This window comes from Salminus brasiliensis, chromosome 18 (assembly GCF_030463535.1).
Source record: "Salminus brasiliensis chromosome 18, fSalBra1.hap2, whole genome shotgun sequence".
Classification (NCBI taxonomy): domain Eukaryota; kingdom Metazoa; phylum Chordata; class Actinopteri; order Characiformes; family Bryconidae; genus Salminus; species Salminus brasiliensis.
The window spans coordinates 19,348,120-19,636,477 of record NC_132895.1 but is presented as its reverse complement, the minus strand read 5'-3'; the positions used below and the strand labels follow the sequence as shown (position 1 = coordinate 19,636,477).

The 288,358-nt window shown below is 41.7% G+C and overlaps 13 protein-coding genes, 1 long non-coding RNA gene and 1 other non-coding gene across 17 annotated transcripts; 8 read left to right on the top strand and 7 right to left on the bottom strand.

Moving 5' to 3' along the window:
- Positions 1-17,042: 17,042 nt before the first annotated feature.
- LOC140539841 (uncharacterized) lies at positions 17,043-25,999 on the bottom strand. The gene is made up of 6 exons (XR_011977848.1): positions 25,779-25,999; positions 25,635-25,664; positions 20,306-20,400; positions 19,645-19,722; positions 18,562-18,618; positions 17,043-17,902 (listed from the first exon to the last, which is right to left on the bottom strand). It is a non-coding gene; the product is annotated as an uncharacterized lncRNA (long non-coding RNA).
- A 2,360-nt stretch (positions 26,000-28,359) lies between these two features.
- rgs14b (regulator of G protein signaling 14b) lies at positions 28,360-46,597 on the bottom strand. Of its 2 annotated transcripts, none has more exons than XM_072661901.1 (15): positions 46,506-46,597; positions 44,874-44,895; positions 42,062-42,231; positions 37,561-37,653; positions 37,201-37,344; positions 34,519-34,710; positions 34,029-34,155; positions 33,330-33,379; positions 33,017-33,217; positions 32,691-32,767; positions 31,513-31,639; positions 31,130-31,211; positions 30,598-30,647; positions 29,210-29,312; positions 28,360-28,850 (listed from the first exon to the last, which is right to left on the bottom strand). In XM_072661901.1, the coding sequence occupies exons 1-15, from the start codon at positions 46,548-46,550 to the stop codon at positions 28,552-28,554; spliced, it is 1,782 nt and encodes a 593-aa protein (XP_072518002.1). In that variant the 5' UTR covers positions 46,551-46,597; the 3' UTR covers positions 28,360-28,551. The 2 variants fall into 2 exon arrangements, with proteins under 2 accessions (XP_072518002.1, XP_072518003.1); XM_072661902.1 differs by having other exon boundaries at positions 28,727-28,850; positions 29,210-29,262.
- Positions 46,598-54,526: 7,929 nt separating this feature from the next.
- Positions 54,527-61,441, top strand: arl3l1 (ADP ribosylation factor like GTPase 3, like 1). The gene is made up of 6 exons (XM_072662142.1): positions 54,527-54,544; positions 54,946-55,089; positions 57,381-57,497; positions 57,847-57,897; positions 58,496-58,681; positions 61,391-61,441. Exons 1-6 carry the CDS (start codon positions 54,527-54,529, stop codon positions 61,439-61,441), a joined length of 567 nt encoding a protein of 188 aa, XP_072518243.1.
- A 4,638-nt stretch (positions 61,442-66,079) lies between these two features.
- LOC140539177 (myozenin-2) lies at positions 66,080-74,344 on the top strand. Its single transcript, XM_072661821.1, has 5 exons — positions 66,080-66,155; positions 70,229-70,383; positions 71,583-71,673; positions 71,963-72,143; positions 74,164-74,344. Exons 1-5 carry the CDS (start codon positions 66,080-66,082, stop codon positions 74,342-74,344), a joined length of 684 nt encoding a protein of 227 aa, XP_072517922.1.
- A 219-nt stretch (positions 74,345-74,563) lies between these two features.
- Positions 74,564-82,080, bottom strand: rbm22 (RNA binding motif protein 22). Of its 2 annotated transcripts, XM_072661819.1 has the most exons (11): positions 81,977-82,080; positions 80,931-80,984; positions 80,557-80,586; positions 80,292-80,424; positions 80,000-80,100; positions 78,546-78,718; positions 78,207-78,407; positions 77,702-77,866; positions 77,170-77,258; positions 76,674-76,805; positions 74,564-75,357 (listed from the first exon to the last, which is right to left on the bottom strand). In XM_072661819.1, exons 1-11 carry the CDS (start codon positions 82,028-82,030, stop codon positions 75,209-75,211), a joined length of 1,281 nt encoding a protein of 426 aa, XP_072517920.1. In that variant the 5' UTR covers positions 82,031-82,080; the 3' UTR covers positions 74,564-75,208. The 2 variants fall into 2 exon arrangements, with proteins under 2 accessions (XP_072517920.1, XP_072517921.1); XM_072661820.1 differs by lacking the exon at positions 81,977-82,080 and having other exon boundaries at positions 80,557-80,637; positions 80,931-80,952.
- Positions 82,081-88,030: 5,950 nt separating this feature from the next.
- ndst1b (N-deacetylase/N-sulfotransferase (heparan glucosaminyl) 1b) lies at positions 88,031-185,259 on the top strand. Its single transcript, XM_072661876.1, has 16 exons — positions 88,031-88,255; positions 118,553-118,660; positions 156,557-157,538; positions 163,472-163,945; positions 168,261-168,348; positions 168,675-168,829; positions 169,153-169,338; positions 171,458-171,586; positions 173,065-173,247; positions 175,962-176,058; positions 176,860-176,983; positions 177,758-177,932; positions 178,732-178,902; positions 179,013-179,122; positions 180,486-180,588; positions 181,383-185,259. The coding sequence occupies exons 3-16, from the start codon at positions 156,993-156,995 to the stop codon at positions 181,500-181,502; spliced, it is 2,661 nt and encodes an 886-aa protein (XP_072517977.1). The 5' UTR covers positions 88,031-88,255; positions 118,553-118,660; positions 156,557-156,992; the 3' UTR covers positions 181,503-185,259.
- Positions 185,260-191,701: 6,442 nt separating this feature from the next.
- On the top strand, positions 191,702-195,322 carry rps14 (ribosomal protein S14). Its single transcript, XM_072661532.1, has 5 exons — positions 191,702-191,778; positions 192,402-192,552; positions 192,965-193,126; positions 194,147-194,223; positions 195,218-195,322. The coding sequence occupies exons 2-5, from the start codon at positions 192,404-192,406 to the stop codon at positions 195,283-195,285; spliced, it is 456 nt and encodes a 151-aa protein (XP_072517633.1). The 5' UTR covers positions 191,702-191,778; positions 192,402-192,403; the 3' UTR covers positions 195,286-195,322.
- A 1,974-nt stretch (positions 195,323-197,296) lies between these two features.
- Positions 197,297-202,457, top strand: cd74b (CD74 molecule, major histocompatibility complex, class II invariant chain b). Its single transcript, XM_072662109.1, has 6 exons — positions 197,297-197,487; positions 199,098-199,264; positions 199,504-199,586; positions 200,116-200,143; positions 200,825-201,019; positions 202,015-202,457. Exons 1-6 carry the CDS (start codon positions 197,417-197,419, stop codon positions 202,017-202,019), a joined length of 549 nt encoding a protein of 182 aa, XP_072518210.1. The 5' UTR covers positions 197,297-197,416; the 3' UTR covers positions 202,020-202,457.
- A 782-nt stretch (positions 202,458-203,239) lies between these two features.
- On the bottom strand, positions 203,240-206,778 carry LOC140539402 (SLC35A4 upstream open reading frame protein). Its single transcript, XM_072662110.1, has 3 exons — positions 206,722-206,778; positions 205,949-206,047; positions 203,240-205,194 (listed from the first exon to the last, which is right to left on the bottom strand). Exons 1-3 carry the CDS (start codon positions 206,734-206,736, stop codon positions 205,000-205,002), a joined length of 309 nt encoding a protein of 102 aa, XP_072518211.1. The 5' UTR covers positions 206,737-206,778; the 3' UTR covers positions 203,240-204,999.
- A 2,331-nt stretch (positions 206,779-209,109) lies between these two features.
- apbb3 (amyloid beta (A4) precursor protein-binding, family B, member 3) lies at positions 209,110-242,359 on the top strand. Its single transcript, XM_072662190.1, has 12 exons — positions 209,110-209,580; positions 220,435-220,622; positions 221,031-221,104; positions 225,119-225,170; positions 226,489-226,635; positions 227,937-228,064; positions 233,360-233,474; positions 234,235-234,322; positions 234,708-234,791; positions 238,095-238,210; positions 239,734-239,913; positions 240,190-242,359. Exons 1-12 carry the CDS (start codon positions 209,532-209,534, stop codon positions 240,412-240,414), a joined length of 1,446 nt encoding a protein of 481 aa, XP_072518291.1. The 5' UTR covers positions 209,110-209,531; the 3' UTR covers positions 240,415-242,359.
- Positions 242,360-247,433: 5,074 nt separating this feature from the next.
- On the bottom strand, positions 247,434-247,505 carry trnac-gca (transfer RNA cysteine (anticodon GCA)). Its single transcript has one exon. It is a non-coding gene; the product is annotated as a tRNA-Cys (tRNA).
- Positions 247,506-247,719: 214 nt separating this feature from the next.
- pomp (proteasome maturation protein) lies at positions 247,720-249,895 on the top strand. The gene is made up of 6 exons (XM_072662034.1): positions 247,720-247,794; positions 248,790-248,890; positions 248,972-249,032; positions 249,167-249,268; positions 249,447-249,540; positions 249,737-249,895. The coding sequence occupies exons 1-6, from the start codon at positions 247,792-247,794 to the stop codon at positions 249,802-249,804; spliced, it is 429 nt and encodes a 142-aa protein (XP_072518135.1). The 5' UTR covers positions 247,720-247,791; the 3' UTR covers positions 249,805-249,895.
- Positions 249,896-250,318: 423 nt separating this feature from the next.
- Positions 250,319-256,055, bottom strand: ccdc82 (coiled-coil domain containing 82). Its single transcript, XM_072662414.1, has 7 exons — positions 255,050-256,055; positions 253,441-253,702; positions 253,194-253,286; positions 252,915-253,039; positions 252,659-252,829; positions 252,235-252,453; positions 250,319-250,779 (listed from the first exon to the last, which is right to left on the bottom strand). The coding sequence occupies exons 1-7, from the start codon at positions 255,716-255,718 to the stop codon at positions 250,714-250,716; spliced, it is 1,605 nt and encodes a 534-aa protein (XP_072518515.1). The 5' UTR covers positions 255,719-256,055; the 3' UTR covers positions 250,319-250,713.
- Positions 256,056-257,263: 1,208 nt separating this feature from the next.
- spag16 (sperm associated antigen 16) lies at positions 257,264-259,252 on the bottom strand. Its single transcript, XM_072662236.1, has one exon. It carries the CDS (start codon positions 259,247-259,249, stop codon positions 257,423-257,425), a length of 1,827 nt encoding a protein of 608 aa, XP_072518337.1. The 5' UTR covers positions 259,250-259,252; the 3' UTR covers positions 257,264-257,422.
- Positions 259,253-260,796: 1,544 nt separating this feature from the next.
- On the top strand, positions 260,797-265,217 carry arxb (aristaless related homeobox b). Its single transcript, XM_072662184.1, has 5 exons — positions 260,797-261,001; positions 261,607-262,096; positions 262,977-263,022; positions 263,833-264,128; positions 264,594-265,217. Exons 1-5 carry the CDS (start codon positions 260,812-260,814, stop codon positions 264,841-264,843), a joined length of 1,272 nt encoding a protein of 423 aa, XP_072518285.1. The 5' UTR covers positions 260,797-260,811; the 3' UTR covers positions 264,844-265,217.
- The last annotated feature ends 23,141 nt before the right edge of the window (positions 265,218-288,358 follow it).

The window sequence follows — 288,358 nt, the reverse complement described above, 5'->3', positions numbered from 1 at the left end:
AAATAGTAAAGTGGTGACAGAAACGTGACTCACCTATTAAGTCAGGAAGCCCTGAGATGAGGATGGAGCTGCTGCAGATGACAAAGGCCATCCATGTTCCCATCAGGGATAACCAAGTTAGAGGCCGGCCAGCCACACGGCGTGACCTTCACTGACCTTTGGGCTTGGGGAGGTGGTGTATGTTCGTTTCTATGAATAGCCTGACATGTGGTCTTTGATGTTTTGTGCTCAAGCTTCCATTCTTCTTCTTTGAGCTCACTGGAGATTCCAGAAAGTGGGACGCTACACACACTCCAGCTGTTCTGAGGGTTAATGGCTTCTCCATTCTGGATGCAATCAAGAGCAAGTCAAGAGCAGGATCAACCTGCTCAGATTACCACCTACTTTGCATGCACACACAAACACTCAGGACATGGGGTAAAACATACATTCTATTTGTAATATAATGTTTAATTCACTCACACACCCTCCTGCTCAGCCTCATCTTCACTGTATTGGTCATTATCTCTGCAGATCTCACAGTCCTAGAAGTGGAGGCCTCACTCACATTATGATTGATTGGCACCAACAGTCCCTCGGTGTGACATGGTCATCAATTTTGGAGGAATGGCCGATTACAGGCTACAGCATCAGGTGGCAACGTTTACAGGTTTAGTCATGGATTTCGTACATTACTACAATTTACACACCAAACGTTCAAACCAGAGGGAGCAGCAAAGATGTATTTGCTCGGAAATTGGTATCAATGATTCCAAATTGAAAATGTGTTTTGGAAATTGAAAATTGTATGGATATTGTTTCTGCAATATGATTTGACTTAGTGCTCCTTAGTCAAATTGCTCTGGGTTTATATTTACTAGACGAGAGCAATGGAGCGTCTGCTTGCTTGCTGCATCCAAGTCTTTAAATGAAGCAGAACTAATTCCTCTATTAAATACATAATAAAGGCTTAAGTCTCAGGAGAAGTTCCTCAGACTCACACAACACAAGCTCTTCTTGGAAAAAAAGAATGAAAAAAAAAAAACACTGAAAAACAGCTGGTGCTGCTGCTGATATTGAACATCAAGCTTAATCAAGTTTCAGTGCAGTCAGAGTGTCTGTAAACAGTCTGTGCAAAGACCTTGGTGAGTCAAAGGCTGTGGATAGTTTAAATGGAGCCTGAGGAATGATATTCAGCTGAGGAACAGGGTTGTTTTGAAAATAAGACAATATCCTCTTGTTCAGGCCTTTTGGCACATGAAACAGGGTTCCACTTCATGGCTTAGCTGAAGGAGAGAGCATTGTAATGGTGCGATTCAAATACTGTGCCCAGCATTAATGAAAAACAGACTCAGTGGTTGGATCTTAATTGCTCATTCTGTAACATTTAATTGAACTTTGACTTACATTTTACAATAGTCTTACTAAGGACTCAAGCTAATGTCCTGATCAAGGCCAATTCACTGTGAGTGACATCGCATACAACTACTGCTCCTCACTGTGTCTTATCCTCATGTTATTGTCATTATCTACAGGATGAGAAGAAAATAATTAGAAAATAATTATTAATTAGAGTTATCTAGCCAAAGATAACTGACACAAATTGTCACTCTAATTAGCTAAAAGAAACCTCAAAGCCACGGATCAGCTAAAAATCTAATTTTAATCATTTTTGTCCTTCGCCCCAAATCTTATTTAATCAGCCAAGAAATGTCTGTGGTCTGAAGTTTGCTTCTTTAGCTCTGCGTAGGAGGTACGAAGCCAACTATTAGTTGATTTATTCCTTTATTTATCTATTATTATCTCACAGGAAGACATTTCGTTTGTAGCCGTATCACATGCACTTACAGAAAAACACCATATAAGCCAATGAATTAAAATGTCTGTTCCTACAACCGGATAGAGAGCGTTCATACAATGGAGGATGGAGGACAAGTACATGTTACCTTTACACCTCTTATTTAACCACAGGGTCGATAAAGAGAGTCTATGGCACCATATCTCAGGAAGTCTATAGAAAGAACCTATAGTTAAAGTCACTGTCCAAATTGTTATGGTTAAGGACCAGACTGTTATTAACCCTTTCCACCAATTTCCTACCAAACACAGCCAGGATGACTGTCATTGTCATCTAGAGTCAGCCACCATTTCTGCAGTTAGCACTAAGCTTCACGTGGCTGCACAAAATCATCCACAGCTGGGCTGTGGCTTTCATCATTGTCCTAATTTATGGGAGAACATTTAGATAATGATGAGCCACAGCCCATTTGTGGATGATTTTGTGCAGCTATGTGAAGTGTTAACTTACTTTGGCCAAACATCTCCATTTGTTCTATTTGGGTCGCCTACGAGGCATAGCTAGTAGAGCACTCAGCTAGTTTGCTGAGTGGTTTGCTGTATTGAGCAATGGAGTAGTGAAATCTTGCTGCCGTTGCACATTTGTTATGATGGTGTGACTTTAACTGGGTTAAACTTAACTAGGTGGCCCACTGGGGGTGTGACAGAATGCCAGATGCACTGCTGTTGGCACTGTGTCCACGACTTATCTTTAATTAGTCCTTAGTATTGCATGCAGTGTTCCAATTCAGAATATTTCTGCAGCCTAAGTCTAAAAGTCACATTAAAAAGTTATAATATTCATGGGAGTTTGGCTCTTTGGGGCCCTTGGGATCGCAACAATCCACTCCTTTCCATCCTTTTCCATCTTCTTATGGGACATCTAAACCGTCACACACCGGTCTAAGCTATAAGGAAATCTCAAACAGACTTGCCAATGTGATTTCTGACACTGTATGACACTATTTGCAATTACTGTGCCTAATTAGCCGTGTAGCTTTCGTGCAAAGATACTGAAGCAAAGTTCAGAACCAAGCCTGTCTGATCTGAAAAGCAGGAAGATCTGCATTCAGGGGAAGAAGAGTTCTGTAATATAGATTTTTGGACAAACCATTGCTTTAAGTGTTTTTTTTTGTTTGTTTTTTTCAGGAAGAGGGATCTACAGGAGGTGTGACAGAATGCCAGATGCATAGTGGGGGTCGGACAAAGTAGAACCACCCACCCACCAGATGTTCTCTAAATCCTCCCCCCTCTCCTGGTCTCCTCCCAATTGTCATGTGCTGATTGCAAGGACTGAACTCGCAAATGATCTCTTATATCAGTGAGGTCGAGTCGCTTTATCTAATAGTCTAGACCAGCAAGTCTGCTTCATCAAACACAAATGCTACACCCTTAAAAAGGTTGATCTTCCTTTACAGGCCGTACATCAGTCTATTCAAACTCCTAAACACATCTTAATTTTCCTTTCTTTCTGTTCTCTCCCCATGTGCTGAGTTGCCCCCTGCTGTCGCTTGCTACTGATGTGAGCCCATTTGTGGTTGGCTGCTCCTGCCTACCCATTGGATCCTGTTCCACTGTATTAAGCCAACCCCCCCCCCCCCCCCCTCTCTCTCTCTCTCTCTTTCACAACTGTTCCATCCCAGCACCACCGGACCTGGCTCTGCTGCCCGATGTCCTGCTCTGGGGCCTCACATTAGTTCATCCACACCTCACTCATGTTTTCATCTTGTATGGCTTGACTGCACATTTGCCATTTTTCTCTTAATTCAGTGGATTTGTGGATTTGTGGTAACACATTTTCTTCAAGCAAAACATTCACAAGCAAAAACTGGGCAAAATATTGGGCTGCCATGCTATTCTCTCATTTGCATCCACATGATTTGTATGCAGCTTACATGCGTATGCGCTTATGACAATGAGGAATTGAAGTATTGGCCAGCATTCAGGTGCTTAGAGTTTAAATTGAACCATAAACTGTCACTCTGAATGGGCACATGTGATGGAGAGTGAGTTATCCTCTTGTCTCTCTGTTGGATTCAGAAGCAATAGTACCCATGTAAGAATACTTGTGTCGGCATGGCTTGGAAGGCTATATGAACGTTATTACTGTGGGTAATAGCTTGTGCATCCTGAAGTGAATGAAGTTTCTACCACTCCTCACCTCTCCTCTTTGACTATTTGGTATTTTACTGCACATCATTTCTAATGCAGCTTGAGTCTAATGCAGTCTTTTGGGTGTCGAGTATGAAAAGAATGCTGTGTCTATGGCAAAGTTTCTAGAGAATGTTTGTAGTTTTCTAGTAATTAAAATTGGCTACAGAATGAAAGCAAAACACTAAAAAACAATATTATTGCCATAATATTATGAAGCTTCTTATGTGAGCATTATAGCTCCTTTAATTGGTTTCAGCCATGCAGCCTTTTACTTGCAGGCATCCTCTAGTAAAAATGCACTTAATTGTATTTAATACATACTGAGATTTGTCTACTTGTGTACTAGCAAATGTATGTATTTATTTAATATATGTTATAAATATAGCATTAATACTATGATTTTATCAAATGCTTGATCACACTTAAAATATAATATGGCATATATTTTTTGAATACATTACTATGAAGTATAGTAGAGGTTTCATTTAATTTAATATGTCTTAAAGGATTGTGTTTTGAGACGTTTTAGCAAAGTGTTATAAAAAAAAACTACTACAGTAATGAATTTAAACTGACTGTCATGTAACTTATTAATTATATTAAATGTATACTTTAGAACATTTCGAATGTACTCAGTGTATGATCATAAAGCAGTTGCAATCCCTATTAAATATGCTTTAATTATGCTTAAAGTTTAGGGGTTTTTTTACATTTTTTTTTGTTTTCCAAAAAAAGAGAGAATAAACAAACACATTGATGCACCACAATGAGGTTCAGAAAAAAATAAAAATAAATAAATAATGAATTAAGGGGGGGGGGGGTTAACTACAAATGTATTGGGATATTAAAAGCTATATAGTTAGCACATAAACAGTATAATATAGTATGGTATATAAAGTAGCTTTATATGTATACAGTGTGGAAAAAAAGTATTTAGTCAGCCACCAAGTTCTTCCACTTAAAAAGATGAGAGAGGCCTGTAATTGACATCATAGGTAGACCTCAACTATGAGAGACAAAATGAGAAAAAAAAATTATAAATCACATTGTCTGATTTTTAAAGAATTTATTTGCAAATAATGGTGGAAAATAAGTATTTGGTCACCTACAAACAAGCAAGATTTCTGGCTGTCACAGACCTGTAACTTCTTCTTTAAGAGGCTTCTCTGTCCTCCACTCATTACCTGTATTAATAGCACCTGTTTAAAATCGTTAACAGTATAAAAGACACCTGCCCACAACCTCAAACAGTCACACTCCAAACTCCACTATGGTGAAGACCAAAGAGCTGTCGAAGGACACCAGAAACAAAATTGTAGACCTGCACCAGGCTGGGAAGACTGAATCTGCAATAGGCAAGCAGCTTGGTGTGAAGAACTCAATAATCAGAAAATGGAAGACCTACAAGACCACTGCTAATCTCCCTTGATCAGGGGCTTGATCAGGAGAACGTCTTATGGTCAGATGAAACCAAAGTAGAACTGTTTGGTACAAACACAACTCGTTGTTTGGAGGAGAGTGAATGCTGAGTTGCATCCAAAGAACACCATACCAACTGTGAAGCATGGGGGTGGCAACATCATGCATTGGGGCTCTTTTTCTGTAAAGGGACTAGGACTAGGTCCGTGTACATGAAAGAATGAATGGGGCAATGTATTGTGAGATTTTGAGTGCAAACCTCATTTCATCAGCAAGGGCATTGAAGATGAAACGTGGCTGGGTCTTTCAGCATGACAATGATCGCAAGCACACTGCCAGGGCAACAAAGGAGCATTTCAAGGTCCTGGAGTGGCCTAGTCAGTCTCCAGATCTCAACCCCATAGAAAACCTTTGGAGGGAATTGAAAGTCTGTGTTGCCCGCCGACAGCCCCAAAACATCACTGCTCTAGAGAAGATCTGCATAGAGGAATGGGCCAACATACCAGCAACGGTGTGTGCCAACCTTGTGAAGACTTACAGAAAATGTTTGACCTCTGTCATTGCCAACAAGGATGTATAAAAAAGTATTGAGATGAACTTTTGTTATTGACCAAATACTTATTTTCCACCATTATTTTCAAATAAATTCTTTAAAAATCAGACAATGTGATTTTCTCATTTTGTCTCTCATAGTTGAGGTCTTCCTATGATGTCAGTTACAGGCCTCTCTCATCCTTTTAAGTGGGAGAACTTGCACAATTGGTGACTGACTAAATACTTTTTTTCCCCACTGTATATATATATATATATATATATATATATATATATATATATAAGAAAAAGGGGATGCACTGATCATTAGTGTGGCAACAAGTACTCTTTAGTGCGATGTAGCATAATAAAGTATAGCACACTCGAGTCTACTTTTTTTTTTTACTAGAGCCTACCAAGTTAATTACTTTTGCATACCAGAGCAAATGTTAACTATGGGAAAACACATTTCAGGAGGAAAAAGCTGAATGTGAATGGACGATGGGATGTGGCATTTGAAATAAAGATGGAAGTAACTAGAGAGAGAAACTTATGTTGTGAGTTCAAATCAAAATCAAATCAAATCAAATTTTATTTGTCACATACATAGTCATACACAGTATAACTTGCAGTGAAATGCTTTTATGACAGTCGGCCCACATCAAGCTATTCAAAAAAAATCTACATTTAAACTTAACTAAACCTTAACTTAATGAAGTAAAGTGCAAAAGTGCAAAAGAAAAATAAAATAAAAATGAAGAAAATAAAAATAGAATAAGTTACATTTAAGTTACAGAATAAAATATAAAAATATGAAAATATAGAAATATAAGCAAAAAAATACAGAATACAAATACACAAATATATATACAGAGATGAAATAGTGCGTGTCTGTGTGTGTGTGTGTGTGTGTATATATATATATATATATATATATATATATATATATATATATATATATACATATGTACATATTTATCTGTATGTGAGTGTATGTGTGAGTTAAAAAGAAATATTTTCATTGTTGTCCGTAGTGTGTTTTCCGTGAGCCATGGTTGTGTATTGTAGTGAGTGAGGGTCCAGTTTGTGTATGTAGATACTTGGATTTAGTGTCCTAGTCCCTGTCCCCATTCAAGGCACGGATGGCGTGTGGAAAGAAGCTCCTCCTCATTCTCTCTGTGTTAGCCTTCAGGGTTCTTAAGCGTTTCCCCGAGGGCAACAGAGAAAACAGTCCATTGTTGGGATGACTGGGGTCCTTCACAATCTTCTTGGCCTTGGTCCAACACCGCTTCTTGTAGATGGACTGCAGGTCAGGAAACTCCATCCTAGTGATTCGCTCTGCTGAACGTCTCACTCGTCGTAGCGCTTGCCTGTCCTGCTTGTAACAGGTGTAACAGTTGTCTTCGTCTTGCCCTTGTGTTTTCCCTGTCTGGTGTCTGTGTCTCCGTTCTGCCCTGCCCTGTGCACATTAGCCCATGGCTCTGTTTGTATTTTGTCCTTACCTCCCCCCTAATCTCCACCTTTGTCCCACCTTGTCATTTTGTCTCCCAGGTTCTCCATTGTAGCCCTGCCCCTTCGTAAACTCTTCTCAGGTGTTCCTCGTTTGTTTCGGTGTATATGTAGTACCTTTGTTGGCTGTGGTTCTTGCTGGTTATTGTGTCTGTAAGTGCATGTCTTTTGTGGTTTTCACTGCCGGCTATTTTTCTGCACTTACATCCTCCTCATCCCCGCCTGCCTCCCAAACCTGACAAAGTCATACATGAATTCTTTAAGAATGAATCACTAATGCCCGGATAATCTGTAAAGTTTTATTTCCAGAGCAGTTGGATGTTATCTTGTCCTATTTTCACTAGCCTGAAGTCTTACCGTATTTTCTGTGCACCGCACAGCTTGATTTAGGGCGTGTCAGTGTGTCTTCGCTATCTTAGTGACAGGAAAAGTATGCCTTGCGTGTCACGAAACGATGCGTGTTGTGTTGACAATTCACTGCCAAGATAGCAATGAACATCTGACTGTTGACGTCTGCCTAGGTTGTTTTCAGTCAGTGATGCACCTGTGTTTTCTGTTGACAAGATACCAGAAATCTACCTGAACGCACACATTTCAAGACCACTTCGCCTATTCACCAGCAACGTTGCTATTTAAACGACGCAGGCGGAAGGCATTAAGATAGACAAATTATCTTAATTTGAATGGAAGTCTATGTAAAAAAAAGCATGTCTGTTGCTCCATTCACCGTGAACCTCTGACATAAGAACGACTACCAGATTTACACTGGCAAAAAGTGAAAAAAGTTTTGTATATATTTCACAGTGATGATACACTCGGCATACTCAACATATTTATTTTAACCTAATTATAGTCTTATAGAATATGATGTGCCAAACCTAGCTGAGAAAATTTGGTAAAATCACAGGTAACATTACCAAAGTGGCTGCTAATGAAAATGTCATCTACATAAAATATTTTACATCTACGAACAATGAGCCAACATGTTAGTTTCTCAGAGCATTCTATTTCACTTTCTGGATTCTCTGGATCAAGCATGGTGGTACTTTTTTGGGTGTTAGTGAGCTGCTATCTACTGCTATCACAGATCACATGTACTGTAGAAAAACGGTATTTGAATGTGACACAAGCCAAAAGAAAATAATGCATGATATTGTCACAAATTTTAAGTATCTCAATATTTGATACCATCAGTTATAAGATGTGCCAATGCTACATCCTGAAATGGGATGTTCACATCGTTTGTGGAAACATTGGCTTTTTATTGTAGCTACTGTGGAGTGGACATAAGATAAAGAAAAGGAAGTTGGGAAATGGTTAAGGGTTATTATAGTCCTAATTGTACAAAACCAAGACAAAATATTCTCTGAAAGGGTTTGCTAATGAAAGCAGTAAATTAATGCATGCTGAAACTCCAGAAAGTCCTACCACTGGGATGAGCCATATGCTGTCCATTCCCTGCGGCCTCTGAAAAGACAACTGGCTTCCACTGAGCAGAATCCTCATCCCCTCTTCACTGCTAATCGATGTACCAGCCAAGTATGTTGACTTTTTCAACAATGACTGAGGATGTCCTCAGTTTAAAAAAAACAAGTGGCTTCACATGCTTGAGGAAACTGTGCTGAAGCTATTTCTCTTCCAGACTGATGGTGCTGACCAGATCATTGGCAGTTTTAATTAGCCACGAGTAAACTAAAATTGATTAGAAATGACCACAAAAGCTGAAATAAATGGTAAACTCTAATCCTAACTAAGCACACTAAGCATATAATAAAACGGATGCTCTCTATCTATGTCAAAAATATTACTCAACACGTTTTATTTGACACTTTTACAAAAAATTACATGTCGAGGCACACACTGTTTTCTCCCTTGAAATTCTTGAAGTTGATGTGTTGAATGCAGGAAAAAGGGGCAAGTGACTCAGGGTCAAACTGTGATGGCTAGACGACTGAATCTCTAAAACATAAAGCAGGTCTTGTGTGGTGTTCCCAGTATGCAGTGGATAGTACCTACCAAAAGTGGTATAGGAAAGGAACCTTCTGTGAACTGGTGACAGGGTCATGGACACCTAAGTGTCAGTCATGGGATCCATGGAGGGGACCCCATCTCACAACTTACAGGATGTAAAGGGTCTGCTGCTTGGTGTTTGTGTGTGAGTATGTGTGTGTGTGTGTGTGTGTGTGTATACTGTATATACTGTATATATATCTTGTTGCTGTCACACAAATCTTGTGTTTCCATTTTTCATATTATGTAAATCTGGCAGTTGTTCTTTATGTCGCAATTTCATGATGAATGGACCAATAGAAATGCTCGATACAAAGAGGATGCCACAAATTAACATGGAGAAACAATGGGGAAGGAGATATGAAAATATGTACTTTTCAGAGGCTATTTGTCAGGGTTGGTCACAACCAGGTTCATTATATACTGTGGTGTATTTGATAATATAGACCCAAAAACAACACTATTTTATCACCAGCTTACCATTGTGCTTTAGCCTGTTCAGTTTTTTGGCAGTTTCTTTGCTACTTGATCTGTTTCCAGATGCACCATCTAGAAGAACTGCCAGCCTGTATCTTTACAAACGCTCAGATTTGGCCTTTAGGTTATATTAAAAGTAATATTAAGAATAAAAGCCGGATGTTGCCCGTTGTAAAAATATCATGTGGTTCAGTCCTCTCTGCTCTGGAGTGTCTTCATATCTTTGAGTATGAGGGTTACCTCTCCTCACCTTGCAGAGGAGAATCAACCCCCACGCAGCCCCTCTACACAAAAGCACACGGTTTAACCTGACTAGGAACGCTGCCATTAGGTTAAAAAATACTGGTTAAATAAAGGCAAATGTACATCAGTGATTCCTGGTAGCTTTCTTTGTCTCACTTCAGGGCAGAGAGCCTCCCGAGAAAAAGTCATGCAAACCAGAGGGGCCCCAGCACTAGGAAAGCATGGACACGTGCTATCAGCACAATTTTTTAAAAACTGCGTCCGATGCGGTCTCACCGGGCAGCCAACACGCTTGGAGGAAATCACTTGGTCCCCAGCTCTGCCACATCAGCTAACTGATTCCTGCGCCTGCCAACATTACTTTAAGAGTGATGAGCCACTGTTGGCAGGGACGAGAGCTCCATCTACCCACCCATAATTGTGCTCTCTCGGACTCCAGGTGCTGATGGCAAAGTGGCGTGGCTCGGCATTCAAGCTTGCAACCACTGGTAAACAGTGGCAACATGTTAGACTGTAAGGGTTCAGTCCACAGCGCCAGTCACCAGCAGGGGGCCAAGGCAGTGTAGTAAGAGAGCAGCTGGGAACAGCTCTCCCAGAAGCCCCAGCACTGATTACCACTGATCAGACACACCTGCTAGGTGCTGCATAAATGCTCTCCCAAAGAGTGGCTCAGTGCTGCACCTTTGTAGAGGGGCAGACGGTAAACTGGTGAAGAGAAAACTAGAACAAAAGAAAAGGGAGAGAAAAGAAAACTAAGAACAAGAGAGAAAAAGGAGAAAAGGAAAGACAAAGTAAAGTGACTTTAGGAGGGAAACTCCAGTGAGTTAAGGGCTTGGCTCACCTCCTTTAAATTGATTCATTTGTTTGTAAACAAGCATTTCAGTTGCAGCCTTATTCTCAGCTTTAAGACTGAGGGTTTTTTGTTAAACTCTTTTTGTTGTTTATTGTCTCCCTTTGTTTGAGTTCAACAATTTGTGTCTCTTCTTTTTAAACCACCTCTCTAGTGCAGTGGATCAGTGGGTTGCCGGTTCAAACCTGGCTTCCAGCACACTAAGCAAAACGCATCCAATCATCCTCGTCCCCAGTTGACCATTCTAGATATCTGTTTCTCAGTTTATTTATTTGTCTTCCTATTTAAAATAAATAAATAACCCAGGAGCTCTGCTCTTGGGTCCATCACACCCCCACCCAACCCCATCCCATAACATAGACACCGGAGTTAATTTTTAAGTGTTGTACTGTGATTTAAACAAAACATTTTTACTATACATCACTAATGTAATTAATTTCTATATTTTCCTGCAGTATGATCTTCTCCTAGTATAACAAAATGCATCAGAATTTCCCCACCCCTAAAGAACTTGCTTTACAAATGCATTTCTGGACCTGCTGAGAAATACTGATCCAGTAGAGGGAAACTACAGGGTTTTACACCAATATAACTTGGTTTACACAGCGTTACGCAGTTCTCACAAGCTTTGTCCTGCCTGCTTCACCAAAACCTAGTGCAGTTAGCAGTGTGCTAAACCCAGAGTAGCAGCTGTGGTGTTGCTATGCTCCCTATTACAGGTCAATGCTACATAATGCTGCTCTAAAAGTTACTTTGTAGCCAAGAAGATGGGGAATAATAAAACCTGTGCAGACTGGTGAGGACTGCCTGCCGAAGCTAGACATAATTACTATATAATAAGTAAATGAATATCAATCTAATTCAAATTAGTATTAATAATTGTATTGAACCTTGGATTGTCCTGCTTATGTCTTTGTTTAAGCCTTAGGTTTTTAACATACCCCCACCACCTAGGTTTAACATCAGTTAGGAGTCTTGCTCACAGACTCTTATCGGTGCATAGTTGTGTGCTTTCCCAACCGGAGAATTAATGTTTAGGCTGCCGTGAGTCTAACAGTATTGTGACCTGTTATGTCACACCAATCATTTTATCATGTTATAATGCATGAAAAGAGGGTAAATGGGTTTCAGTTTTGCTTTTTTTTTAAGTTAATTTTTATTTATTTATAGGGTTTCATAAAGCATAAGCCACTATAGTAATATTTTAACATAAAAAATAATATAATATAATATAATATAATAACATTCAGCTCACTCTGAAGATTAAACAGAAACTTGTCAGTGAGATAATATTCAGTAATGCGCCTTGTGCATGTGTGTGTGTGTGTGTGTGTGTGTGTGTGTGTGTGTGTGTGTGTGTGTGTGTGTGTGCGCAGTTAATGAAAGTACTAAAGCACAATATTCCCCTAATGGTTTTGATTAAAAACAAATGTAGATATAAATGAATTCCTGAAGATGAAGGCAACAAAGAAACATCACCTGTGAAGTCTAATAATAAATAAGTTAATGAAAGTGTTCAGAGGATAAATTAGTAAGAGTAATGCAGTGTTAGAACCTGTGAAAGACTCTTCTCTTCACTCTAGCACTGCTAATCTGAAAGGTCTTTATGAATATAATGTGAATAACACCTTTATCACTTTCTTACACCACTCGTATTTAACGCTAAGCAGTCCTTTCACATTTTTCCTCGCATTTTTGGACATGGGTTAGAGATCATGGTAACATTTTATGTTTTTACTCTAAATAAAGAAGTCCATTTAAATTCCTCAAGAATGCTGGCCCAGGCCAACATTCCCAGTCTATTAAGAGTCATTTAATGAGGGTTTTTATTTTCATAGTCTAAGAACAACAACAGTGTATCCAAAGCAAGTTGGAGCTGAAAACATGCGACTAGGTTGCCAACTGGAGCACTGCATCAAATGTGCTGATTTTCAGTATGTAACAACTTCCAGTGTTTCTTGGCAATTTGGGAAAGTTATAAAGCTTTTATAAATGGTAAGCATTTTTCTTCAGAAAAGATATACAGAATAATAATCTGTTTCCTTTTATTATCAGCAATGATCTCTAGAAATAAAGAGAGAGATAAAGATGTGAACTCAAGGTGAAGTAAGCATTAGCTAGCTATTGTAGCTATTGAAAGCAGGGGCCGATAAGAATAAACCTAGAATTTGTGTTAGAGCCGAGGAGAGGAGTAATTTTAAAGGGTGAGGTGTGGAGTTGCACCTCATTCCACCAGACATTAGAGATAAGAACATGAAAGAATGGCTATGGAATATGGAATAACGTGTTTCATATGGTAACATCATGTAACATCTGCACTGTTTGAGCAGCACACGCTTCTACAAGTCCTTCTCCACAATGTGCACACCATTGATCAGATTTACTTCACAGTAATTCAGGTGTCTCACAGTATGCTGGAAATCCATCCAAGTTCAGAGATCACTGGAGGGCCAGGTCAGAAGCTATGAGGAACTGATTGTGTCCCTCTGAGTGGGCGTGGAGTACCATGAAGCTGTGCACTTGCTGTTGTGCTTGGCTGCACATGCTCTTCATTTATTATGTATGGCATAGTTAAATGATCACAGCAAGAATATGAGGAAGCAAATGCTGGTTGCTTATTGACTCATTCTGAAGCCCAAGGTGATGCATTAGCAGACTCGCAGTGGGCTAGCTTTGGAGAATCTCGTGTTTGCCTTGTACATTACTCATGTGCGCGCTCCATTTGATCATGAAGAGTTCAGAAAATGGAAAGTGTGACCCCAAGTGGTGATGGTTTGATTTGTCTTTGCCCATGTTTACATAAAGTTGCTGCAATGAAGAGAGAAATCAGCTCATTTCATGTTTGCCAGTCTATAATGTACTCATAATAACGTCTAGACGGACATTCAAGCAAGTCTGAGTAATCTTTAGAGGGATTGTAGTGTTTTATCAGAAGTCATGCTGATGTCCAGTAAGCTGGCCCATTAAACCCGCTGTTATAATGGTTTCCCGCAGCCCATAATGAATAATACGCCACCATTCGGATTAGTGTGTAGTGTTGGTGTGACACTTGTTTGCCTCCTGCCGATGGAAACCCCTCCCTGGGTCTCATCTGATCTTAGCTGGAGATGATGTCAGGGAGTGCAGGGTTCACACACTGCTCCAGGGGAAAAAACGCACACTCGCATTGATGGAGTGACCTCATGCCAACCACTGTGAGGATGATGTCATTTCAATCAACTGACCTGTGAACAACCAGATGTTCTCAATTTAATGAGCACACACGCATGCTTACACACACACACACACACACACACACACACACACACTTTAGCCAATCAATTGAACCTGAATTAAATGACAAGTAAAGACAGATCAGGTAAACACGTTTAGGTATTGATGAGGGGTTCCTCCCTCCTTTGCTCCAGGATCAGCCGGCTCTGCTCTGACAGTGGGGATGTAGCTCAGTGGTAGAGTGCATTCCTTGCACGTATGAGGTTCAGGGTTCAATCTCCTGCTTCTCCATGCTGTTTGGCTCCATGCTGAAGCTACACATAGTTCTTTTGGAGCGATTAAAGAAGCGGGCCTGGCACCAGAAAGTCACAATTTTACTCTCCATTACTGGCATCCATGGCTGAGGTCCCCCTGGATGCCAACCCCTAATTGCTCCCTGGTTACTGAGATGGCTGCCCACTGCCCGTGCTTTGCATGTATGAGATGTAGGGTTTAATCCTGTGGATCTCTATGCTGGTTGATCCCATTTTTTGGGGGGCAGCCTAGAGATGAGAGAAGCGGGTTTGGGACTGCTGGTTCAAATCCCACGAACGGCAGCAGGTACCAGAAAACTGCTGGTGAGGTTAAGTAAGGTCAGATAGTGATGTTAAATGAAAAGTTCACCATTTGCAAATGAACCATCCTTACTGTCTGACAGATACCCCCCCCCCCCCACACACACACACACACACACACACACACACCCTTCCCATACCTCCTGTTGACACCTAATGAAAACGATTGACAGCAGTGGCTCGGATCCTCACCGCTGTTCTGGCTGGCCTGCTATCAGTCTTTTTGGCTCCTGATGACAGGAGCCTGCAGGCAATGTGTCCGTGTGTGCATGTATATGTGTGTGTGTATGTGTGTGTGTGACAGACCAGCCCCTCAGGCATTGGAGCTTCCACTCACCTCTTGGGGGAGCCTGTTGCAAGCGGCTTTACTCTTCAAAGCGTGCCGGGGAGATTCACAGGCTCAAAACAATGATGCTTCATAATCGCTTGTCCACAAGGAACCAGTAGGTGTGTGTGTGTGTGTGTTTGTTTGTGTGGAGAGCTCTGAAGTTCCTGATACATGCAGAGCTTTCTGGATGGAGTTCTGGTGAGTGGAGCTTCCAGCACCCATCAGCATTCATGCAGTCTCATGATTGCACTGATTTGGCTTTAATGGCTTTGAATGCCAAATGAGGCCTGAAATGACTCCAATCAATAAGCGATTTCAAACCATACTCTCCACATCTGTCTGTTAGAGCACAATAGCCTGGTTCTGAAAGGAGGAATAGGATCATCAGCAGTGTGAGGATGGCATGTCTGTGAGATTGGAAAGAGAGGTGTAGCACTTAGAGGTAGGGAAATGGAGGAAATGCAAGATCACAGTATGTGGTTAGTGAGGCCCAACAGATAACACCAGTGCGCTACCACACCATGTGGGAGACTGGGGTTTGATTTCCAGACTGGGTGGCTATGCTGCGCTACACCAATAAGAGCCCTTGGGCAAGACTCCTAACACTACCCCTCTGTAATATGAGTAACCTTGTCCGTCGCTCTTGATGAAAGCATCAGGTAAATGCAGTAAATGTAAATGTATATCTAGGTACAATTCCTGCTTTCCTTCAGTACTGCATATTTGTCGCTTCCTGTGGGTTGGTGATTTTCCAGAAGCTCAAAACAAAAAAAGATATACCTTAACCAGTTCTTACCGGTTCTCACATAGTGCTGCTTAAGGCTTGTAGAAGCTTTGTGGTCACTGCATTACTGTGATGGCAAACAATAGTGGAAAGAGCGACATCATTCAAGCAGGCCTGGTGTAAATCAGCTGATTCTAATGTTGGATTCTTTCTTCTTACACAAATTATATTATCATTTAAAACCATGTTTAAAAAACAGCTGTAGTGCACTAGTAGGGCATCAGTTGTGCCAAATGTATTTGTATAAACAGTATTTTGGGTCCTGTTTATCACAACACTTAATGTAATGAGCCTAATTATGCTCTCAGGGATTTCCAGCATCATCAGGATTTAAACTTAGCCACTAAAAAGCCTTTTATAAATCTTTTTAGTGATACAGTTCTGCTGCTACATCTTTAAACTGAACCTAAACTTTAAACAAAAAATGATTGAAGCATTTCATTTTAAAATTATTATTTTTTCTTAAATTTAGTAAGCCAATATTAAGTCAGTAATTGCATTTTAAAAGGGGTAAGTTGTTAACATGTCTGATATTGGTGATTCGCATGTTGAATGTTTAAATAGCAATTTGAAATAATGTTGCACGTTTGAGAAAGGTTCCTTTATATATATGTGTATATATATATATATATATATATATATTATATATATATATATAATGTTTTTAGTCATTTTACAATTTACTTAAAGATCTAGAAGCATTCACTGTGACATGTGTAAAAAAAAATGTGGCCAATTTCTTTTTCACGGCTGCAATTGTACATGCGAGTGGTTAGTGTTGCAGAAGTGCTGCTGGTATCAACAGCATTTATCATGATGCAATTTGTCATGATAGAGATATGACATTGTCAGATCAGCTTCCTCTTGTAGCTCAGGGTTTATGATCTAAGAGTCAGCTCTGCTGCTTCTCCGTTGCCTCTGACAGAACTTCCACTACCAAGAGGACCGTTACTGTCTGATCTTTATAATTAATAAATAATCATTTTTAAATCATCTTCAGTCTTTTTAAACACTTACATTGTTCCATTATTTAATAATCAAACCGTGTGTGTGTGTGTGTTCAGAAATGCACAAGAAAAGACAAACATCCAATAGTTCTTGGAGTATTGTTTTACAACTCATTACAAACACAGATCCAGTACGCTGTTCATTAGCATTACAGACACATACTTGATGGACACATCCAGCAATATCTTTTTATATTGGTCACTTCCATATTGTTACAGTCACGCAAAAACCTGAAAAAAATGAATATTTTAATTCATTTAAAAACATCTGACAGTTGTGTTAAAATTCTGTGATGATTGGCCCAATAGAAATGCCCCCAAATTACTTGAAATTAAATATTTGTACACTTGGACTTCCAATGAAAGTAAAGAAGGTTTTTTTTCCTTCTCCTGTTGACAGTTGACATTTTGTACATACAAGGTTTTTGTGTGACAGTGATTATATATATATATATATATATATATATATATATATATATATTCAAAGTTTTATACATATATATTTCTGCACATTTTGCCGATTTGAGACTAAATGGAAAATGACTCTTCCAGTCTAGTCTAGTGTATTACTTTTTTTTGTTTTCTTTAAATAAAATAAATAAATAAATACTGCATCCATCTATACAGCCATTAATATAATTGGGGGAGGGGCTAAACTTATACATGAATAAATAGTTGTTTATTAACAGATCTTTTTAGGCCAGTACTAGGCTTTTTATCTGGGAGAGGAAAAGGCCCTTAAAGCCTGTATCCACTGTCACGCAGCTGAATTTTGATTTGCTCTGTTCTTTAGCCTGACTAATGAATAATACATTGGAATGTCATTGCTGTTAGTTACAATGATATAAACAAGACATATTTTCCCCATCTATCTATATCCCTGTCACCCCAGTGTGAGCACTGCCATCATTTCAGCTCCTCTGATGAAGCGCTAAGCTCCACGGTCTCCTGCAACACAGACACATCATTAGCGGCAAAACCAACGCAAGAAAGGCTAGCAACACACATACACATACAGGGCACAGAACCTAAATTATTATTATTATTTTTACCTAAAAATAACCCATTTAATAACCCAATTTGTGATGCTCCATTGACTTGTAAGTAGTCATTGCTACTAGGGCTTGGCACACTGCTAACTGCACTTTGTAGCTTTGGTGAAACATGCATCCTGTAATCTCACTCTACCATGTCACTCCACCAGCTTCTTTATCTTTTAGTACTGGTTGTAGCTCGTCAAGAAATGCATGTGTACAGCGTAATGTTCTTCAGTCCCTTGTCCAGCTCTCCAAAAATGAAAAGGGAGCATGTGAAAATGTAGCTGTGCGAGAGGTGCAGTTGTTGATGTTGCAGCGCTCAGTCTAGGAAGGGGTTCAGGAGTGTGTGTCTATGCATATTTGTGGTTTTGGTTTGCTCGTAATGACCATGTCCGCAGACTGAGAGAAAGGGTTCGGACCAGACTTTGGGATGGGAATGTGTTGGTTTCTTTCAAGCTAATTGCATGGATAATTGCTTGTCTTGTTTTAAAGGTGCACAAAATAAACCCTTCCCTCTCTGAGGTGCTGCAAATCTATACACTAATGTGTGTTGATTGACGTGTATCTTACCTCCAGCCTCTCTGTTTCTGGCTTAGCTGGAAGAGACTTTTGTGGTGTGTGAAAGGCCTGAGGCAAGAGATAAATGATTCATTAGAAAAATGGAGATAGTATTAAAGACACTTCAAAAGCATGATCTCTCTCTCACACACACACACACACACACACACACACACACACACACACACACACACACACAAGTTAACAAGCAGTAATCACCACACTTGTTTAGGCAGGTGTCCTACAAAAATGTTGTTGTTGTTGTTGTTTTCAGTATTATATGATTCATATAGTATTGCAGTGGAATCAGTGTAGATCTTCCCCGAACTGTGGAAAGTAGCTTGCTAGTTTTCTAACAATGACTAATCAGTGTTGCTGCCTACGTTGCCTTACGTGAGGTTCTGGTGCTTGGGATTGCCCCAGAGATGCCTTATTCAGAGAGTTGAATCTAACCACAATCTCTCACCACATTATGGTGGTCTTTCTTGTATATGTTTGTTTTGGGGGTGCGATGAACTTCTATTTATGCTAACTGTAATTGCCAACCTTACATGTCAAATTGCTGGTCATTCCTCGCTCTCAAACTGAGACCGATGGGGAGGTTTGACATTGTGTCACTAGGTGGTGCTGGAGAGTCACATAAATTGGTCTTTCAGAGGGAGTGACAATGGCTAAACATATATCTTGAGAGAAATCTTGTGACACCACACTACTACTTGATGTCTTATTAGATTAATTCAGCCCAGGTCCTGGAGTACCTAATGTCCTGCATATTTCAGTGTTGTCCACTCCAACACATCTAATTAATCTAATCACCTCATTTACAAGCCCTTCCTGAGTTAGAGTGTGACAACGAAAATGTGCAGGGGAGGGAGTGTTACAGAACCACTGTTGGAAATCCCTGCAGTAAGAGCAGGTGTAACAGTGACAGAACTGTGAAGAGTAGGCATTGTATTAATGATGATAACTAGTGCAGCTGTACTGTTTAAACACTAGTGCTTTCAAACAACGAGCACCAATCCAGTTATGTGTTCGGAATTAGGGTATAATCAATGCGTCTACAGTATAGCATCCATATGAGGTGTCCATCATTACCTTCTTGGCTTGCTGCACCTCATCTGTGGACTTGGACCTGCTTTTGACCGTCTGCTTTTGTGGGGAGGTGGCTGACACCTGCAGAAAAAACAAAACAAAAAAACAACTTTGCCTACACCTCAATTTTAACATACTCTGGTTCAGCTGGAGCCAAGTATCTGCTTTGACCCATCCCCAGAAACCCAAGGAACTCATCATCTTCAACTCATCTCTCGCTCATCTGCTTTAACTCCTCTCTCCAGAAACCCAAGGAACTGATCTTCAACTCATCCCCAGAAACCCAAGGAACTCATCATCCTCTTTAACTCATGCTTCACTCATCAGCTTTAACCCATCCCCAGAAACCCAAGGACCTCAATCTTCAACTCATCCCTCACTCACCTGCTTTAACTCATCCCCAGAAACTCTTCCCAACTCATATACAACCCACCCGCCAGAACCCTAAAGCACTTACCTTCATCTTCAACTTATCCCTTACAGATCTGCTTTAACCCATCCCCGGAAACCCAAGGAACTCATCTTCAACTCATGCCCAGAAACCCAAGAAACTCCTCTTCATCTTCAACTTATCCCTTTCTCATCTGCTTTAACTCATCCCAACTCCTCTTCATCTCGAACCTGTCCCTCACTTGTTTTAATGTATCCCCAGAAATCCACTCACTTTATTCTCTGCTTGTTCCATGGCTGTGGTCTTCTCCCAAGAGCAGATCAATCAGCTGAGGCTCCGCAACCTGTGATATGCCAGCAAGCAGTTCACTGTGCGGGAGAAAGAACAAAGGGAGAAACACATGCACTGGGGATTTAACCAGTCATCTTTGAAGCAGAGAGATGAGCGGTGGACGGTGTGCCTCCAGCGCTGAGAGGATGCTGCTTGTGTGGAGCTGGAAGAGTAATTGGCTCACAGAGATTCCTGTCAGCCTGGTTTAGTGGAGGTCTTCAAAGAGTGATTGTTCAGTCTCGTTCACATGCCACAGTGCCTGGCCCTGCTACAATGTTTGTCACCAAGCAAACAAACTGCTCCTGGCATGTATCCCGATAAAAGGTGAGTTAAGTGCATGTCTACAATTGCCACGTGACCTGCGAGGCTTGGCCGAGAGGAAAAAGTGTGCCCTGATTGAACCCATACTGCAGTTTGCAAGACCAAGCGTAGCAACTCTGGGAACCATAATGAGGCAAAATTACTAACCATCAATAAATGAAAATTGCTTCCTGGTCCTGCAGCGCCCCTACCTTGCATATTTTAGTGTTTTTCCTCTTATTCTACACTCATTCTACATGAAGGTCGGTGTGTTACAGCTGGAGGGGTTGCTCCAGGACCAAGCTTGAGAGCTACCTAAGGCCTCAGTCATGGTGAGAAGGCCATGACACAGATTTGTGAAGTTGTGAAGTTTGGACAGACTGTTTAAACTAGGAATAATCATTTTAGCTTTTTGTTATTTGACAAATGCTTGATCTTGTGATTTGAACTGCCCTCTTGTCTGGTCTGATGCTGATCTAGAACGGAAATTGGACCAGCTTGACCACCATGCACCTGCATCTACCATTTACCCTCCTGCTGAGCCACAAAACCTCAACAGCATACCTAGTGATGCCCCTAATAAGATCCTTGTTTAGATAAAAATGTATCCATGTTTAGTCTTTTATGGCCTAATTAAATACTTAAATAAGGCTGGTCAGTTTAACAAAGCCATGCAATGGCTGGGGCTGAAATCTGGAACCAATGTCTAGGAGAAATCCTGAACCAAACTTTGTTCTTCAAACAAGCTCCCAACTTATCGATTCCTTTTTTTTTTTAGTTGAAATTCTCGTTACTTTTTTACAGTTTGCAGTGTATAGATTGTATATACAGCATATAGATTTGAAATAGATTTGCATCTATTCTAATGACTTAATGGGTTTTTATAACCAAAAACACACATATTGCCAAGATAAGTGGTTTTACAAACGTGCTTAGGTGCCTTTTACCTTATATCTACAGTACTGTGCAATAAGAATGTTTTTGCTTACAAAAACTGCAGGTTACATTAGAGAAAATGCAGGTAAACATCAATACAGTCAAACGTAACATGAATTTCTTCTTTTCGTGAGCTAGTTGTTTGGTTTCAGATTTCCGTTATATGGATTTGGTCAGTTTCATCACTAATTCACCTGAATTTAGCATAATAAAGGACTAATTCGATACCAAACCAGATGCTGGATGATCACAATAAATGATAGTAGATTTTTAATGATAGAGATGTTTTAAAGACCACAGTGATGTAAATTAACTACTTTTTGTATGAATGTTATTTGTATTAATTCTAATATTGGTGTTTTGCTGAGCAAATAAAGACTTGCTGGCAAGGATGGATACAGGTATCTCTACCTTTTGCACAGTACCGTGCATATATTCCAATAACCATGCTCATCTGTAGCTTGGAATAAATTGAGAGCAGAGGAAATTAGATCCTGTGGGAAGTTGCCAAAAAATCCTATTATTGTAATCAGATATAAACAGCTGAGAACAACTGTGACATTGCGTCTGATTCTAATGAGCTGTGAATGGATTTTAGTCTTTTGGGTGATAATCCAGACTGCCTGTTTTTTGGGAATAAACCACTTCTGACTTTGCTTTGCTTCCTATGACTCAGGCCGTTCACGCTGCCTATTGAAAAGGTTCACAAACCCCTATTCACTGTGACAACACCTTGCGTGAGCACTGCAGGTTGGGGCTGCACGTAGTCTTTCGGTACACTTTCTGGCACTCAGTGTTCAACCGTTCCATTCAGAAGTGAGTCATCGGCACCACTCTCAAGGCTATTTTCTTGATAGCTCAGCAGCAGTTGCACTGCTTAAGCACTTTAAAGTGAATTGTAATTCAAGAGCTTTGACTGTGTGTGGTGGGTACAGAAAGCTCATTAATGTTACATAAAGCAGTATTTCAGCAGAATACAGCGCTTTGTGACCCAAGGCGGTTTTAATATAGCTGGGCTTTTTTGGCATTTTGTTGACTTTGGGTTTATTGTGAGAGAAACGACTTCCAGCCATTATTAGAAATCGCATTTGAGCAGGTATTAAACATGCAGTCTGGCCCATCCCAACTATTTATAAGCAGAAGAAGGTGTTCCAACGTGCTAGTGGTAATGCTTATGCACAGTATTACATTTCACTGGCACTTCACAATGGGCAGTTAAATGCTGCGTGTGGAGGTGAATAATGCAAAAAGCAAAAGGTTCAAATGCACGTCACTATCTAAAAGCGGATGGACAGTGACTCATCTACCCATTACCTCTTCATACAGCACAAAACAAGCTGCATGTGTGAGCGAGAGAGAGAGAGAGAGAGAGAGAGAGAGAGAGAGAGAGAGTGAGAGCGGGTGAGTCTACATCTATTAGCTTGCTCTATGTGTTGCATTGCAAGTGCCAACAAAGCCATTCAGCAGTTATTCCAAACACAAATATGTCAGGTCGCCAGCCGATTCAAAAGCCGAGCCAGGAATGGCGCCAATGACGAGTCTCTGAAACAGCTTGCATCACCAGACGGTATCACCATGGCAACAAGCAGGCACCAGGAGTCTGACAGATGAAGGAACACAAGTGTCAGGCACTGTCCCTCCAGGGTGCATTTAGAAGACACCGACCCTGTCTTCATACACCTTTTTTTTTAGTGCCTGACTGACTACTACATTGGACATAGAGAGAGAATTAGAGGAGACCTGTGGAAGCTCTGGGAAAGAGGTTCACTGGCCTCTTGGAGAGCATTAGAAGGTTTGCGGGCTGCAGGTACTGTAGCTCCATGGATTGCGTTGGCTTTGTTAGAAGGTTGCCCATTGAATTGACCTCTGTGGTCTAGAGCAATGCTCCCTCTGGAAGATGCAGAAGGAGCACATGCAGAAGATGTACCACTGAGCAGGATTTCTGTTTGCCAGATAGTTTCTATTAAACAACCATCAACTTTGGTATGAAGTTATGCATTTTTTTTTCAGTTGATCATGCTTCATAAAATACACTGAAAAGTCATTTTGCCCAACTGACCTCTTAAAGAGGCTAAGGCCAAGTCAAGCATGTACTGAACCAGTCGTCCAACTCAGTTCACCAAAGGATCACATTTTTGAGAGCCTTTTAGCTTATCTCCCAATACTTCAATACTGAATACTTGTTATTGTGGAATGTGGAAAAGCCCAATACTTTCCTCTTTGTTTGCATTGAGAGGTACTGCACGCAATGGTGGGTCATTTCTTAAAAATTGTTTTAGCTGGAACTGACGGTTCTAGGAAAAACTTTCAATTAATATAGAACCTCCACATAGTTATTATATGTTAACCCTTTAAAACAATGTACAAAATTGGTTCTTTAGACAAGCATCTTTTTACTTGTACTTTAGAAAATCAGAAGTGGTTATTTTATGGCAGGATTTTTCAATCCTGGTCCTGGAAGACCCCCTGTCCTGCATATTTTTGTGATGCTCTGCTCTTGCACACATACTTACTCAGGAAGGGATTATTCAGGAATTAATTTTTAATTACCAACTAACTGCATCAGGTGTGTTGGGGGATGGGGACACACTAAAATATACAAGGCAGTTGTACTCCAGACTCCTAATAATAAATGTGCAACAGAGGATACTTTGAGTGAAGCCATAGGAGAACCACTATTTTTTAATAAGCAACCATGTTTGTAAAAAACCTTGAAATTGACCTATAAACCTTTAGGAGGTTTATCTTTATATTCACACATCTCTACAAATATGGCTATTTAGGAACCATATTTTTGATATATCTTTAAAAAATAAATACATATTTTATATATTTTATATATCACTCCTCAGAACCACCTTTGTTACCTTTTTTTAATAGTGAACATCTCTAAAAGTTACAATTTAATCTGACAGTGTTGGATAATGAAGTGAGTGAGATTGCATGGGTTTAAGGTTGCGGTAAGAACCAGCACTTTCAACTGTATGCCAAAAAGGACGAGCTCTTTTCATGATGCCATAAAAGAACCATGTTTGGTTCCCAGTTCTTTAGAGAACTATTTTTGTATATGAGATGAATCAGCGTGAAGTTTGAGGAAACCTCCACATAAATTCCCTTTGATTGGTGTGTGTATATAACCATTATGTAAAGATTCATTGAACTTTTAAAAGGTTCTTTACATTCACACAGTTCTTTAAGGACCATTCAAAACATGGGCTAGCCAAGAACCAACTAGTTGACAGTTTCCATTCTGTGTCTGTTCAGATCTAGCGAAATAGTTCAGTTTCTAGTTCGGATACCTGAACTGACTTCGGTGTCAGTAGGCATCCAAAGTCCAAGGTCCAAGCACAGGGGACAATTTTTGTCTTTATTATGTTAAGTTATATGATCCAATTGATCCTTGGATTCAGTGATGTTCTGGATACTAATCAAAAAAATCAGTTGACTGAGCTGATCCCATGATAAATAATGGCCATTCTAAAGCCTCTTCGACTGTGCTTTTACAATGTAGCCTGCACTCCAGCCCAAGTCACTGTGAACCCAGAACTGCTACTCCCAGCATCCTGTTAAATGTCAAATCCATCTACAACACAACCACTCAGTCCAACACTTCCACAACACAGGAGAGCAAGATCATTTCCAAACACTATTTAGTTCTGACCCTCTGAGTAAAGTGCAATGACTACCAAGACAGACAGGCTCAAAGAGGTGTGACCAGAAGAGTAGTAGCATGGTAGTGATGGGAGCATTTCAGCACATGAAGAAGGCTCTCATTAGTTGACTGCCTCTTCAGGAAGAGAAAGCCCACAATAACAGCGAGCAACAATGTGGAAATCTGTTCATCTTTCACTGTCTCATTAGAGCCACATTCAGCACAGCAAGTACAGAGAAGCAATTATCACCAAATTCAAAGCGAAGCAAGCAGAGCTGACAAAAAACACTCATAGGCACTAAATTGTTTCCTGCTGGCGGTAGCGACAATGCCAATGTAGCATGAACCTGCCAACATACATGAAGCTTTAAAATGAACTCTTACCTTGCTGAGACTGTGCTGTTTCAGTGTCACCTGCAGCTTGTGACAAGCAGAGATGGAGAAAGCACAGTGCTCTGAGTCTAGAACAGCATTTAAAAGTGAGTTGAAACTGTGAGTTCAACTAAATCATGCAAAAAGAAGCCTCACCTCAAGGATACTCCTTCCTTCCTCTCTCTCTTTCTCTCTCTCTCTCTAACTCTTCTGTGCTAATCGGTTTGTTCTTTCCCTCGCTCCCTTTCTCCCTTCTTGCCCCCACCTTTCTCTCACTCTCCCTCGCTCCCACCCTCCGTCAGCTGGAGGACTGCAGGCACGTCTGAAGCTGTGAGGGTTGATTCTTACTCTGCATTTGATTACGCATTACCTCCTCTTCACTGTCTGTTCAGGGTTCCATAAATATGTAGAGCAGAGAGATTCTCCTGGAAATGACTTTTTTTTCCCCACTCCTCTTGGGGACAAAAAAGTGCCCTGCTTTGTGACTAATTGTACTGAGAGAGCGAGAGAGCGCACGAGAGAGGATGTAGATGAATGTGTGTGTGTGTGTGTGTGTATCTTCATTCCTTTTGTGTGTGTATGTGTGTATATCTGTCTGTGCTTGTATGCATTATCAGACAGGAAAAGTGCCACAGGCAGCCATCAGCATCAGCCTGCCAACCAGATCGTGCACCATCCATTATCTCTCCACCTCCTCCACTCTCCTCATTCTCTGTCTTTTGTCCTCAAGCAGTTGCTTCTGAAAGAAGAAGAGTCATCTTGGGCAGGACACAGGAGGACAAATGCAGCAAACTGTACTGTAACCTTCCACAAACCAACCTTACTTGGGTACCACTTCATGCCCTATAAGTACTTCACAAAACAACCTTATAAAGTAAACCTCTAAGTAAGCACCATGGGTGTATGTGATACGTAACCCTACAAGTAACCCTTCTATAATGGTACCCTTTAAGTAATCCCCCTACAAGTTGCCCTACAAGTAAGCTCTCATGAAGCAACCCCAAAAAATAACCTTCCATAAAGGTACTCTAATTGCAACCCCCCCTACAAGTAACCCTATAAATAACCTTCTATAAAGGTACCCTAACAGTAACAGTAACAGCTACCCTACATGCAGTAGACCTACAAGTAACCCTCTACGCTGTAACTGTAACTGTATATTCTGTAACTCTACAAGTAATCCTTCTTTCAGTACCCTATAAATAACTCTTGATAAAGTAATCCTTCACAAAGCAATTCTACAGGTAGCTCCCCAAACTGTAACCATATAAGTAACCTTTCATAAAGAAATACCCTGTAAAGTAACCCTTTATTAAGGGGTCATCTTTAAGAAACTCCACCAGTTTAACCCCATAAGTAACCCTGCCACAAATCCACCCTAAAAGTGTCCTTCATAAAATAATATTCCCTAAAGCAACTCTACAAGTAGCACCTGAAACAGTAACCCTATTAGTGTCCTTCCATAAAGTAACCCTACAAGTAAACTTCTATAATGTAACCCTACAAGTAAACTTCTGTTAAGTAGCCCTACAAGTGACTTTCCGTAAAGTAACCCTACAAGCGACCTACCATAAAGTAACCCTACAAGTGACCTTCCGTAAGGAAACCCTACATGTGACCTTATGTAAACAAGCCCTACAATTGACCTTCCGTAAAGTAACCCTACAAGTAACCTACCGTAAAGTACCCTACAAGTGACCTTCCATACAGTAGCCCTACAAGTGATCTTCCGTAAAGTAAACCTACAAGTAACCTATCGTAAAGTAACCCTACAAGTGACCTTCCGTAAGGAAACCCTACATGTGACCTTATGTAAACAAGCCCTACAATTGACCTTCCATAAAGTAACCCTACAAGTAACCTACCGTAAAGTAGCCCTACAAGTGACCTTCTGTAAAGTAGCCCTACAAGTGATCTTCCGTAAAGTAAACCTACAAGTAACCTACCATAAAGTAGCCCTACAAGTGACCTTCCATAAAGTAGCCCTACAAGTGATCTTCCGTAAAGTAAACCTACAAGTAACCTACCGTAAAGTAGCCCTACAAGTGACCTTCCATACAATAGCCCTACAAGTGACCTTCCGTAAAGAAACCCTACATGTGACCTTATGTAAACAAGCCCTACAATTGACCTTCCGTAAAGAAACCCTACATGTGACCTTATGTAAACAAGTGACCCTCAATAAAGTAGCCCTACAGGTGACCTTCTGTAAAATAACCTATAACCAACCCCTCCTTAGAGTAACCTTATACATAACTCCCCACACAATACCCCTGTAAGCAATCTTTCATAAAGTAGTCCTCTATAAAGTAACATTACCAGCAGCACCCCAAACAGTAACCCTAAGTAACCTTCTATAAAGAAACCCTACAACTAACTTTCCATAAAGTAACCCTATAGGTAACCCTACATAAAGTAACACCATTAGAATAAGTAACTCTATCAGTAACAGCCCAAACACTAACCCTATCCCTATGAGTAACCTTCTATAAATTAATGTCTTAAGTAACCATCCAGTAAACTCCAGTAACAGTACAAAGTAACCCTTTATAAATCCTTCCTAAAGTAACTGTGGCACTGAGCAGTAATGCTTCAAGTAACCCTTCCTAAAGAAACCTTTAGAAAAAACGAACTTTCCTTATAGAGACACACGTAATGTAAACTAAAGGATATGGAGAGCCATCAATCAGGGATAATTGTTAACGTAATTCCAAGTAAATAGGAAATACAAATAAACTATTAATTAAAGTAAGGATATATTTGACATAATAAATACAATCAACTGAACATTAACACTGTTCCACTCCACATCAACTGTAAACATCTCATAGCATTACACTTTACACCTCCAAGTGTCCATGTCTCCATCTTCAGTGCCTGTGGTCTGAAAATGGATGGAAAACCATGTGGGATTATTAAGGGCTAAAGTTCATACCACAGTTTCCCGGGCAGGGTTAGAACACTGGTTTTCAGACAGTTTCCTGTCGACTGGCTCTATGGAGCAAAGTGAAGACATGGGGGAATCGGCGGGGTCAGATTCCAGGGACGGCATGTTGGAGTTGGATTCTTCCAGTGAGCTCATCCGACCTTCCTCTTGTTCCTCCTCTTCCTCTGTCACTTCCAGGGGGAGCTGGAGGAACTGAGGTAGCATCAGGTGCTCTTTCTTTAAGAGGCCTCGCTGGTCATCAGCACTGCAGCCCTGAGCTCGATTCAGTAGCTCCACCAGCCCTGCAACAGTTTTACACAAGGAAATTTATGGACAAATATGGGAAGTGACTAGTGGAGGCAGGCGATATAACAATACGTCATCATGATAAATAATGTCAGGAGTCATTGCTCTGTTTTGAAGCTTTAGAACCCTGAATACTACACTATACAGTACAAACTGTTTAGTAGGCTCCTTGCTTTATCCATTTATTTTTTTACCAGCAGTTTGATTTGTCCTCTTGTCCCTTAATAAATAGATTAAATTAGCTAACATTTTTGGATTTCATCCATTTCAGTCTGTTCGCAAACCCAATGTGTTAAATATATACTGTTGTACATAATGTTTTAAGATGGGAGGCAGCTAGAACTGTAATTTTTACCTTCCATATCGTAGGTCCTCCTCACAACAGGGTTTTTTTGCCTGGGGTTTGATCTGTAAAAACCAGAGGCGCTTGTGTCAATGTCAACAGCGCCCCTGCGTGTCTGGAGACAAATTAAAGGAAAATGTCACAAACCTTTATATTTAAAGACATATAAAGAAAATGGTCTTGTAGAAATGAGTTGCAGCTCTTTTTGGCACATGAAAGCACACAAATGTTTTACATGGACATTTAAGATAAAAGTCAAATCTAACAAAAATACACTAAGGGCAGAATTTACAGATGTTTTTTTTTTTATGTTTGTATAATTAATTGGAATTATTTTTCCAAAATATAAACTGCAGGCTTTTATTACTGGATTATTACACAGGTCAGCCATAACATTAGTACCACCCTCCTAATATAGAGTAGGTCCCCTTTGTGTTGCCACAACAGATCTGCCCATTCAAGGCATGGTCATCCAAGATGTCTATACATCACACACACACAGATCCACGTCACACAGCACACATTTTTACACATACATTATTTCACACTTTTTATCTCAAAGAACCCTTTTTTCAATGAGATAAAAGCGTGGCGAATGCTGATTGGGCCATTTCAGATACGTTAGGGAGTTAAGAATTCCTAGGTTGGAAAACATAAGTTAGTTCAGGATGGAGGAAGGTCAGGTGTGTAGACGTTGAGGGATAAGCTTATTCTGATAGTTGTGCAAGCTGGGAAGACACTTAGCTTTTACTGGGGTGAAAGGCTCTTTAAATCATCTTTAATTTTCTTTCTTTTCTTTTACCTTGTTTAAACTTTCATATTTAGCTTGATTTTTGTCTTGATTTTTGATTTTTTCATCACGTTTCGTCCAGCCGTTTCATCCAATAAACTGGCAAAACTACCTTGGGACTCAGCCCACTTTTCATTATCTTACAGCATCCTGTGGTATCTGGCACCATGACAAATCCTTTAAGTCCTGTAAGTTGTGAGGTGGGACCTTCATGGGTCGCATCAATGGCCATTTCTTTTAACACTTTTGGTAGGTACTGACCACTGCATGCCGGGAACACCCCCACAAGACCTGGTTGCTGTTTTGGAGATGCTCTGACCCAGTCGCCTCGCAATTCGATCCTTGTCAAAGTGGCTCAAATCTTTACACCTTACTATTTGTACGGCTTTTAATACATCAACTTCAAGAATTGACTGTTTACTTGCAGCCTAGTATATCCCACTCTCAACAGATGTCACTGTAGATGAAGATAATCAAATGTTTTTCACTTCACTGGTACTAATGTTATGGCTGATCATGTATTCATTGAAGTTATTAATAGTTTGAGGAGTTCATTTACCCTTTCAGGTTATTACTATTTTTTTGCTTTAGGAAGAACCATCAAATTTACCTGAAGGACAGGCGGATAAGGAGCTTTCGTGTTGAGGCTCTGGTCCACACCTATTAGAGAAATGAATTGAAAAAGCAGAATCCATTGGGAAAATCCTTAACCTAAGACCTGTGCGCATATAAATTCACAGGGATTTATTAAAGGACTAAAATAGAGGCTAGCTATTCCAGTGCAGTGGTTCGGTCCTAGCTGTGGCGTGTTTAAGGTTTAAGGCCCTGCACAGGAATACAGTGGAAGAGTTCAAAACAACACAAATTCAAGGTGACATGTGCTCTACACAAGCACTGGCTCTTAACCCTCCTGCATGGTCAGGACGACCCACTTGCCGCTGCTGGCTTGCTCAAGCAAAAGATCAACAGAAAATGCCAAGAGACAATGCTGTCCATTAACAATTGCGTTTACGGAAGGAAGCAAATTTGTCAATGGAAATCTCTGTGGCTTCAGGCTATATGGTTAGACCAGAGAGAGAATTCACACAGAGAACTAGATCAAATAGAGGGACTGTTGTATCAGGCAGGGCTCACACAAATACCTTTTACTTTGTCCAGGATTAGTGTCCTGTTGGCCAGGTTGGTGACTATTGTGTTCATGCTTATTGGCTCTTTGCTTCCTTTCTGAAGGAGGAGAATGGATTAAATAAGGTGAGAAAGACAATTGTCCATAAACAAATCACATATTTAAGAAATTCCTCACATACTGGCCATATTTACAGAAGAAAACTGCCCCATATAGATGATGATTTTTTTTTTTTTTTGCTTTCAAAAGCCAAAAATCCATTAAACGGAAAATACATGGACATCAAAAACCCAATCTCTGTATGAAAGCTTTGTTGTGTGAAGGAAAGGTCAAACTGATTTCTCCTAACAAAGAGCTGAACAAAACGGTTCACTCCAATCATTTGCAGGCAGTTCTCACCATGGTGATGATGGCATCCTGTGGGCGAAGGCGGTGCTTTTGGAGCATTGAGGCCAGAGCCTCCTGTAGGGTCTTATTGGATTTCACCATGATAGCTTTCTGCTTGCCCGTGAACGCTAATTCCACACTGCAGATCACACAGAATATGTGACATTTACACCTAAAACAATTACTGGACACGGGTAAAGAGAGTCATCTCAACTTCATCTTACAGTTCTAAAGGGGGTACATTGAGAAGCAGCACATTACAGAGCACACTGACCTCTGTAGCTAACCAGACATGAAGCACAATGTTTTCAACAAATCCTAATGCACAGTTACTCTGTCTCACACAACAACTAAATTAAAATCATAATCATCAATCATCAATGCAGCATGTGCGATTTTTGGACACCCTTAGTGCTGTAAATGCTCTTTTTTGACAAGGTTTCAGACCTTGATTAAAAAATCAGCCCTGAGGCATGTCATAATCCATAATTAGGAAATTAATTACATTTCATAGCTTTCCAAGCAACTGTGGACCAATTCCCACAAGTAGAGTGTGGAAGTGTGTTCAGGTTGCAGTTACTAGAGTGCGGAAGGTTATTTGGATAGTGCTATGGGAATCCACACATGCGGAAGCACTAGATCTTTACATCTTAATTAAGTAATTACACATGCTTTGTACATTTTGTAGGTTTGATTTTATCAATATTCAACTATTTCAACTAAATGCAGTTTTAAAAGTACTGAACTTTCTCTGTCAAATATGGTCAGAGGTTATTTCATACTGTTGCCGGCATTTGCAACATGGTTTGGCATTCTAAAAGGCATTCAATGTAGAGGAAGATATTCTATTAGACAAAGCTGTGCCTAATCTTCATAGTGAGATACATATACACTCATCTTTTCTCTGGGATGAAACTCGTATGCTAACTCATTTATCTTAAAAATACAATGTTGTTTGCCTCAGGGTGTTTTGTTAGAGGACAACCGGAAGATAAGGTCTCACATTCCATTAATTCCTCTCAGCCAGTAGCACTATATCCAACTGTGCACTGCAGGAGTTAAGTGTCTGCCTTAACGTGGCTGAGCTACTTCTTAGCTCCATTAGCTGAAGAGGTTAATAAGTAACTGTAAGTTGAGGTAGAATCAGAATCAGAATCAGAATCAGAATCAGGTAGGGGGTAAACACTCACACAAACGTCACCCGTAGCTCCAGAAACACTTGCTGGTCCTTCAATACTGAACTATCTTGGTCTAGAGACAGCGGTTGCTGTGGGGTTTGAGGCCAAAGTGAGAAGTTAGCAGGACAGAGAAAATGAAACCTAATACAGATATAAATGGGCATGCATTTTCCCCCATAAGATGCATATTAAACATTTCAAATAATCACATAAAAATTTCAAAACACAAAAAACATTAGTGTTCAGTTTAGTTTAGCAAACATACATAAATCCACCTATTTGCATGTATGTATGCATGTACAGTATTTTCCCAAAGATGAGGCCTGTAATGGACTCACCTTGTCTTTGCCATGCAGGTAGATGATGATGTCGGAGAGAGGAAGGCGTCTTTTCTCACACACGCCTGTCAACATGCCGCGAATGGTGAGGCCAGGCCTGGCAGGAGTCAGCGAGGCTGTGCCGTCAGGCAGAAATACACAGCAGTACTTATCAGCCCTGGTCTTGACCGTGCTGCCTGAGTCAGCAGAGCGCGCCACTAACTGCACCAGCACACATACACACAAATAGCTGTTAGACACATGGCTGGATCTCTAGCTATAACTGTAAAAGTGCCTGATTATGTTTCATAGAGCAAAGTTTAGGGCAGGTCACCTCTGCACTGTAAGAAGATCCAGATCCAGGTTTCCCAATAATCGGAGAGTCTGCAACAAGACAATGATCAGCAGAACAAATTGAGTCACTGTGTAGGAACAGTTAAGCCTCACTTAACAATTACACTTACAGTATTTGACAATGTTAGCTCCACATGTTAAATAGACCAATATAAAGGCCCAGAAATCTCATAATTTTAACATGTATGTGACTTGAACAATTTTCCCTGTACCCAAATGTGATATTTTATCCACCTGTATTTGAGGTCCCTCAGAAGAACTATGCATGTTTTCCTTAAATAACATAATTTAACATATGATGGTAACATATGATGGTTTCATAAGTGCATTTTACATTTTCTGCTTCATATGTGAGAAAGTGAGTTATCAGGCTTAAGTGTTACTTTTAGTTGTAGAAGGTAAAGAACCATTACTCCCTCGTCCACATTGCTCACTAGCAGCTCAACAAAGAGTCACTATTTCACACAGAGAGGCAAAGGCGTCCTAGTTATTGTGATTTGCAGAGTTACAGGAGAAAATATATTAATATTTTTGTTTTTTAAAAATGAGTCAAGGGGATCTGAAAAAAAAGGCCACATGCCATTTTTGTACTGTACATTTGCCATTTCTGAGATAGTAGGTCTAACAAAGACAGCCTATGGCCTTCGTAAGGCTCATTCCCTTCGACATCTAAACTCACCTCCCCAAGATCCTCTCTTCTCTTTGCGCTTTTCCCAGCCTATTTTCCCCTGCAGAGTCCCTTTCCTCCTCTCTACAACCTCATCGGCTTCTGCTGCTGTGGTTTTGCCAGGCTTGACTTTTGATCTCTGTGGAAAATGGTCATTTTAACCCATCAGTACAACAGATCTGATTTGTACTCCCAATGTTTATTTATTACAAAATCCACATGATAATTATAAAGTTAATTCCACACCCATCTCACATTCTCAGTAACTGATGTCAGAGGTATTCAGGCTGGATCTAGAGACCATTCATTAGTATATTTTGATGAATCTTACGTTTAATCCTTCCGTTTACACCTGATTTAACTTAGGTTCAGTAGGTGTATTTGTAAAGGGAATTGTCACTCCAACTCCAGCCATCCAGGACCAGAACTGATGACCCCTGACTTGCGTACTGGACAACTGACCTGAAGCTCATGTCTTGCTTGACATTCTGTTATTGCATACCTCTTTAGTTTTCTGCTCGGGTTTATGCTGTTCTCTGGCTAAGGGGCTACTATGTTTAGCGGTGAGGGGTAGCTTGGAGCGCTGACCGAGCTCTGGCAGAGGCCTGCCCTCTACATTAGCCAGCATGCAATTCTGATAGAGCTGTGAGCGCACAAAGCGAGTGTAGCTGTCAAACTTCATCAGCTTGAAGATCTGGGACAAAGAGAGAGAGAGAAAGAGAGAGAGAGAGTTAAATAATGGGTAGGCAAGAGTACCTCAGATTAAGTAGGTTATGACACGGATTTATTTTGATTATGTCATAGCTCTGAGAGGCTGAATTATGAGTGCCATAGAATGTGCTTGTGCCGAGGTGGATTTCTTCACAGTGTAAAGAAACAGGGAGATTTACGTTAATGGAAGTCATCAGCATTAGAACACTGTAATCTACACTGATGTACACTGTTATTCAGCAGGTCCTTTATATAAAGCGCAGTCCTTCTCTTCTCTGAATCAGTTGTGCAGAGGAAACAGCTAATCAGCTAATCAGCTAATTATCAAGCCCTTAATTGAGTTTGAAGAGTGTAACCTTTAGGAGTAGATTAAGGTACACTATACTAATAAACTATGCAGTGCAGAAGGAACCTAAAAACTAGGGATGGGTGAGGTGATATACATATAATGTCATGATACTTCAAGTAATATTACATTTTCTTATTTTTTTTAGATATCTGATAATCAGCAGTTAATAACAGCAGTAAAGGTCAGCAGTAAACTACATCTTTACCAATTTCCATCAACGCAACATCATTGGTGAGCTACACATATGACTTGGAGGACGATGCTAACTGCCAGTTCTGTGACATCAGCTAACAGACCTCGGTGCAGCCTAGCATCGCCTTGAATTTGGGGGGGTATCTTAAGATTTTATAATATTCCAACAGATAAATGCGACTGAAAGTGTACCCCATAAACATTTGTATTCATTTTAGAATTCACAAAAGGGGCTTCTTTCCAGTGATGGCCCTGTTTTGCCAAGTAGACACAACCTGTCTGGGATGTTCTTAAAGATTTATTCAAGTTTATGAAGATTTATAAGGTAGGAATTTTACATTCGACTATGGGTGAGCTTAGAGTTAACAGGGGGCTAATGCTTTTGCACAGTATTGTAAATTTAGACATTTTAGAAAAAAAGAGATGTTGTTGAACCCAGCACTAACAGTAATAGCTACAACAGTAACAACACTGAGAGTTTCACTATGAACATGACACAAGAGAAAAGCCACAGAGAAAAACACATTTACTGTTCAGCTAGCAAGCTCTGGAAAATTAGTCAAAAACAGCTGCAGAGCCAGTCACCTAAAGTGTAGTTTGCACTCCAACACAGAAATTCAAAACATTTCCTTGAAATCCCGGCGCTGCGTGAGACAGAAAAACACCTTTGAAGTTTTCAAACAGGAAGTAAAAAAATATATTATATATATATTGCAGTTTTTCTATTTCTTAAAACCGAACACAGTTTACACAACTCTAAGCCTCGTCACCATGACTGTTTCTGTTTATGTGGGGTTTGATACCAGCTTTCATAAACACAAGGCTGTCAAGGCTTTTAGTCAGCTTCAGGGTGAAAAATCATCTGATCATTTTGGAAACAGTCCAGCCTGAAGCTCTCCTTGCCTTTATGTTTCAATGCTGTTTGTGCAAGCGCTGGCAGTTCTCCATATTTGAAGTTAGATAAATGTAACACATACAGATTAGCAGATAGTCCAGCATGAGCTACTGTTCTTGCATATCATTGCCGCTGTGTTCTCATGTGAGCGCAAAATGTGCCCTTCACATTTCATGATGAACAGACCAAAAACAACGCTGCAATGACTTTGAACAAGATCTCTTTACATTCACTCTTCGTACACTTCAGTTCTTTACTCTCATAATTGCATTACTCTCATAATTAACAGCAGTTTTATGGGCCCTAACACAGAGGCCTGTGGGACTTCCCAAAAAACATTCATAGTACTTCCTGCATTAATAACAAGATTATTAACAGAATACTAAACCTAGGGTTCAAAAGGTTAACTGACAAAGTTAAGAACATGTATGCCTTTTCTTGTAAAGTTGTGTTTCTATGACATGGTGACTATAATGTGTGCTGTTTGCTAGAATTTAAAGCAGAAAGGCAGATTACATTGGGTTCCAAAGAAATACAGTTGCCAGTGAACTGTTTTCGTTGATCCCCATATATGGTAAAAAGCTGCATGATATACGTCAAGCTGTCTGTCATTGGTGTCTCAACAAAACATTTCCTTCAACTTAATTTTGGAGCAATTCTATTGGCCTAATCTTCATAAAGGTTTCACACAACATGAAACGCCGCTGGCATGTGGAAAAAATCAAGAAAGTCAATTATAGAAGACAAAGATTCCATTTGTGTTGGACACAGACAGAATTCAACCCATCCATGCAGTCAACACACACTATTGAGCAAACACACACAGTGACAGTGAGCACACATGCCTGCAGTGGTGGGAAGCCATTGCTGCAGTGCCCGGGAAACAGAGAGGGAACTCCTCAATAGCCCAGTGCTCTTATCGGTAAGCCACCCCTGCCCCAGTATAACTGCATCACGTTAAAAACATGTGAAGTCAAAAGCAGACTTTAGATATGGGCTGACTGGTTTGGAGTGTAAGCCATGATAATGTTCATTACCTGTTGTTGAGCCTTCTGAAAGATGTCAGGGCGAGGGTTCTGAATGTCCTTTTCTTCTACCCGAACTTTGTCATCAATATTGATGGGAGTAGTTGCACTGTTTGACAGGTACCTGTTGTAGATTGACAGAGCGTCCCTGCTCAGCTAAGACGAAGCAAGACAGAACAAGAAATTAGAAATTAATAAATGACCTAAATTATTTTCTATATGAAATATTTGATCATATTAGTAAGCATGTAGGTTAATAGACATAGACAATAGACAAAAAGTTATATATATATATATATATATATATATATATATATATATATATATATATGATATCATGATTTATTTAAATGTGAAGAAAAACCCCTGTACCTGTTCCGTTTTGCCGGCAGGTATCTTACGGAAATTCTCACATGCGAGCCAGAATAGGATGTTCTCCGCACTGACCTCGGATTTTAAAAATGCCTGTGAGATTATAAACAATATCTAGATTACAGACCCATCATGTACAACTATATCTCTAAAAGAGAGCTAAAAAGAATGGCTAGATAAAAAATTATAAATAATTACAGTATTTTCACTTTAACCTAAATGTAGTCAATCAGCTAAGTGTGGTTAGTTCTGGATTGGAGGTATGAAGGTAATGTATCTAACATTAAACATTCTGAATTGCTGTTAAGTCATCCCAAACAGACATGCTTTTGTGGGTTCTGACACTGCATGACACCCAGGTCAGATTATGGGTTTGATCAGTTTGTTTGGATTAACTGTGTTAGCTTAACACAGTAGCAGCAGTCATCTTAAAGTCTAGATGTTTTGGCTTTACCTCAGTTCATGTGTGTAGATATAAATACAGTGTCAGAACCCACATAATATATAACAACTTATTATATAACATATAAAAACATATTATATAACAACTAAAGACGTTTGAGGCAAGTCCATGATGATTTAGGCATGAGGTTTGCACAAAGCTATTGGAGGGATTTGAGCTTCTATTACTTGTTAGCTTTATTAGTCTTTAGGAGTGTAAGAAAGTATAGATACACTGGAGTACCACAATGTTATGGTTCATATTGTGCTGTGTTTAAACCTGACTCTGTCCTCAGGTCCCACTGTTCTCAATGCATAAAAAGTCCACTACTTTTTTTACTCTGAGTTTATACAGATGAGGGTGTTTTTTAGACTATGACAGTTTTCCCAAAATTTGAATAAAAAAAATTGCAAACTATCGCCGTGCTTACAATTTCGCAATATGTTGAATCACAACCCCTGCCCAATACACAGCCCAATTAGGCTTGTAGCTGCAATGCAAAGCATTAGCAGCAAACATGTCTTGGCTTATGAATTGCTTTGGCTGTAAGGGGACTAATTGTAAGTGTCAAAATTGATAGTTTTTAGAATAATCTCATAATAAACCAATCCTAAACAAATGGAGTGTATAATCATCATCACCAGCATCCGTGATAATAAACAGAACTCTTTACCTAATCGTGCTGTGTCTTAATCATCCACAATGCCTCAGAGTTCCCCAGTCACAACATATGAATATGAAAACAGGCATTTTTTTACTACGCCCCCACCCCCACAGGAGCCCCAGTCCCCCATTAGCAGTACGCACACCTCCACACTCCCCTACAATTACCATGACTCATTATGTGGGCGGAATTTTGTTCTCGCCCTTCCTGCAACACGTTTCCCAGTCAGTCCCCATGGCTGAACATGTGTTGTAAGGCCAGTGTTAATCTGAGAGTTAAAAGAGATGAGAGTTGACTGGCTCAGCAGGGAAACCTTAAAAGCACGGTTCAAATTAATTTGCCATCCAGTAGACAAGCGGACGTGCGTCATTTAGAAATGCAGTGTTTGACTCACTCTACAAAAAGGAAGCCTTTCTTCCGAGTGCTCTGTAAAACGCTCACTTAGAAGTAAATTAAAGTGATTGATCTCCACTCCCCCCTGGTAAGAAACCCTTTTCATACAGTCATAACATCACTTCAGAGAAATGTGCTGTATATCAGATGCACCTCCCACTCTCACCAAAGAGCCTCTGTTGAACTAAACCCACTAAGCTGAACCTTAATGTCCATTCAGTCTCGCATGATTCATCTTCTAGTGCACACATCTTCTGTTGGACCAGCAAGACTCTAAAAGGGTTCAGTTCATGATACTTCCATACACAAATATGATGAAGGAGTATGAGGGTGATTTCTGAATGTTATGAATGTGAAGATTAAGAGTAGCTTTCTACCAACACCTTTTAAAATGATGGTTGGTCCCAAATTCTAATTTGACACAATTGCAGTCATTTATTCGTTAAAAAATAAAGGTGCTTCAAATGGTTCTTTGGCTTTTGGCTTCATAAACATCACATTTGTAAAAGAGTATGGGCCCTATCTTACACCCTGCACAGGGTGCATCGCGACGCTCATTGCTATCTTACACCCTGCCAACAGTCTTTTTCAGGTGGTGCTTGCGAATATCTATGTCCATGGGCGTGGTGGTCTCGAAATTAGGAGTGTTCAGGTAAATTTCTGGCGTACTTTTGCATGAACAAATATATGTATGTTAATGGAGTAAAACAGAAGTATTACTCTCAATCTCAATGCCTTAAATTACTAGACATTATACAGAAGCTACAAGGAACCTCATATATTAGTAATACCAGTGTGAAGAATTGTGGACCCAGACCTTGAAGTGTATGAGGTCACGTGTGTAAGTTTAAGTCTGTGTAAGTCTGTTAATGCATTGATTCCTGTATCGGTGCTGAATCGGTGGTGAAGAGATAGATTTCCCCTCATTCATAACTGAAGGTGCAGTGGCTGGAGATTCTGGTTCTATTTATGCTACACTAAAGAAATATATGTATATTTGAAGATGGCCTCCAGCTCCTCTGTCCTCATATTGTGATGGAGAGATGATGTGACAAGGCTTTTTTCACAGTGGTTTAGAGAGTTTCTGCTGAAAGTAGAACCATTCAAAGTAGAGAATATCCAAGACAAGATCCGAATCAAAAGCAGTGCCACCACAATAAATAATCTCGAATATTCCAAAATCCAAAGAGCCATTCATCCAACATCCAACAATTTTCTTGTATTTTATATTTTTCCACTTTTTTTCCACTTGTAAAGTTCATGTGGTTTGATGTACTGAACAAAACATTTTCCAACCTCCCTTCATCAATCAGAATTAAACAGACTGTTTATTTTGTGTCTGTGCCTTTAAAAGTAATATGCCTTTGATTGTGAGTGCCTCATTAAAAAAAAAAAAAGCATACTGGCTAAAACTCTCCTGCTATCTTCAGCAGGGGCAGGACTAAACTGTTGTCGACTGGTAGGTCTGTGTAAATGCAATGGGTTGTGTGACGTCACAGAACCAGTGCCCCTCAAAACAGCCTAGGTTTCCATTTGTTGAGCATACAGACTGGAGAGAGAGAGAAAGAGTGTTTATAAAATTTTAGTACTGCTTATCCACTCTGTCCAGGAGCATTCAGTTCTCCATGATATGAGCACTCTGATTCTACTTTGCGCTGTTCCTTAGAAGTACAGATGTCCTGATTCAACCTTCAATGTGTATTTATGTATGCAAATGGATCAGCTAATGGATTGGTAATGGCTGCAGCATATTAATATGTTAGTACTGACTACATTGCAATATTTTAATTGATCAGTATGACTATTTTAAGATAGATATTCTGAATTTATATGTAAGATGCCAAAGGTGCATTTATTGAGCAATTTAATTTAGAGTTGTTCTTAGACGTATATAGTATGAGACTTTGGTTGGGGAGAAAAATGATCAGGTGTGGTTTTACACGGGTATTAAATTACTGTTGGACGATGTAGACAAGGTAAAAGCTGGAATAACCAGCTGGATATAACCAAGAATGGGTACACGCATGCTTCCCTTGGCTTTTGCATCATTATGCATCATTTTTGAGCTCCCCTTCTGCAGACCCTGGCACATACCAAGCCATAAATGTTGGAGAGAAGAGATGGCAAAGCCGGTCGGTTAGCAGTCGAGCCTGGCATTGAAACTTGTTCACTTCCTGTTCCTGAAACCTGTTCGCTCTTGGCTGCCACTTTGAGCTTCCACTCTGTGGATACCATTACAAGCAAGGTTGCTGCAACGAGATCTGGTTCTTCTAGCGTTGTGTGTTTCTGATCTCTAGATGAGTCTGGAGTGTCAATCACACCATATTCTCTCTAAGTGGATGTTGAATTGTACTGCTTCATGAGCTTAGGCTAGGGCTAGCAGGGATTTTACTAGTAAGCTGTAAGTGTATGTAAATATGTATGCATGTAAAAGTAAACTGAGTTGAGACTGTTACATAACAGTCTGGGGATTTTGCAATTGGCCTGTTTCACAGCTCCGTTTGTGGTTTGCAGGATTTTCTTTACAATGTGTGAGTGTTTGAGGTTCAGGGTATGTCACCTGTGTACTGAACTCTCATTATTCAACTGTTCCAAGATAAATACAGTTTTCCATGCTAGAGCCCCTTAAATATTATTCTACTTTGATAAAACTCTGTATACTGTATCAAAACAATTATTATTTTTAAAAAATAGTCCAAATAAGTACAGCGGTGAGTGTACTATGTCTATGCCTGTCTGATTAAACTTTGCCAGACTCTAACGGACTCCAGGCCAAAAATACTTCTCAGACCCCCCCCCTTCCCAATTCACCTGTGCATTGTGCAGCTGTATTATATACACTGTACAGATATTTTAAATTCATATTTTACCAGACTTTTCATTTTAAAAAATGAAAATGGAAAGATTGGTCAGAGAAATAGACTCAGATTCCCCAACTCACAAAGGAATGTCACGTGTTTTCCATTATCATCTGACTGTAAGGGGCAAACCGTTGTACTCACGGTGAAGTAGTGCACTCCCAGAGGGTCTTCTAGCAGCCTCTCAAAATTGACAGCCCAGCTTGCCACCTGACCCACTCCACTGGGCCCTCCACTGGGAACGCTGGGTAGGCTGGAGTTACTGTTGGAGCACTGCGCGCCTGCACGCTTTCCTGGCTCCAATACATTTAACTCTGGTAGCATCACAGAGATAGACACACAGTATTGTTAATATGACACTAAACACTGCAGTCAGGCCTAATTTGGTTTGGTCATTAGTTAATGAAGTGAAGAGGAGAATAATTTTGAAATTAATCTGGCTTAACACTTACATTTAGAGAAGATACATTTCAGAACCCAGGTCAGACTGCTAATTTATTTCATTAGAGTAACATAAAAGGTATCTGAAGTGTAAAGCATGCAAATATATATATATATATATATATATATATATATATATATATATATATATATATATATATATATATATATATATATATATATTCAGGACATATAATTATAAACTTATAAACAGATTTCTATATTTTGCAGGCATAAAATGACATATATTAATATAGCTTACTGAATGTCCCCTTTTTATTCAGTCTTTATGTTTAGGATAGGGGCCATCAAGTCTGGTTTTGAATGACCTGTTTCAACACATTTCTTCATTTTCTGTTTATACTCTTGGGCCTGATGTGAAAACGTAGCTCTTACTGTTAATAACCTTATTTTACAGTGACTGTTTTGATATGTAATGAATATGATTTAACACATACTCAGCAGTATGCTTTCATTGCTCAGATTAAGGGTGAATAATGCTTACAGATTCAAACAGCACTCTAAATGCAAACACACACTCTTCAAAAGACTTTTTTACACTTAGCCAACATATTAATAATCCTGCTGTGAGTGTGTGTGTATGTGTGTTTGCATTTAGAGAACTGTTTGGGTCTTAATAGAAAGTAGTTATGGAATGCTTAGAATCTGCAAATTCGACAGGTTGGTCCAGCGTGAAAAAGCACTTTCACCATGGCTAATGTGGATGTACATATGGTGCCATCCTGTGGCAGATTTAGGCATGTTTCTCCTGCTCTTATGCCCAGTATCAGGGAAATCACCAAACTGTGCTGAAAACTACAGTTTAACCTCTGCACCCTTATCTTTAGGACAGGGGCCATCTCATGGTTCTGGAGGGCCAGTTTCCAGCATTGTCTGATGATTTCCCTGCTCGAACATTCATTGCTGCCAGATTAACTAGGTGTGTTTAAGCAGGGAAAGCATCAAACTGCATCAATACTATTCCTCCAGGACCTCAATTGGTGACCCCTGGTTTAAGGGTTCAAGGGCAGAAGATCATCGATTGCTGTGTCTCGGTCTCAGTACGCCCCACAGATGAATCTCTGACATGGTTGGAGTCATATAAAGAGTATTGCTTGAGTCAGTCAGCTAATCGTAAGTGCCTTACTGTTTCGCCAGTTCAACATTATGCTAATGACACCCTTTCTTCCCTAGATGGTGACAGATACGCTTGCATTTGTGCTGGTATGACTCAGCCACTTAGGCATGATTTTGTGCACCATTAAGTTAGCTCCTTTGATTAGCATTTCCGCTAAGCCAAAATGTGCTCCTTGAAATTGGTCTTTGAAGTCGATCCGAGATTTTGATCTGATTCTATTGACTAGGCTGAAGTATAAGTTTGTTGGGGGAAGCTATTTAATTTAAATATTTAAATAATCAGCATGTTCATCGTATTTCGACTTTAGGGATGTTTTTGATCAAGAGCGGTAAAGGAAATGCGCTGGTATTCTGGTAGTGGTATAGCGTTAGGGCAATTCATGTTATGAATCCAATTCTGGATAGTCACATGGTTTCCCCTATCTTTGTCAGATTGCCTGTCAGTCTGTCTGCCTTTGTCTCCACCACATTGAGAATGAATTCATGAGGGGAAGTCATTGTGGTAACACCTGCAACCCAAACAGGATGTAAACAGGTCAATGGTAGAGTGAAAGACTTAAACTGTGACTTCCAGCGTACACTACTTAAGCCACATGTGAAAGTGGTAAAAATAGTATGTTCACCAGTACATTCACAATCTCGTGGAGTATTAATATACGTTATGGAGTGAGACACTTCAAACTGGGCCTATGGGGTTGCCTTACCAACTGAAATATGGCCATAGTAAAAAAACTAGTATTTTTATCTCAATGTAAGAAAGAGTGTATGACGTCGCCGCCAAAACCTTAGGTTTTTGCCTTTTTTGACATAATTAGAATCTGGAAATTGGTCTTTACATTGTGTCAAAATTCCATGATGAATAGACCAATAAAAATGCTTAAAACTGACTTTGAATAAAATTGTTTACATTGACTTCCATTGAAAGTTTCCTTTTTTTCTGCAAAGCTGTTGTTTTGCAGATATAGAGCTTTGTTTCAACAGTGACTGTGCTGATTACTCTACTCTTCAGTGTATATATATATATATATATATATATATATATATATATATATATATATATATATATATATACTGACGCCATTTTTTTTTAAGTTCAGGCCTGAATAGCGTCTTGTTCCAATGACCTTCTCCAACTACAATTTCCTCACTGAATTAAATCATTTAATCATCAATTAAAGTCAGAATTAATTCAAGATTGTGTTTCAGATCAATTAAAAGAACTGTTTAAATCTACCTCAGACAAGCTGAACAGGTGCAAGAGCGGTAATAGTGGTCATTTTGTCGAATAATTGACATGACATACAGTGCATAGAGAGGAACTGCAGGGTAACACATTGCTTGTTCTCTCTGCCAAATACATTATTAATTCATAACTCACCTCCATCTGAAACAGCCAGTGTCTGTAGGAGGGGGGAAAAAATTACAGTGGATGAGACGGAATGACTCATAGCTGCATGTCAATGCATTACCAGTAGACATTAATCACATACGAACACTGCATGGTGTTCATGGTGTTGCTGAGAGCAGCCCAGTTTAAGTAAACACACCCTTTTACTCAAATAACCCATATTTGTGTTCAGAGCCGGCAGGCAAGTAAAGCTGGCACGGAGCTTCTCTTAATATAGCACCCAGTCTGTGTGTGTGTAAGTGAGAGAAGAGAAAGAGAGAGAGGGAGATAGGGGGGGGGGTAGCAGAAACATGGGTGGGAATGGGCTATGATCAATAGACATATCCCATGGCATCAAAATCTGGTTCCGGAATAGAAATGGCCTTATCTGCCCAGCTGGGTGTTACATCTTACGAAATTTTTTTTTTTAATCCAGACAGAATAAGCAAATGAACCATGTATCTCCATTTTTGTCCATTTTTAGTTTTCTCTATGAACCCTGTCGCTGCTCTGTACACTATGTAAACAATCCTGGATGAACAGACCAATAGAAATGCTCTAAATGACTTGGAATAAACTCTTATTTTACACTGACTTCCAGTCAGTGACGCTTTTGTCCTCTCCTATAAAGTCATTATTCTGGAGATACACGTTTTTCATTGGACATCGAAAATATTCTGTCCATTGAGGCCGCTTACTAATAATGTTGGGTTTTAGCTCACTGAAGCTGAAGCAGATAACCAAAGTTCACTACAATGTACAGTGGGTCATTTCCTGAGTGGTTTATTAAAAACCTAATAGACATAAATGGACAAGACAAGACAAGACAGCTTTATTCACCAGTTGTGTCGGACACAGATGGAAACTGGCCTCCGCCTTTAACCCATCCGTGCAGTGAACACACACAAACACACACAGTGATCGTGAGCACATGTATCCAGAGCAGTGGGCGACCATTGCTGTGGCGCCCAGGGTTATGGTCCTTGCTCAAGGGCCATCAGTGGTAGCCAAGTCTGGGTATCAGACCCACAACCCTGTTCTAAGTAGCCCGGTGATCTAACCACTGAACGACCACTGCTATCACTCATTTTTACAGAACTGTAACATAACAGGTTACAGTAACTGAGTGATAATAGAGCACTTACGAGATTTTTTATAGAAACCTACATATCATGTGATACTATAGTGTGATACTGTTATATAGGTCAAATACCTCAATGTTGAACTGTTTGAATACCAGCCAGCACTACTGTAGCCCTACTAAAGCTGAGCTAGCGCACACATGGAATAAAGTGAACGCAGGCCTTTGGGTGTTCGCAGAAGCAGCTGTTTTTCACCCAGCCGTTCACCACAGAAAATGTGCAATCTAATAATGTCTGTGTCTTCCAGTGATTACAGCATCCTTCTTCAGCGTATCACTGTGTTTAAATTCAAGTTTCTTTTTCTATTTATTAAATATGTTTGAATTGTGATGGTCGTGTGCCTTGAACTGCAGACTGCTCGCAGTCCTAGTCTCATCTGCCATTACACCACACACACACACACACACACACACAAACACACACAAACACACATAAAAACACCTAAATGCGATCAAATATACAGAAGCCCATCAAATCATACCTTAAATCCACCGGTTATCCCAGTGTTGTTCAGTTTGAGAGACATAGCCGTATAACCGAAAGAACTTTAGGTACTTTGCTTCCAACTACGTGTGAACTCTCTCTTCTATGACAGAAATGTAACTTCCTGCTAGACCAGGAAGTCTTGCCATAGCAACTTGCCGCAAGAGGAAATGTAGGCACCCTTCATAGAAAAAAAACAGTACTGAGAGACCGACTACAGAAACCCTGTGAGATAATCATCAAACCAAAATCATCAAATACATCCGCGACATGATCACAGACTCAATAGTTCCAGATAAACCGAACATCTAATAGCTAAGGTCTTTGGAATGCTCTAGGCAATTTCCCCTTTCTACAAAGGGTTTTCTGCTTCAATACCATTGAAGAACCACTACGGGTTCCCTAAAACGCATGGATGAAAAAGAGATTACAGGTTTAAAGGCCCTCCACACAGCGTAACACTTTGGTACCACTTTAAGATCAAGATTAAGTTCACTGTCTCTAGCCGTTGCACAGCTAAACAGCATAACTTAAACACACACACACTAGAGACTAGGGGCGAGTATGCATCTGATAGGTGAGCTGCCACCTCAGGGCCCAGGAAGCAAAAGTGGGGGGTTTGGTGCCTTGCTCTGCAACATTTCTCAGCCGTGAATCTTGAGGGAGGAGAGAGCCCTGTTTCTTCACTCTCCACCCCCACCTTCCTGCCAGTCTAGGGGATCAAACCGATAACCTTCTGGTCTTAGGCCCGATTCTCTAATTGCCAGGGAACAGCTAAAGGTCCTTCCTAGAATTTGTACCTTTACCGTATGAGGAGGTTCTTTAAACTTTAAAAAAGGTTCTCCATACTTGCACATCACAAACTGGTTTCTGTTACTATCCACTGAATTGTCCTTTAGAAAACTAAGCATGGTTCAATGAACCTGTGTAGGCACCTATATTTTTAAGATGGTAGACATAGATTAGCAGCCCTGTCAGCACTTCTAAAATGAAGGTTCCTAAGTAAGTGTTGGGCTTTTAATTAGCATAGAACCTTTACATTATGTACAAGTATGTAACTACCATGACCTAGCAGACCTCCTCGCTGGCCAGCATTACACTGAGTAAAGAGGTAGAGTCAAGGCCATCCTATCTACCCAAAGATAGTGCAGCCATTTGTAGTCTCTCCCAACACTTAGACAGTTGCACCACCCGGCAGCGAGCACCACCCCTGACAAACAGTTAAACTGAATGCTTCAAAGCTGTGAAGCTGTAGACCTAATCAAATTAAACTGCAAGGGGCAGCATTCGGATACACACTTCAAATGTATATGACTAAATCATTTTTATGTTTCATATCTTATTAATAAGTTTTCAGATCCTTTTTTACCTTAGTGAGGGCGAGTGGCCTGCTCTCTGTAAGTGTGCTGTGTCTCCCCAGTCGTCTACGCAAAGAAGCACGAAGGCCAAGGTGAGAAAATCCTCTGGTGATTTCTTGGAAGCGCATGGCTCTCTGTGAGAAAGGAGAACAAAGTCTGTGGGTACACAATTAAAACGATTACAGCACTGGCATGTATGAGAAGCCAATGAACAAGGGAAGTTCTGATGGTATTTAGCTTCTATCTGGATCAGTTTACCTCAACTGGTGCTTACAGAGTTCACCCAGTGACACCCTTTTTCACTATTTCCACCTTGTCACTAATACTTAGTAATAGAGGCTTCTCTCTCATTCTCTTTATAATGAAACACAAAGCCCCAAAATGTTACTTACCTGTTAAAGGTACTTAATTAATGAATTTAGTTATAATAACGTAACCACGTCTGTACCAGTGGATATTTTGCGCTATCAATGCCAAATGTCTTGTACACCAGTGATGACACGAGGGAACATGTGTTCAGAAGTAAGTGAGCATCCTGCATGTACACATATTCTCTTATAATGAGACAATGAGAAGCCACCTACCTTTTCTCTGGACAGAAGAGTAAAATGTTGGTTTTGGTGGAGAGACACAGAAGTGTCCATTGTGGTGCAGCAGGCTGGTGTAGTGCTGGAGACCAGGAGAGAAGGTTCCTCAGCTCACATGAACCGCCTATCACTGTGCAAACACATCTCCGTCATAAAACACAGCTCTGCTAGGTATAAAAGTCACTCAGTGGGAAAACATACTGATCATGCAACCGGTGACCTGAGAAACCTTCAGGCAACTTAAAGATAGCTATTCCTGGCTAATGTTAGCTAAGAGACAGACTAAATACCATACAGTGAGGTAAAGCACTGATCTGTCGTAGTTTGGGGAACTTATGCACATTCCATTACATCTTCAGAGCGATAATGTGGTTTAGTTTCAACCTGAAGGTAGGAAGTCTTAGCTGGCAACCAGTTTAATTGTAGAATGAATCAGCAAACTAGCATGGCTGACCTACAAAAGTAGGTGTTGAAAGATTATTAAATGGGAAATTCCATTTTTTCATTTATTTCGAACATATTTCTGCATAATTCAATTTTAAGATGCAAGCAAGGTCATCCAGAGTGGTTTGATATGATATGAAAAGCCCAATTCTAGAATATTTACCAACAGATTTGTTCCTCAATGGGGTGGTAGATACCTGATGTCTGGTGTCTTTAAGCTACAAAAAAGCTTAAAAATGCTTCTAAAAGTCACATAATGTTCCTGGCATACTGTTTTCTGATAGTTTTGAGATGAGAGTTTGGCCTCAAATATATTTCGAAATACTCACACGATGGAGAGAAACCCAAAAGGGCAAAAAAGTAGCTTACTTTTCCAGATTTCCCTGCAATATGACTATAATTAACATTACATACAGAAATTCTGATCATTTTGGACCAGAATGGCTATATTTGTGTTCAGGATATCACAAACCCTTGTCCCTGTAAAGACACCAGAGTTGGTAAGTTGCTTTACAATTTCACATCAAACCATTGTAAATACTGACATGCTTAAACAGTGTACATAAACTTAAACAAGGCTGATCTTGTGGCCACAGGTGACAGTAGAGCGCTACCTTCCACTAGCATTTATTAAACCTAGTGTTAAATCACTTGGATCACATGTGTGGGCCCTTAATAGACAGGATACGTAATACCTTTATAACAGGTAAATGCATTAGTCTTGGCGCGCCATGAAGCCAAACCAGCCTCCGCAGGCCCAGACCAGCTGGCCAACCAGAGGCAGCCGGATTCTCTGCACCTTCTGACACCTGTTCCCCTCCAATCGTAGCTATGTGCAGCGATCCATATGTGGCCAGAAGCCAGCTCACCATGCTATTCCCTGTTTCAGTTAGCGTACCGAGAGTGGATGGCAACACAAGCATTTCCTTTACTGTGCATCTGGGGAGAGCAAATAAGGTAATCAGTGATGCTGACACCATCGCTGGGGCTGGCGGAAAAAAAAGGGAAGCTCTGAGATTGCTCACGTCTTCCCAGATATTCCATGAGCACTCATAAATCTCCAAGCAGCTGGCGGGAGACAGTTGGGAAAGATCAGCAGCAGAATGAAAATATGTATCAGTGTGCAGTGAGAGGTTTTCATTTTTTACCTAAAACACCCACACTCTGAAAAATAAAGGTGCCAGTGTGATCATTTGGTTCTCTAAAGAATTCATCATGAAAGAACCATGGTTGTAAAAGAAATGCGGCATGAAAAGAATACTTCTCCAACTGTTAAGCTGAGGTTTGTGTTGCAGCCAGTGTTGGCACAGGGAACATTTTCCTAGCGGAGGGACTGATTCAATGGGTTGCAATGCATTAAACTAAATGGATTTGATTAAATACCAGCAAACATTGGAAGCAAACACGCCAGTAACACATCTGCAAAAAAGCTGGAGTAAAAAGAGGACGGCTTCTAAAGTACAACAATGATCCTAAACACACTTCAAAATCAACCATTTTTACCAGTCATACCAGTCAATTTATCTTTACGTGGCCATTTTCCAACCTCTCATCTTCACTTACAATAAAAACAAGCTGTTTTTGGTACCGTGACCTATGTAAATAACTTCTGTTCTGATTGGCTCTCCACTATTGTGTCCCATTCAAAAAACTGTCCCGGCTGAGCCACTCCTTATATCTTCAGCAATGGTCAGGGCTAAACTTCCATAAATCAACTAGGCAGATATATGTCATTTTTGTTTTTTTGTGACATGACAAATGCTAAATGGGCTGTTTTGCAGCTTAGTACAAGTTACAATGTTTTGAAACTTGAACAGTTTTACATACTGTATTGATACGTTTTGCGTTAAATGGGCCCCTTTAACAAAGATATTTAGCTAGCTGCTCTTCTTACAATGAATAGTAGAGTTATATGCAATGTCAAGGTCCTACACTATCACAAGCTTTGTTATAGATCTACTCATTCAAGACAGAAAGCCTTTCAGACTGCAATTGTGTGTGAACCTTGAGGCTGTCCACATGTCTTTCAAAGTCTTAACTTAACATGGTTCCTTCCAGATCTCCACAGCTGACAATGAAGAAAATTAATAGCTAAATGCAAAGAGGCTTCATACATGTCAGTTTCCTTTGAGGAATAATTTGGTTCAGTATCTTAAATTCCAGTGTTTGCCTTACCATGTGTACATGAGGCTATTTGGGCAGTAATTGTCAGACTCCAAAACATGTCAGGAGGGAGCCACCATAGGCCAGAAACAGCTAACAAAGGGCCAGCAGTCAATCTGGAAGCCAGCATCAGAGCATCAGAGATTTAGGCGAGAACAGATCTATTGCCAGACTGGCTGTCTGAAAGAAGATGCCCCCTATTGTCACTTATTAAATCTGTGTCACGGCGGATGCTGTAATCCCCCAGAGAGATGCCTTTCTGAAGGAAGGAAGAAGTGGTGACACTGTGTGTGTGGATATCCCTTTGAAAGAATCCTGACTCACTTCCAAACATCCATGATCCTCATTAACTATCACCAAAAATAAAGCGCTTTAGATTAGATTCAGTACAGGGTAAGCCATCACTTTCAGACGTGACAATTGGTACCACTGAAGAAAAGCTTCAGTAACAGTAACAGCTGGATATCCTGTGCGGTCTGAGCATGGTCCAACCTACCCAGAGCTCATGAACCCACTTTCATTACTATATATTTAACACGAGAGGCAACAAATCAAAGATGAATAGATGGTGCTTAAACTCTTAGACTCTTAGACTCCACACCACTGAAGTATCAGAAACATACATGCTCTCGCCTATGAGATTGCAGACCCGAATTTCAGATTGGATCCTATCGCCCTCTGCTGTACAGGAGCTGCACTACATGGCACAGGGTATGTAAAAGGACAGCTGACTTAACGGAAGACTTAATATAAGACTAGACATAATCCTGGGGTGTCTAGTCAGGCTTTTATGATGTTTAACAAGAAGTAAAACTGACTGGTATAAGATTTAAGTAGTTGCATGTCAAATCTCACTTTTCCATTGATAGATAGTTTGTCTGTAAAGTCTATAAAGTCAGGATTATATGCAGTTGCAATGGAAATTTACATACACTCATCATGCCATGGCAGTATTGCATAACAGTGATTTCTTTAAATTGTTGTACTGAGACAGAATGAGTGTAAAACATAAATTATTATTAGAAAAAAAAATATTTGCTGCACAAGGAAAACCTTTTTGTGGTTTTCTAAAATCAACACAGGTTTAAAATGATGGGGAATAATTTTTTAAAAGTCAATTCTCAGATGCTACCTCCCTTAGCCCAGTATCCTATAATTATGCACTTTTTTAACATCAGTAAAATCGTATGCTATGATGAGAATGGTACAACTCTGGTACAGTCTGCTACAACTGACTGGTGTGCTCGCTTATTTATGCATGCAGCAAACCCTGTCACACGGCATCAGGGGTGGTCTTAATATTCTGGTAATATTCGGACTGTGACAGTGGGTGAAGCATGGTAGTATCTTGGAAACTGCTCATGTTGTGGAATGTTCTAGAGCAGATGTAGACCAGTTAACCAGTTAACCTAAGATAAACACCTTCTATCACTTAATACAGTCCATGTCACAACATCTTGCTAGTCTCATCTGAGCTAAGGGTAGTTATGTATGTGGTCATGATATTTATATATATTCCACCATTTTTAATTTTTTAATTATTCTTATTACTTATTACTAGTGGTGCTGGAAATTATAAAAAGTCCAAGTTATTGGGAGGTGTAGCCATTTTGCCAAGGTCTGGAAGAAGACTCAAACCGTTACTCTCAGAAAAGGGGAAATTCCTGAGTTCCTGAATTTTACTATGAACTGGAGGATGCTGGAATAGTGTCACTACAGTCTAGCGAGTTTTAAATTCCCATGGACCGAGATACTGCAGTCCAAAATTTGCACATTCAAGGTGACCACACAGACAAAGGAAAAGCAATCCGGAGGGAAGTTTTATGCTCAGAGGAGACAAGATTGAGTTGTTTGAACACATCGATCAGAGGTTTGATCAGAGGAGTGAAGGTATGGCATTCAACCATTAGAACACAGCACTGTTAAGCATGAGGTCGTCAGTGGAAGTGGTTCATTTCACTAAGTTCATGGAATAAGAGAACTTTTCAGCATTACCTCACACCATCAGCTAGACAGCTGAAACTTGGACACAACTGGGTGTTCCAAAAGGACAATGACCCCAAACACACATCCAAGGTAGTTGTGGAATAAACCAAGCAGGCTGACATCTTGCAGAATGGCCAGAAGTGCTGAACTCGAAAATATGTGGACTGTGCTTAAAAGTTGGGTCTGTGCCAAGAAACAAACTCATTTAATTGAACTCTATTAATTTTGCTGAGAAGTGTGGTAAAAATATCCAACCAAAATGCTGCTGAAAGCATATGGATGGCTCCCAAAAGCATCTGTTTAAGAGACATTGTACCAGAAGGTGTGCTGTATGTATATTTTTGACCCTGTATGCCATACGTTCAGGATTATTGCTGTGAATAGTTTATGGCTTTGTGTCTAAAGGAACAAATAAACCAGGCAAATGTAAAATTTCCTTGTATCCCACATATTGAATACTCAAGTCAAGTCAAGTCAAGTCAAGTGGGTTTTATTGTCATTTCAACTACATACAGAGTACACAGTGAAACGAAACAATGTTCCTCCAGGACCATGGTGCAACATAGACAGTGCATACAAGACACAAGTGCAACACAAACAAACAAGTGCGGACAGACAACACAACACAGTACAGACCAGAGAATAATAAACTGCATGTAATAACAGCACAAAAGAAGGCCTGATGCAGTTGCAGGACTTAGCCACCTTTAAACCACCTTTGCAAAAGCTGATCCACCACTACTTTAATCAGATCTACATAAAAAAAACACACTCTGTCAATAAAATTCAGATCTGGGACATTTATGGTAGAGTAATGACTCAGTTGTTGTATTTGTGGTTGAGTGAAGGGTGGGTTCTGGCAGTGGCAGTTCAAAAGTGGCTAAGATGCAACCCATTCATGGCTGCAAATAGAAATATGCTGGGTTCTTATGTGCCATTATTCATAATTTGCCAATTTGCTATCCGGGATCTTCATTTGAAGACATGGGGAAAGGAATGTGGAATGTACTAGTGTGGAGTAAAAAAAATCAGAATAGCATGCCCCGCTGTTTGTTGGGTGACACAGAGAGAGAGAGAGAGGGGGGTGGAGTGCAGAGCGCTAGGGCGCTGTTCTGAAGCAGGTGGTGGGGAGGGATAATCCAGGTAAATCTTTAATGCAGGAGAGAGGCTGGAGGAGGCGAGAGCAGGGGAGGCGGGTGGAGACGTTGCTAATTGTGGCCTGTTAATCCAGGCTGGGCCGTCCCCTCCCCCTCCTTCACCCTCCTACTCTTCCTATGGCACAGATGAAGAAGGCCAGGTGTAAAGACAGAGATAGACGGAAAGAGAAACACATCACCCTGCTAAGTACAGTTCAGACTTGTGTTCAAAAGGAAAAGAGGACTTGAGGAAGACAAGGCTGACTGCGGACCCAATACTCACCTGGATATATAGTGCATAGAATGTAGCTGTGGTCTTCTGCCTACTCTACAAGTCATACCACCATGGGAGAAGTCCAAAAGGTATGTAGGCTGAAATCTCTCAGTTGAAGCTGCCAGTGAGGCCTCAACACGATCTGAGCCAAGCCTATAGAGTCCATATTTGCTTGCTTATATTTTTGGATACAAGGAATGATTTGAATACGTATCTGATTATCAACTGGACCATCAGCGTAGTTTGGTACAGTATAAGCTTCTGAATGTTTATTATTTATCCATATATATCCTCTATGATATCTTTGGATGTCTCCTTGGAGGACAACTGAACAACAGATCATTAGGATTAGACGTAAGACAAATAAAGATGCTCTTCAAAGACAACAGAAGATGATCAACAGAAGATAAATATAAATATGAATGATGCTCCTGATCTCCCAGATCCCAGTCCCATTCTTATTGAAATCTTTGAACTGTGTCTTTCCTAGGGCTTGTTTTCTGTCATTGAGAAGCTAAAGGGCACAACAGAACAGGAGCTTCGGATAGTTCTTCTTGGTCTAGACAATGCTGGGAAGACTACCTTGTTGAAACAGCTTGCCTCAGAAGATGTCAACACCATCACCCCAACCCAGGTAAGGCATGGCAACATTTCTGTTCCACTAAAGTTCAAAATTCACCCAAGCTCTGGTTTCGCAAGACGATCCCAATCCGTAGGTGCCAAAACTTACCTAACTGAGAGACATTAGGTTATGAAAGCAGTGTGGCCTGTTGCCATCACAAGTTGTTATGTTTGGTGTTTATATAATGAGGGGAAAAGGCAAGACAGTTCTGGTGGAAGGTTGACGTTGTACTGATTGAATATGGGGGGTTATGTAAAAAGTGTGATACTGCCTATTTGGATGAGCAAAAAGATGTGAATAGTTGAAAGAGTATTAGGGACTACAGTTAAATGATATGTGCATTGACAGTGTAGATGCATTGCATCATACTTCCAATGACAAATTGATGTATTTTAGAAACTGACTCACTAAAATGACTTATATTGAAAAATTACTGCCATTATGGAACTGAGAGGAAATGCAGCTGTCTAGAAGCTAGAGCTTACAGAGCTTATTACTGTCAGGCATGTTGCTGTATTCTGGATATCCAGCCAAGACACAGCACAATGTGTGCTGGTATGATTGCGTCTTGAATAACATTAGGCAAGCATAATACAAACTGGTAGATTGAGGTTAATCTCTGTGTTCAGGAGGCCAGTCTGTCAGTTAACAAAAAGTACAGCAATCATTCTAATCCTGAGGAAGTGGAAGGAACTCATTGATTCACCCCACAAATAAGCACAAGTCAAGTGTAAATCCATTTGAAATGAGCGACAGACACAAAAGAAGTAGCCAGAAGTTTCCAGCTGAGAAGAAATTGCACATAAAATTACAGTCTTAAATTATATTACACTGTGGAACAGCACAGGAAAGACTGAATAACAGCTTTTTTAGAGAATCCTGGTGAGAAGCTAACTGCTCTCTACAGAGAATGAGAGGACAAAAGACAACAACTTATTTGACAGCACACACCTAGATGACAAGCGTTTAGCAGCGTGAGAGTGGCAAAGAGAAAGAACTGCTGTTCTATCAGTTTTTCTCTGCTCTCTGAGATAAACCCTTTAAATGGTTCCTTTCCAAAAGAATGAAAGAAGTATTTTCAAGTAATTCTGGAATAGTTCTTTTGGTTCACTCTCGTTAAATGTTCACACGTTTATTATGTGTTGTTTTGAAAGTCTTGAACAGACATAAGTAACACTTAACGCTCCTACTATGACTCAAGGATTGCTGGTTGGAATCCCAGGTCATGCTGTCTGCCATCAGCGGTCGGAGCCAGAGAGAGCACAATTGGCCTTGCTTACTCCAGGGGGCTTAGATGGCTCTGTCTCCACACATCACTCTAGTGCGATGCTGGCTAGCATGGGCATCTGCTAGCCGACGCATCAGAGCTGGGTTCTTGGCGCTTTTCTACGAGCGCACTGGATGCTTGGTGGCGTTGCTTCGGTGGCATTTCGAAAACAAGGTGGTGGCTGGTTATGCATATGTCACTCCTCACTCTCTCAGTGTCGAGAGAATACTAGTGAATGGTTTGGGTAATTGACTAATTTAAAATTGGGAGGAAAATTGGGTAAATATAACATTTTAAAAAGTGACACAAAGGAAGTTGAAAAGGAGTGAAAAATGTGGACCACAAGTTAAGTAGGGTTGACCACTCCATATGAAGGCAATCCTCAGAGTCATTTATTTATTTATTAGAGGAGGGGAGTGTGGTTTGAATCTATACAGTTTCAAGAGTCTTTGGCCAGTTCCTTCAGCCTTAAGACCCTTGTGGACTCGAAATGCTAATAAGTGATAAACTGTTGACTCCCGGGGAGAGCAGGTCGCGACAGGCCATGGCTGATTGTAAGGTCTGTTTCTGTCTCCATCTAGTCTAAAGTAAAGCCAGTAAAGACTGTGTATAGTTGTCTAGTGAAGGCTAGACACTGCTCATCCCTAGGTTGAAGCTTCTCCACGCTCTACCAGATAAACCTGGCATAATGACACACTCTTCTTTAACATGGTCCATTGTTTACTTGCTTAAACATTTGCTTGCTTTAGCAGCGCTTTAGCAACACTAAAAAAAAATCTTGTGAGCAGACTGGATCCTCTCTAAGTATAGAGATCTGGCAGTGTCTTAATCTCATGGTTAAAGATTACTTAACAATAAAGTCAGAGAATTTGGAGGCTACTTAAGGGGGGTGGCTAAACATAGTCTTGCATTCCAGCTGGCCATGGGTAAATTTAGACAAAAAAAGAGGTCAAGAGTTAAGACAAACTGGTGCTGCTTTTCATGTCTGCTTTTCCTGTCTTTTCACTTTGGCTTTTCTGTTGGTGGAATCTTCCAGGGATTCAATATCAAGAGCGTCACGTGTCATGGTATGAAGCTGAACGTATGGGACATTGGTGGACAGAGGAAGATCCGTCCATTCTGGAAAAAATATCTGGAAAACACTGATTTGTTGGTATGTACTCATTTTCATTTACAAAAAGGTTAAGGTTCATCTTCGGTTTGTCTCAGTTTGTCAGACTCAGTCTCTCAAACATTCTGCATTAGCATTTTTCTGGGATTTGGATTTTTCACCCAGCATTGCTCTTACCTCCTGAAATTGAGAATGGCAGACTGAAACTGCAAAGTACTATAAAGTAAAAGCCAGAGTCTTGCTGGTTGATAGCACAAGGCTTACCTTTCATAAGTCAGGATGACTGGAATCACAACAACAAAAGATACAATAGAAAGAAAATAGACATGTCTGCTTGGAAAACATCATCAAGCAAAAAATCTCTCTGACACCTTTTCCCTCCTCTTGACAGATCTACGTCATTGACAGCGCTGACAAGAAAAGGTTTGAAGAAACGGGCCTGGTGAGGAAAACTGCACTGTACAAACTGTACACTAGGAAACTGTTCCAACACTGTGATCTGTAAGGGCGTTTTCACACTTGTCCCGAAGGCTGCATTCAGGACCGATTCTGGGCTTATTAGGGGGAGGGGCTTATTAGCGCCTTTTCCATTTCACACAGAATAGTTCAATTCAAACCATGGATTAATTGCACTATTTCAAAAGTCACTTTCCTGTGGTAGGACCTAGGTTCTTTCTTTAATTGCTTTTACCATTATTCCTTGGATACAAACACTCAAGCAGTGTGAAGGTTTGTGTAGTCATGCAGGTGATAGTTCAAAGCAGTCACGGAAGTGCATAGCTTGCACACCTGCAGCAGGCCGCACCAAAATCCGCTACAATGAACCCAAGACCACTGATTTCAGAAAGTCCACAGATCGGTTCTCTGGGCCGCTTCCGGGCTTGAAAACTGTTTTCACACTTGACCAAATGTACAGAACTCATGGAGCAAGCGAACCTAGGTACCAAAAAAAAACAACACTAGTGTGAAAACGCCCTAAAAGTGCAGTCCTTTACCCAGTGCAATAGTGTTTAACCATTTCTCACCTGTTGGCCTTGCAGGAGCTTTCAGAGCTGATTGATGAGGAGAATCTGAAGGGAGTGCCAGTACTCATCTTTGCCAATAAGCAAGATTTGGCCACAGCATCCCCAGCAAGTGAGATCGCAGAAGGGCTCAACCTGCACACATACCGAGACAGGGAGTGGCAGATTCAGGCCTGCTCGGCTGTGTCTGGAGAGGGAGTACAGGTGAGACATGAATAATACATCAGAACCAGACTAGAAAAACTTGAAGGAGAGTGGGAGTGATCCAGAGTGCCAAAACCATTTAAATGTTGGCCCTGTTGTCAGGTGAATGTGAGTCGAAACCCTAACAAGGTCCAAGAAAGCACAACCGGCCTCACTCTGAAAGGACAGAATGGCTTTTCCTCTATCCCCATCACTCAGTGATGTTTTCCACAAAGGTGTCTGTTAGCTGTATGTGCTGCATGCCTAAATCGTCTCAAACTGGAATCTCAAAAAGTCTTGCTATGTGGTTTCTGACAGTGTGGCACTGTCATCTATACACTCCAATGAAGGTACACATCATTGCTAAATCGGTAGCAGCAGCTGTCTTAAAGCCTGAATTGTGTCTGTACCATTTCCTATTTTTTTTTATAACAAATGACATCACAGCAATTATAACCTTAAGAGAAGCTGAGCAGATAAATGAAAATGAGCCTCATTCACTAATACCTACATAAGAATCTTCTTAAATTTGTTGTCAAAAAAATGTCCTAACAAAAAGTCTGCATCTGATTCATGATGTGTTTTTCAAACCACAGAATTGTTAGAATGAGGCCCATAGTTTTAGTGTGTTTTGTAACATCATGAACATTTCCCAGTGAATAGTGCTGAATGTCGCGTCTGCTAACCGCTATCCACCCGGAAGTGTCTTCAGACCCTTGTTTTCAAACATATGCATTCAATTTAAATGCAGCAGTATCTTATATGTTTCAATAACCACATAACTGCGTCTATTGCGACAACAACTCACAGATTAAGTCAAGGACAGAGCTCTGATTGTTGTAATGTAGCCTCATATATTACCCTCATAACTCCAGTGCAAAACTAACGCAATACGTTTTGGACACTAAACATGTCCAGGCTAATCAAATGCGTTTGTGATAAAGGGAGAATTGTGTAAATGGTGTAGGTTGTTCTTCAAGTCATCTCTACTGCTTTAGTAGTATTATGGTTAGTTTAGACTTTTACTTCAAATAAAATAAATATATAAATACATTAAAAACATAGTGCATTCATCTTTTACAAAGCCTTAGCCTTAGGCCCTGTTACAGAATTGTACAGTGTCAAATGCAAAATTAATTCACTTAATTAATGCACAATTACTCAGTCTTTTATAACATAAAAAATAAAAATGGTCAATCTGGCCTGTGCAACAGTTCAGGCATCCTAAGCATTGCAAAAAGCTCTCAGCAAATCAGACCGGAGGCATCTCACCAATTAAAGTGAGGAAATATCCACTCGCTCACATTACGGCGCTTCTAAACTATTCAGACCTTGTACTTACACTTGGCAACCATGGGCTCCTCTAAGCAACTTAAGATCTAAAAACGAAAGTGATTGAAGGCCACAGGCGTGGGAAGGCTATAAGAAGATCAACTGTTTTGAGCTTGCGGTTTCCAAAGTGCCAACTGTTATTTAAAAAAAAAAAAGGCAGTTGAAGGGAACTGTGGAGGTCACAGTGAGATCTGGAAGACTAGGGAAACTCTCAGAGAGAACTGCTTGTATGCTGGTGACACAGGCATATCAAAACAAGACCATAAAGGTTTAATAGGGTGGTGTCCCGTTCTACTGTGCAGCATTGCTTGCACAAACACTTTTCATGGAAGAGTCATAAGAAAGGAAACCTTACCTGCAACCTCATTTGAAGTATGCTACAGAACATCCAGAGAAGCCAGAGAAGTTTTAGAGGTAAGTGTTGGGGACTGATGAAATCAAACTGGTCAAACGCTTTGGCCACAATCAGCAGAAGTACATTTGGAGAAGAACACCTTGTCTACTGTGAAGCATGGGGATGGATCTGTCATGGTTTGGGGTTGTGCTGCTGCCAGTGGCAATATTACTTGGGTGGAGAGAAGAAGGGATTCCATAACAGGAAAAGGATCAAAGACCTCAAAAACACCATGAAATACCTGAAGCTCTAGGAATGGCCCTCACAGTCAATATAATGTTATGAAAGAGAGAGTGCATTTACTTAGCAAGAGAGGCTGTTAACTTAATGACATTTTTTCTAAAATAAAAAATAATTTAATAGTTGTGTCCCAGTTCAGGGGCTGGCTCCCTTAAATGACGCAGTCGACTAAGGCGTAACCTTCAAAGGCTGCATAGACTGTGTAGGCCAAACCAAAATGAGCTACTAATGAAAACTATTTTCTGTTTGCATTACAGCATTGATGTTCCTGACCTTACCGTTACACACGGTAACGAAACTCCTAATTTTGTAGTTTATCTTTAGTTTGGATGTCCTTGATTGTAATATTATATGCATATTCTTTCATGAAATAATAATTTAAAAAATGTTAGCAAAGCTGTGTTTATTGCCATCCTCACCGGCATGCAATGAAGCTCTGCATATGTTGACTAGTGAAGGATCCGCCCGTCAGATTCTTCATTACAATGGGGAAAAAAAGACACATTTCTCGTCCACAAACGAAGAAGCCTTCGTAATGGGACAGCCGATTCACGCCACTGTGATACAATCAGCCTTTACAATACAGCCTCCAAAGGATGCAGCCCCTGAACTGAATGCCCCGACTGTAACTGGAATCCTGTAGCATTTGATCTCATGCACTGCCTGTTAAACGGTACAGCGGCAAAGTGGTGTATCATGTAGAGGTGTTATGTCCTAAAAGGTGAATGATGCTAACATTTGCTTCCCTCCTCCCCTTTTCTCAGGACGGAATGAACTGGATCAGCAACAACATTGTAAATAAGAAGAAGAAATGAACCTGCTTGCAAACGTCTGTCATTTTCTACAGACAGATAAAGGCTCTGTCGGATCTTTGAGTATAAAAATAGCCCTGTTAAATCATGTACAACAGATTTCAGCAGGCACTTGCTTTTTCTAACATTTTGTAAGTTATGTAAGATGAATCCTAAATGATGGGCATTAGGCAGCCTTCTGCTGTTCAACATTCGATCTTAAACCAAGTCATTGGAGTCTATTATCAGGAAAAGGAGCGGGAAGGGGTGTTTCTGTCCTTCTGACCAAATAAGCTTCCCCGTGATTTGTCTCTTGCAGTTTCTCGCCACCTTAAAGATGGGTTTCAAACATTCCATTTGACAGCAAATGATGCTAAAACTGGCTAAAACAAGTCCTGTCTTTCAGCACGCCAGTCTCAAGTGAATATAGGTTTTTAGCTTTGAAGGTTTTTTAGCTTTAGCATGTTTGAAGCCATGTTGCGGCGGTGGAACCATCTTAAAGAAGCGTCATTTCTGGATTGTCTTCAAGCTCAAGAGACTTAATTCTGATGTTTCTGAGTCTCTGTGTTCTGCTGGCTTATGTAGCACTTATGATAGGCTGACGTGTGGATCATTTGTGTCATTGTGTTAAATGATAATGTGACATTAAAATGTTCTTAGTCCTTTATATTGAATGGACTTTGTTTAATGGCGAACTGCTCATTAGCATTAGTTAGGGAGGAGCGAAGACTGCTGGATGTGGACAGGCTGCTCGATGCCAGGACCTCCTCCATATCTATGTCAGCAGTGTGCTTCTGCTACTGCTGGATCTCCTCACAGCTAGCTTCATAGTTTCCTGATATTGATGGAGTTTCAGCACAAAGAGTCCAGCTCAGTGCTTTACTCACCGTTCTTGACCTGACTGCAGCCAAAGCTGCTGCGCCATCTCTGTCACCCGAGGCTGAGTGAAATAATGAAACTGCAGCATGTAGGAGATAAAGTCCTGACAGGACTCCTCCACTCTGATCCCATCTGGATACTTTACAGGTTTCTGCCGGTAGATTTTTTCATATTGGCCTCAAAAATTAAATGTATCTAATACTAAAGATGGTCTGATTTGGTCATCAGCTGTCAGCAGAACATTACTGCATTTAAGATCTTGATGGACAATGTCCTGCTGGTGCAGATAGGCCACGGCACTGATGAGCTGAGCCTCTTTCTGGAGATTTGGTGGAGCTCCTGTATGGTGGAGATCTGTGTCTATCCCGTGTCAACCTGAGAAGGATGGGTTTCCCTACTGAATCTCTCAAGGTTCCTCTCAAGGTTTCTTCCTCTCTACCCGAGGGAGTTTTTCCTTGCCACTGTTGTCACTAGCTTGCTCAGAAGGGGCTCAGACCCGGATCTCTGCTTTGTTGAAAAAAGTGCTGTATAAATATAATTGAATTAAATTGTTGCGGCAGGCTCCTTCATGATAAACACCTATCCGTAAATGACTGACCAGGCAAAAATCTTCCAGACTTCCAGAATGCTGCTACTGGTATTTAAGCTACTGAATGTACGCCTGGTTGAATGTGTGCTGATCATCATCTAGAAAACATTTGACCCACATGCTAGAGTGACCATATTTTTGTTTTCAGAAAGTGGACTCTGGGAACACTGTAGTTGAGATGTCATGGCTGGAAGGAGGGAGGTTGAAGTAAAATCGATAAATAAATAAATAAATAAATGTATTTACTTACAATATTTTAGTTTTAAGTCATTTTTGACCATTTCTATTTGTCCTTTCATTCTGAAATTTTAACAGAACATAAAAAAAACCCAAAAAGTAAAAACAGCAACATTGGAAAAGTGGAAAATTATTTTATAACTGGGAGATGGCATCACTTTGCACCCCTCTTAAATCAAGTGTCAGACACCAGATAACCAAGTCTTCTCAAGATTATTTATTAACTTGATGAGGTTTGAGGTGAGATTGTTTGCAGCATGCTAATTGCTCACCATACGTTTCTATAACCTGAGCTACATTAGCCTTATAGCTCCTGTGTGAAACTAAACAAGCAAACCAAGCATCAGTTTGTTTAGGGTAAAAATCCTTATTTTTTCAGGAACCAGCATTTCAGTACCATTTTGCATTGTTCCCAATACATCACCTCAAATGAGGAACACTGAAGTCTATATCTACAACTCTCAGAGAGCTCTGAAAGCTGTTCAGTGCGAATGAGCGAGAAGGCAAAGATAACAGGTTTAGGCTTTTAGTCTGAAACATGTAGCTCAGAGATTCCCCTCAATATGTGACTGTGAACTGTGTGGACATACTTAGGCATGACTCAGCTAGCTGGCAGGTCCTGTAAATCTGAGAGGATCTGTGACCGGCCGTATGGATCATGTTTTTATAAGAGGGGAGGACGGAGAACCCGCTGTGCTAATCCTAGTTCATTAACTATACAGCACATTCTGCTCTATTATAAGCCTGTGATCTAACCAAGACATGACTGAGGGTCCATCCCTGTCCCAGGCAAACATAAGAGTTAGCTCTTCAAGCCAGGTTGTATCCATTCCGCACCGCATCAGTATAGGAGAGGAGGCTCTCGCTTCATAACCTGGTAAGTCCGTCAGCAACAGCCTCGCATAAGAGCATGATTTCTGAGAGAAAATGTTAATTTCTACTGTACAACATCCTTACACTAAAATAAGTGTAAACTCACTCAAATCACTTAAAATCTACTTGTTGCTTTTACAGTTTTCTCTAAATACATCACTACTCTAGAAAAAAGTACAAGAAATTGTACTACTTGAAATACTTTTGACAAATGACACACGGCACGGCTGTAGATGACTCATTAATAATTGAGCTATAATAAAATTAACAGTCTTATATTTCTCTGTCTCTGTCACACGATCCTTGTATCTCCAAATTGGACACTTGACAGAAGATGAAAAAAGCCTTCTTAACCTTTAACAAAAAGCTCAAACCAAGTCATTTAGTCATTTTTTCTATTGGTGTATTTATTAGATACTTTTAATACAATATGAAGAACTTAAATTATGTCACACCATAAAAATGGCAAAAAATGGAGGTGGTTATTGTGTGACAGCAGAAATAGAAACATTTTAACATTCAATCGTTTCTTTGTTGTCATACTTCTGTATAGAATCACTTTAGTCTTCACTAAACAACCCTCGAAGAACTCTATTCTGTAAGCATGTATAAACTTTGCCTTTATTAAAGAACCCAGAACCCAGAAGTGTTACATTAGACATGTTATTATTGAATAAACTAACTATTATTCATAAGACAAACGTTTGAATAAGAATGTAGGATAGAATCTTGATCTGAACTCTAGAAATGTTCCATTGCTCTCGTATCAAACTCTCGTCCAGTTTTGTCCTGTTTTATTTTTAAAGCCATCAGCGGAAAGCTCAGTCTACCTTTTACACTGCAAGAACTTTCCATGACAAACAGACAAACAGAGCAAACAGCCTACATTAGCCTCGATGTACCTCAGTGATAAGGTGTTAAGTATTCTTCTGCTCCTGTGAAGTTTTAAGTTTGCAGATATAGCGTTCTCTTCAATCTCATGTGATGTGTCTGGGATGTGTGTACAATCCTGCGCAGAGTCTGGCCAACTTAAAATGATGAAGTAACTGATTCTGACTCAACTGAGTGCTGAGTTAACTCAACTTAGTTTAGCCAATAGTTCTCCAAAGTCACAGTTCATGCATCTCAGTTCAGTCAACAATACATATGAGGTTGAGCAACTCAAAAACATCAGTAATGCAGCTGGAACTGCGAAACACAGACTAAAAAACCTTGACCCAACTGAGATGCAGAGAACTTTTGAGAGAAGAGAACTAAGAGAAGTTCAATTCAATTCAATTCAAATGTATTTCTACAGCCCTTTTTACAACAAAGCCGCTTTGCAGAGATCACAGGGTCCGTACCTCTTTTGAGCAAGCCAAGAGCGACAGTGGCAAGGAAAACTCCCTCAGACTGAGAGGAAGAAACCTTGAGGTGAACCAAGACTCAAAAGGGGAACCCGTCCCCCTCTAGTCGACACGGGACAGCACAGCAAATAACAGAACAATGAGAATAGAAATTAACTAAATATAATTGAATTAAGAGCTGTGGCAAATGTGCCATTAAACCATATATGATGAAAATGTGAGTGAAATGTAAAAATCCATGCAGGTAAACAGTCATATGGACAGCTATGCAGTGAGGTGAGGATGAATCTGAAAATGTAAAGATCCTGAGCAGGACAGCATCACAGCAGCCAGCAGGGTAGTGGAGAGCCAGGTCTAGCAGTACCAGGATGTAACAGTAGAAACAGGGCATGTCAATACATGGGAAAGAGAGAGAGAAAACCGAAAGGAAGAAAAAACAAAGGGGTTAGAGGGAGGAGTGCAGCAAAATAGGGGGGTTTTACAGTGGGACATGGCCAATGGGTAGCGATCAGTCGAATAGGATCTAAACCAAGTGAGGACAGATCCTGTGAATCTCTAAAAACACCACGTAATCAGTTCATTAATCAGTTTAATACGACCTGACGACATTTTTACAGTGGAAGGAAAAAAGAGATACCATAATCCATTACTGGTTCATTAGGAATGTAAGAGAATGTCAAATGAAGCGCTGCTCTGTGCCATTAAGCTGTTTCACTGGTCAACACTTCTCAGAGCATCATGCGTGTTCTGTCCGCTGGCCTGGCCAAAGAGAGACAGCAATGGGATCCACAGCTGTGCTCAGAGGCGCAAGGAGGTAAGTCACGCCAACCACAACCCAAACAACTGCAGAACAGACATAAAACATGCATGATATCCTGATGAGCCGAAGCGTTCTCTATTCCGTCAGTGACAAATGGTCAGAACAGACAATTTTATACAAGGACATTAAAACTCTACATATGGCCGGCATCCACTGTGCCACGCCGGCTGTGGCAGCTGAAGCGGCGTGAGGGTGTGTAATGCAATATCACGACAGGGGTCTAATAGCTTTCGTCTGGAGGGGAGGGATGACTCACCCCCTCATGATTGGGCACGAGTTGGAAGCCTCTCAAACAGGAGCTGATTGCGAAACCAGCGGGCACCGAATCCGTCCAGTAAACCAGTGTCAAATTTAATGATTCAATTGCGCTGTTAGACTCGAAGAGCCCAAGCCCAGACATGCCTTTGATGTTTAACCAAGGCGAAACAGAGAATATAAAATAGAGAGGTGTCGGTTTCTGTCTCTCCGGGTGATGCACACTACTGTACTAATAGTATACAGCTAAACATAACTATTATTCATGAGCTTAGTAAGTCTGCTTAAGCATTACAGCAATGCCTGTAAAAACTTGACCTTACATTCAATATGATCGTCACAATATATCACAACAAATTTATTATCATAAATAATTAGATTCAACTTAAGGTGCCAAAAAACGCATGTATAGAGTATTTGGTAGTACTTTCTATGACGTCTGTATTTATAAGTCATTATAAATGCGGTTATAATTCGTTGTAACTTAGTAATAATGCTTTGTAAGGATACTTATACACTCCAATAATGTCTCATAGGGCTCTTATAATGAGCTATTATGAATTACTGTGTAACTTATAAACATGTAGTAACACAAGTGTCACTATTCATCATAGTGTCATATTGTACACCTGTGCATAATAATGACCTGTGCATAATTATAAAGCACTTATAATTCATATTAATAGTTATAAACGCATTATACATGTTTAAAATGCCATCATTGAGCGCTTCAGGTAAAGTGATTGACAGTTTATGTTATGATTTATTATAAATACATTATAAGGTACTATAAACGTTACCTCTGTAATGTGAGGTGAGACATTTAATTTCCAACTAATTACAAAAAAAGCACAGACATTATTGCAATTAAACACTTTATCTTTAAATGTATTCATTTTATCATATATATAACCGATAGGTTATGCAGGGTTACGTCACCATTACAGCCACATACCACAGAAGCTGAAGCAATCGGAGCCTGTTCACTATTAGCTTTGCCCCCACTCGCTTCCTCATGTTTGGCTTGCTGGTAAAAAAAAATCCTGTACTTTTACTTCTGGAGTGTGTTTAGCTCCAGCTGAGGCAGTCCAATGTTTTTATGCGGGTGCCGGTCAGATAGCTTTAGCTTCTAACCTAGCACAAATCCCTATACGTTCCCCTGCTTTTGCTTCATCACATACAGAGTTTGATAGTGGCCTGTGTGTAAGTTTTAGAGGTGTAAAAATAATGTTTGGGGAAATGTTTGCCCATTTTCCAGCTCTGTTTTGGTTTTCCTGGATTTTTGGTTTCTTGTTAATGAAGAGACAACAGTGTTTGAGGTTCAGACACGTCCCTGTACTGAACTCTCATTATTCAACTATTCCAAGATGAATACAGCATACATCCCATTGTAGAGCTGCTTTCATAACTGTTTAGGACATGATTCAATGTATTGTGAAATTGCATGCTTGCCACGTGTGTGTAATATACACCTCAAAGTTTTATTCTTATTATTTACATTATTTTGCATAATAATCCTATTGTATTATATTGTAGGATTATTGTATATAATCCTATATATTTAATCATATATATATATATATATATATATATATATATATATATATATATATATATATATATATAATTTTATATATATATAATTAAATATTATATATATTTTGTAACATTTATAATAAATTAATCCAAAATCTGCATTTACATTGATGCATTTGTGTATTTTAACACCTCTCCAAGTAATACACAAAATACCAAAATATAAAAAGGTCAATAGACAAATGATCAATGTAGTCCTGATGCATTTGTATACATTTCATTGTTTAAAACAACACCAAGTCTTGAGCTTCTTAAGCAATTCCAGACGTCCAACAGACGGCCTGGGTGTCCAATTTGCAGGTGTTTCAAAGGCAAAATTAGGACAGAAGCCATTGAAAATCTGCCTCAGGAAGCAACAACAATGAAGTCTGATGCTCACTAACAGGGTCTGACAGACCCTTAAATAGGAACGCTGCTGAAACCACAGCACACATGCCTCATAAATTACCAGAAACACCAGTGTAAGCCTCCCTGACTCCATTAGAACAAAGTCTGGGCATCATTAGGGCTCCCAAAGCTCATATCCAGGATGGCACAGTCATCACTGTCATGTGTAAACTGCTTGTTAAAAAACAACCATGTGCATTGAGCATGAAGCTTGGAGCCCAAAATGAAAATTGTCAGATTGTCAGATCCGGCATATGGGTGGGTTTCCTAACCCACACAGCACTGCGTTTTTAAAAAGACACTGAAAAACGTCAATGCTGTTCATTGAAACTACGTCCCATTTTGGCTGAATGAGTCAAAGGTTTGGCTGAAACTGAAAGGTGAAATGACGTCTTTTTCAAGTGGTTGAAAAGCCGTTTATGTAAGGACTGTTTAATGTGTCTTCAACCACTTGAAAAGGACAACTTTTTAACTTGCACTTCCGGCCAAAATAACATTGTTTCAACAAACAGCAATGCCATTTAGAGCAAAGTGCTGGATGGGACAGATCTCTTTTTACAATAGCGGTGCTGCCAGTAGTCAAGATCATGGAGCCATGCATGCTCTTCTTTAAAAATTATTTCAGTAGATGCTTAAAAAGTTCTCTAGAGTTGGCACTTTATCAGAATCCCCTCACTTTGCTATTTTATCAGATAAACCTTATAGTCAGAGGTGTTAAGTAACGAAGTACAAATACTTCGTTACCTTACTTAAGTAGAAATTTTGGTTATCTATACTTTACTGGAGGAATTCTATTTCAGCTGACTTTTTACTTCTACTCCTTAAATTTTCACCCAATTATCTGTACTTTCTATTCCTTACATTTTAATAAATAGCCTCTTTACTCTTATTTCATTTATGTTTCATTCGGCTTGTCTTCGTAAAAAAAAAAAAACAACAACAAAAAAACTAAACTATCCAGATAAATCGCGCCATCCGGAAAGTGTGACATAGCAGACGTATGTAGCCTAGTATGAAGATGTCCGTGGCAGAGACTCAAGAGAACTGGAGGGAAATGTCCCAACTAAGCCTCTCTTTTACTTTCCAATAAAGCTTATTGATAACATGCCTCTGACTTTTTGCACCATTACAATCCTTATAAGCAACTACTCAATATATTTTCCCTCCATGAAACACATGTTAATGCTCAGTACTGCACATAGATGTTCCTTTAATATATTTGATAAATATAACATTTAAGATTATAGTCATTATGGGGAGGTGGGGTAGTGCACTTTAGGCCCATGTGGCCTAAGCGTTTGGCCTTTGTTTTCCTTACATTACTTTTATACTTTTACTGGAGTAAAAAGTTGATACTTCAACTTCTATAGAAGTCTTTTTAAACCCTAGTATCTCCACTTCTATCTGAGCAATGAATGCAAATACTTTTGACACCTTTGCTTATAGTTGCACTTGGTGGATACACATTTAATAATTACAGCCCGTCTGCAGATGCACAATTGATCAGCCCCCTTCAAATGATGGACAGACTCACCTCTAACTAGACATTATGTAGCTGGTGGTGCAGTAATACACAGGCCTGCAAGTGTATGTGGAGCTGGAATTAATGTATTGGGTACAGTCATGTTACCAAAGTCACTGCTAGATAGAAAATCCAATAGTGATCGGATGGTCAGAAACTGACCACTAATTATGGACAATGAAGTATTGGTTTACACAAATTCAGCATTGGAAAACCATGAGATGTAGTCTACAGACATGTAGATGTAACTTCTGTGCGATTCTAATACTTAATTATAGTTTATTATGTGTGTGTGTGTGTGTATCAGAGCATTTCAACCTGGGAAAGAAGATCAGCGTTCCTCAGGACGTGATGATGGAAGAGCTGAATCTGCGGACAAACAGGGGCTCCAGAATGTTCCAGGAGAGACAGAAGAGAGTGGAGCGGTTCACTCTAGAGAGTGTTGTGGGCAAACACGAGAATGTGAGCTGACATGCTGTGCACTGTCTTGTTATTTTACACACATATGAGGGCAAATTTAAACAGTATGAACAGTTTACACGCTTACACTATATGGACAAAAGTATTGGGACACCTGCTCGTTCATTGCTTCTTCTAAAATCAAGGGTATTACAAAAAGATGCTAACCTGCTTTTGTTGAAGTAACTGTCTCTACTGTCCAGGAAAAGCTTTCTGTTAGGATTTGACCGCATTAAGCGACAGTGGCGTTAGTAAGGTCAGGATGTTGGATGCTCACCACCCAACCTCATCTCCCAAATTACCCAACTCATTCTAAAAGTATTGCATGGAGCTTCATCAATTCATAGAACTCCACATCTCAACGCTGGGGGGCTTCAGGCATGGTGCCAATAGGTTCACTGTTTGCAGTACTTCTCCACAAGGAATAGATAAGCAGTGTTTGTGCATTTGCACAACTGTGTCAGCAATGGGTGCAACTTGAAGTAGCTGAATGCATTTATTAGATGGGGAGTCCACAAACATTTGGACATATGGAGATTTTGCCTTCATTGCACACCAAGTCTAAGAACTCTAGACTAGTCTAAATAGCGAAATTGATGCCAGTGTATGATTTGTGATGTTTTTGTTTGTTTACATTCATGTAAAAGACATTAAAAAAAACATCCCTAGAAAGTGAATTCCACTGACTTTAAAAATGTGTATGAATAATTCATTGGTTAAGAGGTAAACAAAGTCGGAGATGGTAAGAACCAGAGATTTGAAAATGAATACCTCTAAAAATAACTTGACATAAAATATTACATAAAACCATTTTGAGACGTCCAAATGTATTATTAATCTATTTATGGTGGAGAGATATATGCACTTATTTTATCATTATTCTATGTTATCTCACATTTGATATATTTATCTATTTATAAATATTTATACCTATATTTATATTTATAACTAAGGATAGAAAACACAATGGCTATATTTGTGGTATGGACCCCCTGATTCCCACCACCACTACTGTAAAGAGTTAATTTCTCTACAGTTTCTCACTTTTTGCTCATTCCAGTTGTGATGTCTGTCACTATTATTGAGCAGATTTCACTGAACGATTGAGTGCTACTGTAATCCATCGGTCCCAACACAGAACATGCAGATCATAATAAACTATCTGTGAACAAACTTACCTCTGTTTACTTCCCTATTTAAAGCTCTTACAGAAGAATAAGGTCCAGGAGGTCGGAGAGGCCTTTATCCCTCCTGAGAAACCCAAAAAAGGAAATCCCAGTGTTCTTGCACCAGGTGACTATATGAGTGCACCAAATGTCCAAGTGTGTCAATGTTCATGTAACTGTAAAAAGCACTATATGAACATGAAGTGAAAGCAGGAACAGTTAATTTTGCTTGAGTTGAACTTGATTAAACCTCACACTGACTCTCACCTAAGATCCTCAACCCAAAATCTAGACTCTAATCTGTTAATAATCCACTGAGTTCCATTACCAGTTTGGAAACTAATAGCATTGGTAGATAAACTGGACCAGCAACAGCTTACCAAGCCTTACTTTCTCCCTTTATCCAACTCTCTTAGGTTATTCTGGGCCCCTGCAAGAGGTTCCTCATGAGAAGTTCAATGTTACAATCGTCCCAAAGTCTTACTGCTCACCATGGGAACAACCAGATGACAGCGCAACACTGCTAGCTAACATTAATGCCCTTCTGCCAGAACCCCCCTACAAACTCACACCTGCCACCTACAAATGCTTCAACAGGTAGGCTACAAATTAACACTAAGCAGTACATAATGTGATTTCGCCAGCGTCAGACTCTGAGCTGTTCCAGACAGTTGGAACAAAGGACCTGAATCTTCTGCCTAAATTTGTCTGAATTTTTTTAAGGTAATACTTTTACTTCAGTGTTGGTTTGGTCACTCCTCAGATTTTGAATCTTCTAATCACTGTTTTTAAGATCAAGGATACGTTGAAAAAAGGACTTATTCAGTACTCAGTACTTATTAGCATGATGTGGTTGGTGTGGCGCAACAGATAACACCACTATCTGCCAATGAGATATTGCACCATGTGGGAGATGGAGGGTTCGATTCCCAGTCTGGGTGACTATGCTGCGCTACACCAATAAGAGTCCTTGGGCAAGACTCCTAACACTACATTGGCCCACATCTGTAATACGACTAATCTTTTAAGTCGCCCTGGATAAGAGCGTCAGCTAAATGCCATAAATGTAAATGATGTAAGTACTGGTATTTTAGGTAGCCAACACAATTAGACAACAACCAACGCAAGACCACTTGCTACCAGTACCAAAGCCCAAGCGCATTATCCAGAAAGTTCCCTAACGCCAGCTCGAGATGTCCGGCTAGTGGCTATACCTCTGGGAAAATGCTCTGGCTTAGCTGATTATCAAAAACTAGCAAATAAACTAACTCTGCATAACACAGAAAAACACCAAGCATGCGCAACACCACCAGACAAGCTAGCCAGCTAATACATTGTTAATGCCTATTCCAACAAAAAGAGGACCAGCTCAGCATCTGTCTTCCATCCTTTTCTCTCTTTTCGCTCTCGCTAACTAGTTAAAACCAGTCCAAGATCCTCTTGTCAGTTCTCTTGCTCAGCCACGCTCTTTTTATCCTCCTCGCTTCCTCCAACATGGTTTTCTTCTGCCTCTTTGCTCAGTGCACCGGCTACTGCACTGTGTAACTGGCAAAGCAGGCAGAACAGCACAAGCGAGAACTGCATAGCACTGCGTAACTCATGTCATATTAGTGTGAAGTCCTGTAATATCGCTCTACCATATCAGTCCACATGCTTCTTCCATTTTCACTGCCGGTTCTGTATCTCTCAGCTTGTCCAGAAATGCATGTGTAAAGCAGGTCCTTTAGGGGTGGCTCACAGCACTAACTTACTGGATACTCTTGAGATATACGTTTACTATGCGAAAAGACAAATACATGTAGTCCTAGTGCAGACTCATGCAAACTCAACGCAACAGGCAAAATGCATCAAATTGCTGCTAGCCTTCCAAACCTGGCTGAGATAAATGAGAACTTAGTCTAAGGGTCCCATTTCTTTACATTTTACCAAGAATACTCACAAGCGCCCGTATCCGCACTCTCTTAAGTCTGCATCAGATAACACTTTTGTGAAGACAGTGACCAATGTTCCACTGCATCTAGTGATGTTCCTTCCATAAACCAACTTAACAATGCATAAGAAGAAACTATTTAAGTGAGAGTGGACTCCATCATCTTTTTCTTTAGTAGGGCCCCAATGCCCCCAGGGGGCCCCTCATGCCTTTATGGACTTTTGTGCTAAAATGAAATGAAATTATTTAACTATTTGATGTGCCTTTGGCAGAACTATCATGACTGTCACAACTCCCAAGAAATTAAGCCATTTCTACACATGCAGTAATATTGTTAATATACTGCTGTCTGAAACAGACAGCGGTGAAAGGGGATTGATTTTCCGCCTTTATCTGGCAGGAACGAGCTTCCGGATGAATGCTGTCTTATGTTAAGACTCCATGTTTTAATGTTCCAGATTAAAAGTGGCAGCAGAGAGCAAGGCGTTTTTACTCCTCTTCTTTTCACCCTACTAATGTGTTTAATGGAACACTGAGAAATGTAGAGGGAGGAGGGGCAGAAGCATGTTTACTCCCACTCTACAAGTAGCTGATGTGCAGATTCCAAGCAATAGAAAAAAAGCAATAGACTTATGACTCCCTCTGGGCTTTAACAGACATGCTAATTATAATTCTCTGGGTTGACAGAGCTCCAATGCCATTCGAAGGGACAGCAGGCAGCATGAGGACACTACCGCTGCCTGGCTTTGAGATGCAGCAGACCTTCACCGAGCCCAACCTCACCTGGGAGAGAATGTGCCACCGGCCTAACTTCAATCGCGCTCCTGCCGGCTGGAGGGCTCAACCCTCCGAGACGGACAACCTGTAAAACCACCACAGAGAAAAGCTGATGTTCACACATGCCAAAGGTGCTGATCAGCGAGGAGAATTGGCACAGGGACTTGAGATACTGCTTGATTAGTATGCATGGAATGCCAGCACACCAACTGCAATGTGAGCCAGTCATTAACGTTTACATGTGTGTTTCTAGACAGCTGATTTACATTTTTACAGCCCCGTTACATTTTATGAGCTTCAGGCATCGGCATAAAGCAAGAGACACTTTAATAGGACACTGCAGAAGACAAAATAACCTTATTAGCAAAGCTCAATTTTGACATTTCTTGCTGGCCAGTTGGATTGAGGGGGATAAATAGGTTTACAGAATGGAAAAAGGTGGTTTTCATTCATTTAAGGGTTCCCCTATTCCCTGACAACATGAGCCTACAGACTACTAGAAATGGTCAACACTGGCCTCTTGTGGTGTTTATTGGTCACTTCAACCAGGTCTTCTAGATTTTTAACCGGGACGGTCTATAATCGCATTACAACTATATGGGAAAAAAAAAGAAAAGAAACTACTTTCTAAACACTCAAAACTCCGCCACATCCAATAAAGGTAACAAATGTAAGCAGAAATGAAAACGTTTAAGTCCAAATATAAAACAAATAAAAATGGGGACAGAGGATTTGAAACTTTTAAAACGTTAAAAACACTGGGATATTTTACTATAATTATAAGCTGGTTATAAAAGTGTAGGTGTGTATTGTGTATTTGCTAATTGTCTAAACCCTGCATCAACAAGTCCATTAAAAGTTAAAGATACAAAGGACATGAAAAACGAGGGCAGTGGCAGAAAGGCAGAGCCTGTATGTGTTCCTGCACACATCAGTGAGGTAGCTTGCTGATCATCTAGGTGCCTCCATGGCGTCCAGCATGTGCACCCATGCGCTGAGGATCCTGGGAAGGGTAGTGCACTTGACCAGGAGGTCTCATGCCCATGGGAGGGGGCATAGGAGGGGCGATGGCATCCATGGAGTGGAACATAGGGGGGCCAAAACCTGCAGAGCATAGATAAAGTCCATCAGTCACTGACACACAGGCCCAAAAAGTTTCCGTTGGTATTTAGTGTTAAATTTGGAGATAGCACTGTTCTTTCTATCATGTTCTTTCAGTTGTGTTGAGCTGTTTAAATTGTTCTTGTTTAATGGCTTTATTGCCAATAGCTGAAAGTCTGTTAATTTTGGCAATGAACCAAATTATTCAGCCCCACTGCCAATTTCGATTGCAACTGCATTTCCACATTATTTATCTATGGCAGTTCAGACCCCATGCCTTCAAGCTAAAAATATAGTAGCCCACACTACTGATTGGACAAGCCACCATACAGGACATTCAATCAGAACTGAGCTCATTTACATAATGGCATTGCTACAAAATAGCTCATTTAACTCCGAGGTTGGGGAAAATGTGGTCTTTGGGGGGAAAATACTAAAAAACATGAAAAATGCTGATTATCAACCTTTTAAGAAATATGACTATTGGACTATTAAATGACTTATTCTAAGTCTATTAAGTCTAAAAATAAATATAAACAAGCCACTTATAAATAATCCATTGGTTCATAAATCCCAGTTCAGGGGAGTGCTGTGCACCGTTGTGTTTTTTGTTTTTTTTTATTGCACAGGGCACTTAAAACTACATCAGTCCTTACAACACCATAGCATCCAATAAAGTAAGCAAAAGGAATGAGGGGGCTATTAATTAGTTAGTAATTAGCCAATTATCGTGGTCCCACAGAACCACTATACTACATGTATTATGTTTTCCTGCTCTAACACAATCCGATCACCTCAGGAAGGGTTTGTTAATGGGATCATTAGTTGGATCAGGTGTTTGGGTGCAAGACAGCAGTAGACCAGGACCTGGGCTTAGAACTATTGGGTTATTTGTGGTGTACTAAAATCAGAGAGACTCTAGTGTACAAGATGCCAGAACAAACAAAATGAGCACACATTTCTGGCTTTGGGCTGGACTCTGGACTGATATCTGTTTGTCATGTATGGATGTGAAATAACTGGTTTATAGTGAGGTCAATGTGCTTGGATTTGGGTTTCTATGGCGGGTGTGTGTATTAGCATAATTTAGCCTCAACTCGGCTCACAAAGAAAGGGGTGCGATTCGCCCATTGGAAAAACGGTGTTTCTGCGATAGTTTTTTTATACACTGCAGACAAACTCATATTTACATATTTTCTGAAAATGTCCTTACTGTGGCCAGCTGGCCAATAAGGTCTGTTTATAAAGTCTGTGGCACTTTAATATCTGATGAATGATATATAGGTTAGGCCATATTTTAAAGCTGGAGAAAACCCTACCTGGAGGTGGAGGCATGGCTACACCAGGCGGAGGAGGGATTCCCAAGTTTAGGACCGCAGGAGCACTGTTAGGACCCAAGTTGAAATAGTTGGCTGACGTATCGTCCTCCGACACAGGGGGTGGAGGCAATGCTGTTAAAAAGAGCACAGAGTTATGAACTACCCAGGACATACAGCACAGTATATACAGACGTATTAAAGGATTACTGTCACGGTATTAAAGGATAAATCTGCAGTGGCCTGTATACCTGCATCTTAGCTTTGCATAGGGGTTGAATATTTTAAAAAGGTACTAAATTACTAAGCACCTGCATCGTACGGCACCATATGCTTCCAAGAGAAAAACTGAATTCTTAGTAAAGAAAAGGAAAAAAGGGACACTGATCCCCTTTACCATTCCTTGCCTTGTGCAAAGCTAGGAGATGTTATAATCCTTTTAACAGTCATTGAGTTTATGTTTAACTGGGTGCCCAGAAGCAGGCTCCACAGCTCTTACCTCCTGGGAGGCCTGGCACAGGCTCCAGCCTCATTCCACTCTCAGTCACCCCGTCCTTTTCTCTCTCCCTCCCTCGTGCTGCCTGGGATCTATTCCACATGAAAGCAACATGCTGTTATTCTTAAAGATACACTTTCAAGCGTTTAGATGATGGCCATTCGGCTGCAGAGACGAGGCACAAAACAATCCTGATATGCTAGTTTTAACTAAATTTAAACAACAAATTTACAAAAATATTTATAATCTACATTCAAGACATTATTATGGAATATAAATCAAGGCATGAGTTAAAACGTTTACACTGTATTGTGTATTTTCTAAAATCTGGAATCTTTTTATTAAATACGTTATTCAATTTGTTAAAAAATGCAAATGTAATCAAAACACTTAAGGCTGTTAAGGGCATATATGAAACAGCAATGCCAGTGGAGTTTCATAATTAAAAATAGCATTAAGCCTATGCTTAGACTAACACCCTTTATGTAACCAACTTTGGTTATTGAATTCATTCCTGTGCTTATTCACTTCTCACCTGCCCCATTTGACGTTGAGGCGTCGGCCGTGGATGATGAGCTTGTTAAAGGATTTCTCTGCAGCCATTTCTGCAGACTGGCGCGTGGCAAACTGAATGAAAGCACACTGCTGCCTCTGCACTACAGTGATGGTGCGAATCTCCCCAAACTGGTAAAAATGGTTCCTGAGGAAAAATCCAAGACAGAAGACCAGATAGGGACAGATAGGTCAGATTTTTAAAACACAAGCAATTAATCATTTGTGCCATTTGATTCTCTGCTTTTAAAAAAATAATTAATTAACGTAAACTCGAACTTGAATTCTTGTAGGGTTTACATTGTATAAATGTCATGTTTTGTCTGAAATATTTCAACATTTAGCTTCACTTAGATGGGTCTTTTGTCTATTTGTCCCAAAACCTGTCAAAATGATTAATTATTAATCACCAGAAATCCACACCCATCTCTAAAACTGAAGAACTCCTTCCTGACCCAACTGATCCTTATATGATGAAGTGCACTCACCTGAGTTCTGAATCTGTAATGGTATCTCCCAGTCCTCCAATATAAAGCGTGGTGATGGATTTGTCATCAGGTGTATCCAGTCTGGGCATGGTGGAGGCTCGCTTCAAAAGCTTATCAGCCACAGGGTCATTAATTCCATAGTAACGGTCCTTAATGTTCTGGTCAGCCAGAGGGTCATCTGGATCAGTGGGCTTCTCGTGCCTATGGTATTCCAGCCAAGAATGACCTCATTAAGCAAGGTGGAACATCACTCAAGGCAGTGCGATGTCTACTGCAAACTAGAGCACAAAAATGTCCTACTCCTGCACACTACTGTTCCTACAAACACAGCTAGCTCACCTGTACGGACACTCCTCTCCTCTCCGGCACTCTCCTTTCACCCAGAAAGAGCAGATGTGTGGTCTGTTCCTCTTGTAATAAGGTGTGGTGCGTGCTAGCTTCAGCAGCATGTCACTGGACCCAGGGGCCTTCCCCAGAGCACCCACTGGCCGTGTGCCATCAGAATTAGCAATCTGGAAAACAGACAGAAAGGAGGCGATTGTTATTGTAAAAGGACTAAGCTGGACAGAAATGGAGCTGCTTAAAATTCTCTGATGGCTTCTTTTTGGCCAAAATGAAGAATGTATGTCCAGAATGAAAGAAATGTGATGATATATTACATTGCATTTGCTGTTCATAAGCATGCTTGAGCACCAGAAACCTGCCACATGCCCTTATGTCCACTCCACTTCACAAACCAGGGAAAGCCGTTAGAGGAACATTTTCACTATATAGTCAGACAGACATTTATCATTCAATCATAATCCAAAAACTCTAAATAAACCAGTTATTCTCGGTAAAAAATAAAACAGAATCTGCCTGTCATAGACGCTGAAGATATCATTGAAAGAACATAGTCTTATTCTCCACTCTGAACCGCTCCTAAAGTGTTATCAGTTTGTTGTCCCCCCCCCCCAGCACAACTATTGACCATAAATCTATATTTGTTGAAACTAACACCTCTGTGTAGAAGCACGTCTTTAACACAAAGAAGGGGATCATGGGTAAAAGTAGCTTGGAGAGGCTGCAACATACACACTGCCAAATTCTCAACCAACAGCAGCTGGAACAACTACAAATTCAAGATGGAGACATCTGTACATACAATCCCAGACACAGATATACAAAAAGTATAAGTCAGCCTTAACACAGCTCTAATGGCAGGCAATGAAGGTTCTAGAAACAAGTTCAGCTATCACAGGAGTTTCTTTTAATATATAGGATCTGGTGAATTTCAATAAAATATGATTTTTAGGATGTTGAGAATGAATTTATTTATTAAAAGTGAATATCCACAAAATGTGAAATGCTGTGGGCAAAGGCAAAATACAACAGGAGGGCTGTACCCCAGCTTAAAACTAACATCAAGTTATGCAATATTATAGTTTAGGCAGTATTACACTAGTGTCATAGTATTATGCAACATAACACGGCTGTTCTGAAATGTCTGTTCTTTTTTCCACTTTGACATAATTTGAATTTGACAGTTATTCTTTACATTGTGTCCAATTTCCATGATGATCTTTTTACACTGACTTCTACTGAGGGTTTTTTTTTTTTTTTTACCTGTACAGCTGCTGTTTTTGGAACTACAAGATTTTTGCATGTCAGTGAAGATGAGCAAGATTCTTCTTAATCTTTTGATCTTTCAGAGGATCATAAGTCAGTCAAAGCAATGTTTCCAACAGTATTATTATTATTAACAATAATAATAATAATAATAATAACAACAACAATAACAACCATGTACATACCTCTCTCTCCATGTTCTGGGTGTAATACTCCTTGTTGACGTCTGATTTTGGCACTTCGTCTTTGACGGATAAACCTGTGTCTCGGACTTGAATGGGTAAACCTAGTTGAGGTTTTAAAAAGAGAGGTTTTTGTTTATGGTTTTATATACACACAAAGCAAACGTGACCAGCTTGAACAACCAAATATTTAAATGTAATTTCATAGCTGCCACCTTCTTAAAGTTACAAATTGTATGTGACTATTAGAGTGAGCGTCAACTGTAGATCAACCAAAACAGGGGCTGTTTATTACCGTACTCCAGGTCCAGAAGGCAGGTCTGACACACGTTCTTCATCTTACTGCATGTCTGACACACCTCCGTCTTCTTAAAGCGCATCCTGACTCCCGGGCACCAGCGGAACACAGTGAAGGGACGTGCACAGATCTAAACATAACAGGGTTTTTTTATTTAAAAAAATAATAATAATTTTAAGTTGTAGTATGTGTATGTGTGTATGGGGCATTATTTATCACTGCAACCAAGCTAATAATGAAAACTGATGATTTATAACCTTACCTTACACTCTTTTCCATACTTCTCTTTGGACTATTGAAAACAAAAAAAGCAAAGAAAGGTTGATGTTCTTCATCCTATATGCTTATTTTTAGATAAACAATTACGAATGTTTAAAGTGTTAGACTGTAATAAAAAGGTAATATGTTCCACCAAGATCAACAAAAATGACTACATTGCAGCCTGTTTAGATCCAGAAAACCAGAGATACCATCCCTCCTACCACACATTCTCTACGACAAATGCTACAGCAAGTCAAATTCAACATTTCAAACATCCTGAAGGGGATGTAAAACACTTATTTAGGGAAAATTGTGTATTATTTTACACATTGTTTTGACCAATGCAACACAATTTGAAATATTAAAAATACTCACCATTCGAATATAAGGATTCTCACCCAAACATGTTTGACAGAGAATCGGGAAGTCCTGTTTAAGTAAAGACCAATGAGAACTGACAGTTAGGCCGTGAAAGCGCACTCAGTGTAAAGAGCTCTTACAGTTCTTCCTTTTTTAATAGGGACTGTGCCCAAACCTTGCTGCACTAGAAGCCTCTACTTTTGAGCTAGTAGTGAACTAGTGAGCCTCTACACATCCTGGATCACAAACACCACTCCAACTCACTGCACTACAGAGTTGCTGGAAGGAGCTCCATCACTCTAGGGGACTCAGTTCCACTGCTCCACAGCCCAATGAGGGTGGGCATTGCTAGCTACCTCTCTATAGCTACAGCTACCTCTCTATAGCTACAGCTACCTCTCTATAGCTACAGCTACCTCTCTATAGCTACAGCTACCTCTCTATAGCTACAGCTACCTCTCTATAGCTACAGCTACCTCTCTAGACGATCCCCTTTCTTCTGTGCTCAACTGAACAGCTGTGTCAGCAATGAGTGCACCTTAAAGCAGCTGGATCTGCTCATTAGAAGGCGTGTTTGGGCGCTTTTGGACATACAATATTAGGGCTGGTGCCAGATTAGCTAGCACTACAATCAGTGTGTGGGCAGCTAGCTAGCTAGCTAGCTACGTCCCTAGCTAGCTACGTCCCTAGCTAGCTACGTCCCAATGTGCTAGGTAGCTAGCTAGCGCTACCTCCCTAAATAGCCAGCTATGTTGTTTAAACGGGTTCAGAGTGACTGTTTCAGACTATACTTCCGAATGTGTTTTTAATTTCCAGCTATGAAGAGGAGCTTCCGTTACATTAGCACACATTAGCATTAGCAGCAGCTAGCTAGCTAGCTGTTAGCCCAGTTAGCTAGCTAACCTAGCTAGCTACCGTCAACGTTGCCTCCAGCAGTGTGCCGGGCTACGGTTAGCTAGCTATGTCTAAACAGAGCTGTGGAGGACATCCTCATCAGCAGCACTAACTCCTGCCTCTGACTATCCGCGATATTATTTTTAATATCAGATGTTTGTGCTTACCGAGTCCTCCCAGTTCTGTCTGTTATATGTGTTGGCTCCTAGGGACGTCGCCATGTTCGCTTGGAGGGAGTGGAAATGCTCTTTTTGTTGGTTGATCGCAGCAGCAGCAGCAGCAGCAGCAGCTGTCTCTCCCCGCGTCTCGCCGCCTGCAGTTCAGGAGGACTGAGACGGCCCACATGAACAGGGCTGGTTTTCACAGAGCGGCCCTGAGGCAGAGGACTGATCCCAGAGCAGATTCCTCCACGTTCATGATCGTTTTTGGAAAACTGGCAGAAAGTAATGATCCATAAAAGGAGGAGTAAATAACTCCAGTTTAATGTGAAGAAAACGGAGAGCACGACAGCAAGAAAGGCAGCTAACAGCTAACAGCTCTTGCCTGCTGTGATCAGTTCCTGAAGGGGAATTCCACTGATTTTGAATCATGAAATTGGATAAAAATCATTACAAAACATTATTTTGTGGCCACGTCAACTTCAAAAATTCACGTCAAAAATTATAAAGAAAAACAACTATCACTTATATCCTATATAGATTACCTCATAGATAATATATTTAGGACACTAAGTAATAGTTTGAGGCCACAAGATAATATATTAAGGTAAGAAAATAAGATATTGAGGCCACAAGATAATATATTAGGGTAAGAAAATAAAATAGGTAGTATACTGGGGACACAATACAATATATTGAGGCCACAAGATAACATATTGAGGCCACAAAGTAATATATTTGGGGCAAAAGGTAATATATTTAATATAACAATTTACTTGAGAACACAAGGTGATATACTGAGGCCACAAGATAGCATATTAAGACCACAAAATAATATATTTGGGGCACAAGATCACATACTGACAACAATATATTGAGGCCACAAGATAATATTTTGAAGCCACTAGATAACATATTAAGGCCACAAAGTAATATATTAAGGCCACAAGATAATATATTGAGGTCACAAGATTCACAAGATGATATTTTGAGGCCACTAGATAACATATTAAGGCCACAAAGTAATATATTTGGAGCACAAGGTCACATACTGATGTAACAATACATTGATGCCACAAGATAATATTAATCCATCTTCTTATCTGCTTCTTCCTGGTCAGGGTCAGAATGGGTCCAGAGCCTACCTGGAATCACTGGGCCTTTGAAAGAAGTATGAGATTACTTATTTATCTTATTTGATATTAATTTGAGATTTGAATGTATCTTATTTTAGATAACATGTTTACCTTATTTATTTATTGTAAATTATTTTGTGGCCTTAATATATTATCTGAGGGCCATGCCTTATTATATCCTACCACCATGTCAGTTTAGGGGCTCTGTAATCTAGCCATGTGTTTTATATGTTTAAAAGCTTTCTGTAAAACTATAAATTGAGGCCACAAGATAATATTTAGATTTCTTTTACATTTTTTTTCTGGCGAGTTTCACGGCTTAGGAATAAAAATGCAGTTCCCTGTGGAGTGTTTTTTCAGAAATTGGTGGTGAGGGACCTGTGTTGACTTCTAGAAACAATTCTTGACTAGAAGCGAAGTAATTTGTTTATACATAAGCCACGAAACCCGCCAGCGTTCTCCGTCTGTCAGTTCTGTCTTCAGCCACAGTTCTGCCACTGCTGGTAGACCTGTATGACCATGCACTTCTATAGACCTGCAAATTCAGCTACTTCCTTTACACTCCTTTTTACCAATTATTAACATCTGCTTTGCGACAAAATATTATCTTGTGGCCTCAATATATTATTGTGTGGCCATGCATTATTATAAAACAATCACTATGTCACCCTCTGTATCACCACTGTAAAGAAACTGTTGTTTTCTCTGCAATTAACCATTTCACACCAAACCGATATTTTGTTTACCTCTCAGTTCCCCTTCAACAACAAAAGGCCTAGCAGTCAATAAATGGCTGAACAAGAATGAAGAGATTTGGAAAGATCTTCAAAGGTAATGATTTATCTCTACAAACAAAGATCAGACTTGCCTACGCTATGGTCTATAGTCTGTTGTCCTTCATAAGAAAGCTGGCCAATAAAAAACTGGACAAGAGAAACATGGATGCCTTTGAACTTTAGTGTTGGTAAAGACGCTTGAGACTTTGGTCGTTTGAGAAAACAAACAAATGGATCCTTGACCAAATCAAGCCTGACCTCTCACTCAAAGCCCAGAAAACAAAGCCGCCCTTCTTCTTTTTGGACGCATTCTAAAAAAGAATCTGTTCATCGGAAAGGACAGTTACACTTGAAGGAGCAGTAACAGCAATAACCAGCTATGATATGGCGGTATACAATCACAGACAGCATGGGTGGATCATTAAGAGGCCTAACGATACTAACAGGAAACTCTATCCCTATAGTCATCAACAGTTGAACTCGACTTCTCCATATTTAATAAATAAATAAATAAAATATCAATCAAGGAAATCTTTCGTAAGTCCTTCTTGTGTTCTTGCCAAGACCATACCACTCTGAAAAACAACTGTCATGACATGACATGACATAAAACAACTATATTAGACAATCTGCCTAATCTGTCTGGCTATCTGTCCCAGTCTGTGTCGGTGTCTGAGAAGCAGATGGAGAGGGCAGAAGGAAAAGCAGCTCCCGTCTTGTTGTTTTAACTTACTTGGTTTTGAGGACACCTAACTTAACAGACCTAACACTGTTACCTTACTATCAGAAGTTCAGAGGTTTTCAAATTGTGACCTCTCGTTAACCTATGCCGGTGTAGTTCAGGTCACACAGGGGTTTATTGGATGGACTATGTGAAACACAAGCTGCACAAGGGATTAAATATTCTCATTCATTTCTCATGCATTTATCAGCGAAGCTTCAGGATGAGTCAGGCCAAATATCAGCGATTAGGAATCATCGCTAATGCAGACATAAGCTGACTTAGAAAGGACTTGATGTTATGATCAGTGGGCAGATGTGCTGGGGGCGGAGAAGGTGAGGGGTCATCCACTTAGAGCAGCAGAAACGTTTCACTTATTTTAGATTAAATGGTGACTTTTTTTTGCAACCATCAAACCACCAACCAGCTTGCAACCATCACACTTAGAAATGAGGACTATAGATGGTCAGTGTGGTGGTGCCTCCTCAGACAGTTCCCTGACCTTAAGTCTAACTGAATCATTTGTTTTTCAGTATTTTTTACATTGCATTCCACCCATACCTGCTGTCTGAATCCAGGCTTGATCTTTTAAGAAAAGGCACAAATATATACCTTGTACAAAAATATGCGTCTGGTCATTTGAGGGTACACTTAGACTGTACCTTGGTGAACATAAATGTGGGCCTACATGTACAGTACCTTTTCTTCTGACAGTGCAACATTAAACAAGAAGATTTGACATGCTGGTAACAGTTACAAAAGATTACAAAACACTTTCACTTTCAACTAGAACCGAACCGGGGAATGGCATCATGGTTTTAATGCTCTGGTCAGATCTTTCTATAAAGGAATGGCATCGTGGTTTTGATGCACTGGTCAGATCTTTCTAGATGGGAATGGCATCGTGGTTTTAATGCTCTGGTCAGATCTTTCTATAAAGGAATGGCATCATGGTTTTAATGCTCTGGTCAGATCTTTCTATAAAGGAATGGCATCATGGTTTTAATGCTCTGGTCAGATCTTTCTATAAAGGAATGGCATCATGATTTTAATGCACTGGTCAGATCTTTCTAGATGGGAATGGCATCATGGTTTTAATGCACTGGTCAGATCTTTCTAGATGGGAATGGCATCATGGTTTTAATGCTCTGGTCAGATCTTTCTATAAAGGAATGGCATCATGGTTTTAATGCACTGGTCAGATCTTTCTAGATGGGAATGGCATCATGGTTTTAATGCACTGGTCAGATCTTTCTAGATGGGAATGACATCATGGTTTTAATGCTCTGGTCAGATTTTTCTAGATGGGAATGGCATCATGGTTTTAATGCACTGGTCAGATCTTTCTAGATGGGAATGGCATCATGGTTTTAATGCTCTGGTCAGATCTTTCTATAAAGGAATGGCATCATGGTTTAAATGCACTGGTCAGATCTTTCTAGATGGGAATGGCATCATGATTTTAATGCTCTGGTCAGATCTTTCTAGATGGGAATGGCATCATGGTTTTAATGCACTGGTCAGATCTTTCTAGATGGGAATGGCATCATGATTTTAATGCACTGGTCAGATCTTTCTAGAACTGATCAGATCATTTCAGATGGGAATGGCATCATTGTTTTTACACAATTAACATCCAAGCACATTACCTATGCACCTCAGTCCTCAATCCTCCAAGCTCTAGTCTCATGAGTAGACTACAGCTGTTGTGTGCTTTTGTGAGGGAGGGAGATGCACTGGTCAGATCTTTCTAGATGGGAATGGCATTGTGGATTTAATGCACTGGTCAGATCTTTCTAGAACTGGTCAAATCTTTATAGATGGGAATGGCATCATGGTTTAAATACAATTAACATCCAAGTACATGAATGCTGTACACCACAGTCCTCCATTCTCTGAGCTCTAGTCTCATGAGTAGACTACACAACCATGGAATAGCTATAACTTCTCTTCATTGATTTTTTTGGGTTAGAATATTGATCAGTAAATCCAGTATCCTAAATCAGACTGTGAGCTGAGTGAATAATAACAGCATTAAGATATGATATCATGTAATGGATAATTACTCTAGAGTTTAATACAGAATACCACACGAGAATCACAGAGGGCTATATTTCTACAGCTCTCTTGTGTGAGGCCAGTCATACATTTCCTTTGTACTCCAATCCCGAAAGCAGTCTAATTTTATGATCTTCCAGGAGTAGACATGTTAACACGTCTCACAAACAGCTCGGTTTGTAGGAGTACTGGCTTGACGCACATAGTATGACACTTTTGTCCTCTTTTGATCATACACTGCAGTGGTCATCCAATATCTTTCCAAGCACATAAAGCCTTTGAGAAAGAGGATACGTCCGGGCTGGTTTGTTTCAAAGGTTAAGACAGAGCTCAGATTACTTCGGCTGTAAAGCTGCGGAAGGGTGAAGAGGTTAGCACACTCTATAGTGAGAAAAGATGGGACTCTTTGAGGCAGCACAGATGAATAGCCAGAGACATGAACGCCCCTGCCTATATATATATATATATATATATATATATATATATATATATATATATATATATATATATATATACATATATAGATACCCCTTCTAATTAATAATCCCAGCTACTTTAAGGTGCACCTATTGATTGCTGACAAGTCTGTGGCGGGGGGTGGGTGGGTGGGCGTAGGGGGGTATAAAGCCTCCCAGCATTGGGCTGTGGGGCAGTGGAACAACTGTGTTCTCTGGATGTTGTGGCTAAATGCAATCAGTTCTTCACAGCAATGTTCCATGAAAAAAAACCTTTCCCAAAAGGGTGCTCTGCTCCTGCAGCACAGTAGCAACAAATCCCCTATTTTAGAAGGAGCGTGATCTGAACTGGGGTCTGCAAACTTTTGGACACCTAGTACAGTGAGAACATCAGGGGTGGGGTGAAGGTGGACGTCGTGTCAACAGGGGGACACTTCTGGACATATACTGCCTACATGTGAGGTGGCTATAGTGTTGGTGGAGCCAATACTCTGATTCACTGATATGTGTGTGTGTGTGTGTGTGTGTGTGTGTGTAACTATTTCATTAACAGCGCTCCTGATTGGAGAGCAGAACAGCGTACTATCGCCTTTTAGCGGCTTCCTGACCGCCAGTGGAGTTTGTAGCGGGGAGCCGGAGCTCCGGAGCTGGAGGAGAGGGAGAGGGAGAGAGAGAGAGAGAGAGAGAGAGAGAGAGAGGGAGAGAGAGAGGGAGGGAGAGAGAGAGGGAGAGAGAGGGAGAGGGAGAGGGAGAGAGAGAGAGAGAGAGAGAGAGAGAGAGAGAGAGAGAGAGAGAGGGGGAGAGAGAGAGAGAGAGCGAGAGAGAGGGAGGGAGAGGGAGAGAGAGAGAGAGAGAGAGAGAGAGAGAGAGAGAGAGAGAGAGAGAGAGAGAGAGAGGAGAGAGAGGGGGAGAGGGAGAGAGGGAGAGAGAGAGAGGGAGAGAGAGAGGGAGAGAGGACTGATCTCTGGGTCTGCCAGCAGGAAAGCCTCTCCACATTTAAACCGGGACGCCCCACTTCTGCTGCTGGAGTCAGAGGAGACGCAAGCGCACAAACGCAGCTCTACGATCATTCATTCCCCTCTGGATATATTCCCCCCCCCCCGGCTTTCCACCCTGCAGCTCCTGCCGAACACACTGAACCGGTGAGCACGTCGGGCTTTATTTGTAGACGTTCACTGGTAGCTGCTTCGCTAGCAGACATGCCAGCGATTCTCGGAGAAACGTTAGTAGCCCCTTAACGTTGTAGCTGTGTGTGTAGCATCGCTGGCTAACTGGCTCCTTTACCAAATGCCAGCGCAGTTTTTGTTTGTATTTTTCTGGTGAATTCCTCATCAAAGCTGGACGGCTAACCGGCTAGCTAGACTGTGCCATCGCCGAAGAGCGAGTCGAGAGCGGTGTGGAAATCTTAACGGCAGTCTGGGCTGTCTCCGGACAAGCTATTAGCTGGCTGGCTGACTGGCTGGCTGGCTGACTGGCTAGCTAGCTACTAACTTGCCTCCCTCTTTCTGGCTGGCTGGCTGGTGGCTGCAGAGTTGGGCAGCTGTCTGGCTGCAGCTTTGAAGAACTGTAAGCAGCTAATGTGAACTAAATCGCTAGTGCTAGCTAGCTTAGCAGGAAAGTGGAACTCCTCCAGTCATTAACACACACACACACACACACACACACACACACACACACACACACAGACTCACACACACTGGATTTGAGTTACTTTGTGCTTGTTTGGCTTTTACTTCAACTGTCTGGCTGCTGAAACTTCAGTGTTTGTAAAGGCTCTGGTCGCTGAGCTGGCTAATGCTAGCTAGCTAACTCTCTGCACGTTATTCAAACACAGACTTTACACTAGCATCGAGTAACAGCTAAGAGCTGCCACACACACACACACACACACACACACACACCATTAGCTGCCCATATAATGGGACAGGCAAGGCAGATTTAGCTAGATGGCTACCCCGTGTGTTAGCTATCTCTAGCTAGTAAGATTTGCCGTGAGTTGTCTAGTTTCTCTAGCCGGCAGTAAGTTAGTTAGCTAGTTAGCAAGGCAAATTAGCCCCCTAATCTGTGCATTGGTGGGCTGGCGAGACACTTGAGGCGAGCTCCTTCTCTGGCAGTGTTTCAGTGAGCTTGCTGGAGCTCAGGGTTGTTTATTGTGACCGTTGTTGTGCTCCTTTAACGGCTTGGCTGGAGAGTGTTGTCAGAAGTTAGTTAGCTAGCTAGCGTAAGTAGTGCTGGTCTGCTCTGTTGACTCTGTTGGCTTTGCTGATGGGAAGCCGAGCAGTGTAGCTGAGCTACGTGGACGTGTGTAGCGCTATCCATCTGTAACTGCTAGGAGTGATGAGCTCGTTGATGCTGGTGTGCTGGCTGCTCCGTGGAGGGTGTGGACCCTCCAAGGTGTATTTTCTTGAGTCACTAACGTTACTGTGGTTCAGCTGGGGTGTAAGAGCTGCTCCATGAAGGTGTAACCCAGATCTGAACCACATTGTTGCCTTAGGGCTCCTTTAAAAGATGAGCAGCCCTGCTGTCAGGCTTATGTGTGATTACACTGTGCTCCAGACCTGAGGAAGGTGGCACATGTTGGCTGGTACACCACAATGCACTGATCGCATTGTGAGCATCACCTCAGTCCTGTGTCTCATTAAATTATTATTTTTTTAAGTATATTCTTAGTCAGACTAGGTCCTGAAATAAGCCTACGCTGCATCATAAGCCAATCTGTGAAGTGCTGATGAAGTAAAAAGAGTCTTAGAGCATCTCATGAAGATTATTATATTAGATGGACTAAGCACCCTGCAAGGAAGCCCAGCTCGAAGAGGCCTCGTATTTAAACCAGCTGAGCGAAAGGGGCTGTGCTGCGTCGGCCAGGGGTTTTCCAGTTTGATCTTGGAGGTCCATCAGAGGAGTGGCAATCGGCTGTGTATGAGTGGGGAAATCGCCAGACTGTGCTGGACACCAGCCCGCCAGGGCCAGAACTGAAGATCCCTGGCCTAGACCTAACAGTTTTGAGGGGTTTGTTCTCTATTCAGTTTGTGAACTAGGGATTTTACTCACTAGGGATGTCCTGATCAGTGCGATGTTTCTGCCCCCGATCCAAGCAGCTTAATGTTGAGTGTCAGCCAGTACTGATCTCCTGTTGTTCTTATGGTTGTACAGCCATGTAGTTTAGGTAGTATACTGCCCTTAAGTCCGGTGAAACTGATATCTTGGTTTATTTTAGCCTTAATTATGTAGAGTTTGACTGACCTACCTGATCATTTGATTGCCAGGTCCTTTAAAATGCTTAGGTTTGTTGAGCTGGTAGAATTGTACACACTTTGAGCAGATATGTTTAATGAGTGTGTGTATGTATATATATATATAAATATAAATATAATTATGGATGTCATACATGACTTACTTATTTATAGTGTTGTGAATGCACGTTAGCGTAAGTAAAGACGTGACGGGAGTGTGTTTTCCACACCGCTTAGGCGTCATGGTCAGAAACGGCAGACGCAAAAGGCTTGAGCTCACCCTGTGTATGCTCCTTACTGTAAGAACGGTGACTGCGTTGAGTCCAAACACTAAAAAAGTACAGATATTACAAGTTTACTTGTTCCACAACCACAGTACTGAAGTGCTTAATTGAGGACGTGCCACACTGCTTCTCACACAGCGGTGAGCAAAGACCTGGACACAGATTGGAGCTACAATAGCCAGTACCATTAAAATGTGTCTGGATCGGCCCAGTCCACTGTTTCTGTCCTTTTCCCCGGCAAATGGTAAGGAATCGTGCCGAAGTGGGGGCTATGATATTTGTTTCTGGAAAAATATAGGCTCAAGGTTTATAGCGCTGTAGTTCTCTTCTAATGACTGGATGCACTGGTCATTAAATGTCCTTCAGAGCTAAAGGATGAAGAGGTTAGCGCACGCTGTAGTGAGGAAAGATGGACTCTTTGAGGCAGCACAGTTGAATAGACAGATTCAACATGAATGCCTCTGCGTAGTTTGGGTTGCTATACATCTCCTTGGTTTGAATGTGAATGAGCTAGTCGGAGAGAGGGCAAAAGAGCACAGAAATGAATGGCTCGACCCTATAGCCAGCAAGATAGATATCAAATGGAGACTGTCTTTTAGTACAGAAGTGAAGACCTTGTTGACAATGCTACAGGGAGTGTGAGTTAGACCTCCAGTCAGTAATGGAAGACTTCAGACTGCCTGAGGTTAGTCACTCCTGCCTTTGCGAGATGAACGTTGAGTCTGTGTGGCTTTTTAAAAAATATTACAGCTCTGTCTGAGAGAATATCCAACGCTTGCCTTTATTTCGTCAGATGCGCCTTCCCTTCAGAATTGTTTTCGCAGAGCATTGCAGTGGGATCCCGTGTAAGAAAAAGGATGTAGCTGGAAGAATTCGTTAAGCAGCTAGTTACTGAAATCTTATGAGGTTGCAGAACGGGCCCTGGGCCTGCCCAGTCTAGCCGTCGCTAACCGTTATCAGCTTCCACAATAATGAGTCTGCAGTCTGCCCTGATCAGCCATAACATTAAGACTACTGACTGGTGAAGTGGATAAAGTTGATTATCTTGTTTTAAGAGGACAAGGACTTTGACAAGGGTCAGAGCATCTCCTAAACTCCTAAAGGAGGACTTATGGGGTGTTTGCCGTATGCAGTGCTTAGTATCTACCAAGGAATGGATGCAATCCATGGAGGTCCCACCTTACACCTTACAGGATGTGCACCTTACACCTTATGGATCTGCGCTAACGCCTGGGAGTCGGATCCCACAGGACGCGAGTCCATGCCTTGAATGGTCAGAGCAGTTTTGGTAGCATGATGGTGACCCACTCAAGATTAGGCAGGGGGTTTAATATTATGACTGAACGGTTTACAAATGACCGTCTAGGAAGTCTTTAGAAGTTTCAGTACCAAACAATGAATGTGGGTTTTTGGACACATAAATCTGTTTTGAAATTTGATTGGAGCCACTTTCATACATGATTTTAGATCAGATATGTATGCATTACACTGGTTTTGGGGTTTGTTTGTTTTTTTTTCTCTTCACTGCCCCAGTATTTGTATTGTTGAAATAATGAACAGCTGGAAGATGTTTGAAGCAGATTATCTTCACAATGGCTTTTTCTGCTGCTGAATCTCAAATATCTTTCGACTCCATACATAGTGCACCACATAAAAATAAAGGAAAAGGGGCCCAAAACATTCAGGTTTCAGTCTGTGCACAAACCTCTACTGAACATATAAAGCAGTATTTGGGTTTAGACTCCATAGTTTCAGTCTTGTGCTGAGGTCAGGATGCACGTAGTTCATCAGTGTGATGTTAGTGTGTGCATGTGGGCTGTTTCACAATGCAGGCCGATCACATTACCACTTATCGTGGTTCATGAAGGGTTTTGGAGTTTTGGAGTGTTTATTAATGGTAATGATTTGAGTCACTCCGTGTACGTCATGAAAAAGCTGCTCACAGGTACAACATTGACTGGTGTTGATACCTGGGCATGTCATGAGTCTTGATCGTATCTGAATAGGGCAAAGTGTAAACTCGCCCAGGACGCATTTAAAACAGATATAAATGTAATCTCTGACAGATTTGTGCTGTATTTATGCGGGTGGTGGCCGTTACACTTGTTCTTGAGGAATCTTACATCAGATTTTTGGTGGTGTTGGCGGCTGCTGCTGGGTGGCACGCTCATGCTAATGTTTTTGCTGCTGTAGATGCAGAGGAAAATCCGAGGTTGTGTGCAGTCAGGGTCTTGGTACATGTTGTTTGTCAAGAATTAAGTCATTATGTTTCTAAGAAATATATTAAAAAAAAAAAAAATCATCTTGGCTAATTTTTTTTTTTTTTATGTATTTTTACGATGCTGCAATTCATCTCCCAACCGCAATATACAGTAATTTAATTCCAGCAGCGTTTGCTTATATTGTGCTTTCAAAATCAGGTCAATATCTTCTGCTCCATGCCCATGCAGTGCTCCATCCCTTTGTTCAGCTTTGCGTGCGAGGGTTTTAAACCCACAGAAACAGGTTGCCCACAACGTTTTTGCATGTGCAGCATCGTTCTGTACAGCTGGGAATATTCTGACCTCTTTTCCTCCGGGGTTAACTCCCCCCTACCCCCCGTTTTGCTGGCGGATTGGACCCAGCCAACCTCAGCCGGCCCTTCAATCTGTAGCCCCGCTAATACTCTTTAGCTCTTGCTGTGCCGCACCATGGGGTTCACCCCTCATGACAACTCTGGCTGAGGGGGTGGTCTGCCGTGAGCAATCAGCCAAATTGAACAGGGAAGAAAGAATCCGAATGTGTTTATAGCTCCATTCGACTGAAACTCCTGCAGCTTTCCTTACAGCCCTCCCTCCGTTTTGCAGATTTTGTGTGGAGCTGCTTAGAGACTCTTGTTTTTTATCTGTGTACTGATGGCGATTGATTTGCTAAATGACTTTACGTAAGAGATGCAGGAAATTATTTGGATCAGAATTGTTGCTGTGTCCGTGGACATTATTGAGATGGAGATTTCTTTCCCCCCCCCAAGGACATTAATGGCAATTGAGGTCTTGCATAATGCATTTGGATTTAAAATGCTGAAAATATTGACAGAAAAAGTTAGAACTTTCTAATGTTGCTTCTGTTTTTGGTTCGTTTTTGGTTATTTCAGGTACAGGTGAGCAATATAAGGATGTCAGTCAAGGTTAGGTTGCTTTTTGTTTATTTTGAACAGACAGTCGTGCAGGTTGGTGCTTGCTGAGGCAGTGGATACAACCTGTAGTATGTTCCCTATGCCTACACTCTCGCTCAGGCCATTGGTTTTTATTGAGAACCACAGAGATGTGTAAAGAACTTTTAATTTGGTAAAGGCTCACGCATCTCCATTACGAACGCGGTCCTTTATGGAATCTGAGGTGGTACAAAATTAAAAACAGAATAATGGACAATGCGTTTTTGCATTAGGACAGAGGATATTTTCACAATTTTACAGAAGCAATCATTTGCACTCGCCATAATCTGACGCCATTCACCTTGAGCTAAGCTTACAGCCCCTAGTTTTAATATGGAATATGTTTAATGTAAATGTATGTACAGTTTTTAATCCTAGGTAAATGCTCTAAAAAGCTCATTCAGAGCTGGACGGGATGTGGCATCAACATGGCAATGTAAACAATCCCCAAAAAACAAACCCAAAGAATATTATTATTATTATTATTATTAATTATTATTATTATTATTATTATTATTATTCTTTTTGTGTGTGTGTAATATTTCAGTGAAGTGGCACCTTTAAATTTTGATGCTGATTTTCATTGGATTCTTTGGATCTGACTGGAATAAAATGTTTTCAAATCTAATTTTGAAGAAATAAACAACACAATTTTTGCTGTACACTTACCTTGCAGCATGAAGCTGAAATTCCCCCTTACGTTTAGCCTCCTGTATGTTCTGCACTGTTTAAGGTGGAAGGGAAAGTTCCAGTAAGAAGCTGGAGAGGAGAATAACTTCTCTTGTTCTGAATTTAAAGGCAGAAATGTTATACTGAGCTTATGTGATGAGGTTCTATTTCCAGAAGCATGGCTGACAAAACATTTCCACATGGTCTTTATTTATTTATTTATTTCTATATATTTTTTAAAAGCAAATAATGAGGAAATGCGGGCGTGTACAATGAGCACGGAGATAAACTGATTCACGCAGCGCTTGCGTGGGGCTGCTGTGACCGGTGTTGCTGTGTTTGAGGGATGCTCTGTGTGCTGGGGGAAGCAGGTTAGATGAGCTAGTGGAATTATCTAGTGGAGTCGAGGTAGGTGCCAACATGTTGCCAACTCTGGTTCTTTAGTCCAGCCCAGCTTAAATCCAACAGAGGAAAACTAGGTTAAAAAATCTCCCCACTGAAAAGACCATTGTCCGTTATTTTTCTCTGCCAGTTCACAGTAAATTCATTACAGCACAATATATAATTTACTAGATTTATACTGTAACTAAATCAATTTTACTAAAATAATTTATACTAAATCAATAGCTAAATACACAGCACGCAAACATAAGATGAACATGTACTGACGTTCAACATGTGAATATATTTGTTCAATAATAAATAGTTAATAAATAGTTTTAATCTAGTATGATCGTCTGCTGCAAGTTTACCGCCAGGACTTTCTGGGTGATGTTGGTAGTTCTGTTAATTTCTGACTTTGGTCAGAAAATTGCTTCACAATCACAACGTTGCTGATGCTGATGCATCTCCTCACATGCAGGAGCTGACACTCAGGAGAACCCAGTACAGTCATGCTAGACCCTGATAGTCAGCTAGGCTCATTTAGCTGGAGTCAGTGCTCCAGACTGCTTTGCTAAGGTTAAAGCTGATATCTCTCTCTATCTCTCTCTATCTCTCTCTATCTCTCTCTATCTCTCTCTCTCTCTCTCTCTCTCTCTCTCTCTCTCTCGCTTTTTTTTGTTTTTGTTTTTTTGCTGTTTCTTTTCAAAATGAGACAAACCACTGAAAGACTGATCAAATTAAGCTGTCCTGAATCTGACCAGCTGACTTAAAAGGCTTCTTTGCCTGTGCTAAGAAACGTTCCCACTTTTGACCACTGGCACATTATATTGTTATCATGACTCTGCTGGTCATTTCTACTAGGGGTGTGCGTTTATGATAAAATCGTCTTTTTTCAATTCAAATCGATCTTTATTTGAATGAATTTGAATAATCTTCGTATAAGCCTGAGATCTATCTGTAAAATTAGCATATTCATATTAGTTCATATTACAGCTGTTTTTTATACATAATCTTTTTAATAATGTTTGCCAAATGATTTTGCATCATGATTTTTGTAATCGACAATATTGTGTGGAATTGGCTTCTGAAATCAAGTCCGTCGGTCGCCGGTCTTTGTGAGGATGGATACGTGCATCAGTAAACTGAAACTGAGTGCCGAGTCATGAGTATTGACTCATGTAGTTAATAACACCCTCCCTTGACATGGCCATCAGAAACTGCTTTTAAAAAACCACGAAGGGAATATGTGGAACTGAATTTCACAGATGCCCACCTAGCGATTTAGTTTCATACTGCTTCTGCTTTCACTTGTACAGGTCGGCATCAAGCCGTCCTAGATGTTGCGGCCACCGTGGTTCTTATAGTGTGTGTGTGTGTGTGTGTGTGTGTGTGTGTGTGTGTGTGTGTGTGTGTGTGTGTGTGTGTGTGTGTGTGTGTGTGTGTGTTTTTTGGTCTGGTAGCCAGCACAGCCTGCCTAATTCAGTAAAAAGCGCCATCACTTTGTGTAACGACGAGCTGAGTGCTTTCCTATTTGATTAATGTTCCCTTTTTTACAAGCATTTTGATTAGTTGACTCGAAATGCTGACAAGAGTTAATTGCTCATCAGTAATTAAAGGCACCGTCGTACGAAGAGGGGCTTCCAGCCAAGTCTCCAGCAGCTGAGCTCGGAAGTTTATGCTAAAGCAGACTAATGAATGGTACAGGCGCTGATTTTGTAGGACAATAAATTTTACATCAGAAACCTTCTGAGAGATTTCACAGAGATGGCATGGTTTTTAATGGATGACCCCCCTCCCCTTTCCCCCCTCATGTTTAAAATAATCTTGGGCGACTGCTGCACTCTCTCACAAATTTCATCTTATCCTACATTTCCTGCTGCTACATTGGGTTTATAGTAGAAATGAAGGCAAAGCATTGGCAATGCTGTTTGTGGAGGTGGTAAAAACATTGCTCCTTGCTGTTGGGGGGCTTCCACAGGGCTTTATTCTGTTGCCCTTTGTCTAGGAAGCGCCGCAGTTCTGCCACATGAAGACAAACAGCAGTAGGTTGTAGTACTGGGAGAGATTTGGGTATGTAGGGCTTGCTGTTGGAAGAAGGAGGGAGTTTAAGAGGGTGGAAATGGGTGTCTTCCTGTAGACATATTTTTAAAGCCGTAAAGGGATTCCTCTGAGCTGGTGCCATAGCCCTGCTCTCTGTTGTGCTGTAGGATCTTTCTCTGTTGTGCTGTTTTACTACAATACACCGCTGCGTTACCGAGCCTTTCTAAGGAGAAAAATGACTAGCATAAAACAGACAGATGCCCATAGGATGCTATACATCACCGGGTTCTGCGGCTGAGAAGCTCCACAGTGGTTATTCTGTGCAATCGCTCACAATGGCATGGAGGCAGCAGGGAATCTCACTTAATCCAAGGCTGATGTCTCAACTCAAGGTAATGCAAGCAATTACCTCAATTGCTCTCGTATGGTGGTGCTATCTATGTAATAGACAACCAGCTGTGGGTTTTTTCTTTTTTGGGGGGGTTGGTAATTTTATTACAGGAAATTGATGGCTGTGTAACACTAAGTTGTTTTTTATAAAATACTATTATTATTAAAACTACAGTGTTAAATACTAGTATATGTACTTGTGTTGGGTAATTATTAAATAGCTTGTTTACATGTATATAATTTCATATAGCTTACTTTTCCCCCTATAACAAGGCTATATATACACACTATACAATATATTTTTTGGGATTATGGGTACCTTCTCTCGTCTACAATTGGGTTGCACCAGTCCTTACTAAGCCCTTGGTGTCAAGCTAATGTTTCACTAAATTCCATTGCACCATCAGTCAGTAAGTCATATCCTAGCTAGCATCAACCGACTAATGCGTTCTGCCTCAACCTCACTATAGTTTAACCTGCCTTTTACACATTTCAGTGGAGGAACACAATACCATCAAGAAGTTCCTGCTGTTTCGCTAAGCTGTGGATTCGGTTTCATGCTTGGAGCTGAAAGTTTAACCCCCAAGACTCCGTATGTAAGCGCACATGCACATGCGTTACTGTCATAACGAACATCAGTTTTATAGGCCCTATAATAGAACCCTGTGGGACTCCACAAGAAATACTAAGGCAAACAGTTACCAGATGATTCACAGTAGTTTCTGAATTTGGATTATTAACGGAATAATAAGAGCAGGGTTCAAGGGGTTAAACCATCGTCATGAGTAGAGCTCAAGGTTTAGTGTTTTTGTTGGACAAGGAAATATGATATTTAGGATTTGTCCACTTTGCGCTGTGTATGTGCCCTCCCTCAGCAAAAGGAAGTTTTTGGTGCTTAAAAAAAAATCAAGCTGAAGAACCCTTTACGCATCTGAATGGCTACCTTCACTAAAGAATGAAACTCCTGCCTTGAAGGAGCTCTTGGGACTTTTGTATGTGTGTACTTTTGAAAGTCCCCTGCTTACTAAATGTACATCAAAGAAAAGCGTGAAAATGAAACGCATGCATTCTAAGACACCTTTCTGCAAAGGCATTTCTACAAATCCATTGCCCACATTCACCTCATTAGGGTAAAATAGGGTAGGGTAAGTTTTCTTTTTCCATGCTGCTTCACATCAGAGAAGTATCGTTGTGCTGTAAAACATGAAAACCAGTGCTTCTCAGGGCTGGAGTGATCGTAGAGACTGCAGAAGAGCACTCGGGTGTTACTCAGGCTAATCTCTGAGCCTGTGTTTTGAGGCACCCTTATTATCTGCGTGCCCATGAGCACAAACGAGCTACTTCTGCATGCCCTGGACTCCTGTCCTCACCATCCTTCCTCTCTTCAGTGACTAAGCACTGTTCATGACCCCCCCCCCCCCCCCCCCCCACTACCCCCACTCCCTTCAGACTGTAGGTGCTCGATTACATCTGGGGCTGATTATATTATTCACTTCTGAATGAGAACACGCAAGCATTTCTCTCGGCCCAAAATCGAAATTACAGCCAATGATTACATCCCGTGATTTAGCACCTTATTTTCCCGCTCCCACATGCACGGACACGTGTGGTCATTTTCCTATGGATGGTGTGATATTTTTTTTTATTTATTATTATTATTATTTTTTTTTTGCCATTGTTTATTTGGAAAAAGGTTAAAAGTGAACCAGATAAATGAAGTACGAGGTTTAGTTTATCAGATCAGCAATAAAGTATAAAATTATATAAATATAAAAAAAGCTCAGATGCATTTAAATGGTTTGAACCAGTGCCTGTAGAAAGCATGGACGACGTGGTTCCATTGCCTTCTGTTCTGTAGCAATGAAGCCAAAATTGTCCGCCTGGTCAAATTTGCAACGAAAGTCTTCGCAGCAGAGATTAGAGGCGGAGCCAGACACGCCCGCTCATTTAATAGACGTGCCCCTTCCCCTAGATTCAGCGTCTCAGAGCGCCTTCATTGCGTTTACGGTGCGGCCTGAAGGTCCAGAGGCAAAGTGGATTTTTCCAGTGGGATGGCTAGTGGGAAGCCTAATGTTTCTACAGTACTACAGCTCTACACACAAAAAATGATGTCTTAAGCCGTGTTTGATGAGTGCAGGCCAAGACGAATGACAAATACTACAGAGTCCACCACGTCTAACTACACAGCTGGCTGTCTTACAGCTGATTAGATACCATTCTATGGCCATTTTATGCTGACCTCAGACTTGCCAAAGGAAAAAGTGGCAAAGAACTTTGAAGTACAGAGGAATCCGTTAATACAACCAACAGCCCAACACCACATTATCATTATTATTATGGTCCAGTCTCTTTCAGCTGAGGCTGCCAGTCAATTCATTCCTCAGCGTAACTCCGCCTTCTTACATTATAGCAGGATAAGGTTTAAAGATTGATTACTTTGGGACAAATATTAGCACAAGGAGGACAAACTGTTGGAATGAGACACTGGAGCTGAAAAGACACCAGGAGATGATGAGAGGGGGCTGGTTTGTCATTGAAACGTATGGGGTTGTGGCAAATCTACACCTCATACTGCACCCAGCCAGCAGAGGCGCTAGAACTTAGAAACTCACAGACGTGGTCTGCTGTAGGTCTGTCTTATTTTATTATGATGACCCATCACACTGTCGTTTTATTTACTGAGCTAGAGGCTAACTGTTTTCTTCATGGCATAGATGATAAAATGCATGTAGAATAGGCTTTCCTGAGACAGATCTAGGTCAGAAATTGAGAAATGACTCTCACTGGATGGAAAACGCTGAGATTTTACCTCAGACGGCATCGCCCCGTGGGAAATTCCCAGGAAAAACAGTGGGGAAATGTACTGTACCATAAAGGAGCGGCTTATTAACCCCCTTTTTTGATCTAACGTTGTAACCGTTGGGGGGAATAGAAGATCACGTGCATGTTATTGAATGTTATTTCTAAGCTTTTTTTTTTAAATGAAATGACTCCTAGTTCTCTGTCAGTTCTCTCTTCCAGCTCTGTGATCTCTCCTTTTAAAGCTTACAGAGTTTGTCATCCCTGTGGGCATTTCCTCTTATTTCAGATCTATCAAACGGATGGCATCGTGGATAACCTCGCACATGGTGGTGTTCCTACCCTGAACGTGTAATGGTCGGCCGTGTCACGTTTATGTAAATTTCGTCAATCAGAGATTATTAGTCTAACCTTTTCACGCTGTTCTGCACGCTACACTTCTTCATGGATACACTGTAATTCAGGATACACAGTAATGAAGGCCACTGAAACATTCAGGTTATTTTTTTTTAAAGAAAACAACATGTCAGAGTTCAACGCTGAACTAATCCTTGTAATGGTGATGATGATAAACAAACGGTGGTTATAAAAACACAGTGTTCTCCTTACTCTCCCACACCGGTCAGCACCGAGCCACTCCAACAGTTTGAGAGGCAGCAGATAAACAGTGGAAGAGGTTGGCCGTGTGGGAACGTGCAATTCAAAAGAGGCAGTGCTGAAGGGTGACGGGACTAAAGAATATTAAAGTTTGTTGAATGACCAATGGTTTTGTTGGTGAGGATGCTGGATTTCTTAGCCATAATATGTATATAATATGTAAAAAAACACAGATTTTTAATTTGCAGAAATTTAGCTTAGTTTAGACTAGCAAGTCAATATTCTCAATAATAAAACAAATATTTTCTTTATTGCCTTGTTTGTTTGTGAATTTATATAATATATATATATATATGACCTATCCCTAGTCTTGAGTTTTGGTTAGGGATTTTACCAAGAATTTTTATTTCAGTGCCTAAGTAGTGATCAATTGAAGAGTGCAGGGCAATTAATCGAAAATGAACCTCAAATCTAAACCATGGAATCTAATCTTACCAATATTGATTATTTATTACTTCTTTAAAAAAAAAAAAAAAATTACATCTTTACATTCAATACTTTCCCACTTTGTGTGTCAGTGTACTTGTGTGTAGTCATGTGATTTCACCCTGTCTACTCTTCATCATGGAAGCAGCATTTGTTTCTAATCGATCGTTAATTGATTATATAAATGAGCTCAACGGGGCGTTGGTGGCTCAGAGGTTAGAGCGCCGGGATATCGATAACAGGGTTGTGGGTTCGATTCCCGGGCTCGGCAAGCTGCCACTGTTGGGCCCTTGAGCAAGGCCCTTTACCCTCTCTGCTCCCCGGGTGCTGGAATTGGCTGCCCACCGCTCTGGGTGTGTGTGTGTACTCACTGCCCCTAACACGTGTGTGTGTGTGTGTGTGTGTGTGTGTGTGAGTGTGTGTTCACTACCATATGGGTTAAATGCGGAGGACACATTTCACTGTACAGTGTACACTATACAGTGACAAATACGTGCACCTTTACCTTTACCTTTTTAAATATTAAATGACTTGTGGTCTTGATTTGAGGTCCTATTCTCCAGTTCTAACAATACGATAAAATATTATATTTGCACGGAACACAATATAGTTATCATGTTTAGACACACAGACATCATAAACCATCATTTTCACCACCATATAAAGAACAGTTTCACATCATGTCAAAATGTTATGGACGAGAATGTATATAATATAGCGATGATCGTATCAGTCCAGAAATTCCTAATTGCCACATGCCTCCTCCAAACAGACACGCGAATCATGCCAAAGCGTCTTTGATACCCCCCACCTTGCGGGGTTTATCTTTTTGGGACACTTGGTTGGCTTCCTGCTCTCTGGGAGCCCGGCTGTGGAAGGTAAGGGCTAAGCCGCTAGGTTTCTCCCCTCCGCTGCCCGTTCTGTTGGGCACACAGGAAAGAGTAATTAATCTCTGGCAGTAGTGTGCCAAATCAGGGGACTGCATAACAATTTGTCTTCTTTGCAGGGGCTCTGCCAAATTCTGGCCTTCTTATCTCCCCCCCCACCTCCCTCCTCTCCTCCCCTCCTTTTTCGAACCCACTGGAAGCAACACTGAGCAAGCTGTCGCTTTGCTTCTCCATCAACACGGCCGTGTTTGTGTTCAGCTCGCCCCAATATCAACTCCTTGTCATTGGAGTACATCAGCAGCTGGGCGCTTATCTCCTGGCACGCCTGAGACGCTCCACTTCATTAATAGGCTGCCTGCGCAGTTACGTGTGCGATCCGGGGTCAACTCCAAACACGACCGGCGGCACTTTCAGCACGATATAGACAGACTTCAATCGCGTCGCTCTTATCAGCGCTGACAGAAGTGCTGCAACGTCGTCTTTTATTGTTCTCTTCTTCTACGCTACTTTAACTTCGAGAAGGCTTTGATGCCCCCCCCTTTTTTTTATTACATAACGGTCAGTTTACACTCTTCTGAGCTGGTCCTGGGTTTTTTTTTTGTTGTTGTTGTTTTTGTTTTTTTTAAGCTACCAGGCTGTGGCCCTTTCTACAGAAACATATGAATTATTATTATTTATATATATATATATATATATATATATATATATATATATATATATATATATATATATATATATATATATAAATATCCTTGCATGTTGAGATCTTCTATTATCCAAAGCCCAAAATTAGTCTTGCTGTAGAAAGCTTCCAGGTCCCAGTTTTGTCCAACTTGTGCCATCTGGTCATCTTGTTTCTTTCCTCTCGTTCCCAGCGAGCTCTTCAGAGTCGCAGATTGATTTCATTAGGAGAGCTCAGACGAGATTCTCACCAGCCAGTCTGTGTCGGGTTAAACGTGTCTTAAAAACGCCTTCGTGTTTCCTGACAGATGGGCAGCATTCTGGATGACAAACAACTGCTGGAATTCCGACTTGTCATAAAGCAGTTGTTTGTATTCTGGCTAAATTGAGATGTCCGTGGTTGTTGACATTGTAAAGAGATGTACAAACACACGGCCCTGGTGTTTTCTTCAGTCCTCCTTTCTTCTGCCCCCCCCCCCCCCCCCCTCCCAGAGGCAAGACCTGTGGGCTTAATGCTGGACATGGTAAAACTACTACCTTTACCCTCTCTGCTCCCCGGGCGCTGGAGTTGGCTGCCCACCGCTCTGGGTGTGTGTGTGTGTGTACTCACTGCCCCTAACACACGTGTGTGTGTGTGTGTGTGTGTGTGTGTGTGTGTGTGTGTGTGTGTGTGTGTGTGTGTGTGTGTGTGTGTGTGTGAGTGTGTGTTCACTACCAGATGGGTTAAATGCGGAGGACACATTTCGCTGTACAGTCCACACTGTACAGTGACAAATACGTGCACCTTTATCACAATGTTTAAAGATTTATTTATTTATTTATCACAGTACATGTAATCACAGACTAAATACATCAGTAGCGACAGATTCTAAAAACTATAGCTATTGAGAGACTCTCCCAGACTAGGTACAGTGATGTTTATTCATCATCTGCTGCTCTACATCTTATTAAACCAGTCTAATTACACAGTTTGTAATGAAACCTGCAGCTGATCAGTATTTATTAAGCACTTACAATTCCCTCGAAATGCTTAGAAAAGCATATTAACCATATTAAGCATACGATAACACAATTGATCACAGTATGATAAAATATCGTCCTATTGCCCAGCTCTGTGTTAGGGCTGTTAGGATTAATTGATTACCTGATTTAAATGTTTCCTGATTAATCCGAGACAATTAGTTAGTGTTTGGCCCAGTGTTTTATTTAGGGCTGTCCTGATCGAACACTTTGGCTGGAGCGGTGGGCTTGGGGTTGTGATTAAGAATCCCAAGCCATGCCGCTTTGCCATCAGCTACCAGTATCAGAGAGAGTGCAATTGGACATGCTCCCTCCAGGTGGGTAGATGGCGCTCTTTGGCCTCATCACTCAGTGTCCGTGTGGGGACCCGACGCTTTTCTCCAAGCGTGTCGGCTGTTTGAAAAGAGGCAGTACCTGGCTTCACATGTATCAGAAGTCCTTACCCTCCATGTGTCGGAAGCATTGCTAGTGCTAGGGGGAAGTTGCAAATTCTAGGAGAAAAAATGCTGAATGTGGTCCAGTGCTAAAATGATACAGAGTCTAATTGTAATTTTATTCATTTATTTTTAAGATTGTTTTGATCAGTTATCAAAATCCATTAGTGGATTAAATGATTACTAGGTTAATCGATTGCGTCAGGCCTGCAGACTTTTGGGCTTGATGTGGTTGTTAAATTTCTGTTTGAATGCTTCTCTCTCTGTCTGGCTCTTCATCCCCACGCTCTTTGGCCCCGCTCCTGTGAGACAGCTTTGTTTCTGTTCGGGTGGCCGTGGGCTGATGCCTGTCCAAGGTTTCTGGGAGCATGAGGGAGGCCAGATCTTCTTGTTGGACCCGCCTGCGAAAGGCACGGGCAAACAGAAAGGCGCATGAGGCCCAACTGATGTGAGAAAGCAGTGAGGGTTCAAACGCACCTGTCTGTGTGTGCTGTCTGGGTCCACCACAGCGCCCAGCTGCAAATCTGACACCGAGCGATAAATGTTTTAATCTGTGTGTGATCCTGTAATCCACTAGGTATGAGCCGTGGTGCAGCTCAGCACCACTACAGGTGGCTTCCACTGACAGCACTCGTATTAGCTGTGCGTCGCCGCTGACTGCAAGCAAATCTCCCAGGTGTGTGAAATCTGCACTGACGACTGGGTAAACTCCAAACCCACCAGACGTGCCAGCAATGGGATGACTGGCGTCACTACTGTTGTCGTGTGACGGTTTAAAAAAAAAAAAAAAAAAAAAAAAAAGGGCCGTCCCGTATGACAGCTACCAACCAGCTGAGATCAAATGCCAGTACTGTGATACTGGGACTGCGGACAGTGGTTCCTGCATGAGGGATGGCCCTCGGTCATGGCATTGCTTTGGATGTCCGTAGGTGAGTAAGCCGAGGTATGTGTGTAAACTGCTGGACAACAAGCACCAAGATAACATCCGCAGGTCCTTTGAATTGAGAGATTTGAATAACAGTAAGTTGCATTGTGATGCTGAGTGGTTCATTTCACTTCTGTAATTTGTAGGTGAATATCTGGTTTTTGAGGACTGAAATAAATAACATGGGAAGAAAAGGTTCTGTGAGGGGAGATGCAGGTTGTGGTAAAAGTGGCACGTTAATAATGCTGGATAATGAAGGTCTGGTACATTTTTCGGCAAGTACAGCATTTAGTAGTAATAGTTTGTTTGTTTATTTATTTATTTTTATTTTTTTTACACCGAGGTGTGTATGATCTGTTTCTTGGACATATAGGAATGACTCAGTGTCTCAGTATTTATTCTTTTCTGACCTCTTTTCACCCTTAATCACAAACCTGAGTAAATCCTGACCGTTCTGCCCCACGTTCCCTCCAGTGTGTTTGGGAAATGGTAGAAGCCTCTATTATTTACGCCTCCGCATTAATGAACGTGGAAGGGTAGTAATGGTTAATTAGGTATTTTAGCTTTCACTAGTGGGCTGGGTGTATGTACATTTCTGTGGGGGGGTAAATCAGATGTCAGGACTGTTATGTAACGGTTTTGGGGTTTGGGAGTCGGACCCATTTTCCAGCTCTGTTTTGGTTATGTGGGATTTTGTTTGGACGGAGGAAACACCAGGGTTATGTTGCAGTATGTCGCGTCCAAACTTTCAGTTTTCAATTCCAGAGCTTGTTTATTAAAAAAAAAAAAAAAAGTGAAAAATTCTACACATCTTCACTTGACTGAATCCAGTTTGTAAAAGTAAAAGGCGATTGGTCAGTTTTCTAGAAGTACCGACTGCTGATCTTCATGAAATATTCAGAAAATCTTGTATATCTCCATGTCCCCCCTTTCTTTCGTTCTTTCTTTTTTTTAAACCACCAGTGACATGTCAAGCCATTTGATTCATTGATTAATTATTTGTAAAAAATACAATAAACAGATCGGTCAGTTACTGAAATTCTCATAAAGGCACACACGATTTGAAGAAGTATTTGCTGCAGGAGCCGTTGCAGCAAAGATCTCCTTCAAATGCTCCGTCCTCGTTGTGTTTATTATATTCTTTTTCTCGGGGAACCTTTGCACAGTGAAGGGTCCTATCAAACACCCTTTCATCAGATGCCTGTGTACTCTTTCGCACTGCCATACTGGATGTTCTTATCTTAACTGACAAGTGAACAATAGCTTTGCAGGATTTCCAACCCCCCCGTTCTCTGTCTGAGGTCTCCGACCCGTTCCTTCCAGCAGCCGGCGGCTTTATTCCGAGACGTGTTTGAGCTTGTTTTTGTTTGTACTGCGGTATTAGATCTTGAAGGAGTCGTCCTTTTATAAATGGGATTGGAGTGATGAAATATTGCGGGGTTATTTTGTAGTGGCGCTGCCACCGTCATGTTCCCGCCACAGGTGCAATATTTCGCCTGTTGATGAAGACTTCTTGTTTGTTTAGATCAGGCCTCAGGTGGAGTGCCCAGCATTAGTATTCTTTGCCGCACCGCGCTGCCGAGATGGAAATTGCAAGTTCTAAGCCTAGACTGGATTGTGTTGACGAGCGCAACAAGTGGCATTGTTCTGGCACGACGAGCGTGTTTACGTCTCTAATCGCGAGCCGCTTAAAGAATCCATGGGTCTGTGGGTATTAACGGTGCACAACAACAGCTGCTGCGTTTCTCGTTTTCGTTCCGTTTGTAGTTGAAGTCAGTGTGGGCTTCCTTTGATTAAGCAACCGTTTAATAATTTGTCAGGCCTTGCATCGGAATTGTGCGGGATTGTGCCGTATTTAGCAAAGTAATAATGAGCCCATTAATTCAGGCTTTGTCCTTGATTCGTGATGTTTGTCTAGCAAAGTTGCATCAGTGTGTTTACACAGCTCAATGGCTTTGGGGAATGAAAGCATCCTAAGCGAGTCAAGAAAAGGTCAGTGGACTTGCTTATCATTGAAAGAAGCGGTCATTCAAGAAGCAAATCGAATGGCCGATGCACCGAAATGACACAAGACCCCCTTTTGCCCTTGCTCCAATCCTTCGTGGCTCGGAAATGGATTACGTGCATCATTATCCATTAAGGGCCCGGAGAATAAACTCTGTGCTTTCTGGTGTGGAAGTGGCCTTTTTTTTTTGTTGTTGTTTTGCTCGTCAACCCAAATGTCAGTCTTTTCACCATCCTGGCACCGAATCGGCTTTAATTGCTTTGGCAGAGGAGAAGATTTCAGTTCAGATGTCAAGAGCCCTGGCGAAATAAGTGACTTGTTTTTCTGCCCTGTCCACGATGCTTTGCTGGAGAGCTGACAAATGGGTGAACCGTCATGGCGAGTAGCAGTGAAATGTGAATTGGGTGATGGAGGCATTCAAGTCTGCTGGCCTTTCCGCAGAGGAAATCTTTGTTTGTCTCTCTCCCATGCTTTTCTATAACCTACAAGCTTGACTTTTATAGGCAGTCACGACGCCCACCCACTGTTATATTGTGCAGAGTTGTGGTGCCTTGTGGGATCTGCTGTGGAGCCATAAGAGAGGATGCTGAATCAAAGTATTCAAGTAAAGGTGAAACGGCTTCAGGCCTGCGGATTCAGCAATCTTCCTCTGAGAAGCAGGGCTGCCGTGGTGGGCTTTAGGAGGATATTCGGCTCTTCGCTCCAGAGCTGCCGCTGCAAGGGGAACCTCGGCAGTCCTTCAGATCAGCCAGAAGGTCTTGGTCAATTGATCAATGGGTTCCTCGCTGATTACCTCTCATTTAATTATCCCCACCTCCGTCTCTGGAGACCATCCGTGGTCACTTGGGCTGCTCTCCGTCTCCCAAAGCACGTTGAACTAGGCCTTGGTGGAGTCTAAAATGCTGCTATTGAGCTATCTACTATTAAAAATGTTAAAAATAAGAAAGAAATAAGCCTGAATTGTCAAGTGGGTTTTTAAACACCCCCCCCCCCAACATATCTATGCTTTGTGCCTCAGAACTGCTGACGCAAGGACTGTTTTCTTTTTCCCCATCTGAATTTTTAAGTGTCTGCCTTTGTTGTTCTACTTTCCACTGCCCTGCACCCACAGGCACATCCGATATGAGGCAGCATCAGCATGGAGTGGGTAATTTCTTCTTTCCTCTGCTGTCTACATTTGTTAGGCAGAGTGTAAATCTGCGGTAAAGAAAGAGAAGGGGGTCTTACCGCAGTCGCTCACGAGGTGAGCTCTCCCGCTTATTTACAGCCATTTTAACCAACTGAGGTGGAAAATATTTCTCGTCTTGAGTCATGCTGAAGAGACGCCGACAACATTTTGAGATCGCCACAGCGTTAGGCAAGACTCTTCAATTTGAGGGTGCCGTCAGCTTATTTCGGCAATCTGTTCATGCTTATAGCTGTAGGCTCCTGCAGGCATATTATATAGGCTAATTGACTGTCAAAGGACAGTGCTGGTCAGTATTGGAAGGCACTGATGTCAAATGATCCAACCCATCCGAATTTCCACCAGCCCTGCCCCACGCACACTATTTCAGTTCCATTAAATTCGTTTTTAAGCAAGCCACAGGAGATTACGGCCTTATAGACTTATCAGTGGTTTTGGGGGCGATGCTGATCGCCTTTCCGTACGATCAGCCAGTCGCCGATCCTGATCGATATTGACCTTTCCTGGCGTTAGTTGGTAATGCATCCTGCTGCACAGCTTGTTTTGTCTCTCAAGAGGAAATTAACCATCCTTTTTGAAATCGACCACATTTTAAAAATGCTGTGGAACCTGTGAGAGTCCGTGAATTTCCATGCAGAACCGCACAGTGGAGCTCAGTGGTGCTAGCAAGCTCGGCAGTGTGTGATACTCACGGTACTGGGCTGAGTAATGTACTCTCGAGACGTTAACCCTTAGCAGTGTTCAAATTCTTTACTCTGCTGAGGCTTAGGTTGAGTTTTACACTTTCTATAAATGTGAGTCAGACATGGTAAAAACCCCACAAGACCTCCCTCAGAGCTTGAGGAGGACACTGGAGATGGGCCCGATCAGTGTTGTTTGAGCCAACAGCGATCACCTTTCAGTACGATCAGCCGATTGCCAATCGAGAGCAGGGGGAGGATGCAACATTAACATTTCCAGGCAAACTTGGTAATGCATCATCATGTAGAGCTTCTGTAATGTTGAGAATGATGGTCATTGCAAGGCTGGGCCTGATATCTCCAACTTTACTGTGAATCATTACCATTAGCCGGGCCATCAGAGTAGAGTATGTCTAACGCTGTTTTTGGCTGTTCCCTCTAGAGACGCACTGGTATGAGAACTGGGGGCCGGTATTGATATCCGGTTTCTTGCTGCTGCTGCTGCTGCTGCTGCTGCTTCTGCTGTTGGCACCAGTGCTGATCTGTAAAGTTTACAGCATGGTCTGAGAGATGGCTGTTGATGTTGATTCACTCCTCTGGAGAGCAATAAACAGGTCATCAAAAAAATCGTCCAGATATCTGTCCAGCGCCAGTTGTTTTATAAATCTCTGCTGATATGACTGTGATATCATCTTGCGTTCCTTGTTTTCTCGGGGGTCCTACAGCATTAGCAGCATTGAGCTGTTAATCAGACCGCCACACCCTGGCAAAAGTTAGTTCTGCAGGCATGGCGTGCGTAGGCGCCGAGCCACAGTTCTCTGAGTTCTGAGCTACCAAAAAATAATTAATTCATGAACACTCATCCAGGCTAGTCATTAATCTATGCATGCTTACATGCATGTCTCCAAGCCACTTGCTAGATGCGCTGTGAAGATTAACACACTCACACATGCGCGCACACACACACAAAGGGAAGCTCACTGGAACAATGCCTGAAGACTCCTTGCCACACTACAGTGTGAGCGACCAGTCCTACACACCATTTGGACGCACACATGCCTTTCTCTGTTGTGGCAAATTGGCTCAGTGTTCGTTACCAGAAGTGACCAATGTTTCCTGAGTTTATCAGAATTTGAATTTAGCGTGTGATCTAATGAGATGGCAGCGATGGGGGTCATATTTCCCAGTCCTAATGGGTCTCTGCTCCCGCTTCTCTCCAGAGACGCACAGTTTGCTTCTGAAAGCTCCAGTCTGGAGATGCTCACGTGGAAGCAGAAGTAGTAACGAGCAGGTTTATGCAGTAAGGGTGTTTGGCCTTGAAGCAGAAGCTTGGCTCTCAAGTGGATTAAATTCTCTTGTTTGTGCATCATCTTTATGTTTGCTACACCCAGCACATCCTGGCGCTCTTGTCTTGTAAGGAGGAAGAGTTCGGTATTGGGTTTTCCCCTTGTTGCTGGTCTTGTGATGGCCTCTTGATTACTCAGGCTAAAATATTCTGGATTCAGTGATGGAATAGTACAAATATTTTGCCTGGACTAAAGAAATGCTTTTGTAAAAATTCCCTCTTCTCTGTGCAGATTAGGATTCCTTAATGCTGCCATTGCCAGTGCCAATGCATTTCCTCAGTGTTTTAGGTTGCGTTTCACCGATACCGTATGGGTGCCGATATTGGCACCTACACGCAGTATCAGTATCCTCAACAAAGAGCACTGATACCATGAAGCTTGCTGATGCCGAACTTAGTTTGCATTACTTGTCATGGAACCACACATTTGAACAATCAGTAAAATTATCATCATTAAACAGACATTTAATGGAAGAATGGAGTTTCAGACGCTTGTTTAAAAGCCACACGCCGAAGTTTAGCACCTGAGACGAGTACCTGAACGTAACTCGGTCCTGCAGATTTCTCCTGTACAGCATCTGGAGAATTCGACCCTTCCTCTCTCTAGAGTCGCCCAGGTGCTCGTTCAGTCTCTCGTCACTTCCAGACTTGACTACTGCAACTCTCTTCTGGCTGATATTCCTCTGCGCACCATCAGGCCCCTGCAACTCATCCAGAATGCAGCGGCACGGGTCGTCTTCAACGTTCCTAAATTCAGCCAGGTCTCTCCACTGCTGCGTTCTCTCTTCACGGGCTTCCTGTAGCTGCTGCCTGCATCAGATTCAAAACCCTGACGCTGGCCTACAAAGCCCAGAAAGGACCAGCTGTTGGCACCAGTGCTGATCTGTAAAGTTTACAGCATGGTCTGAGCGATGGCTGTTGATGTTGATTCACTCCTCTGGAGAGCAATAAACAGGTCATCAAAAAAATCGTCCAGATATCTGTCCAGCGCCAGTTGTTTCATAAAGCAAATCTCTGCTGATATGACTGTGATATCATCTTGCGTTCCTTGTTTTCTCGGGGGTCCTACAGCATTAGCAGCATTGAGCTGTTAATCAGACCGCCACACCCTGGCAAAAGTTAGTTCTGCAGGCATGGCGTGCGTAGGCGCAGAGCCACAGTCACTCCACTGCTGCATTCTCTCTTCACGGGCTTCCTGTATCAGATTCAAAACCCTGATGCTGGCCTACAAAGCCCAGAAACGACCGGCCCCTCCGTACTTGATGGCAATGGTCAAAAGCTGAACAGCACTAAGAGACCTTAGAGCTTCAAGTACGGCTCGGCTCGACCCGCCATCCCTCAAAATCCACGGAAGACAAGCGTCCAGGCTTTTTTCTGTCCTGCACTGAAGTGGTGGAACGAGCTTCCCCTGGGTGTCCGAACGGCACTTGCTGTCTTTAAATGCAGACTGAAGACCCTCCTCTTCTGAGAGCACTTGGGCGAATAGTAGAGTATTATGGTCTTCTTACTGACTTGTGTTCAGTAGTGTCTAAGCTTAGAGGCATCTTCGAATTTTAGTCTATTCAAACTAGCTGAGGTTTTTCTTGGGTAAATAGCGAAGCACTTTGTAGGTCGCTCTGGATAAGAGCGTCTGCTAAATGTCGTAAATGAATGTGAAATCGCTGCATAAGCATCTTTTTGTTTCTAAACTGGCATTTGTTTCCCCACTGCTCTGAAATGTGAATTGTAAACATGGATTAGAAAGCTGTTTGGTCAAGCTTAGCAAGATTATGCTTCCCTACCTGCATGTGTTTCTGCATTGTGGCAATTTTATTTTTTTCATAGCTCTGGAACTTTTGAAACGTGCAGTTCCTCGATCAGTAAATGCTGTTTTTTCAATGTTATCAGATATATATAAAAAGTGCAACCTATTAAAAAGTGAAACACGATAAAGATCAGGATTTTTAGACATCTATCCAGTATTAAGTCAGAGTTGGTATCTGTGTCTGTACTCAATACCAGCACATACTTGAATCTTGTATCTGTATTGGTATCAGAAAGGAAATGGTGGTATCGGTGCATCCTGAAATACATTTTTTTGCACTATCAGCAACACCATGTTCTGCTGAAGTGGCAGTCACAGTCTAGGGCTAGCAGGATTTTTAGTCATGGCACAGGCATGTGTACATTTTGGGGCTGTCCATATAATTGAAGAAGGAAGGATTGATTGGCTGTATATCGTATGGGCCAATTATATGCAGCTGTGGCCAGATGTAATAAATCATTCACTGATATAAGAATGTAATTGTATGGTAAGTAGTATCAGCAGGGGACATACAGGCTATTGCATAAGGCTCTCTAATGCTCACATGGAAATTAGCATCTCATTTTAGATCATGTTAATATTGTTTATTAGGGGTGTAACGATGCACTGTGGAGGAGCAGAATTCTATTAATTATGGAATCTAATGCAACTACGGGATTGGAGCTCCAGCATGTTCGTCATTCACCACATTCTTCATGCCTCCCAAGCTCCGCTCTCGTAAATCGAGAACCCAATATCATGAACTAGCGCAGTGTTTGGTTGCATGCTTCTAGTTTATCACCATAATTCTGCATAATTTGCTAATTACTTGTCCTAAATTGATGTGATCCTTCATGCTTAGTTTGATGCTCGTTTGGTCTCCAGTGTTGAGATTCTGTGTTCTGGGTATTTTCAGCTCTGTCCCTTACGTTTAGTGAAGATACTGCCATATGTTTCCTTTGCCTCTGTCTCCTCAGCAAGCACTGCTCCACTTCGGCCTCTTCTGGAATATGAATCGAGTGCGAGCTGCAGAGTCCTGCTCTGCTTTCTCACTGCACTATTGTGACCCGTGTCTGGGCGGATCTCTCCGCTGTGTCGTAAAGCTCGGGCAGGGCATGGTGACTTGTGAATGTGCTCATATCCCAGCAGGCCTTCAGCACCTGGGTGAGGTTGAGCAGGACAGCCAGCCTCCATCCCTGAAGCACAGGGGGAAGGGAGGAAGGAGGAGAGGAGAGTTCTCTGAGGCCTTGCTCGGAGCATGTAAACGGATCCAGCGCTGTCAGGGCTCCAAGTGGAGCGGCAGGCCGGCTCCTGCAGGCCCATCCGCCCCTCCAGCTGCTCATCCAGTCAGACAACTGGGAGATGGATTCCTCGCTGGCTGGCTGGCTGGCTGGGAGGGCGGGGGGGAAGGGGGTGGGGGGACCATTAGCCCTACTCCTCCGCTGACATCTGAGATGGGTATTTGCACCAGGAATGATTTAGCCAGCTCTGCAAAGCCTATGGTGATATTACGGAATGCCTTTGGTATCTGCTCGTTCCCACGTGCACCCTTGCGGATTGTCTTCACCGAGGCCAACCCAGTGCTGGAAGACCGAAAGAAAAGGGCTTGAATTACGAGAAGAAGAGAAAAAATTTGGAGCTCGCTCCTTATTCCCACTGGTCTGCTTTCTGTCGAGTCGTCCTCCGGTCATACAATAGGTAATGAAAAGCTCGGAACGCTGCTGATGGAATTTGAAATTGCAGCCTGAGGACACCATTCGTGACATTTTTGTCAGCTACAATGCCTTTCTGATGTGCAAAAACACCAGTTTTTTTTTCTCTCTTCTAGTCGCAGTGCTTTTTTGATGCCATTGTAACAGAAGAGCTGTAGCTGACTTTGTTTTGCACCCAAAAGCAGCTGTAGTTTTTGAGAGTCGCACCCTTTCCGAAGTCTTGTGCTGGAATGCTTGGACTTCTTTCAGCCTTGGCTCTGAAAAAGAGCATGGGAACCCCCTCCCTCCCAATGCAGATCAAGTAATAGGAGGACGATGTCGTCCTGGCTTCATCGAAATGATCGCCTGTACTAGCTTTTGATGTTGCTTTACATTTAAATGCATTACACTGCGCATCCTCTAAAGCGCTATCTCGAATTGTAATAGGATGGAGTGCTTTCTATCTTCCTCTGCTTGTCATAATCTCCGTAGCCTCTCTCGCGCTCAGCTGATAGCAGGGCCGATCTGAGGGGTGACGGATGACATGAGGCCGATGCTGTTCTGATTCTTTTTCCATATCTCTTCCGCGGCATGAGGGACATTTCCTTGCTTCCCTGGGGAAGAAGTGTTCCCAGTATCTAGAGGTTTGGCTTTCAACAAATCATTACCCACTCAGGACAGATGGGTTCCTACAAACGGAACTGAATATGAAATGAGTTCGGGTGTATTCATAGCCTTTTTATTTATTTATTTTTTTAATAAAAAAAGCTCTGTGGGTCCGATTCATAAAATGTACCTGCAGATTTGCAGTGATGTTCACAGAAAAACCATTGTGGTGACACTTGCTCATAAATCAGCAAGGGCTACCTGCTCCTTATACCATTTGCATGACGTATGGCGCTACTATTGTGTTCACTCATTTGCGTGAGCCGTTATTGGTGCATAACGGTACATGGTGTTTTTTGCACAACGAAGTCGGGGACTTGTCAGATGGGAAGTTTTCCAGTAAGAACTCTCGAAGTTCTCAGACATGTCGTTACACATGATTCTCCCACTCAGCTGATGATTAACCAGGGTATCTAGTTTTGCCGTTTTTCCTCCAGAATATGACTCTGACAGCAATTCTGTACATTATAATTGACTTGGAATAAAATCTTCTTCCACTGGAAGTGAAGGTTTTTTACCTTCTGCTATAAAGTTGCCATTTTAGAGACGCAGGGTTGTTGCTGTGCTTGTTTTGAGATTGAGTCCCTGTGCATATGAATGGCTTTTCTTCTTGCTTTAGACAGTACAGTTTGTTTTTGTTTTTTTTTTCCCTGTATTTTTCTCTTCTTTACATGTTCCTGAAATTTGAATGATGTAACATCCTGTTTCTCTTGGGTAGCAAAATTTAATATCAAAGATAACTGATTGCAGAATTGTGGCTTTGGATTTGAATAACGTAAACAAAAGTACTCTTCTCTTCTATTTCAGCCAAACGAAGCTTGCGAGAGTTGTGCGAATGGCGATCCCTTACAAGCTCTCAAACTCTCTGCCGTCTCTTTTCGGCTGGCGTGTAGGAGAACTGTGATACTTGACACTGATATTTTATGACGGCTATTGCATAAAAGGAGGAGGATGCACCATTTAAACGTACAATAATGCTTTGTATGCTTTGGCGAGTCCAGTGGCCAATGTCGAGGTCTACGTTCATATGCTGTCGCAAAGAAATGTCTGAGGCAATTCAGAGGAAAGATCCTGAAGACCAAGAAAAATCGCTTGTGCCAGTCAGGAAGGCCACAAAGTCCTGCAGGAAGGTGTAAACAACAATAGGAGTGAAGGTGCACCTTTCAACTGTGCAGCATGGCTTTAAGCTTAGATACTACTAAATACAAAAGTCAGTAAGAAGACACACTACACTTCACCCAAGTACTCTTGGAGGAGGTGGGTCTTCAGTTGGCGTTTGAAGATGGTGAGCGACACTCAGGGTTCAAGTTCGTTTCACCACTGGATCTTAAAGGATGGCGGGTCAAGCCGAGCCATAGTCGCTTATTGTTGGATGAATCTGGCTCTGTGTGCCTGTAGCAGCGTATTAGTTTTGTTTGGTTGTTTGTTTTAAAATGGAATAATTGTTTTGTTTGTTTGTTTTTCAGCTTTTATGTGAATTTACGCTCTTTGGGTATTATGACCCATTATTACGCGCTTCCATTCCTTCAGTGATTAAACACTGTTTACTAATGGCAGGCATTACAATGTTTACGCCAACCTTAGCGAGCGCTAATTCTCCCAGGAAAACCGAACTATTGCAGTGTGTTGTGTAATTTTCTGCTCGTTCCACTATTTACCCAAGCGGAGATTAAGCCTAGGTAAGCTACAGAACCAAGGCCTGTGCTTTTGGTCCTTTATATTAGAGCAGCAGTGGCGGCGGTGGCGGCAGCAGCATTGGTGGTTCGTATGAAATATGGCCTCAGCTGTTGAGACGGGCACTGCTGAAGTGTGACTCTGTTATTGTTGGCTGTCTTCCCTGCTCACCTCTGCTGTTTTCTGAAGCCGTTTTAAAGCGACACATGCCAGCCAGAGATATAAGGGTCTTGGCCCTGGACAGCTGCAATAACCATTGACTGAGTCTGTGCACGCCGCCTCTTCTCTCCACTCCACGGGGCTGATGATGTCATGTTTCTTTTGATTGTATTCTGTCACTCAAGCTCTGAACATTTGGGGCTCGTGATTCACACGGTGGAGGGCTCGTTTCAGCAGTGTGTGCTTTGGCGCATCACCTTGGTGGTGAAGTAGTCAGAAGTCACCTGTTGCTGGGTTAACATGCTGGGTTAGCGTCCACCGTGTGTGTCTCTAATTAATGCTGGGGGCGAATGATAAATGTCAGTGGTCCAAATATGCATTAATAAAGTACTGCTATAGTTCTTGGTATAGTAGTTCTTCTATGGTAGATGTTGAGGCAAGATCTGAGAGAGACCCCCCCCCCCCACCCCCCAATTTGCAGGTAAAGCAAACCCCCATATGGCCACATCATCCTGCAGGGGGGTTTAGCCTAGACAGGAGTGATGGTGCACCGTTCAACTGTGCAGCGCTGCTTTCACAAACATGATCTGCATGGGAGAAGTCGATAGAAGGAAACCATGCATGTGACATTATCACAAAAGTCAAGGTCTGAAATAAGGTTGGGTGGTATGCACAAAATTAACTGGACCGGGTATTGGCCGCTGAACCGGATTCCTGCACCACCGATATTCTAGGCCTCATATCTCTGGATCAGAGTAACCTACAGATATGAGACACATCATGGTGAACAGCATTACTCCTACTCCTACTAACCAGTGCCAGTAAGCACGACCGGTCAGCTCAGGAAAACAGCTAATCAGCTAAAAAAATGACTCAGCGGTTAGAGGTCCAGGCTTTTGATGACAGGGTTGTGGGTTCAAAACCTGAGCTCGGGACGCTGCCACTGTTGGGTGTTCTGAGAGGGAGTCAAGTCTTCTCTCCTCTGCTCATCGCCTTGAGTAGCCTGCTCTGTTTACTCAAGAGCAGCAGAGGGGGATCTCTCTCTCTCTCTCTCTCTCTCTCTCTCTCTCTCTCTCTCTCTCTCTCTCTCTCTCTCTCTCTCTCTCTCTGTGTCTGTCTCTCTCTCTCTATCTCACACATGAACCAAGAAGGGAGCCGCTTGCTCCACTTTGGCCCCACAGACTAGAATATATTTCCGAGGTCCAGCACAATTATTTAGTGCAAAAGAAATATCAATGCGGTACATTTATACCTTCATATTGATCCTCATATTTACATGTGCATTCGTTGTCTTGTTTTACGAAGCTAGTAAAGTAGTCCTAATGCCCGGAGTCTCTCCTACACGGTGACACATAACGCGAGGGTTAATTCAGCAGGGATATCAGAACAGAAGATGTCGGATTGCTGCGTCTCCAGTCTGGAACTGTGTTGCTACTTAGTGTTAAAGCTGTCTGTGTGTGTGTGTAACTTGGTGGTGCTCTTGTCTGATTTTGAGAGCGAGGGAGTGTGAGAGATGAGTTCTCTCCATGAGAGCAGGCTTGGCTGTTCTCCAGAGTCGCCATTGCTACAATGCTTCTGCCAATCCAGCCATGGCCTCCATCCAGCAGCTCAGATTCAGCCCCCCCCCCCCTTCTTCACTCATGAGTAATATGGCCACGCTAAGACATATCTTTCAAGATAAGCCTACGCCCCCTCTTTGATGTTGCCACAGCTGTCGAGCACTACAAAGGTAACTAGTTCATACCCGAGGGCCCGGTTGAAGGCCGTGTTTGAGGGCCGTGTCGGTGCTCTCTCTGCTCCGGTAGGAAGAGAACCGATTGACCTGTAATTGTTGATGCTGTTGAGCAGTTAGAACAGACCGCCTACCTCAATTATTAACCGCACCGCCCATCACTGTGCCAGCTTATGAAGTGACTAGAACTGGATTCTCAACGAACTTTTGAAGCATAATGGCAAGCTCTTCTTTTGGTGACTGGCTGAATGATTCATTGAGTGTGCTGCTGCTGCTGTTGTTGTTTCTGTCACTTGACCTCTTTCTGTATTTCCGTTGGAGAACAAAGCAGCTTGCTTTGAGTCGGGAAGGTATTAGCTGGTTTGATGAGCCCAGGTGTTGAGGGCGTTCAGAGGCCCACCCGGTGTGTGTGTGTGTGTGTGCGCGGGAGAAAGATTCTTTAGTGTGTACTCTTGTCATTGTGTGCCTAATCGATGCACTGTGATTTGTTTTGCAGGAAAGCCTGTGGCGGCTTGGCCTCTAGCACAGATCCGGAACTCATCCGAGGGCAGTCGCTTTTGATGAGATCGAAGAAGGACCTCCAGCAACCACAGTCGGTAAAAAGGTATGCAGTAGCCAGCATAAGGGCTGTACGCTGTAATTATAAGGGAACTAGTGAAATACGCAGACTAGTGACGAGACTATCATTTGTGACATTTGTGGCAGTGCTTAAATCTGAATGACCGGGAGAGTAGTGCCTCTGTTGGTGCTACTCAGGGCTCGGCACGCTGCTTACTGCACTATGTAGCTTTGGTGAAGTGCGAGAACTGTCCACCGCCTCACTTTCAGTGACCATTCTGTATCTCTCCGCTGTCCTCTAGAGGAGGCTCAAAGCACAAATTACACTTCTCGACTGTAGGGGGAGCCCTGGAGAAAGAGTAAGAGAAAGAGTAGATTCACCTTCAGTATCAGCAGGTCTTCTGCCTTTCTCAGCACACTGGAAAAATACAGGTATAGGAGGCTGATCAGTGTGCCGAGGCAGGGCTTGGTGAGGTGTAGGCAGGGTAAAATGAAGCCAATCAGAAATGGTTGGGAGTGTCAACATTTGGATGGTCGCCACCCACCACTACATAATTGGGGGTATTTTTTATTTTTTTTCCTTTTCTATTTAAACATCATGACCATACAGAACCGTGACCTCAGCAGCATGAATCGTGATATGATTAGATGGATCAGGGATCGGATCGGACCGATTCCTGCACCACCGGTATTCTAGGCCTCATAACTCTGAACCAGAGTAACCTACAGACATGATACACATCATAGCGAACAGTAAAGACCCTACTCTAGCTAACCGGCATGGTGCCCTCATCAACTATCAGCGGCTCAGGGAAAAAACTGCTGAAATCCTTTATAGTCTGTGTACTAGTCTGAGCTCCCTCAGTTAAGGCAAAGGCAGTAAATGAAATAATGATTTAATTCATAATTAAATGAATAATTTTACAACAGGTGCACAGTGATTTTATTTATTTATTTATTTATTTATTTATTTTTACATGTATTACTCTACACACTCCTTTTCTGGTCATTTTGATGTCAAGCAGTGACCAATACCTCGCAATATCCCCTTTTACAAACACGCACAGACTCCCTCTGTGGATCGGAAGTTCTCAGTCCCTGCGTCTCCACATTGTTTCAGTAAGTTATGAGTGACAGGTAGGACTGTGTGATTACCAGTTACAAAGAACGCATGCACAGTTAATAACACAGCTCCGTCCATCACTGCTAGCCTGTTAAAATGCTTTTAACATGATGATTACTCTCAATCTTATGTGGGTGAAGCAGTAATGGCTGTTGTCATCACCGCAACCGTTTTTCTGGTACAGAAATGGCTTTAAAAAAAGCCTTGCCGTACAGAGAGGGCTTGCAGTTGTGGTACACATAGCCGCTTTGCAAAAATCAGGTTCATCAGCACTTCGTCCTCATGCAGTCACAGGGTGTTGCTTCTCATATGGTCATTCCAGTGTCCGGCAGCTGCATCAGGCATCTCGTTTTGTTTCTGTGTAGTGCAGCCGGGAGAGGGGGCAACACTTTTGGTAAAGTTGGTGATGACTGTGACTCTGTTCTAAAGGCTGGGTTATAATTGCAGCAGCAATGATTTGCTTGAACGTCGATGAAAAGAGCACAGTTTTAAAAAGTTCAAAGCTCAGTTTGGTTCAACTATATTCTGCTGTTGACCTAGTTGGCATATGTGCAAAATGTAAATTTCAATTGTAGGAAGTTGTAAAGGAAAATGCTGCTCAGTGGTGTAAATAGTGTATTATAAATATGCTGGCAATATAGTGAGAGCAGCAATATATGATGCATTGGTATAGTGGTACACTCTGTGCTTTGATGTAAATCGTGGGTATCCTCAGTTCTTAAAGAATACTGATTAACTGCACATTACATTTCATTACTAAAAGTGTTTTCAGTCCTTTTTAGTTGAATAGAGTGAACAAGACAAGACAAGACAGCCATATATACCATTTGTGGTTGACAGATGGAATTTGGCTTCCGCGTTCACACCATCCGTGCAGTAAACACACACATACACACCAGTGAAACACACACAGTGGAATAGTGAGCACACATGCCTAGAGCGGTGGGCAGCCATTGCTGCGTCGCCCGGGGAGCACAGGGGCCTTGCTGAAGGGCCTTGCTCAAGGGCCCAACAGTGGCAGCTTGCCGAGCCGGGGTATCGAACCCGCAACCCTGTCATCAACAGCCTGGAGCTCTAACTGCTGAGCCACCACTGCCCTAAGAATCGCAGTGTTCCGTATGGGAGAGCATCTGGATTTGACACTGGTGCATTGACAACATATTGAGATGTATATCGTAAAAATGTCCGTAAATATCGTGATATGACATGTTTACCATATCGCCCAGCTCTACTTAAAGGCATTTAAGTATCCGCCACCCAGAAATGTACATAAATAGCTATTGCAGCCTTCAGATTTCTAGAGGTAGGCTGGACACACTACGTACATTACCAGTGTTTACTTTGGCTTTAGTTTGATATATTTCATGTTTGGATTTTAAGTGTAGTTTAATGTCAATAAGAAGTATTCCTGTCTGGAATGGATCATCATTAACTTAGCTCTTCAGTGAGACAGCCATTCCTACAGCCTTTGTAGCGTTTCAAATACTGCTGAATTATTCATATAACGAAACCCGGGGGCAACATAGAAGCTAAGGGGCTACAAATGAACTGAGGTTAACTTTACAAAGTATGCCCTCAGTCGCAGTGAGGGTTAGCTAGCTGAAGAGATTGGAGAGATTGGAGCCGGTCAGCTGGCATTTGCTTTTACCTTGGTGCCATACCTGCTCGCTTCTTTGTGTTGGGTCTTTTAGTGCAGTGCTTTTCTTCTGTTTGTGTCTCAAATGACCGTCTGAATGATTCAGAATCACTCGTTTGTGATTTACTGTCACTTGCTGGTAGCTGTTGCCAGGTCATTTGCACAGAGATTTGGACTTGCTAAGTAGCTTTATTTAAATGCCTCCACTTATGACATGACATTTTGGTCATCTGGCTCCTCACGACTGCCTTGACTCATCGAGAATAAACTAGATGTTGGGATCAGAAGTGTTTTCTAGCTCTGCACCAGTATGGAAACTCTTGGTTGATACGAATATACAGTATACGGGTTTTGGAGAGGTTTATGAGTGCAGCACAATGATTTCAGTCCTGCTCTGCACTTCTGGAGTCAATAAATTCTTCAAATATCTGATCTGAAATATTGCTCCTATCTAAACATCTACCCCACTTTTTAAGCGAGCGCGTGCTGTTAACCGATATTGTTGTGGTATTAGGGTGGACCCCTAGCATTTCCTCACTGTACATGGCTTCATGATATTGGAAGAGCAAGTATTCTGCTTGTGGAGTAGATTATGGAAAAACAAGGTATTTTCCCAGCTAATGGAATCCCTTATTAGCATAATATTCATTCCTCTTATTTCATGTAAAGTCTCGGTAAAGAAATAAAGCCCCGCAGCAGCAGCCTTTGTAAACACTGCAGCATACAATAGATGCGTTGTTCATGAGCTCAGTGCTAGTCCTGGAGTGACAGTGGTTCTCTTACAGGAATTCCTGGTTTTGGGCTGAAATGGAATGCTTTTCTTAAACTCCCCGATGCTAATTCAGCAGCTCATTGTGCAATGATAAAGTATTCACGACATAATCCTGCCCGCTAACGTGCAGTCACAATTTTTTTTTATTATATAGTGTATTTGTACCAGGTTGTACAGCTACGTGTCTTTGGAAGGAAGCTTTTCTGAGCCCTGCTTGTGCTGCTGGAGCTGAGCGGTGCTGAAGGTTAAAGCCACAGTTGGGGAAACGTCTCTCTGTTTGCGGAGACGGATGTGAAGCGGCAGCACTAGAGCACTAGGGTGCAGGTACTTGTGTTCCCATTAGCAGAAGACTGGAAGAGAAGGAGATGTGCTCCCTGCATGGGGCCAGGCTTCAGAAGAAGCCCTGCAACACACTCTTCCCTTTTATCTTTTATCTCTCTGCCTGATTGAGATTGTATTCACAAGCCTCAAATCTTGAATCAAGCACAGCGTACCAGATCATCTAGAGCCTGTACAAATATTGACATTGGCAGTTGGAATGGGTAGCAAAGGTCCCGGTTTTGCTTTTCGGCAACTTGGCTTGTCGTCTCCTTGTCAATTATGCATTCTTTGCAATTGAAACTCTGAATTCGCCACTCTGTTTGAGCTCCTTTTGGAAGTGAGCTGGACAGAGTTGTAAGTGTATTAGCTTTTTCAGGTCAGCACCCACTAAGGCTGAATAGTACGTGAGTCTCAATGCAATACATTTCTCCAATACAGCCGAAAAATCTGCCCCATGTTGATGTTCTCTTTTTTTCTCTCAACGGAGAGGAGTCTCGTTGTAGGCTTGTTTAATTTACATTCTAGCCTTTGCAATATGATCCGTATTAAAACGAGACTGTAGAATGTATTGAATTTGGAGGATCAATACAATACGATATGATAGAGGTGGTAGATATGGCAAAAATGGAATATTTTAGATAGAATGCATTTATTGCAAGCTGTTCGATGTATAAACAGGAAGTATGCAACTTTGGTTGGGGCGAAAAGCACTCAGATTGGGTGGATTTACAACAAGGTTACAATTTTACCCTAGAATAAAACATACAAGCTGATCATTTGACTGCTCGCAAGACCTATATAGCATAGCTCTGTTTTCAGCACTTTAGCAAGAACAGTGTAACGATTTATTGTAATCATTCCCAAGTCCTGCTGGATCGTGCATCTGCCCCGTGTCCTCTCACTGCGGTGTGCGGTTAGCCAGCACAACACCTTGCGTACTTCCCGAGTTTGGCTCCTCATATGGTGTTTTTGAATCCCTCGTCTGATGTCTCGTTACCTGTAGTCTGATTAAGTCCAGTTTATTTTGGAAGGAGTGGGAGATGGAGAGAAGAGATGGTAACGCTGTGCGGCTAGGGTTAGCTTTTAGCCTAGCACAGATGCCCGCGATCAGAGTTTAAGTTAGCCTTGTGTCCTTCTTTTCTTGCCAGTTGGCTGTAATGATATTTCGTGGCTGTTCGGTCCGAGCCACTTCGTTGGTTTCCCAAGTGCTAAGGTGCAAACGCTCAGACTTTTTTCCAGCACACAAACAGACCAGAGTACTAACCAATCGTGAGGAAACATTTGACGAATTTTACATATATATATATATATATATATATATATATATATATATATATATATATATATATATATATATATATTTTATTAATCCGCTATGTAGTGCATTTTCCGTTTTTAGGTGTCCGTACTGCCTCCTGTATTTGACGGTATCTAAGCATGGAGGTAACTTTGGACTGTTTTTTTTTTATACTAGTTTTTTTCTGAGCGCTTCTCTCTGGATAAGGTGGCCTGCAAAATGATGTAAATGTAAAGCAATTAAAGGCAATTACAGGCCCACTGTAAGGTATGAGATACGGCACATTCTGAACTGTAAATGCTTTTATAATAATGCAATTTAAACAGAATTCATGGTAAGTGTTCTCAAAATGCCATTGAAGCAGGACTAATTATGCTCTGTAATGAAACCTAGAGCTCCTTAAAGTTCTAGGAGGACTGACTATATCCTCAATATGCTCAGAAAGTCATATTTTTATATAATTTGTAATGATAAGATCTGACGTTCCTTTAGTTTGTCCTCTGATTACATTCTTTCCATCGCATCGCATTCAGTGATTGGCTAGAGGCTCCTCTGTGATAGCGCTGTTGTCTGCTACACAAAGGAGATTTTCTGTTTCTGCGATTTAACAGACTGTATACTGTGTGGTTGGGAGTCCATAGATGCAGTGCAGCGGGCACGAGGGCTGATCGCGTAGCTCAGGCTTGAAGATCACATGTAGCTGCTGGGCATGGTTGCTCCCTTGGCCGGCTTCCTCTCCTTTTCTTTTCACCTTATGGAGTTAGTTTGTGGTGGAAGATGAATTATAAACTTTAATAAATAATTGAAAGCAATCGGCGCAAGTGAATTATTAATAGGTGAGCGAGGCATCTCTTAGCGCCCGTCTACCGCGTAGGGACCGGCTTACATGAGCGTGTGATCTGCATCTCATCCTGCCGGCTGAAATCACATTAAAGCAGCTGCCAGGGAGCCAGCATTCTGGTCGGGCTGCTCTTATATGAGGTGCTGAACCCTTAATTAAAATCGAACAGTAGCGGTAAACGGCCGGCGTGGCGCTCTGCGCAGCTGCATCATCAAAAGGGTCCCCCCGTTTCTACGTAGACTTCTAAATGACGTTGATGTGTGCTTCTAATAAATTATACAGGATGTTTCACACAGGCTGCCGAAGAGCGGGCTTACGCAGGTCAAAGGTAGATTCAAGAGCAGCATGCTGCAATGTTTTATGACCTTGTCTTGTTGAAAATTGAAAATGCTCTGTCCATGTAAATGAATAGAAGCTTCCGCCACACAGATTACACACCTTTCCCTTACTGTGAATCCTGCTCGTCAGCCAGGACACGTTTAGTGCTTTGCTTCTTTAATTTCGACTAGAGCTTATGTAGCTGTTCTGTTTTTGGGTGGAGGGCGGGGGGGCAGAATTGAGCTCACTAGGGATGCCCCTGGTATATTATAGTGGATCGGGTATTGGCTACTTTAATCCTAATCCAGTTCTGAGTCTGTTCATAGCGCCATCTAGTCTCTTCAAGACACCATTAATGAATATCGTTCCCAGCCGGCAGCAGCAAGGGCTTTCTCAGATGGTAAATCAGAGGTTAGAGTCTGCAGTAGTCAGTGCAGCGTAAAAACAGGATTTAATATCTGAAATTTTATAAAAGGGTCACGGAACTTTTAAGAAAGGTTGCTGAATGGGTCAATGCTGCATTGCCATCAGCGGTCGGAGTCGGAGAGAGCACAATTGGTCATGCTCTCTGTGGGTATGTAGATCACCCTTAAGCGATTTTGACCAGCACATGCGTTTGTTAGCTGGTGCGGTGGAGCTGGGTCGCTTATTGTATCTCTATTGTAGATCTAGGTACAATTGGCTTTATTGAAGACTGAAAAGTCAGATGCCTAGGGCGATTTCTCTCATCGGACACTAACATTACCTTCCAGAAGGCTATTTTTTTGTCCAAGTGGTCAGCAGCAAACTTGGCCATTCTTAAGGGGAGGAGGGGGGGGGGGTAAAATATGGATATATTAATGTATTGTGATATATTAACATTAAACTGTAAAAAAATATATATTTTTAAGTAATAGATACAAAAATTAGCAGTGTTGTGCTCTTGTCTTAAGATGCCATTGTTCTGATTGTATGAAAAGTAAAATTGCGTGTCTGTGTGTGTGTGTGTGTGTGTGTGTGTGTGTGTGTGTGTGTGTGTGCGCGCGCTTATATGGTGGAGATGTGCCCACCATGGTCAACATGCTACAAAAGCTGTGCAGTGGTGGTCCTTGCAACCCCTGTGTGATCTACAGAATCGATGCTGGTCTTGAATCTGGGTGCATTGACGGTGCAAGAACATGGTTTTATTATTTTTTTGTTTTGTGTGTTTTTGTTTTTGTACAATCCTAACTATGCTTTTATTTATTTATCCGTTACCCCAAACTATCTCTTTAGCTGTTTGCGAGTGTGGATAATAACTTGGGCAGCCTTGAACACACATTTCTTCTACTTCTAATTTGAAAACTTGGAGCACAGCCTGGATTAACTCTGCAGCCAAGATCATTTACAGTGGGTTAATGCTGGTGCCCCAAGCACTGGACTTGCTCTCCTGATTTTCTTTAGTGTGTGTGTTTTTTTATGTATGTTTGTTTTTTTTTTGTGTTTTGTTTTAAATGTAACGCAGATTCACAGTCGTCCTGGAGCAGGGCTAGAGTGTGCCTGCGAATACTAATAAACCAGAGCTTTCAGCAACTTGATTGTGTTTGCTGTAGCTGAAGCCATGGCTGCTGACAGGTGGGCACTGATCTAAATAAATAAATCAATCCATCTTTGCAAAGAAGGGAGATGCACATTCGCTGCTGTCTGTACAGGCTTCGACTTTTGCTGCTGAAATTCCGACTTCGTATGTAACCATTGACCGTAATTCCAAAGCTGTACCCATAATTACCTGTTCATATTTATCTGCAGATGCCAGCTGTTGCTACATTGTGCAAGAGTTCTTTATTTTATTAATATATGCTTTCGACTTCTTTCTGGAAAAAAAAGAAACGCCAAATCACTGTTTTAGGTAAAAGCTGTTCTTCATGCCGAGAAGATCAGTGGGTGAACATGGAGCTGACTGTTGTAAAGCACGGTCATTAAAGGAGCAATAGTCTTGTTTCTTGAATCTTGACCTCTAGCGGTTAAGAGCCAGTGAACACAACTACACTGTAAACATTTTTTCTCTTTTAGCTTCTTTGTATATAATAATAATTATTATTATTATTATTATTTAAAACATTATTCATTTATTATTATATAGTAGTATATTATTATATTATATAGTATATTATTATAGTAGTATTGGAGTGTATTCCCTGACTGATAGCTTTACTTTGCACCCAAAGCTTTACTTTTCTCTCCAAAAGGTAAAGATTTATCGACTTGATTCATCACAAACAGTTCAGTGCATTAAAATACAGATTTACAGCATTTGCATGCATATATAATCGCTGAGTGTATGTCCAAATTACATCCCTTTCAACATTGTAATAATTCTGTCCATTTTGGAAAAGCACTTCCAACGGTAACTCCTGGTTTGCATGATTCTTGTCATGATGTTTTTGGGCAGCACGGTGTGCTCACTTGGGCCTCAACAATACAGGGCGCTCACCAGCTTTCTCCATTTGTGTTAGCTAAACAGACAGAGCTAGGGGTGGAGTTAGGGGCCACTGATGAGTCCCATACAGACTGACTAGAGGTTAGTGTAAACACAGGTAAAGTCTGGGACGCCTTGCTGATTTCCAAAGTGTTTTCTTGGGCACCTAATACACACGTGCAGATGGCATTGGGTAGTAAAAGGTAGAGAAATTTGATCAGTGCTCCTTTCATAGGTATTAAGAGCCAATGCTTGGATATATTTGCTTGAATAATTTATTCCAGTAAAAGTAAAAGGAGATTTCAAGCGTACGCAAGATCTTCAAACTTGTGATGGGCAGCGTGTGCTGTATTTTGACAGGGCCCTGGTGGCAGCGCTTCTTGTGCTGTGTGACGGTTGTAAAGTGCAGGGCTCAGTGTGTTTGCTCCCGCTGACAGCCCAGGACCCAGACTGACAGTACCCTCTTCCCACTAGCCTGACAGAGGTGTAGGGAAGACACCGTTAAAGCAGCAGTGTGTCTACAAACCCCTGTCCAAGGATCTGTGTGTTTCTAATAACTCTCTCACACACACACACACACACACACACACACACACACACACACACACACACACACACACACAGCTCATCACTGAATACAAAAAAACCTTTCAGAGTACGTTCTCCATAGTCATATAGACCCTTGTAGGAGAAAATGCAGATTAGAAAGGGATTCTGATTGGATTCCGTGGTGGGTGCATATAACTGGGTGTAGGTGAGGAACAGGCATCCAGTTGCAAAGTTATCGTGGATGACTGATGAGGGCCATTCTTGTGAGCCACTTCTCTGAATCTGCACAATTTAAATATTCTTCAGTGGCATAAAATACTCCACTGTCTCCAACAGCACAGGGGTGTGTGTGTATATATATTTATTTACACACATGTAAATGCGTGCGTGTGCATATGAATAGGAGAGGATGCTTTGGAGGGGGGGGGGTCTGTTAATCATCAGCTTTCTTTATTAGCTAAACTTTGAACTCATTGTGGGCTCCGGGTTTATGTAGTCAAATGGGATCTTTCACAACAGACATTATTCCATGCAAATGCCAGGTTTTACTACCCCACCAAAACCCAAATTTTTACTATTATACTTGTGTACTGGAATTCTTATTGTTGTAATGGGAGGCTAAAGTACAGTGTTTACTTTGTTTACTTGACTTTTGTTTTTTAGATCAGAATAAAGAGTTGAATAGATTCTTTTAAAGTAACTAAACTAGGTTTTATTTAAATAATTAAGAAGTGATTTAAGAATCACTTTTTTAATGAAAAAGAAAATTAATTTATTAAAAAATAATATTCAGAATACTTCTGCTTAGAGGAATCTGCCTCCACTGATGTAGTTTTGTATACATGTCTAAATGTTGAGTGTTGTGAAATTGTTTAAGTATCGTGGTCTAATATTTTTACTATATCACCCACCCCTACTTCAGTGTTGAAAAGCCTGACTGTGGCCTAAACAGGTCAAGCGTTCAATGTTTACCAACAGTGATACCGATTTGTTCATTAACATATGATACTTAATTCTTTGATTCGGTTAATTTTACAGATAAACAGCATTTACACACCTGTAACATTGCTGATTTTCATGTTCAACTTCACCCCCTTTGTGTGTAAGAATTCTGTCCATTTTGGAAAAGCACTTTCAATGTTAACACCCCCACAATGACACAGAAACCATAACTGGTAGTTTTTCACTTTGCCATGTTCTGCATGTTATATAACAGCCACTCGACACTCGGTAAAACGCTGGTCAAATTACAATAATAAAATAAAGTGGCGTTGTGGGATTGTATTTGTTTGATTTTTAATCCGATTGAGTCTTGAGGGCCACAGGTGCTTTGGTGGTCGGTTGTGATGGGCAGGAGTTGTAAAATGTTGGAAACGCTGGAAAGGCTGAAAAGCAAGTTTGTTCTTGGTGTTAGCATTTCACCTAAGAAACCTGTAAACACTCAAAGCTCATAGTGATTTGCAGATGTGTGAATAGTGGAGTGTATTCACTGTCCAACAATTCTTTGGAATGAACTCCCGCAAGTTCATCAGTCATTACCTATGTTAGGTAGTTAGCATTGTTACCTGCAGCTGACCAGTATTAAATACTGTAGATTTTGAATGCAGATGTTTTATTTTATTTTATTTTTTTATATAAAAATGACAAGTTATCCCAATTTTGTGAACAGTGGTCCTAAGTCCTAGACACTGGAAGGTCTTATATTCAGTGCTGGACGTTGGCCCGACCAAACCGGAGTTCTGAATTTACAGTAGTTTCAATGTGACGTTTTATGAAATTTTCATCCCCGTTCAAGTTGTTGTGCTGCAATCAAGCGATGGCCAGAACTGCGTCTGAAAGACGTGACTTACTTTTTTAACTTTTCTGTTTGACACGCAAACTGAAGTACCCCTATTAGCAGTTACTAGTGGGTGAGAGGAATGAAGGAGGAAATAATGAACATGGCTGTAACGGTGCATCTTGGCTAACCATTGCTGCATAAATCATGGCGTACGCCGCGTGACAGACAATTATTTAAGAGACATTTAATAAATGAAATTACTTTTTTTTTTTTTGAACAAGATGTCAGTCGATCGGACACAACTCACTGACACTTGGCAAACAGTTTTTTTTTATTTTTTTTTTTTTATTATTTTTTATTTTGAGGGCCCCGGGATTGAGGAGAATTAAAGTCTGGGTGGGATCTTTGGAGCTTAAGCTGGTTTACTTTGGACATCAGCATTCTGTACGGCCTGTCCTGGCTGACAGCAGTCTGGCAGATGGTGTGTATCCATGTGGAGTGTGTGGGGGTGTGTGTGCGAGGAGGGATGCCAGCCCATGCCCGCTGCCGGCGTCTGCCCGCTCCACTGACCTCTGGGCCCCCACTGGTGCTCACTTAATTGATCGGCTCCCTCTCCGGTGGACCGCCCTACTTGTGCTGAGTAGTGCCTAGGGGAGGGGGGACCAGGTAGAATAACAAACCCTCCCAACCTTTAGCCTCTACAGTCCCCTACGATTGGCTGAGCACAGAAGACCAGAACACCAACAGGACTTTTGACCGAGTTTTGAAGAAAGAAGAGAACCAGTCAACAACTCCCAGTCATCCTCCTAGCTCTAGTCTCATTAGTCGGTTATGTACCAACATGGATACGGTCATTGCTTTTCTTCCCTTATGACAGAATATTGAATTGTGAACGTGTCCATGTGGGTTTTCTTCAGGTGATCCAGTTCGGGGGTTTTTTCCACCTCCCAAAAACACACGGTAGGTGAAATGGCTATGCTGAACCCCCCGGTGTGAATGAGTGTGCGCGGGTATTCCTCAGTCAATTCAGGTAGGCTCCGGACCCACCGTGGCCCTGACAGTGAAGAAGTGGAGAAGATAACGCACTGATGGATGAATCTTGAGCTCAGTATCGGGAATTAAATAGATTCTTGGACAGCGTGAATCTTTTCACATCTGTATTCTAATGTTAATGATTCAACACTGGCAAGTAAGCCCTTGCTGTGCCCTTAAATAGCCTTGAATGCAGTTCTTTGTTCCGGGCGTTTTGCATAGTGCTGTACTTTCCTGTGATCTTCACTGTTCGTTGGTCAGACTAATGTTTTGCTTGTCTTGTAGTGAACAAGAGCAGCTTTATTTCAGATCCAGGGCAAATGGCTGGAAAGCATGGCAGAGAAAAATTACATCTAGCCAGCTAGAACCTGTTTCTGTTTCTGGGTCTGGAGCAGTCGAGGTCGCCACAGTCCGTTCCATTTTTCACCCGTGGTCCTGTGTGAACTGGTTCAGCCATTCTCTAATACAAATCATGTACTGCAGAGTGTTTATGCATGGCGGAAAGGTTGGACCGAACTTGGGAACTACTTCTGTGTCTTGAGGGTTTGCAATGATTTGTTCTGTCAAACCTCGTTTTAAGCTCACATGGGAAACAAATCTACTCTACGCAGTACTTCATTGTATGGGCGCCATGCATCATTACTCTGATGAAACGTGCCGCTAAACTCCTGACTATCTGAAGTCTCTTCTGGTCAATTGGTGGGTGAAGTACATTTAGACAAATGATGGTCGACATGATTCTCATGAAGAAGGAGCATTCCAGAGCATGGGCAAGCATAAGGATCTGAGCCGCTTTGACATGGAAGAAGTTGTGATGGCTAAACGACTGGGTCAGAGAATCTCCAAAACATCAGGCAGGCCTTGTGGAGTGTTCCCAGTATTTAGTAGTTGGTACATGAGGACAAGTAGTGAGCCAGCAACAAGGTCATGGATGCCCAAGGATCATTGATGCGATCCATGGAGGCCCCACCTCACCCCCAACTCACAGGACTCGCAGGAGGATCTGCTGCTGGTGTCTTGGTGCCAGATACCACAGGACATCTTCAGAGGTCTTGTGAAGTCTGTGCCCTGCCATGGTAAAGGCATCGGTTCAATGTAGGACCATGAGAACCTTGCCTGGTCAAATGGTGCTGCATATAAAAGGAAAGCCTAATGTAATGTGTCTTTATAGAACCTGTGAAAAATGTTCTACAGCTTTAAAACAGAAGTCCACTGTAGCACCCATATAGCTCCAGTTCCACGTCTGTTTTACCATACCTGACCTGGGCATGCCCACATTGTACCTAGTCTAGGAGAAGAGCATTTAATAAGCTCATAGCATGACTGGTTGGGAGGTGATGTCTTTGGAAAGTGTTTTCCTGAGTGAGCCATCAAAAAACAAGATGAAGAGACCAAGAACTTTCATTGAGCCAAAAGCGGTATAGCATGGAGCTCTGCACAGATATTTGCTCGTGGTCATTCACAATTAAAAAGTGCTTGGTGTCCAAGTTCCCTCTGTGGACCCGGAGCGGTATGGAGTCTTAACGACTGAGCCTGTTCTCTTCACGCTCGAGGGCAGCTGCTGACAGGCCGCACTGCTCACAGAAGTGCAGCGCTCTCCGGGTGGGGTGGAAAATAAAAAGGCAGCAACTGGGACGTAGACTTTTTTTTTTTTTTTTTTTTCCTCTCTCTCTCTCTCTCTCTCTCTCTCTCTCTCCCTTCCTTTCCCCTCTCTGCTGTCTTCTGCGATGTTCAGTGACTGTGCTTCTCTTTCTCTTTCTCTCGCTCGAACTCCACTGCTCCCCCAGCTGCTGTTCGGCTCAATTATCTGATTCGCTGAGTAGCCTGTTCTGCTCTCATAATGGGCTGTTGCATTAGGAATTCCTGGCATGCTGCAGGGGGAACGAGGCCGTCAGGCCCGGACACCGAGAGCCATCCTTCACCTGGGAGAGCTCGGAGCCGTCACTGGAGGAAAAGATCTTCTCCCATTCGTCTAATCTTCCCCTCCTGTCTTCTTTTATTCACCCTGTCTTCACACATTGTTTGTCTTTGTGGGTATTTGGTCAGGAAGGAGTTGTTGTAATTTAGGCCATTCTTCTTCACCAGTCTGGACGTTGCCAGTATTGCCATGTCCTTCTTGATGCTAGTCAATATATCACACAATTAATCAGACTGGCTGTAATTGGAGATCTTATTCTAAATAAATAACAAGCAAACATCAGATAGGCAAAATGACCGCTGTGGCTGTTCTAGTAGTGGTGTTAAAGACACTGTAGGCTCTTAGTAGACCTACAGTCATGTACAGTAAAATCCCCCCTAAACAGAAAACCACCATTTGGATTTTCATTCTCAGCTATTCCAGTGATGTCAAGGCATTCTTCCACAGGTCACTTTTTTGATGCTGACATGTTAACCCCAGCATAATTCATATGGCCCGACTGCACTGAAATCTTTGACATTGGCTGTATTTGTATCTGTGATGATGAATAACTCACTAACTTTCAGCTAGCCAACTTGACACAGTTGGAATGTGTTGTCTCCCAGAATGTTGTAATTGACGTGAAAAGTGAAAGTCCACGTCGCACTACAGTCTGGGGCTGCTGGGACAGTTAGCCTAAGCCCACAGTGCTGACAGGTGGCCATTGGCCGCACAGCACTGATTTACGTTCCCCTGCGACGATGTGTGCTGCTGCTGTGACAGTTATAGGCCTTGAGTCGAAGGCTTCTTCTCCCTCACTCAGGGAGCCTGCTGTGCCCGCGGTGGCCTGAAAGCTGGACTCAGCACTGCAGCGCTCCAGCTGTGGGGACCACTTAGTGGACTTCAGCTTCTCAAATGTCAGTGCAGGACTCCTGAGGTGCTGTGCTGCGGTGACGGGGGATTTTGTGAATATAATTCAAGTCTTCCTCACTCAGGAGTTATTCTGAGAAAGCTACTTATTTTTTTTTTGTGAGATGTGAAAGTACGTCTCAGTAGAGTTGTCACTAATGAGGTGATTTTTGAAATAGCAGTTTGGTTCAAAGACACTCTTGAGTGTTGTGGGTTTTTTTTTTCTTCCTGTTTTTTTTCTTTTAAGCCTCCCTGTTCTGCCCTTGGGGCTTTGCCAGAGTGTTGAGAGTTTTGTAAATAGTCAAAATTCGCCATTTTGAATGATGAATGTGCTGTTCAGGTTAATCACAGATTCATTTTTGAATTTTTGAGAAGGGGGAGGCCTGCTGTCAGCAAGCAGTTGAGGGACAATCCCTCGTCGTCCTCAAACACAGCACAGCAGCATCTTGCGAGATTTCTCCTCCTTATGGGCAAGTCTGTTCACTCTGTGGCCGTCTTTGCCACACCGCCTGGCAGTTATTTCCAGTCACATCAGCCCAGGCTTCTCGCTCTATGCCTGGGGACAGAGCATAATTCTGGAAACTGAAGTAAAATGTGTTTTTGAAACTGGAATCTGACCATTATTAGCATTTAGCTCAATTTAGCTCAATTTTAGTTTATTTTTGTTTTTTTTTTAAAGCTTGTTCTGGCTTCTGCGCTTGCACAGATCTCCACATTGAGGAGGGATTTTATCCACCTTTTGCTCAATGTTAAGCACTTCGAGAGCTTTCACTCTTCCACTCTATCTTAACTTTCTCTTTCTCTATCTATCTAACTTTCATGTACTGTTCAGAACCATTTTACCCGGATGTGAAGACGGCCACATTTTGTAAGCATTGAAGTGGTTTTCCTCAAAAGCTTTCTAACAGTGGAAGACCTAAAGTACATATGTGTAAATGGTCGTTGTTGACAATCAGCTAGCCTTTAGTTTTAGTCTGAAATTGCTGTACACATCGATTTCTATGGATTTCTATTGTAACCCTGTAAGCGGCAATTACCGGGGTTCAAGCTCAAAGTGGCATTATGGACCCTGTGGCGCACAAATGATGGGCAGCATTTTTAGGCTGGCCTTATTTATAATAGATTTGGGTTCTCAAAAGATGATGTTTGGCCATGACTTGAATTTCCGTAGTTGCTGAACTCAATGAACTAAATAATTCAACTACAATTACCCCTGTGTTTTAGTCTGGGAGTGCACCAGCTTTCTCCTACACTCTAAGCGAAAAGAGGGTAATGTGACTACAGTCTACAAGCGTCCAAGTTGTCCTCGTATATGATAAACTGGGAGTCAAGAATCATTTCAGTTTGGGCCAAAGATCTGACCACCGGTTAGCTAAATGCAGCACACCTAAGCTGACCAGATCGTACCTAGAGCTTTTTAGGTCCATTCTATTAAAACATCCTTGTATGTAGCTCTGGTAGGATCTTCTTATCCACAATCCACATGTTAGAATAGCATGCAATCTTTTTTTTTTTTCAAGAATTTTCCTTGCGTGTTTAAAGTGAGTCCTGTGTTTATGCAGTCCGCTAAGCTGCAATTTATTTCTTCTAGTTTGAGGTGACAACCATTTGACCACTCATTCAGTCCACAGCAATTTAGCCTCCATTCATGGTGAGTCTGTAGCAGTCTGTTTTTTTCCCCCTGAGCATTTCAGTATGACCTTAACAGCTCCTTGTGTTGATTCCTGTACATTCAATGAGGTACAATACAGAGCAGCTAGTGAGGGCAGAGGTCAAATACTAGTCTCACAGGAACCGTATGAGACGGACTGTTAAATTGTAAAGCATATGCAGAGCTTATAAATGGTCATTATGATGGTATTGGATGCATAAAGCCACATAGAAAAAATATGATCAAATATAAGAAAGTGCAGCATATATGGCCTGTAAGCAGCAGCAGCAGCAGCAGCCTATGCGGTTTTCAAGGGGAGTGAGCCCATGCTCCACTTGTGGATCTTTTCAATTTAAGGTGCTCAGCACTGCTGGAGCCATCTTTGGTGCCTCACAAACATCTCGGTCTCCAGAGGAGACGGCTGCCACAGCCCCCCTGCTGAGAGCCGGGACATGCACGCTCATGATCAAGGCCGCACAAATGCTGCGGCGCTTCAAACGACACCCAGAACGCTGTTTGCTGGGAGCCAAAAATATGATGCGAGGGAGTAGAGAAATTCTGGATGTCTCACACGAGGGCCTGTGGACTGACGAGCATCATTATGCAAAGGCTGCTTATGTAGGGATGAAAACACGCCTGCGTTTCTCCAACAAGGTTCTTGTCCATCGGAAAAGAGAAGATGGACCTGAATCAGAGAGAAAATGATGTCTGATTTATTCATGTATGTATATTTAGGTAACAGCAGGTGGCGTTGGCTTTGTATCCGAGCCCAAAGTCTTGTTTATGCTTTTAGAAATGAATTAAACAGCACTGAATGTTTGGATTAAACTGTAATTGTGATTTATTTATTTATTTAGTCGCAGTAAAGGAGCTAGTGACATGCAAACAACTGTAGGGACGAGGGTTCTCCTTGCCTTAAATGTCATCGAACAGCCAAGACATGCCAAGTCTGGTGTCTGAGCGCAGATGGAAAACGAGTCATGGCCCAGTTCTGGCCCACACTCATTACTTCCACTGGCCCACATACCGCCACGGAATGAATGGTTGGTGTCGCGCAGTGGGTAACACTACTACTACCACCTCTCTCAGGACAGACTGGGGTTTAGTTCCTCAGTAGGACAAGCCTTGGGCAAGACTCCTAACACTACAGCCCCCCCCCCCCTCACCTGTGTGCATACAAGCATCAGCCAAATGCCAATGGATAAATGTCAATGGAATGGCGCAGATGACCTCTTCCAGATCTTGCACTCTGAGTTAAGATAGGTTAAGAAGGTGCTTTCCCTCCTTTGATACGTTTTTCCATTTTTATAGAAAACTGTGCCTGCAAGAATCCAGTCTGTTTGAGATTGGCTGCCAACTTGTAATGGTTTGAGGCAAATGCGTGATTTGAGGTGGTTTGAGACAAGCTTGTATGATTGGTGGGTCCTAGGCTTCAATTACTTGATGGCTGCCTAACTATGTGGTGGCTCAGTCGATAACGCACTAAAGCACATGGCTGTGGGTTCCATGCTCATGTCTGCTAAGCTGCCCAACAGTGGTAGACTTGGTAGACAAGGAAATCGAACCCACCACCATGTGTGATCAACAATCCAGTGCTCAAACCACTGTGGTCAGTAACCATAACCATAAGGCCCTTAACTCTCTTTGCTCCAAAATAGGACGTCTAGAGCATGGTCTAACGACAGGCTAAGCTCTGACCCCTGTTTATTCAGCTGGAATATAAGAATTCTATTGTCCTGTATGAGCATATAATGACTATAAAAGTACTTCTATTAATACTTGGCCCCATAGCTGCTAAAGAAGCAAAATTGGTTGTTTCGAAGGTTCAACTAGCTTTGGGATAAGAGTATCGGATCACTGTAATTGTCTAGCTGAGCAGCTCATAGCAGGTTTCAATCAGACAGAGTCGCATTCATTTGCACTCATTATTTTTGCACCAGTACACACACAGAGCCTCTCCTTGTGGTCCGGCTTATACGTATGGCTTTCACCACCTGGCATGGCTGGCAAGGCTTGGCTTTAGAATGCCGAGGCATTGGCAGGTGCTAGCAGAGTTAAATGTGGGAGAGCTCTGTGGAGTAGCGGGTCAGGACACAGGTGACCGCTGCCGCAGGTGGGGAGCCTCACCTTGAACCAGTTCAGAGGTCGTGTGCGCACAGGGAGACTGGACTCGCTCAGAGCTCAGTGGGGCATGCTCTAATCTATCTCACCCACCCACCCAGCCAGCCCTCCATTTACTTTTATAGCAGATGCCTCTTATCTTCTCGCGTCAAAACCCACAGGAGTGAGCACAGTGGGCTGCCACCCAGTCCTTCTTTCACTCCGGCTGCATTTAGGTAAAGGCAAAGCTAATGAAAACCTCTTTGGCACGGTGGCCTGCTCCGGGCTCTGCGAGATTTGCTCTCAAAGTGATGCTGAGTCTTTCCTCTTGAAAACGGATTAGCAGAAGAACTCAGGTAGACATGCTAATGTTTGCTGGGCCATCTGCTTTAGTGCTGATTATTCATTTGCCCCCGAACGCGCTGAAACTGCCGTGTTGGCAGCTGCCAAACGGCAGAGCTTCAAAACGCCGCGTCCATCAAAGCAACTTTTTACGTTCCTGTAATTTTCATGTGTGTAGTCCTGCATCATATTTACGTGAGGACATTTCAGAACTGCACCAGTTTTACCCAACGTTGTGAGGCTCGTATCCAGAGACCTGACTTATAAAATGTACTTGAATTTAAGTGTAAATTAGTTCTTTTATGTTTTCATGCACTGTAATGTTTGTAGTGGACTGGCTCTGTGTTTCGCACACAATGCTGGACATTCGGGATCATCTGCAAACCTTTTTAGGTAGGGATGCACCGATACCACTTTTTTCTTTCCGATACAGATACCAGATTTTCAAGTATCTGCCGATACAGAGGACTCGATAGATGGCTATAAATCCTGATAATCCTTGAAAAAATTAACAGCATGTACTCCTTGAGTAACTGCACATATGAAACGTTTCCAAGTTTTAGCCTGCTTCTGAGTTTTAGCCTCCGTTTTACAAGTACACGTCTCTATGTAAAAAGATACTAAACTTCAATGTGTGGCCTTTAAACAAGCTGCCAAAAACACCACATGGAAAGAAAAAGTGCTGCATACCCAACTCCAACGCACCAGCCTGCAGCTAAGCGATGTGGGGAGAGCGCACCATCTACCCACCCAGGAGAGAGCAAGGCCAGTTGTGCTTTCTTGGGGCCTCAGCTGTCCTGATCTACCAGGATCAGGATTTGAACCAACGATTAGTCCGCTGGACCACACAGGGCCCCTGTTTGGACTCTGTTGGCTCTGTTGGACTCTGTTGGACTCTGTTGGCCCCTGTTTGGACAAACGTGGCTAGGTCAGATCACCTTCACATGGTGCTGGACCGTTATTAAAGCAGAATTATGTAAGAATTGGTATTTTCTACTCTTGAGCCACACACCCCCCCCTAAAGCTGAGAAGTGTAATTTACTTTTACTCCACTGTCATAAATACAAATATTATTTTACACAAAGATGACTGGGGTTATGGAGCGTCATCCAGTTATCGTAAAGGGTTTTATTAGTGCTGGACGATAGGACCTTAAATCAGCATCACGATTAATTGCGATTAATACGAGATGGTTAGCTGCTCGAGTCTCTCAGTTAAGTGTTCTCTATGTTGCTGCCATGCCGTAGACTGGATGGGGCAGAGTCACGTAACTACACACGTGGTAGCATGTTTTAAGGAGACATGAGTGCAACCTAAAATAGCTGAATGCATTCATTAAAAGGGGTGTCCACAAGCATTTGGACGTGTATTTATTTTCCTTGCTTGCCTTGTGCAGCCTTCTGCGAACGCAAGTATTTGATTAATGGCAGAAGCGTTGCAGAAATGTGTATTGTGCCAGCCGCAGCATTCAGGGGTTTCTTTCTTTACAAGACAAGGACGGACACATCGGCTTGTAAAGCCATCCAGCGCGAGTCTCTGCAAACCTGGAGTACAGATCCACTTTTGTTAGCTACAACAAACTGCAGAGGTCATTTAGAGACCGGGTACAAAGTACAAAAAGACCTGAACAGGACGAATGAGGATCTGAAACCAGACTGGAGGACGTGGCTGTATCTCGCCTGCACCGTGTACCTTGTGGCTCTGACTTTCCAGGCTTTGTACGCGAGCACGGAGTCTTGTTTCTGTGCTGTGGTTGGTGGCACTGTTGTGTGATCGAGAGCCCTACTGCATGGGTAATTGGCTATGACTAAGTTGGGAGGAAAAGAGAATTTAATTAGGCATTGCTAAAAAAAGAATTTTTTAGAATGAGTTTTTTTTTCTCCAGCACCTCCTGGGATCTTCTGATTATTAAGCGTCGTCCCTTTCATGGCCCAGACATGCAAGCAAAGTGTTTTCCAGGAAAACGCAATAAGGCCGTAGCAATTAGAGTGCTGCAAGATGGAGTAAGTGCACCGCATGCGGGTGCCCACACACATAGATACAGAATTGCCCGTCCACTTTCTTCACCAGTTAATCTTAGCAGCAGGCTAATACACTACTAGCGTAGGGTTGTTGAATTGTGTTTTTTTTGTTGTTTTTTTTACCAGCTGTAGTATATTGCAACCATGTGAGCATCAATTAAGGTGTACCATAAGGTTTGACCCTTTAGAGATCGATGACTTGGACTACTCTTCCCACCTAATTGGTAGTCATTGTGATAAATCTTGCCGGTGGCCAATCCTATTTGTTTCCCCTGAAATCCAATAGAGCAAATTCACCCTTCCTCCGCTCCCTACCCATGTCAGCGTGATGCATTGAGTCGGGCTTTCTTTTCACTTTTCTCTCACCCCCCTCCCCCCCCCTCCAGTCTTTCTTCTCATTTTCCAAAAGCCATGGGGCATATAGAATATGCCAGCAAGATTCAGACACTAGGCTTCTTTTTTCTCTCCCACTCCTTCGTAGGTTTCCACACGGCGGATCTTGGCCACATTTTCATCATCTTACACCAGACGACTTTCTTGGCCTAAGCTTCCAGTCATGTGCGGTATACATTCCACATTCCTCCCTGTGTCATTTCTCCCCTCGTATTAAGGCAGAGTTGGGCTTGTGTGATGTGGACAGACACTGAAATTGAGGTTATAGTAATTGCACTACAGCAGACCATTTACATAATAATAATAAAAATAATAATAATAATAATAATAATAGATTAAAAACAGTCACACAAAAACCTTGTACCTCCAACTTTACAGTAGAAGGAGAAAAACCTCTGAAGTTTTGATGGAAGTCATTGTACAAAGGTTTTATTTTATTATTAAGTCATTTTGAGCATTTCTATTGGTCCGTTCATCACAAAAGTTTGATACAATGTTAAAAAAACAAAAACCTAAAAATAAAAAAAAACAAGAGGAATTCAGAACCTAGTAAGTTGTAATGAATCATAATGCTTGTGATAAGTGTTGCTAATAATTAGCTGTTAGATTAGAGAATCAGAGCAATTGGTTCAAATAGTTTTCAATCCTTTTCACCTCACACTCACCTGTTTATGACAGCTAGAAAGCATTACAGCCCACAGGACTAAACAAAGCTCAGCCTTTATGTAAAATTGAGAATTTGATGTAATAAAGAAATACATAGTTTTGACACTGAAAATGTGTAAAGATGTCAATCAAGCAGAAAAGCGGGATGGAAGTTCTCCTGTTAGCTGCATCTTTAACAAGAGCAGTCTTAAAGAGCAAGAATGGGTCAAATGTGTGCTGAGAAGCCATGAGCACTTCCCTCTACGTCTGTGCTGAACATAAAAACACACACTCTGAATTTACTATTTACTTTTGTCACTTAAGGTGCCGTTACCGCTCTGCTATGGTCTACTGCCTTCTTGCCTGCGGACCACTAGAGTGCTTAGTGGCCCACAGGTTGAGAAACCAGAAATGGTTCTTCTAAAGCAATAAATGATTCCTTTGAGTGATGAGAAATGAACCATGTTGAGATGTGCGAGCTGGAAGACCCCTTTAAAGGTCTAACCAATCTTTACCTGATGTTAAGGTTTTGTTTTTTTTTACCAGTTTGTAACTGACAGAATCTTTTCAAGCCAAACGCCATTATTCCAAGTCATTTAGGAGCGTTTCTATTGGTCAATTCATTATAGACATTTTACACAATTTAAAGCACTGCTGGATTTATATTGTCAAAGTGGAAAAAAAAAATAGAAAACCAATAGAAACTAGAAACTTTTCCTGATGGTTTGTTTATTAAAACACAAACATTTCATCAAAATGGCCCAGATTGACCAGGATGCTTATAGCACATAATAAAGCACATACTAATTGATTAGACTTCAATTTGCATATCATTTACAGCCTCTTCCAGTGTCCATACAGTTTCAGTAGTCCACGGTCAGTGGAAAGCGGGCCATTTCCGGTGAAGCTTCTTCTAAACAGCTTTTTAAATCAGGAGGAGCTTTTTAGATATTGGAACGAGGCATCCAATCAAACGAGGCATGCCTATGATTATTGCTAATAATGAGCAGTTATTAGATCTGCACAGTTAGTTGTATGTGATATAGTAATTAATTCATCGAGAAAACACTCTATTGTAGTCATAGGTGTTTCAACTTTGAACGTGTCGGCATAGAGGAACCACATTTGATCCCACAAAGAACCGTCTTCATCTGATGTAAAGGTTCTCTGATAGTTTCTAGCTTCTTCAGACTCCCACATTTCCAATCCAGACCCGGTTCTTTAGGGAACCGACAGTGGTTCTTTCTTTTGTGTCTATGAGCTGTAAGCATCAGAACTTTGAGCTTTGAGCAGACTGACCTAGCAATGTGATCACCTGCTACTCCAGACTGTTGAGCAGCTCTGAAGTTCAGTAGCTCTCAGCACATCTCTCCTGCTAAATGTGTGTGAATGTCTTTCACAGTCCATTCTAACATGCCTACAGTACTTGCTAAATGGGTGTTCAGTGCTGGAACCTGTGAGGATGTACTTGTGACTGTAGCTCTTACAGTTATATTAACATTCATTTTTTTCTGCCTTTGTGTGGTTACCATTAGGAGATTTTGATTGACAGCTATAACACACTAGAATGATGTGGGATGAAGTCAGTAAGTGTCCATAAGACTTCAGATAACCACAGAGAGCCTGTTTCAGATGTAATGGATGTAGGAAGTAGGGCTGCATGCAATTGGGGGAAAGCTGACGTTGCAATATACATTCTTTTCTGTAATAATTATTGTGATATTAAAAATGGATTGATTTTAAAATTGCACTCTGTAATTGATCAGTTTAAAAATATTGCCACGTAAGCCTTGAACCATCTGCGCTGTGTACTGTATACCGCAGTAATATTCTGAGACGGTGTGGTGGTATGAAAAAGCGAAAAGTGCTCAACGTTAATTCCAAGTTATTAGATAAACATATCCGAAATAAATGTAATTATTATACATTTCGGAGAATTGTGATCTATTTATTCCATATTATCAGTAAACTAATAGAATTACATCTGTATTTCCCTGCAACACTAATTCTGGTGCTTGTAGTTCCAAATTCTGCATTGTATAGTAGTATATTAGCAGATAGCCCAGAGTTGTCTAATCGGTGCATCCCTGTATTCTTAAAAAAAAAAATAATAATAATAATAAAGGTGCTACCAAGTGTTCTTTTAGTGATCAAAAAACATTTCTGGTTCCATAAACAACAGATTTTATGAGACGTGTGAGAAAAGTACTTTTAAATTGATGAACCTTTACATCCACTTCCTTAAACTTTTAATAGGTTAATCTCATACAGAAATGGTTCTTCAAGGAACCAAAACTGCTTCTTCAGTGACATTACTCAAAAAGTATAAATAATATATATATATATATATATATATATAATACACTGACTAACTCTTGAGCTAATCGGTCACATTTTACAGTTCTGTTAACTCTGCAGAATATCATTGATTATCTTGCAGAGCCTCCAGTGATTAACCAAGTCTACTTTAGTACCTTTGCACGTTCTAGTAACACTCAGGAGGACTTTGGAGGTGTGTGTTCACTGACGCACACCTCCAAACACACCCTTTTGTTTTCGGTGAGAAATTTTAAGGTGCATTTTCTTCCTGCACACTTTTTCTGACGGCTGGTATGTTTCATTTGAGTGACCACCAAATTCTGCCATGCTGAATCACTCCTGTAATGAATTGCATGTCAGTGGACTGTGTGTGTGTGTGTGTGTGTGTGTGTGTGTGTGTGTGTGTGTGTGTGTGTGTGTTCATAATGAAATTGCTGAAATTGGCATCGTCTGTTTAACCAGCCTTCTAAATGTCACGCACGAGTAGAACTGTACCGTTCCACCAGAACCACTCAGCACAAATAGAGCAGGCAAAGGAGTTAGACCTGGAAGTTCAGTTTATTAGGAACAGCTTTCTATTACTGCAAAAGCCTGAATAGTGTTTTTTTTGTTGTTGTTGTTTTCTAGCGCTTAAGTAGAGCAGTAAATAAACTGACAAACGCAGGGAATTGTTGTTTTGTCTTCTGGGTAGAGCTTTAGGCAGCTGTCCTATTATTATACTCTAAACTCTGGACAGCAATGCATATCCGTCATCCTTCAATCTTTAAACCCCCCACCCCCCCTCCTTCCAGCCCCTCCTCGTGCTGAGAGCAATCCAGTTAGCCTCAATCATATTACACCTAATCTAATCACGGCTAATAAAACCCTGTGCTTCACCACCATCTTCCTTTTTAAGCAACGGTAAAAAGAGATGCGTAAGCTATTTGTGCAGCTGTCTCGGATCAATAGAGTGCAAGCCAGAGCGGGGAGATTACACAATCTGTTACATCCGTCTTAATGGCACCGTAGACAATGTGTTCGCACTGTCTGTGTGGGGCAGGCCGCGGCTGCAGATCAGCCTGGTGGGCTCTTTCCTTAAATAGGGAACCTGCTGGGCTGAGGACAGACAGTGAGCAAAAGACTGGCCTATACAGCACATATTAAATCAAGCAGTGATCCACTGCTTGATTGGTGTGGCGCAACAGATAACACCACTACCTGCCACTGAGCTACCACACCATGTGGGAGACTGGGGTTTGATTCCCAGTCTGGGTGACTTTGCGGCGCTACACCAATAAGAGTCCTTGGGTAAAACTCCTAACACTACATTGACCCACCTCTGTAATATGAGTAACCTTGTAAGTCGCTCTGGATAAGAGCGTCAGCTAAATGCTGTAAGTGTAAATGATGCTTGAACTCAGTATTAGCAAGTTATTAGGAAGACCTGTATGCCTACTTCTTCAAGCAATTATCTAACCAGCCAATCATTCATATTGCATATTAGGTCACTGTTCTCTATTACCGTGGCTATTAATATTGGTCATCGCTGTGCTGGGACATTAATGTAATTGTGTTGCTGAATAACTGTTTACAGAGCAGTCGGTCAGGTGTTAGTTAATATTCTACTGGATATTAATGTCTTATTGGTAGAACAATAAGCACTGTACGGTCATCTGCCAAATATTTATTCGCCTTACTTCCTGCATGTTCCACTTTATCCGCTTTGCTTTATTCTTATTATATCGTCCTTCTGTTTAAGTATCTGTACATTAATGGGAGGCTACATTGCTCTTCTTTGTTTTTTTCCCTGTACTTCTGTGCTGCTGTAATACCGTACTTCAACTCTGGGATTAATAAAGTTATCTGTCCATTTATACCAGGAAAAAAAAAAAGCCCTGTAAGCCTCAGTTGTATGGACGGAAACGCCTTGTTGGGGAGGGAGGTCAATGGAGAATGACCGGTTGGAGCTGGTACAAAAGCTACTGTAGCGCTAAAAACCAGTCTGTACAATTTGTGTCGAGCCAAAAAGCGTCTTCCAACCTGGAGGCTGATGGGCGAGGACCTGCTTTCGGATTACGTAAACAAACACAAGCCTCTAATTACATGTAATTTCATAAAGGTGCCATAATAGAGGTTTAGATTGTCCTCTGATTTCTAAACTGAAGGTTTATGAGATTGGTTGGGGTGGAAAATGCCCAGATGCTGTTATACACGCCCGTTTACAACCCATTCACTTTTGGCTGTGAAAGAATTTAATGAGCTCTGCTCTGATTGGCTGCTTTACAGCGAGGCACTGTGACCGCTCACATAGAAGCCGAATAGCATAGCATAATTTTTTCGTTGTTAACCCATTTAGTTTTACTGGATAGTGCCGTTGTCCTGTCAGAGCTGGTCTGTTTGGGTTAGCTTTTAGCCTAGCACAGATATGCGCTCGCTTCCCCGTGGAGAGTAACAGAGGCAAAACGGGAGTTTGGAGCCCTGTTTTCCCAACAACCCAAGGCCATGTATTTCAGATATCTAGCAGTCTGGAGGTGATGTGCATATGTGATCATGTTAATGATTATTTTATTGGGAAAGATTGACTGACTATCTTTAAAAAATAGCTAAATCACCATGTTCTCAGGAAGTGTCTCTTACGGAGACGCCATCTTCGAACTCTGAGTGTAAAATATTGACTGGATAGCAGAGAGATAAGCCCACATTGTTCCCACCACTGACTTCAGAAGTTAGGTGGTCTATAATAACTATTGTTTGATTGAACCCTGGCTGAATCTGATTGCATATCACATCTGCAAAGCTGGTTTTAGCGTTTTACAGACTGATCGCGGTCCTTTTAGGTCATTCCAATTTTATATTGTATAACGATTTCCCAGCAAAGCAAGACCCTCATTTTCTGACCCAAGATAACAGCGTTATATTTCCCAAACACACTCGCGCACTGTGCGGTCAGGAGCTTGCAGCATGCCGGTGTCCTCTAAAATGAAGGTGACATTTCTCTCTCTCTCTCTCTCTCTCTCTCTCTCTCTCCCTCTCTCTCTTTTTTTTTTTTTCCCTCCCTTACCCTCTCCGACGCTTTGGGTGCCCACGGTAGTTTAAGGTGCTAAAAATAGTCGCGACTCCTGCCGAGTCGCACAGCCTAATTAAGAGGAGCGGGACGAAGGTGCTCCCAAGCATCTGGGCCCACCATGTAATAGCTGCCCTTGTTCCCATTCACTAGTGGATACGCATGGCTGCCAATTATCCTCTGTAGCATGGCTCCGCGTGTTCTCCCAGTCACAGAAGAAAATTCGTAGAGGAGCTGACTGACTCCAGCTCGAAACTTCTTCTCCCCATTCCAGTTTCCAGCATGCTGCTCCTAAAAGTGCTCATCGGAAGAGAAGTTGCATAAGCACTTTTCTTCTCCGCGGAATGCCTCTGTAAATGGGCTGAATACGTTTATTTTGGGAATTGGAGATGCCTGTTGTTCGTTAATGGAAGTAGTCGGGATGATGCTTAAGGTGGGAAGTTCCAGTGAGAATACAGTAAAAGTGGTAAGTGTCTGCGGTCCCGTCGCAACCGTCCCTTGTTGAGGTTTTGAGCTTGTGCTACTGTTTGTCAAATCATAAGAACTATCATAAGAATTTGGATATTTTATTTTCTGTTTCTATTCTTACACCCTCCAGAAAGATCAGTAGCTATTTATATTGTGGAAATGTGCCGCCATTTTGGAGGTCTTCTATGAAATCTTATCAACTCGGATTACGGGTAAAAGGGTCTTCTAATGTAGGTAGCATTAATGTTATGTCTCTGCATTGTTTCAGATTAGCCATGCTAGTAAACAGACAACCAGAAAGGCGGCAGAAATTGCTTGATCTGATCTTGTTAGGGCTGTAAAATAGCTTTTTGTTTTCCCTTTGGGCTGTCAGACATTTGTTTGTTTCATGATGATGACATGCTCTTGTTTATTCAGGTTGAACGTAAAATTTTAGGACTATATTATATCATGGTTGTGATTTCTTGCTTTAATGGGAGAGTATTTGAATACAGGGTAGTTTACCAGCTTATTTTGCTGTTAGAACAATATTTTTGTGTCACGAAATGTAAACAAGTTCTATGTCCATGAAATAGCCACAGGCTTGTACGAGGTTGGAGGGAGCGAAGCGGAACAGCCTTTCAGCTTTTTGTTGTCAGGTTGTTCATTCAGTGTTGTTAACAGATGACGACAATTTATCCAAATTACAGTCCCTGGTATCCTTGCAGAGCTTGTGTCTGTATAGTGTTTTGACATGCTGTTTTCAGTTCTACCAGAGATTCCAGAAGTAATGCACACTAATAGTGCTGCTACCTTAACTGTATCGCTTCTCCACTGTACAAAATTGGGGTGCATTGACTAATCGACCTGGGCGACGAAAATTAGCAACTAATTTAGTAGTCAGTTAGTTAGTGACGTCATCAAGGAAACCTAGGAAATGCTCCAAACGTACATGAACTGTAGATTTAATATAGTTATGAATGAGGAAACCGGCCCCTGGTTGAAATATAAACAGGAGTTCTTGTAACACTCAACATGATGAATGGTTATGGATGGTAAAGTCCCGCCCTTCACCAAAAAGAGCCAGATAAAGTCCCACCCGTCAGTTAGCAAATGCATAAAACGACCTTAAGCTCAATACAAACACTGATGGTCATATTAGTTATTTGGTAATTGAGTGATTTCTTTACCCAAATAATCGATTATTCACTTCAGTAATCGATTATTCGACCATCTAAATGGTTGTTTGTTGCAGCCCTACTCCAAAATGGCACTTGCGTGACTGACAAAGACAGATAGAAGCCAAAATATGAAATTATTTTTCATATATAGAGTTTTCCTCATCATCAGCAGCACTGTCCAGGTGTGCGCGCTATGGACTGATTTTAAGTGCCGGTAAGTCGCCGTTCTAGATCTTCATGAGAAGCGAAATCAAAGCCAGACTGACTTTGTAAGCGACTGGGTCAAGCTTGCGCCATGCCTCTCTCCACTGAACCAGAATTGATGCCGGGTGGAGAGGAGGCTTCAGCTGACAGCTCATTGATTTATTTTGGTTTCTCTGTCAAAGACACGTCTGAAATGCCTCCATCAGACAGCCATCTAAAAAGTATTTTTTGCATCGCGCTAGCGTGCCAGGGCTGACGGAGGCAGATGAAAGGGTGGGAGGCCCGGTAGTGATGAAGCTTCCTGTGGGCTTTAATCCGAACTGGCGCGTTTCGATGTGCTTGAATGGCTGAGCATAGCGAGTCTGTCGCAGGTACAACTCTGTCTACCATGAAACTGAGATGCTCTTGCCAGTCGATTTATTCAGGTGCTCTACGTGATTCTGATTGGTTTAGCAGCATCCCCACCGCACCTCGTCCAAGCGTCCTCCTTTTCCCATTCTTCTCACTCCTTCCTTCTGTTTGTTTAGTCCCGTGGCTGCCTGGAGTCTGGGTAATTTCGGTTGATTGTAGACGCGTTAGGCTGACACCTGCGAAATGAGTGTTCTCAGCTTGTTTTGGTGATGAGTATCAACTTCGCCCTACGCAGTGGACTGAGTCGAGATTCAGCTTTTAATCTCTGAAAGGCCAGAAATGACCCCCACCCCACCCTAATTGTCACAAGACTACGAGGACACCTCCTGCCCTGCTATAATCCACAGTCCCTGGGGCTGGGCAAGGCCTGTAGGGTGTGATTACAAGTGGGGAGGGTTCCAGTTCACAGGGTCAGCATAGTCCCAGCGAAACGAGAGATTAGGACCTCTGGTGAGAATGTATATTAGATAAGCAGTGTACTCCGTACACAGGCTCAGGCCGAGCGCTGGCCATGTTGTGCGTAGGGGGGGGCGGGGGGTGGCTTCCACACTTTGCCAAGCCAGGCTGTCCCTGAGCCCGGCACAGACGGCAGGACGACAGAACGGTGGCCGGCACATCGTGTGCCGCCCGGCCCCGACTGTTTACCAGCACACTTCGGTAATTTGGACTGAGCTCTGTATGTGTGTGTGTCTGTGTGTGTGCGCAAGACGTGGTGTGAGAGCATACAGGCAAGCTCAGGATGAGGCCCAGAACACACACCGGCTGGTCTGGCGGGGGATGAACATGCCTGATGCTGGAGAGGCCTTTGAGAGTGCCAGGAAGTGACAGAGAAGATTGATTTCCTCCTCTGGCACTTGCACTCTGCTTCATAACTCAGTATAGCTCAGCAAGCAGCTCCTTACCCTCCAATGTTTTTGGGGTGGTGTCCTAAGCTGCCATGGGTTGATTGATTGATAGATTTACGGCTGATGTCTGAACTAGGTTCTTCAGTATTCAGACCTGCTAAAAGTTGTGGGTTTCATCAAGTGGCTTGCTGCTGAAGTTCAGATGCTGCTGGTCTAGTTTTGGGTGAAATCTTAAGCAGAGTCCGTAAACTGTCAACTTTCATTTCTCCAGACTTCGTCTTTTGGAGTAATCTCTAAAATTGTTTTCCAGGAATGATGCACTCAGCACAAGGTCAGGTCCCTTTTTATTGTTATTATAATTTTTATTTTCTTTCCTTTTAGCCATTTGAGTCTCAGTGTACCCGATGCACTCTGTATGTATCCGTTCATTTGTGCATTTGGTCCAGCCCAGATAAACAGGATTAGGGATTTAGGATTACACTGACCTTTTCCAGATTGCCCAGTGTCTAGACCCTGGGGTATCTAAATGCTTTTTCTCAGTACAGCATCTGAAGCCCTGAGGAGTTTGACCAGCCTGCTCTCACAAATGGCTCTTTACCCTTTGAACTTACCCGTCTGCTGAATGGAGCTATGTTTTGGATTTTTTTAGAATGTGGTTGGTTTATTTATTTATTTATTTATTTGAACTCCCTTCTGTTCTGCTGTCCTCTATCTGAGCCTGTAAATCTCAACACTAGGCCTGATGAATTGGAGACATTTGTGTCCTAAAACCATCGAATCCCAGGTCATGCTGCTTGCCATCAGCAGCCAGAACCTGAGCGGGCACAGGTGGCCATGCTCTCTCTGGGTGGACAGATGGCGCTCTCTCCCCACCTCACTCCCAGTGTGGGTTTGCCAGCACGTCATCTGTTCAGCTGATGTGTAAAACTGGGGACCTGCCCTTTTCCTCTGAGTGCGTTGTGTATTGCAGGAAGCATGTGCTAGTCTTTATCGTCCCAAATTGCAAGTGATTGGGGAGAGTCCCAATCAGTGTGCTGGGTAACTGGTCATCTAAAATTGGGTTAAAAGTTTATTAATAATAATAATAATAATAAAAGAATCCTGAGTGCGGAGATTTAAGGGGGGTTTCACACTCTAGTTCACAGTTCTTTATAAAACCAAAAAAGCTTCTTTATTTTTAAGAGTGTATATCCTGTCCATGTGTGCAACTCTCATATTAAGAAGTTCCTGGGACTATATTTAGATGTGTTCGTGCTCAGCAGCTTCCTTTAATGACAAAGAAGAAGAGAGAAACAACCTTATTGTGTGAATGAAACCATCATGGCTAAAGCATTATTTATCCTTTGACTGATACTGAAATCACAAAGCATGTGTTTGAGCATTTTTGAGGTGAACAACTGAGCACCCTACTAAAGTCATGAAGAACTCGTGATTACGTGCGTTTGTTGCCTTCTGTTAAGCGCCCACCCAACAGTCGTGACAAGTGTGGATGGTGTGATCTGCAGGTTGTACTATTTTATAATTATTAGTAGATTCAAATGGAATGAAATGTCTTGTTTGCCCAGCGTTGAAGTCCTTAGAAATATTCGAAATGTAGGGGGATTGAGGATGGCAAGTCTCTTGTGCCCCTGTTTTTGTTGTTTGCTTGTTTTTTTGTTTTTTTGTTTTTAAGATAAGTGACGGCTTAAGCAGACTGCTGTCCTCGTTTCCAGTCTGTTTAGATGAAGGTGATTGATACAGAACCTGGGATTAAAGGATCTCGCTGGGGCTCTTCTCCAAGATTTCCTTCCGATGCAAAATGACCCACTGCATGTTCATTTGTTTCACCCCAAGTCTGATGAAAGTAATTTCCGTGTTCCTCAAATCCAAAAAAGTCTGCGGAGGCTAATTTGCAATAACCTTCAGTTTTACAGAATTAAATCATTTATTGTTTCCCAGTCAATTTTCTCTGCTAAATGCATTGTTCTTAATCATCGCATCAAGATGCTTATGTGCAAAATGGGGTGTTTGTTGCCTTTTCTAGGATTACCTGAAACACCTGCTATTATTGAGCCCAGCTTATAAATTCCATCCCTGAGGTTCCTATATGACCACAATCAATTAAGCTACTGCATCAACCCCCGTATTGAAAAATCAGCCACAAAGAATTGATGTGAAGCATTTATTTGTCAACTCCTGAAAGCTTTTGAAGGAGTTTGTAGGTGGCATTTGAGTTGAAGCAAAAACGGGGGGCGACTGGACTGCTAACCCCTCCTGCTTGAACCGAGCTGAACTCCTGGGCCGCTGTTGTCACATCACCTGAACAATGTTGGACATTGTAAAAGCGGAATGGCACTGTGCCCGTCGGGGCGGAGCTGTCGGACGCGTAGGTCTGTCTGCGCTGAAGACTTGAGCAAAACTAGTCCTGTGCGGCAAAGCATCCAAGGCTAACTGCCAGCCATTGTCCCGCAAACCCTGGCACACACAGGCAGAGCCACTTGCTCCAGGAAGTGTCCAGTGTCTCTGAGCGGCAGTCAGTGCCGCGCCGATGTTCCGAGCTGTTCAAGCGTGTGTGTTCCCTTTTTCAGCGTTTCTTTATCCCACCAGCCAATCTGCACCATCACTAGGCTTTGAAATAAAACAAGAAAGGAAGGGATTGAGGAAGCAGAAAGGGAGGCAAGGAAAGCTTTGAAGGCTCTAAATCTTTGTGCCCGTTTTTCCATCCTCTGCTTTAATTGCTGATGCAGTCATTCAGTTTGTCGCTCGAACACACCGCCTGTTTCGAGGCGCTTTTTCTTTGGCTCTTTTTGTTGTTTTTGGAGACGTTCGCTTCATTGACATTTCTCTTCCTGTCTTGGTTTGATTTTATTGAGTCGTACCAGCCGCTGACTGTCAAGCCATCACGCTATATACGGTATATCGCTAGGTATAAATGAATATCACACATTGAAGACTTTGCTATACAATGTTTATCTTTTTTGGGGAGGAGCCAAAGGGACAGAATTATACAGATTTACATTAGACACGCCTCCAATTACATTACAAATTTAGTGGTGCTGAAAGTTTCAAAATATCTTCGCCAAAAAGTAATTCGCCAAGGCCTCTTAACTTCCTGTTAGTGATCACAATTGACTACAGCTTGTACCTTCCCTTTGCCCACATTTAAAATATATAAATAAATAAATAGACTCTCATTGGATTGACCAGCACACATTATAGTGGCGGAAAGTCCAAGGAGCTCAGAGCAGATCTTAGAAGGATGGTTGTAGACGGTCAGGAATGTCTCTTGGAGCCATTTCTAAACAACTGCAGATTCCAAGATCATTGCTCAAACAGTTATTGGGAGCTGCAGCCACTGTGTCACTCTCAGCTGTAGACAAATTGGTTCGTTCTGATCCAAGAAAGCAAGAAACTCCTGCTCCAAAATCTAGACCTTCTGATTCAAGAGCTTGACTGAAGTGTGCGGCTGACCACACTGACAAAGAAAAGGCCTTTGTAAGGTTTGTTGTCAAATGAGACAAAGAGGTTTGGAGGAACGCAGTTGAGAAATTCAACCCCAAGAACACTGAACCCACTGTTAAGCATGGTGGTGGTAGCGTCATGCCCTTGGGCCATTGTGCTGCGAATAGAACTCCTGTACTTTGCACAAAGTGGATGGTATAATGAACTGCCTCAGACCATCGGCTAGACAGTTGGACCTTGGGCACATTGCCAACAGGACACTAACCTTTTACGTGCATCCGAGGTGGTTGTGGAATAGATACAGCAGGCTAACATTTAGGCTCTAGGAATGGAATTGGACCTCCTAAAGTCCCCGGCCTCAAATATGTGCTCAATAAACAAATATATAAATAAATAATACCCTCTGCAGATTCTGATAAGGCTTTCTGAACCTACTCTGGGGTAATTTATCAGAGGCAGCTCATTCCCCAGGGTCAAATAGGCATGATGACATAAAAGACTACCAAGACATGTGAAGTATAGTGCGCTGCATTTGACATGGGCTAGATTATCTGTGTTTATTTTTGGTTAATTTTCCAGCAGTAACCTGCTGCTGTTGGTTAGGAATGAGCATGCCGTCAAATTTCCATTTAGGTATGTGATCAGCCTCTGTAGTAATGTAAAGGCAAGGTTAGGGTACTTTTTGTTCATGTGCAAAGTAGGTCAAAGTGTTCGAAGCTCAGCTACACTACAGATCTGTAAATGAGCAGCACGTTGGCTTTACTTTGCCATGTGATTCAGCTTACGTCCTATTGGATTTGGAAGTTACTAGCCGCAGAGACGACAGCTCGCTACGGTATGCTGTGCCCTTGAGACAGGGTGTGTTCTGCGCGCCATTCTACCATCAGAAAATAGGTTTCATGGCCCCTCAGATAGGGAGCTTTTTTTCATACGTGTTGGTCGAGAGTGGAGCTGTGGGGTGGGGAGGGGCGAGACAAAGATCTAGGGCAGGAGGAACTTGCTAACACGGGCGATGGGGACGAGCCTGTGAATGCTAAGGTTCCAGTTGTTTCATGTCTCATGTCTGTTTGGAGCATTTACAATATTACAATACTTTGGACAAATGTAGGGATAACTTAATGTATCTTCGAAATAACTAGGCAGGTTTTCCCTGGTTTGGATTGTCTTGAATGTCCTGAGTCCACTCAGAAGACCTTTTTATTCAGAAAGGCTGTTCAATTTTCCTCGCTGTCAAATGCCTGCTTGTTCGTACGTTTGACGTGCCATTCTTCATAAAAATGAAGTCGCTCGCTGCTGCCCAGGTTCAGCAGTAATAAAAACACATCGTTGCTGTGCCCCACGTCGATCATGCAGATGGTTCTGGAATTGTCTGGCTCCTGCGTGCTCCCTGAATCACTTCAGCGCTGTATTCCGTCCGTTCCCCCTGACACGGAAGACAAATTTATTTCATTGTGAAATGGGGTGTGTAAATCCTTGTGCATCCTGCCCGTTTCAAACTCCCTGAGATCTCTCTTAAGTGGAACCATGCCGTGTGTTTCATGTCCTCACATTTTTATTGGGTGTAGCCTATCCCTTCTGTTGCACATGATGAATGCCTCATGTCATCTGAATCTTTACTGTTATGAGAATACCGAACACAATGGGCTGGCTCCGCTGTCTCGGCCTGGGGTGACTGGCGCATATTAAAGAACCCGGGCTTTGAATGGGGGGTGGGGGGTGGGGGGTGGGTTTGGGGGGAAAGCTCAGGAGCCTGTAATCCAACCTCTGACGACACTCCGGCTGCCATTCGCGTCCCTCTGCCAGGCACAATAGAGCTCCAGTGACAGGTATTGTGGTTTGAGCTTAAGCCGCGGGTGGAGAGGCAGGGAATATTGAAGTCCTGGAATCATCAAGGGCATCATCCAGACTATCCCTTGTGGAATTTGGACCGGCTTCATTTCGCTCCGAAAATCCCACGCGCTCACCGCCACATGCAGGCCTAGCCACCAAGCGTCCCTAGAATTCCTGGTGGTCGATCTCGCAAACTGACTACAACAAAAACAGCTGTGTTTCAGTGTTGCCAGCTTGGGGGAAATGGGGTGTGTGTGTGTGGGGGGGGGGGTATGCTGTGCTCCCGACTTGCCTTTTGAAGTGATAAACTGGCTTTCTCCAAGGCACCCCCCTCCCTCCCCACCAAAATAATCTTTTTAGAGATGTACTGTTGTGCGTTTGCTTTTGCTTAGCTTTGGTATTCATGCATTTTTCTCTCTGTACCTGAAGTGCTTTGATTCTTTGTTCCACTCTCCCTTTTCTCATAACCCACACATTACGTGCATCTCTTGATGCCTTTGAAAGTGGACACGCCGGGTCTTGTCACTTTGCCTCAGTCTTTGCCTCAGCAGCCCTCTGTGCCATTGTGAACCACTCCCTGTACTTAAAGGACCTGCAGGCCAGTGGGACATCCATGTGTGTGCAGAGCTGTAATACCCTGAAAAGACCTTTTTTTATAAAGTCAAACAAAACTAAAATAACTGCAGACATCAAGGGAGCTAAAGTTTCTGAAAGTCTGTATGGCACATGTTTGCTTATGCCTTTACTTTTTTCAGATCGGAGAAGGGGCATTAGCTACTGACTCAAACATTTGCTGCCTTTTAGTATTCTCTTTCTCTTTCTTTTTCTCCTCCCCTCCAGTTCCCCACAAACCAGTGCATACATAATTCAGCTGTTTTTAAAACGTACACATGCAGGTTCAGGTCAAATGGCCATCAAAAGAAGGGTGGCCCTGATATGAAGTAAGCAGGAGTGTTTCCAGGAACTTCCAGGCCGCATGATCTTTCTTCCCTTTATGGATGCCCGCTTCGGTCCTCTCCTTTCACATTTTGTTGATCAATTGCTGACATATAACAACCCCCCCCCACTTCCGGCCCTGGGAATGGCTTGTGCCCTCCCTGGGACCTTTCCGTTCCGCCAAGTCCACCGTCCCTTTGGTCAGTGTTGATGTAAATCCTTTTTCGGTCGCCTACCTGAGCCACATTTTCTAGTGAATGCCCCATTTGAGATGAAAAGATGGAATGACTTTTGCACTTTGAAGTGCATGAAGGAGAACGAGGATCACTTTTAAAGCCCCAGCTAATCAATGCAAGCCGCCGCCATTATCCTGTAATCCATGCATCGCCTTTGTAAATTCCTCCTTAGATCCTCTTGGTATTCAACGAAGGCAGTCCTCGTTTAGCGCACTCTCACGCCATCACTTCTTCAGCATTTGGATGAGGATGAGTTTGATCTTCAGTAGTCGGCTGGCAAAATGTGTGTGTGTGTGTGTGGGGGGGGGGGTAATGCTGGGTGTGAATTGTGTAGTGCAGAGTTCTTCGGTTTTGGGCATGAAGAGGCAGTGTCCAGCCAGTTCTTGGTTACCCTGCATAAACGTACCTATCCAACGCATCCGTTAATCACCTGGTTTAGTAGGTGTGGACACTGATCACCCATGACCAGATTGCCAGGATTTGCAAAAACAATTGCTGCAAAAAATGCCTTAATCAAGGCATTAAAATACACTGTATTGACAAAAGTATCGGGACACACCTCTTCCACATCATTGAATTCAGGTGTTTCATGCTGTCCCATGCCACTGGTGTATAACATCAAGCAACTAGTCGTGCAGTCTGCCTTTACACACAGTAATGAAAGAATGGGTGGTCCCAGACCACGTAACGTTACAGAGCGGGGTCACCAGGAGGCACAGAAGCCGCCAATGCTCTGCTGACCCAGTCACAGCAGAGCTCCAAACCCGTTGTTGGAGCCTGCTAATGGGGGACCAGCTCCATATTATTGCCTATGTGTTTAAAATATGAGGTCATAAAAGTTCTTGTAGGTGTAATGTATGAGTGTCCCAATACTTTTGTCAATGTGTGTGGATGGAAAACGCACAACTTATTAGGCGTTTTATAATAAAATAAAATACATTTTCTTTGCTGTTAACTGTTTGCTTTGTTTATTTTGTTCCTCTAGGATCCATGAGAACCTCTGCTAGACTACTTTGGGCATGATCCGCCTGGAGAAATCGTCTCTGCGAAAACAGTTTGCCCTTCAGAAGTCATCTTCATCTTGCCTCCGGGCCATCTTCTATTCCACACTGGCTCTGAAGATAAGGACTTAGAGAGGGCAGAGCAGGAGGGGTGTCGGGGTGTTGGGCAGGGGGCCGCTGGCACACGAGGAGAGGGCAGTGCACATCTCTGTAGGTGAGTGGGAGCCCGCCCTCGCACATGCCGTCCCCTGCCCAGACGGGTCCTGCCGCCCTCTGCAATGGTGACATGACAGCAGACGCCGCAGAGGACCTCCGCTTCACACATTCGTCTTGTCTGCACCACACGACAGACGTTGTAAATTGTTTTTGAATAGAGAACAGTGTGTGTGTGTATAAACTCATCCTAGGGGCTGCAGGGTGATGATGCTGGTGTGTGGGCGCATGAGGCGGCTCTACCGGCAGCTCACGCTGCAGACCAGCCTACTGCTGCTCTTCCTCTTCTGCATGGTCAGTGTACTCATCTCAGCCTACTTCCTGTATGGGGTTAAGCGGGAACTGGAGCCTGCAGGGGTCGGGGGAGTGGATGGGGCAGAGGAGGCCACCGCCGACTGGGAGGATCCACAAGCAACCCCCTCCCCACCCTCAGCCAGGGTTCTTCCTGCAAGAACTGCCAAACCAGCGGACACGTCTCGCACAGACCCTGTGGTGCTGGTGTTTGTGGAGAGCCTGTACTCTCAGTTGGGCCAGGACATCGTGGCCATCCTGGAGTCGGGTCGCTTCCGCTACCAAACGGAGATTGCCCCCGGCAAGGGCGACATGCCCACGCTTACGGACAAGAACCGCGGACGCTTCACGCTGGTCATCTACGAAAACATCCTCAAATATGTCAATCTGGACGCCTGGAACAGGGAACTGCTCGACAAGTACTGCGTAGAGTATGGAGTGGGCATCATTGGCTTTTTCAAGGTGAGACCTTTTACCATCATGTTTTGGTTGCTTTTACAAATTGTCTCAACGATTTGATGTGGTAAGATGAAGTTTTAGCCATTTTTGGTGCCAGAAGTGTCATCTTTAGTTTTGCACTGGAATTATTAATATATTAGATATTAATCCATGCAGTCTATATATGGAAATTAAGCTACAGAAACAAATATTTACATATTCAGCCTACAGCCATTTCGCTGTACCTTTTCATGCTGAATTAATAAGGACTGTTAAAGTCTGGACTGCTTTTTGATGAGGTATAATACAGGGCAACCGATTGGAGCTGAGGTCATTTATTTGCATCCGTCCCATCACTGATGGATTAAAAAAAAGCTTTGAAAATGGTTATGAACAAATGAATTATGACACAGATAATAAACCCATGCTGATAAAGTGCTCCCAAGGAGAGTAGGACCATATGGGCACAATGCGTAATCTCCTTTAGGTCGTTTCTGACGTACTGTTGTCTATAAAAATGGACAAAAGTAGGACTGCAGGTATAAACAGCTGTATTAGCCTTTATGTATGCCTGATTTTGTCAGTTATATATAGTCATTAGTCCTCACATTGTTGTAATAACATCACAAATGGGTCTTGTTTGGTCCCATCAAGTAACTCCTCAGCATTATCCACAGCACTTCAGTTAAAGCAGGATTCACTTTCTCACTTCAGGTCTGTAGCAGTGACATCCATTGATTCCCCCAATGGCCCCGCAGCCCAGGAGCTGTCATGACGGTGTTTACATTGCTTGAGACAGCAGTCACATTTCTGTTTTCACTCTGAAATGAAGAGGCCTTGCGATTCATATTTTATAAAAAGAAATCAGCATGTTCCACGTCTAGTACTTCAGATGATGCAACAGAGGACAGACCACAGCAGGCGAGTGAAGGGGGGAGGTGGAAAGGGAGGGGGGGGTATTTTTCCCTACGCGGAATGGCTATAGCAAAATGTCCCTTGCTTCAAGTAAAAGTAAAGAACCTTATGATTTTAGATTTTGCAGGTAAAACGGAATTAGAAAGTAAATTACTACATTTGCAAGAAAATGACGATGAACCCTTTGGGATTACCAGCACTTCACCATCGGGCACTGACACGTGATCTTAACATTATCCAAGTCACAACAATGTGATCCAACTAAACTAATGACACAAACAGTTGTAGTGTTCTTGTATTTTATTGAGCGCAATGATTAAGCAGTGCAGGCTAGAAAAAGTAAGTTAAGCCTTAAATTTAGGTCTTTAGCAATGCGTTTGTAGCTTTTTGTTCACTTCATGCGTCTCTACAACACATTCTCTGAAGCCTTCTGAAAGTTGTTTGCATCAAGGCATGGTTCACACTAATCAGTCTTTCTTGAAAAAAGCAGAATTGTCAGTTCTCAGGTTTGTGTGCTTTTATTTAATGGGCAAAAGGCATCTGTGGAATCCACACCTCCAATCTCTTCTCCTTAACTGAAACACCTTTTGCCGATTAGCTTTTGGAGATGTTGTTAGCACAGGTTCACTTACTTTTTCTAGCCTGAAATATGGACGTTTACTCCATGTTCTCAATAAAAGATAGAAGTACTGGGGCTGTTTGTGTTCTTAGTGGAGTTAGATTGTATGTATCTGTAATTGTGACTTGGAGACCGATCAGACCACATTTTATTTTGTAATCAATGCAGAATTCCAGCATAATCTTCTGAGGCTATATTTAGCACACAGGCTTTTCACCATCTTCCTCCGGGTTCCACTTGCTGTTTTTTGCGTAATTGTGACTTGGACACTGATCAGACTTGTTTTTGTTAGTAATCAGAATGCAGAATTGCAGGTAATTCCAAAGGGTTCACTTGCTTTTTCTTGCAGAATAAAAGTTTTGCTATAAATACTGTAATTGTAAATGTGGGGGGCATTTTGAAAATGTTAATTTCCGTTAACTAACCTGTGTATTGAGCCCTGCTGCACCTTTTTTGCCATAGTAAGAGGACCCCAGCCACCCTAAAAGTCAATTAAAAAAAATAAATCAAAAGCGTCATTATTGTCATTCATTATTGTTCCAGTGATGCATAATTGGCCAGGTTTGGTCTTTAAAGCTAATTGTACCTCAGAACATACCCCAATATTCGCTCCAAATATGTGTGCCTGGCCACCAGCCAGTTTATTGTTATTTATAATTACACACAAGCAATTACTAGTACTGTTGGTGTTTTGTTACTGTTGGTGGCACATTGATTAAACATCCACATTGCAGGCTAGAAAAAGTAAGTGAGCCCTTGACTGTAAAGCCTTTGCGATGCTTCTGTAGCCTTTTCCTGCTTCTTGTTTCTCTATACCATGTCTTCTGAAAGTTGCTTTCAGAGTGGCGTAGTTCAGACTAAACAGTCTTTCTTTAGAGGAACCGAATTGTCAGTAACTCTACTTTGTATGTGTGTCTGTTTACTTTACTGACTTCATCGCATTTATGACTGCATCATGATTTTCTTTGTGAATTTATATAAATATTAGATGGGAATAAGCAATTTTATGACCCAAAAAATGTGAGCCATATGCCATAAGTGGTGTGTTCTAGCTTGCCAAAAATGTTCTTTTAGTCAGCAAAGCATGACTATTGGGTAAAAACAAATAAACAGTCTGTTCCCTGAGGGGAAAATAAGCTTTGGATAATGAAACAATTGCTCATTGGCTGATTTTGCAGCAAGTAAGTCAGAATTGCAATCATTAATAAAGAAAAATATCGTCTCTTCGGCTCCCTCTTTGCCTGTCTGAGCTGTAAGGCCTCAGTGAGTAAAAGATCTCCTGGTGAGAGAGCCTGCAGGTGCACGACTCAGAAAACTAAAGCAGTTCCCCCATGAGGCCCACGGTGGTTGCAGGTCGCTGTCTCTCACTCCAGCGCTGTAGCATGCCTGATTTCTTTCTCACCAAGCCTGGGCTTGTGCCTGTCAGCGCTACAGCTCAGTCACAAACACCCTCTTCCCGCCCAGAGCATGGAGCTCTGACTGTAAGCACGCTTTACCATGGAGGACACTAGTGATTCAGCCTGTAATTACACATGGCTGTATCAACTCCTTTAAGCCCCTCTTTGCCTTCCCATTAGTCCTCCTGCTTAATCCCGTATCTGTGTTGTTAATGTGTAATTGGAATAAACCTCCCCTCTTAGCCCACACTTGGGTCAGCATAATCTTCGGTGGCTATATTTAGCACGCAGGCTCCTCGCCGTCCTCCTCCGGGTCCCTTTAGCCGTTTTGTGGCCTTTTGCGTCAGCAATTAAACATTTTGCGCAGGCTGCTGTGTGACATCCAGGGCTGAACGGAGACGGGAATTCAAAGAGGAGAGGTGGCAGGGAAAAATTGAAAAGTGATGCAAGACTAGGGTGTTAAGGGGGAAGGAATGTGAGATGCTCCACTCCACCTTCTTTCCTTCATTTTAGTCATAATTCTCCGAAATGTAAAATGAGATCATTTTGTTCCCCTTTCCAGATGTTTGCAGCGTCAGCTTGGGTTGCCTTCAAACGACGTACATTACACTCTCAAACGTCTGGCAGCTTCGTCAGATCGTTGTACTTTTCCCCCTACACAACCTGTTGTCTTGTAAGCGGGAATCTTTCAGTGGTTGAGGATTGTACGCTACACGACTGATCAGAGACACGGGGTCACAAATTACAAGGGTCGATTCTCGGTCTGCGTTCTTGGCTGTACTTGCGTTCCTGTGGACTCGTTCAGTCCAAGTACTGCTCCATTCAGAAGTTCACATTTAGCCCAAGTACAGTCCGAACACCCAGGCTTGGCGGTACTATGTATTGAGAGTCCACCAGATCTTTAACCAGGAATCCACGATGCTTCAAAGCCATGTTGATTTGCAGTGAAAACACAGAAGAAAGTCTTGTAGCCATGCTTGTTGATTACTCCACCCTCAGCTTTCTCCTCACCTCATGTCTTGCGCTCTCATTGGCTGTCGCTGGCTAGTCGCTACACTTATTTCCAGGCACAACACTGTTCACATATATTATTATACCTGCTCGACTCTGTGAGCTCTCTGATCGAGTCCTTCAGCAGTTCACACATAGTGGCTGGACCTGTGCGATACTGCGTACCTCCAGACTGAGGCTTTTGTCGCCCATCTCCAAAAGCACTCAGCGATAGAGATGCACCGATCCGATATTAGGATCGAATATCGGTCCCGATATTAACAAAATTAGCTGGATCGGGTGTCGGATAATTAGGCCGATCCATGAAACCGATCCTTTCACTTTAATTTGTTGGCGTGAGACTGCACTAAATGTTTACATGTTTGCAATTTTTGGTTGCTTCTTGTATGTTTGACCAAGTTACTTATTTATTCTCAGGTTCAGCTGCTAGATTTTATTTTGAATTATTGTTTACACTAAATATTAAAAAATAAGATTGATTACTGTTTGTTTGACAAAGTGAAGCTACTTATTTTCAGATACATTTTATATATTTTAATATATTTTAAGAAGTTTGACTCCTTTTTTTTATTTTAAATTTGAATGCTCTGTCCCGCACAATAGTTTATTTTAGAGACAAATAAATAGCAGTTTAGTACATTTATAACTGTGTTAATTTGTTATTTTATATTACATAATGTTTTTATTTTTTAAGTTAGTAAAGGAATGTTTAGGTCAATCCTGATCTCTTAAGTCTCTCCCACAAGGTGAGGTATACGGTTAATTAATTCAACAGTGGTATCGGATCAATATCAGGTATCGACCGATTTGCAAAGTTTATGTATCTGTATCAGTATCGGAACTAAAAAAGCTGGTTTGGTGCATCCCTAGTCAGCGACTCGAAGTTTAAGGGGAAGTCGTGTAGTGTGAACTGGCATTGGGTTAATCTCAGTTCTAGTAGTATTAATCCCTTGAATCCTTGATCCAGTATTGATCTTAAAACGTGATGATTTGTAACTCTTATAAATTATCGTTAAACTCTTTAAAACATTTAAACTCCATATGCACACTTGATTCATTTGTTTGAATTCTGTGTTAATGCAGTAAGTTATCTAAAGCCATTTAAAGCCCCTACACTGCTTGACAATCGTAGTCCGTTAATAACGACCTCAGTCGCTCAGTGGAAACGTTAATAATTACAATAATAATTTATTCAGTGTTAATTGTAAAGTGTACCTTGTATAAGCCCTTTCCGGGGTAATCGTGCTTCGTGTTCACTCTGATTTTAATAATGAATAAAATTCTTAATGATAATTACTCATGATTCATAATTTGTATGTCTTCAAGGCTGGTGTGTGTTTTGTCACTATTTCATAAAAGACGCTCAAGGCCACTTCATGGCTGGCTAATACATGAGTTAGAGTTCATAAAATCAGTTCAATATTAGACACATGGCTTTTTACATACAATATTTAATGACTTTCTGATATTGTGAGGCTCCTAGAAGAGCTTACTGTGCTTCAGGTCACAACGTGGAGTGTAGTAGCAAAGCTAGGTGGAATTTTGTTGCTATACTTTTGAAACCCAGACATCAATTAACATAATGTTGGTTTCTAGTGCACACAGCGACACACAGAAAAAAATGTTCAAGCAATTCAAGTTAATGAAGACGCTACAAGGGTTTTGACCGTTTTTGGTAGAAACTAGAAGCTGCTCAGTTTAAGGCTCATTGTGTTTATTCTCCAAGTGCAGTTCATCACCATTTGATTCAGCCCCTCCCAGTCTGCTGAGTAAAGAGGGTTAGAATGCGAATGAGTGGTGAATACACAAGTATCCCAACACTTTCTGCCTCAGGGGTTCCAGTTCACCTCATTTAAAGGGGAGCACCATATAGCTGATGGCTTCAGCTTGATGAATGAAGAAAGACTGCAACTTTCCTGAACTTGTTTTAACTTCACTCATCTTCAAAGAAAGAAACTTTTAACTAATTTGTTTCTCTCTCTCTCTCTCTCTCTCCCCCACGATTTAACGCAAAGGCCAATGAGAACAGTTTGCAGAGTGCCCAACTAAAGGGTTTCCCCCTCTTCTTGCACTCCAATCTGGGCCTGAGAGACTGCAGTGTCAACCCCAAGTCCCCCCTGCTGCTCATCACTAAAGCCCGCGAGGTGGAGCGCGGGCCTCTCCCCGGGGACGACTGGACCGTCTTCCAGTCCAACCACTCCACCTACGAACCTGTGCTTCTGGCCCGAGGACGGGCGGCCGAAGCTGGGGGTCCACCTGGGCCTCTGCATGCGGCGGTGGTCCAGGACCTGGGTCTTCACGATGGCATTCAGAGAGTGCTCTTTGGGAACAATCTGAACTTCTGGCTACACAAGCTGGTGCTGGTAGATGCGGTGAGCTTCCTGACGGGCAAGCGGCTGTCCTTAGCACTGGAGCGCTACATTCTGGTGGACATTGATGACATCTTTGTGGGCAAGGAGGGCACAAGGATGAAAGTGTCTGACGTAAAGGTGAGTAGCAGAAGAATGAATGCGGTGGTTGAAATATGATATTTGCATCTTTTGCGTCTCACGCCAACATCAGAGATCGCAGTTAAGGTTTCTTTCTTATGGCTCTTCCATAAAGATTGTTTGTACAAGCAAAGATGCACAGTAGAACAGCGCCCCACCCTCTTGACTCAGCTGGACATCACTTGGGGGATTAGCTTTTTTAAGACTGGTTTCACAAACCAGCTAACGCACAGTTTAAAAGGGCTCTTGGTCAGAGACGCAAGAGTTCACCAAAGTCGGAATCCATGCAAAGGTTAACATGTGAAAATTCTTCGCCCGGAAGTCGTGTTTGTGAAATTAGCCTGTTGCGATGATTCTTCTTAAAAATGCATGGAATTTCTTGCACACAAATTTGCAGACAGAAAACGCAGTGTGACCTTGTTTGGGCATTAAATACTTTTATTTGCAGATATTTATACAGTAGCTTAGAGAAGCCCACATTTAAGAGTTCGCACAAGGCTTGAGGAGTCTGAGAATCTGAGCTGACTTGCTAGTTACGATTAACGACACGTCTCAGGCCTGATCTGCTAATCAATATCTGAGACCTTGGCAAAATAAGAATCTAAGCCTTAGGGTGTTAAAACTTTGGCACAGGCCGCATTAATGATTTATATATATTTTATTTTTTATGTTATGAAAAAAGAAAATATAAATATATAAAGACTAAAGAGTCATTTGGCCAAGGGTGCGAGAGTGCATTTACAGTGCAAATAGTGATTATCTTCTAAAGGTCAGCTGATAGTCTGTTAACTATCATATGTGCCTAAAATAAAAAAGAAGAATTGCTCATCAGATGGAAAGCCTTCATTTTTTAATCATTTAAACAAAAAAAAAAATATTTGTCGGGATATTCACGTGCCTCTGAAACATGCAGATATTTGAATATCAAGAATCTTAAATATAGATCCAAAATGCCCATCCATATGGCTCACTATGTTTGTCTGTCGTGTCCGTATGTTGGGTGCTGAAAGGTAGCTAATGAGTGTTTGTAGGTGTTACAGTATGTTGTGAACAGTGGCATGTGTAAGCGTATGTGAGGATGGCACGAGTTGGAGCTGGAGATCTGTGATGGCACATACGATCTCAAAGAGAAGTGAGCGTAGGCTATACTTCAGAGCTATGTCGTATTTCCGTGAGAGTGATGAATAATAAAGCAGTGAATTCTGTGACTTATACGCACAACTCCACAACCAGGAACACACATGATGAGAAGAGTTACTGTTACGGTTCAAAAAGGGTCTTCGAAGGGAATGTGGGAAGCTGTTTATATATATCAAGTCCATGCTGTGTTTTACCTGCTGTTGGGTTGTGCTCCGCTCTCCTCTGCTTCTGCTAATGTAGCTAAAAGCTCTTCATTTTATGTCTTTAGTCTCTGGCAGGCACGTGCCGCCATAAAATATCACGGCCGTGGTTTTATTGAGCAAATTATTTAAACAGTCAAAGTTATTGATGGGAAAAGTCTGTGAACCTGTGCATATTTTATGTAGCGGATTGTCCTTTATTGCCAACAGCCTTTACCAAATGCTTTCTGTAGCTGCTTTATTGGCAACTACTTTTTCCCCCTCATAGAGGTTCACATGCATTAATCCATTTACCATTTCTTCAGTAAAGAAAAGGCACTGTAAATGGTGCGTGGGTGTGTGTTTAGTAAGTCTTTATGAATCATTATGACATCTAACAAGGATCTTGGGTGTTATCCTTATAACAAAGTTGGACCGCAGGTCTAGGATTAAAAAAAAAAAAGAATACGTTGACCGTTCTTATAGATCTCCAACTGTGATATGATTTATTAAAAAAAAAAAAAAGTAAAATAAAGGGGAAATACTGGTCCAGAAACAGGGCTGCTTTGTGAAAGTCTAAGCTAGGGTTGACTATTACCTTTAAGGCTTATGCAGAGTGCTGTGTTTTGTTTGTTGGTTTGTTGGTTTGTTTTTTACCCAGGATTGATTTCTGCGTTTGCTCCTTCAATTTGTGTGCGGATTACTTTTACAGCATTAAACACATCTCTTTCAGTCCTGCCTTCTTGACACCACAACTGGTCCATGTGTACTTGCATCTACATGCAGCCATTGGTCAAATTCCCTTCCAGGGAGAGAACGGGAGCAAGAGACAAAGGCAGCACATGGCGATCGACCACAGCCTGAAAATATTTAAACACAAATAGAAATAAACACAAATCAGTTCTAGAAAAAAAACGTTTTAATCTCTGTGGAACCAGGATATTCTGAAAGACTGAAACGTAGAAACTGACCTTTTCTATATATGTAATAATTTTTTTTGTATTTTTATTATTTAGCAATTTTTATATTTAGTTTTATTTTCTTATATTGGTATGGGAATAAAAAATGTTCGGTGTGTATCATAAAAGCTAAGCTTTTTTTTATGTATTGTACCTATAAGACACCATGTTAAAATGAAAGGAGATTTGGTCATGTAGGCTATTAAGATGTGTGAATGTATTTATATATATATATATATATATGTGTGTGTGTGTGTGTGTGTGTGTGTGTGTGTGTGTGTGTGTGTGTCTTCTTTTTCTAAAAACCGAAGTATGGTCACCCTACCTGACCGCAGCCCGTTCTGGCCGAGCTTTTTCTGCCGTTCCAGCGCTCAGTACAACTGCCGTAAATTAAGAACAGCTACAACTATCACATGAGCTAATTGGGACCTTCCCTTCAGAATTCCCCAGGACATTTCGGAAACGGTCAAGAAACTTCGTCAGTAACTTATCGACAGCTGCTGTGTCAAGTTAGCATTAGAAGTTAGAAGAGGAAGTACAGTATAGTGCATTTTCAACATGAAGACAGAATCCCATATGGGCAAGTTATTTGCTGGGTAGTCGTTTGCCAAAGCAGTTACGGAGGCGGGATTATAGCATCCTGGCCGGAACAGAGTCCAGTGCAGCAAACGCTGGCCCGGCCATGTGCGTTTTTTCAGCAAGGCGAAGAGGCGGTGTGAAAACGAAGAGGAAAGGGGGGGAAAAAAAGGAAAAAATGAAAAACTGGAGCCCCTGCCAGCAGCTCAGTACAGTAGTGTGAAAACCGAATGACATCACAGAGCTGTAGCCCCAAGAAATGGAGATGTCCTTGATGGCGTGCCCACTCTCCTCCTTTCGCATGCGTTTGTGTGTCTTGTTTTCCTCTCCCTCTCTCTCGTCTTATCTTCTCTTTCCTAAACTCTCTCCTCGTTTTTTGGGGGGGTGTTTTTTTATTTAAATTCTCAATTTTTCTCTCACGTTTTCTCTCTCGCACTCGCTCTTTCTCCATGTGTCGCTTTCTCGTCTGGCTTCTGGTGTTCTGGCTCTGATCCCAGTGCAGACAGAAATGGAGAAAGATACACAGGGGGGAAATGATAAAAATGTACAGAGAGAAATATGTATGGTGCGGGAAAGAGAGGAGCGCGGGGAGAAAAGAAGTGGGCTGGAGACGAAGGGAAAGCAGGGGGCTTTTCTCTTCGCTCTTCTGCTTAAAAAGAAACTCAGAAGTAACACCCAAGCTCAGCCGGCGTCACCATCGATCAGCTTCTGCCCCGAATGGCAGCCCCTTTGTCGCCGCTTTTCAGACCAGACAGCTTTTTCAACCCTTCTGCTTCTGCTACTCTGTCTTCTTCTTCTCCAAAACACTTTCTTTCTTTCTCTCTCCCTCTCTCTCTCTCTCGCTCTCTCCTTCCCTTCCTCTCTCTCAGTGCCCCCCATCCTCCAATAATTTTTTTTCATGACTCTTTGTTCAAAGGCCGTCCAAAAAACTAGCTGCAGGCATGAATATTTCAAACCTGCACGGCTTTTGGAGTTTTTGTTTTTTTTGTGTTTTTCTTCCATTCGCCCCCGTTCAATCCTGCTCTCGGCTTAGCAGCGGCCCGACGCGAGCGAGCGTTTGGGAAAGGGAAAAAGGGAAAAGGGAGCAAACATAATCAAAGCCTTCCTGTCTGTCTGTGGACCTCCTCTGCGTTAAATATGAATCTGCTTTTTTGTGTGTGGATTGAGTTGCACTAGTGGGGGAGGCAGTCAGGGGGATAAAAAAAAAAAAGAACAAAATAAACCCAGTAAACAAATCGGACGTGAGACATATGTGAGCCTAAGTCCCCCCCCACACACCCTCCCCAGCACAAGATGCTAGACTACAGCTGTGCATTAGTCATGTGTAGATGATTCGGTGTGAGTGTGAGTTTGTTTGTGTGCGTGTGTGTGCGTGTGTGCTTGTCCTCAGGGTACTGAAAGGGGCCAAAATGTGTATGTGTGTGTGCTTACTTGTAAAGACTTTTCTCATTTATCATTAAGGCCCTACTGGAGACACAGAATGAGCTACGAACTCATGTACCCAACTTCACCTTCAACCTCGGCTTCTCTGGAAAGTTCTTCCACGCTGGTAAGGAAAATACACCTGCACTATTAACACACCACACTCTTCAAAAAATAAAGAGGCCGGGAAGCTTCAGTGAAGCGATGCTGTAGGAGAACTATGTCGGGTTCATGGCTTAAATGTATGATTCTAACTGGTAGAGAACACACACACACACACACACACACACACACACACATTCGTTTCATTTACAGAAATGCTTCTGAACCTTTCAGCCACTTTATGTTTTGAGGGTGTATCATTACATATGAGAAAGTGGTGGTTGGTAATGCTGCTTGTCTGTTATACACGGTGAATGTAGTGTGTGTGTTTCTCTTCTTCCTGCTCTTCAGGCACTGATGAGGAGGATCTGGGTGATGACCTGCTCCTCTCCTACAGTAAAGAGTTTTGGTGGTTCCCTCACATGTGGAGCCACATGCAGCCTCACCTCTTCCACAACCACTCGGTGCTGGCCGAACAGATGCTGCTTAACCGCAAGTTTGCTGAGGTGAGTCCACAAATTTGGAGGTGAAGAGAAGTTGTTGGTACAGGCTATGCATTGGTGATGCTTGGGAAGAAGTGTAAGCTTTACATATAGACCACTGGGTTGTAGCTGGTCCTCAAGGTTAGTGTGTGTGGGGTGGGTGACAACAAGGTTGAAGCTGGTCTTCAAGGCTAAGGACCACTTGGTTGAGGCTAAAGTCAGCAGGATTGGTGACTATGGCGTTGTCGCTATTCTGCCGGGTTGATTACCGCTGGGTTGGAGCTGAAGTCTGCAGGGTTGTTGACCAATACTCTAATGCTTGTTCCTTGTTTCTCTCCCTCTCCCAGGAGCATGGCATCCCCACCAACATGGGTTACGCTGTGGCTCCTCACCACTCTGGTGTCTACCCCATCCACATGCAGCTGTACGAGGCTTGGAAAAAGGTATGGGGGATCAAGGTGACCAGCACAGAAGAATACCCCCACCTCAAACCTGCACGCTTCCGCAGAGGCTTCATCCATAGTGGCATTAGCGTAAGTATACACACACACACACACACACACACACACACACAAATTTTGTACAAAATGTTGTTCTGTATAGTGTCTTATAGTATGTAAGTGTGTACATCTCTTTACTGTATCTATTAAATATCCAATATATGTCATAACTTGACTGCATGTGTCTAAATAAGTCAGTACAAGTCAAGTGGGTTTTATTGTCATCTCAACTACATACAGAGTACACAGTGAAACGAAACAACGTTCCTCCAGGACCATGGTGCGACATAGACACAGTGCATACAGAACACAAGTGCAACACAGTACAAGTGCAGACAGACAACACAAGTACAGACACAGTACAGACAAAGAATAATAAATAATTAGGGGTAGTGTGCAAATTATGTAGTGTGCAATAAATATTGAGTCCAGTGAGGTAGTATAGTTATTAGTGTGTGTGTGTGTGTGTGTGTGATAGGGTGGTAAATTTAAGGGAACCACGCAGTTAAAAATGCAGCACAAAATGAAAAACAGTAGCCCTGATCTAAACTAATTATGCAGCTCTAGCTTTGAAGATCCTCACAGGTCAAAGTGCTGCAGCGGCTCAGCGTTAAACTCTTATCTGGCTCGGACAGAGCTATATACAAACCCCTGGCTATTCCATTTGCTGTTTGATGTCGGAATCCCGGGAGGAGGTTACGGGCAAACCGTTTATGAAGGCACTAAATTCTCATTTTTTGGTTTGTTTTACCATCTTTGCCTTGCTCCTGGGCACAACATCGCCGCATATACTATACTATACTATACTATAACAGAAGCCTAGTTATAACAAACAAGTCATAACAAAGTGTTGTGAGTGTATGTGAAAGTGTGTGTGTGTTTGCTTGCTTGCTTGCTGGCAAGCCTGGGCAGTTAAAAAAAAAAAAAGCATCCAGGGATTAAAGATGACTGAACTAAATGGATACCTCTGAGTAGAGGCCTGAAAAGAGAGAGCGAGAGAGAGGGGGAGAGGGAGCGAGAGGGACGTAACACCGACCTGAACCTTTTGCAAACAAAGTGTAGTTTTCTCCCTGGAACATTTTCCGAAAGGTTATCCCAACTAATCTGCAATTCAAAATGCCAAGCGGCTAGCTGTCCATTATGACACTGAACAATTAGCATAGCAGCCGAGAGCTGCCCTGATTTCTCTGCCCGCCGTCACTCCTTGACCTCTCTCATTGTTACTGCCTAGGTGGGGATCTAGTATGGAAGTCTTTCCTCAGAATGGAGAGGAGTTCGGAAGTGCTGAGACCGGCATGTTGCGGCTATGCTATATGTAGCTGTTGCTGTTTGTTTATTTATTTGTTTATTTTCTTTTTTTATTATTATTTTGATTGATCTGTCTGGCAGTTGAGTGTGCCCTTGTCACAGTGATGTTAATTCCGACCTTAACATGACTGTGAGAAATATTCACAGGGAACTGGGCCGGCTTGTCTCAGAGGTGCAAACATTGATATTTTTTCCCGCTCTCTACACCCCCCACCCCGCCTTCCTCTGGCTCCCACTTCTCTCTCTATTTTGCCATAATCAGCATTCTTCTGCTCTCGATTGGGGAGTTTTACCCCGCACAGCATTGTGTTCAGAAAGGGGAAGAAAAGCAAGGAGCTGGAAAGAGGGAATTAAGTGGGAAAAGTACTGTTAACTGTTCAGTGTTAAATAAACCCTTGCTCAAATGTTTAGGCAGTATAATCAGCCTCCATGCACTCGAGTCTAACACTAAGCCTGACTCGCGCTCTCTCTCCCTTTCTCTCATGTGTGCTCTCTATACGTTATCTCCGGCGGAGCGTTTTTGGTTCCCTTTATTGTGCTTAAGCAACATATTTCAGGGCTGAGATCACTCAGTTTCCACTGGGTTTCCAGCTCAGCCCAGAGCAGCACTTAAACGCTATTGCATATTGTGGCTAACCAAATACGTTTTTCCACCCTAATTTGTCATGGTGGATATAGGACACAGAAGCTTCTTTTGTCCTGCTGTACAGCTGTGTTTTGGTTGAGTTTATGCGTTAAAGTTGGGATGTGTTTGCTCATGTTTTGTGGACTTTTTTTTCTTTTTTCTTTTTTCCATCCTGATTTAAATTTGGGTCATTTATTGTGCCTCTTTTCTTTTCCACAGGTGTTGCCCAGACAGACCTGTGGCCTCTTTACCCACACCATCTTCTACAACGAGTACCCTGGAAGTCCGAAAGAGCTGGACAAACTCATCAATGGAGGAGAGCTCTTCCTCACTGTGCTCCTCAACCCTGTAAGTCCCATTCTTAACATGATGGTGTCCAAAAACCACATTCACACAGTGTTCATCTTACCCCCGATACAGTCAATCAGCAGGAATATTGGATGTCTGAAGTTTGCGTCTTTTCGCAGTGATGTAGTAAAGGCATGTTGGTGGATCTTGTCATTAAGTTATCTTCTTGACTACACTCTAAGCAAATAGTGCTGTATAGAAGCCCTTTAAAATGTTCTACAAAGAATCCTCTACAAGAGGTAAGAGAAAACCAGTAGAAAGCTATTGCAGTATTTAAGTATATCTAGTTCATTTAAGGTACATGAACATTAAAATAAACATAATTAAGTGTCTTGTGACTCTGAGCTTGGAGTAGCTATATGGCCTTCAGTTTGCCAACTAGCAAGCTGGAACAGTAAAGTAAACTTATGAAAATGTGCCGGCAAATCAAATGCTGTTAAAGTAGTTTTGGCTGAGAAACCGGTTCGCTTTTTTATTCTTTAGCCTGAAATAAGGGAAATTTGCCAAAATCGCAGAGATTTCTGAGCATGTCCTGTAGCGAAAGTCAACACTTATCTTCAGTCCATCCTTCGCCCCTTTCAGCGCTCATATTACCAACTTCACTTCAGCTAATAAAGTAATGGAATGGCCCTTAGGATGGCGTCTGGAATTGCCCTGGGGGCATATGAAAAGTTTAAAGGCTGGTTCCGAACTACTGCAGATGCGGACAAATGACGTGGCCAACAGGTGGGCACGTACCACTCGAAAATTGAAACGGTGCGGCCAGTCTGCACGGTGACGCAAACACCCTTCGACCGTTTATTGGCTAAATTCACGCTGCTGCCTTTCAGGACATATATGCCACCTGGACGTCTGTTTTTTTTAATAATATCAAGAAACAATGTGTTCCGGGTCATTAAAAAAAATACTATTATGACGTAATGTGATCTCTGGAGAAAATCTCATCCAGTTATCTGTGCACATGAACACGCTGGGGTTTCCTCTGTTCCTCGTTTGGATTGTGCGGGAAAGAGCAGCTTCCAGCTTTGTGTTTAAACAACTCTGGTGTTGAAGTATGTGGTTGCCAGGGTCAGTGGTGCAAGAGGTATGAGTATTAAGCAATGCGGAGGATCAGTCACTCCTGCTTGCATGCCGTGCAGCGTCCGAACTAGGTATGAACCAGCCTTGGGTGGACAAGGGCATGTTAAGACCGATACTGAAGTCCTGTACTATATGACATGACATTCTCAGCAAACTGCAATACCTTTGTCCAGTTAAATAGATGCATCACAGTGTTAGAATTGACAAATGCATCTGTGTGAGACTGATCTCTCATCTGCTTCTCAGATCTCTCATGTAATTATTTAGACATGCAGATTACACAGTGCTAATTAGTGGGATATTGTTTTTCCGCCACCAATATCCCACTAAGTCCTCAGACTGTCTTCTGGGGTGACTAGTCCATCCTATTTGACCTTGTCTCTTGTCTCTGACCTCAGATCAGCATCTTCATGACCCACCTCTCCAACTACGGCAACGACCGCCTAGGCCTCTACACATTCAAGAACCTGGTGAAGTTCGTCCAGACATGGACCAACCTGAAGCTGCAGACGCTGCCACCTGTGCAGCTGGCCCAGAAATACTTCCAGATCTTTCCGGAGGAGAGGGATCCCATCTGGCAGGTGAGAGAAGGATGGCCCTCTTGATGGAGTTGGAAATGTGTTTTAGGAGGGGTTTGGGCTAGGAAGCAGTGCTGCTTTATTATGTAGTGCTCACTGGAGGCTTTCCTGATGACAGTCTCCATGACATGCGTATTCACTCTGACGAACAGCGAGTGAAAATGGCTTTCCGTGTCGTTTGCCAGCAAACCCGAGAATGCTATTTCTGAAATTGTATCTTCCGCACTGCCTCACACTGCCAGCAGAATTATTGAAACCATAGTCATATCTCTTTCTGCCTTTCACTGTCTCTCTCCCGCTCTCGCGTACACGCTCACAAGCTCTCACTCCTTCTCTCTTTCACTGTCTCCTACTCCCTTATTTCTCCTGTTCTCTTCCTCTCTAACTCTCTTGTTCCCGTTCACCCTGGGAAACAGACAGAGACAGTGACTTAGAGCCCTAAATCCCTCTTTGATCCTGCTTGTTTCCTGTCAAGGTTGAGGTCCCATCTTTTCAGTCTGTTCTCCAGTGTTCCGGAGATCGCGCTGGCTCTGAATAATCTCCTTTCCTCTACACTTGCTTTCCCAAGAAGTCCACAAAACATATTTTTTTTGTGTGTAGACTCAAAACTTTTTTTTAAAAAAAGGGCCTTATTATTTGAACTTGCCAGCAGTGTGAAAAAGTCCATATAACAGTACAACAGTTCCAAAATTGGATTGATTGGCTGCACAGAATACACAGGTATACACACACAGGTCACTTCTGTTTTCATGCATATTAATTCAGGTTCTTGAAAAGCATTGTGCTGTTCAAGGAATTCTCTTTAAGCATTGTGTTGCTTGGCAACCCCTCGCTGTTGAGGAACATTTCTTGGCAAAAGAATTGTTTATTGCAGTTTTTTGGTAGTGATTTTGCAGTACGGGACAAGAGGTCAGAGTTCAGAGATTGCCCTTTCATTAATTTAATATCCAGTCAAAACAGCCTTAAGTGATTCCTTTTTTTCAGCTTTAGGGAGAAAAACAAAGCACAGGAGCCTCAACGGTAAAACGCAGTATCAAAACCTTCAGTATTTCCACCTGTTGAACAGTTTCCGTTCTTTTCAGGAGACTCACTTTACATTTGTCTTAGAAATTCTACACCTCCAAAGGTCTTAGAAAGGGGAGCTCTGCTTTCCACCATCCAAGTAATCCCAACGCATTCAAAGATGTTGAGGTCTAGACTCTGGGGTGATTAACACTTGGAGTGTTCTGATCCGATCCAGTGGATTGGGATCTGTAGGCTGTTCCAGGCATTTTTTTAATGGATTGGCTATCACCTTTTAAACATTCAGTTCCGATTTTGAGTTTTGTTGTACTAGAGCATCCTCTAGGCGCCATTGACAGACCGAGTGTATCTCAGCTGTCGGAGAGATTACACATTAGTGACCTTTTTTTTGTTGTTGTTGAGTAAAATTAAAAAAAGAGCTTAGCTTATCTCAAAGCCATGTTGTAAATGTGATTGGTTAGTTAGTACTGAGTGGTTAATCTCTCAGAAGAGGAGAAGGATTTAAACTCTTTACTCTTCCAGAAAATATTTGTCTATCTTCTGCCATTTTTATCCACACTGCCCAAAAACCACCCAGTTTAGATGTAGTTTAGATGATGAAATATTCTCCATTATATCTATTTGGGGAGCTATAACGGTACTCTAAACCTGTCTTTACTCTTGAACTCTGCATGGTTAGAAATGCTTGTGGAAACACTCCGTTCTACCAGCGGGAGAACCACACTCCTCCTAGCTCACTTTACTAGTGTTACTTAACATCTTGCCCATGTTGTGAGGCTGTATTATTTAGAGAAGCACAAAGGTCGGATCAGTGATCTGTTTCAGTCGACACTCAGCGTGAAGGTACTCCGATTCGACCAAAGGAGGAGAAAACTCCTGTTTTCTATTCACGGTTAGTCCAGCATTGCTAACCATACTGGTTAATCCCCTCATTACAGCACACAGATGTTGAGTATGAACGAGGCCTATGCATTGGCCATGTTGCTGGTCTTCCCATGCAGCATTAGCAGTAGATTACATTACTCCCCATTAATCTGCACACCTCCGTCCAGATGTGCCCACTTTAGCTGCGAAGAGTGCAGGTCAAGCCTGCAGATCATTAGAGATTACAGCTCCTGTCTGTCTGTGATGAATGAGAGTCTTGAAACGGCTGCCTCTGAGCTCCTAACTCCCAAGGCCTTGCTGTTGCTGGCTGGATCTTATTTATGTAGTTTTTATTTCCCTGATTGTTAGTCTAGTAAGGCTGTATTCTCTGAGCTGATGTTCAAGCCTCTGTTTGTATAGGCTGACTTGCTAGGATGCTGTTTGACATGTCTGAAGATGTGAGATGCACTATTCTGTTTGTTTTTGAGTTTCCCCACCCGCAATGGAACGTCAGTGCACAGCCTAAAGGCGGAGGGGAGAAAAAAGGGGCATCTGTTAAACTGTTAACAGCAATAACTCTGGAGGCCAACTCTGTGGTTTATTGAACTTTAATGATAGGCTCTCCGCCGCCAGATATGCACTCCACACCATTTAAACAACCGCCTCTTTCGATTGTAAACGTGCCTGCGTGAGCGCGAGTAATTCACTGTATTGGCTCGTGCCTGAGTCAGTTGTGGTTTTTCGCAAAGAGGTTTTGTCTCCAGGCTGCCGTCTTCGTGGTGCCTGGGCTGCCATATAAACCCCCTGCTTCCCTGTCTCTTCTCCAACAGGACCCCTGCGAGGACAAAAGACACAAAGACATTTGGTCGAAAGAGAAGACCTGCGACCGCTTCCCCAAGCTGCTCATCATAGGCCCACAAAAGACCGGTGAGTCTGGCCCTCCATCCAGTCCAGCATGCACTAGCGCCCTCTGGTGGCTCCTCTGACCCCCACGACTCTCAGCCACAGCACCAGAACAATGCTCCAACTGTTTCGATTCCTCGTAGCCAAGACCAGCACAGTATTCCAGCGGATTCCACTAGCTCTGCACCTGCGAGTCAGTCGATAAGACCTCTGACTGGTCCAGAGCAGCTGGGAGACTTCGAGCATTGCTGTGTGATTGGAGGGCTGCACATGTGGCAGTGACTAGGCTGTTCGCGGCATGTCAGCCGGCAGTTTCATTTCATTTACTGGATCAGTGCAGAAGCAGGCAGCCAGGCAGTCAGTCAGTCTCAAGGCCTTTTTTACTGCAACTTTCACTGCTCCCCAGTAAATGGGAATTCCAGGTTTACTGCGTCGACTAATTAAACTTCTAAAAGATGTCTTAAGGGAGCAATAGCCCACTCTCTGAGTGAGTAGTAAAATGGCTGTGTTAATCTTTTCAATAAAAGCCAGATTAGGGGGATGGGCCTAGAAAGGAGTTGATTTTCTTTGCGTGCCCCCCCCCTTCTTTAACACTTTGTAATTACCACAGCTTTTGAGCTAGGCTATTAGCAAAGACATAACTGACATAATAACTGAAACACATATATATATATTTTTTCTTCCCCCTTCATGTTTTTGTAGTACACCATCGCCCAGCATTATATATGCGGCACCTTCCCACATGGCTGTTTAGCACTGCATATCTGTCCTGCATACGTTTGAAAGTGAACCATGAACTTTTTTTTTTATCTGACTTTGTTCCAGGAACGACTGCGCTCTATCTGTTCCTAGGCATGCATCCTGACCTGACCAGTAATTATCCCAGCAAGGAGACCTTTGAGGAGATCCAGTTCTTCAACGGTCGTAATTACCACAAGGGCATTGACTGGTGTGTTTCTAGCATCTCTCACGCTCTCGTGCTCTCACTCCCTTTTATATTACCACAGAAAGCCTCCCTCATTTTCAGCATTCTTGCCTGTGCTCTTGAAGGCAGGCAGCACGCCTGAGTTGCGTTCAATAGTGCCTGTAAACCGCTACGGATTACATAGATAGTGCAACTCTGGCACGCTTTGGACTCCGACACATTAAACACAGAGAAAGCTAATGCTCCTTTGGAAAGAAGCAATAACGTGCCGTTTCTAAACACGCGGCCTTCTTGCCACAGCTCCCCTTTAGTCAGAAAAAAAGCTGTAGCTAACAAAAAGCAGGTGTGTAAGACCACAGATCAGCTTGTCGGAGTGGGATAACGGCAAAGGTAGCTGGAACATCGTGTGTAGCAGAAATGGAAATGTTTGTTATACAAGGCATAGTGTTGTTTACAGTGTTAAAAAGCCCCCTTGTGGTGAGACACGAAGCACTGAAACGCTGTGGCAGGCCCTTCACAGGTGTTCGGGCACCTACCCAGGCAAGCTGCCATTCTGCCTAATGACCTCTAGCCATCATGAGGCTGTGTAATAGCTGCTCAACACTCTTAGCACACTTCCTGTAGGGTGTGAAAATGAGTTTTTGGTAGGGGTGAAAGGGGAAAAGCAACACCTCCTGTGCAGTGTTCACCTAGTTACGCTTAAGTGCTGTTGACAGGAAAACTCCTTCAGGTGAAAATGCATGTTCATATTTCATTACAATGTTTTTTTTTTTTTGTTCTGTTATTTTTTTCTTTCAGGTATATGGAGTATTTTCCCCTGCCTTCCAACACTAGCTCCGATTTCTACTTTGAGAAAAGTGCTAACTACTTTGACTCAGAGGTGGCAGCCCGGCGAGCAGCAGCACTTCTTCCCAAAGCAAAGATCATCACCATCCTCATCAACCCAGCCGACAGGGCCTACTCCTGGTACCAGGTCAGTGTGTAGAAAAAAAGAAAAGTGGACCCTACTTTAAAGCTCAGTCCACATAGTTTTGGTAGGGTTGAGGTCAGGTTTTTTTAGGAGGGCCATTCCACAAGCTTGGTGTTCGCCTGCTTAATTCAATCCACTCTTACCTTTCGTGTGTGTTCAAGTTTCGGTCGAAAAGCTCCAGAGCATGATGCTGCCACCACCATGCTTTTACACCTCCAAACAACTCAATCTCTGTTTCATCTGACCATAACATTTTCCTCCAGAAAGCTTTTTTTTTTCTTTGTCCATGTGGTCAGCTGCCAACTTTGGTTGAGCTTGAAGGTTCCTGCAGAGGCTTCTATCTTGGGACGGCAGCCTCCCAGTCCATGGAGATGTAAAATTCCACTTGACTGTAGACGGTGATACTGGTGTTCCAGCAGCTTCCAGTTCATGGCAGCCCTGTGTTATGGTGTTTCTTGGGTTGTCCTTTACCATCCAGACCCATTTCCTCTCAGCTGAGCATGATAGGTTGGGTCTTCTTCCAGACATTGATGGATGCTGTCAAACAAACCCTTATTTCATGTGGGCACAGATAAGCTACCAGCTGTGGTCAATGGTGATCACTAACAAAGTTAAGAGGTCTTGTCCTTGCCAAGTTGAGAGATTTTGGAACTTTTAGCACCACTACATAATAATGCAAATGGTCGTATGAATATTTTTGACCCTGTGTGTGTAGTTTTGACCAAATATTGCCATGATTTTCGTGACCATGATGTGTTTTATGTAATCCTTGCTGATCTGTTACTAATATGTGGTGTTCCAGCACCAGAGGGCCCATGACGACCCCGTAGCTCAGAAGTACACCTTCCATGACGTCATAACAGCTGGCCGTGACACCCCCATCAAGCTGAAGGTGCTTCAGAGTCGATGTCTGGTGCCTGGCCTGTACGCCACCCACCTACAGCGATGGCTTAACCACTACCATCCCAGCCAGGTGAGGATGTGAACTGAGGTGTGTGTGTGTGTGTGTGTGTGTGTGTGTGTGTGTGTGTGTGTGTGTGCGTGCGCGCGACCTGCCATGCTCATTCTTCTGTCTTTGTCCAGATCCTGGTTCTGGACGGTCAGATGCTGCGCACAGAGCCCGCCGCAGTCATGGATAAGATCCAGAAGTTTCTTGGTCTCACAAACGTGCTCAACTACCACAAGATCCTTGCGTGAGTCTCTCGACTTGTCTGTCTGACAACTTCTTCCCAAACTCATCAGGTTTCCTTCACTTTCCCGTATCTCTTTGATGATTCATAATTAAAAGTGACTTTAGGGCAGTAATTACTGCGTTATTTATTATTGAGCACCTGAGGTGGTAAGTGTTCAGGTTTTCAAACAGCTTTGATGTGTTTCACCATAGTCTGCAGTCTGGTCCTGATGGGTTCCTGTTCTTTTGTTTGACAGGATCATGAGAGTACTTGCTAATTCTTTCACGAACATCTCTTTTGGTTTTTACTTTATTTCTATCTCTATCTCTCCGCTCTGTCTCTCTCCGTGTCTCTCTCTCTCTATCTTTCTCTCTGTCTGTCTGTCTGTCTGTCTGTGCTTACTCTCCTCTGTCTCTCTCTCTGTCTCTCTCTTTCTCTGCTTACTCTCCTTTGTCTCTCTCTCTGCTCTGTCTCTCTCTACCTCTCTCTGCGCTGTCTCTCTCTGCTCTGTCTCTATCTCTCTCTGCTCGGTCTCTCTATCTCTCTCTGCTCTGTCTCTCTATCTCTCTCTGCTCTGTCTCTCTCTACCTCTCTCTGCGCTGTCTCTCTCTACCTCTCTCTGCGCTGTCTCTCTCTACCTCTCTCTGCGCTGTCTCTCTCTGCTCTGTCTCTCTATCTCTCTCTGCTCGGTCTCTCTCTATCTCTCTTTCTCTCCGTGTCTCTCTGCTCTGTCTCACTGCTATGTCTCTCTCTGTGTCTCTCTCTTCTCTGTCTCTCTGTGTCTCTATCTCTCTCTCTATCTCTCTCTTTGCTCTCTCTCTCTATCTCTCTCTCTCTCTGCTCTGTCTCTCTCTCTCTCTGTCTTTTTCTGTCTCTCTCTCTCTGATCTGTCTCTCTCTCTGCTCTGTCTCTCTCTGCTCTGTCTCTCTCTGCTCTGTCTCTCTCTGCTCTGTCTCTATCTCTGCTCTGTCTCTCTCTCTATCTCTCTCTCTGTTTTGTCTCTCTCTCTCTCTATCTCTCTCTCTGCTTTGTCTCTCTGCTTTGTCTGTCTCTCTGCTCTCTCTCTCTCTCTGTCTCTCTCTATCTCTCTCTCTCTCTCTGCTCTGTCTCTCTTGTTTTTCCATGCCTGACTACATAATCACTACACCCAGCTCATAAGCAGCAACATCTGTTGGCCACATCCCCCAGTGGACAATGGGCACGGTTTTTGTCCCGTGCCTGTTTCCCCAAACAGACCTAGCTGCACGCCATCTGTCTGCCATACTCTGCTTTTATTAGGCTGATGTGGAAGCTTCTTCATCTAATTTCTACTGACCTGCCTCCATTTTGTTGCTCCCCCAACACCCCTCAACACCCCCCCCCCCCCCCCCTCCCTGTACTGCAGGTTTGATCCCAAGAAGGGCTTTTGGTGCCAGCTGCTGGATGGCGGGAAAACTAAATGTTTGGGCAAAAGCAAAGGGAGGAGATATCCTGACATGGATGTGGATGTGAGTGTTGAGCAGTCTCGTTGGTTATAGTTTTGCACGGTTATTCAAGGTTTTATTGTCCTTAAAAAAAAAAAAGAAAAAAGGAAAAAAAAAAAGAACCGTAGCCTGGATTCATGGGTTTCAGAAGTCTGTTTGACCTCCGTTTTTGTATTGTACACTTTGGTCCCGGCCGCTTCTGAGCGTGCCGACAGGGCTGCGCCTACCACCTCCTCCGGACAAAGCTTTAGCAACTGCCAGGTGGGACTGCTGTCCTCCATGTCCTTTACAGAGTCTGACACAGAGCGGCACTGTGGTGTGCTGAGGTCCTTGACATTACCTTAAGGCTTCTTGGCAGACACATCAAAGTTAATGAGGGGTGGAAGGACAGCCTGATGTGTCCTGGCTGTGCAGCAGCACTGTGAGTGGCAGCGCTCCTCCGAGCCAAAGCTGCAGACTGTCTAGCTCGGTCCAGACACACACACACACACTCTCTCACATTCACACACCACTGGCTACTGGCAGCTGGCTTCTCCTGGCTGTGGCTTAATACCTTCTTTTGAAATGAAGCCATCAAGAACATGTGCTGAAATGATCTGAAAAATCATGGCCCTTTGATCATTTCTGATCGCTGGATATCAGCAGTTCATCAAATGTGTTTATCCAATGAGCCTTTAGAGCATCTTTTGCATTTGGATAATAATGACCTACATTTAACGAGCCAACTTTCTGTAATGGTTGACAACGAAACAGCATCATCAGTGCTATCATACATCTCAATCTTCCTAAACCCAATTTGTTTTCTCTTCCCCGGACAGTCGCGCAGCTTCCTGAGAGAGCATTACCGCGAGCACAACATCGAGCTGTCCAAGCTGCTGTACAAGATGGGCCAGCCGCTGCCCAGCTGGCTGCGAGAGGAGCTGCTCCACAGCAGGTAGCCTGAGAAAAGCGCAGGGTGCAACACAAAGGATAGACTCGCACACCTCCCTGCGCTCCAGAGGGCACTCTACCTCTCCAACCCTGCCCCTTCCCTATACGGAATCTCAGCTACTGTACCTGGATAAGTCAGGGCAGCCCACAAAGGCTCTCCAGCGTTGGGAGGGAGGGAGCGGGGGGATGGGGTCTGGGCTCCAGGAGGAAAAGAAATGGAGAGGAAAAGGCGGAGTGCCACAAGGGTGACCTCTGGGTCCCCTTGCGTTTCGTTCTTTGGAAGAGCAAGAGTGCCCAGGAATGTTTTGTCGGTACACGCACACACAGTGGGAGCTTCTAAAGACTTTTTTTTTTTTTTTTTTTTTAAGTTTGTTTTTTTAAGAGTTTTTCCTCTTCCCGATTGTATGTGTGTGTGCGTAAGAGTTCAGCTCTACGTCGTGAGTCACAGACACCTTCACACACGAAGACGAGAAGAGGTGTGAGAGATTTTATAAATGGAGATATAGAATTGTGCAAGTCTGGACAGCTAAGAGGCCAATAAAGTATGAACAAGTGCCGGGGTGGAACCTTCAGCTCAGTTTTATTTTTTTGGGTCAAATGCTTAGACATTATTTCATTTAAATTTCATGTTGTGTTGCAAAACTGGGGGCCATTGTAGCCCAGTCATTTCTGTATGTTGTTTTTATGGAGCCCATGCATTACACCTTCCCACTAGTATGAAATGTGACATGGAGATGAATTCTGTTAGGAGATATTTATGGCTTTTAGTTGCAAATTGTGGTACTTTAACAATAAACAAAATAAGCTACATCCAGAATAAATGTGAGTGTAAATATGGACATGTAGAGCACCTGGGTATCCTGATATGTGCAGTAATTGCCTTAATGCAACATTATTAAACCTGTTCGTTTTAATTTGTCAATGGTATCCATGACCAGAGGTGTTTTGATATGCCTTGAGGGGTGATCTCTTCTCAAGTCCAAAGATGATCATCGACATCTTTAGCATTTTATTGCAGGTCTCAGTGAGGATTTACAGGTCCCAGTGGAGGCAGTGTTTTACAGTACGAGTATTACTGGACAGTCGATGCTGTAACTCCCCTTTTCAGTATAAATTAAGTTTTCTTTTTTACCCTTTTTAAGAATGTTTGTATATTACTTGACCCCTTTCTCATTTTTTAATGCCACAAATGATTGTCCCAGCATATCATATGTCACTTCACATGTCTGTGAACGGCTCGGGTTGGTCGTTGGGATGCGTCAAAGAATGTATTGCTTCCTTTGGGAGAGACACTGGCATTGTGAGGGTTGTCTTATTGAAAATGTTTTTTTTTGTTTTTGTTTTGTTTTTTTAATTTACCGAATATGGACTGCTAATACAGCATGTAAATTACACCCATGAATGTAAGCATGGATATTTTATTAAAGATATGATGATGCCGTTTTAGTGGCAGTCGAAGTAGACAGTGGAAACATACAAGCTCCTGTTCGTCATGTTGAAGTTGGGTAGCCGTTTTTTGCTGCTGTATTTACAGTAATGAAAAACTTCAGTCATTTTGTTTGTTTGTTTGTTAGTTTCCTTCACGGTTCTTCTTTGGTTTGGGTCTTTTTTTTTTCTCCACTTTCTTCAGTTAGCGTTTTACATTTGTATGGACTTCATTCTCTCTCACTGCCATGCTCAGCTCAATCACTGTAGAGCTTGCCGTGTCTCTGACCTACACTATATGGACAAAAGTACTGGGACACCTACAGGAGCTTTCATGACTTCCCATTTTAAATCTATAGGCATTAATATGGACTTTGCCCCTGTTTGCAGCTCTAACAGCAGGTTTAGAACTCAGCAGAGCTTTTCTGCACTATGCTCTGAGCTCAGCTCTCAGCCCTGATCCGCTCTGTAACTTCACGTGGTCTGACACTTCTTGGCTGAGTCGCTGTGGTCCCTAAAGGCTTACACTTGTCAGTAATACCACTCACAGTTGACAGTGGAAGATCTGTAAGGGAAGCGGTTTCATAAACTGACTTGTTGTAACAGTGTCATCCTGTTACAGAACCACGCTGGAATTCGGGGAGCTCCCAATACTTTTGTTCATATGGTGCATTTTTTAAGCCGCCTGTATCCTAGTGCCCCTTTAAGCTGTATTGCACTACATTGCCCAACTTGGCAAGCAAACGGAAAGTCTGAGGGATGTGGAATGATTGGATGTTTGCATGTTTGTGCATATAAAAAATCTTCTGAAGCAGCACAGACCTCATCCTATCATATCCGTTTGTTGCTACACCATTGATGTGTTGTGATCAGTGCAGGTTGTGGTGGCAAAGTACCTTCTGGTGGTTTGGTAAAGGGGAGCCAGATAGGGTAAAGTGGATTTGTAAGATGGGTTTGTAATTGAATGAGTCGAAGATCAGATCGTTCAAATCAATACACTTGCCAGGGAGGAGGGGCGCTGATCCTAGCAGGCTCAGCTGCTTGATACAGTAGTGTTCCGTTATTCCAATGAAGGTTCAGGAAGATGGAAAGACGTGCTGATTTCACAGCATTGGCAATATTTTCCACTTGGAGTCGTCAGTCATTAATTTAGAGACACCAGTATTTTTCAGTGTTTTTTTTTTTCTTTCTGTGTTGCTATCTGTACCTGTACAAACTAGCTCGTTCTTTATCTCAAAGCACAATAGTTTTCTTTCTTTATTTTCTTTATTCTTTATTTTATATCCTTCATTGTTTTTGAACAAGGACTGTAGGATATGGTTACATACCTCCTGTTTTGCATCTTTACATTTTATTATTATTATTTTTTTTAAAGGATCCACAGAAGATTGTGCTCCTCTTTTAGTGGAGTCCAGTTGGCCCTGGTGGAAGCGCATGTCTGCGGTACTGACCCATGCACCTTATATGCACTGTCTGGTTCTCATTTTACATCAGGGTCCTTTTGGTTCCGGTCCTGTAGGGCCGGCATGCAGCACAGTTTGGCAGTTAACCTGCTCAAGCCCACCTAATTCAGCTCATCTGTAAACTGTCAGATGTATAGTAGGTTTGTGTGAGCAGAGAAATCCCCAAACCAAGATGCACACCCGCCTTCCTGAACCTGAACAGAGGGAACCCTGGTTTACACTCGCCAAAATAAAGTCTCCTAAATGGTTCTGGGCTTTGGGACTCTTCACGTTCTGTTGAAGCTGTTTAAACTTCACACAGATAAGAATCGTCCTTATTTTTGAGGGTGTAGATAACGGTGATACAGACAAACACCTTCGTGCTGCTCGCAGATCCGTCATATCATTACCACTTTGATTTTGGTCATAATTTAGTATTTCTAACGGCACCCGAACTGACCACCGTAATAACAATGCAATATAAGCTTTCCTGCGGAAAGGGGAAGTCTTGCACCAAGCACAAATGAGGTTATTTAAGTTTTCTTTGTGGACAAGATGTTTGTCGTGGGCCTGAAGAATAGAAATGGAGAGAGAGAGCTGGAGAAAGAAGAGACTATGGACAGTTTGCAGTTCTCTTCTTTCTTTTTTTTTTTGGTTTCCATAATTCTGACCACACACCGACACAAACACGGTGGTCCCCCATGAATCTCACACTGCCAATCTTGTGCTTTCTGTATCATAATGTAGGTTATGAATAGATAGTGATCTAAATGAAATAACTGTAAGGAAAATAATCATCTGGACTGTACAATCAAACCTATCGTTGTTAATATTTTTTATTGTTGGTAGCCAATATTTTTGTGATTAATTTGCAAATAAAGAAACCACTGTCTTTTTAGTTCCTTGTGTTTGTTTGATTTGCATGTACACTGATCAGCCATAGCATTAACATCATCTGCCTTATACTGATCAGGCTTGTGCCGCCACAACAGGTCTGACAGTTGAGGCCCCCTGAACAACGCCATGTGTGTCCTCTGGTATCTGGTACCAAGACGTTAGCAGCAGATCCTTTTCTTACTCTTGTAGGTTGTGAGGTAGGGCTCAATATACTGCATCAATGAGCCTGAAGTACCCGTGACCCAGTCGCTGGTTCACCGGATGTCTTTTCTTGGACCGCTTTTGACCTCAGCATATCGGGACAATCATACCTGACCTGTCTGAAGTTTTGGAGATGTTCAGACCCAGTCGTCTAGCCGTCACAATTTGGCCCTTGTCTAAGTGTCTCGGAGCCAGTGAAACAACTGCAGCTCCCATGCTTTAATACTATCTACCAATCAGAACAAAGGAAGTTAACCAGGAAGGAGTCAACCAACAAGTCATCTGAACTACACAGCTGTAAGCTTGTAATTGAATCAACACATTTTTTTAAACTGGCAATCACACAGATTTACAGTCTTCATAGAAAAACACTGCCAGTAAGAAGGGACACTCGGGAGAAGCTGCACATGAGGCCGAGGTCACCAATGCAGTCGTCTAGCCACACAATTTGGCTCTTGTTGAAGTGGCTCAGATTCTTGTTAGCCCATTTTCCTGCTTTTAACACATCACCTTTAAAAACTGACTGTTCACTTGCTTCATATACCACCCCATGACAGCTGCTACTGTAGATGAAGGTAATCAGGTTTTCACCTTACCGGTGAGTGCTGCTAATGTTGTGGCTGGTCGATGCATCTGTAAAGGTATCCAGACACCCCTTTTAGTTAGTGGATTCGGCCACCTAATGCTGAAACAGGCAGTCAAGTGTTGGGGAAAACTGAGCTGTTGCAACTTCACTGTCCAACAAGGTGCTTGGTGAAAGATGAAGACCAGGACTAGTATATACCGTCAAAGCAAAACAAAATATCAATAGAGGTCAATGTCATTTTGAAGTCATTTTGGAGCATTTCTATTGGTCCGTCCATCACAAACATTTGACATAATATGAAGAACAAAAGAAAAGGTAAGGGATCTCCCAACCGGTTGGCCAGTGAGGTTTCCTTACTTTGCACTCATCATCTGCATCATGTTCTGCTATTTGACAAAAAACTGTCAGAACAGACACACTATATACCCTAAGTGGCCAAAAGTATGTGGACACCCCCTCATAATTATTAATTGATGTGTTTATATATGCACTCTTCATGCACAGACATTTGCAGTTTGGAAAATGTCCGCCACAGTCAACTGTAAGCACTGTTCTTGTGCTTAAGCTCATTTTCAATGACTGCAGAACCCATGCCTTAGTACTATCTACCAATCAGAACAAAGGAAATTAACCAGGAAGGAATCAACCAATAGGCAATCAACACCTCTGAACCATACAGCTGTGAGCTTGTAATTGAATCCGAGACATTCACACAGCTTTTACAGCCTCCAAAGGGATGTTCTGAGGAAGCTGCACATGAGGCCAAGGTCACCAATGCAAAGCACTGGTTAAAGGGCTATAAGGCCTCCAGCTGTGGCTGTGGAGCAGTGTAACCCTGTTCTCTGGAGCGATGGGGCTCAGTGCAGTACCTTTGGGACGTATTGGAGTGGCGTTTGTGATCCAGAACCACTTGTCCCACGTCAGTACCTGATCTCACTAAGGGTCTCATGGCTGAGCGCAGTTAAATCCTCAAATACCTCATTCTGAATGGGGGTTGTCTGTTGAGATAGTATGTAGTCCAGGACTAAGCTTAACTCTGAGTTTACGTGTATGGAGCGAAACGCAGTCACTTTCTCTAGATTAGAGTGTTTCATTCAGAGCATGGCTGGAGAACCCAATCCTGTGTGGGTATAGTGAATAAGAACACACACTGCACTGAGGAGGTCTGCATGTGTGAGATACTTAGCAAGATAAATGAATCACGCTGGAATGACAACATCCTACTGAGCTGCATTATGAGCTACTTAGCTGTCCATGGAGAGCGGAATAAGTAATGAAATGGTGATAGATAAATTAGCTTCATTCAGCTCTGGATGTTCTCTTTGCACTGAATGGAGTGTGTGTGGGTACACACATCACCTGTCAAACGTTTATGGCCACCTTAGTATTTAATAAAACGAGCAATTTTTTATTAACTGCGTTTATTGTGAAGAAAACAGTATACTGTGTAAATATGGCTAAAGCTACAATATATATATATATATATATATATATATATATATATATATATATATATATATATATATATATATATATATATATACCATATTTGATCCTCTTTAGCAGTCATCAGCACTTAATCCTTTCAGCTGTTTAAATGATCCTCATGATCAGCAAACCATTTAGTAGACTAGTCTTGGCACTGTGTGCAGGTCTTGCTAGGTCCTACTGGAAAATGAAATCGGCATCTCCATAAAGCTGGTAGATGGCTGCATTGACTTTTGACCAAGACCAGCAGATGACATGGCACCCCTAGACCCCCATCCCAGAGTGCGGAAGCTTCCCACTGGACTTCAGACACCCTGGGTTCCATGCCGCTCCAGTCTTCCTCCAGACTGTGCTTGGTGGCTCTTGGTCAGACAGCCTCCATACTTAAGGGGAAGTACTGAAGTATTGCAAGTAGTTTCTTCTAAAATGTACTACTTAAGTACTGAAAGTGCTGTAGTTCTTACAGAAAGCAGTCAAAAGTTTGAGTATCATTGTTTATATTATTTCAAATGCTTAAGGACTAAAGGACTGTTGTACAAGGACAGAATACATGTACATGAGTCTTTAGGTAAACACACTCGCCCAGTAGAAAGGCTAAACAGAACGGACAGTGTTTCACGTGTAAACAGTGCTGAGCTTAACTCCCTGTAAACTCACTGTGATAATGTGGGTAGCATTTTCATCATCATAACCTGTAACAATGCAGCTCATTAAAAATGTAGCAGAGTAAAAGTATTAAACTCCTCCAAAACATGAAATGAAGTAAAAGTGGAAGTAGGAGAAAACAGTAATCCTCCAGTAGATAACAGATACAGCACTTTACTGTACTTAAGTATCTCTCAGTATCTCTCATCTTGGTGCACAGACACCAGCCTCAGTACAAGTTCCTGGATCAGCGTTTCTGGACAATCCTCTCCAGGCTGCCGTCATCCCTGTTCCTCGTCTACCCTGTCCTACCACACTTTCCCCTTCCAGACAACTCCCCATTACTATGCTTTGATACAGCACTCTGACAACAGCCAGCCTTTTCAGTATTGACCTTCTGTGGCCTACCCCACAAGTTTGGCACATAAACACAGTGCTGTATGCAACCAAATGGTGGCCCACTCTCTGATGCGCATGTCCAAATTCAATACATGTTTTTTAAGTGTTCCTCATGAGCTGCTTTAGTTGGTTGTGCTGACTGACAGATAACCACGTCTCAATCTGACAGCTGTGGTGTGTGTGTGCGTGTGTGCATTGCTTGGTGCCACGGCTGCAATTTATCACCTCTCAGTGCATGGTAGCCACAGCCACGCTCTCAATCATCCTGACACTGCCGATGAGCCGCAACATGACCTGCAGTCTTCTCATTTACCTTTGGAAAGCTGAAACACTCTGAAAACAGAGGTCCGCCCTCAGTATAGCAGAGCGTTTGTGTGGCGTGAGGTGTAACGTGTTAAGCCCTGTACACAACTCACACAGACCCCTGTGGTGAATGAAGAGGTTCTGATAACGAATTTAAAGGGTTTCCACAAATGAACACTTTTCTCCAGGGTCTTCATGACGCCAACAGCATCATTCTCTCCCGGTCTCCCTGTCAAACCAGAGACTGTATATAAGAGTGGACAGTACCTGCCCATTCGCTCCCTTTGTGAGGTTAGGAAGCCAAAGGATGGCTAAAACTAACGCTGCCATCTTGATCGCAAACATAGGGCTCTTACTCTTTACTCTTAGGCTTATTCACTAAGTTTACTCACTATCTAACGTTTACTTCACCTTGAGTTCACATCTATTTCACTCACAGCTGTAGTCTGCTTTCCCTGTCTGTCCTTATGTTTTCAGCTACTCAGATTAGGGTCAGGATTTACTCATGAGTGTAGTTTGTTAGTCAGTAGTCAATTGTCTCGGTAGCTGTGGTACATTTTAAAAAATTGTGGAGCAGAGTGGAGCTCCTTCAACAGAGACGGGACGAGATGACATGTGACATAAAAGGCCAAGCCACATCTGAACAATGCGAACTGTGCTCACCACCAGCTGTGAGTAAGTTCAAATGTAGGCTGTTGGTTGTGAAGTGTTTGCTAAGTTCAGGTTTAGGCATTACTAAATCAAAACCAGGTGTAAGTTGTGACGAAACCGATGACAACTAAAACACGGTTTGTTTGGAGCGCTTTGAGCGGGACGACAAGAATCCTTTTTGCAATCAGGTGTTGATAGACAGGTTACATCATTTAGATAACGATGATGATGATGTGGAGGACATCTGTGCAGGATTTTGGTTCAGGCGACATCAAATTATGCTAATAACCGATCTACTTCCTACAGACTTGAAGCAATAAAAAATAAGCTCCTCCCCCAAGTTTACAAGTGTGAATTACACTACGTTATTTTTCCTCCGGGTCAGTGCTAAATGACACAGGTTTTATTACATTTTTGTTTTAATTCAGTTTTGAACATGTATGGATACATATTTCATCACTGTCCAATGAAAAACATCTCCTTAATGGTGGACTTAACTGAGAGTCTGTTCATCCAGAATTTCATTTCATGAGTGCCGTCCACTGTCTGATTCCAGGTGGGACAGCTCAATTTGTATTCTAATTATTTGAGATTTAAGCTTTTATTAAAATGCTATGAATAAAATCTGGTGTAGAGCTTATCCTACTCTCCTGTGTCTTGTTTCTGGTTGTGTGCTCTATTGATTTTTGCATTGTCCTAAGCTCACCACATTACCTATTAACATCATGGTTGGACCATGTAAGAGTTTGGGGGCTCATCCGGGATGTTACCTTATGTGGTGGTGCTGCGTTCATGCAGTTGGCTATAGAGTAGATAGCCAGAGACGTGCGGTTGCCATTGCAATGGCTTCTGTTTTGCAGGCATTCCCTCGAATCAGTATTTTTATAGAAGGTGTAGCCTGTAATACTAGACAATGAGTCTTCTCCATGTGTCTACTAGCTGGAAGTCTGACTGAAAGTAATGAAACGATCTATTTCTCTAGCAATCAGAGGGTCCTCAATCTCTTCAAAGGTCATCAGATTTGTCTGTCTGTCTGTAACTGGCACAGTCACAAACATACTAAGGTTTCTACACCAGAGGGCGCCAGTAGCCCTGGAGGAAGTTTTGAGTGGGTCATTGAAACTCACATTAACAGGAGGATTTGCAGTCATTCTGAGATACTATGAACCCTTTTTATTCAGGCATTTTTACTATTTGATGGAGTTGTTTTTGTTTTGGCCAAAAATCTTTAGCTTTTGTCTCATCTGACTAGTTGGGTCACTGGTGCTTTCTGTCAAAATCCAGACGTGTTTTACCTTGATAAGGTTTTCATCAGTAATGGCCTCTTAATAGCCTTTGTCCCTTACAGTCCAGCAGTGTGTAGAGCTCTTGGTGCATCTTCACTCTGGTCTCAGCCACTGAGCTTTGGGGCTCCTTCAAGCCGGTCTCTGCGGTTTCCCCTTACAAGTCCCTTTCTTGATCTGGCGCTGGGTTTCGAGACACAGCTTTATCTAGGCAGTGTGTGGGAGGGATGATGCAGCCTCCATTCCCAGTTGGATATTATTTTGTAGCCTGTTCCCATATCGTTTTACATGTTTCTAACATACTATGGTTCTACTTTGGTTGAGTACCAATGGCCACAGCTAGAGGCTGTGCTTTACCTTGCTTTCTTTGTTTAATAGGAATTATTATACTTTTATATATTAAATTGGAATTAATTATTCTAAAGTATTGCTTTTTTTCCCCTTTTTTGTGGCTGGTGTTTTACCCGTTTACCTGTTTTATTTTAATATGCATTTTATTGATCCTGAAGGGAATGCAATGTTAAACGTACCATGACCCACCACGAAGACTAATGAGAATAATAACTGATATAATAGTGTATTATTATTACTGTTATTATTATTATTATTATTATTATTATTATTATTATTATTATTGTTATTATAACCTGCAATATATTGGCGCCATATCCGGAGAGTGTTTCTGCCTTGCGCTCAATTATTACGGGTATTTCCGGACCCACCGCGCTTTTGACCAGGATGAAGCGAATAAGAAAATAATTTCACTGAATTTATTAAAATGTCTTTTTTTTTAATGTATAATATTTAATGTCATCTGAATCTATGATTAAACGTTTCGCGTCTCTGTGAGACTTTTATTTTGTACTAATCACTTCCGTGTGTCCGGGCTTCGGAGTGCAACTTTCAACCCGGCAGCGCTTCCTCCTTCCTTTCCTGTTTCGGCCTCGATTAGAGACGCGCATAAGTAAGAGCTCAGAAACTAAATCTGTTCTAATCTCACTTTATTTCAGCAAATATCCCCTAATTTACCCTGCTAATGTCTTCCTTACTGTTTCATCGAGCAGCAGTGGTGTATATTACTGAAGTAGTGTGTGTATAAACGGCGATATTTAGGTTGATTATCGGTGTGGCTGTAGCGGCGCTGGGGGACTGTGTAGTAAATAAATGAGCCTCCTTTCACAGTCGGAGGAAAAGCAGGACAGTCAGCATTTATGCTGTTTAGCTTTTCGCAGTTTGTTCTGTATGTTTCTGCTCCTCTTAGCGGTGTAAGGTTGGCGTTTGTGTGTTTTTTACAGTAGCTAATTCGCGGCGGGAGCAAAGCTCGTCCGTTTGCAGTCTGTAGCGTGCGGTTAGCCCACAGGGTCTCCTGTGCAGAGCTCTTATTAAATACAAGGTAAACGGTCGACTTCAGATATTTAATGTAGTTCTTGACCCTGTGCTCGTTTGTTTTTGTCGAGAAGGAGAGGTTTCTCAGATCGGGTGGTGTGGGAGAGCTGGGATGTTGTGTCCACCATGTTGACTGAGTAGCTGAGACGCCTCAGTCCATGTTCAGCTGGCGTTGGTCTTAACTGTGCGTTTATTTTTCAGCAATGGCACCACGCAAGGGTAAGGAAAAGAAGGAAGAGCAGGTCATCAGCCTGGGACCTCAGGTTGCCGAGGGCGAGAATGTCTTTGGTGTGTGCCACATCTTTGCATCCTTCAACGACACCTTTGTGCATGTCACTGACCTCTCCGGCAAGTAAGTCACCATGCAGCACAACCTAGGCTTGATTACGATTGTGATATTTTGAGCAGGCATCCTCTCTCTTTTAATGGAGGACCCATCAACTGGTTAACATACTGTTAACAACTGTCTAAATACGTCCTTAAGCATAGTCTAATTTTACTGTTTCCACCTCAACAAGAAAGGTGCAAAAAACATGCTTGGGTTGTGAGAGAGGAAAGGTGTCTGCCTTTCAATATGAATTGTTGGATATGACAGTTAAATTTGAGCCTAAACCTAATTCAACTATTTCTTTGGTTTTGGTCCTATGCTCTGTCCCTCAGTTTGGAAAACCAGTGATATGGAGGGCTGTAAGTCCTGAAGATTTGAGTCGGGGTGGTAGGCACGGTTGATATTTAAAAAAAAAAATCTCTTCTCATGTTTGTAGGGAAACAATTTGCCGTGTGACTGGTGGCATGAAAGTAAAGGCCGACAGAGACGAGTCCTCTCCTTACGCTGCTATGTTGGCTGCTCAGGATGTGGCTCAGAGGTGCAAGGAACTGGGCATCACTGCCCTGCACATCAAGCTGAGGGCCACTGGTGGTAACAGGTAAGACCCTCACTTTAGACATTTGTGCAAAGGAGAGCTTGTGTGTCCAGTTGCTGTTTTCTAATGGTGATTGAGCTGTGATATTTTGCCTTTGGCAATAATGATTTTGTGAGATGACCCAATATTCAGGTGAGTGTTCTAAAGGCTCTCTGCTGTCCAGTCTTTGATATTAACGGGAGAGTAGTGAGCTTTTTAAAGTGATAGAATTCATGAGGTATGAAATGTGCTAACATTTCTGACTTGAATATGTGCCAGCCTATAACCATTTGGCAAAGCGAAGGAGCTGTGAGGTGGCTAAGAACTATTGAAAGTTTATACACCACAGATAAGCATTTAGACAGTTTGTTCGTTTGTTCATTTCTCAAGGAGACAGTATGCTGGTATGTTGCGTGAAAGTGTCATACAAAAACATGCTAGTTCTGTATTTGACTATGCAGTGTAGATTTTGTATAGATTGTCATGCATTATTTAACACAATTTAACAGGTGTGATGCCGGCTGCACAATGCTAATGGATGAGCAAAAGCTTACGTTACTTGTTGTCTTTAGCATTGTAGCATCTAAACCATGTGACTTCAGACTCCATGTGTTTTGGCTGGTTGATTACAGAACTGTACATTTGGCTAAGTTATTGCTCTAAGTGGTTACTGGTGACTTCTTGATATACTGTTTGGTAGGTCTAGGTAGTAGGGCAATTTAAAAATATAAATAAATAAAAAAAACATGCAATGCAATATTTTCTCAAACTGGTTAAGATAACTAAGTCAGAGATCTTAATACATTTTACACAACTTGGTAAATAAGTAATGTACATGCAATTGTCCCTTGGACTGTTAAAACAGTGGATTATGATGTTAATACTGTGTTAGAGTAAGTCTTTGTTGAAGTTTTTACACTGAAGAGAAACTTGGTTGTCATGTAGATATTTACATTTAGATATTACTCATGCTGACGGTCATGCATACTGCCTTTTTGGTCTACTACACAGTTCTGGTCCTAATTTTCAAAACATAATTTTCAGAACCAAGACTCCTGGACCAGGTGCACAGTCTGCTCTCAGAGCTCTGGCTCGTTCTGGCATGAAGATTGGCCGCATTGGTAAGCTCCTCTTTCAGAAAAAAGATAATCACAACCAAATTTCACAAGACAACTTTGAAAAGCTCCACACCTTGATATTTACACATGGAATGGCTAGGCATGATGCCTAAACTTCTCAATAGTAACTAAGGCTGCTGTTGGGTGATTGGTGTGTGATCTGCCCACCTCCACTTTTTGCTGATTTTAATTAAAGCAAATATTGTACTTCTTGGTACAGTTAACTAAATACCCTTCTAGATCCTGCAGCAGTGTTTTTACTTCTTTGTGCTTAATACATTGAAGAATTTTCAGAATTGTTGGCAAAAGTTAATCAGTTTGTCACCTAACGGTAAAAGTAAACTGGGGACATGGAAGCAATATTACTTTATATATAAATGTGAAGTGGAGCTCAGAACCTGCCTGATCAGATTGGGTGTCCATCACACAAGCAGGTAGGAGGCGACAGTAAATCATTGCTTCTAAAGTACTTCTAAAGTAAACGTTTTTTTATTATTATTTTTTTTTTGTAGAATAAATCTATTTGGTCGAGCTTTTCCAAACCCCGCTGCAGTGCTGATGCAGTTTTGTATAAATTCAGGCTCCTGTTATACTTGTTGTTGCAGCTAGATGGCATTCTGTCTCTCTGCATCACAACCAGACACAGATGACATCCTTAAAGGGAATGTGGTCATAAGTTGTTGCCCAACCATGGTTGCCGCTGAAAGATGTGTACAGTTGCAGACATTTAAGTTTAGTACTACAGAGAACACTTGGATGGTCATGGCAGATTTTCACTTCCTTTTAAAGCAGTCATGTGCAGATAACTCAAGCATAACCACGTAGTCCAAATATTTCCTGCTCTGCTTTATACTTTGTGTTCTGTGTATAAATGTGTTCTTATACACTGGCATTGCATATGCTCCCCTCCATATAAATGCATAACAATATTGATGGGTAGCAAAAGTGTTTTAGAAGTGTAGATTTCTAACCCTGGCTTTTTTTGCCCCCCTTGCAGAGGATGTCACCCCTATTCCATCAGACAGCACCCGCAGAAAGGGAGGTCGTCGTGGGCGTCGTCTGTAAACTGTTGTGGATTTTTCAGAATAAAATTTCAAAGTCACTGTTGGCTCCTGTCTTCATATTAAAGCAGTGTTTAGACCCTCTTCTATACGTATACCCACATTTAAAACTGCTGCTCAGTTTCAGACCTGGCACCACAGTCTTTCATGAACCCAGAGAGGCGTCTCAAATGAAAAGCCACAGGACAGGTTGTGAACCACTGTTGAGCAGTTCCTGTTTATCTGATCTACATTTTCACTCTTGATCTCCACCTTGGTTACAGTAGGAACAGTGGTTTAAGTCCTTTAAGAAAGTGTACAGGAGGATTTAGACGTGTATCAATCATATTGATGCATGTGCACCAGTAAGTGACCTGACATGCATACTGTTGAATGTCCTCAGTGTCTTGCTGACTCTGGTAGTGACCTGTGCAATTTTTGGAGCTTCAGGGCAGTTTAGAAGTGCTTGCCAGGAACTGCTCAGCAGTACGAAGATACTGCCATGTGTGTCCTTTGCCAGACTGGTTTGGCCTGGTATGTTGGTGGATGACTTAAACAGTTCAGCACCTGGGGATTACCAAAACTCACTTTTCCTGGTTCCTTGAGAAATACTAAAATAAAATGCAGGACTGTGGTGGCTTAGTGTTTAGAGCTCCAGGCTATTGATGACAGGGTTGTCTGTTTGATACCCGGGCTCGGAACGGACTGCAGAAACTGGTTAAATCAAGGCTTGTACAGTTGTCCCTCCTTTCCAGTCTGAAGACCCAAAAGGAGAAAAAATAAGCAAATACAAAACTCTGCAAACTGAGTCTTGTAGAACCTTTTATAAACCTATGCAGCACACAAAGACTTCCTGTTTAACAGAGCCCTTCACATACTAGCCTTTGTCTCCAGCTCCCAGCACACCTGGCAAGCTCAGCAGTTTATTAGGAAGCCCTGCATAAGCTCACACACACTTCCACTGCAGGATTCCAGGAGTAGGGAAGGTATGGCTAAAGTTAGGAGGATAACAGAGTTTTGAATAATAGCCGACCTGTATCTGTCCTGCCTCTTCAGATTCACACTAATCAGAGTAATCAGAACCTGTGCAATTGTTGGTGCTTCAGGGCAGTTCAGAAGCATTTGCTCAGCAGTATGAAGATACTGCCATGTGTGTCCTTTGCCAGACTGGTTTGGCTTGGTATGGTGGTGGATTACCAAAACACACTTTTTTCCTGTTGGGCAGGGGTGGCTCAGTGTTTAGAGCTCTGGGCTATTGATGACAGGGTTGTGGGTTCGATACCCTGGCTCTAGTTGAGCAAGGCCCTTCACCCTCTCTGCTCCCCGGGCGCTGGAGTTGGCTGCCCACCGGTCACTGCCCCTAGCTCACTAGGGTCAAATGTAAAGGACACATTTCGCTGTGCGTAGTGCAGTGATGGCTCAGAGGGTGTATAATAAACCTCTGTGACCTCAGACTGAGAGAAGGTCCAGGTTAGGGTGATTGATTGATGGAGACGAGGCTGAGAAGTGTCTCCACACACTGCAGAAGTAAAAACTGTGTAATAACTCATTTCCCCTCAGTCTTGATGCATTTTGCCAGTCCTGTCAGTCCCGTCCTGCCTCTGGGTAACAGCTCAGTGTGAATGACGGCTCCCCACTGAAGATCCTGAAGGTTCGATGTTGTACTACAGGTGATTTCTCAGGGGTTAGGTGCACTGCTGTTTGCTGTGTTGAACTGTTTAGTGTAGCTCAGTGCTGGCTCTGTAAACCCAGGGTTCCTGAACTTTAGCTCTCAGGTAGTCTGATGATAAAGAGGACTGTAGACTGTAGAAGTGACGGGTTGTCTGCAGTCTCCTATATTTACATATGAGACTGTTCGACTCATTTTGTCGACGGCTGTTTGAGGCCTGTGTGAGTTCCCGGCCAGTCTGAGGAGCCGGAGGATCAAACCCAGACTGCTGCTATCAACTGGTGACGCGGCGGCTCTCAGCCAATCAGAAGCCGAGGATTAATTCCGCTCCTCAAGGTGCGGTGTCTGCTCTGGGACTTTCCTCTTTCGGCTTCAGAGCCTGGTGTTCACTTCTCATTTCTACACCTTCCACCAGAGAGACAGAGAGCATTTCTCCAGCTGCTCACATTTACTGCTGAACTCTTTTTTTTTGCTCATTTTTGCCAAAATGGCTGAACCTCAGGAAGGACCTCTGCTACGGACTCCAAGTGAGCAGAGCAGTGTTGGACAACCCAGAGGGTGAGGAGCTGTTTCTTACTCTCTTATTTATTTATTTATTATTATTATTTTTACTTCATTGTTAATAATGCAATGTTGAGGCTTAAAATGGCCTTATAAAGGCTTATAAATATAATATTATACATATTTCATAATAATTATACATATCAATAATATATCAACATAAGAATCTCTATCAGTTGGCTGTATATTAATATTTCATTTATATAAAGTGTATCAGAAATGTATCAGAAAACGGTCAAGAATATTCACAATAGACAGAGCAGACTGCAGAAACTCTGGTTAAATCAAGGCTTGTACTGGTGTCCCTCCTTTCCAGTCTGAAGACCCAAAATTCCCCAAAAAGAGAGAAAAAAAAATAACCCCACAAAAATAAACAAGCAAATACAAAACTCTGCAAACTGAGTCTCGTAGACCCTTTTATAAACCTACGCAGCACACGAAGACTTCCTGTTTAACAGAGCCCTTCACATACTAGTCTTTGTCTCCAGCTCCCAGCAGCCCTGCATAAGCTCACACACACTTCCACTGCAGGATTCCAGGAGTAGGGAAGGTATGGCTAAAGTTAGGAGGATAACATAGTGTTGATTAATAGCCGACCTGTATCTGTCCTGCCTCTTCAGATTCACACTAATCAGAGTAATCATATTCATAAGTGTAGAAGAAGACTCCCTGACAGTGAGTCCTGTTCACCTTCACACCTTTCAGATGAAGAGTGGGACAAAAAAAAAACATGAAAAATGTCTATAAAAATGAACAGAATTGCACAAAAAAGTTGTGTAACACTGAAAATTGTAAATTCAAATGTCAAATTAATATTCACAAATCAAAAGAATCCAAAATAAATCTAAATAGATTATTACAGTATATTGACTAGCTCAACATTTATTAACTTTACAAAATTCATTGACGTGAGCCTATTGTGTTGGCAACAAATACTTTTATATTTTTACTACTAAATTTATGTTTATATAATATTTTTTTTTATTATGTGTAGTAATTTAATTTTTTAAAAATATTTTTAAAAATAATATTTCAAAATAATTTAAATGCATAATTTAAATCTTATATGTGTGTGTGCGTGTGTGTGTGTGTGTGTGTGTGTGTGTGTGTGTGTGTGTAATTGGGTAAACCTAAACCACTCCCATTCACACTTCCCTTTTAAAAGTTTCATATAAAGTATTTAATAAATGAATAAATAATAAATCTGAGCTTACTTGGCTTCACGTTGTGCTCTGAGTACGAGAGTCTGCCTCACTTTATCAGGCCAGTGCACGCTAGCCTCCAGTGTAGATTACAGATGTTCACCTTGTGAACTCCTTGCAGGGTTAGGGATAGGATTTGGATCAGGACCAGGATTAGGTTTTGGTGTCAGATGGAGGTTAAGTTTAGGTGTAAGTTGAAGAAAAAGGAAGGTGAATTTGAGAGATATTTAGCTGAATGTTAAGGTAAGCACTGTCCTCCCACAATCACCCTGAAAATGATGCTGGGTCAGTTCAGCAGCAGTTGGAACGTGCTGTCCTACTCTAGCTGTCCGCTTACCCACAGCAGAACAGAGCCGACCCCAGGAGACAGAACGACTTCAACATTCTCAACATTTCCTGTTTCAGGGGCTCCAACAAGCAGGCTCTGAAAGTGGCAGGGTTGACCGTGCTGGCTGCCGTCCTCATCGCAGGCCAGGCCTTCACCGCCTACATGGTGTACAGCCAGAAAGAGAGGCTGACCACTCTGGAGCACCACTCCAGCCGCCTGGAGGAGCTCAGCCGTAGGGCCACAGGTTAGTCGGCCTTCATTTTACCCTCCCTGTGGCTACGGGCGTCTGCTCGTGGTCACTTGGGGGCAGTGCATTAAAGGGGCAATAAGCAATGTTGACTTATCAAGTGGTGGATTCACTCAGGATGGTCATGGCAACATTGTATATTACACAAAAGAGCTGTTGGGCATGCCTGTCTGAGAGAACTGGAGAGCCTTATGGTTAACATCATTAAAAAGACTTCCTTTCTGTTCTCCCTTCAGTCATGCGCGCTCCCATGAAGATGGCTCTGCCCATGAACTCTCTCCCTCTGCTCATGGATGACGCTGCCGCTGGAGAGAAGAAGGTAAGACTACATTTCACTCTGCAGTTACAGTTCTGGAGCACCAGGTGGTGGCAATGGACCAGAATGGCAGACAAGGATCAAGAGAGTACAACAAGCGCTCCACTGAGAAACTGGGATGGGAGACACCACTCAGTTTCCAGTGATGCCAGGGCTAATATTGCACCATCAATACTGATAAAACCTCTGTACTAGTCTATAGTGAAAACCAGCACAGATGTAGATATTAAAAATCATATTTCAAAGCCTTTACCTTAGTGTTACAGAAGCCTGTACTGATAGATCTGATATATGGACATATTGGATACATATGTGTTATGTACTGTATGTATCATGCATGTCATTTTGACTGGTATGTAAATAATCCATTTCTGATATATATATAAACTTGGAAGTATCAATGTTTTAGTACGGATCTGTCCATCCCTACTGAGAAAGCAGAGCTTTGTGGAGGGAGATGGGAAGGGTTGAGTGTCTGAGTATATCCAGCACTTTTTTTGTACATGTTTTGACATTCTGACATTTTTTCCAGGCCCCATCCACTCCTCCTCCCAAGAAAGGTAAGCTGTCTGCCCACCTCTGCTTCTGCTTCTTCTTGTCTATATAGCCTATACTGGTCATATTAATAAATTGCATTGGTTTAATCAATAAAAACATACACAGAATTGTAAACTGCACATTTCATTTTCATATTACCTCTCACTGGCCACTTTAATTAGTCCCCTTACCTTACATCTACATTCACTGTCTATTGAATGAGGAGCACTTGCCACATACATGCTTTTCTAGCACTATAATTACAGACCGTAGTTCATATAGTCTTCTTTTACACTGTTCATGATACCACTGCCTATTTGAGTATTGTTGCTGACCATCTAAAGCATCCAATAAAAAAATGCCTTTGGGATGTGATAAAACAGGAGATTTGGATTTTTTCCAACATTTTCTGGAATCCATGCCACAAATAATTGCTTTTTAGAGGGCAAAGGGAAGTCCTCCTGTAGTTTATTTAGCCAGTTTTAGTTTTAACACCAAACTTATAAAATCATCTACAGATCTGCTCATCATTCTGCATACACCTAAAATGTTTATGTTTTGCCTACTACTCATACCAGCATAACATTGTTTTTACATTATTGGAAACAAGTTCTTACACGCATTGAACTCCCAGCACCCACATTATAATGACCGCGTTCAGCTTTCCTATATTTAATAGCTAAACACAGACATGTCTCTCTCAGAACTGACCCAGTGCATGCGAGAGGCTGCTGGCTTGGTGCGGATCCATCTGCCATCCTTTAGGCCCCGCTGTGATGAGAATGGAGACTACGAGGCTCAGCAGTGCTGGGCGGAGGCCTCAAAGTGCTGGTGTGTGGATAAGAGTGGAGCAATGCTGAAAGACTCCATGGTGGATGGCCCTGCTAAGTGTGCCAAAGGTACAACTTAATCCTCATTAGACATATAATACACAAATAATGAAGTCCTGGTAATGATAGCACTGTTGTTTTGAGAAGCTTTATAAATATGAGTCTGAGTCTGTTGATCATTATGTGTCTGGTTTAAGTTTAAGAATGCTTATTAATTAGGTCATGAACATCCTATAATGAATAATAATCAGTTGGAACACAAAAAAGGGCAAGAGTTGTTTTATCTATCTGTTCTGAAGAGCGTTCTCAGAAAAAATACCATTATTATTGCTGTGACTCTAATAATAATACTAGACAACCACAGTCACCATTTGCACTGAACGCAGATGGAATTTGGCATCTGCCTTTATGCCATCCATGCAGTGAACACACACATACACACTAGTAATGACAGTGAGCACATGTGCCTGGAGAGGTGGGCAGTAATTGCTGTGGCACCCGGAGAGCAGAGAGGATGAAGGGCAGCTTGCAGAGCCCGGGGGATCGAACCCATTACCCTGTCATCAATAGGCTGGTGCTCAAACCGCTGAGCCACCACTGCCCCAATACTGTCAGTTCTATTCTTTAAAATGCTCAGTATGAACTGGCACGTGTTATTAACAAAAACAAAATAATAATAATAATAATAATAATAATAATAAAAAGAAATATATACATCCACACTTAAGTATTGCAATTGCAACACTATATTGATCCTCAAAAACACAGTATTGATTTGTAATCAATAGCTTACCTGCATGCGATGCTCACTGTGGTGTGATTTTTACTCAATGACCGTTTTCTAAAATTGTATTGAAAGAAATCTCAATATAGCTCAACATATTGAATCATAACCCCTGTACTGTGGTACATATCATAACAGCAGGCTCTTGCCAATACACGGCCCTACACGTCATGTTGAGCAAACCTGATTAAAGCTCATCAGGCTTCATTTATTTAATAACACCCATCAATTAAAATCAGTGTTTGATCCCGTGGGCAATTCTCCATTTCTTCTTTTTCAGAGTAAGAAGCTGCGGTTCTGGAGTGAAGTGTGAATCTGCAGCCGCCAGAGGATTTCTTCCTCATTTCCCTTTTATGCACAACAATACGCAACATTACGCTAACATGTTTTAAAGCTTTAATATTCTTTTTTTAGCCATAGAATTTGCATTACCCAATGATTAAAATGCTAAGCAAAAGAGAAGGCCTCCTTAGCTGTGTAGATTTAGCCGAGCCATATTGATGCTTTATTGAGGAGTGGGCTATACTAGTAGTAGTGCTGTCTCAGTTAGAGGTTATTGGTGAGAGTAACTGTCCTTTCTTGTCTGTGAACACATGTTAAACTGTTTTTCTAACTCTGTTCATTTTTGGTAATTTTTGATAATGGATGGTGCATGGAGGTAACGTAAGAACAGCATCTCTGGAACGGTGGAATCTGGTGGAAATAAATGTTCTACTAACGATACACATGTTGAGTGTTATGTCGGGATCCGGTGAAGCACTGTGGATGATCTTTTCAGGGTGATCAGTTACTGTTTAGCTTGTCCATGTCATTGGAGTTAGCGCTAGCTAGTGCTGCAGTTTACGCTGTGCATCGCAGGAACACTGGACACGTCCCTGATCTTTCTCTTTCATAACGGATAAAAGCTCAGTGAAACTTTAGAGCCAACGCGACCACAGATTGCGAAACCGCCTGAGCACAGTCAGTTCCTTTCACTGCCCTTTTCAGTTTCTACTGGGAACAGAAAGCTAAGGGAGTTCCTTGTCAAGGGTTTTGCTAACCTTTGGTGAGACATAGCATGCCAGTTGTAGCGTCCATAGCCCAGCCATGAGGAGAGACGGCCTTTAGACAGCTCAGCAGAGGACAGCATTAAAGATTAATTACAGGGGGTACAAAGCAAATGTATGACCCCATTACAAAAACGCTCTCTCCTGAGGAACAGCCCAAGACATGATCAGGAGCTTTTAGTACGGTGTCTCTAAGTAAGACTGGTAGTAGTCAGTTAAAAATTCACCATTAAATATTTAAATGTTATACTATAACCAACTGATGTGCTAAATATCCTACTCAGCACATCTGTAAGACCATTAAACCTGGAGGGATGTCTGACGTTGTAGCTTATCACCAAAGGTAATGGCTAATATTCCTCTGTCAGCCTGGCTCATTTATAAACGATAAAGCAATTTCTCATCATCAAAAACCTTTCACAACTGTCTTTCCACTTTCATAAAGTCACACAGACTGTCTTTCATCGAACACTTCTTTTATTCTCTGTGAACGTACACTTTGAAAGAAACATGTACAAGCATTGCTAGGTGGAGGTAAATAGCTTTTGGTGCTCTGCATCAATGACACTGTTCATTCTTATTTAAGTAAAAATGATTTAAAAAATAGCTTGTGCTTTTAAAAGGTATTAAATAAACTAGATAAAATCCAGATAATCTTAAATTAGGCAAGATTTTGAGATGCAATGTAGACTTTAACAGTTGACCGGAATACTTTGAAGAAGTATTGCCGGCCTAATACTGAACATGCAGTTTCGTATCCCATTACTATACATAGAAAAAAAAAAAGAACATGATCAGCATGCATTTATAACACATTCAGAACACATCTGAGAAGAAGCCTCACTGTTCCTAGTCAGTATTTTTCTTCTCATTTTTCAATTCATGTGTTTGACAAATGATAAACTCATGGTGTTTACAAAAATGCTGACCTCAATTTTGGATCAAGTGAAAGACATAATTCAAGTCATATATCTACAAAACCAACTACAAAACACAGCAGTCGATTAATATTTTTTTGGCTTAGCAGACACATTTTTTGACAATCTGGATCTGGCAGCTGGTCTTTACACTGCGTTTCAAAAATTCATGATGAACAGACCAATAGGAAAGCTCCAATGCAACACAATGAGGTTTGTGCAGGACAGTGACGATATATAAGCCATATAAAGTCATGAAAGCTAAAATACACAATATGCACTGAAAACACTTGCTTTTATAGGTATATGAAAAATGACATCTTATTACAAGGAAAATGCTTTGATGCACAAAGCATAAACAATGATGTAACAGTAAAATAGAACAAAATCTACAGAAACAACAAATGATTTGCTTAAAAAGTTACAAAGATAGCATGAGAAATGACAAAAAAAATGACCTGCACTTACAACTTTATGAAGTTATACTAGAGATGGGGCACTTTGCACAGTCAAGGCACAGTTAAGCACAGAATTAACTGTGCTTTTATTTCAAATTACCTGCACTGCAGTGAATGTTTGTGAACCCTGATGAACCTGTATACAAATCCTTGCTATTTCCTGGTAGCTAACAAAGCAGCCACACCAACAGAACCAGCAGGGACGCTGTGCAAAAGTGCTTAACTGCACCATGATGTTTGAAAGGTGATGCTGGTTGTGCACAGCACTCACATGCCAGGTCATCACCCCATCAGCTACACTAGAGTGAAAAGAGGCACAAATCAGAGCTGAGTTTGCGGCAATTCGATACTGGCTGCTTGCTGAATAATTCAATCTCCCAGTAGTGCAGAATTCTGTAAAGGCTGAGCGGAATGTTAGATGTGACTTTTCTGGATTTTCGAAGAGAGGTGGACAACTAAATATTAACCTGAAGCACCAAGAACACTTGAGAGCAACCTTTGTCGGGGATCAGTTTCCTAAAAGCACTGGCCAGGTCACCACCTTAACTAGAAGTGAGTGTAACAAAAGTGATCCGAGCTCCACAATCACATGGCGATTGCTTTGGAGAAACTCATCCCTGATTTTTTTGGTTGATCGATAAACATAATGTTCTTTACATATTGACCAGTTAATATCCCATAGATAACTACACATGTACCATTATTTACAATTTCCAGTCCTTTTGCACAGCAAAACATTGCACACCCTTCATCACAGTGCTCCCTAGAAGGTTGTAATGAGGACAAGGCATGTGAGATGCGTCATTCACTCATCATTATCCCATATCCAGTCTTGTACATGATTTTATTTGCTTTTTCTAAAGGAGCTGAAATAGCCCTTAATCGTCTGCTCCACGTTGGGCATGTTATAGTTCTGAGCTGCGTAGATTCCTGTGCATGTTCCCACGAACACGCCCATGATGGCTGAAGAGCGCAGCTTCGCTACGATGTATCCAGCCAAAAAGCCCTTGAGGAAAGGTGAGCCCAGCACACTCCCGCCCTGAGTCAAAACAGCACAGTTTACATTCCTCCGGTTACACCAGTCCAACCATTAAAAAAAAAAACGGTTTACATGTAAAACAAGTAAAACCAAAAAGCAATAGAGGAGAAAGTGCCTCTCAGATTAGGCTACTGCATTAAAGAGGATTTTATCCAACAATTTTCCCAGATCTCTGCATAACTTAATTGTTGAAATCTAAACAAAGTCACATTCACAACACAAAAACAGCCATTTTTATTTACTATCCAAAATGATGTAGCTTGTAGAGAACGTAAACGTTACTACCTTTTAGACCATTAACTAATTAAACCCTAGGTTTATTATTCAGCTATTAGACCAAATCCGGAAACCATTATAAGTGATTTAACTGTGTATAATGGTAACTGGTTAGTTTAGCACATTCTGTCCCATTCTGTCCCATTGAGTCCCACAGGGCTCAGTTTTAGGGTCTTTGAAACTGATGCTAAATGTGGCAGTAAGAAGTGTGTGCCTACACACAGGGTTTGACAGCTTCAACTCAGACTTCAGACACCTGGAGTCTGAATGAACTTCAATGAACTTCTCTGAAGGCCCTTGTTCACATCTTAACCATATAATTATGCAGAAATTACAATTTTACAGACAAATCAGAGGCATAGTCATTTCAGAAAAAGACTGCTGGTCTTGAATCTGCCTCTAATTGTAAATACATTTTAATAAACTGTAAACAAAACAAAAAAGTTTTGTTCAAGAGTTATGAAGGTGATCAATTTACCTGTGGGAGTCCAGCCTGCACCTCATCCTCCACTCTCCGCTGAATGTCATCCAACCTTCCTTTAAGCAGGGCTAGATCCTTCAGCTGCCTCAACGGATCCTAAACACAGACAGAAGATAAACCAGCTGGAGAAATTACTCGTCAAACACAAAAGAAGCAGCAGAATGGCACTGCTCAGACTCCTGTTGCCACAGCAGATAGCTTGTGTACAGTTGCAGGCAAGCTGGAGGTAGCTAGCTAGCTGCCCTTAGTGGAAATACATCTGTCTGCAGCTTTAAACCACAAATATGTAGCTAGCAATACCAGCCAGCCACCATGGAGGCTGTGAGTCACTACAGGGAGTGCCACAGACCACAGGAGCTGAAGAGACGAGAGGATGCCAGGGGTAAACGTAGCTAACGTTAAAACCCAGACATTCAGAACATCTAAACAGTTCATGAAAATCACTCAGAAAGCACTAGCGAGATGTTTTCAAATCAGTGAGGAGGACATATCAGAAAAGTACTACCACTAAACTAAACCCTGTAAGAGAGTTAGCTAGCTATGCTAACTAGCTAACTTACTCACAGTTAAGAGGGCTGGTTAACTTACTGACTTCAAGTGACTGAAGTGACTGAACACGCTATTTAAACGCCAAACCCGCTTAATAAAGCCCACCTTACTGCGGCAGATTAACTCAACTAATGCATTACATCGCGGTCGCTCCGACAAAAACACCTCATAGTTACAGAAACTTATAGAAACCTGGACACAATGAGCACTGAGCCACAAACCTTGTCGTCCGCCATGTTCGCGCGTGTGAGCTGAACGCTGTGCTCGATTATGCGCCCTGTTCTGGGTTAGTCTAATCGGAGAGTGATTCATAGGGTCTGGCGTGGCTATATTTAGAGCAGTAATGTCAGTCCATTGTGTAAAAAAATATAGAAAATAAGCCTTTATTTTACAGAATAACATGAAATTACGGCTGATTTACGAGAGATTTGTGACACAAAGTCTTTAAATTAGCTCTGTTTTTTTTATTTAGTTCACATTAAGCTGAAGCACTGAAGCACTGAAACTGCAGCAAGCCACCATTGCCATATATACATTATATATATATATATATATATATATATATATATATATATATATATATATATATATATAATTTGTTTATGAAGGCAGGGTGAGGTAAAGTTATGGCTAATCTTCTAAACGGGAAACATTTTTGCCAGATAGAGAAGCAAACTCTCTGCTTAGCAGTATAAATGTGTGTAGAGAAGTTATATCTTAAAAGAGGCAGAGCAGCTAATTGTCTTTTTACCTACCTTACCCACATCAATTTCCGCCCATTCTTCTTGGCAGATTTGCTCCAGGTTGTTTAGGTTGGCTAGATAACGCTTATGGACAGCAGTTTCCAAATGGCGCCACCGATTCTTGATGGGTTTTGACTTGGCCTTTGTAGAACACTGACCTTTTTCTTGTCCCACCTCTCCAGAACTGCAAGACATCCTCCAGAAGCAGGTCATCTCAAAATATCTCCCTGCATTTTGCACCTTTCATCCATCCTGCAGTTTTAACACTGAAGACAAGGATCCCCTCAACATGATGCTGCCACTCCTGTGTTTCACAGATTGTGGAGCAAAGGGCAGTGTTATGTGTGTGCCGGTTTTAGTATTTAGACTTTTTGGCTAAAAAACTCAAGAGAACATTTATGTTTTCTTTTTTATGACTTTTTCCTTTTACTTCTCAACAGATCAGGCTTTGATGTGTTTTTCTTCAGTTTTGTTTCATCATGGCCCCCTACTAACTGGTGCACTTTCACTACAGTCTCTGCCACTGAACTCTGTTGCTCCTTCAAAGTGATTGTTGGCTTCCCTCACAATTCCTTTTCTTGCTCCGACACGGCTCTGAGTTGCCAGCTGTAAGCTAACTGTGTCCACAATCTTTCCTCATTGTACATTTGGATGTTCCACTTGAAACCTATGGAAGCATATTTTTCAGTTAGTATAAAATCTGTATAACACCAGTTTAACAATCAGGGTCAGCCTGTATTTAATCCACGAGCTGTATGTACTGGGGAATGAATGGTGCATTTCGGAAACTCTATAAACCGGGGAGAATATGGTTTCCAAAATATGGGCCCATTTTGTTAGTCACAATTGTAAGATATTAGGTAGAAATTCTGAGAAAATAATCATTTTCATTATTAATCATTATTCTGACGTATGAAGTGCAAAATCAAGATAGCCAGTCAACATTTTGTGAACATAAGCCATTATTTTAACTTCCGACACAAGGCAAACTACTGATACACTGCTGCCATTGATTTCTCCTCTGCTGGTGGAAACAGGCTTCCATAGAGCTGCTCTCTTCTTTCTTCTTACAGAAAAAAACACAGACGCTCGAGAGGGAACCAGCGTTGCTACGGCAACCAGATAAAGGCGAGAAGGATGACGCAAGTGGAGGCTGGACCATGACGGACTATGGACGTGGTGGCAAGTTAAGGTGGACCAGAATATCCACCTTCTGTCCAGTTTTAGATGGAGGATGTTTTTTTCTAGTATGATTTTGTTGTTTTATTCCTTCTTTGTTCATTTTTCTGTAGGAAACTGTGTTAGCTATTGGAGTCAAGCATCTTAAGATGCACACAGTGCATGTTGCACATTATCAGTGGATTAATATTATTCCCCCTGTGCTGTGTTCCTGACCACACGCGTGCTTGGCTGGGGTTGCTTTGCATATTTTGCCCTTTTGGGGTCGGGCTTTGACAGAACTGGAGAGGTCGAGAGTGATTCCCAGCCCGCGTGGGTTTTGACAGATGGAGGTTCTCCTCTCTCTTTGTGTGGGCTCGGATTGGTGTCGTTAATCTCAGCCGTCCCAGACAGATGCGCGCTGTGTTTCAAACTGAATGCCATTGTACGTCATTCTCACAGACAAAAAGAGATGCATGGTGCAGTTAATATTCAGAGTGTTATCTGATTCACCTTTTCACGCTCGCTCAGTGTGCGCTCTGCCTTCTCTCTGTGTTTTCAAGGGGAGCTTTTCTTCTCTGACTGATGCTCAGCCGTCCTTAAGGCATCATCATCATCATCAGTGCCAGGGGAGAGAGAGAGAGAGAGACAGAGGGAGGGAGGGAGGGAGGAAAAGAGAGAGAGAGAGAGGGAGAGAAGGGAGAGAAGGGAGGGCTTGTCGCTGCAGGCATTACTGAACACAATCCAGAGAGGAGAGAGAGGAGGGGCAGCAGCAGTCTCACAAACAGCATCACTCCGAAAAAGAGAGAGGCAGAGACCGGCATAGAGAGGCAAAGGAAGAGGAAGAGAGAGAAGCCAGCCAGAGAACAGAGATGGTTTTGACTGCTGTTAGTTGGGAGTTTCATTAAGAGGAAAGTGAGAGGAGAGAAGGAAAGGGCAAGGGAAGCAAGAGAGGAAGAGAGGAGTAGAGAACCCCTAATCTGCTTGGCATGCGAGTGTGTCCCCGGCTGGTTGGCACTGTGTGCAGCGGCCGGTGTGTGTGTGAGTGTGTGCGGGCGAGCGGCGGGACGTTTTGGACTGGAATGTGTCTCAGCTAACCTCAGGAGACTTCAGGGAACATTTACCTCACCATGCTGGGGAAGGACTACATGCTCGCCATCATCATAGTCAATTATGACGGTGAGTTGACCTCTCTTTCTCTCTCTCTCTCTCTCTCTCTCTCTCTCTCTCTCTCTCTCTCTCTCTCCTCCATGCACTCCACTCTCCACCTCTCCTTTGTCTCATCTTAGAGCAAGAGGCAGTCAACGGAAAACAAGAGAGGGCTGGAGTTTCTCTTTTCTGCAGGTGTTCATCAGTGAAATCGGCACTGTATTCACCATTGTCTACCACTCACTCACTCACTCACTTGTTCGGCCACACGAACTACAGGTGCTGTGTCATGCCAGGTGAACTCAAACCCAAATTTTAGTTCATTAAATTGAGTTAGTATCCTTTGCTCCTTCTGTTTGTGTCCTCCACATCTGAAGCCCTCACAGACTCCAATGGCTGGCCCGGCTCTTGACGTTCAACTTCTCTGAGAGTGTGTAAACATGCATTCACCTGCAGGGCCACCTGTGCAGTGCTGGTTCTTAAAAAGAACAAATCTGAAAAACCTGGACATTTAAGGGACCATTTTTTCAGTCATGGCAGCATTGCTCAAAATGTCAAAATTAGTGAGACCCTGGAAAACAGCTGAGCTATGGAATCACTGAGATGGCATATTTTATATATGTGTAAAACCTTTTTCTAGAGGTTTTTAATATGCTTAGAACGCTAAATGGACAAAAGTATTGGGACACTTGCTCATTCGTCGTTTTTTGAGTGGATTTTAGAGCTTTGCTGCGAGGCTTTGATTGTGACAAGAGCGTTAGTGAGGTCAGGATTTTGGGCCACCCCATCCCATCCCCAACTCCTTACAAAAATACTGGATGGAGCTCCATCATTTTAGTGCTCCACTGCTCAGGGCCTTATGGGCTTTATACCCCTCTAGCCCACACCTGGCATAAGATAAGGATTATGCTTAACTGCTCCAGAGAGTCCTATTCTATGGACAGTACTTCCCTACATAGACTAGACAAGCAGCGTGTGCATTTGCACATTTGTGTCAGCAATGAGTTCAACTTAAAGTTGTTGAATGCATTCAGGGTGTCCACAAACATTTGGACATAGTGTATATTTATGCTGTCTGGAAGGGAAGTCATTGACAATGTCCTAAAAATGTTTTACTAAAATGAATGGGAACCCTGGTGAAGAAGTTGGTGCGAAGTTGGTATTCATTTACTAATCTTCAGACATATTACTCAGTAATTACTACAATTATTAATACAAATAACATTTAAGCAAGCAAGTAATCTGAGCGAGGACGTCTCTGCGTAATGCAGTTGTTGAGAAGCCTTTCTCATCAAAATTTGATTGTGAGAAACTTAGTGACTCCCATTCTTTGCAGTGGTGGTGATTGGAACCAGGGATACACCAATAATATTAACCTTTTATTTACTATCTGAAGCTAATCATAACTCTACATGTATTGCCTGTTTTTATATAACATTGGTATATATATAGTGAAATTGTGGTAAATCCAAAAGATTTTAGAGGCATTACACTTTACACCACTGTGAACAATTCTGACTCTTCTCTTTAGAACTGAACGTTTCACACCAAGCCGCTCTAACTAACTGGGTTTAAATCTTAATAATATCATTTAGCAGAAAAATTGATGGAATTCCCCTTAATCTGAACCTGAATCTGAATGTATTCACTTTGTTACTTCCATCACAACAGGCCCCAAAATACAACCCTGTGGGACTCCACAAGACATGCAAAACCAATAATTAACCTAATAACCTAATAATTAACAATAGTTTCTGCATTAGGATTAATAACTGAATACCAAACCTGGGGTGTTAAGGGTCAGAGTGTGGGCCCTCAAGGTTTAAAGGGATAGGCATTAGCCAGATGCAGCGGTCAGCTCCTCTGCTTTTTGAGAGACTGTAGTTGGCTGTAGGTGAACAGAGAGGCTGTTTAATGTAATTGCCTGAGTGCACTGAGTAAGCAACTTGGTTCACTTTGCTAAGTGTTCGTGCCGTCTTAGACACTTTCTCGCTCACTCACACTTAACACTCTCACACACACACACACACACACACATAAAACAATGCTAAATGTCATGTGATTCAGTTGACGGGTGTGCTTTAAGACCTAGCGGCACTTCATTGCTATACTGTAGGCGTGTTGTCTAGGTAACTGTTGCCCCTGGGTTGATTCGCACAGCTAGGCTGAAGCCCCTAGAGAATAGGGGCAATTTCTTAAGTTCTGTATTTCGCAACCAGCCCCACCATGGGTTTCAGAGCTTTCAGTGCTTTAGAACCTTTATTGTGCACAAGCGCCGATGTACATGTTTCACATTCAGTAGACTCCTTTTTCTCAAAGCAAAGCAGACGCTGCCTTTTCTCTGCACACCATCCCTCCTAAAATAACTTCCTTTACAGGCTTTGACTGAGAGCGAGTTAGAGAGAAACGTAGGACATCCTTTCCAAGCAAATGGCATAATCTCTGGAATCATGCAGGGTGCTAGCCAGGGTGCCAGGAGGAATAGTACAGGAGTTAAACAGATGCTGCTAGGGGGAGTTTTGTCATCTGTTTAGGAAGGAAAGCGCACTTTACCATCATTGCAAAGCAGTTCAGTGAAAATCAGCCTCTGCATTTAACCCACCCATGGCAGTGAAAACAAACACCTGCACGAGTGATCAGTGATTTAGTAATATCCAGAGACATGGATGCAGGTCCTGGGGATCCAACAGCGACTATCTGGTCTCAAGCCCGTTTCCCAAGCCCTTAGGTCACAACAATAAACTGTTAATAATACTCTTGAACTTACACCAACCAGCCATAACATTAAAACCGCCTGCCTAATAATGTGTAGGTCCCCCTCATGCCACCAAAACACCTCTGACCCATGAAGACATGGCCTCCACAAGACCTCTGAGGGCTTCCTGTCCTATCTGACACCAAGTCGAGCAGCAGCACGTTGGCAGCAGATATTTTAAGTCCTGTAAGTTTTGAGGTAGGACCTCCATGGATTGCATCAATAAGCCTTGGGCTCCCACCCCTTGATAGGTGCCGTTGCCGTTGGTAACTAGATAATCAATGTTATTTACTACTTGCTTTTAATGTTATGGCTGAGCGGTGTATTTTTCAGGAGTATTGTTAGCTTTTATGCAGCATGGAGGGACGATTTGAATCCTGGCACTTTTTAGTCCAGACTCCGGTTCGTTTTCACTCTTGGTGTGATTTGTTTGGACAGGTGTGGAAACAGTAATTACACTTGGATGCAGACCAAAACAACCGCACTGAGACCATTGAGAAAAGGTGGTCTCGGTCTAGTTCTACATGAACTCAAGAGTGACACAACTATCAGGTGTACTTTGCTAGGTTGAGCTAAATGAGGCTGTTTGAAGCCTGTTTCATATGCAAGAGCCACAACATAACTTTACTCATCTGTAAATTAAAAAGCTATATTACGTGCATGTGTGGGAATGATGAGGCTTTTAAATCACCAGTAAGTTGAGTTTTTATCATAGTGACTGCTGTTACCATGGTCATTTGGTTAATCTGGTTTTGTTTATCATGTGAATGTATTTTTTAACATTGCCCACCCCGACTTCTATTCATGAGAAACGATCTGAAGATCTTGTGCTGTACACCAGGTTTGAATGGATGAACAATGCGCCTTGGATACAGGCAAATTGATGTTTTGATCCTGTCCCTTAATCCCTACAATCTGACCTTCCTCGCTCCCCGGCACAGGGATTACTCTCTTCCAGATGCAGTCATCCGCATGAGGGTGGGAAAACATTGTCCTCACTGGATATGCAATCTTATTCGGCTATTGTGTCTCTATAGTCTTTCTTCTCATGTTATTCTGCCCTAATGTTCTTTGTTTAGATCCTATCTAATGACATTTATTTAAAAGGTCTTGACAAGGGCTTTGCCTTTAGGTTCTGTCCATTCATTAAATCTTCTCTCTTCATCACGCAAAATCCAGTTTTGCACCCTTACCAGCCTCTACCCAGCCCCCGTGGTGTCTGTAAGCTTTGATGCACTGGAAGGCCAGGATTGGATGGAAAGGAAAAGCTCTCACTGCAATCAGTGTGATCATGCTGTCTCAATTACAGTTGTTTCAGTAGACTCGCAGGAGCCAGGGCAGTGAGTGCTGATTGGCTACTTGAGAACTCTCTTCCACCTGGCAGATTCTGTCTGACTGAGCGCTCTCGCTGTTGCGGTAAGGCCGTCCACAATGGTGGCTTAGAACCCGCCACTGACATCAGCGACTGAGGCTAAAGACAAAGTAGCCAGAATCGATGCTGTAAGATTTACGTACAGCTCTGGAATGGACTAACAATGAAGTATCAGACTTAAACCCCATTTAAGATTAATTATTTTTTATAGTCTGACAGATTACATTAGAACAGATGTACAGACGGAGTGAAATCAGCATATCGGCTGATACTGACATGGTTTTTCAATTTCAGGTTCAGGTTTCAGGTTTCACATCGCTGTTTTAATCAATGCCTTAGGATAGCCACCAAAAAGTACCAAACTCAGACAAAAAGTACCAAAAGCACCATCAAAATCATCTTGAGCGAAAATATGTACCTCCCACCACAACTGTCAGACTATTACTGCTTAAATTACCGTTACTGAACTTACCTGTATAAAATGTCTACAATACAATTAAAGTGTAGTAGTAGTAGTAGTAGCAGTAGTAGTATTTTAGAAGTGTTATTATTATTATTAGTAGTAGTAGTAGTAGAAGCTTCTATTCTCAAGCAATTAGGCTGCTGAATAGTGCAGTGTACTGATCCACAGTCCACAAGCTATCTCATCTGTATCATCCCACCTCCTCCCCATACAAACACACTCTGCACCTTGCATTTACTACTGGAACTCATATGTTCAGTCACACTGCACCCGCAAAGACTTCTCCCCACCCACGTTACAACTGAATTCACACCCATCCAGTGTCTTTTTGTAAATAACATCTAGATTATATCAAACCTGCACGTTAAACTGTAAATACTGTAGAGTGTATGTGTAGTGTGTGTGTGTGTAATGTGTGTATATGTATAGTATAAGTTAATGTGTATGTATTCAGTATTTCTGTTTTGTAAATATGTGTTCTTTTTTGTACTACTGTAAGGGACGATGTGTTTTTCACTTTCTTTTACATCTGTGTAATATGACGGGACAATAATAGTCTGAGTCATAGTAATTTTAGAAGTACTATTAGTAGTGTTTGTAGCAGTAGTAGTATTAATAGTAGTAATACTGATAGGAGTAGTAGTAGTATTATGAATAATAGTAGTAGAATTAATAATAATAATAATAATAATATGAGTAATATTAATAACAGTAGTAGTAGTAGTATTAGTAGCAGTAGTTGTATTTGAGTACACTAGCTTGAATTACTAACGAGCATAATAACAAAACCTGTTAAGAGACAGGGTTGTGTGCTGTTGTTGGACTAGTTGTCATTGTTTTTTGATCTGTTGTGAAAGGCAGATCTATGCATCCAGGCTATCTGTGGCAGTCTGGGAAAATTGTACAGATATTTTATTCGGTATGAATTGGCCAGTCACACCCCTTACAAACTATGTTACTTAAGCACCTCTCGTATACTCAGTCCAGTGTAGATAATGCTTTAAAGAACACGTCAATGTGTTCTCACTACCAGGCAGCAGGAGTTCCACGACGACATCTAGTCACTGGAAAGATGAACTGCTGGAATCACTTATAGTTGTATCTGCTTAGTTCTGATGGTTCCACGTGTTTTCCTGCAAGCTGGACGTTCTTCACAAGAAAATACGGCTTGCGCATGATTCCCTGTATGAACCCCTGCCTCACTTTTGATCACATCCCATCTGAAGAGTAGCTGCTTTTGAGGGCCTGATCACGAAATGCACGAAAGGCTAGTTCCCCCGGAGATCATCAATAATTTACAAACCCTCCTCCTCAGTCTCTTCGTATCTTTAACTTTCTCTCATGCGCTTTGTCACTCTTCCTGAGGGTTAATTCAGAGCCTGATGCACTCTTGTTTGGCATACAAATCTGAGGTACATCTGAGGGCATTGTAATTTACTTTTAAGCATGTGTTTTTTTTATGTGTAGAAGTTTCTACAAAAGTCCAAACAAAAGACATGAGAGAATATCTCACATCAATTGTTCATGTCTGAGTAATTCCACTGTCCCAAATAGAGTTTTCCAGATTACTAAGCCTTCGTGTGTGTGTGTTTTTGTGGATTAGTGGTGTACTAGTCATCGTATTACTGAACTGAAGTCTCATTTAGGAGAAGGCCAAGCATCGTTTGAAGCAGATGGTCCCTCTCTGCCCATCCTCTCTCTGAAATGCCTTAAGCACGCTGCCCATTTACTGTAATGCTAAGACACAGGATGATGATATGTAAACCTACACACAGTTAGGTGAAATAAACTGGAACTGTCAGTTCTGCCCCGTTCTGCCCCTCCTTTTGCCCCTTTTTGATCTTACATCAAATTTGTTACCACAATGTAGCATTTATATGTAAATATATATTTCAAAAGAGACCACAGAGGTTTCTGTAAGGTCATTCTGTATTTACAGTCATGCCTGAGCACTGGGTTTTTAATCGCAGGGTTGTGGGTTTGATACCCGGATCTGCTAAGCTGCCAGTACCATTGGGCAAGGCACTTAAACTCTCTCTGCTCCAGGGGCACCATAACATGGCTGACTCTGAGCTCTGACGCAGGCCTTCTGAGCTAAAATAAGCGTGTTTTAGTGTCTGAGTATAAAGACAAATGCTTTAAACCCCTCTAGCCAACGGCTGAAAAGCATTGAACACTTTTGTCAGCTTGGTTGGGTCAATGACAATCAATGGCAACAGACTAAACTCAATTATTATTAGTTAATTTAACTCAATCATTCTATTTAAATGTAAAAAAGCTTGAAAATGTGTTAATCTAACTTGTTTTACATCAAAAAAACTAAAGATGGACTGATCTGTGTTTTTGGGGCCAATACTGATCGTCTTTCAGCCCGATCGCCTGATATCCAATACTGATTAAGGTTGGAGCTGGATGCTACAGTTACCTTTCTGTTTATTATTTGGTAATGCATCATTATGCAGGGCTTCTGTAATGATGCATGCTTGTACAGAACTTGTACAGAACTTCACAATGGAGCTGAAAGTGGAAGCACAACCGAAAAGAGCTGATTTTCTAGTGCTAAAACTCCATAGCTTTGGATGTGATTCCTTTAGCTTTATAACTGTTGCTGCTGTAATCCATAACTCATGAACAGATCATGATCTGATCGGCTAATTAGAGAAATATCACCCAAGCGCATATTTAGGCTGATAATCAGCCGATACACATGCATAGTCAGCTGATTTTTCCATTCGAAAGTTCGAACAAGTGGAACTACAGAGTAATAATGTGTGATTAGTTGACTTTTTATACTATACTTTTGTTTTTTCAGAAACTACTTAGAAACGCCACATTGCTGACACTGATTATGAATATTTTAGAGCTTTTTTGCAAGTATCAGTGCATCCTGACTGTAAATTATATTGCGCAAAGATGCTGTGTGTGTGTGTTTAAATTTACGCTGAGCAGGGATGCTGGATGCTCATTAATAAGTCATAATGCTGCTCAAATGGATGCTCATCTGTACAAGGCTTGAGCTTTGCAGTGAAACACTTTTATTGTGTAATTTCAGACTAAGCAGATGTCAGACTGGGGGCATATCAGCGACAGCATGATCGACGATTCAGATTATTATGTGGTGTTGTTTTTGCATTCTTTAATACTTTCTCCGACATTACTATCTGAACATTTTTGCAGTTGGACTACAAAGCAATAACCCGTCGTTCTCACACATCTGATACATAAATAAGTAGTTAAACCTGCCAGGCTGAATCTGGACGTTATGGATGTTGCTGTTTCTCCAGCCTGTCTCAGAACCTGCTTTGTCACAGGTTGCTGACGGCACACACGGTGCGCCAGCCCAAAATACCAAAAATGCCATGACGGGACTGAGCAGTTATTATGGGCTGTCAGGAGAAGAGAGGCTGTGTAGAGCTGAGGAACAGAGAAGAGGAGTTCAACCTGGCCTTGAAGGATGCTCCCTGGGGAAGGGGTTGAGGGCCTGATAGAACACACACACATACACACAAACACACATACACACACTTCTGAACATCTAAGAGTAGGAAGGTGGAGGGAGAGTGAATCACTGGAAGCAACTAGTCTCCATGTTTTACTGACTACATCTGACTACCAAGGTGTGGGCTTACGTAACATAGCTTTTTGTGTGTGTGTGTGTGTGTGAGTGTGTGAGCATTCATGTGTTTATATGTGGCTTCTCTTTAATTTCGTAGAAGAGGATTAATGTAAGTTACGTAGAGTCTGCCCTGCTTAATTGAAGTGAAGTGGATTTCAGGTGGTAAAGTTGGGGGTTAAGCCCTTATTCTACATGGCTCAGATGTACCGAGCTGTCAGGCTGCTTTGTGACTCAGTCAATCACTCAGTCTGAATCTGTCAAAGCTCTGTTTTAATTGAGCTAATGGCATTTCGCCACAAATGCACGCCTAATTATACAGGAATTCAGCTGCATTAAGGTGCATCCATTGCGGATACAGGGGTACTGATGCAGGTACACATCTCAATAGAAAAGCTTTGCCAATAGAATGAGATGGTCCGGAGCACCAGGTTACCATGCTTAAAGGATATAATGCCACCCAGCATTGAACTGTGGAGCAGTGGAACTTTGGGGGGGGGCAAACTTTTTAATACTTAGACCCTAGACTGCCAAATTGTATGTTCCTTGGCATGGAGGAATAATGAGAGTTCAGTACATGGACATGACATGGCATGGGGCAGGGATATGTGCTAGGCTACAAGCTAACACTAGCAGACTTGCTTTACTGTCTCCTCTCTTCATTGTCCGCGCCCTGGAAAACAAACTGGACTATCTTACTTGACTACCAAACTGGAGCTAAACACACATCAGGAGGGGACGTACAACTTTTTTTTTTAGCAGTAAGACTCTAAGAAAGTTCAAGTGCTTTGTTGCCATAGCAGCTAGCAGAGAAGGCAGTTTGCTACGGATAGAACAATAAATAGCACTGCTGTATATCAAGTTAAATGTACAGCATCTACACTTTTAAAAATTGTTATGTACCATCCAGTACTTCTGTCTTCTCTACCATGTTAAAAGGTTGAAGGTCACCTCAACCCGGGAACTCGGGTATCGAACTTATCTCTGAATTTCTCACTAGATAAATTGAAGGGGTGTTCATGTGCAACTCGTGTACTCGTATTTACCATAATCCCAATAGCACATGAACGCAGCATTATTACAGTGTTTTGATGCAGTGTTAAAATGATGCTATATGGGTTCTGTACGCTTTGCTAGTGCCATAAACCAGCTAATAAAAGCAGTCTTTAGCTTTTATTCCCCCCATAGGTTTCATTCAAACAGCAGGTTTGTAAATCGGCTTGTTAAGCAGTGATTACAAGTACAATAGCTACTATTTATACACCAAAAAACTACTTATAATACTCCCTTAATCATATTGCTGCATATCCACCATGCTCTCAAAGTACTGATCCCTAGGCCACAATTCACTGAATTGGTGAGTGATCCCTTCAGATGAGTGGGAGTGTGTATATTTGTGAAGCTCTCATAGACCTTATCTCATCATAGCCTGGTTAGAGCATCTGCTGTCTTCATCGTCAGCTGAACACATAGGATCACAGGAGTCTGTGTTTTGTTCAGAACGCTGATTGAGCAGACGTGTGACGCGATAGTACTCTCACTTACTGTCTCATATTCTCTCACACTCCTCTCTGATTCCTCCTGACACTCATGTCATTCTCTCTCTCTCTCTCTCTCTCTCTCTCTCTCTCTGTCTCTCTTTTTCTCCCCTCTCTCCTCTCTTTCTCGCTATCTGGTCCTGGAGGACGGGGTGTTGTGCTTGATTCACCTTGATTCAACCCACCTGTTACTTGCTGGGAAATCAGCAAACTCTGTCTTCCCTTTTTGTTATCCTCTCTCTCTCTCTCTCTCTCTCTCTCTCTCTCTCTCTCTCTCTCTCTCTCTAACACACTCTGACTCACTCTTTCTTTTTTTCTCCTCTTTTTCTTTTTCTCTCATTGTCTCTCCCTGCTGTTTTCTCCTCATCGACGTGGCACGAGGGGCATCCTCGCTACCCGTGCAGCCACAACCTCGTGTCACTACTGACCCACTTCTCATCCACACACACATACACACCCCCCACCCTGTGTGCTGCCCCCTAGCCATCCAGGCCGTGTTAGTTGTGGAATGTGAGTGGACTCAAGCTAAATCATTCTCTCGGGCTAAAACCCTTGTCATAACTCCATACACACAGCTGCTCCATCACTGCCCCTAATGCACAGCGCTTATCAACCAGACCAATGAAAGAGTGTGTGTGTGTGTGTGTGTGTGTGTGTGTGTGTGTTTGTGTGTGTGTGTATGAGGGAGAATCAGATCTGGAGGACTAAAGGGAAAAGATGAGGTCACATGGTCTAATACGTTTAGCTCTCGTGGATGGTGACCTTATATTTGGCTGTGTGACATGAAGGCCGATAGGAGCTTTGCCCTGCCTCTGTCACATGTGATCCCGCTGTGTGTATGTGTTCGTGTTGTGCCTGCAGGCTACGTTTCTGGGTGGGTTTGCTCTTTCACATGTTTAAAATGACATATTCAGTGTTTCCACACATTCATGTTCGCATTGTCCTCTAATGTGTAAGAATAGACCACTCCTGACCAGTATGCAAAGAGGGGTACACATGACCTCAGCCTTTGTGCTACAGCCAAGTATTAGAGAGTTCTAAAGTGCAGTGTGCAAGCAGCCCCATGAGCTAGTGGTTCGGGTCAGTAGCAGTCTGTTTGTTTGTTGTAGGTTTTATACGCTGAACATTGTTGTTGTGTTACAGATGATATTTGGAATGATCAAAGTTTAGCGCTGGACTCTGACCTGCCTCCAGGATGGCGCACCATACGGGACAGCACCGGCACCTACTACTGGCACGTGCCCTCTGGCACCACACAGTGGCAGCACCCGTCATACAGCTCTGAGGAGGAACACAACACCCTCAACGGCCTCCCAGCCAACCAGATCAAAGTGAGAGTCCTTCTTGAGTTGTGGTGTGTGTGTTACAGGAATTCTTGCTGTGTATATTATTATGGGGGCTTTGTGGAGAGGGGGTGGTAGAGGGTATAGGTTCTGGGTAGGATGAGAACCCCTACTTGTTGGTGGGTGTATGTGTGTGTGTTTATGCAGCCCCCTCATAGCCACGTAGACACACATGTACACAGCAGGGAGTCTCATAACAAGCTCTCTGTGAGACTGCGTGTGGAGTGTGTGGAGGCATGCTAGCGTCACAAAATCTGTGTTGTGAGAATTACTAGAATGAGGGAGTTTATGGACATGCTTTACACTCTAGGCTTATTATTCAGTTGCTATCCTTAAAAATGATCATCCAGTAATTATTGTGAAGACGGTATGGTGCATCTCTCTCTCTTCTGTCAGAACGTTGGAGCCGATGGGAGACGAGAGTCCAGAGGCAGATTAACCGAAAAGCCCATGACCTCACTCAGTGATGGGTGAGTTCTTTCATTTGGGTACTACGGTTTCCTCCCACCTCCCAAAAACACACATGCTAGGTAAACTACCCATGCAAAATTGCCCCTAGATGCGATGTGTGTTACCCTGTAGTGGACTGGCACCCTGTCCAGGGGGTATTCCTGCCTTGCACCCAGGGAATCCGGGTAGGACCCACTGTGACCCTGAACAGGAAGAAACAGACGAGACAATGAATGAATGAATGCTATTATTATTATTTTACTTACATTTTTCATATATGTGAACACAATCACTTTCACTATGAACACAATCATTTACTTCTAGATATTCTGCCCTCTGTGTTTTCCCATTTGTTAGCAGCTGTAATGAAGCCACAAGCCACAAGCCTCTTCATTTGACAGCAAAAAACACGTTAGCATACCAGAGGGAGAGAAAAGACCTGGCACTTTCCTCAGCAGATGCCATCTGTACGGGCTGTTAATAGTGCCAGACTGTTGCGTGTATGTGTGTGTGCAAGAGGTGTAACCAAATACAAGTACTTTTTTCAGAATGAACAGATAATACTTTGTAAATTGGAATAGGAGATGCAGTCCTCCATAGATCTCTGCATCCAAATAGTTAAGTGAAATTTTCCTTCTTCTCTGCTTTCCTCAATTCTGTCTGATCTCTAGCTTATGGCTTCAGTAAATATACTGCAGAGCTACCTAGCGTATAGATCCACATGGCTATCAGATCAGGCCAAATCTAGAAATGGATGCTTCAATAAACGTCCAAGATATTGTGGTTAGTGGTTAGTGGTTAGTGGCTTTAGTCACCTGACCTACACACTATCTTACTGAGGTCAAAAAAAAAAAACTGGACTGAACGTTCGGACACCCTTTGCCAAATAACACATTTTGTCTTTTTTTTTTTTAGAAGTAATTAACAAATTCTCTGCAGTAAATCAAACATAAAATTATAACATAATAAAATAAAATAAATCCTCATTGGGTTTGGGAACCCTTTAACAACTGGCAGCAACATAATCCCAAAGCATGACAGATTCACCCCGGTGCTTCACATTTAGAAGGTGTTCTTTTCATGAAATGCAGTTTCTTTTTTCCTTTAAACATACACTATATGGACAAAAGTATTGGGACACCTGCTTGTTCTGCTGCAATAGGTAAAGGTGCACGTATTTGTCACTGTACTCTGTACAGCGAAATGTGTCCTCCGCATTTAACCCATCTGTGGTAGTGAACAAACACACACTAGTGAACTAGGGGCAGTGAGTACACACACACCCAGAGCGGTGGGCAGCCAACTCCAGCGCCCGGGGAGCAGAGAGGGTAAAGGGCCTTGCTCAAGGGCCGAGCCCGGGAATTGAAGCCCGGTGCTCTAACCGCTGAGCCACCACTGCCCACCACTGTCCGTACTGTTCAGGGAAGAAGACTTTTTATGAGATCTGAATCACACTAGTGGCCAAACACACACACACAAAGTGACAGTGAGCACACAACCCTGTCATCAATAACCCAGTGCTAATGTCTTGGATGGATCACCTTCCATCATTCCAGAGTACACAGTTCCACTTCTCCACAGCTGAATGCCACTAGCCCAGACAAGTTACTATACTAATAGTAAAACGGAGTGATATGTTGTGTGTGTAAATGAAGGGTAAAACAGGGAGTTCAAATGTGGATCCTAAGGTAGTCCAGTCTGGTGTTGTAAACAGCATCACATGCGTAAACGAGTGTACAGTGCAGTGATGAGAATGACAGCTAGGGTTCAGGTAGTGAGCCAGTACACAGCTTATGTGCAGAGAGGGACTTTATTATTGTAGTATTTAGCAATGCTAATGTCCCACAACATACACATTTGAGAACTAAAGAGGGCTGTACTCCAAACATACTCATTAGTTTTCTGGGTTTCAGTCATAATATGCACCAATGTAGAGGCTAGATAGTATAGCAAAACACTGCTATATAATATGAATTAAAGATACCGGGTTGAATCTATATTGATCTATATCACCTGGTTCAATCTATATTGATTTGACAGAAAATACTGTAAGCGGTGGGCTGGAGGTGTGGACTAAAAGACATCATCAGATGGTCATTAAATGTGTTTTGTACAAGAGCAATAGCCCAAATTTCAGCATTCTGGCTTTACTTTGTGTACTGCAGTGTTAGAAATGGAGACATGGGAGATGTGCTGTGGCCACTGTGCCTACAGTAGGAGCTCTGGGTGAGTGGGTGTTGATGGAGTCACACAAAGCAATTACCTCGAGTTCTTTTGGTAGCATATGAGGTGACATCCATGAAAAGGGGTGAAGGTGTTATCTTTCCCTCTGCCTCCTTTTCCTGCATTTTTTTCTCAGCTGGCTGAATGCCATGCTGTACCTGAGTACACAGATAAGAGCGGGGTTTTAGTTTGCAGATCAGTAAGTCTCGTTTTCAACTAATAAAATAGAGAAGCTTGATTAAGGGTTGGATTATTTGTATAAAGCAGATCGTAAAGACATTCTTCATATCTGTTTATTCTTTGAATAAGCGTCAGTCATCTTAAAGGGCTCACCATTTTTCCTATTAGCTGGAGGGTCCTGCATGAATTGACAGTGTGACAGTGTAAATCAAATGACTAAGATGTTTATAGTTTCATTTGTTTTATTGAGAAGCATAACACATTGCTCTAAGAGTCCTCTGAAGGCCACGTACTATGAGCACACGACTAAATAATAGGTGATAATAGGTTTTGATTCCATAAAGAGGTTCTTTACACTGTTTGTAGACACCACAGAGGTTGTAATTTCTGATTTTTTTGGGGTGACAGAATGTGACAAAGGCTATGTCACAGACCACACACTCCTGCACTAAATAGTGTAGAAAAAATAGTACGTAATCATTACCAGTGCATTTGTTAGTGCAGCACGTAAAGTGTAGAAGTGGGTGGCTTGGGACTGAGAATGAAAAACACATCCAGCACAGCAGAGAGCTGTGGGAAGACACTCAAGAAAGGCTTTTCTAAATGGAAAGAACCCAAACAGCTCTCTCTCTCTAGAGAAATGAGATCTCTGGCCTAATAGTGTGCTAAAAAAACAAACAAACAAACAAAAAAACATGTGATAAATGAACAGAATGTCCTTATCAATAATTAATGGAGATGTCAGGGACGGTCAGGGCGGTATGGACTTTAGGACATAATGACATTACAGATGGGAACAAAACAACATATTGATCAATCAAAATGACTTCACACACAAGTTCCAGCTGTTTATTGGTCTGGTTCAACTTTGTGGGATTGCTATTCATATATGAAGTTATAAACAGCTGCCACTAGCTTTAGCTGTACCTTTAGGGTGCACACACACACACACAACCAGAAAATAAAGAGCCATTAACCACCGTAACTTCTCTGCAGCAATCACTGAACAGCCACCCACTTAGCATCTGCTGGGGCATAGGAGGAGTGAACATGCAGTGCAGTGAACATTTCCCAACCACCTTCAGATAGTGATAGGACGGTTGATACTGATGTATTTATGTATGTTTTACCGTGGCACCGCTACAGAGCACTGCACAGCGCCTTTCTCAACACAACAAGGAAAAAAGCCTAGAGAGCTGTCCAATCAAATCCCTTCCTAACAAGGTCGTTATGTGCTGGCCTTCCACACAACCAGGACGGGCCTGTCCTACTGTTTGTCCAAGTTCATAAGCATTGGGAGTTTTGACAAACCTAGCAGTGGTTGTCAAACTGGTCCTCAGGGAATCCCAGCTTATAGGAATGGAGCACAACCGTGGACAATTTAAGGATCCCTGAGACTGAAATTGAACATTTCATTTGAGGATTCTTGCTCCACTACAGTGAGTTTACTGTTAAAAATGCTATATACGTTACACGTTATACACATTTCTAGTGCGTTGAAAATAAATCAGTTGAAATGAACAGCACTGGTTAAATTTTTGGTGTTCTACAATTTCTGTACGTCTGTACATCGCTGTTTTAGTATACAGTATTTTACCTACATTCTAATGTGATTTCTCCCTCTTCCTCAGAGTGTCATGGCAGGAAGAATACTTCTGTGCCAACATGGACCCAGACTCCAAGGTACTGAGCTTTCTGTACCATATTTTACCAGAGCAGCTGTAGTTAGCTCAATCCAGCAGTGGAGCTGTGCAGACCGTTTATGGGAGGGGGAATTTTTTTACTTTCTGCTTCTGAATTTGCCACCTCTGTGTGGCTCTGTGACCTCAGTTCTCAGTTACAGCGTAAAATTGAGTGAATATTGAACATGTCCTGAGGTAAAGGGTGCAAAGGGGTTCTGCTTGTGCAGAATACAGATGGTCGGAAAATGAGAAGGTGAGATTAAGGACAGGACACGGATCAGTTTGTGTGGATGTCCCTGACGCTCGCGTGTATGTGTGTGAGGTGTGTATATATATATATATATATATATATATATATATATGTGTGTACTGACCTCTAAAAGGATGAGAGAGGCATTACTAAGGGCAGAGCTCCATTAAGCGTGTGTAAGATGATCCAGGTCACAGTGATGCCAAACACAAATAGCCTCAACAAAAATTCATATCAGGAATATCACTGGAGAGAATTGCATATTGCAGTGCAACACAGACGTGTAGCCCAGACGCTGGTGGTTTCCCAGCTGGTGTGATCTGTCCTGTGTTAGAATGAATAATGAACACACATTTTTGGCCCAGTTTATGACAGAGCCAAGTTGGCTTCGGTGGTGAAACGATCGAGCGTGGCCAAATAAGCGTATTCGCCCATGTGTATTTAAAAGAGCCACAGGGTGGAGACGCTTTGGGAGCTCAGTTATGTCAAACACTCTGAAAAAAAGGTGGGGGGAAAACAAGCCTGACTTTGTGCTCATAGGTATGAGGCGTTATCCTCTGATTTGAGCCTCGGTTAGCTGGAACACGGCCTATGCTGTGGTGTTTAGCCTGTTAGCTAACTTATCTAAGCCTAGATATACCAGGCTACAAGTCCAAACACAGCAGAACCGGCCTTATTTTACCTTTCTGTTATTCCCAACACCAGTTGCTCAACTTTGCTCTCTCAGACATGAGTTTCTACCATCAGCACTTGTGTTGGTAGCTCAGCAGTTAGTCACCTGCAGCTGCACTGCACTGTGTAAAACTCAGTGCAGTTGTAGCTGAGCTAGTTAAGCGGGTGGGCTACAGATCCAAAGCCATGGGGAAAACTTTAGTTTCAGCTCACTTAAATTCATCTGTAAACCACTGCGTCACTAAAGCCAAAATTTCATCCATATATGATCAGTTTTTAGCCGCTGCAAATTGGTATTGTGTAGACCACAAAAGTTTCACAAAAGTTAAGCCCTGATGTAAATATGCTTTTCTGAAAATAAGAGTTGATCGGAACTATGCGTTTGTGTGTATTGCAGTGTTTTGCGGTGCGCTCGCTTGGCTGGGTGGAGATTCCTGAAGAAGAACTGGCCCCAGGGAAGAGCAGCCTGGCGGTCAACAACTGTATCCAGCAGCTCTCACACAGCAAGGCGGAAGGACGAGACGCTGTGGGTGCCTGGGGAGAGGTGAGCCGCCTGATTCCAACCGTTTGAAGATATGGTAGTGTCTAGAAACCAGTTGTTTCAAGCAAGTGTTTAAAGGCCCATATCCTATCATATATGACTGTTCATAAAGTTCATATATCTAGAACTAAGCTGCAAAAAGGAGCATTTGAACTAATCAGAAATAGAAAACAACGCATTCAGCCTATAGTAGTTTAGCCGTTCTATTCATGTTAGAGCGATAAGGAGTTACTGCAGGCAGGCTGTTATTGGAGCAGAGTTATTGGAGCAGAAGATCTGGGGGGAGATTATTAGATATTGTACTGTTTCTGACTGTCAGGAAGCAAATGTGACAGTCACACAGTCATCACAGTCCTCTAAAGTATCCAGACATCTGTACGCTGTGACTGAAATCGAGTTTTTCTGGCATCCCTATCCCCAAGATATTTCAACTTCATATCTTGTTCTGTACATGGTTTTGAATGACTCTTCCTTTAATGAATTTCTGAAGAAGTTGAATTAACATGATGCACATTTACCCCAGATGCAGTTGATTAGCCAAGACCTGTCCAAGGGGCTAACATTGCTTTCATACACTGGGCTTAGACTGTCACCCATCCCAATCTCCACCAAAGCATTTGATAAAACGGCATGGATCAACCTTCATTTAACATTTAGGCTAACTAACATTATTATCTTCATAACTTCCCACTTTGTAGTAATTTTGTGCTTTCAAACAATTACTGTTATATCACATATTTTAAGTAAGTAAGTAAGTACTGTGTTTAAACATTCATTTCTCCGGGGGAAACAAATGAAGATCTGGATGTTTTTAAAGCGAGATGAGAGATGTTTTAGTGCATGTATTTTTCGAGAGGATATCTGTGAATCCATTGTTTGTTAAAAAGGTGAACTTCAGATACCACACATGTCTTGGCTGATCTGCATCTGAGCGGAGAGATAAATCATGTTCATTTAATTTTGTTTTACTGTCAAACTATATTTTTGAATGTGTAAAAATAATCATGTGTAAAAATTGCATGTTTAATACTGAAGAATAAAAATGGGAAATTATTCATTTGAAATGAAATATGATAGTTTTGGGTATAAGCAGGTTTCTAAATGGAGATATTTAATATTTAATCATGAATTAGCTGTTGATTGTGGTGGAATATATGCCTGGTGAAGACAAGTTGGTTTCGATCATTTCTTCTAAAATATTTATCTATGTGTGTCTGTGTGTTCTTGTGTCTGTTTGTTCTTGTGTGTGTGTGTGTGTGTGTGTGTGTGTGTGTGTGTGTGTGTGTGCCCGTGTATATTCAAAGGGTCAAGATATGATGATGGTTCTGAAAAAGGACACACTCAGCCTTCTGGATCCCATAGACCGCAGTCTCATCCATTGCCAGCCCATCATTAACATCCGAGTGTGGGGGGTGGGCTGCAACAATGGCAGGTCAGTATTGGACATGGGTCTTCATTTGTTTTTCTTTCTCTCTTTATTTGTTTCTGTCTTTCCTTTTTGCCACCTCCCCCTTTCCACTGCTTCTCTTCTCTCTTTACAACAAACTCACACCAAAAAATCTAGTAGCAAGCTTTCCCTCAACAGTAAAAGATTTTTGATTTTAGAAGAAACAGTGAATGAGTAGGTGTCCCAATACTTTTGTCCATATAGTGTGTCTACGAATCAGATTTCTCTTAGGAAGGTCTATTTATTAATAGAAACTGACAAACAGAACTGAAAGAAAGTCAACCGTGACAGTAGCCCTGACCATGGAGTTCTCTTAAGACACCAGGTGTGGATGAAGGTCATTCGATGTGGAAATAAAACAGACCTTGACTGCAGATGTGTCTTGGCAGCCTTGGTCAAGCCAGCTCTTTGGGCCTGCCGACAGTGTGATCAGACTGTTACATTAAGGTGCTCATGTGGAGCGAATCTGAGAGCTGCTATTTCTGGTCACACTCACCAGTGTTTCCAGGAAAAAAAACAAGCCATATAGCCTGACTGATATTTATCATCCAGACCCACTTAACCTGCTTTTATTTGGCTTTGATTCACATGCCTGGAAAAGTGTGCCACACTTTTTATAAAGCAGATGGGACTGCATAGAGTAGTTCATCATGGGCCAGGTAGTTTCACTGACTTTGCTTGTGTAGCAAGAGCAAAGCACAACTTAACATGGGGTAAATTGTAACATGGACCTCTTTGGTCCTAAAGCAACCTCACCTGCATGTTCTGACAGCAATCAGATATTTCTTAAGATTTACTTTGAACAGACTCATTTTCATTGTAAGTGCTCTGTGATTACTAGGTGGGTGTAAACAGTTCACAGTGAGGGAATACCAGGCAAAAGCACAGCCTCCACACTGTGGAGTTAGTTTTAACAACTTGTCGGTCCAAGGGAAGTGGTTTCCTTTCGTATTCGACCAAAAAGATTCAAAGGAGTCCATTTAATTAGAACTTTTTATGCATATAATAACACTTTATATACTATAGATGTAATGTAAATAAAAAAAATAGATCTCCTATTACTGCCCTACTTTGTATTATAAAAACATGTGGGGGCTTTTGTGAAGTTGTGAAGCTCACCAGGTTCATACAGTGTGGAGCGCTGTTGAATTAACTGTGTTTGCATTGATTTATCTGATTTTTTTAAAGCCTCTGAGTGCTCCCCAAGGATCGAGTCATGCTGGCTGCCATCAGTAGCCGGAGCCCAAAAGAGCACAATTGGCCTTGCTCTCTCTGGGTGGGAATATGACTCTCTCTCTATCCCTACATCACTTCAGTGTGATGCTGGCTGGCATGGGCGTCTGCTAGCCGATGCATTAGAGCTGGGTACTTAGCGCTTTTCTCAGAGCGTGACTTTGCATTGGCGGCAGTTTGGAAAAGAGGTGGTGGCTGGTTGCACATGTGTCGGAGAAGACATATGTCAGGCCTCACCCTTCCAGTGTCGAGAGCATTACATGTGATTGGGGGAGAATACTTACGAGTAGGTTGGGTAATTGGCTAATCTAAAATTGGGAGGAAAATTGGATAAAAACTAAAAAAATTTAGAACTAGCCCCCCATCCATTACAATTAACTTTGCTAAATTAAAAATTTTTACTAACATTACCAGTTTTGTGGTTGTGGTTGGTACTGGAAACAAATACTTGCAATACATACAATAAATAAAAATATCTTGAGAAACACATGTATGTTATGTTGTGCCCTGCTCTGAAAGGTCCCGGAGGGCCAGATTCTTGTACAGTTCACTGGTTTATCTGTTTAATCACAACTGATTCAACTCATAGGGTAATTATCAGATTTAGGTGTAGAGCAGAGAAATCAACAAACTATCCTGGAGGTCCGGCCTTCCGTTCCCCAGCCCTGAAGTACACCTTTGACTCAAGTAAATTTAGTGAATCCCTTTTTTAGTGCAGCCAAATCAAGTAATTCCTGCTTATTTCCATCATCTTTCTTAACACTGAACTTTCTTTTCCTTTTTTTAAACCGCCACTCGTGAATACAGAGACAGGTAACTACTGCACCTTTTTCTTTCTTAACTAGATCAAGTAAACATGTCATTTGTGGGATTGCAAGCTTGCCTATCATGTAGCCTAGTGTGGAGCACCTCAGCAGTAATGTTGTGTTTCATGGCCTTGTAGAACTCTCTCATTTTCCTATCTTCATGCTTTAACTCATGTATGTAGTTTTGCTTGTTTCAGTGCCAGTCGAATGGGGATTAGAATGATGATGCTGGTTCTTTCCTCCTCTTTCCTGTGCATGCCCCAGTGAACCTTTCCTGCAGCAGTTTCCGAAAAAAAACTTGTCCCAATTCCCAGTCCTCAGTGCTCTGGTCTACCATCAAATGCACGTGATTCAGTGCTGCTGTCCTTCTCGTGAAAATGACTCCAGCCTGGCAGACCAATCAGAGTGCCGGTAGTAGTGAGTGATGTTTCTGGGGATGTAATTTATTATAGGCCAGGTCTCACTGGGCCTCCACCGACGTGAATCCTGACAAATCCATGCAGATTTAATTACAAACCACGTTGATGAAATCCCTACAGAGCCACACGGAGGACATGCTGATGTGTAAATTAATCGCACAAGTTTTAATACAACAGAAAGGGAAGGAGACTTCGCTTTGAGATGAACGGAGCAAGATAGCTTGCTGGGTCACGCCCAACTGATTGTCCTTTGTTGCATGAGAAGGTCAAGCAGAACGTGTTGCATAGCTAATTAGTACACATTACACAGTTTGAAAGATCAACCTTTTCCTCTGTGATAATGTTCTAGTGCAACAACTTTTTTCCAAGACAGAGTGACCATAGTTTAGCTTGTTAGGCTCTGTCACCTTGCATACAGCATTGGACATGTTGAGAAAGCATGAATGCCATGCAAAAAAAACAAGTCTTCCAGTCTTTGGATTTGTAAGGAACCCTGCTGTTGACATCCCACATCTAACCACTTAGGAAGGCATGGGAATGGGATAATAAAGTCGTGGCCATGACATAGTAAGATGAGATCTTGTTTCCGTACCTTACTAAATCGTGGCCATGACTTAATTATCTCATTCCCACGTCTTACTAAGGCATGGCCACAGCTCTGTAGGGAGATTAGGCACTTTTACCATGTTCACCAAAATGTGCAGTTTTCACAAGATCTCATGGGAACAAGATAAATTGTGGCACTTTTACCATGATCACTTAAAAATTAAGATGTGTAGTTTGCTGCTTCTTCTCGCCACCCTTAGTAAGACATGAGAACAACGTAATTAATTAGTGGCCACTAATTAATTACAGTAAGTAAGATGGGATCTTATTCCCATATCTTACTAAGTTGTGGCCTTGACTTAATTATCTCATTCCTACGTCTTACTAAGGCATGGCCCAGCCTCTGTAAGGAGATGAGGCACAGATACACAGTTTTCTGCTTCTTCTAGCCACCACTTAGTAAGGCATGGGAACAAGATCTCATGGGAACCACATGAGTCGTGGCCATGACATAGTAGGACAAGGGAACAAGATAATTAAGTTGTGGCTACTGTAAATTAGATTGCACAGTTTTTTGCTTCTTCTCACCACACCTTAGTAAGGCATGTGAACAAGGTCATTAATTAGTGGCCTCTATGTCGTGGCCATGACTTAATTATCTAGTTCCCACGCCTTACTATTTATGTGGGACATCACCAGCGGGGCTCTGTAGGGGGATGAGGCACTTCTGCCATGTTTACTTAAAAATTAAACTTGCATTTTTTTGCTTCTTCCAAGAGACAAAGCTTATATCCTTAAAAATTGTAATACGGATAATAATGTATTTTTAAAGATGTCCTCATAGAAATCAAAATATGATCATTCATATGTCATTGAGACATACTGCTTTAGACATAGATACCTGCTGATGTGCCTGGATATCCCAGTCTGATTATTAAGCTTATTAAGAAAATGTCATCATTAACTGTTTACTGTTTCCAAACATATGACAGCTGGTGGAGGAATCGAGGTTTTGGTGATTGCACTCTAAATCTGGATCACCCTGTTGTCATTTTGGAGTTATGGTTAGCATTGCTGTGACACATATACAAAACTGAGGGACTCTAATTAGCATGAGCTGGAATGTAAAGAGAGGCTGGAGTGCTTTTGTCCTGAGATCTGAGGACCTTCATCATGGCTTTCTGCCTGTTCTGGTGGAGGATTCTCTCTATCTCGCTCTCTCTCTCTCTCTCTCTCTTTTTCTCTCTCTCTCTCTCTCTCTTTCTCTGAGTGGAGGAGAAACAGCACATTTGCTATTCTGTTTGCTGTTTGACTCCAGTGTTTTCTCTTAATAATTGAACGGCTGCTGGTGCTTGGACTTCCACATGCAGCAGCCTGCTCACGTGAGCTCAGCCACTGACCCATATGAGACACTGCTTCTCTACATTTTCAGCAGTTTCAAAAATATCCAACTCCAAACAGTATTCTCAGACCCACACGTCAAAGAGGAGACAGCAGTCCATAAAGAAGCACAGACATTTTTAGATGAGTCCTGTTATCGCACTGGCTACAGGAGGGGAACAGAACATTGTATTTCCCATTTCTCTTCGGGAAATGCTGAGCATCATGTCCGTCTGCATGGATTGTCTTTATTTATAGCACTCAGACATCTGAGCCTACTGTCTGCGATCAGCTGGGGGAGGCAGCTGGAGGTCAGTGTAAAGACACAGTTCAATATCAGGTGTCATATAGAGTGGAGAGATGCAGCCTGTGAGGCATCACTGTAAAGCCCATACTGTTCGAGTCTTCTGTAGCTCGGGCTGGTTCATCCAGAACCTTAAAGAAAAGGAAAGCGGTTTCGCAGTGTGCTTATGACGTTGTGTAATTTCAGTCTAATGGTGTCTCAGTGGACTTGGGCTATCGTGTTGAATTCCATTGGGGAAAATAAATGCAGTTTTCATATTCATCTCATAATTAGTACCAAGTCTAGCTGGCATCCTTTGAGTTTCATCAGTCTATATGTGGCTCTGTTTATCTAGCTTCACCACTTCCTCTTCTGTGAGGTCTATACAGAGGTGCTCAGTTCTCCTCCTAAAGATTTACCCGACCCTGCTCTAACACACACGAGTCAGCTAATGAGTGTTCTCAACAGTAGGTGGAGGTGGAGGTGGGTTAGATCAGGGTTTCGTCAGGGCAGTAGATCTTCAGGAGCAGGTTTAGGCACCACTGGTAACTCCCAAAGCTCTCTGTGTATTTGGAGTGATGTGTATCTGCTTTGATCTGTTGTTCCGCTGTAGGGACTTTGCCTTTGTGGCCAGTGATAAGGACGCCTGCATGCTGAAGTGTCATGTGTTCCGGTGCAATGCGCCAGCCAAGACCATCGCCACCGCCCTGCATGAGATGTGCTCCAAGGTGAGGATGTGTGAAATACAGGGTAGGGTCAGATCGTGGACGTGAGGATCCTGACATGACAGGATTCTTGGCTTCTCAAATACAAATGCACAACACAGTTGTTTGATTTGTGCTGAAAGTGGCCAAATACCCTGAACGTAAACTCTAATGCTTACACTGTCATAAAAAAAGGTGTGTATTGCCGCTGTCACTCCAAAACCTTGTTTTTTAAACGTTTCAATCTGGCAGTCGTCTTTTACACTGTGGAAGTAATTCCACGATCAATGCACCAATAGAAATGCTCCAACATGACTTGGAAAAAAGCCTTTTTACATTGACTCCAGGTACAAGTTTTCTATTTGGAGGTCCAAGATTTTTCAGTGACAATAACAATATATACAGAACATAGGAAATCCATCTACACAATGTTAAGGGTGTGGATTATAAATGGCATGAATAAACAAAGATTCAGCGTAATGTTTTGGCACATCTTTAAATTAAAATTTTAATTTTCAAGTGTGCAGAAATGTTTGTGCTTAAGTTTCTTTCACTTGTTTACATCAGTAAAATGTATGTTTTGACTAGGGATGCCCACAAATTTGACTGTAAAAGGATAAGTAAACAGACATGTAAACTGAGTCATTTGGAGATTTAATAACCGCAGTGGTATGATTTTGATTGATTTTACTGATTTCCATTGTGCTGTAATTATTGGCCCCTAAATTAAGTCATTATTATTGACAGTTAACTCATTAAATCTATTATTTGTATTCGTTCCCAGATAATGGCAGAGAAAGCAGCGATGCACCCGTCTATGGCACGCTCAGTTACAATGGAGAGCATCTCCCCTGAGGACCTACCTCACCAAGGTACTACCCTTACAGTAGGACTTTATAATGACATGGATTGTACAGTCCTGTCTAGAAGTCTAAACGCCTGAAATTGTCTAAAATTGGATGTAAAGCTGTTTATCTCGACAGTACATGTTTATTGACTTTCAAACACTTAAACTCAAACAGTTCAGTTTCAGTTCCCATCCAGCACCATCCTTCATTAAAGTGCACCAGGTGAGCTGCTGGTGGAGCTGAACAAATCCATACAGCGACTGGAGTTCACTGAGAAGTCAGGAACCAAAGCTGTGTTCTTCTAACTGTGCTCTTCTAACCAACACATCCAGTAACTTAACTAATGACTGACTCCTTTTGCACAGGACTGTACTTACACATGTCCATTCTGCCTTTACTGTGTTTAAAGTCAACTTCCTGGATGCAGTCAGACAGAGGGTTCAGAAGTTTGAGGTGGCGTACATTGGGAATCTGCCCGTCTCCAGAGCGATGGGTGAGTGACAGCTTCTGTGATTCAAAATCTCAAGACCTTGTTAATAAATCCATCTGAAAATGCCTTGCCATGAGGTTAAATTCAGCCTTTTATTCAGTGTCAGATCCGATCTAAACTGCTCCAGGAAAAGTCGTTTCTAATCTGCCACTGCAAGCTAGGAGCCTACCAGCGCTGATAATGGAGACGAAGCGAATCTACACAATAACAGGATGTGATGTTCAGAGACAGAGCAAGCACGGCCGAGGCCACAATGAAGGGGCAGAGCCTTCTTTATTCATACCGAGCAAAAATGCATGGTCACACAGCCAGAAGCTCCGTTTCTCCCAGGGTCAATGTGTCATTACTTTGTCCCCGGGCACTGCCTGAGCGTGGGCTGCTCTCAGAGAGAACAACAGAGCGTTTCTCAGCTGCTGCTAAACAGAGCCATCCATCATGTTCCCTATGGATAACTTGTGCTGTTACGATGCACAATGTGTCTCTAAACAACGGTCTTGTACAGACAAAACGGGAGCTAAAGACCTATATGTTCACTGACACTGCTGTGGAACAGCCTTCCAGATCTACCTACCATCCTGCTGAAGCTGGTGGAAGTGAGGCTGGTCTGACAGGTGACAGGCATGTATGTGAGTTATGAAATAACAGGATGTTTGGGAGAAGAACCACACCTGAAGCTCCTCCATTTTCCAATCTGACGCCCTATGCATTTCCACTCTCTAAATTTCGTGTCCAGTGAGGCATTTTATGCAGTTGTATTGTAGGGCATAATACTGTATCATACTCAGGGTTGGGAGGGTTACTTTAAGAATATGTTCCGTTACATATTACTGATCACTTGTAATTGTAACGTAATCCGAAGAATTACTAAATGAAAGTATCGCAAAAGTTACTTTTGAATGACTTGTCTTTTTAAAGCCACATATTCAAATACAGACATGTAAAAGCTACATATCGCTGCTGTCCAATGGAAACCATGTATCTCCATTTATGTCCGTTTTTAGTTTTCTCGATCATTTGAACCCTGTAGCTGCTCTGTGCACTGTGTAAATAAATCTGAATGAATGGACCAATATAAATGCTCTAAATGACTTGGAATAGTCTTGGAATACTTGGAATACTTGGAATACTTCCATTCAAAATTCATGTAAAATATTGTCAGAGGTGAAATGAATGTATTCCAAGTATTTTGGAAGATTTGTGTTGGTCTGTTCATCCTGAAAGGGCCATAACCACCAGCTTGGTCTGGTGCTGGTCTGGTTTGATGCTGTATACTGTTTTTTCTAGCAAGGCAGTGTAAAGGACAACTGCCTTTTTTAGAGTATGTAAGGAACTAAATAACATTAAAATCAAGTATTTGAGAAGTTTCCATTATGTCAGTGAGGATTTATAAGCTTACAAATACTTTGATTAATACTATTAATACCACACAGTACACAGAGACACACCTGCACACTGGTTTAGCCACAGAAAGAAAGGTTTAGACAACACAGGGTCCAGCAGTCAGCTAGTCATACAGCAGTACTAGCACATCTACATAGATTCTGTGATTTTCTGACCCTTAGATGTTAAATTTGAGTGGTGTCTTTTTAATCTGGGAGAATATTTTCTTCTACACTGTATCATTCACATTGGGCGGTGAGCATTTGGCAATCCTTTATTTTTACAGCCATGCAGGAAAGGCAAGCGTGAGATTCTACTACACTGCTACACTCAAGAAGTCATGATGAACATCAACAGCAGCGACATTTCACAAACTCACTCAATTAGAAACAGACGTATTAAGAGTAGGGGTCGTTTTTTAAGCTGTACAGTAGACACTTACATTTATGGCATCCGGCTGAAGCTCTCATTCAACTTACAAGATTCCTTGTATTACAGAGGTGTGAGCCAATGTAGTGTTAGAAGTTATGCCCAAGGACTCTTATTGGTGTAGCACAGCATAGTGACCAACACCAGAAATCGAACCCCAGTCTCCCAAATATTACTGTAGCTTACTGGCAGGTGGTGGTGATTATTCAGTGCGCCACACCAACCGCACACCATTAGATATAGTATTCTAGTAATCTATTACTACCCAACCCTGATCATACTGTATTGTTGTGTCATGACCACAGTGTTAACATCTCGGTAGTGTGTTAGTTTGGGGCTAATATTGCCTACACTACACTCTTAAAGGTGCATACTCCATATGGAGCCGCATTTGTGATAGAGGGTATGCATTGACCTCACGCCTTTAGACTGTGTGGCAAAACATTCTGCAGTGTTTATTAAGGAAAACAACCAAACCGGGATGAAATGCAACAATCGAGAAACAGGAATAAAGCGATTATCTGCTCACTTTATTAAAGGCAACTGGACTCGACAGGTCCATCCAAGGCCCATGGACTGCAATGTGTAGCCAGGAACATCCAGCTAACTGAGACTCAAATCACACCCGTTTAGAGGATAAAGCCTCATATCTGAGAGCTCTAAGTCGAGTGAATAGTCTTAGGAGTGTTTCCCACTGTTTTCAGGCTCATTTGTCTATGTTATATTGTTAAAACTAGAGAGTCACTAACAGCCAGAACAAATTCTTTGTGTGTGTGAACATACTTGGCCAATAAATCTGATTCTGATTCTGATTCTGAACCATTTAGTAGACTAGTTCATCCAGGTTTGCTAGCTTTCTCTTACTTGAACTTAGTATGTCGCTAAATTCACAACTACAGTGGGCTTGTTTTTTTTCTCACCTGTTTATAGAGCGTGACTTCAACACTCAGTGAGATCCCACATGTTTCCCTGCCTGGATTCTAGTCGTTCCTCCAAATTACAGGAATCCATTAGTTTGTCTTATCTACTATAAAAGGATAGCACCAGATTTTCACTGAAAATGTTTGTACAGTCGATCACACAACAGCTGTCTTTTTGCCACTCACTGAGTGTGGCCGCAGTGTCACCTGCTACCTGTAACGTCACATGCATACCCTCTAAAGAGTTGTGAGTGTGAAGATTTGCTGATTTAAAAGATGTTTTCAATGGAGACACCACTAAATCAAATTATGAATTGTGTAAATTATTCAACACCTCCCTAATTATCAGCTTTTTCGACCAACCCCCTGAGAAATCCAAAGGTGTCAATGGTAGGAAACACATTCAAAGACACCTTGAGAAAATCTCAAGCTCAGAATCCAGCTTCTTCTGGGTAATATCAGACGCAGTTAACATAGAAAAAGAACATCACAACAATCCAAGATTAAGAGCTGTGAAGGACTGTAGGTTTGTATTTGGCCATGTCTGTATTTATTAATCTATTTCTCCTCTTGGCAGGCATGGAGGTGCTAAACAGAGCCATTGAGAGCATCATGCACTCCAGAGACAGAGATGAGTGGGAGCCCATTGTCATCCACGTGTCAGACACACTGCTGTCTCTATGGAGAGGAGAGGTAATGATGACAGAAATCTGGACAACAGCAGAATTAGCAAGCACACTATTTTTCCTCGCAGAGTGAATCTGGTCTTAGCAAAGACTTCAGGCTGTTGGTCTTTAGGGATGTATTTAGTCCCTCAGGCCCATCAAATGGTCCACACTTTTACTCACACCTAACTCCCAGTAAACCTGTACCAGGTAATCCGTGTTCTTAAAGAGATTTTACACCTGTTTGTTTTTTTCGGACGTACAGATCCTATGCAAAGGTTTGCCACCCCTGGTTTAATTACCTGCTTTTGGTTTTCTAAGTGAAAAAACATCAGTCACATCTGAGAGAGCTATTGGCCTTGCTCTGTTCAGGTGGGTAGACGGCGCCCTCTCTCACGCCAGCACAGGCATCTGCTTGGCAATGCAGCAGAGCTGAGTACCTGGTGCTTTACTCTGAGCATGTGGTTGGTTGGTTGGCCGGTGATGTTGCATCGGCAGCTGTTCGAGAAGCAGTTCGGCAGCAGTTTCAGTGTCAGGAGCATTACATGTGATAGGTGGGAAGAGCACTAACGAGTGAGTTGGATAATTGGCTATCTACAAAATTGGGAGGAAAATGAGGTTAACTTCTAAACTAAAAAAGGAAAAAGAAAGTAAGTCACATATTTTACAGAGACAGTGTAACACATACTACTTCATTTAAAATGTTCACATTTGTTTAGTATTGATTTCTTTTTTCTTCATTTTTTCCAATATGTTACATTTAGAAAATACATGATGTCTGAAATGTACTGAATCTTTTAAATGATTGTCTTTATGGTTTTGGATTTATCCTTAATTATCTATTCACTTCCTGTCATTTAGAAAATCAACTAAATGTGTCGCAAGACCTTATAAGGTATACGATTAAGTGGTTTGATGAAATTGTACAGTCAGAATTGTTCACATTGTTGTTTTAGAAAGCAAACAATATTTTATTGCGCCTTAAAGGTATTAAATAAAATGGTTACAAATGCGTGAGAACATGTTTCACAATAGTTTGGTAATAAAGTTTTAGCCTAAAGCATCTTAGATCTTTTTTATCCATTCATGATGAATGAAAGCTTCTAAAACACATTTTCCACTACTCACCATTATTAGCATTACAAATACCATTTAGAAGACACGTTTTGGACTCTGTATGACTTTCTGTATCTCCCAACATATTGACTTCATGCATAAATTGTGAGAAATCAACAGAATTCCTATTTAATGCTTAGTTCAAGTGTGTTAGGAGCTGAGGCTGGAGCGATGAATTAGAGGGAATGGGTTAAGGCACCCTCAATTCCTGTCCTATGATCCCACTCTCCTGCACAGCCCAATTGAGAACCATTGGTCTGTTCAAGTGTTTCTTCATAATTTTAGCTTATTATAAAGACCTTAATGAGCTGGATCAGCTCTAGTGTTTGGGTTAGGGAATAGTTCAAATCATGGAGAGTTTCAGGTAGCACGATTAAGAAACCACAGAATTGAAGAAGGCCAAGCTTTATTTGGTTGGATTCTGTTTTTTTCCAGGATGGTGAGGACCCTTTCTGGGAGTGCCAGGTGCGCTACCTGACCTTCCTTGGCGTTGGTCATGACACACACACCTTTGCAGTGATCGTGGATGCCGGCACACAGCGCTTTGAGTGCCACGTCTTCTGGTGTGAACCTGACGCTGGGATCATATCCGAGGCAGTGCAGGCTGCATGTATGGTGAGTGGCACTGAGTTTTGCAACACTGACCCAAGACAATGTAGTCTCCATTACACTGCATACTCATTCCATTAAACACTTGATTTCAGCCAAATCTAGCTGCGAGTGTGCACCACATATTGAGTCGATCAGTATGGAATAATCACATTGGTATGTGAAGATATGGGGTAAAAAAAAAAACCTTCCCCACACATTACTCTGACCATGTAGGCACAGTGCTTCTGAAGCAAGCGGCCTCCACATCAAGTGTTTGCTCTTGTTTGGTGCCCTCTACAGGTCCAGTACCAGAAGTGCTTGGTCGCACAGACCCCACCCTTGAGGTCAAAAATGTGGCGAGCTGGCTCCAAAGTCAAGCGTGCCAACTCCATGGACGGTGCCACCTTCCCGCCCTGCCACCAAGGACACACAACACCCAAAATGGCCTCCTCTAGCGTAAAGAAGGGCATGCTGGCGTTTTTCGAGACGTTCAGAAATAAACCGCCCGTGGTGCCTGCACCTTAGCAACAGAGCTCAGGGGAGGGTTGTGGGAGGGCATGATGAGTTTTGGAGAGGTGGTGGTGGGGGGGAGCATGAGGAAGAAGGAGAGGAGGACAGGATGGGAATAGAAGAGAAACAAACACAAAATGAGAGGAATTACACACAGTTACCTGAAGCCAGCTTCTGGTTTCATCTTATGTTTTTAAAAATAGAAACCTCAGCTTACTCTCTCCAGAACAACCTTAACAGTATGTGGGGAAAAAAACAACCATACCGGCCTCTCCTACAGATACTGTGTATGTGCAGATATACATATCTGTTGACAGCAGCAGGTTGGTGGGACAGCTGTAACAGGAGAACATTGAGGTGCTGTGCTCTCACATTCCACTCATGGGCTGAGGAACAACCAATCCAAATGAGAGTTTATCTGTTTTTACCAATGTAGGACCATATTCCTTTAGACAAATCCTCAACCTAACTGTTAGAAGAGAAACCAAGAGGGACTGGAATTAGCTCAGTGGAAATCACGTGGCAGTCTCCTGCACTGGAACTACCTTCACCAGTGTTAGAAGCATAGCGGTAACATGTCCCAATATTTAAAAAAAGAGATCTAGATCCCACTGTTCTAGAAGATCACTCCTGGGAAGGACAGGATATTGTGCAATAATGTTTCCATCGGAACTGACTCTCAGTATGTGACGTTTTCTTAATACGTATCAATGTATAGACTAGAGACTCTAATTCTGCTATGGTAACTGTTTTAGAGGTTAGGGGTTTTCTGTTTAGGCCTCTCTTGTGTTCTAAAAGTGGCTGGTGTTCAAATAGAGGAGCTTTGGCTTCTGTCGACCTATTAACCGCCTTCCTTCTTTTTACAGAGGATGTTGTCCACCGTTCTGACACATTGCCACCTCAGATAGCAGATCACACCAACCACATGAAACATAGCTGAGTATCCCTTAGCCAGGGATGCACCCTGTTTAATGTGAAAATTTCAATTCTTACTCGATGGTAGTCCATGGTATTCTGTACATTGAGAATACTGTGTATCGAACACGGTTGTTGTTTGTTTTTGTTATTTTTTTCTTTCCCCTATTTTGCACATGGATATTGGAAGAAAATCTCCAAAAATCCATAAAAAGCAAAGAGCGCATAAATTTCACATCAATTCCTTTTGCTATGTGATACCCAAAGCTTAGGCACAGTCGCATGATTTGGTATGTGCTTGTGAATGAAAGGCTTTGCAGTGGAAACCTTTAAAACACAATGATAGAGCTTTACCAATTCTGGACAAGGAAGAATCATAGCTGGCACGAGTCAAACCCTTTATTAAAATCAACTGCAGCTATGATACAATCACGTTAAACACCAAAATAAAAAAAACACCTAATGCACCGAAGATTGAACTATTTCTTATGCTACGGCGAAGAACTTGTGACCTTTTTCACCTCCACAAACTGAATGTATTTAAAAAAAACAGGCTTTTTGAGAGCACTTGACCTTAACGCATGCCGGATTGACATGTCCCTCGGCCACTTGTACACCCACACTGGAATGGCACTATGGAGAAGTCATGTGATGCTACAACTAATATATGCAACTGCTCCTATCCCTTAAAAAAGTCTTGTGTTATATTACAAAACCAACTCAGGTCTCCTTAATGCTAAGACGCCAGTGGAAATGGAAAACGCATCCAGCATGTAAGACCTTCGTTGATTGAGAAGCCTTGACAAGAATTTTTCAGAGATACTGTCATAAACTGGTCATGTAGCTCTTTCTACTCTCTGTAAAAAAATAGAAAAAAACCTCCCTCTTATATATTTGCAGTTATTTAGCACAGGAATAGGATGTCATGTATAATGGAGTTGTTTTTTCTGTGCTTTTTTTTGTTTTGTTTTTTGAACCGTTATTAATATTAAGATAGTATTTCCACTTGTAGTGGTTTGGGTTGGGACAATAAAACTGCTTGAACATCTCGTTCCTCTTTTCTGTCCTTCTTACAAATCATATATACAAATCTTCAGCCAGGTCATCTTCTTTCTTCGGTCGACAGCATTTCCTTATGCCATCAATATTTAATTCCCTTGGTTACGTTATTAAAAATGGACACAGTGACACTATGAGCAGTTCATCTTTTCATGGCCTCCAGGATTGGGGGGCAAACACACACGATTTCTTCTTAATTCAACACCCAATTCGCTTCTCTCATGCCAGTGTTCCCAGATTGCTGTAGATGTCTTTATGTAAATGAAAGCAGGGAAAGAAAAAAAAGCATTGTTAGTGACTCTACTCAATGGCCACTTTATTAGAAACACATTCACTGGTGACTTGTGTTGCAAACCAAGGTTTGATTCCCTGGACGGGCAAGTCCATCATGCTACATTAATAATCAAGAGTACTTGGGCAATTCAAGTGTAAGTCGCACTGCGTGAGAGCATTATCAAATGTAGTAAATGTAGTATTCTGTACACAGTGCCCTTATTGACCGGTCCATCAGCTCCGCCTGCCATATACTAAATAGGCTTACGGTTACAGACACTAGTTAGGTATATGGTGTGGTCTACTCTGTCCATCGTTCATCAGTTTCTGACTAAAAGGTTGCTGTTAATCAGATTCTGTGCCATGTGGTGGTGAACAGTAATTTCAATCATTCTTACATTGAGAGCATGGAGAAGTTTTTTTTTCAACTTCTGTAAAGTTAACATTTTAAAGATATGATTTTATCTTACATTTGTTTTTATCTTAAATTGTCTTCAAATTGTAACTTTTAGTGCTTACCCTCAGCACCTTTTGATACAGATGCATAGACATCATCTTCTCTTTGAGGTCTAGAATCTTTGGCAAAGGAAAACAAAATCAAGTCAAATAAACACATGAAGGAATGTATTATAATATATGCTTGACCACAAAATGACCGACTATACACCGTCTAAAAAATAGTTATAGGTAAAACTGTCCTCTAAATGAATTTTAAAATGTTTATAAACCAGTTAAAAAAAACACACAATACCTTATTAAAGGTCCCACTGGGTCCCACCACTAGTGGCAGTGTTTGTGTCTTAAAATGTACCTAAATCTAGTACTGTTTTCTAAGAGTGTTTAATATACACCTTGTTTTCTTGGACCCATAGAGGTCATCTGCTTATAACCACTTTCCTTTTTAGCACGACGTTTTTAGTGCAACATTACCTTGTCTGACTCTCTGAAGTGGGCCACCAGTCAAGAAGGGTCCTGCAGTGGTTTCACTGCATGTTTGTGTTATCTGGAACATCTCAGGCCGCCTGACTGATGCTTGCAATCTTCAGACATCAAAGTTAATGAGAAATGAAACTCCGGACATTTCACAGAAACAAGCATCTGTCTGCTGCTGAGGTCATAGCTGTGACAGAGCCTCTGACTGGCTACAAAAGGCTTATTCATAAAAAGCCTTCTTTGACTGGAACAGCACCTGAACCCTTTTGCCTGTCTAAACCCATTTAACGTATAAATCCTGTTTATAATAACCAGTTTAAAGGGCTCTTTAAAGAACCATGCTTAGCCGTGTTTTTTTTCTCGTGAATGACAAAGGATTTCTCTAGCCAAAGAACCTAAGATAACTTGCTCTGAGATAACTTTTACTAAGGTCTCTTGATTAGCTTGGTCGGTACCTCATTGTTGTTAGGAAAAGGAGAAACCTGCAAACTTAAAAATAATAAAACGCTTCATAAATACTTTGACCCCTCAAACATTGTCCCAGACATCAACAGCCACAGGCTCCTATAAGCAGCTGCCTAGCACTTTGAAAATTACAATAATGAATATTCACAAAGCAGGAGACAAGGAGACAGGAAAAAGCTATCAGAGGTTATAAGCTTATAAAAGTTATAAGTGTCTTCTCAGCAATAGTGCGTATACACTGCAAAAACAACACAAAAAAACGATCAAAAGAATTTCTGCAAATTCTTTGCTTTTTGGGTTTACAAATGTCCCTAAAATTACTAAGAAAAAACTATTAGAACTTCTAAACAAAAAAACTTTATATTCTGCATGTTTACTTACAGAAAATTATTGTAATTTTACAAACAATTGTATTATGTATCTTACATAGTATTTTTTCTGCATTTCATTTGTAATTATTGACATATTTTATTTAAAAAAAAAAGAAAACTACTAAATTATTTTTTCCACATAAAATTATGTTTTTACAGTGTATGACTGCACAAAGCATTTTGCCAGAAAGAATTAGTAAGAATACCCCAAACATAAACTGAAAGACTATGCAGAAGCGTTTCCGTACAGCAATTTCAACACAGCTTTCTTAAATCTAATTCTTGGCCTGTTTGTATTTGTGAAATGTCCACATATATATATATATATATATATATATATATATATATATATATATATATATTCACCCGGTCTTACCTTGCTTTTAGATATAAGTATCTGCCATACAAGCACAGAACGAGCATCACTGCAATCACACACAGCCACACTGCGATGGCAATGCTAGTGAGAGACTCCTTGGCTGCTGAACTGCTCAGTTTGGTAGACGTGCATTCTTTTACTCTTGTAGTTTCTATTGGTGTGGCCGTCAGCTGGGGGCTAACTGGTCCTAGGATTGAACAAACTCTTAATTATCTTTTATTATTTCTTCATAATCCATTTTACTGATATATATATAATATACATTTGTGCTAAATGTCAAATATATATGTATATATATGTGTGTATATATATATATATATATATATATTTGAAAATGATAGACAAATGATTCATATATTGTTAAAATTCTTCTTTGTATTATAGGTTTGTTGATCATTTATCCTGCTGTCCAGTGACTATGTAACTATACTACACAATACTTCTACTATACTTCTCAATTTTTTGCTGTTTTTTACTTTTTGATATCATTTTAATTGGGTAGTTGTTTCTTAATTACATGGACCAGTAGAAATGTTCCCAAATAATAAGATTTTTTTTACCTTCACCTTCAAACCTATATAGGCCTACTAAGGTTTTACCCACATTTAACTAAAACAAACTAAAAGTTTGTGTTTCTGAAATGACGAAAAACAGCTGAGCGTTACATATCTTACCTTGTTTAATTTGTAGATACACTTTTTGAGTAGCCAGGATTTGCTTCTCTGTGCGCAGAACACACTCGTAGAAGCCAGCATCGTCCTCCTGAAGGTCACTGATCACCAGAGCTGTACTAGCTTTAAACTGAAAACGACTTAAACTGGTTGAAAACCATTTCCAAGTTGGTGTGACAGAACCCAGCAGCTGCTCGCAGTCAGTGATGTTTCGACACTGGTACCATGACAGTGTCTGCTTTGGTTCTTGCCTGTATGTTGGTTCTACCTTACATACAAGTTCAGCAGTTCCTCCAACAGCAGCGCTGATGTTCAGAGTCGTCTCTGCTGTAAAATAAACATGTTTAACGACACCGAACAAGTAAATTAATGTTGTTGTTAACCATAATGGTAAATGTTATATTGAAATAATAATAGGATAATTAATACAACATTTTAAACTACCTCTATGAAATACTTTTAATATAAGTAGTGCACCTAAAATATCCTACCTGAGCTAATCTCAGCTCCTTGTTGTAGAAGAATTAAAACAAAGAAACAGTAATGAGTCATTTTAGGTGCTTGGACTTGTGTAAAAATGTTGATGTCCACAGCACAGGGACACATCAATGTCAACCACTTCCAGTGGGTGGAGGGTGTCAAGCACACAGCAGGTAATGAATAAAATGTGAGAAATTGCAGTTACAGTGAACATGGGTGAAAACATCTTCAAAGGTGGAAAAGCAGTTTTAGTTGTTTGATGTAAATGATCATCTTTCAACAAATAAAGAATATGTAGATTATATTACACTATTAATCATTCTATACATATATAGTAAGTGATCTACAGCACATGGACGACATGCCACAGCATGTTATTATCATCTATTAATTGACTGTGCTAACAATAATAACAGTAATATTAATAAAAACTTGCTGTTTATATATTTTTTGAATTGTAAATGACATTATAAATATTCTAATACTTTATAGTTGTTGTTATTGTTAACTAATACTGAAGGGTGTATATCTGGATATATATGGTCTGTGTCATTTGATTTTGGTGTATTTATGCAACACTGTAATTAATTACATAAGCTGAGTGTTTGTGCATAAAGCACAGGGTTTGTGCACACAATGTAGAGTTCTGTATTTATGTATATTATCATTTGTTACAGTGTACATATATATGTACACATACATATTGTATATTTCTCAGAATCTGAATAAGATAAAATAAGATAAGATAATCCTTTATTAGTCCCACAGTGGGGAAATTCTCAGTGTCACAGCAGAAAGGGGTAGCAAGAAACTCAGTTACAGAAAATGTAGATAAATAATTTACACTATATACACAATATAAATAAGAATTAAAAAAGCAATAACAACATTATTTACAGCAAATGACCCTTAATTGCACATGTGGGGTTATTGCACAGTATTTTTACACTGAGGGACCTCTGTTTCCTGAACATGTGTGTGTAGTTTAAGTGTGTGTGTTTGTGGTCCGCTGAGAGCAGTGTTGGTTGTGCAGTCTGACGGCAGCAGGAAGGAAGGGCCTGCGATACCGCTCCTTCACACATTTGGGGTGAAGCAGCCTGTCACTAAAGGAGCTGCCCAGTGCTGCCAGAGTCTCATGCATGGGGTGGGAGCTGTTCTCCAGCATGGATGCCAGCTCGGCTAGTCTTGTACTAGTGGTTATACACTGTTGGAATAGTAAGGTAGTGCGGGAGCAAGTGCAGAGTAAGAACTTCATTGTGAAGTGTAGATGATGGTCCCTGAACAGATGTCAAGATGCTTTAAAGGCCTATAGCAGAACAGTGGTTTTCCCGTTCAGTTGTTGAGGCTTTCACTATTCTGCACTCTTGAACTCATGTAATCGTGGCTTGGTTGTCCTAATACTTACAGATGCTTTTAATAACATCTGCCGTTTATTTTACTAATACAGTTAAATGTCAGTGGAGAAAAAAAGAAGTGTGTGAAGAAAAGAGGGGGCACCCGGATTTGAACCGGGGACCTCTTGATCTGCAGTCAAATGCTCTACCACTGAGCTATACCCCCACACGACAGCCTCGCGCTCCACTTCAGTATTTGTCTCTTCACACACCGTCTTCTTCAAACCCACTGTATGTCTCTGTACATATTAATGTTTTTCCAGTTCATTTACAGTTAACGCATATTTCGTGGCTCTGTCAGCGATTATTCCAGAAATAAAAATACATAATTATTGTATTGTGTAAACCAGATGTGACGACAGTTTTTCACCACATGACCGCTGTGATTCCGGAGTCGAACAGGAAGTTGCTAGCCGCTTAAACACAGGGCTGTTTGAAGAACTCTCCAGAAAATGGTGACTATATAATATCATTTTATTATAAACTGACTTATTATCGGTTGTGGACGCGTAGTTATCATTCATTTATTTTTATATACACGTTAATTAGACCACATGTGTGTTCATAACACAGTAACATGTCTTGTTTTGTGCCGAGATGCTCCGCTAGCCTTTAGCTAGCTAGTTAGCTTGCTAGCATGTCGGCTAACGTTAGACATGGGGTTTTTGCTAGTTGTCGAGCAAACCTAGAAACTCATAAAAATGTGTAAACTGACTGCAGTCAGGGTTATTTTATGTCAGATTGGTGTATCTGAACGATGTCACGCATACAGCAGTGTTTCGGGGTGCGTGGCTTAATGAACGCTGTGTTATTTAAGCAGTAAGTCGTTAGCTTTAGCGGTTTGTGATGCGTCATTGTCTTTCTGGAGCGAGCGCTGCCTGCTTTCTGTTTTGCAGCGCGTTGGAGAGTTAAGGCATAGCAATGGTTACATTTAGGCAAACGTTTATAAAAGTGAGGGAACAGTTTATCTCTCTAAATATCACTATTGCCATACCCTGATCAGTTATTTCAGGGGCTCCGCATTCATTGTTTGTTTGTATAGCTGGATGGGTGTTTTGGGGAAGGTTGGACATCAGCATCAGCAGCAGTATCTAAGTAGCTAGCTAGCTAAACTCGTCTAATTAGCTACCGGTTATCTTATCCTGCATGAACCAAAAAAACAAACAAAGTGTAAGAAACGATTTAACTGTCTGTTGTCTGAAGCGACGGTGGCAAAGGGGACAGGATTGTACCGTATCGTTGTGTTATGCCCTGAGCGCAACGATGTAGCTACCCTAAATGCGAGCATCACATTAGACACACTCCCTCTCTCCAGCAGTTAAGATGATCGTAGCATTACAAGCTTTTAGTAAGCATCAAGTCTGATTGGTGGTACTACTACTGCATCAGGTGCCCCATATTCAGGTACATAGATGCTGAATCTTTTATTATTTTCTGTCTTTTTATTCAGAACACGCGTGGTCTCCGCTCACAACTTAAGGACAGTGTCCCAGTGGCAGGTCTTTGCCCACAAGCAGGAGCTTATGGGGTACCAGACACGCTTCGTAGAGGGTAAGGATTGGGTTCGTCTTGTACAGTATAGTGGCTGGTTTCACTTTCGTTCTGTGGTCATGATCACATTTGTGCCTTTAGGTTCTCCAGCGTCAAGAATGAGCTTCTCCCCAGTCATCCTTTGGAACTTTCTGAGAAAAATGTGAGTTTAGTACTCATCTACTTAATGTGTCAGTTCCAGTCAATGAAAATTATATGGATCTACTCATGCAGTATTTGTGATTGTCTTAAATACATTTCACATCTCACTGTTTGTTTCATGGTTTGTAATCACAGTTCCAGCTTAACCAGGATAAAATGAACTTCACCACACTAAGGAACATTCAAGGACTCCATGCACCGCTGAAGCTACAAATGGAGTACAGAGCAGCAAGACAAGTACGAACCTCTTAAATGCTTACATGCATTCTGCAGTTTGCATAGCAAGTATTATAAATGCAGTCAGAATGTACTACACGTGAAGTCTTTACAGCATCACCTAAGCCCACAGGCAACACTCTGTATGAATGGCTGTGTATTCGCTGCTCACAAGCCTAAAACTTTACTGATTTTACAGATTCAGCGTTTGCCTTTCCTGCCAAGTTCGAACCTTGCCCTAGATACACTCAGAGGCACTGATGAGACTATTGGATTTGAGGACATTCTTAATGGTAAGAGTGTGTGCTTATGTATTTACGGCCTATTTGTTTCATATTGAGTGCAATCATTGAATTATATGATCTGAATTGGAAAGCTACTTTCAAAGACACTTCAGTACCACAACTGCCTCACTTGCTTGGCTTTAAGTCTCAGGGATTTGTTTAGCATGCATTTGTGTTTTCTGTTCTTTTTTTTTCTCCCCTTCAGATCCTACACAGTGTGAGCTTATGGGAGAGCCTCATATTATGACGGAGTACAGACTCGGACTGCTGTGAGTCTGCGAGCACGCTGACCAATTTCACTTTGTCCCTTTAGATTATGCTGAGCTTGTTTGTTCTGTTTCTAATAAAAATCGAATCTATTTAAGGTGTTTGGGAATTTGTTCTTGCCCTCCTACAACATTTTTAATGAGTATTTTTTTTTACCAGTCATCTTATTGCTCAGATCCACACAAGTCTCAACCTGGACTACATTAACAACAGACAATTGGCGCCCTGCATTGTCCAGTGGACTAAGGCGTTGTCACCATGATCATAGGTTTGCTGGTTCGAGTCCCGGACATGCTGCTAGCCATTGGCAGCCGAGGCCCCAAGAGAGTGCATAGGCATTGCTCTCTACAAGCACTGTTGCGGTGATTTGGATGTTTGAAAAAACAGCTTGACTGTGCATGTCTGCCTTTACTGGTGCATGGGTTGGGTAAATTTGACAATGGGCAAATTCTGTTAGATGTCATGCAGATAATGCAATCCAACATTGCAAGATGTGCAAACAGATGACACCCAAATAAGCTAGATTAAAACAACTTTATTTTGTAATGAGTAGATTTATTGTTTACTATTTTTTATTATTTTTTAAATCAGACTGGTACAGGTTTTGTTACACATTCATGTTTGAAGTATGTTTGGAAGATTTACAAACTCACTCAAGTTAACATGCTTTAACCTAAATATAAGTACACAAGAGAAAATGCAAAAACAATGCCAAGCTTAAAGTAATCATATAAATATAAATCTTATTGTAGATGCACTTGTTATGAAAAGACTCACTACACGTTCAGAAATGTATTCTCATGTAGGATTAATGATGCAAGATTTCAGTTCTTCAGATATGTAATTATAATACTGAAAATGTATTTACAGAAATAAAAGTACACTTATGCAAATAAAAGGCAGGGCCCAAGTCCCTTAGTCCAGCTTCTCCTCTTGGAAGAAGTCTGCAGCGTTAAGGTGTTCCTCAAACTCGTCATATTGCTGAAGAGAGGGGGAGGGGGGGGGGAGGAAACAGATGATTGCACCACAGGGTGAGACAAAAAGAAAACAGCATAGTAACATGATTGATTATTACAAGGGCAACATCTGAGCATTCCAAAGTGGGGCAATATAGGCTGACCTGGACTAAGTACTGACTAAAGCTGATCTAGAAGTAGATTTATCACCCCAACAAATCAACTGACGTACCGAATTCGTTTCGTCCTAATCCGTAATTGCACATTTATTACTTAAGAGCATGTTCCTTTAGATAGATTTGTTTAAACCCATTTCAAAATGACACATGGGAGACCACTGAAGGCCTTGGATCAACGGTCTGATCAACTACTACAGGTGTTGGTGGGATACATATTAGACCTATGTGGATCTGTGTTAACTGAACCTATGGTGTCACTAGATGAAAGAATTTGTCTTCATGATTGTTTGTTTTATTTATTTATTTATTTATTTTTAACTAATTCTAGTCACCATTATTGTTATAACTAACAAGTAGTAATACTGTGGCATTAAAAGTTATTCAACCCCCATTGCAATATATATATATATATATATATATATATATATATATATATATTTTTTTTTTTTTTTTTTTTTTTTGGCAAAAGTGAAGCATGGCGGTGGCTCTGTGATGTTCTGGGGGCTGCTTTGCTTCCTCTGGCACTGGAAACCTGCAGCGTGTGGAAGGGCAGGATGGATTCAATTCAAGTATCAGGAAACATTATGCCTTCTGTGAGGAAGCTGAACATTCCTCAGGAACGCTGTCAGAAGCTGATGTCTGGCTATGCTTCATATTTGCGACAGGGCGCAAAAGACGCTTGTCATGAAGAGGTTGAATAACATCAAAAGTGTAATTTTGGGTTGAATTTGGAGAAAGTGTTTAGATGTTTAAATTATTATTGTTTGATTAGTTTATTAATTTAAACTGCTGACCATTTGTAGATTTTGCTAATAAACCTTATTTATATAGTTGAATAATTTCGATTTCAACTGTAGGCAGATGTGCTTTACTGATCTCTAAAAATAAAGGTTAAGCATAGAGCAACAAGGCTTGGTATTTTAAGGTCTCATTGGGAAACTGTGCTGTTGGGTTCTCTGGGTTAGGTTTGGGTTTATATTAAGGTTTTCCTTGTGGGATTTAAAGAATCATAAATTAATCTAAATTCTATTCACCAGTGTATAACTCGAGTCTTATCTACACTGTCTGATGAAGAAAGTGTAAAAAGACTACTACATGCTGAAGGAGTACCTCCACACAGTCTCATTTGGTATCAGCTAACTTACAAATTGTTTTCAAGCTAAAAGAAGGTATAAGGTGAAATCTCTCTATTTATATATTAATATCTAAATCCTCTAAATATGAGAATATGTTTTAATAATGGCCCCTAATATCAAATATCAATTTCAACAGATGTGACCAACCTCATCATATACACACACCTTAGTAATCCAGCCTTCCTTCTGCAGTTTAGTGAACACCTTGTTAACTGTGTCTTTCACTGGCTCGTCATCTTCTCCTTCCTCCTTCTGCTGCTGCTCTCCTACCTCTTTCTGAGCCTGCAGTGCAGTGCGGCAGCGCTCAAACAGATGGTATTTGAAATGCTTCAGCGCGTGGTACACTTCGGTGCGGCTGGCACACACTGAGCCCACAAAGAAACTCTGCAGATACAGACACACAGACGACACTAAGCAAGGTGTCCTTTTTTAAATTCTGATTATTATATTAATTCATTTAAAAGTTAGGAACAATAAGGTATTTCAGAATAAAAAAAGGACGACTGCTAGCTCCAGAAACCTTTTAATAAACAGAGCTCTGAATACAATGAAGACTCACAACTAGTCATCACCAATAAGTGGGTGCTACCTGTGAATCGTCCGGCATAAACTGGTCCTCTTGAAGGGTGTTGCAGTGATACAGCTGCCCAGAGAGACGCACACTGAAGCGGCCATTTCTGTGGAGCTCACAGGCTTCACATCCTTTAGTCTGAACATTCACCATGGAAATCCGAACTTTAGGGTAGCATTCCACCCGCTCCTTATGGGGAATAAGACACATTGTTTTATCTTTCTTTTACCTTACTTTGCTTTAAAACAGTGTTTTGCGCAAATATGTTCCTTACTTTGTAGCGGTCCTTCCATCGGCTCCTCTGCTTTAGATTTTCTAAACGCGGGAGCACCAGTCTTTCGTCAAGGTGGTGCAACGACGACTTCATCTCTTGTGCATAGCGCTTCGTCCGCTCTCCATCTGCAGTGAACAACATGTAAATGAACTGATGAACAATCACCGCAGCCAAACAATGTGATTCCCTGTGAACCGTATACTGTACGAAAGCATCCTTGAAGAGCCCATTTTTAAAAAGTATTTGCAGCACTTAATTCTCTAAAGCTCTAAAACATACTGTAAAGGGACTTGAGAAAGGATGTGTCCAGAGCGTTGATCAACAAGGCTTTGACCACCACCTGAAAGTGGGTGAACTGAGATCCAGTGATGACTATCAAAGAAAAAACATGAGAAAAATGTCATTACAGTGTTTTTAAATAATAATAACCAAAAATTGCAACCAAGCAAAAACAAGCACGGATATAAGGGCACACATGTTCATGCTGAACCACTAAAAGCCTGAAGTTCTTAACTGCGGTCCTTACACTGGCGTGGAAGGTGAGAGAGGAAATCCTTGTCTTTTGGCTCCCCCACATCCTCCTGTTCCTTTGCCTCTTTCGGTTCTTCCTCTTCTACAATGAAGTCCTTCATGCTGTCACTATCCGCCAGTTTTTCTGCTTCACTACTGTCCATTAGAGGATTGGCGTCCTCCTCACTGGAGCTGTCTTCAGAATCTGCTGTTTTTACTTTGTCTTTAGATTTATCTTCTTTAACTTCCTCTTCCTCCTCCTCCTCATCTTCTGATCCCTAAATGTAAACAGGGGTGTAACAGCTGAGGACAATAGTGGAACTGACTACCTAGGTACCTCAAGTGATGGGAGCCACAAGATCACATAGCAAAATTCATAAGGCCTGATTCTGGACCACATGGCACATTGAACGAGGGCACAGAAACAGGCCAGATGGTCAACGGTCAGTTCTGACAGTGGCTGTGTAAACTCTACTGAACATAAATATATAATTATATAAATATATGTTCTTGATGAGGCGTTGAGGCCAATTGCCAAGCTTGATGAGCTACGGAGTGTGCAAATTGCTGTTTTACCCTAAAATGCCACCAGAGATACAAGCCCTTACTTACTGGTAAAAGTGTATTTTCAATGTTACCATTATTTCACCAATCACCAGTGGTTTACATTGAATCTCATCTCAGAATTCTCCCTAATATAGAATATTTAGTTGATAGTAAAATGTTCAATTAAAAATATCCACAAGTATTTTTGTAGAAATGATTAATTCTAATGCCAATATAATTTTTTATTTTGATTTTTTTTGGTCAATTTTACCTAGTAAAAATGACTTGTCCACAAAATAGTAGTCCAAAATAAAAAAGAAAACAGTAAAAATAAACTCAAACAAACAAAAAAAAATACATATATATATATATATATATATAAATGATCATTTAAAATATGAATTTTTACTACTCAGAATTACAGAGTGGATATACAGAATTATACAATTTCTGCTAACTTAGATATGTAATAAATGTGTAATTGGAGTTTTTCCTACTGAAAAATGTCATCAGAGAATAAACCTTTTTTTTTTTTACTGTTTTTTTTTTTGGACTACTATTTTGTGGACAAGTCATTTTTACTAGGTAAAATTGACCAAATTTTTTTTTTTATTATTATATTGGCATTAGAATTAATAATTTCTACAAAAATACTTGTGGATATTTTTAATTGAACATTTTACTATCAACTAAATATTCTATATTAGGGAGAATTCTGAGATGAGTAAACCACTGGTGATGGGTGAAATAATGGTGTAAATCAAATCACTGGTACCACATGACTACTCAAAATGACTAAGAAAAGTCCAGCCAAAAATATGACTACGTCAGAATATCTTTTACAGATCTGTAAACCTGACATTACTCCCAGTAAACTTTTCATAGTGGTTATGGTGGACTTTCTCCTGGTGTCTCCCAGAATATTCCCAGACAGCTGAACACACTGAAGCCCGCCTTCTTATTTACATTTAGGAAGTTTCAGCACATTAGCACACGCAGCTGAGGTGGGAAGCAGTGATCTCTCTAAAATGTGAAATCAGAAATATGGACCCTGGCTGCCTCAGTTGGCAGCCGCTTACCCGCGATCTGCGGCTGCGCCGCGGAGTGACCGTCTTCCTCCTGCGCGCGAGCTCCATCAGTTTACTCTTCCTCTCCCTCCTCTTAGCGGCGGCTTCTTTGGCTTTTTTCAGCTCCGTCTCTCGCTTCTTCTCCCTCAGAGCCTCGTCGTCAGAGTCGGGGAGCTTCAGGCGCTTCTTCTGCAGCGCTTTCCGGCGAGGCTCGGCTCCCACGTCGCTGTCACTGGAGTCGCTCGAGTCGTCCTCCAGAGCCGCGGCGCTGGCGACTCTCTTCCTCCTGCGCCCGCGGGACACGGCGCACTTCCCGCGCGCCTCACTCTCACTGCTACTACTGCTGCTGCTGTTGCTGCTGTTGTTGTTGTTGCTGCTGCTGCTTGCCTCCTCTTCCTCCTTCTCCTCCTCCTCCTTCGTCTTCTTCTTCTTCTTCTTTTCTTCGCCGTCACTTTCACGCTTTGGCCGGTAGGAACTGTCCGAGCCGTACGAGTCGTTATCGGCGGACTCTCGGTACTCGCTCCCGGAGCTGACGCTGGTGGTGCTGTGGTAGGACCCCTCGTCGCTGTCGTCTAGCATCTCATCCAGCAAGTTCACCCGAGTCTTCCTCCGGTCGATGCGGGCCTTGGGGGGCGCGGGTTTCCGCCGCAGACCGAAGAGCTTCCCTACACTCTTCAGCATCGCTGCGTTAGGTTCAGTCTCTCCTGGCCAGAATTACAAACTCTCGGGTGTTTTAGTCTGGATCAGACTGATTTCAGGTCATTAGCTGTCAGCGCTCGCGCAGAGCTAGCTGCATGTTGCTCGAGCCACACTCACTCACATGCTGAGGAGAACTGTAAACGAAGACCCCCGGAGAGCATGCATGAGCCTCGAAATCACAAACCAACCTGGAGGGACTGGTTTTCAGTGCCAGCCGTTTGTGTGTTTAAAAATTTATATTTTCAGCCACATTTCTAAACCACAAGTCCCGCGTTTGCTGAGGGGCGTGTGTGTGTTTTGCTTTTGCAGTGCTACGCATTTCCTGTCCAGCAAGCGCTGTCATACTTCACACAAGCGCCACCTGGCAGTGAGGAGATCCGCACCGTTACAGACTGTAGAGCCATCATATTAACCCCACAGAAGAGGATCTGATGATCACTAATGACCTACTGTCAGAGATAGCTTTTAAAGAGTGGGATCTACTTAGATCTACTGAGGCAGCAAGTGAACAGACAGCGTAAGTAATCTGAACCACTCTGACAAGAACCAAAGATGACTAGACGACTGGACCAGAGCAGCTCCACAACTGCAGGTCCTGTGGGATGTTCCTGGTATGCAGTGGTCAGTACATATAAAAGTGGTCCAAGGAAGGACAACCGGTGAACCGCCGGCAGGGTCATGGACTTTAACCTTACCCTAACCCTACACAGTATTGGACAAGTGGTTTTAATGTCATGACTGATGGGTGTATGAGGCCCCATCTGCTTCTTTTATACCCTTTGATCTGGATACAGTTTTTAATAAATGCTGACATAAACACAATACACATAATAACAACATGAAAAATGCAATACAATAATAATTATAATAATAAATAATATATAAACAATAATAAATGCAAAAAACAATACAGTGTTGGTGGCTTCTTGATTTTTTTAGAAACATCATTGATGTATTCATGATTCAAGTTATTATATAAGTTTGTATATTTATATACAAGTTTTTAGCATATCATTTTAAATATATATATAATTATTTAAATATAATCATTTTAAACCACTTTATTTCACATTGCTGCTGATCAAATGGACATAAAATAATAATAAGAAGGTTATAACCAGAATCTTCTGACTGAGGTTAGCATTTGTCTTATGCAGTGTTAGGTTTCTCGGCTGACAGGTAGATTACAAACATCAACAGACAAGCATTTAAGTATTCCAACAATATTATTAATTACTTAATTACTAATGATTAATTATTAATAACTAATTATTTCTATTTTTTCAATGGTTTCATTTACGCAGGGTGTAACTAGCTATTATCGTCTGTTTATGCTTCCCTGGAGGTTCTGCCCATAAAGCACTAAAAGCATCATGTAGCGCAGGACCAGGAATAGGTTGGATAATGTGTGCTTGATACATCTTATTTAAAAATACTACTCTCATAATCCTAGAAATAATCAAGAGAGTAACTGTGTGGTTCAGTGTGTTTTTATTAGACATTTGATTGGATTAAATTTCATTTTGAACATTTTGGTATCTCTGCTTTTCAGTTTATTATATAAAGGTCTGTCACAGCATTCACATAGGAACATTCCTGATAGCTCATGACCCATTACTGCATTTAAGAATTGTGATAGCAACACTCTAACATCACACATTTCTTCTCCAAGCTGCATTTCAAAGCTCACGACCAGATGCAGATCTCGCCATCAGATCCTGCAGATAGTAAGTATTCTCCCTTATGGTCAAAAATGACACTCTGAACAGCATCGTTATGCCCTGTAAGACTGGACAGGTGCAAAGACGCCACCTCCACCAGCTTCACCGAGCCATCATTACTTGCGACTGCCAGCACCCGTCCGTTTGCACTGAAGGCCACTTGGTTGCTGGGCTGTGGCCCAGTATCCATGGTCACCATGTTTGACACATTCCTCACATCCCATAATTTCACCACACCACAGGAGTCACAAGAAGCGATGGTGTCTCCCATGGCGTTGAAGGCCGCACTGTTGCACGAGTGCTTGTGTCCATAGAAGGTCTGAGCACACAGCCCGGTGCGGGCGTCCCACAGAGAGAGGGTCTTATCAGCCGAGGAGGTGAGGAGGATGTTGGAGAAGGGCAGGAATGTGATGCTGTTCACTGAGTCGACGTGGCCCCGCAGGGTGTAGCGGCAGCGCTCGCTGTTCAGGTCCCACACTTTGGCTGTGTTGTCCATGGAGCAGGAGGCAACAAAGTCCCCACAGGTGTGAAATGAACATCCCCATGTGGCATGCCCGTGACCCTCCAGGGTCAGCACACAGCAACCTTTTGCAAAGTCCCAGATCCTCACTGTAGTGTCTCCACTGGTGGTTGCCAGACAGCCCCCACTGGGGTGGAAACTACATGAAGACAACCAGTCGGTGTGTCCCTCTCCAGTCATTATCATCTCACCTTCAGGCATTCCCCAAAGCCTCCAGAGATGGTCGTCACTGGTGGAGGCCACCACGAGTTTACGCGGATGGAGAGCAAGGCAGCTTACAGCCATGGTGTGAGCTTTGAGGGACTTGATCATGGAGAAGTTGGACACTTTGGTGCTCTGAGCGGATAGAGCTTTTATTTGGGGCAGCAAGGGATTGATGCGTGTGCTGGATGGGAATTCTGAGTCTTTGGGATGTTTACTAGTTGTGCTGTTGGGATCATAAGGAGCTGTACCATCTGCTGGTCTTGTCCTTCGCTCTGGACTACGCTGGACTTTCTCTGGTCCTTTTTGGGATTCAGTGGCTCTGCTGCGAGTCCCTGAAGAAGAGTGGGAATGACGCAGAGTGCTGTCTAGGTCATGAACTTGACTATAGACTCTGTCCCTCTCAATGCTGACCAGCATCTTCTGCCTCAGAGCTGTCTGGTACTTCTCACTCAGTTGTTTCAGAGCCGGCTCGTAGGACGCATAGTGTCTCTTTAGTCGCTTGATGTCCTCAACCAGCCTGTTCTTCTCTTGGACCACACGCTTATGCTGCAAGCGATGGAAGTCCCTCTCCTTCTGCAGTTTCACTATGGTCTCTCCAGCTTGAAATGCAGCCTGCTTATAGCTGTCTCGCTCTCTTTGCACGTTTTTCAGCTCGTTATCTAGGAGCTGGTTGTGCGTGTAGACGTCTGGTATGAAGCCCACCTCGTCTGTTTTAAGTGTGCCCTTGTGCAGCAGCTCAAACCACTCGGTTTGGAAGCAATCCAGTGTTCTGGTCATTCCCATTTTGACGAGAAAGTTGCGGAGAAAATCGTCCACCACCTCAGGGATGTGGTCGATGGGCTGCTTGGCCGAGGCCGGCCGCTCTGTGACCGGCTCGGAGAGGTCAGTGCGGTCTCGCAAAGCTTTAACTGTAGCTTCCAGATCCTCTTCTCCTTCAGCTACACTCTCCTCTTCGACGGCGATCTCCTCATACTCAAAGCCATCCTCAGACTCCTCTGGAACTGAAACCTTCTCCAGGTAATACGGCCCATCAACCGATTCCTCTGTGGACTCGAACACTGTTGCCATTTTTCACCCAGTTTACTTTGTCTGTTACTAATATGTGTGTACCGTTACCATGGTTACACGTTTGTCCCTGGCAGCGTTTCCCTCACTTGTATCCCGACAGAGCCCCGCCCTCTACGCTGTGATTGGCTAGTAATCGATGACAAACCGTTTGAGTCCCACCTTTAGCCAATCCTAGCGCAGGAGGCGGGGCTTATCTGAACAAGGGTGTTAAAAACTTACCGAGTTTGAGAATTACGGAGTTTTTTCGCTCTTTGTTATAAATCTGCTTGCTGTTTTCTACATGTTTTTGCACAAACATAATTCATATGCGATTCGTTATGACCAACAATTTCTTTATTTTACCATTCAGACACAAATAAACTTGGGCTCACTTACATCTACTTTGTTTAAACACAACCTATCAAACGGTTGGACATTTGTTTGAACATTTTATTAATTTGTACATTTAATAACATAAAATAACATCATTACAGCTGAAAGAAAGAGAGAAATAAATTAAGAAATGGTTCCGAAAGAAATAAAAAGAAATATCTCCGTTTGAGCAGCAGGGGGCGCGCAGGCTCTATATTCATTTTGGCCGCGCGCCACATTTAGTACGCTATCCTATTTACATCACTTCTCCTATTAATGTATACTTTTCATTTATTAAATATTAACTCATACAATGTGCAGGTCATGTAACGTAATATAAAATGCTTTCATATTTATATGAATATAAAAACGAAGCCGCTAATCCTGGCAGTTCATTGTATTAAAACGTTGTTTTTAAAGCTTCTACATCCTTTTCTACATTCTACATTTTTTATTAAACATATATATATATATATATATATGTATGTATATATATATATATATATATATATATATATATATAAAATAATAGAATAATATTAGAAGAATTGTGTTTAATATTTTTATTATTATTATTTAAGCATCGATTTTTAACTCTTGGCGCTTGAATAGTTGTTACCTGAGCTAAATAACCCGTCAGAGACTCTGAATGATTGACTGAATAAATGATTGAACACATTATTGAATAATATAACTAATATTAACTACCAATTTAAACGTTAGATTTTTTTTCTACAAACACTGGATGAACCGGTTAACGTGTTAAAATGAATAAGACAAACACTGCATGTTGAAAAACAAACAAAACAGAAAAAGGTCAAATTTAGTTTGTTTCTGTATGGACTTTTTATTTCTATGTGAATTAAACACTGTGTTTAACCATTTGTTCTTTTTGTAGGGGTGTGTAAAAGTCAGACAGCATGTCATCCTCAAATTCTGACACATTGCTCTTATGTGAACGTTGGTGTTTTGTGAAGCTCTGGTGGGCACCACAGAGAGGGAGAAGGCAGAAACTGTACTGATGACGGATGGCTGGATCGCTCCGTCCAGCTGATCGAGCCTTTCTTTGGTTGTCCAATCAGATGAGGAGCTTGAGAGGCTCACACATCAGTAGCCTACAAATGTCAGAGCGAACAGGGAGCTGCGAAGAGGCAACAGGTTCAGGAGGGAGTGAGAAAGCGACCCACCCCTGGACTACCACATCCCCCCACATGAGCCCCTCAGACATGAGCGCACAGGCAGAAGATGACATCCACGACCAGGCAGACTGCAAGTGGAAATCTCCAACCCTGCTGTCCTCCTACTGCATTGAGAGCATACTGGGCCGGAGGAGTCCGCTCACAGTCAGACTGCTGGGGATGCAGAGTGCGTCTGCAGAGGAGAGCAGCGCTTCAGGACAAGGTGTGTATGAGTCTAGAGTATTTTACACTTTTAATCTAAGAATATCTCACACGGTTCTGTAATATTAGTTGGCCATTGCACCTAAAGCCTTGAATTAACGCTTACAGTGTTAACTGTTTTTTGATGCTCAAACTTTTAAAGTCTTTTAACTTTTATCTGTAAATTATGAAAAAATAAATAAATAGCACGTTGCATTATATATGTGATATCTGGAATGTATTGCTTACAGCAGTTTTTTTTAAATAAACACATATAAACTACATCATTTTACCAAACCATTTAAACGAAACGCAGAAATCTGTACGTATTTTTGCGGTGCATGCAGTGTGCGGACAATCCACCAGGGAGCAGAAATATGTGATTTTATTTTCTTATTTATGGAATTAATTATTATCTATTTATATGATGTATTATACGTGGTTGTTATTATTGATTTATTTTCTAATCTAATGCGTACATAAGACAATGAATAATTTATCCACGGCTGTTGCAGAAGTCTCAAAAACGATACATAAAATGTTTAAAGTGTTTAAACATGTATATATATAAAATCATAAACTAATAATAATAAATGCTTGCTGACTAAGTAAACGGTTTCTGTGCAGCTGCTCCAAAAACACGCTCTTCCCCGCTACCGGACATGCACGTGCCCCCAAAACTGCGCCGCCCGTTCAGCCCTTTACACGCGGGTCACGAGACGCATCAGGGCGAGCCAGCCGACGACGAGAGGCTCGCGGAGAGCGCACGAGAGAGCCTGAAGATCTCCCAAGCGCCTCAGCTCAGCATCAGTCGGAGTAGATCCTACCGGGAACACGCGATTAAAAGCGAAACGGGAGAAGCGCGCGCAGACGGAGCTGGAGCCGGAGCGTGGCACGAGAGGAGCGCGTCCCCGGGGCGTGAGGAGGACAGCCTGGAGGAGGAGCGCGTGAAGCTGAGGGAGGGCGAAGAGGGCGCGTGTTTGTCCGCGGGCAGCGACGCCGAAGACGGGTCCCAGAAACGAAAGCAGAGAAGATACAGGACTACCTTCACCAGCTACCAGCTGGAGCAGCTGGAAAGAGCTTTCCAGAAGACGCACTACCCGGACGTGTTCACCAGGTACAGCTGAGAGACGGGCTAACGCGCTTACTTACTAGCTCTAAGTAGGACATTTGGCTTGTGGGTCACATTCCTGCTGCTGAAACCAGATATCCAGAGGCATAACCTGGATCCAGCTGACCCGGAATGAACACACCAGACCCTGAAAACAAAATACTTTTTTGTAATGTCATGGTTTCCCCAAAATATGCCTGATAAAGCCAAAAATGCATAATAGAAAAGAGCCCAGGGAAACTAGTAGCTTCAACACAACAAAGCAAAGAAGTATAAATAAATAAAAAAATATATACACACACTTCTTTCATACTAGCTAAGCTTTTAATTCAGAAGTGTTCAGCACTTATACTATAATAAAGGTAATGTAGTGTATCGGTGGGCTAAGATCTGAAATCTGATAAAGAGAGTGTTTATGCTCGCTCTACCTTTTACAATATGGTAAAAGTGAATATGGTTGAGAATTAAAGACTGACCATAACTAATATGACATACTGACCACAGCTATGGTATAATTTTACCTACCGAATAATTCCCTGAATGAATCTTGTGAACTCTGCAGTTAGTTTGGAATATAACAATCAAGTATTTTTTTTTTTTTTTTTGGAAAAAAAAAACATTCAGATATTTTAGCATTTCTCTAAAACACCAAATAAAAAAAATAGTCGCTGAGTTGGTCGTCATCCAGTTTATGCATAATATAAAAATTCATTAATTAAATGTATAAATGTAACGGTGTCACGCAGAGCCGACACTAAAGAAAATACACGTTTAATAATTGAATGCAAAGGACGCATTAATGTGTCAACACGTTAGAAAAACGCAGCTCTCCGAAACCCCACAGCTTTAATCAGTTCACTAATTTACCTGTCTTTTATTATTTCAGAGAGGAATTAGCAATGCGGCTAGATCTGACAGAGGCGCGTGTGCAGGTGAGTCTCATTTCAGTCATGTTTTTACACGTGTGTTTGTCAGCATTTCACAGCACTGTGTTTACCGTTTCCTTGAGATATGCCCGTTAGAAAGATAGTAGATTGTAGTTATGTAACAATTATTATTATAAGCAGTATAAGCAGTATTATTATGTAATAAATCAATAAATGTAAATGTGAATTACTGTATCATTAGTTCTTATTCTTCAAATCTGATAATGGTATTAATGTAGCCTGTAGGCAGAGCGCTCTTACATTAACCTTTTAAACCCTAAAGGCCCAACCTCCCACTGTATGTGCTGATGCTTCAGTTTCCTGCCCTCAAACAACATGAGTTATGTGTTAGTTTCAGTTAGTGTGTAATAATAGTAACAGAATAACAGGTATAAATAATATATTATATAAAAAAACATTTTCCAGTTAATTTAGTTGTAGTTGTTTTTTATTAGAACTCAGTAGTTTTATCTCAGCTCAAAAATGATTCTTGAGGGCACATCACACCGAACACTCTCTACCAGTTAAGATTAACTTAATACTTAGATCTTTTAGGGAAACTGGGCCCAAAGTAGCTATCCAAGGACATATATACCATATTAATAGCCATCACACACAGGATGCGATGCTTACTAGTCCCCTTTCAGTTGGGCCATTTTCCATTTCCAGTTGTATCAGTATCAGCCATTAAACAAACAAAACATGATTTTTATGTATCTGAAGAATCGAGTGTTGGGTTTTATAAACGTGCTTCACTAAATGAACTGACAAGCATTAACTCTTACATCAGACTGAAGAAAATATTGTATTTTCTAGGTCTGGTTCCAGAACCGGCGTGCAAAATGGAGAAAAAGAGAGAAGGCTGGGGTCCACACCCACCCGCTGGGCCTGCACTTCCCTGGACCCATCACTGCAGCACAATCACTTTGCCATTATTTGGGTGGGGCTCCGTTTACACCCACCCCGCACCCAGCCATTGAGTCAGCGTGGCCTGCTTCCCTCCATAGACTCACCCAGGGCCTTCCCAGCCCTGCCTCCCCCCACAGGATCAGTTCTCTGCTTGGGGCAGCCATGTTCAGACACCCGGCTTTTGTTAGCCCCACCTTCAGCAGGTGAGCCTCGAGTTGTGTTTCCAGCCTTTTTTAATTGTTCCATTAAATATGTAGACCAGTTGAACCCAGTGTTTCACACATTAAAGTAATGGTTTAGTCAGAAATCAAATGTTCACCGTTTTTTCTATTGCACCAAATGTAGATGGTCGGCCAAGACGTATCCAGTTTTGCACTTGAGAGCTAATGTAGCGAACAAGTGATGGAAATGTATTTAACAATATTTAACATCTAAACAAATGCTTAGATTTGATTGCTTTTTCAAAATGGGCGTATTTAATGTGCTCTCGACAAGCAGAACCTTTAGAACCTCTACAAATAAATGTCTATATAATGTTTCTCCACACTTCTAAACCCAGAAAAGATCTTCCATCAAAGGCATCATTATCGATTCCTAAAACACTTTATTCTTCTGTATATTTAGCTTATTTTATTAAAGCAACTAATAATATATTTCCTTCTTCCCAGATTCTTTACTAGCATGACTCCATTAGCACTACAGAGACTGCCCCTTCCAGCTATGGAGAATCTACTTCAGTCCAACCCCCATATCCCGGAACCACCTTCTACCTCTCCCTCTGCTCCGTCTTCCTCTTCTTCGCCCGTGGATCGCCGTGCATCCAGCATCGCAGCTCTGCGGCTCAAAGCGAAGGAGCACTCGGCTCAGCTCAGTCACCTCAGCGTCCTTGCAGCTGGTGCCGCTGGAAAAGAGGCCTGATGCCTCCCATCTTGCTAGCCAGGCCATGAGACCAAAGTTGAACTGCACTACTGTAAGGAGAATCCATTCGGAACCCCACTAAGGAACTAAGGAACTGACTAGCGAAGCTTCATGATGACTTTTACCGATGGATGCAATGCCAAAGGTTTTGCTGCAGAGTCCTGCATATCTTATAGTTTATTCAAAAGATGCATTTATTGTATTGGTAGGCAGCACATGAGGTGAAAACGCTGTGATGAATGGTCTACTTGCGTTATGAACTGTTTTATATGTGTTTTATTAAGGTTGTAAACCAATAACGGGGGGTGAGTATTTGTTTTACACTCCTAAAAATAATTATGCCTAAAAGGGGTCTGTGGAGTGATGGCATAGTGGAATCACTGTTTGTTCTAGAAAAGACCTTTCAGTCGTCATTCTTTTTAAACCAGCAGTTCTCAAACCAGTCCTCAGGGCCCGAAGGTGGTCCACATTTTAGCTCCAACCTAGTTCCCAACATATAGCAGGCCGGATTGAGAACTACTGCTTTTAAGAACCATTATTGTAAATAAGAAGAGTTAAGAATGTAGTTTAAAGAACCTCTGCATAATTAGAAGGTTCTACCAAGAAATGTTTTTCCTACAACCGTACATACAAGCCAGGAACCTTATAGGAACCTTTATTTTTGAGAGTGTAATTACTGTGAGATGTGAGAGACAAATAAAGCTGTGAGGTTAAGAGTTGTGCTGTCTTAAAATGAAAGCTGTATGCAAAGGCATGGTTAGAGAAATGGAGAAGAGAAGGCTGGGGATGATTTTTCATTTGTTGTTGGTGAAAAAGTAATGAAAGCATTCCACAAACCTGTATATCTCCACCAACAATCGCAGGCGGCATATACTTCCACATATTTCTACAACATTAAGATTAATTATACTTAAATGATACCTAACCAAGACCCAGTTTCTCAAAAGAATCTTAGTGTTTAAGATAATTTTTCAGTGTAATGCTTGCTCTACCATTTGAGAATCATCTTTGTATTAAGATGATTTTAGGAAACCCAAGCTTTGGTGTTCTAAAAACTGCATAACATTTTTTTATTCTTTGCCGTTGTTACGCAAAAACCTGGTGTCTCCAAAATGGCAACTAAGCAAAAAAAGGAAAAATTTCCATGGACTTCAATCAGATGTTATTCCTAGTCATTTTGGTGCATTTCTATTGGTGCGTTTATCACAACATTTTGACACAGTTTGAACAACTGCCAGATTCTAATTGATTTAATGCCAGATTCTAATGATTTAATGAGTTAAATCCATTTTTAAAGAACTTATGACTTACTAATGAACAAAAACTAATCACTTCATAACAAATCACTGCATTTTTATTATTATTTATTTTTAAATATTTTAGTTCAGTGCTATGAGGTTCCTGACCAATCACACATGATCCAGACATAAATATGGCCGTACAGAGGAATCACGTCATCCGTTAGATGTTTTTTTTTTGGAATGTCATTTAAATATACTGCAAGAAAAGTCATCGCCATGGTCCGATACACCAAAACTTGCTATTTTGTCAATATTGTTCATCATTACTGTCACACAAAAACCTTTTCAACTCTTGCATTTGAATCCGGCCAATGTTATTTCTACAGTGTCAAAGTGTCATTTCATGCAGAATGGACCAATAGAAATGCTTCAAAACGACCTGGAAAATCTTCAGACTGACATCCATTGAAAGTTAAGAAGGATTTTGCTTCCTTCTATGAATTTGCCATTTCGAAGGTACAGGATTTCTGTGTGAATACTGAGTTGGTGTTAATAATTTAAACATTAATATTAAGTTTTGTGACGCAGTGTAAGAGTCAGTAAAGTGGTGTGATGATGTTTTCAGAGAGCTGAATGAAAGGATTAGGAGCCTCAGCTCATCTACTTGCATCCATGTCTAAATTTGTTTCGCCACCATTCACACACATTAAGAAGCTTACTTTCTTCTCGGCCTCCGGCTTACCTTTGTCCCTGACAAAGAGCGGCTATCGGGATGAATGGCCCTCTCTTGTAATCCCAGGCTTCTACCAACTGGCTTAATTCCCTCCACACTTAAGTCATCATCCAATTAGTTCAGTGTATAAAGTGATTTGTCATCTCATAGACTTCCCTTCTAAGACACAAGAGAAGCACTTTGTCCTATTAGTTACTACGTCCCCCTACGCAGAGCTAATCTACGATGCAATGAATAATAGGGGCTGATAAGTACAAATCCCCCTCAAAAGGGGGTCTTACACAATGTTTTGTCCAACAAGCTATTCAGTGCCGAACATGTGAAAAGGTGCTGAGCTTAACATAATCAAATGAATCTACCTAATCTATTTGGGTGCTCAACTTCAAGCTAAAGCTGATCTCTGGAAATGGACATTTTCAGCAGCAGGGATATTGTGGGTGTGAAAGGAGCTGGTGACTTATGGTGTGGAATGGAGGCATTATGGCTTCCTATTGAAGTGCAGGTGTCTCCCTGTTTAAAGCTCCTTAAACAATAAAGACAAAACAGCTAAAGAACAGAGTTGCAGAGAAGTTTAGATGAACTGAATTTGGCTGGTTTTGGCCACAGTTTCTAAACCCAGCCCAACAAATGATATTGGAGAATGCTTTCAGATTCATGCTTTTCTCTTTGTCTTAGTGGCTGGTGGAAATTCACACCTCACAGCGTAGACGAGCTGAAGCTCCAAATTCTTTGCAGGACATAACAACATTAACAACAGGGAAGGAAAGTATAAAATCCTTAAGGAACGTTTGGAGGTTCTTCAGTTTGAAGGGGGGGGGGGGGGGGGGGGGGGTCATAAGGGTGCTTTGATGAACTTTCGAGAAAAGGCTTTTTATAAGAAAAAGGTTCATTGAAGGTTCTCAAAGCACCTTAAGAAGTTGCTCCACAGCTGAAGTTGAACTTCAACCTTCAAAAGGCCCTCACATCTGATACTTTTACAGTGTACATAGTATAGAAATATACAAATTCAACTATTTTCTTCCCCAGATTGACAGGGTTTCAAGTGTTTCATGGCCCAAACCTTGCACCGAAAATGAATACACCATCTGATCTGATAGTTTTATGAAAAGGTTTTGGTATACAACATATTTTTTTTAGGACATTGATGACAGAAAGATACATTCATGGCGTTGTAAGATAAAACAGTATCCCCATAAAAAAACCCCACAAACACTATTTTACCACTGTTTATAGTGGTAATATAGTTTTTTTTAATCACACTTGATTCATCTCACCTGCTACTTGGCTGCCTTGCACCCAATGATTCCAGGTAGGCCATAGACCCACGGCCACTCTGACCAAGAAGAAGCGAGTAAGATGGCTGGATGGATAGATGGAAACACTGATGCTGAGGGTAAGCTACTATTCAGACAGGCTAATCTTTCATTTAAATCAAAAAACACTCCAGGTTCACAAGTAGTAATTTATGAGCCCAGCTTCTTTTTCATCTTTTTAGTTTGGGTTGGCCCAACATTATCAGGTTGCACGGAGTACTGACCTTATATGCCAAAGGTCATCGGAGAGATCATTGTGAAATCTGGGAGGTTGTCAATAAATGCACCTACCCTCTCTCTCTCTCTTTTTCTCTATGTATTGATGCTCTCACTGGTCTCCATTATTGCTCCCTTTGGTTTCACTCAGTGAAAAGTGCAGCATGCTAATTCTCGCTCAAATTGCAGCAATAGCAGGTATCTTTATTGGCTGCCTTCTGAAGAGGAGCAATCAGACATAATGGAGTGCTTTTAAAAGCATTCAGTCCTGTTCAGCAGCGGCCTGCTCAACCCCTAATCGGCCTTTAAACACATTGGTTTTCTGCGGAACAAATTCCTGTTATAATTTGGCTTAAGTATATTTAAGAATCGTGTCTCCTTTGGGGCAGGACAGCTGAAATCCAAACCATTGTACAAGTGCTTAGAGTTCCACACCCCAATTGAAATAAACTATGCAGAAATTGAACACATGGATAAATAATGGTCATCAATACTTTTGAATGGGGTGAATTAACACAAGAGTTCCTGAGTAAAGATTTCTTTATGAACCCTCATAATGAGTCACTGCAAGCTGCGTGTAGCTATCTGTTCACCGTCAACCAATCTCAAATTGGAGCTTTTAAAAAATCAATTCAGTATTCTTCTTATGCTGTTTTTTCTTTTATGGTGGTTTCATGAACAATGTGATGAGCTCTGCTTTACAGGGCACTGTGACGGCTCACACAGAATCAACTTATAGCCACAGCATAGTATATTCATGATGCTGTTTTTAGCATTGTAGTAAAAAACACTGTCATGACTTTTTGTAATAACTCAAAATTTGATCAGATAGTGCTACAATCCTGTTGGTGCACTTTATGTGGCGTCATCTGAAATGCTGCTTGGCTAGGTTTAGCTTTTAGCCTAGCACGGATACTACTCACTTCTCGTGTTTTTGCTTCCTGGCACACTGTTGTTCCTGGCTCCTGGTTTCATGTGAAGCCACAACGTCATGGCGTCTGGTTCACGCAACAACGCATTCCATTTACCTCAGAAGTCGGATGTCGGAGCTTCGAATGACCTCACACCTGTTAAGCATGTTCCCGTTAAACATTCTGATCATTTCTGATATTTCACAACTCTTCCAAAAACTGTTATTGTGAGCAGACTTTGGAGTTTACCACAACTGGATTGACAATCCTTTACTGGTGTTTTATGGTGAATCCAACCAAAATATGTACCATCTTTTATGTCCAAGGTTAGCATTGTTAGCATTGTCCCAGGTTAGCATGGTTAGCAATGCCAGTTGACAACAATGCATTACATTGTATTTTGCACATCCAAATATCATGGAAACATGTCTGCAAATAGTAGTTGGACAGTACGGAGTGTAGGACTGATTTAATGACACAAATAGATAGAGGTGCTAATAAACTGTACATTACTACTGTTTTTATTACTGTTGATGTACAGTGCGGATCTTGGATTTTGCCAAAAATAGTTTTTTTGTGATTTATTTGACCTTTTTTTTTTTTTTTTACACATTTTGAAAACAATGCTACATGTGGTCTAAACTAAAAAACACACATTTCTTTGGAGAATGCTAATCACTGAGCAGGTGGGATTCAACTGGCGACTATACAGTAAAGCCTGAAGACGGCTGAGATATGTGTTTGAATGGAAAGAGACTTTCTGGGAGCTGTCATTTTACCAGCTTTTGCAATCAGACTACAGAGTATACAAAGTAGGAACACCCTCAGAGGTTAGGAGTAAGGTGGTGGTTATGACGATGAAATGGGGGATCATATACTGTGGATAATGTGTGTCTCCAGACATTATTAAAACAATGTTAGGAATAATTGAATAAGAATATAAAGAAGAGGCTACATCGCCATCACTGAATGGACCTGACCCCAGCTGAGACTGAACCCAAACACTGTTCCAACCATTTTAATCAAGGCCTGTTTTGGAAAGAGCACCCTGAAGTCGTATCATCAGAGCTGGCCCTGATTGGTGTCACTTGGGTTAGATTCTTTCTCAGCATAAATGTGAGTGGGGACCTCTTCTTCTGTCTCACTCTTTACTCTCTCTCTCTCTCGCTCTTTCTCTCTGGCAAATTGTCTAGACTATTATTTTTTTCAATGGACAGGGAAAAAAGCAATGATCATGCAAACTTCTGTATGATCATCATTTACAGTATCAAACAGAACTGCAAGAACACACTTAATCTAGGTATGCATATGTAACATATACAGTTGTGGCCAGAAGTTTACAGACACTTAAGACAGTCATGGCAATAATAGGTTTTCAATATTGTCTTCCAACTGTTCTTTTTATGGGGCAGAATGAGTGAACAATACATCTTTAATGCAGGACAAAATAGGAATTTGGTTTTACATTGGTGAAATGATCAACTGTATAGGGACAAACTGTATAGGGTCAGCAATATACATACATCCAATTACACCATATTTGAATAGGATTAGTTTTACATAGGGAGGTGAGATAATGTAATGTAATAATGTAATGAAAATCCCATGTGAATCAACATGTGTGTAAATATTATGTTGCTCGAGGAGGCATTTCGTTTTGTTGCACATGGCACAGATTCCTTGTGTTAGTCAAATCGTTGGCCTACATGCGTGTTATAAAACATGCTGCTGTTAATTTTCAAACAAACATTTTATTATTACAAAAAGTGGGTTATAAGATCATCCTCTAATACCTTATCAGTGGTCACAAGACACTGCTGACTTAATATTTGTGGTCGATTTTGGAGGTGACGGCAGTGCGTAAATCAAGTAGCCACTCACATCTCAGTCCTCTGTCCCTGAGATTTTTTATCCTTTACAAATCGCTCATACATTTTTTTAGATGCCCTGATGTCCTGTAGTTTTGCAGTAAAATTACATAACTCCCCAAACAAAACTAAGCCAGCCTGAATAGGCCTTTAGTTTTAGTGTTTAATTTAGTGATGCTGAAAGTTTTAATTTAATTCGTCAAGTTCTCTTGGCTACAGATGATAGCTTATCTGTGTCCAAGGAGCTCAGTGCAGATCTGAGAAGGTTAGCTGTGGATTTACAGTCAGGAATGTCTCTTGTATCCATTTGTTAACCACTGTTGTTCTAGTAAAACAAAAGTTCTAGTTTTTGGGAGGTATGGCCACTTTGCCATGGTCTGAAACAAGACCTAAACTGTCACCCTCAGCCGAGAAGAAATTGATTCAGGTGGTCAGGAACTGCCCAAGAACCACCAAGGCACAGACCTGCCATGAACTGTAAGCTTCTCACCGTCTACACTCAAGTAGGTTTTACATATCTATAGACAGAAAGGCTGCCATGCAAAAGAGAAACCTTATCTCAAACCTTTAAGCTTGACTAAAATTTGCTGCTGACCACACAGACAAAGAAAAAGCTGGAGGTTAGTTTTATATGCAGATGAGACAAAGATGTTTGGAGGGGTAATGATGAGGCATTAAACACCAAGAACACTGTTCATGCTCTGGGACTAGTTAGTTGCCAATAGGATTGGTACTCAGGATCAGGATTCTTTAACATAACCTCATAATTCTTCAACATAACCTGTGCTGTACAGATATTTTTGACCATGTATGAATAGTTTTGATAATGTATTGATTTCACAAACCCTCCACCAAAATTTTAACCTGCTTACTGCCAGGATAGACAGGTCTTACTATAGCAGTGCAAATCGATTATGACATTTATGCTGAGATCCGTCCTCAATTGTACTTTCTTCACAGTCTTAGAAAGAGAGATCAAAAAGGAAAGGAGTAAGGAAGCAATTGCATGAATTGTGACTAAGTGGTCATTGACATTCAAAGAACATTATACAAATCTGGTCTCAATGTATGACTGCAGTGCTATCTGCCCAGGACTGATCCATGGAGTTTATGGGAAAGACGATTTGAAACACAGCATGTGGTGAGAGGCTTTCCTGAATAGTCAGTGTTAGTTCTCTCTAATCATTATCACCTCGTTTCCAGCACACATTCCCTATCATCTCAGTCTATGCCGTCTCTCTTTCCTCTCACTAACTCTCCTTTTATCTCTCTTTGAATCTTTGACTTCTAGAAATATTCTCTCTATGGAATCCCATCAAATCTGCAGTCAGATACAAGCAAATCTTAATCCTATCTTAAGTTTATTGATACATTTAATCATCAACAAAAGACCTCACCTTACATTATTCTCTAACTTTCTCTAATTATTCTCTAAGTTATACAGATTTTACAAAAAGGTTTACCAATATAGAGAAGAACTATTTTATTGTGCAAATGACCATGTCAGAATTTGCATGGCTCTTTGATTGTCATGGGTTGTCCATAATAAATAAAGAACCCTTAAAGAACCCCCTCCCCCCATTTAAAAGCATGTAGGCCAATGCAATTAGAGACTTCTTTTAAAATCTTTAAAAAGTAATTCATCTCGTTCTTCCTGGATTTTCTGCTGTCTTTCTCACTATTCTCCATTTCGTATGTTTCACAATCGACAATGTCGGTTTTAGTCAAGCCTAAATCACTCTATTTTCTTTTCTTTGATTTCGTTTCTCTTTCCCTTTCTCCAATTTTCCAGCCATTTACTTCCTCCCCTACGATCAGTCTGTTGCCAACTGCATGCCCATTCTCGTTGGCTTTAAAGAAACTCATTTGGTTTCTGTTATGATCCCTGCTGGGTTTTCAAGCATTCCAGAAGGCGAAAGTACACAAAGCCTCCATCATTCACCATCATATCTCCTCCAAAAGTAAAATGACATCACTATGGCTTCGAGAAACAGTATCAGGATGATTAGAGATAGCTTGCCAGTTCTCATTTCAGGTATGCTGTCAGATGGAAGCTGGTCTCGAGCGTCACCCCTGACATTACTGTGCTTACTGTGAACATGATTGGGTCCTTTGGGCCTTGCAAACTGTGGTCTGATCTCTGAATCTCTTATTTTATGGGTGGAAATTTATTGTATCTACATTCTTAAAAAATAAAGGATCCCCTGTGTGTCCCCTGTCTGTGGCTGGATGTGTGCTTCTGAAAAAGTATGTTAATTAATAAGCAACACTTACTTAAAATGCAGATTTGTTTAACGTTAAAACAATTTGCATCTTTGCAGTCTCATCTCATTTAACTCTCCTGTTCAGTTTCATTTCATATTTACTACTCTTGTGTACCTAGTCAAAGTTCTAGGGGATTGTAGGGGTTCTAGGGGTTTTGGGGAGGTATGGCTACTTTGCTAAGGTCTGAAACAAGACCTAAACTGTCAGGCAAAAATTTCAAGGCAAAAATGACCAGCCCATTATATCTGATTAAAAATCCATAATAATAATAATACATATATTATCACCTAGTGTTGTGATAGATGTTTAATTATCTTAGGCTCTTGTGAACACTATAGGTTTGGAACTTTTTTAAATTAAAGAATTGCTATTTATGGTACCTGAGCTCATACACATTTTGAGTAGAAAGATAATAATGTTATTAGTTTGTATATGTAATGTTTTTTTAAATATAAGATGATCTACATTAGATCATCTACACTACACTAGAAAGGTGCATTTCCTGTAAGAACAGCAGAATGATTGTGCGGCTTAAGTAGTTCTCACTTCCAAGGAGTTGTGGTTGCTATGGAGTTGCTTTGTGGCTGCTATGATGTCCCATGTGGTTGTTAGGGTGTGTCAGGTGGTTGTTTAGGTGTTGCTAAGAAGTTGGAACAGTGCCACTCCCTCAAAAACAGCAGAACTAGATATTCTTCTAAAAATAGTGGAAGAAGTTGCCCTGCTTCCAGCCTGGATTCAACTTCTTCCACACCACGAACAGTGAGACGAAGTGTCTGTCAGATGTATGATCGCATGCATGAACCCAATTTATACTCTCATTATATTACATGACAACGTCTGATCTATCAGGTTTACGTTCTCTCATTTTACCTTGTGAATTTTGTATGCACTGATTTGAACCTGTCCTGTCCTATACTGGTCGGCCAGTGTAGCCATGGTTGACCAGCATGACCAGCATGACCAGCATGGCCAAAATCAAATGCAACATACACTAAGCTGATCAAGAACTACATAACCAGCTGGCTTACCAGCGTAGCACATGTTTTCGCCTGGATGACCACCTAAAGTTTTTAACCACCTTGACCATTAAAAACAGTTTAGACCAAATGAAACCAGCTAATAGGAAAAGCTGGTCCTGAGCTGGATTTTTCAGCATGGGTTATTTAGTCAATGTACACTATTGTCATGTTTGGCATAAAAGAAAGGAATGCATACAAGGAAAATCCCCTGATACCCACTGTCTAATATTACCTTAACAGAAAAAGGTTTGACCATTTCACAAGTGAAAAATGTGTTTTTGTGATCATGTGTTTATTGACCATGTCAAACAAATCAATGGCATAATGAATTACACTAATTACCCCAATTTGAGCCTGAAATCTATTTGCCTCTAGAGGGCTTAGCCTAGCTCTAGGTGGACCTCTCAGCAAGATAATGACCACAAACACACATTCAAATCTACACTGAATTAGCCATTGCATGTGTGGTTTATTTATTATAGTTTGCCTCGTTCAGAGTGTCAGTAATCTTAGAGTAGACTGTATAACTTCTTTATATCTGTCTATTTTCACACCCTTCTGTCTGCATCATTCAAATAGCAGTGATGCCTGTGAATATATCTACACCGATGGGCGTGGTGGTCTCAAAATGAGGTGTGTTCAGGTAAATTTCTGGTGTGTTGCTATCTTGGCAACGGACAACAGATGTGTTACTGACTGAAAACAACCTAGGCAGATGCCAACAGTTAGATGTTCATTGCTAGCTTGGCATTGTCAACACAGGCGCATGCAAAACGCACATACACCACCACTTTGCACCACCGCCAAATTCAGACCGCAAATGGCAAGTGACACGCTGGTTAGTTTATCGCACATTATGCCCAAAACACACCCATGATTAAATATGAGACTTAGTACATGCCTTTAGCACTTTTCCTGTCATTACAACATGCAAACTGCATACTACAAAGTATTCTATATACTTGCATAATACGTTTTGTAGGTAGCAATGAATGCAGTGTGGGGTTGTTAAATACCACTGCTAGCGTTGTTCTTAACATAAACATAAAAAAATGGAGTGGGCGGCTAATGCTACATTAGCATTCTTCTCTTAACACTCCTCTGTTGAGCTTTGGCAGGCATTCTTTCCATTTCAAAATATTTCATCAATAAATTGCTGACATTGCTGAAAAACGGCCATGTTTTTTCCAGATGTTGCTATTACTCAAACATTAAAAACATTTTTTTGTTTTTTGCTCTAAGATTTGGTTGAAACTGAACATGAATTTAACAATGCATTGTATCCACTGTACTCCTTTATAAGCTTGTTGCAGTTGCCTTGTGTATTTTGTAGAAGTATTATTAAACTTCTTTAATGCCAAATGCAGAGCTTTCACCATCATCCAGCTATTTTTTCATTGGCTGTTCGACAGGTTAAACGTCAGTGCCTTATCACCTTTGAGAAAGCATTACACACAGAGGCCGCGAGCAACTGAGCCTTCGGCTCACTCTCTACAGCTCTCTCTCCTCTCAATCTCACTCCTTTCTAAATCAGTCTCCATTGTAACAAATGACACCGTTTTGCTGAGATGGAATCATTTCAAAAGCGATTGCCAGTCTTTCAAAATCAGCAGCGGCAAGTCAATCAGCTGGAGCACTCAAACATACTCCAGTGTGATTACCGGCGAATGAGGAATTTGCAGGGTTAAGGGTCCGAAGCTCTGGGAAGGTTAGTTAACACGCTTCTCTTCAGTGCGTTTCTGGCTGAGAATAAGACAGTAATGGCAGCTGGTCATGCCAGTGGGGGAATTCTAGAGTAGCCATTGCTTAGCTGATGACAAATGTAACACTTGTTTGAAAAGGCCTGGATTTGATTGAAAAGAAAAACCCAGACACAACTGGAGAGAGTGGTGAATGTCTCCATATTGGAAAAGCAAATCACTAATCCATCAGCCTGTTCCAGTTCAATACAAACTTTGGAAGATCCCATCAGTATGTCATTTCCTACGCAAACAAGTCTCTTCCACTGAAAAATCACACGTATCTCTAATGTTTCTTCTGGTTCAAGACACAATCTTGGAAGAAAATGGCCTGGAAACAGGTCTGTACCGCTCAATCTGTATATAAATATGTTTCTGCAATTGACATTTGACTCTTTCTCATGTTTATATACAAGCATACAGTGAAAAATTGTGTTCAGCTTCCTTTATCTATGGAAGCGCAGAGTAGAGGAGAGAGGGAGAAAAAAAAATCAATTCCAGCACCTGTCAGCTCATTGGGAGAAAATAGCTCGACAATTGCATAATTGCGTCACTCAGTGTCTAATGCAGTGAACACGGACAGCCCCGCAATGCATTCCGCCCCATTTAACCCAACGACTGAGCCATGTTTCACACCAAAGCCCTTTCAGAGAAAACCACCAAAAAAGGGCTCTGCCGTTTCTTAGATTTTCAGACTTATGCTACACTGTTAAAATTAAAGGCTCTTAAATGGTTCTTTGCTTTAATGTACAGTTCTTGGAAGCACATTTTGCTGGTATAGAATGTCCATATTACAACTTTGAGAAGGTTAAAAGAGTTCAGTATGTGGACGTGACATACTGTGAACCTCAAACACTGCGTCCAGTGTCTTCTTTTAAAAGAATTACCCACGTAAACCCAAGCAAAACATTTCCAAAACTATTACGTAATAGTCTCGACTCGATTTCATTTACACCCCCCAAAATGTACATACATCCAACCCACTTTGACGGTCCTTTTGAGGCAAAAGATAACGACTACTTCAGGAGAAAATGGAAACAAGGCTAAAGAGGCTAAAAGTTAGCGCCAGTGAAGCACAACTCTGACTGAGAGAAGCGTGAGAATCCGACTGACGGACAGAGGAAGAGGCGCATGGAGAATGAGGGATGAGGGAAAGCCAGTGATGAGCTTACTACAATCTCTTCAGCTCGCCAATCACACACCCTGTCGACAGGAAAGACCCAGAGAGGACAGCGACACTATTCAGTATGCTTTTGGAAAAATAGCATAACAAGTAAACACAACTCTTGTTAAGAGTGTAAAAACAGTGCAAAGCTATGCAAAGAACTAACCAAAATCACAGACTTATTATTAACTTGCTATTAACAAGCTAAAATGCTATAATATATGCTATAATATATGCTATAATATATGAATCTTTTGACACCTTTAAACATCTCCTTTTTACATTTCACTATTTACAAAAGCAGTTCAACCACTGCAAGGTCCTAAATAGGCATCAGGCCTTTTCTTTTTTTTTTTTTTTGAATAGGCCTTTTGTGTAATCTAGATGCAAACCATCTATAATCTGGTGTGGTAGGTTGCTGTACTTCAGCCTCAAAATGTGCACTGCTGGCTATGTAAGCTCAAGCTTGTTTTTTGGCACTGGTCCAAATGAGTTTGAGCAAATGTAGCTCCATTTGTTTTAGCAAGGTCACCACTCACCACTTCTTTTCTCTAATGGACCAACCAAACCCGTACCCTTTGATGTTCTGGAACACTTTTGAATATTAGCTGGTTGTTACTGTATGGCAGCCTTCCCAATGCAGCAAAAGCAGTGGCTGTACAAACTCATCGGATAGGCTAGAGTACAGCTGAAACCTTGATTGCCTCGCAAAGGAGGCCTCTCCATTATCAACCTCCATCTATTCATCCGTTTGCCCTTTCTTTCACACAGGATCATCACTTTCTTTCTCTCCTTCTCCCATTCCCTGGCCCTCCTCTCTCCCAGCTGCTTTTCGTGGGTGAACGGCCATAATTGCCATAATTTGTTAAACACCATAGCAACCCCTGTGAAAGTGAGAGGTATATTCGCAGCTCTTTGTGTGACTGTGTTGCTTCTGCCGGACTAGGCAGGGGCGTACATGTGCTAATGCATATTTACTTTCTCCCCTCTCAGAATAGCAGCCTGCTGATCGAGACTGTAAAGGGGTGTCCAGTGGTGGTAAATTGCCCGCTGATTAAATAGTACACTGCCTTTGGACAGGGCACTCAACAAACAGTGCAGAATATGCTAACTGTCGCTATGTAAACGTCAAGCTTGCTTTTCTCCTTGCTGTAAAGGAGGGGGAGGGAGGCCTTAGAGCAAGCCCTCTTCATCTCAGTAATTAGCTTTCTTTGCCTAATTTGTCTCCATTAATTATCACTCGGCCGCATTCCTACGCATGGGAGATAACTGCCAAATGTGCAACAGATACAGTATATTATCAGTTCAGTCTCCAATCCTGCATTTTCTGAGACTGCAGAAAGAAAGGAAGCCTAAAGAGAAATGAAAGGATTTTCTGGCACGATGCCAAGGGTGAATTACTTTTGGCTCTGTAAAGAAACCTTTCATTGGAAAGTTCTTTAAAAAATGCCATGTATAGTTTGAAGAACCTTTTTCAAATTTGAAGAACCCCAAATGTAATGCAACAGTTTTACCAATAAAGTTTTTTTCCTAGAAACTATGAGTTTATAAAACCCCCACACACACTATTAAAGGGTTCTTTAAGGTAAAGGTGCATGTATTTGTCACTGTACAGCAAAATGTGTCCTCCGCATTTTAACCCAACTAGTGAACTAGAGGCAGTGAGTGCACACACATCCAGAGCGGTGGGCAGCCAATTCCAGCACCTGGGGAGCAGAGAGGGTAAAGGGCCTTGCTAAAGGGCCCAACAGTTTGCCAAGCCCGGGAATCTAACCCACAACCCTGTTATCGATAGCCCGGCGCTCTAACCACTGAACCACCACTGCCCCTTTAAGTGATGCTTTACTACTTTTACTAAAACTACTTCTGGTTCCATAAAGAACCATTTTTAAACAGACAGTTCTTTGAAGAACCATTTTGTGAATGCAGTGTGTGAGTGTGAAGAACCTTTTTAGGAGAAAAAAAGTTCTAGGAAAAACATCTAAAATGGTATAGCACTGTTTATGTTAGTGCTGTTAGTGCGATATGACTTCAAATTAACATTGTGATTAATTAGACATTTTACCTCAATTATGATGATTAATACACTTTTAGAGAAGTTCCTCATTTGACTCTGTGTTTAAGTTCAACTCCATGTTGCTCCCATACTGTCGACTGTATGGGTGGATTAATACGTCAATTAGAGGTTCTGAAGGTCGGGTTTGATTCATTTTTGAAGAATTGTCCTGCCGTAGTTTATGTTATGCAAATGTTTTGCTTATACGTCTCTTTTTAATATTGGGTTCTACATGGAAGTAAAAGTGTTTCTTCTAAGGCACTATCGAAAGAACTCTTTTTTACGCACATTTCTATTAAAGAGTGTAGCGTTATGGTTGTAGAGCAATTCAAGGTTTTCCTAGAACCATACATCCAAGTCAGGAACCATTTATTACATGTACTTTAAGGGTAGGGATGACATCATGACTGTCAAGTTTATGTTTATGGATGCTAACAGGTGGCTTATGATCCCTAGGGCTCAGTCTGGCTGACCACCAGACACCACACACACCTTTAACATCCAATTTACACTTACAGATGAGGTGCTCTATACTTTGCTCATTTGCAATAATGGCTGTTAATTAAAAGCGCAAATCAAACAACTGTAGTTAAAATGTCTTTACAGTTGGCCTGAACGTACAGTAAGCCACTCTATCTCTGGCCAGCCTAAACTATACCAAAGCTGAGAGAGATATATCATAGTACTTATGTGCATCAGTCATGAGTATGGCAAAACCAGGACAAGCACATCAGCTATCATAACAATCACAAGTGAGTGATAATCAGCGTGTGATTGTGTGAAGTTTCCATCTGACAAATTACATTTGCGTTAGAGGGCCAAATTTAACTACACAGGTCCAAATACGTACCGTCACAAAGGCCCTATCCAACAATGAGCCTAAGCTATCACTGTCTGTTTGCGTGTGTGCGGTGGGGGTGGCAAGAGTTTGGGGGTGGCTCCATGCTTCGTACGATTGCTGTTGACAGGACACAAGAGGTCCAGGTCTCCATTTGCAGGCACTAGATTAGCACCATTATTTCTGACCAACATAACCCACCTGTCCAAATCCCTCTGTTCCGGAGGTCACCTCCATATACACACACACCATACACAAACAAATCACTTCCAGGCTCTAAAGTCAGTCACACACACACACACACACACACACACACACACATGCACAGAAGTTTGTTTTAGACCGTGTCAGGACATGTGGTACACATATATTAGTGCCAACATTTAATAAGACCTTTCCAAGCCTAAGCCGATGCCTACATTGGTAAAAGTTAATATGACACATACTTGCTTGTTACTAACTACTGAAATAAAACTATAATTAAGCCTTTAAAAAGTATATTCAATTAAGTCAATACACTTAAAGCAACCGTATGTAGCACTTTTACTTTAAAATGCCAGCTTCAAAACCATTGTGGTACTTCACTGACTTGTATTAAGGAGAATAGCGTCTCTATCACACTATGTAACTTTGGTGAAGATGCATTCTCTACAGCATGTCCTTTAGTAGTGGTTAAAAGCCCAAATTACACTTCCTGACTATAGGGGGAGCCCAAGAGTAAAAAGTATCTATTCTCCCATAATGTTGCTTTAAAGAATTATATATATACTTTGAAACATATGTTTGTGTGTGCTTTTTTTTCTAGATGTAGCTCCATATGATCTTTGTACTTTGTGAACTCACTTAAGGCTGAGGATTCTGTGCTGATTTACTAAAGGCCCATAGGGACAAATATTGCAAATCAGCGTATCAGACAATTCATTATGATTGTTTATGCTTATTATAAACAGGGGCATAAAGCAACCTTTTATGCATAAAGCTGTTACAAAGCATCATCACAAGTAATGTAATGTGTACGGCAGAGGCCTAGTTAAGAACACCAAATATTTAGTGTGTGAAAGATGCCCTCAAACTAAAGTGAAAACTGTCATACATATTTTGTATGTTACTGAAATAACAGAAGTGCATGGAGTACACAAATGCACCTGTACTTGTGTAAAAGTGTACTTTCCAGTAAGATAAACACCCTATTCCTTTATAAAGTATGCATGAACAACAGTACTTGCTTTTAAATGTACTATGAGTTATTATAGTTACGTTACTTACAATATATATATATATATATATATATATATATATATATATATATATATGTGTGTGTGTGTGTGTGTGTGTGTGTTATATATATTTTAATGTGATTTTTTAAATTTTGGAGACCTAATAATAATTTAAAAAAAACCTTGTGGCTGCAGGCCATTACTGTACAAGTAGATATACATAGAAGTGTTACATTATGCTGTGCCTGTTTTCCACACATAGACGCACACAAACCATGCCCTCAATACCTCCCGCATTGAACATGAGCAGGTTCACCTAAGAGGAAGATAGTGTGTCTATTTTGGTCAGCCATTCATCACAGATGAAGCATTCTCTGTCACAGCAAATGTCTGCAAGTATATATGTTGACAGGGTCACGTTGGGGCAGAGGTTCATGATGTGAACTTAAATCCTTCATCAGCATCTCTATCTAAAGGCCTTACCTTGAAAACTAACGTGTACAGTATGTACTGTACATGTCTGCAGTCTTAATAGGCTTCAAAATCCATTACCCCTCTGTGCTGAAAGGTCACTTGTATGGTATCTGTACCTGAAATTGTTTAATCTTACACACTTGAAAAAAAAGGTGCCGTTATTTTGATTCTTTTGATTTCATAAAAGAACCACTTTTGGTTCCCTAAATAACCCTTCTATGGAACCAAAAGTGGATTTTCTATGGCAGTGGCTGCCAATCTTGGTCCTGAAGTGTTTCTTTAAGATAAGATAAGATAAGATAATCCTTTATTAGTCCCGCAGTGGGGAAATTCACACCAGGGTTGCTCTACACTGTAAGTAATATATACCTGTAAAATAAAAGTAATTAACTAGCAGCAGTTTCTTACTATAGAGCAATTTACAGTTACAGTGCATTGCTGTAATTCAAGATATTACTAATGAGTTATTATTGTATTTTCATATCTACAAATGGTTACTATTCTACAGTAGATGTTTATATGTTTATATACAGTGCCATTGCACTGTACTGTAATTCCTATTTTCAGATTAATACTATAATCATAGTCATACTCTAAATACCTTACTGTTGAGGTAAGCTTCAAAGAAATATTAAATATTGCTGAATTATCACTAAATATAGCACTTTAAAGCCAATAGCTGGAAACTGTTTAGCGAGAACAACTAATATAGACTTTCTAGCAGGTAAAAAGAAGACAAAGCTGTCAGTAAACCCAATGTCTGTTTTAATGGAACCGACATGATGAAGTAAATATGGGCTGAAATGCAAAATACCATCATGGTTGGAATAACTGAATATATGAATGAGTTTAAACCTACAGTTATGGTAATAAAAACTAAAAAAAAAGCTCATGTGAACATTTTTAAATTAAAACATAATTTTACTACTTTTTAAAGTGCCTTTATTATGCTGCTCTCTTGTTTGATTTTGCTGCTGTAAAAACTGACTTTCCCCATGGGATGAATAAAGTGATCTATCTATCTATCTAACCACAATAAATGCTGGGATGCTCCGCCCCCATCATTACAATATTACCTGCTTCACCTCTGGTCACATTCTGAATCTGCAGGATTTACACTGTAAATTTACATCACACATAAGGAGTTGGGACCTTGGCGAGTCTTTTGGCATCAACCCTTTTTGGAAGCTTAATTTGCCATTAGTCTTATGAAGGCCTGTAACCAGTCCTGGGTGTGCACACGTGTAATGTTGGGCTGCACCTTTATGTCCCTTTCTGTGTGTTTTACCGTCTCTAACTCAGTTAGGTTTTACAGTCTAACTTGCCTGCCAGAAAAGTGCTCACAGCTGGAGCTTTTCACCTATCAATAGGGCCAATAAAGAGGGAATGGGCGAGTGAGAGGGAGGGTATAGTGAAGAGAGAGGGAGGCATGGTCTGATGAGTGACAGCACAGACCCTCTGTCCTAACGAGATGAAGAGGGTGACAGGAGATGGTGGCGGTGAGAGAACAATTTGTGGAGCTATTCCACATGAGCAGAGGTGGTGGGCAAAAAACATAGGGTCAATTCCCTGGCTGGTCAAGCACACTATGTTACGCTACATTTTTCTACCTGCGTACCATGATTTAAATGGCAAATGGTTTTTTTATTTATTGAGTTGACCATATTTACCCTTTACAGGCCCCCAAGCTCATTTTTTAATAGTTTAAGCTTCAAAACTAAAATATATACACAGTATATGATGGTACAATGCTAAAAAACAGCACACATTACAGAGGCAATAGTTGATATCAATGGTTGCAAAGCAGTGATTAGAGAGCTAAAAATATTTAGACCGGACAACATCATTTAAGTATTTTTTTTTCATTGTACTTGTACAGTAGAACAAAACTGTTCTCTTCACAGGGTCAGAAAGGGTTAAGGATCTTCCCCAAAGGCCCAACAGTGGCAGCTCAGTGAACCTGGGTATCAGACTCACAACCCTGTGATCAATAAGCACTCTAATCACTGAACCACCACCAGACCTTTACATATGTTCAGAAATATAATAGGGAGAGCGTGACAGACAACAAAACAAATGTTTGTATCTCAGGGCCGGATTAAGTGTAAATTACCAACAACTTGTTAAAATAATGAACAGCTTAAGGTCTTTGTGGTCTAAACCCACCCATGATCCCACCACCTACTGAAATGTTTTTTAGAAACCCAAAAGACTGATAATTGCCAATGTGATGCAGAGATTTAAAAACCTAACATAAATAAGATGTTAACACACTGTTTGTGTTACTATGTTTAAATGTCACCAAAGTCTGAAAAAGTAACTTTTAGAGACCACAATCCTTTGCAACTATTCTAGAAATTGTAAAATTTGTTATTAAATGTACGCCTATCAAAACAAACTCAATAACTAAAAAAAGAGTTCATTATATTACAGTGGCTGATGCCATGCCTTCTTTTCCTTAATGAATGGGATGTACGTCAGTGCTGACTGACTCTGTTCCTCTACTCACACTGCTAATTAGATTCCTCCGCGCTGTGGCCCGTGTTAAGCTGGCCCCACCACTCATTAACCCCTCACTCCGCTCATTCAACCACTGAGAGCATGTTTCATCAGCTCCAGCAGCTGAGACACTGCCATGGGAGGGAGGGAGTTGTGGGGGGAAAGGGAGAGAGAGAGAGAGAGAGAGAGAATGAAAGACAAGCAGTTTGACCGTGGTCGGGAATGCTCTGTGCTATGAGGTGCTACTTTGAACACATGCCCAACCGCCACATACTGAGCACAGCACTACGGCTGGGATGATGGTGTCACTGTCTCGAAGAGGAACAGCCAGCAATTTGAAGGATGGCGACACTTAAACCTTCTGATGTTACATGAAGGGAGAGGATGAGAAGCGTTTTGGCTGTAAGCCCATAAGTTATTTCTTCATATTTGAAAAGTAGTGATTAGTACATAGTGAACAGTTGGCCGATGCCCTAAGTATTGTACACTCTCAAAAACAGAGGTTTGATCCATGGACTGAGCCTAAAGACAGCACATACACACTACATCTACACTATATGGACAAAAGAATTGGCACGCACCTCTTCGGGTGCTTCATTCAGTTCCAAAATCAAGCATCTTGCCATGCAGTCTGCCTTTACACACATTAGTGAAAGAATGAGTGCTTTTAAAGAGCTCCCCGAATTCCAGCATGGTACTGTAACAGGATGCTGCTGTTGCAACAAGTCGTAGTTAGATTTCTTCCTGGATATATAGGGCAGGGTTGCTGAGTGCTGAGGCGCATAGATCATAAAATCGCCAACGATCTGCAGACCCAATAATAGAGCTCCAAACCACCTTTGCCATTAACATTAGAACAAAAAAAACTGTGTGGCAGGAGCTTCATTGCATGGCATGGGTTTTTGGGTGGGCAAGCCTTACATCACCATGCACAATGTCAAGTATCGGATGCAATGGTGTAAAGTACATCACCACTGTGGACTCTGGAGGAGTCCCTAGGTTAGGTTATGCTTTGTATATGTGCTCGTCAAAAGATCCTACTTCCCACTTCGGATATCAGAATTACGGACACGTCACATTTCAGTGTTGTTGGAGCGACACAAAAAATAGCTGTAAAGTTAATAACTTGCACCATACTAGCAGTGTGGTCAATTTAGTATGGATAGAATGATGAACAGCATATATTACAGATTCAAACAATGTGCACAAACAACCATTAATAGCAGCTGCACTGTTAAAAATAAAGAAATCCAATTCTGTCTTCTTAATTCTATCTTCTTCTCTGCAACTTAGGAACTTGGGTCTCAAATTTATCTCAGAATTTCCAACTAGAAATGACATGAGAGGATGTTTATGTGCAACTTCCAAGCCCCGGTCACTCGAGAAATGAGCATGGCTGCAAGTGCACAGGAAATCAAGAGTGTAAACAGTCCTCAATTGTGGTTCAGCAGTATCTCAAACCAGCTAATGTGCTATCAAAATTACTAAAAACCCCAGAATAAAAAATAAAGACCATCTAATCCCACCTCTTGACTGGCTGTATACCATGTCGCCTCTCACTTCTGTTGTATTTTTTTGCAACAATCAGCGCTTCCTCCATGTTGGCTCAGTCATAGCAGAGACAGTACAGAGTGTTTCAAAGGAACACAGCCAAAGCTCAAAGTTCACCAAAGTTTAACTCGACACCAAAGTTTGCAGCCAAAATCTCACAGAAATACATTAAAATGCATCTCTTCCTCTCTCCACTATGCTTGTTTTACGTTGCTTGAATGGTTTTAGTTGACATGCTGTCTAAGTCTCAACCAATCCACCTGCCCCTGTGTTTAGCTGAAGGCCATTAACCCTGTAGAGGAGGGGCACATGCTCAGGCAGTGTGCTCATGGAACCCGAACGCACTGTGCATCTACAAATCCCAAGAAATCCTCCTCTTATTCAATACAGCCACATGGGACAGCTATGGTGGCAAAAGAGGCATGCTGGCACTGCAAAGTCAATAAATCAACATGCCACATACCCACCCCCCACATGCACACTCACACACACTCAGTGAAGAGCAAACAGTAAAAATAACACAATGGCAGGAACATTAGACTGAATAAATACAAAGGCCACATTCCTCAAAGATCAGTACATAACATTAAACACAGTGCAACTTTTCACAATCTGTAAAGAGATTTAACTTCAGGTTGGGCCAAATACAGTGTTACACCTTTCATTTACCTTTATCAGCCTACAGATCAAAATGACCCCAATTACAAATTAGGTTTATTAACATTTACAAACTTTCAGCAGTTTACAATAAACCAATCAAACAAGAACAGTTTAAACATCTTAACACAACTAATAGCTTTTATGGTGACTGCAGCCTCAGAATTATTCATCCTCTTCATGACAAGTAGAGAATCCTTTTGCTGTTATGACCTGCTGTAAACATGATGCATAGCCAGACCCCAGCTTCTGGCTACGTTCCTGAGGGGCAATGGTCTCCAGTTCAGTAATGGTCTACAGTTCATCCTCGTATTTATTGTTGCAAACGCCTTCTTCAAATCCCACTAATGATTTTCTATGGGGTTCAAGTTAGGGGACTGTGATGGCCACTCCAGAATCTTTCAGGACTTTTTCTGGAGATCTTCTGGACTTTAGGGTATGCTTGAGATCACTGTCTTGTTGGAAATGTGGCCTGTGGAACGATGGAACCACTGAAAATGAGTTCTCAACTAGGCTGATCAGACATTCTCTTTTTCCTGGATATGTCTTCTTTTTGGGACATGAATAATGTGTCTAGGATGTTCCACATTAATGTGGAATAGGGTTAATCCTAATTAAATGGATAGGGTCTCAGATAGGGATAGGGATAATGGATAGGGTCTCTGAACTCTGTAGGTCATTCAAAGTGATTGTTGACATCTATGTGGCTTCCATTTTCGGTCCATATCTGTCCATGACTGCTATGTTTGACAGACAACCTTCTCTAGGCAGAGCCTAGATTGTAAGATGCAGCATTCACTTCCGCAAAATTGATCTAACTGCACTGACAGCTTCTTGTTTACTCTGAAAATAATGGATTATACCAACTGATGCACTCTATGGACATGGAAGTATTGGCACAACATGGAAGTATTGGGACGCCTGCTCATTCACATTGGATGGACTATTCCAAAGATCATAGTTCCCCTCTAGCCTATGCCTGGCATCAGGGAAAGTCCTATTCAGTAACACTGAATTTAAAGTTGTTCTTTCTAGATGCTTAATAAACTCTTAACAGAGTACCATGAATGCATTCATTAGAAGTGGTCTTCGCAAATATTTGGACAGTGTATATCTTATCCATGGTGACAATCCTGTCTGTTTTAACAGTGCATGGAGTAACTCCAGGTTATTAATTGAATGATGTATGATGGTCTTTAAATTTTATTATATCAAAGTAACCAGTCTTTGAAATACTAGGGAATGACAACGCTCTCTGATCTGCCACCTCCAATCCAACCATTAAAGAGGAATTTAATGATTGAAGTGATATTTAATATGGCAGGCTGACTTGGATTCGTCAACTGTGTGGCTTTTTTAGAACATACCTGGCACCATCCAACAACTACTTGCACATGCTTTTCTAGAACATGATGAATGTGACAGGGATCGAGGTTATTAGGTTGTTTACATATCACTTATCCATCTCTCTCATCCCCAATTTGTTTTGCTTCCTAGAAATTCAAATGGCACAATTTGTGGTTCTGAAAACTACGGGCACATAGCTGGTGAATGCGAACCGGCACGAGGAGTGAAGGAATGCCCGTGGTCATTATTTCCCTGGCTGGACTCAACTCTCCTTGAGACCTGTGGCAGCTGAGTTATAGGCACATATGTGGTCTACATTTTCACAACAGTTGCTGCTACTGCAAGGATAATAAGGCTAATTTAACCCCACAGGCCAACATACCTGTGGCTAGGAGCCATCCATTGT

Excerpts from the sequence above, each read along its gene's own strand:
- cd74b (XM_072662109.1), top strand. The coding sequence starts at position 197,417 with ATGGCTGAACCTCAGGAAGGACCTCTGCTACGGACTCCAAGTGAGCAG. Across the intron at positions 197,488-199,097 it reads AGTGTTGGACAACCCAGAGG|GGGCTCCAACAAGCAGGCTC; the intron begins GTGAGGAGCTGT and ends TTCCTGTTTCAG. Across the intron at positions 199,265-199,503 it reads GCTCAGCCGTAGGGCCACAG|TCATGCGCGCTCCCATGAAG; the intron begins GTTAGTCGGCCT and ends TTCTCCCTTCAG.
- arxb (XM_072662184.1), top strand. The coding sequence starts at position 260,812 with ATGAGCCCCTCAGACATGAGCGCACAGGCAGAAGATGACATCCACGAC. Across the intron at positions 262,097-262,976 it reads TACCCGGACGTGTTCACCAG|AGAGGAATTAGCAATGCGGC; the intron begins GTACAGCTGAGA and ends TTATTATTTCAG. Across the intron at positions 264,129-264,593 it reads GTTAGCCCCACCTTCAGCAG|ATTCTTTACTAGCATGACTC; the intron begins GTGAGCCTCGAG and ends CCTTCTTCCCAG.
- pomp (XM_072662034.1), top strand. Across the intron at positions 249,033-249,166 it reads TGGAACTTTCTGAGAAAAAT|TTCCAGCTTAACCAGGATAA; the intron begins GTGAGTTTAGTA and ends TTGTAATCACAG. Across the intron at positions 249,541-249,736 it reads ATTTGAGGACATTCTTAATG|ATCCTACACAGTGTGAGCTT; the intron begins GTAAGAGTGTGT and ends TCTCCCCTTCAG.
- ndst1b (XM_072661876.1), top strand. The coding sequence starts at position 156,993 with ATGATGCTGGTGTGTGGGCGCATGAGGCGGCTCTACCGGCAGCTCACG. Across the intron at positions 157,539-163,471 it reads GCATCATTGGCTTTTTCAAG|GCCAATGAGAACAGTTTGCA; the intron begins GTGAGACCTTTT and ends TTTAACGCAAAG. Across the intron at positions 173,248-175,961 it reads AGAGGGATCCCATCTGGCAG|GACCCCTGCGAGGACAAAAG; the intron begins GTGAGAGAAGGA and ends CTTCTCCAACAG.
- rps14 (XM_072661532.1), top strand. The coding sequence starts at position 192,404 with ATGGCACCACGCAAGGGTAAGGAAAAGAAGGAAGAGCAGGTCATCAGC. Across the intron at positions 192,553-192,964 it reads GTCACTGACCTCTCCGGCAA|GGAAACAATTTGCCGTGTGA; the intron begins GTAAGTCACCAT and ends TCATGTTTGTAG. Across the intron at positions 194,224-195,217 it reads CATGAAGATTGGCCGCATTG|AGGATGTCACCCCTATTCCA; the intron begins GTAAGCTCCTCT and ends CCCCCCTTGCAG.
- apbb3 (XM_072662190.1), top strand. The coding sequence starts at position 209,532 with ATGCTGGGGAAGGACTACATGCTCGCCATCATCATAGTCAATTATGAC. Across the intron at positions 225,171-226,488 it reads ACATGGACCCAGACTCCAAG|TGTTTTGCGGTGCGCTCGCT; the intron begins GTACTGAGCTTT and ends TGTGTATTGCAG. Across the intron at positions 226,636-227,936 it reads CTGTGGGTGCCTGGGGAGAG|GGTCAAGATATGATGATGGT; the intron begins GTGAGCCGCCTG and ends GTATATTCAAAG.
- arl3l1 (XM_072662142.1), top strand. Across the intron at positions 57,898-58,495 it reads GGTTTGAAGAAACGGGCCTG|GAGCTTTCAGAGCTGATTGA; the intron begins GTGAGGAAAACT and ends TTGGCCTTGCAG. Across the intron at positions 58,682-61,390 it reads TGTCTGGAGAGGGAGTACAG|GACGGAATGAACTGGATCAG; the intron begins GTGAGACATGAA and ends CCCTTTTCTCAG.
- rbm22 (XM_072661819.1), bottom strand. The coding sequence starts at position 82,030 with ATGGCGACGTCCCTAGGAGCCAACACATATAACAGACAGAACTGGGAG. Across the intron at positions 80,101-80,291 it reads CCTTCTGGACCTGGAGTACG|GTTTACCCATTCAAGTCCGA; the intron begins GTAATAAACAGC and ends AACCTCAACTAG. Across the intron at positions 76,806-77,169 it reads TGTGCCAGGCCTCCCAGGAG|CATTGCCTCCACCCCCTGTG; the intron begins GTAAGAGCTGTG and ends TCTTTTTAACAG.
- rgs14b (XM_072661901.1), bottom strand. The coding sequence starts at position 46,550 with ATGTCTCTCAAACTGAACAACACTGGGATAACCGGTGGATTTAAG. Across the intron at positions 32,768-33,016 it reads ACCTGCATGGCAAAGACAAG|CAACCGCTGTCTCTAGACCA; the intron begins GTGAGTCCATTA and ends CAAACCCCACAG. Across the intron at positions 30,648-31,129 it reads AATCCTGGACAAAGTAAAAG|GTGTGGACCAGAGCCTCAAC; the intron begins GTATTTGTGTGA and ends TTTCTCTAATAG.
- LOC140539177 (XM_072661821.1), top strand. The coding sequence starts at position 66,080 with ATGCGTGTTCTGTCCGCTGGCCTGGCCAAAGAGAGACAGCAATGGGAT. Across the intron at positions 70,384-71,582 it reads TTGTGGGCAAACACGAGAAT|CTCTTACAGAAGAATAAGGT; the intron begins GTGAGCTGACAT and ends CCCTATTTAAAG. Across the intron at positions 71,674-71,962 it reads TCCCAGTGTTCTTGCACCAG|GTTATTCTGGGCCCCTGCAA; the intron begins GTGACTATATGA and ends CAACTCTCTTAG.
- ccdc82 (XM_072662414.1), bottom strand. The coding sequence starts at position 255,718 with ATGCTGAAGAGTGTAGGGAAGCTCTTCGGTCTGCGGCGGAAACCCGCG. Across the intron at positions 253,287-253,440 it reads CTCTCACCTTCCACGCCAGT|TCATCACTGGATCTCAGTTC; the intron begins GTAAGGACCGCA and ends TTTCTTTGATAG. Across the intron at positions 252,454-252,658 it reads TTATGCCGGACGATTCACAG|AGTTTCTTTGTGGGCTCAGT; the intron begins GTAGCACCCACT and ends CTGTATCTGCAG.
- spag16 (XM_072662236.1), bottom strand. The coding sequence starts at position 259,249 with ATGGCAACAGTGTTCGAGTCCACAGAGGAATCGGTTGATGGGCCGTAT.
- LOC140539402 (XM_072662110.1), bottom strand. Across the intron at positions 205,195-205,948 it reads TGCAGGCTGGACTCCCACAG|GGCGGGAGTGTGCTGGGCTC; the intron begins GTAAATTGATCA and ends GTTTTGACTCAG.